We start from the raw sequence: 288,358 nt of genomic DNA, 5'->3' as shown, positions 1-288,358 counted from the left end.
TACTGTAACGTATTGTTGTCCTACGAAAAAGGCTGTCTCATTGTACCTATACCACGAAAGTTACTACTAAAACGTGTTTTACTTTCCAGAAGAATTCAGAAAAACTGTGCAGATATAAAACAGATACAGCACAAAAGCAACAATGTAAATTGTGTCACACATTAGTAGCGTCGTCATATAATCGTGTAACTGTCAAAGAGACCAAATACTAAGTCATCTTTAATCTCACTGAATGTACTTCAGATAAAAAATGTCTTTTCAAGTAAACCAAAATGTTGCAATAAAATCTCGTTAGCAGTATATGTTCTAAGTATGTAAGCCTTATAGTCATTATGTAATCGTGCAACTAACAATCAAGAATGTACACACACAGTAACACTATGTCCTCTGTTCACTATAACAATGCATTTGTAATTGCTTGTCTAAATAAGTTCCCTAGGTTCTTGACTGGATAGTTAACTTTAGAATATAGTTGCATGTTAACAGTTTGTAAGTGTGACAAAGAGTACTAGTAACGTAAAGTGAAAAATTTTATATCAAAGACAAAGTTAAAAAGCAGATTATCTCTCAATAAACGGTTTTACATGTTAAATGTGGTGCAATACTTTACTGTTAATAGTACTCAGAGTTTCAACTTGAACGCAATTATCTTGCGGTATACGTCGGTAAAGAATACTGGAATTTTTCTCAAGGTTAGCGCCTATGTAATTTTTCTCTGAGTCAGCCGGCGCACGTGGCTGCCTACGGTGCGAGTCATTGTCTGTCTCTTTGTTTGCTCACGTCGTTATTAAGATTAGGAGACCAATTTCTTTCATAATTTACAAAGTGCCCTGTGTTATTATTTTGTCGCTGTTCCGTATTTCTATGTTCCTCTTCCCGTGGAGTCTCCTCTGAAATATATAATTCTTCTATTATTTGTGCCAACTGATCTTGTACTTCCCGGATTTCTCTTTTGTGTTGCGTATTAATTTGATTCAGATTTTGTTTGAATTTCCTAATTTGTTCGTATTCTTCTGTGTAATTGAAGGCTACGGGTCTTGTGTCATTCAGATCATCATCTACCTTTGTAGATAAGTTAGTGAACTGATCCGAAAGCTCGGCTACTTTCTCCGATAGTGAACTGATTTACTCAGTGTGTTTTTCTGAACCAAGTTCCAGTGTCCATTTGTGTTGAAATCGTATCTACTGTGTCCTTTAAGTTTTCCGGAGTTTTCGCGAGTTGCGTAACGGAATCAGTAGATGCAACTGAGTCAGTTTTAGCTTGCAATGTGTCGTGATTTTCATGAACAATAGTTTGCAGTTATTTCATGGCTGCTTCGTGATTCTATAATGCATTTTCATGACGGGAAAAAATAGGTTGAAAATGCTCACAAATTTGTGTTTTTACGTCATTACAGACTTTTTGACATTTACATTCGATTTTAAGTAACTCACCAGTTAAACCTTCACGTGTTTGTTCAAGCGTGGGGTCTAACTTTTGAAGCTGTTGCAGTGACTGTTTTTGATTTTGTTCCATTGCGTCTGACTTTTTAAGATTTTGTTCCATCATGTCTAACTTTTGAAGATTTTGTTCCATTGTGTCTAACTTTTGAAGCGTTTGTCCCACTTGTTGCATGAATTGTAATAACAATGCACTGGTGTCTGAAACATGTTCCTCAGTGCTATTCGGCAGTGCATTTGAACCAGCAATATTCGCATTTTGAAAAGCAGAAAATGTGTCTTGACTTATTTGAGAAAACAGTGAGGACGCAAAACCTGAATCTACAGTATTTGCAAGATTGTGTCCTGTCATTTCGGAATTCTGAGGCGAGCTGTTGCCGAACGATCGATCGATAATGCTTCCCTGTTCACTATTTGTTTCACTGTCTACGCCATTATTTGCCACCCACTCCACTTCCCTATGCACAATTATCAAATTACTATGTTGAACATTAGTTAATTCATTACACGGTTGCGCTAACACCCTGCTTTCGTCTTCACTGTCGTTTCTCAGTTTACTTTGGAGCCTAGTATTACGTTTTTCACACGCCATAATTGTCACAATATTTCACACGATAACACAGAAAAGCACAATATGAAGAGCAAAAATAAGAAAACATAGCATTGAAAATAATATCTCGTTAGTTGCAAGCACAGCTGCGAAATACTTGGTGCAAATGTACATGCATGCCACAACTGTTTTACTGTACAACAATGAAAGACTGCAACTACAAAGGAGATTCTCTCTACAATTACGAGCTAGCAATAAACAAAAGCTACACTAATTACACAAACTACAAGAAAATCGCCTAAGGGCCGACATACGAAACGTCCCCTTAGAAAAATTAATGAATTACTGTTCTCATAACCCTCTTACATTATTTGATTTTCAAACAGCTAAGCAGAACTGAACGTACTTAGACATTTCGCTCTTTACCTCTTCTGATAAACACTAAACTGACACACAATATTTTTTAGCGCAACGCAGTCTGACTTTCAAAAAGCCCTACAAAAGAATGGCCCTGACTAACAATAACCTATACCTTTCATGAATTACTTACCTCACAAAAAGCTTCGTTACTCGAACTACTGCAATACATCGAGCGCCACTACTGCCAGCTAAATAAAATATTCTAACTACTGAAGGGACTAACTAGTTGTAGGCATAGTTAGGAAATGAAAGATTTTGATAAAGAACAAACAATGTATTTACCTTAATAGTGTTCAAAAGTCATAATATATATATATATATATATATATATATATATATATATATATATATATCAGTTCATGACATCCAGTCTTACAAATTTACTGTCTCTGATGGACACACGTCCAGATCATCCGCTCTCAAAACTCCGCCATCTCTCTCCCCACATCCACCACTGCTGGCGGCTCACCTCCAACTGCGCAATGCTACGCGCTGTTAACAGCCAACTGCCCAACACTACAATAGCAAATTCCAACAATGCAAACCAGCCACAGACTCCTCACAGCACAGTCAGTGATTTTCATATAGAGCGCTACATGGCGTTACCAACATAAAAACCTAAACAGCCTACTTACAAGGACTCGTCCAAAATGTTATTTTCAAATTAACTGCAACGAAGCATTAAAATAACGTGGAAGCTCTTAGCATCATTCACTAGGTATCGCAATTCAAATTGAAACGATTGATGAATGATCGAAGCTTGTTATTGAAAAATTTGAGCACATGAAAGACACTGGCCAAACAGGGATCCAGCAAAGAAGAAAATCCCAGCTTTATGACTTATTAAAGGGTTGAGTACAAAATGTGGGCAAAAGGTTACACATGGCTTCACCACAATAATCAAACTGAAATTCTCGAACTGATGGCAGCCAATCTTGTCCAGAATTATGGATGAGAAGCAAATTGCTGAATTTTTAAAAAAAAATTTTTTAATTTTATTAGATGAAATTTGTAACGTGTCCAAAATTGAGCTAATCAGACCCATTTGTGACGATTTGACAATGGATTTTATTCTACGGATAGTATTTGATTATTTGCAAAGTTTTGAGTAATATATTTATTTAACAATACTTGTTGAAGTTTTTAATTGGGTAGATATTTCCAACACAGAATTTCAGAATCCTAATTTATGTACACTCCAATCATATGAAACAGACCTCTTACTGACGGTTTAATTGCTTCTAGTGATTTTAAATTTGAGGAAATATGGCGCAAATGTGTTCAGCCTGTTGCTGATATTTGTCTTGATGAACCTAAACTTCTGCACCAGTGCAAAACTCCTAAACCTCTCGATCAAGATAAGATTCAAAAAGATTCAAGAATTTTTCAGAAATTTTTATTCTGACATTTTCGATCAAATCTTAACTCAAGAGTCCATTTGAAAATAATTCCATTAATATTTTAAATTGTTGGAAAACTTTATCGAAGATATCATTGATGAAATAGTAAAATTTTTGACGGAGTGACACTGATAACCGATAGAAAAATCATTTTACAACTTTTGTAGAAGAAAAATGAGTAGGCAAGAAACTTGAGGTTTGCTGTGTAGTTTTTAAACAAATACGAATGGACAAGAGGACTAATTCCAAATTTTGTGCGCTTTGTTTACTTGGTTATAACGACTCCTTGATCATCCTCCGGAACGAAATTTTTCTTTCTTACGTCATTTCAAAACTTATTTAATGTCAACAGTGTTGCAAGATCGATTAAATTATATGGTCATTTTGCATGTTTACTGCAGTAGATAATCTAGATTAAGATGACTTATTAAATACATTTATTTTGCTGCAAGCAAAGCGCAGCACAGTTTTTCTATTGTGCTTGGTATTTTTGTGTTGAAAACATCTAATCAAATAAATAATACTTTAAGATTAATTTTGAGTTTTATTGTACTTTTATTTTTAAAAAGGCTAGTTTTTTCAGAATTTTTCTTCTGTTTAGAGTTTGTAGGGGTTGAGGGGGACGGGGGGGGGGCTGATTGGGAACTATTTCTTTGACAAATACTCACATATTCAATATGTGAACCAATTAATTACTAACACACACTTTTTTGTTTATTTATTCTTTCCTTAAAAAAATTCGCATGCAATGTATTTTAGACAGGTTTACGTCGTCTTACATTTCATCCTAATCTTGTCATATCCACATACCTACTCTTTCTCTGTCTTTATGACCGAAATGGCCTCGGAAGGCCCTTCAGTACCGACCGACTGCCGTGTCATGCTCAGCCGATAGATGTCAGTGGATGCGGATGTCATCTGCACATCGCTCTCCAGGTCGTTGTCAGCTTTCGTGACTGGTGCCACTACTTCTCAATCAAGTATCTCTTCAATGAGAAGAGTGCATCGCGCTTGCCAGCAGCACTCGGCAGACCCAGATCCACATACTGTACCTGCTACACACTTACTAATGAGTTTTGTAATTTCTAATCTATGTCTCTCCCGACAACTTTTCTCCCTCAAGTGCTAAGTTACTTTCTACAAGTTTCAGCAGATGCCTAGGTAAACTAGCTATTCAGCTGATAAGGATTATCTATACACTTAATATCGTATTTCAGATGCTTCCAGTGTCTGCTAGTCCGGATTTTGCACAACCCACTTTCACTACACTACAGATATCCATTTCTAAAAACATGTTTCTAAGTTCATATTATTTTTGTTTTATTATTATTACTTTTTGTGTGTTACGGGTTTCATGATAAAGGTTATCAAGTTATTACTAACATTTTCTAAGAACTCAACGAATAATTGTGCACGTGTTCGGCACAACAGCCTTCTGCAGTTGGCAACGGAGCGACGTATGCAGTTTTAGGTCCAGTAGGATGTTCACAGTTTTATATCCTGCTGTATCTTCACAGTTCGTTTTGGGACAACAAGTGTGTCCGATGTAACCACAGGTACGATGTGTACCAGCTTTTGTTGTCACTTGGCTGTTATCTCATCTGCCAGGCCAGCTCCTCATTGACAGTAGTTTGCAAATTACGGGTGTAGCGATGTCTGTAACGGAGGTGGCTTCCTCAACTTTATTAATCACTGTTATGCCAGGCCTATTATAATGGATTGTTGTCTTCGTTATTATTCCGCGCTCATAATAAAGTTTTATTTGCTAGTAAAAAGAAATGACGAAATCAAATAGGAAAGATATTTTGTTATTTCCTTTTGTATAAGACTTGATTTAGATGAAAATACTTCAGTAGGATTACTCTGAAGTTAGAACGCTAACGAAATTAGTCACTGTGGGGTCTTGCCACTCGTCGCTAATAGGGTATCTACAGGATGCAACGTTCTCGGAATGCTGCGCAACAATTTCAAACAGATAACATAAGTAGTTTTATTTGTAGAAATTAACTGACAATACTTAACTTTGGAGATACATCAAACGTCGCTAGCGAGAGGCAAAACGAAAACAGTAAAGTTCTTGCTATACACAAAGTTCCTGGAAGTTGACACGTCACTGACAACCACCGGCCGCCATCCAGTGCCGATCAGCGAGCCTGGGCTAGCAAGAGCGTCACTTTTATCCACGTCTGGCAGTGGGCACATCTGGCGCGGCGTTTCCTCACAGCCTTCTCTGGTCTTACGTTCCGCATCTTCGTTCCGGCGTTTGTGGTTACACCAGAACAGTCACCAACGTAACATTTTAAAAAAGTAACGGTTATATGTTACAGGCATTTAAACTGCTCAGCTGTATATGTTATTTGTGGAAGCTGAATGTTCTTACAATGAATGGCATGTGTACTGGTCCTCTGGCAACGACAACCATTTATTTATTGTTCATATGAAATGTTTGAACGAACTGTTATCCTTTTTGCAAGAGAGTACGTAAAAATATGAATTACCTCACAGCAGTGTTTATGCAAAGCAGTATCGATATTTCATGATAATCTATGTGTTGTAGTAAGGATATTGAGAAAAATGAGAATAATGGAAATAGAGTTTCATAATCTTTTTACTCTGGTGCGAATCTCCAGCCGAGAAAGGCGTGGATGGAGATGTATGTATCTTGCAACGATTTTCTGGTAGATATATGTTGCTACTGATAAGCAAACCACTTATTTGACTAGCATTAGCGTCCCAACATGTTTGAAAAAATAATTGTACATTTCTTCAGAGACTAAAACGTGGAGTACAGTGCGAGTTGTAATTAGTGTTGTTGGCCGCAATTCGCTATACGGCAGATTATTTTTGAAATTAGCTCAATATTACTTGGTGTAAAGCAAAAAGGAGATGGGTTACAATTAACTGACGAAAGAAACAGATTAAAGTCAAATTAATTTCATTCATATTGCAAACAGTTGTATCGATATCAAGACAGATTCTGTGGTTGCCGCTCCAAGGCTATCTTTTGTCAAGTGAAGAGGTTTTCACAGTTAAGAAAGTGCTCAGCTTCGACTTAATAATAAGTGCACCATGCAAAGGTGCTTCTCCAAGTGACCCTACGAAAGTATAAATTATTATTCATGTGAAAAGACATTTTATTACAACCCTGAGATATTTCTAAAAGTAAAAGTCTAAGTTGCTTCACACCGAACTGTTCATAATTTATTTTACATCTATACCGACATTCTTAAGTAATTTATTTGTCTGGCACTTGAATATAGAAGGCCTTAACAATACCAAAACTAAAAAGTACATCATAATGTACGTAGTTTCATGTGGTCTTATTATGAATTATTAACAGCCCAAATATACACATGCATACACACACGATACACACCCTTATACACACGAAAAAATCAGTACACATGCTTATTTTGAGAGAATAACGTAATTTGCAACATACCTTTGGGCTATGTAATAAATATAATACAATAAGTCACTGAAACGAGAAATCATTGAAAGTAATTACTTAGAATTACCGTTACTAGTATACAACAAGGAAGCAGTTGGGAATAATAAATTTATTTAATGGGAAACGATACTGAAAAGAGAAAACATCTTAAGTTTATTATTTAACAGTTCTAGTAGACAGTAACAGAACGAAATCAAAATGTCTTACAATTCGACAACATTCAGAGTCATTTGTAACTGGCTGCAACACAATTACGTTTGCCCGTCAGTTAAGTCTGAAAGTGTGACACTCCCACTTACGTACCAGATACCCCACATGGAAGATAATTCATATTGCTATTTAAATTCACTAATAATTTGTTTAGAAAGAAATAATAAAGTTGCCTTATTTGATAACAGGTTGTTAGTTTGTTCCCTGCGGAAATAAATAGGTAATGAAATCAACATCCTTACAACAAAATGAGCTCACAGCTATTGACTAAACTGAAAGAAAACTGAAATGTTAAGAGCTCATGGGACTGTAATAGTTAAGTTTATGACGCTATATACGCTGATAAGAATATTATTGCACATCATGGAACTGCTATACTTTATCCGATTTATAATACCTGGGACATAAATGAGTTTACACTTCCAGTAAAAATGCAACTGCATCCTCATTTATGATATGTGTCAGATTCCAGGTAACGATTGCACAAAACATGAGTATATCTCATGTTTGGCTCACACACCCGACGAACGGCTGAGGAACACATAAGATATGTCAGAACATCTATGATCACTTGATGACAATTTACCAAAATTTTCTTTCTTGTTGTTACGTACTTTTCTCGTTATGTATCTGTGGATGGAACTAGGAAGAGAAATGAAGCATTTGCAAACATCACAATAAGAAACTCATAAAGTTGTGGGTTGTGCGGAGCAGTACGCAAGCATAGTGAATATTGAATGTGTTAGGTGTACATGGCACGATTTCTAAAACTTGGGGAAAATCGTGAAATCATCGAATTACTGCGACTCCATCAGCAACGAACTGTCGACAGGTTGACAGTGGCAGACATTGGAAAACCAACCAATTCGAAGCCGTAGCAGCTAGTGGCCCTCCCAGGACACCAGAAGAACCTACTTTGTCTCACAAAGTGTTGTTCTCCAGGTTCCAATAGAGTTCACCCTCACTCTTATTTTCGTTTTCCATGGATTACACTCTTTGGCTCGTCCGTTACAGGTTTTCTAGAGAATTAAGTGTCCTGATACAAACTCGTAACTTGCATTATCCTTGGTGTGACTTTAAGCATCGTACAATCAATTTCCGACAGAAACACATGGCGATCGAACTTTTCACCGTGGCCAAACTCACGTCGTCATGAATAACAGGGGTGAGAGTGATTGAAACAGAAACGGGATGGTAAAATGATAGGAAGGAAATAATGACTTTCAGTTGCACAGGGCATTGCGGAAATGCAACATCGAGAATTGAAAATTTGTTTCGGACCGGGACTCGAACCGTGATGTGCCGCTTCTCTAGAACGGTTGCCTTAACCGCCTTGGCCATTCCGACAAACGTCCCAGTAAACCCATATTCCTAACTTGTCGCTCGCCGCACCGCAAGAACCCCCTCCTCATTAACCCCCTACTTACAAGAGTTTCGAAGTTGCTTGTGCATCATCTCTAAAACTTTTTCATCAAGCAGCTATCGCGCCCACCGAATTGTAAACAAGTGTGACGTCTGCTCTGTCATACATGTTCGATAGAACAGACACCACATAAACCTATAACCTCTCGTATTTGGTATAGTTGTCCCGCAATACGGCTGTCTTTTCCAAGGACAGACGTTTCCTCTGTTGAAGTGTATGAACACAGGTTTAGAGCTTACAAACCATGCTTGTCTTTCCCACGAACGGATGTTGTAGAACTGAATTATGTACAGTGCTTACTCTAGTGATTGCAATGAAAACACAAGCAAATAGGATCACTCACATAATAAATCTTTCACCTTTAGGTTAATTACCACACAAACACATTTACGTCACGCAATCACAGAACTGACAAGGAGGGTCCTCATTGATGAGCTCGACTTTTGAATCCATCTGTATGGTGACGTAGGTTAAGATCCCAGGTATCACACCCTGCAGCCATTCACGCTGGCGGGCCCTCGTTTGCGAGTAATCGCTGAAGAAATTTGCTTGATGCTCAAAGGCATTGACAAAGTATAGTAGCAGGCTGGTCGCATGGTGAAATGGACAGGGTAAGACCTACGCGTGCAGAATGATGTGCATTCGAATCTTCTGAGGTGCTTAAAATTTTTATCTAAATGACTTTGACCATTATTTTTATTCAGTTAATTGCTTAAAATTCAGTAATTATTTCTGTTCCTTTGTCACATAATTAAAACCACTATATGAGCTTTTGCATATTTTCTCATTTTTGCTTTATATCATTCTTTTCGACTCGGAATTTTTCTGAATGTGAATTTAATTGTACTTATTTATTATAATAATTATATTTGAAAATGTCGGTCTATCGGTTAAAAAATAAAAGACGAAATTATCTATTTATGCTGACTGTGCAATGTTGCCACAAATGAATTTTAGTTACTAGATATGCATGCAAACATTAAAATGTGCAGTGTTGCCACAAATGTATTTTTCGTTACTAGGTATGCATACAAACATTATAATGTAGACAAAAAAGAACACACATGAAGAAATATAAACAATGAATGCAATAACATGGACAAAAAAAAGGACGGTATAACGGAAGAAATGTAGGAGACACGAAGAAAAATGAGAGCAAATGAAAAAAATTGATATAATGATTAAAACGATCTGACAAAGGAATAGAAATAAACGTTATATTTAAACCAATTAATTTACTTAAAGTAATTATCGAAGTCATTTCAATACAGATTTAAATTTAACCAAGTTTAAAGAACCTGCCGACATTCTAACCTACCACCTTCCATGTAAAAATGCCTCGTCCTACACATTACATCAGGCAATCATTTCATAGAATATTACGTTTTTAACGCTGCTGAACATCACGCAAAATTTCGAATTTAGTTTTATTCAATTACTCGCAAACGAGGGCCCACCAGGTCGAATGGCTGCAGGTTGTGATACCTGGGATTTTAACCTATATCACCTAATAAATGGCTCAAAAAATCGATCCAGCGCTGGGGACCTGTCTTTGTGAGACAATTAAACGACTGTCCAACAGTTCTCTGCTGTCTACAACATGTACTCATTCACTTTCGCAGATTGTGTCTGACAAAGTAAAAACACCTACTAAAACAGTTAGCTCGTCAATGGAAACTAATGCCGAATATTCTGCAAGAAGCTCTGTTTTTCAGCGAACCTCATTCAGCTGCTGATTTCACTGCCAACTGAGTAGACTTGAGACCTTGGGACCACAGTCTAGAGTGCATTATATGTACGACATCATACTGAATGAACACTCCGTGTAATATTGTTGTTCATGACTGGGTTACATGGTAACGTTTATGCCTCCAAACCGTTTCGATTATGTTGGCTATCTGGTAACTGCTCCAGAATCAAATGTTCTAGAACCTTTCGGTATATTCATACGCCTGTACAAAAACAGAAAAAATTCTGTTATACATTTTACACGGAATCCTCTTTTTCTCTTCTTCACAAGACAGATACCGCCTATTCCCTGGTCTGTCCAATTATCTAACACAACGGTGATCTCATGTTATATAGGCCAATGTATTTATGTGTGATACTCGTCCAATACGAAACACAGCGCAACTAACGAGTAGGCTTTACTTTATAGTCATTCTCTGCTAAATGTCACTACCTGAGACACAGTCAGATAAAAAAGAACATGTAGGATCTCTGTTTGCAAGCATCACAACGTTTAAAATTCGAGAAGGGTTTCAGATAGATTCTATTTGTAAAAGGCAGTATTTGTTTCCATTATTCCTGGGGCATGGTGCACACTTGTTACGAATTTTTGGTCTATGTGACTTGGTTCATACAAAATATGTTAGATGGTTTGTAATTGGTGTTTGAGCAAGGCAGCAGAATCATTTTAGTTCCTTCGGAAGCCTAATACCGAATCAAATAAGAAGAAGCAGAAGAAATTCATTATTCTGTCGTAGGGTTGTGCCCAGACGAATGCATAGTGAAGAAGATAAAACATTGTCATAAAATAAAGACTCTACTGTTGAGAACAACTGTTTTAGAGCAGATAGTTTGTACAGTGGGTGGTGGATGCGGTAAATGATTATGTTCGGCAGACAGTATATTTTGTGGTCTAGGTTCTGTATTAAACAAATACGATTCGTAGGTGCACCAGTACCTTTGACAGAGACAATGACCGTATTCTTGAAGATGCCTGTGCTAATATGTTTACTTCAGGATTTTTGATTTGTACGTGAATAAATGGGGATGTAAAGTTGGTGAGCATCCCATCTGAGCCTGAAAATGCCTTTGCTGAAAACTTTAACCAGGACTTGTCTATTGCAAAACACTCGATTTCGGTTTATTTCCGACACTCAGACGTCCCTTGAACGCACAAGGATCACTCAGCGAGCGTTTTATATCAGCCAATGACCCTGTCACTTTACATACATCAAAACTGCACTGATATCTTCTCCAGTAGCCTTGTGACCTCATATAGTACATCAGTCAATGTGAGGCAGCACCAGCATCGCTGTCTTTTGGTTAATACTTCCTTATGTTAGCGTTTGGTGTATTACGAGGAAAATGAGAATGGCGCATCATATGAATACTAATCGACGACCGCTTTGTAGAACAGTTTGAAATTCATGAATCGATATACATATAAAAGTGAAAATAATAGAAGTGTTCGTGGTCTACATGACTGCTATGCTTCATACGTTGTTTATGAAAATCGACTCACCATTAACATGTCAAAATGTTGTAAATGTCGTAGCAGTGTAAAGAAATTTAAATATCTAGGAATAAGGACCTGTGACGTAAGTGCAGTAGAGACATTGCTCAAACTGACACTGAATGTCTGCATATAAATGCTTGTGATGTAAGTGTAGTAGACAAACTGTTCATACTGACACTACATAGACAAAGCAAAAGAAACATTACAATGGACTTAAGGAAAGCCCTTCTACATTTTATATAATAGGTTCACAGAGTATTTAAATTTTACAGCTTCAATTTACTCAATTTGCCTTACTTCCAAGTACGTCTTAAACAATGATTCAAATCATAATGCGATGTGGAGAAGTTATGTAGTGTTTAGCAAGTGTAAAAATGTGCAAAATACTGTTGAACTCGGGAGATATTATGTGTAAAATGTAACACACGCTGGTAATCTCGGCGTTGAGCGCCCGTAAGCTTCTCCTCCTTCCTCCAAAAATAACACAAGTATGAACAAAAATAATGAAAAATAGGAAGAAATAGGGAATGCACGTGGTTTTAGGTGGTTTGGGAAGTAAAGATACAATTCCGCAGTACTTGGAACCCCGAAGATTTGAAACAAATAACATATTAAAATGTGTAAAAATATGTCTTTGACACTCAGATACATATGGAGAAGAAATCTGATAATGAGATTTCTCTTTTCTTCGCTGCATCTCAGTCTAGTAATATCTGTGTCAAAAATACATGATTTGTGAAAGTGAGGAAGACAGGTGTGCAGTTTTTTCAAGGTATAGCCTCCTTAGATGCAAGAGATAGGATAGGTACTTGCAGATGGGGTCTGACATGTGTGAAAGACTCTAGGGTATGTCTTGAGTATGACGTATGACAGACATACACATAAATACAACCCGATCAGTTCTACAGAAAATTCAAAAGATCTCATTAGGCACTCTTTCTACAAATACACTGAGTATGTGGACTCAAAAATTGAAATCTGCTATTACCTTTATTTATTTTTTATTTCTGTGCTAAGTAGCATTATTCATTGTAAAATTGTATGACAAGTAGGCATATTCTGTGAGTAGTAATCAGTATTTACACATGTAAGCAACTATTTTATTTTAAAATATTAGTGTAAGCAAGCAAATATTGAGCTACCAATAGAAGATAAACACGGTATATTTATTATACGTCAGGAGGCAGCATTTCGTTTCTTCTAAGTATCAGCTTTTTTTACAATTTACTTCATGAAAATCAGTTGTTTTAAGCATTAATAAGATTAAGCACATAGTGATAGTATACTGTTAATGGTGTATGCACAGTAAGTTCCTATGATTTTCCTGTTTTTTGTTATTATATACCTTGAGTTCTTTTGTATTCCTGGCAGTTCTCATTCTTTGATAGGATGTGTGGAATTTTATGAGTGAATGAATGAATTATTAAATAATGTGTGAACAAGACTGGTATATGTTCCAGTCGGCATGAATGAATGGCCAAGTTTCACTGGAACTGCTGAACGTCTTGGAAGTGGAAAGAGGGATAGACTGTAGCTTCAGAACATACAAGTATAAATTACGGCGTAAAAAGCACTGATAACACAACACCCAGAATTTTACAAATAAATTTACTTACATAAAGAGAGCAATGGATACAGAATTGGTGGAAAATTTTGTCATCTTTGTCAGGTTGGCTAATGAATTAAGCACTGGACCACTAATCTAATTGGGGTATAAATGTATAGAATTAGAGAAGGAAACTGTGATAATCTTCGGACGCTTCAAAAATTTAAGATACTACCTATTACACTACTGGCCATTAAAATTGCTACACCACGAAAATGACGTGCTACAGATGCGAAATTTAACCGACAGGAAGGACATGCTGTGATATGCAAATGATTAGATTTTCACAGCATTCACACAAGGTTGGCGCCGGTGGCGACAACTACAACGTGATGACATGAGGAAAGTTTCCAACCGATTTCTCATACACAAACAGCAGTTGACCGGCGTTGCCTGGTGAAACGTTGTTGTGATGCCTCGTGTAAGGAAGAGAAATACGTACCATCACGTTTCCGACTTTGATAACGGTCGGATTGAAGCCTATCGCGATTGCGGTTTATCGTATCGCGACATTGCTGCTCGCGTTGGTCGAGATCCAATGACTCTTAGCAGAATATGGAATCGGTGGGTTCAGGAGGGTAATACAGAACGCCGTGCTGGATCCCAACGGCCTCGTATCACTAGCAGTCGAGATGACAGGCATCTTATCCGCATGGCTGTAACGGATCGTGCAGCCACGTCTCGATCCCTGAGACAACAGATGGGGACGCTTGCAAGTCAATAACCATCTGCACGAACAGTTCGACGACGTTTGCAGCAGCATGGACTATCAGGTCGGAGACCATGACTGCGGTTACCCTTGACGCTGCTTCGCAGACAGGAGCGCCTGCGATAGTGTACTCAACAATAAACCAGGGTGCACGAAAGGCAAAACGTAATTTTTTCGGATGAATCCAGGTTCTGTTTACAGCATCATGATGGTCGCATCCGTGTTTGACGACATCGCTGTGAACGCGCATTGGAAGCGTGTATTCGTCATCGCCATACTGACGTATCACGCAGCGTGATGGTATGGGGTGCCATTGGTTATACGTTTCGGTCACTTCTTGTTCGCATTGACGGCACTTTGAACAGTGGACGTTACATTTCAGATGTGTTACGACCCGTGGCTCTACCCTTCATTCGATCCCTGCGAAACCCTACATTTCAGCAGGATAATGCACGACCGCATGTTGCAGGTCTTGTACGGGCCTTTCTGGATACAGAAAATGTTCGACTGCTGCCCTGACCAGCACACTCTCCAGATCTCTCACAAATTGAAAACTTCGGGTCTATGGTGGCTGAGCAACGGCTCGTCACAGTACGCCAGTCACTATGTTGATGAACTGTGGTGTCGTGTTGAATCTGCATGGGCAGCTGTACCTGTACACGCCATCCAAGCTCTGTTTGACTCAATGCCCAGGTGTATCAAGGCCGTTAATACGGCCAGAGGTGGTTGTTCTGGGTACTGATTTCTCAGGATCTATGCACCCAAATTACGTGAAAATGTAATCACATGTCAGTTCTAGTCTAATATATTTGTCCAATGAATACCTTTTTATCATCTGCATTTCTTCTTGGTGTAGCAATTTTAATGGCCAGTAATGTAAATAGAAACACCGTAGTAACGATGTATCTTCAAACTTTATCGTATTTCATGCATTCTACACTCCTGGAAATTGAAATAAGAACACCGTGAATTCATTGTCCCAGGAAGGGGAAACTTTATTGACACATTCCTGGGGTCAGATACATCACATGATCACACTGACAGAACCACAGGCACATAGACACAGGCAACAGAGCATGCACAATGTCGGCACTAGTACAGTGTATATCCACCTTTCGCAGCAATGCAGGCTGCTATTCTCCCATGGAGACGATCGTAGAGATGCTGGATGTAGTCCTGTGGAACGCCTCGCCATGCCATTTCCACCTGGCGCCTCAGTTGGACCAGCGTTCGTGCTGGACGTGCAGACCGCGTGAGACGACGCTTCATCCAGTCCCAAACATGCTCAATGGGGGACAGATCCGGAGATCTTGCTGGCCAGGGTAGTTGACTTACACCTTCTAGAGCACGTTGGGTGGCACGGGATACATGCGGACGTGCATTGTCCTGTTGGAACAGCAAGTTCCCTTGCCGGTCTAGGAATGGTAGAACGATGGGTTCGATGACGGTTTGGATGTACCGTGCACTATTCAGTGTCCCCTCGACGATCACCAGTGGTGTACGGCCAGTGTAGGAGATCGCTCCCCACACCATGATGCTGGGTGTTGGCTCTGTGTGCCTCGGTCGTATGCAGTCCTGATTGTGGCGCTCACCTGCACGGCGCCAAACACGCATACGACCATCATTGGCACCAAGGCAGAAGCGACTCTCATCGCTGAAGACGACACGTCTCCATTCGTCCCTCCATTCACGCCTGTCGCGACACCACTGGAGGCGGGCTACACGATGTTGGGGCGTGAGCGGAAGACGGCCTAACGGTGTGCGGGACCGTAGCCCAGCTTCATGGAGACGGTTGCGAATGGTCCTCGCCGATACCCCAGGAGCAACAGTGTCCCTAATTTGCTGGGAAGTGGCGGTGCGGTCCCCTACGGCACTGCGTAGGATCCTACGGTCTTGGCGTGCATCCGTGCGTCGCTGCGGTCCGGTCCCAGGTCGACGGGCACGTGCACCTTCCGCCGACCACTGGCGACAACATCGATGTACTGTGGAGACCTCACGCCCCACGTGTTGAGCAATTCGGCGGTACGTCCACCCGGCCTCCCGCATGCCCACTATATGCCCTCGCTCAAAGTCCGTCAACTGCACATACGGTTCACGTCCACGCTGTCGCGGCATGCTACCAGTGTTAAAGACTGCGATGGAGCTCCGTATGCCACGGCAAACTGGCTGACACTGACGGCGGCGGTGCACAAATGCTGCGCAGCTAGCGCCATTCGACGGCCAACACCGCGGTTCCTGGTGTGTCCGCTGTGCCGTGCGTGTGATCATTGCTTGTACAGCCCTCTCGCAGTGTCCGGAGCAAGTATGGTGGGTCTGACACACCGGTGTCAATGTGTTCTTTTTTCCATTTCCAGGAGTGTAGATTGGTCATAGTATGAAGGCTTTCACGACCGGATGACATATCTTCTGGTAAAACTTCCGGGACCACGACCTTACATCCCGGAAGGTTTACCTGAAGATATTCTAGATTGGGTTTGGAAGAGATTTGTACGTCTCAGTTAAGGCTGAACATTGGAATTTACTAAATTTCCAGTCATTCATTACCCAGCGCGAGAGAGAACATATACAGCAACAGAGAAAGAGGCTGTAGCGATGGTGTTTTTTGGATTTTTTGACCAACTCAGTCTCTGTCTGTTAGACGGACACACTACAATAATAATTTAATTTGAGGATTATAATTCTTAATGCACTCTACGCAACAGCTATAATGAGGCAATATGACTATCATTCGTGGTGTACTCTTAGATGAGCATGAAGAAGACTTTATTGTATCTTGATTGAGTCTAAATATTTGAATGTGTCGATGCATGAAGGAGACTTTACTGTACCTTAATTGAATCTAGGCATTTGAATGTATCGATGTACATGAAAGTAGGTAGTGGCAGAAGTGAGTAATAAAGACTGTCGTAAGATGTAACGTCATCAGATAAATGTCCTTTACAAGGAAAAGAGGAGCTAAATCATTACTAACGAAGACAGGGGAAAAATATAAACTACTGATAGATAAACCAATGACGTTTTGCACACCAATTAACAGTATAACAACCATCAGACTGTTTGCTAAACTTATTATGCATTTAGAGACTACGAAGCCAACAGAAACCTCATAAGATTTAGGTATCCTGTAGGCACGTCTACGGCACGTCGCATGGTGACCACGGCACTGGAGTCGCCTCGGCTCAACATCCTCGTCGGTACCTTGTAGAGTCCCACTGACTCTTCCTGCGCATCTCGCAGCAGTCCGGACTGCAAAAGGCGTCTGACAAGTGGTGACGTTAATGTGACTGGACAGTACAGCAGTGTGACAGCAGGCCCCTCACTGCGTGCAGCCTGCGTCATTTGCTACGCGGATAAATCGCCTCTGGACGCAGTGTGTTATCGTATTTGCGATCATTATCACAAAAAGAAGCTACCAACATGAGGATAATTACCCGTTACCTGAAGGTAGCAGATATGTTCAAGGCAGTAGTACGTATTTATTTGCAGTTGATCACTGGAAATATCTGTGCTTGCAAACTGTTGGTGGAAATTTTTGTGGGATATCCATAACTTCAGTATCTATGAAGTGATGTTGCTTGATGGACCGTGGGTCTTTTCTACCATTTTTCTGAATCAGGCCCGAACGTCGCCAAAAAAAGAAAAATATGAGTGTCTTCAGGCAACCGAGACGGAATCATTTTTCTGCCTAAAGGCACCAAGATTTTCTACCAAAATATCTCTTGCTTTTTAAATCAAAGTAGCAGGAATTAATAACGAAGAAATCAATAGTGAAAAGTTTACCAGGTGGTTTGTAGACACGTTAATACCAAGAGTACAGAAACTAGCAACAACTGTAATCGGAATGTTTCTTAACATTTTCACGAGGCACATACCATGCCAGATTGAAAGAAGTGTACGACTGATCACTTGCACTGTCACGACGACGAAATAAACGAGAATATTGAAAAGGTGGAGCTTAGGAAATTGATATCACTAAACGAACCACAGTTTCTCAGATATGAAATTTACAAGCAGTAAACATAAAAGAGAGCGCACAGTCCTTAGACTTCTACCATATAAATGAGATTCAACCCCGAACGGTCATCTACATCCAAATTAAAAGTTATACTTCGAAAATAGCAACACATTAGTAATGTCGACATTCAAAGCAGCGAACCTGTTGAAAACGTCATGTGTGAGATTGGAAGGAAACGTCAATCATAAGCAGAGCACTACAGAAAAAGGATGCTCAAGCGAACATTTTATGGAAAGGACAGTGAGGGAAATAATCGTTAGATTTAAGAACGACAGTGACGTTTAAATAAAGTTTGATGGAGACCTATGAAATGTATGTGGATTGTTTCCATTAATGCCACAGAATTATTTCATACGTGGATTCGTCCGTGTTTTTCGAGTGCGCGCTTTAGAATCTTAAGTTGCCACATAGAAAAATTACATCGTCGTAAGCTAGCAATATTCGGCAATTAACGTAAATGAATATCAAGTCAGCAACTCAAGCATTACAGATATCTTAATTAATGGATACATAATTTAGTTTGATATTTTACACGTTAAAAATACATAGGCATTATAAAACTTAATATCATTCTACGCATAAGTTCAGCCATCCGTTCTTAGTTGTGAATCAGAACGAGCTTGCGCAAGGCTCAGGTACGTGGAAGATGCTTTGTGCATATTTTACTAAACGTTATTGCAAGATCGAGATCTATAAGAGAATTCCGGTTTGTAGAAGCTGGGGGTACAATTCAGTTCAAAGGTTTTACAAGCAAAATAAAATTGTTATACTAAATAACGAAACATATTCAGACATGGACCGTGGACCTTGCCGTTGGTGGGGAGGCTTGCGTGCCTCAGCGATCCAGATAGCCGTATCGTAGGTGCAACCACAACGGAGAGGCCAAACGTGTGGTTCCCGAAGAAGGGCAGCAGCCTTTTCAGTAGTTGCAGGGACAACAGTTTGGATGATTAACTGATCTGGCCTTGTAGCACTAACCAAAACAGCCTTGCTGTGATGGTACTGCGAACGGCTGAAAGCAAGGGGAAACTAGAGCCGTAATTTTTCCCGAGGGCATGCAGCTTTACTGTATGGTTAAATGTTGATGGCGTCCTCTTGGGTAAAATATTCCGGAGGTAAAATAGTCCCCCATTCGGATCTCCGGGCGGGGACTACTCAAGAGGACGTCATTACCAGGAAAAAGAAAACTGGCGTTCTACGGATCGGAGCGTGGAATGTCAGATCCCTTAATCGGGCAGGTAGGTTAGAAAACTTAAAAAGGGAAATGGATAGGTTAAGGTTAGATATCGTTTGAATTAGTGAAGGTCGGTGGCAGGAGGAACAAGACTTTTGGTCAGGTGAATACAGGGTTATAAATACACTCCTGGAAATTGAAATAAGAACACCGTGAATTCATTGTCCCAGGAAGGGGAAACTTTATTGACACATTCCTGGGGTCAGATACATCACATGATCACACTGACAGAACCACAGGCACATAGACACAGGCAACAGAGCATGCACAATGTCGGCACTAGTACAGTGTATATCCACCTTTCGCAGCAATGCAGGCTGCTATTCTCCCATGGAGACGATCGTAGAGATGCTGGATGTAGTCCTGTGGAACGGCTTGCCATGCCATTTCCACCTGGCGCCTCAGTTGGACCAGCGTTCGTGCTGGACGTGCAGACCGCGTGAGACGACGCTTCATCCAGTCCCAAACATGCTCAATGGGGGACAGATCCGGAGATCTTGCTGGCCAGGGTAGTTGACTTACACCTTCTAGAGCACGTTGGGTGGCACGGGATACATGCGGACGTGCATTGTCCTGTTGGAACAGCAAGTTCCCTTGCCGGTCTAGGAATGGTAGAACGATGGGTTCGATGACGGTTTGGATGTACCGTGCACTATTCAGTGTCCCCTCGACGATCACCAGTGGTGTACGGCCAGTGTAGGAGATCGCTCCCCACACCATGATGCCGGGTGTTGGCCCTGTGTGCCTCGGTCGTATGCAGTCCTGATTGTGGCGCTCACCTGCACGGCGCCAAACACGCATACGACCATCATTGGCACCAAGACAGAAGCGACTCTCATCGCTGAAGACGACACGTCTCCATTCGTCCCTCCATTCACGCCTGTCGCGACACCACTGGAGGCGGGCTGCACGATGTTGGGGCGTGAGCGGAAGACGGCCTAACGGTGTGCGGGACCGTAGCCCAGCTTCATGGAGACGGTTGCGAATGGCCCTCGCCGATACCCCAGGAGCAACAGTGTCCCTAATTTGCTGGGAAGTGGCGGTGCGGTGCCCTACGGCACTGCGTAGGATCCTACGGTCTTGGCGTGCATCCGCGCGTCGCTGCGGTCCGGTCCCAGGTCGACGGGCACGTGCACCTTCCGCCGACCACTGGCGACAACATCGATGTACTGTGGAGACCTCACGCCCCACGTGTTGAGCAATTCGGCGGTACGCCCACCCGGCCTCCCGCATGCCCACTATACGCCCTCGCTCAAAGTCCGTCAACTGCACATACGGTTCACGTCCTCGCTGTCGCGGCATGCTACCAGTGTTAAAGACTGCGATGGAGCTCCGTATGCCACGGCAAACTGGCTGACACTGACGGCGGCGGTGCACAAATGCTGCGCAGCTAGCGCCATTCGACGGCCAACACCGCGGTTCCTGGTGTGTCCGCTGTGCCGTGCGTGTGATCATTGCTTGTACAGCCCTCTCGCAGTGTCCGGAGCAAGTATGGTGGGTCTGACACACCGGTGTCAATGTGTTCTTTTTTCCATTTCCAGGAGTGTACAAGATAAATAGGGGTAATGCAGGAGTAGGTTTAATAATGAATAAAAATGTAGGAATGCGGGTAAGCTATTACAAACAGCATAGTGAACCCATTATTGTGGCCAAGATAGATACGAAGCCCACGCCTACCACAGTAGTACAAGTTTATATGCCAACTAGCTCTGCAGATGACGAAGAGATTGATGAAATGTATGATGAGATAAAATAAGTTATTCAGATAGCGAAGGGAGACGAAAATTTAATATCCATGGGTGACTGGAATTCGATAGTAGGAAAAGGAAGAGAAGGAAACGTAGTATGTGAATATGGAATAGGGGTATGGAATGAAGAAGCCGCCTGGTAGAATTCTGCACAGAGCATAACTTAATCAAGGCTAACACTTGGTTCAAGAATCATGAAAGAAGGTTGTATACATGGAAGAAGCCTGGAGATACTGGAAGGTTTCAGATGGATTATATAACGGTAAGACAGAGATTTAGGAACCAGGTTTTATATTGTAAGCCATTTCCAGGGGCAGATGTGGACTCTGACCACAATCTATTGGTTATGAACTGTAGATTAAAACTGAAAGAACTGCAAAAAGGTGGGAATTTAAGGAGATGGGACCTAGATAAACTGACAGAACCAGAGTTTGTAGAGAGTTTCAGGGAGAGCATTAGGGAACGATTGACAAGAATGGGGGAAAGAAATACAGTAGAAGAAGAATGGGTAGCTTTGAGAGATGAAATAGTGAAGGCAGCAGAGGACCAAGTAGGTAAAAAGACGAGTGCTAATAGAAATCCTTGGGTAACAGAAGAGATACTGAATTTAATTGATGAAAGGAGAAAATACAAAATTACAGTAAATGAAGCAGACAAAAAGGAATACAAACGTCTCAGAAATGAGATCGACAGGAAGTGCAAAATGGCTAAGCAGGGATGGCTAGTGGACAAATGTAAGGACGTAGAGGCTCATCCCACTAGGGTAAGATAGATACTGCCTACAGGAAAATTAAAGAGACCTTTGGAGAAAAGAGAACCACTTGCATGAATATCAAAAGCTCAGATGAAAACCCAGTTCTAAGCAAATAAGGGACAGCAGAAAGGTGGAAGGAGTATATAGAGGGGCTATACAAGGGCGATGTTCTTGAGGACAATATTGTGGAAATGGAAGAGGATGTAGATGAAGATGAAATGGGAGATATGATACTGCGTGAAGAGTTTGACAGAGCACTGAAAGACCTAAGTCGAAACAAGGCCTCAGGAGTAGACAGCATTCCATTAGAACTACTGATAGCCTTGGGAGAGCCAGTCCTGACAAATCTGGCGAGCAAGATATATGAGACAGGTGAAATACCCTCAGTCCCAAAGAATGCAGGTGTTGACAGATGTGAAAATTACCGAACTATCAGTTTAATAAACCTTGGCTGCAAAATACTAACACGAATTCTTTACGGACGAATGGAAAAACTTGTAGAAGCCGACCTAGGGGAAGATCAGTTTGGATTCCGTAGAAATTTTGGAACAAGTGAGGCAATACTGACCCTACGACGTATCTTAGAAAATAGATTAAGCAAAGGCAAACCTACGTTTCTAGGATTTGTAGACTTAGAGAAAGCTTTTGACAATGTTGACTGGAATACTCTCTTTCAAATTCTAAAGGTGGCAGGGGTAAAATACAGGGAGCGAAAGGCTATTTACAATTTGTACAGAAACCAGATGGCAGTTATAAGAGTCTAAGGGCATGTAAAGGAAGCAGTGGTTGGGAAGGGAGTGAGACAGGATTGTAGTCTATCCCCGATGTTATTCAGTCTGTAAAGTGAGCAAGCAGTAAAGGAAACAAAAGGAAAATTCGGAGTAGGAGTTAAAATCCATGGAGAAGAAATAAAACTTTGAGGTTCGCCGATGACATTGTAATTCTATCAGAGACAGCAAGGGACCTGGAAGAGCAGCTGAGCGGAATGGACAGTGTCTTGAAAGGAGGATAATGGAATGTAGTCAAATTAATTCGGGTGATGCTGAGGGAATTAGATTAGGAAATGAGACACTTCAAGTAGTAAAGGAGTTTTGCGATTTGGGGAGCAAAATAACTAATGATGGTCGAAGTAGAGAGGATATTAAATATAGACTGGCAATGGCAACGAAAGCGTTTCTGAATAAGAGAAATTTGTTAACATCGAGTATAGATTTAAGTGTTAGGAAGTCGTTTCTGAAAGTATTTGTATAGAGAGTAGCCATGTGTGGAAGTGAGACATGGACGATAGCTAGTTTAGACAAGAAGAGAATTGATGCTTGCGAAATGTAGTGCTACAGAAGAATGCTGGAGGTTAGATGGATAGATCACATAACTAACGAGGAGGTACTGAATAGAATTGGGGAGAAGAGAAATTTGTGGCACAACTTGACTAGAAGAAGGGATCGCTTGGTAGGACATATTCTGAGGCATCAAGGGATCACCAACCTAGTGTTCGAGGGCAGCATGGACGGTAAAAATCGTAAAGGGAGACCAAGAGATGAGTACACTAAACAGATTCAGAAGGATGTAGGTTGCAGTAGGTACTGGGAGATGAAGAAGCTTGCACAGGATAGAGTAGCATGGAGAGCTGCATCAAACTAGTCTCAGGACTGACTGACCACAACAACAACAACAAACATTCAAACATGTAAAAAATTCTATAGTATCAACCGGAAATGTAGTCAAGTAATCTTCCGTGTACCGTTTAAAATGTTTGTCGTTGTAAATACATCGCGAATGAAACTACAGAGCAGCTCTCCCTAAACGCACTGTTTGAAGTTAACCGGCCGTGGTGGCAGAGCGGATCTAGGCGCTACAGCCTGGAACCGCGCGACCACTACGGTCGCAGGTTCGAATCCGGCCTCGGGCATGGATGTGTGTGATGTCCTTAGGTTAGTTAGGTTTAAGTACACTCCTGGAAATGGAAAAAAGAACACATTGACACCGGTGTGTCAGACCCACCATACTTGCTCCGGACACTGCGAGAGGGCTGTACAAGCAATGATCACACGCACGGCACAGCGGACACACCAGGAACCGCGGTGTTGGCCGTCGAATGGCGCTAGCTGCGCAGCATTTGTGCACCGCCGCCGTCAGTGTCAGCCAGTTTGCCGTGGCATACGAAGCTCCATCGCAGTCTTTAACACTGGTAGCATGCCGCGACAGCGAGGACGTGAACCGTATGTGCAGTTGACGGACTTTGAGCGAGGGCGTATAGTGGGCATGCGGGAGGCCGGGTGGACGTACCGCCGAATTGCTCAACACGTGGGGCGTGAGGTCTCCACAGTACATCGATGTTGTCGCCAGTGGTCGGCGGAAGGTGCACGTGCCCGTCGACCTGGGACCGGACCGCAGCGACGCGCGGATGCACGCCAAGACCGTAGGATCCTACGCAGTGCCGTAGGGCACCGCACCGCCACTTCCCAGCAAATTAGGGACACTGTTGCTCCTGGGGTATCGGCGAGGGCCATTCGCAACCGTCTCCATGAAGCTGGGCTACGGTCCCGCACACCGTTAGGCCGTCTTCCGCTCACGCCCCAACATCGTGTAGCCCGCCTCCAGTGGTGTCGCGACAGGCGTGAATGGAGGGACGAATGGAGACGTGTCGTCTTCAGCGATGAGAGTCGCTTCTGTCTTGGTGCCAATGATGGTCGTATGCGTGTTTGGCGCCGTGCAGGTGAGCGCCACAATCAGGACTGCATACGACCGAGGCACACAGGGCCAACACCCGGCATCATGGTGTGGGGAGCGATCTCCTACACTGGCCGTACACCACTGGTGATCGTCGAGGGGACACTGAATAGTGCACGGTACATCCAAACCGTCATCGAACCCATCGTTCTACCATTCCTAGACCGGCAAGGGAACTTGCTGTTCCAACAGGACAATGCACGTCCGCATGTATCCCGTGCCACCCAACGTGCTCTAGAAGGTGTAAGTCAACTACCCTGGCCAGCAAGATCTCCGGATCTGTCCCCCATTGAGCATGTTTGGGACTGGATGAAGCGTCGTCTCACGCGGTCTGCACGTCCAGCACGAACGCTGGTCCAACTGAGGCGCCAGGTGGAAATGGCATGGCAAGCCGTTCCACAGGACTACATCCAGCATCTCTACGATCGTCTCCATGGGAGAATAGCAGCCTGCATTGCTGCGAAAGGTGGATATACACTGTACTAGTGCCGACATTGTGCATGCTCTGTTGCCTGTGTCTATGTGCCTGTGGTTCTGTCAGTGTGATCATGTGATGTATCTGACCCCAGGAATGTGTCAATAAAGTTTCCCCTTCCTGGGACAATGAATTCACGGTGTTCTTATTTCAATTTCCAGGAGTGTATTCCAGACCTATAGGCATATACAGTCTACCTCTCACCAGCTCATTTGGGTGAACTGATTAGTTTTCGAATTCGCATTAGCTATATAAAAAATATTAGACGCTCGGGTGTGGTGTGGAGGGAGACAGCAGCTCCTGTTTGGCTGACACAAACACTTGTTGTGCGAGCCACTTTGGAGATGACATTGCCCGAAAACGACACCTTTTTTCGGGCCCTAGTGAGCGGTGGACACATCAGGTTTCGTCATCGACACTTCTGATGATTTTGAGCATAGAGGTGCACAACATTGGTGAGATGTTTTGTATCAGTTCCCTTGTTCTACAGGCGTTAGTTTTCTCTCTCCAGGAGCAGTCGGTGGCATAGTCTTGTTAGTTTAAAATTATTGTCGTGGGATTTAACTTATGTTTCCTAAAAGCAAATAAATGCCTTGTTGTAAATAATGCCATGTTGTAATAAAACGTAGTCTTATCTTATATTTGTTTATTCTCCTTTGGGACCCATGGCGTTTTGTTAATTCCCATTGGCTAGTACGTTAAGCAGCCAATCAGATCATCTTGAGTACTTTTATACTCGTAGTATTTCTAGCGTCAGCCGGTCAGATTACCACAAGTGATTTAGACTAGAAATTTCGTAATTCCGAAAGTAAAATAAAATTTAATGAAAACAAAATAAGATTCCTTTCTACAAAACAAATTACTAATAGATTTTATACTCATCGCCACTTCTGGCTGCCTTTTACCTATCAAACTTACTCGGACATAGGCCTAAGTTACAAATTTCCCTATTGCACAACAACTTTCTCGCGCATACATTTACATAGTTTTAATAAAATGTCACATTCTAACTTTACGTATGTCCTCCATTCACTCTCTCAGTCTCTCCAAAATACTCACAAAACCAAAACACGATGAAATAATTACTATCCAAAGTATTTTAACTGCGTCGAGAATCTATTGTAATGAAAGTAAGTAAACTCCCCGAAAATTAGATTATTTGAACTTATCTTGTTGGTTGTAGTTTCAATTGATGCTGTAGATAAATACAGGATAGTCCCTAACTCAGTATAACAATGCCAGGATGGTTATGATGTGTTTTAGTACAAATATACATCTCCGAGAGTATTGAAGTTACTAATCTGATATTCTAACCATATGGTTGTGTTACCCACAGAATCTGATATACTAAGTATGAAAAAGATCGAGTGATATTTAATAGTACTACTTCAGATTCATAGAAAGCATGTGTAACGTATTGCACCCAGCACTAAACAAACACACCGCTCGCTGGGTACAGCAGGCAGAATTAGCTGTGTCAGTGTGAGTACCAACATCTGCTCTCCTACCGGCTCCATGGCAAGCTACGGTTGACAGCTCATAATAACTTGCTACGTGACACACTTTCATATGGGATTTCCTCCGTTTCATCACAGCCGGGCGCCGTGATTCCTCTGTCAGGAACTGATATATCGGCAATTTCAGAAAAACTATTACCTTCAGTTAATTTCAAAGTGTCTTCTCCTAGTTGACTCTCAGAACTAGTGCCAGGGCTCTGAGTCTTCCGATTACCTTCCCTTCTTGCTTTACATAATGCGGTCTTGGAGTTCTCCCAATTTGATTTATTTGCGACGAAGTCTAGATCTTTATCTTTGAAATCTTGAATTTCCTCTTTAAAAATTTCGAGAATGAGCATTTCTGCCGTGTACAGGAGGTAGAGGAGAGGGGAGAGGACAGAGCCCTCGGGCACACCTGCAGAGGGGTAGAAGGTGTGGGAATTGGAATTATGGATGGTAACATAGGAGGGGCGGCGGGAGAGGAAGGAGGCCATCAGACGGATGTAGTTGACAGTATGGCGTAGGTTTGGAGTTTAAACAGGAGACCGGGATGCCAGACACGGTAGTAGGCCTTTTAGAGGTCGAGGGAGACAAAAATGGTGGAGCGACGGGAGTTATGGTGGAGGGAGAGGAGATGAGTGAGGCGGAGGAGTTGGTCATTGGCAGAGAAGGAAGGTCGAAAGCCACATTGGATGTCGGGGAGGAGGTGGTTTTGTGGAGGTGGTGACGGATGCGCCAGATAAGGATGGATTCCAAGAGCTTGCTGAACACCAATGTGAGACAGGCAGGACGATAGGAAGAGGCATCAGATGGAGGCTAGTTGGGTTTGGAGAACATCAGGATATGGGAGGTTTTCCACAGGTCAGGGTAGAAGGCAGTGGCAAGGATGACATTGTAGAGGGTGGCAAGGACTGAAAGGAAGGAGGGAGGGCAGTGTTGAGGTGGCGGTAGGTAATGCAGTCGTGGCTGGGAGCAGCATTGCGTTTAGTGTGGAGTGTGAGGCTGATGTCCTGTGGAGTGATGTGAGTGTTAAGTTCAGATGGTGGTGTGTGGCCCAAGTACTGGAAGCCAGGAGCAAGAGGAGGAACAGAGGTATTCGTATGGTCCATGACGTCAGGGAAGAGGGAATAACCAAAGTGGGGATCATCTGGGATGGAAAAAACATCAGCGAGGTGAGTGACAAAGTGATTGGCCTTACTGAGATTGTCAGGAGAGGGACGGTCATCAAGGAGGAGCGGGTACTGGGGGGGTGGGGCAGTTCCCAGTAAGGCGGTGGAAAGCAGACCAATACTTGGAAGAGTTTATGGGGAGTGTGGTGTTGAGTTGTGTACATGTCTGGCGCCAGGCACGGCGTTTCTTCGCAGTTAGCAGGTTGCGGATGTGTCGTTGTAATTGCCGGTGGCGGGCAAGTGTGTCCCGGTCACGAGAGCGGAGAAAAGAGCGGTAGAGGCGGCGGGACTCTCAAAGGAGAAGAATGGCCTGTGGAGGCAGGGCGGGGCGGTGAGGGTGGATGGCTTTGGTGGGGATATGGGTGGCGACGGCGTCAGACAAGGTCTGGTGCAGGAAGGCAGCAGTACGAAAGATGTCATCAGGAGACTGGAGGGTAAGGTCATGGCTGTCAACCTGGGTGTGAATAGTAGGCATCCCAGTTGGCATGGGAGTAATCATGGACAAGTTTAGGAGGGACATCAGGGTGAGGAGCGGGGTGAGGATGGCGACCTCTAGACATAGTGAGGAGAACAGGAGCATGGTCACTGCCAATGAGGTCAAGAACATCTGCAGTGATGCGCCCAAGGAGGTTGGGAGAGGCAAGGACCACATCGGGAGTGGTGTTGGATCTGGGTCGGGTGTGCTGAGGGAGGGGAACCAGGTCTCCCTGGAGGGTGGTCATAAACTGATGCCACTGCTGGAGGTTGGCAGGATCACGGCTGTGTATATTGAGGTCGGTGGCAATCACGTAGGTGGAGATGGTGCGGTCAATGTGGGCCAGCAAATTGTATGGGATGGGGGTGCAAGGGTGGACATAAATGGTGGTGCAGGTGATAGTAAGGGTGGGGAAGAAGAGGCTGAGGGTGAGATGCTTGGCAAGATTATTAAGGAGAGGTTGGGGCCAGACAGGGACGTGTTTGAGGTGGCCTATAGCAACTCCGCCATGCACCAGAGGGTATGGGTTATCAGTGTGGTGAAGGGTGTAAGGAGCTGTGGAGATGGAGATACGGGGTTGAAGGAAGGTTTCATTTAGGACGAAGGCATCCACACGGTGCTGATGAAGGGTGTGGAGGAAGAGGAGTTTGTGGGTGGGCAGGGAGCGAATATTGTGGTACAGGACACGGTAGGGTTGTTGTACCATGGGAGGGGAGGGTTAGATGAGGGTGGTGAGGGGGGTGAAGGTGAAATGGGCCTGGTTGTGGGAGTAGGTGGCTAGGTGGTAATATGGAAGATGGAACAGGCAGCGAGGGCGATTTGGGAATGGGTGTGGGAGCGCTGGAAGGAATGGATGTTTTGAAGCACAATGGTGATGAAACAGATGATGTCCTTTGCAGTAGGCAGAGGGCGGAGAGAGTTGTTGGGGTGGATGGGGTCATCAACAGGACGGACAGGGACAGTGAGCTCAGGGGTGACTGGAGAACGTTTCGCTTTACACTTCGAGGAGTAGGTAGGATGTGGTTCGTTACAGGTGTTGCAGGAGGGGGGAGAGGTGAGGTTGGGGCAGTTCTTGAGGAAGTGGGAAATTCTGCAGTGGGGACAAGTACGAGGGTTCTTGCAGGCAGAGGTAACTTGGCCATTGTATGTGAGGCTGCGTTGGTGGCGGTAGGACTGGACTGGGGAACGGGAGGTGTCCACCTTATGACGGCGATTGTAGATGAGGGCTCCCTCGGCGAGGAGGCGGTCAATGGAGGAGGAGGATTTGGTGAATATCCGCATTAGATAAGTCGGCCCAGCATCATTAAAGATGTGATGGGCCGAGCGGATTTTGATGTTGGGCCGGTAGTTGAGTTCCACCAACACTTCAGCCTCTGTGACCACAGGGCTAAGCTTTGTCATCACAGCGGTGAAGGTTGGCGGACGTCGGGGAGGTTGAGGCTGACAGGAAGAGGACGGGGTGTGGTAGGGGGTGAGGGTTGCGCATTCGCCAAATTGGATATGTGGGATGCGGGGGAGGAGATCGATGAGGAAGGAAGCATAGGGGGATTTAACGAGGACTGAGTTTTGCGAGGAATCAGAAGGGAGATGGGGGCATTGGGGTAGTATTTCCGGATGGCTAGGGTGAGGGTGCAGGGATCAAGGAATTGAAGGTCAGGACTGGAGAGGACAAAGGTGTGGGTGAGAGGCGTGGCAGGTGTGGGGGTCGGGGCCGCGTCCATGGGCGTGGGTGGGTCATGGGGATCGGGGGTTTTCTTTGAGGAGATTTCAGGGGAACGGTCAACATTAGGACACTTGGAAGGTTTCGTGGTCACGGCAGGGTGGATAGGGGGCTGGAGGATACGTTGCAGGGGGAGATGGCAGGGGGCAGTACCACCCTGAGGAGTGGATGACGCAGAGGGAGGGGGTGTGGGTGGCCCAGAGACTGTGGAACGGCTGGCTTGGAGCCTGTCGGAGGTGGTGCAGGTAGCGGCGGAAAGTCTGCAGATGTCGATGGGGTGACAGTGAGAGGGGAGGGCGAGTTGGGGGTAGTTACAGCCGAAAATGACGCAGGAGTGGGGTGGACAGGGAGGGAAGGACGGGAAGAGGGGTGGAAGATGAGCTCCATGTGATGGTGGTTGGTGCAGCGGAGGGAGAGGTGAAAATGATAGTGGCGGCGGCGTGCGAGAGGGGGGCGACGACGGCGGCGACCAGGCGGCGACGGCGGTGGCGGCGGCGAGGACCGGACGGCTGGCAGTGGTGACGGCGTGCAGACAACACGGCAGGAAAGGTTGGGGCTCTTCCACGTCGAAGATACACCCTGAGTGTATCCCAGCCAGTGTGAGTCTTCGATAGGGAAGTGAGGGCATCCAACCCTCGAATCCGACAACCAAATAATGCCTCGCGTATTGATACCTAGCCTTACTTGATGAGTTATGTTGAGAACAGAAGGCATTTCCTTTACTTCCGCAGAGTAGTCACTCTAATCTCGTAACTGATTATGTCCTACCTATTCATGGAATGTATAGCCAAACTATATAATTTTATTTATTGAATGCTTATACGTTGTTTACGTTGTTTACAAGTTGGGAGACATGTCACGATGTATGTAAGGCCCTCTATTGGTTAAGTTCTTACGATCGGTGTGCACCTACATAAGATCCTAGTGGCCGACCCAACAGAGGGCGCTGTTCATTGATCTGTCTTTTTTTCAGCTGTCATATAGACGTTTTATCTTTCATAAGCAATTTATAGGTTGCCACAGGCAATGTATTACGCTATCTTAATTGTTGACCGTAAATTCACCATAAAAAAGGGTTGGACCTATACTCTTCACATATTTTCTTTTAATAATTTTACATGGGTAACTGCATTAATCTTTTAATGTATGAATTGGTTTCTATGATAGTCATCAATTTTAATAAGTCTGCTACATGCACTTTATCTAATGTGCTTTTATCAGAATATGTTTTTGTGTAAATGATGACTATATACAAGCAAGCCCACAGTAGCAATATCTAGGGAGGGAGTAGGCAAACAGATTTCTGGATGCTACTGTACCTCAGTAGCTAGTTGGCAATAATCACTATGTGGACGATGTGGCCTATTCTACAACACATTTTAAATCTATGTGACAATGCTATGCTGATTATATTTATATGTTTTGACGATGCCATTATGGCAATATCACTTTAGGACATGGTGTAAAAAAGGGACGTTATACCATATTTTATCTGTACATTTCCCTGGTGTATGAGAGTATATTGTGATACATATTGCTGTTTTATGTTAAAATACACACTGCTCACTAGATGTATATATTTATATATTTTAGATCTGAAGATGGTAATTACAGACTGAAACCAGTCATCGTCTATAGAATTCGTTTGTGATCAGAGACTGCAATAAAAAAGCATTTTACAGATCTGATGTACTTATTCTTGAGTACCTTTAGGAAGCTCCTCTGCATTCTCGGCGGTACCGTCATGATTACCGTCTTGTTGCCGACGTTGGCATCCTCCCAGAACAAGATCTGTTTGGAAATAAATATCAGCACTTCTGTAACTATTTCACACAACTGTAGATATCAATGTAGCTTTCACCACAAAATTTACTTTTAACCCAAGGAAACTCTAGAAACAGCCATATGTTTTGAGCAGTTATTTTATTTATACAACCAGTTTCGGCATCTCATTAATGCCATCTTCAGGCCCCTATGCACTCCACGTATAGACAATCGAATATATCGATACTTGCATAACTTGAGCCTCAATATTTGGACTCTGTTAATTCGTTTTTGGAGCGTTTCCTTCGAAGATTTAGAGTTGCTGTCAAGTCTTCCAAGTAAACGAATTCACCAAATCCAGATATTGATGGCTCCAGTTACGCAAGTACCAATATATCTGACTTGCAATACATGGATTGCTCAGGGGCGTAAAGATGGCATTAATGACATGCCGAATCTGATGGTCTAAATAAAATAACTTCTCAGTAGATAAGGCTGTTTGGCCATTTTCCTTGGTAAATATTTTATAGACCGCTGTCCTGTATCGCCAATAGATCAAAAAAGACAAATTTACTAATTACCATACTGGCTGCACTGCTGCGCATTTTTAATGTGGTGAAAAGCAAACTTTTTTGATAGTGTACGAAAACGTGGCTACGCACCAGCAGGCTAACACTGCTTTGGGATGGGCTACAAGAGCACCATCAAAAATCATTACATTTTTATTACACATAACGACGGACCTTCCAATCATCTAGAATTCAGAACTGAAGTATTACTCTTGTATTCCTGCCCAGCGGCGACTCCAACATCGTTATGGGGACCGCTCAGTCACTGACCCGTGCAGTGAACAGCGCTAGTGGGTGCTTACAAGAAAACGCAACCTCAAAAAGTGTGTAGGGAAAGAATGGCCTCCTTTTCCGCACCGTTTCTCTGGTGTCTGCAATTCGTGACTAGCTGAAATCGAGTCATGTGATATTTTCAGCCATACTGGGTGTTTAAGTTGCTTGTGTCACCTAGGAGGTGCATATATTTTTGTAAGTTTCGTGTAGAATATCATCACAGTGCTATGTCCTGGTTGTACTTTTGAAACTCAGAAGGGACATGGCGACATGATGTACTATATCTGCGTATGGGCGACTGATTTTGGTCACATGCTGCGTTTGGTGTGCACATGGCCCATGATGTGGAAGTTGGGTGTACACACCCTTGGCTGTGGGTACTGTACGTGCCAGTGAGCAGTGCATGCATAGCTGAGCAGAGCAGCAATGTGTTGCTCACACATGCTCCTGTCAAAACTGAAATTATATGGACATGACGTCAGTTCAGCACATTGTCATACAAAGACCAGATTTATATTTTTCACGTTAGCACATCTGCAATGCAAACTTTTATAGTTATGGAGAAACACGATTCGTCACATTACAGAAAAGATGTGCACGATTCTGATGATAAACAGACACGCTCTGTAATTACTATGTTAAAGAGTTACAGCCCTGAGAAAATTTGTCTGACTGAATTTCGATAATAATTAACAGCTTTTACAGTATTTATGGTCCCAACCACATAGACCTATCAAATTAAGGCACTCTGCTACGCACGTCAATTGAACTATTCACAAGTATTAAAACATAATTAACATGTGAGACACTTTTCAATTGAATGTTAATTTTTGATCACAGCATAATTTTATTCAAAACGTTAACACAATTAGCAAGCAGTGTGTGTTAGCAGACATGATGACACATAACATACAACATTAAGTATGCGATTTTCTGTCTTGAAAAATTGTTTATTAATTCACACAGTATTATATCAAAATCAAAAACTATTAGATCTACATCAGTTCTGATAGTGGTAGTGGAAATAGTAAGGAAACTCCTATCAAACAGTCATGACATATATATTTGTATTGTGATAATTAATGGCACGGTGGACTTGAATTTAATTTTGAGTGCAGCAAACTGCTGTACATACGTCAAAGTGTAACATATCAGTTTAGTTTGGATTTTTAGCAGGCATCTAACGGCAGATTCAGATTTTTAATAACATTTATATTAAAATGTTGTAAATGAGACTGCTCATGGCACAAGGTCATTAAGTGACGTGGATGCATGATTTTTCCACGGAAAGGGCAGTGGAGGCCATGACTCTGTGGTGGCCATATTGCTCATTTGCACTGTTAGGGTCAGAGTTGAAGAGGCAAGACCAATGCTTGTCTCAGTGGTGGTAGACCTACACACTTTTCAGTGGTAGAAATTTTTGAATCTTCAATTGCGACTGAGGTGAAAAGACAAATAAAATCTTGATTAAATCTAATGTACATTATTTACAAAAACTCAAAATGCAACTTTACACAAGGCATAAATATCAAAACTAATCAACCAAAACTTTGACAATATAGATATACAAAACATAAATATTTGTTTGAATCAGTTCAGAATTGCTTACTACTGTCAACTCCCCAACTCACTGGCAATTTAAACCAATTACTGGAATGCATGAAGAAGTTTAGCCAAGTGATTACTACAATGACCAGGAGCCTATTAAAAAAAGAGACACCTCCTTCACTGATCACATAAAATTTTGAAGCGAATGAATTTTTAAAAAAATAATCCACCACTTTATTTTTTAAAGCAAACCAGAAACAGTTAATGGCGGAGTAACTGTTTAAATAACTGACCAAACAAAACTTTAAAAATAGGCAAAAAATGGCAATTGATGAAACCAGTCTTTTAAAATAAACGGCGACACAATTTTTTTTACGCTGATATATAGTTAATAGTGAAACTATTCACCCAAAAATATTATTTAAACAGAAAATAGTGGTATTAGTACTAACAGCTCCTCTGTATTACTTGGACTTTAACAAGAACATCTGCATAGGAAAACTGACCTCAGGCGGCAATGACAAAGTGATAGGCCATTAACGTTCACCTCAAAAAATACACTATGGCACCAAAATGAACTGTCACACACGTCAGTATCTACAAGAACTTTACAAAGTAGAAGAAGAAAATAACACTTATGTTTCATGATCCACAGATAAAAATGAGCCAAACTCTAAGTTTAGCAAATGCATATGAATGAAAGACAGTTCACTAAAGATTCCTCAATATGAATCAACAATGACCATCACCAACATCACGAACCCATCATTAGAAAAATAATTCTTACTCAGCGATCTCATTAACAGGCAGATGGAAACTCAATAAACAAGGGTTGAGGACAGACACACAGAACACATTTTCTTAATTTTACCGAGTAATAGATATAATAAGTAACTGACAACAAGGACAATCATACTTTAACCTGAAAGATTAACCAGTATTAGAATTCAGTGCATGCACAGTATGTGATACCATCCAGCTTACCAATCAACCTTGGAGACCTCATGTCAGTCCTCACAGGTGAGACATCAAGTTGAGAGTATCAGAGCACTGTCATAATATGGGCAGGGGGAGAAAGACGGTAGTGAATAAATGTCCATCATCTCAAGAGGCGAAATCAACAACTATCAATAATCGGGCTCCAATGTTCCCAATCGTACCAAAAGGACTCTGAGTCTTCAAGGCTACAGGCATATTTGATCCAACAATGATCTCATACAGGAAGCATTAGTAGACATCAGTTATTATTCAAATCATCTCTAAATTTGCAACGTTTGCACCACTGTAGAACACCGCTGGTAGATCAGTGATAAGTGTTTTCAACAACTGCATCCTTCAGGCAGTTGGAAAAGTGAAGAGGACCATAAAGACAATGGACCACAACTTAGGTAAAAGTACTGGAAGGATTTTATGGAACAAAAGAAGATAAAGACACTCTATACATTGTGATATCTCCCAGCCATGAACCTAGCTGAGAGGATAATGAGAAAGATTTCAAAGGTGTGTTTTTTGTAATGTCACAATCAACATGGATCATGAGAAACGTATTGTTCGTCAGGATAGAGGTCAGGAGTGGAGGGCGTTGTAAAATGAAAAGTAATGAAGTGGAATGGACCCAGTTTATTCCTGTAACGATGATACATTAGTGCCTACGTAGGGCTGAGCAGCCGCAAGAGGGGTTGCCGTCTGCTCATCAGAGAGGCAGAGGCTAGAGGAGTGACTACTCGGGGCCGAGGTCTGAAGCTAAGAGAGTGCGGAGCTGTTTCCAAGCTGTCCTCGTCGCTCCCGGCCGCGTCCCCACGTGATCACACGATTAGTCTCTGATTGGAGGATTGATTCCGCCAACGCGCCTTGCTAGTAGCGTACCCCCGTCAGCGCAACCAACCCGTGGGACTCGAGTCTGACCGAGGAGCACGTGGCAGGAATGTACCGACCAAGGTCTCCGGCCAGCACCTTCCACCACAGTATGCCCAAGCCGGTTACGGCCGAAAATTATGCATGGAGAACTTATTTAATAAAATTTTGTCGGCATTGATCCCTCTTGGGGGGTCTCCTCCCTGCACATCCTTTCCCCTTCCGAAGAAGGCTCTCTGGATGAAAATGAATGAGCTTATTCTAATTCATTATTCCATTTAAAAAATATATGATCATTATGAAGGGTCCCAGAAATTAACATCCATAACATAGTGATATCAATATGTGCAAAAGTTACAAAGTGGCCTGAAGGGCCTGAAGGAAGGCTCTTGAATAACAAACTTGTGAAGTTGGTGCGACGGCAGTGGGGCGGCGCCATGCTGTGAGTGTGTGTTGGCGGTATCAGTGGTGGTGGGTACCCAGGCGATGATGAGGGGCACCGGAGCACCGCACACTGGAACACTCCACCCTCGTGGGGGTGAGAGAATGCTCCCAGGCCTAACAGTCACAAGAGGGTTTTTCCCCGTAATATTACTTTGAGTTCTTAAATCTAGGATTACAATGGTAATTGCCCAAGTGGGTGAATGAGAACATTACAAAATGACAAACATTTAAAGAGAAAACAAAATGACTTACGTGAGGGTTAAGACTCGACAGTTAAATTATGATTCCATAGACTTACATAGAAATACAAATCCATTACAAAATTAGTTCATTGACCTGACACCTAGACTACAACTTAATTCTAAGGGGGGTCATGCCTGATCACATGCACCAAGGTTGGCAGGTAGTTTCAGGTGTGATATTCACCTTCAGGTTGTGGGGGTGGTACTACTTCTCGGAAGGAAGTGAAACATTTGTAAAACCCTCTTTTACAGAGTATCCAGGATACTATAATCAGAATCATTACAATGATGATTACCGAACCAGCGCTGGGTAATACAACGGTGGTTAATCGCTTGGTTTGGTGCCAGTCAGCAACATGTGAGGCCACTCGGTCAAGAGCAACTTGGTTATGTTCCTGGGTAAGGAGATGATTGATCGATTGGAGTAGATCTGGATCATTGGTATTCGGTAGATTCTTTAGCTTCTCATGGTGATGGAGTTTAAAAGAGAGTTCAGGAAGGTATAAGATAAATGTGGGAATGGTGACATGAAAGGTGGAGTGCAATTGAGTTGATATCCTCATAGAAGCAGCGTATACCTCACATCTTGAACTATTATACACTAGGCCACTATTATTCAGTGTTACCCGGTACGATTCTGTCTCTGACATTGAACGGTGGCACACCAAGGTGGCGGTGACAGTCTGTGGAACAGCGAACAGAAAACTCTTGCCAACAGGCTGAATTATTGGTTGACGAAGTGAGACTAGAACACGAGGACATGGAGGTGTAGTAGTTTCAGCTAAAAACAGTGACATCTCGCACTCAGTAGTGTTAGTGTGTAAAATTAGCGTGGAGCATAAGTAATGTGTTGTATGGAAGCAACTGGATAGTTCAGCGCGAGAGAGAGTGGCGTGAGTTTGTCGATCCCGACTAACTGTTAAAAATTCTTGAGTCTGCCAAACAACATGGTGGTGAAGGGTAGCCCAAGAGACTGGAAAAGTGTATATTTGATAGCACTCGTATTCCCAATTTGCGCACGTGATTGGCAACCTCATTCGCATCCGAATACCGTCCGAATTACGGGTAAGTCGGACCTCCAACGCAGCATAGTAAAAGGGGAGGTTGCTTTCCCGCACGGCATAAAGCATTTGTTTAGGGGCCAAAATTTGCGACGACACATTGTGTAGGATGTGCAAGAAGGGCTCTGAGGGTAACAGATGTGGACTGAGCTTTCCTTGCAGTCCGAGTTTAATGGCCGAGTGTAACATGTGCACGTGTAACTGTGCTGTGTGTATATTAAATAAAAGAATCTGCGTGGTCTTCACAATGTCCAATGTGATAGTCAGATTACGTAATCCCGAGCGAAGATGAGTCCACTCTTGGTTAAAGGATTGTTCAAGTGCACCATAGTGTCGTGTTAATCCGTCGGCTACAACTTGTATTTGTCTAGTTGTGGCTAACAGGTTATTCTCAAGACGTGTCAGGCGCACCTGTTGATGTTCCAACACTTCGTGATTAACTTGTGTTTCCGAAAGCGCTTGCTGTGTGTCCAAATCCCAGCGTTTTACGTCTGTTTCGTCAGGAGTCCCAAAGACAGATTTTAATAATGTACCTCCAACGGGCAACCAGGCTCGTTTGAAACGAGGCCGTGGTACTGCATCCCTAATACTGTTCAATTGACTTCGAAGGGTTGAAATAATTCTAGTCACTTCCCACAAAGATCGGAGAAACTCATGTTCCTTTGTCTGCGTCAAGAAGGTTTCATATTTTGACAATTGCTGAGCGGTATCATATAAAGCACGGTCTTCCTCTTCTAATAATGTTAAGTTGACATCAGCTAACACAATAGCATAATGTGGAGTATGCACCAGATCATGACGACGTCCAAAAAGCACACCAGATGTGGAAGGGTAGACGTGAAATGGAGGCGCCTTAACGGCGACGACGACAACCATTGAGATTAACAATCTTCCCATTGCGGATGATAAATTGACACCCATTTGAACGGAGGTTGCTTTCAGCTTCCAATGTTGATAACGGTCGACTGCGAGAGAAAGTGTTAGTGACCCTACAAGTAAAAATTTCCTGGCTTACTTGATGAGTAATTCGGAGATGACAGAGGGGGTACAACGTTGTAGCAATAATTACCTGGCAAGTAGCGACGATGGACCCGTTCAGTCACGCTTACTGATGAAGAAGGCCACGAAGTAGAATCACGGCAGGCAACCAGCAGTTTGGCAGCCGTGGGGGTAGCAAGGCGGCAAGACAATGGTGTAATTCAACACTGAGTATCCGCTGATCAATCACGCGTCAGCAAAAAAGACGCTGAACGCGGAGGCAGTACTACGCAGCGCAGACTGAGCGTAGCTCGCTGGAAAAATTTTTCAATCTGCTATGGGACGAAGGCCAAGTGTCGTTAATTAATTTGAGATTTTGTACGAAGAAAGTTTTTTTTTTAAATGAATAAAATGAGAAGGAATCCTGTGATCGCGGTGTAAACCTGCACAGCCTAGGCACCTCCCACGCATTGGCCACTACGCAGGGTACCCACCCCACTAAGGCTCGACACAGCGAGACAGGTGAAGTACTTCATAAATTTCAGAAATAATATTGAGTGGTTTTTCAGCTGTAGAAAACCCGAATGAGGGTAGGACAACTCAAGTTAACTCAATAATCATAGGATCTTTACTTACAGAAGTGGTCAACAGAGAGATTAACTGTACTGAAGTCGGAAATAAATGTTAGCGAGAGCGAGTCTGTTGCTCGTGAATACAGAGGCTGGGCGTTAAGCAGTGGAGGCGGCGCAGCGCAGCTTTATCAGCGCTGAGCCGGCAGAGTGCTGAGCTCAGATAACAGCGTCGGAGAGCGCTAGTGGCTCTGCGTCCGAGACTAAGACATTGTAAGTGCAACTTAAAAGTAACAGTTTATTGCAAAGCAAAAATAAACGAATAGCTTATGTCACAAAGATGTTTGATTCCATTTTAACAGAACAACTTAAGTGTTCAACAGGTAAATTGTTACGTTGTTGATTAAAAGAAACTGCTACTGAACATAACGTACATACGTACGTACTTCCCTTTCCCCTTCCGAAGAGCGGAGGGCATAAACGATAAAAGCCTTGTTCATGTACTTAGTATATGACAATAGAGGTCTGGTAACATCAACAAGTTACACCAAGGTAGTGTGGATATGAACAGTGTGAGTGTGTTGTAAGTTGTTATTGGGCGAATGAAGTGTTGTGTAAATGTGTGACTAATGGTAGCTGATGGCGGATACGAATTGAAGGCCAATAGGTGCTATCAGAGATACTTCCAGTCGAGAAACAATGAAAATTAAAAGGGAATACCGAATATGACACAAAAATAACGTATAACCATAAAGTGTACGAACATTAATCATAACTATAAATTGATAACAATAAAACATGACATTGAAGTAATAATAATTGACAAGAAATAAAATAAAGGGAATATTTCCCGAACATAAACTTCCGAATCGGATACGAAATCCGTCAGGGGATGTTGTTTTTTAGTCGGTTGACGAAGTGCATAAGGGACTACGTCAGTAGAATCCGACAGTGTGTGTATATGACAACACTGTTCTTAAAAGTGCAGTTTGCACTGTCAGATGGTGAAAAGCAACGAATCCGTTCAGCAACGGAAAAGGCTGCCATTTGGGGAACGGTATCTGAATCTTTGGCAGAATCCGATGATTTTGCAATGGAATTGCCATGTAGAAGAAAGTGGCGTTCTGTAAAATGTAATAAAAGAGCGTCTGGGGCTCAGTTCATTTGTGGTTGAGTGCCAAAGGCGTAGTGTGAGCGCAAATTGTCTCACGGTAATTGATGTATGAATTATTTTGTGGTCAACCGAGGAGCCTAGGATTCGGTAACGTGTAAGTACAAGTTCGCGGTGCGAATGAGCTACCTGCGAGTGAATCGACTAATAAGTTCAGCAGTGCATTAGTGCAACCTGCAGACTTGGATTGATGATTATATAATTTGCAGGGCAATGGAGCAACCTGCGGACTGTGCTAAGGCAACCTGTCTAATAATTGAGGGGTAGGCAGTGCATTGGAGCTATCTGCGATACCGTGGTTCAGCGGGCCTAAGGGCGTCCGTCTGACTCAATAAGAATTAGTGTAGGCACATGGGTTTCCTGCGATACATGGAATAAAAGTATCAGCGGCGTTATTAGCGACCTGCTGTACTAGGAAAATATCGACTGTTCAAGCAATAAAAATAGCTCTGAAGCTAGAATAGCATACATGCATAAATAGCGTAACTTTTTGTGCGCGCAGTACATAACACTACATAAAATGAAAATCATGAACTATACATCACTAGCGCTAGCATAATGACATAATTAAACACAATGACATATATTGACAGGAAAATTAAAACACAATGATGTATAATAATAACGCTGTAAGTAGTCGGAACGCTCAACGTTAACATGTAACACTGGCCACCTGGGGCTGGCTGCTAGGCTGCGTGTGTGTTAGTTTTAAAACTGACGATAATAAATTGAACTGAAAGGACAACTAGGCACAGTTCCCGTAGCGCTTACATCACCGGCTAATTAGAGGCAAAGTACGTATCTCACAATGGATCATCGGCCGATATTTTGGGGCAAGACTGCAACAAGGGAAAGCAATATCTCGGTGTAAATGGGTGGTAAGATTAAAAGACCGGTACTGTCGGAACATGTTGTAGGGGCCTCCTCATCGACAGAAAAAGGAAAACAGGATAGAACAATGACCACGGCGGTAGAGTAAAATAAATGAGGAGGGCAAAAATAACTGCGTAGCAACCAAGGAACATTCGCCCACCGATATACGGCAGCCCGGACGATTGGTCGTTTGTGCCTCGTCAGTAGCGTGAAAAACCCGTGGTATTGCATTGGTCTGCCCATATCTGGCCTTGTCCAAGGAAGATAACGTTAAATGTCCTCATAGTTCGATGTGTAAGAGGGTTAGGGCTGTAGTTTGTAGCTTATACAATGAATCAAAGCAGTAGTGAAACTTCACTTATAGGATTGGCAGACTAAGGTATGCAGAATAATGTAAATCGTTAAGAACTTCATGTGATTTATCCAGCTAATGTGAAACAAAACAAGGAAAAGAATTTAAACAATGAATCACATCTACTTAATATTTATGTTAAGATTTATTGGGATGTTTGAATGAATTTTGTTTGCCGTGTCTTCCGGTTGCATGAAAGAAACCAGCTTGGAGCTGTTAGCGAGCGCGCAGCGCACGCGTAGGTGCGGAGTAGGCACCGGCACGTCAGCGGTTATGTGAGACGGCGTGTAGCCGCGAGAGACCGGCCGCTACTGCAGCGACAAATATCACGCGCTTAGCGTGTACAAGAAATAACGATGAATTAGAAATTGCTAATTATCTAGAATAAGAGTTTTTTTAAAAAGGCTGTTAGTTATATAAAATGATGGTAAGTGCATTGTAGTGTGTCATACACGGAGGATAGGGCAGTAATTTGCGGTTTGTTTTTGTAACTACTCGGACGCGCCGCGTGTTGAGACGCTGGAGGCGGCAGCGCACGTGGTGATAAGATACGTCATCGCGCGGAGCGCTGTTACTGGCTCAGAAAAAATGATGGCCGCTGGCCAGTTCTTGGCGAGGAGATGGGACAGCGCTGAATAGAGGAGGGGAGGCGACAGCTGATGTGTTGCCCCGCCAACAGCTGGTCCCGTAAACAAAGCGTACGAGGCGTATGCATTTCAATTCCTGGCTTTTTCTGTTCCGATTACTTACGGTTAGCTGCAGCAAATACAGAACTACGACATATAGTACAATACACTAGACGTCAACATAACAAGTATTTAGAAAAGCTCGGAGTAAAAATACTCCACATGTACTGGTTTGCCAAATAGATGGCAATAGAGGACATTGAAGAATATTATTCGGAGTTAGCAGCCGCGGTACTGCCAACACCAAGTGTAATGGTTGCATTTGAAGCAAGTCAGTTGCGTGACGTCTAATGCGTGGCATTGCTTGCAAAACATAAAACATAATCATACATATAAAAATGAGCAAAAATTCATGACAGGACTGGAAATTGACAATTGAGAATGGCTGGGAAGTCCGTGGTGGCCAGGCACGTCTTGCTTCCAAGTCCCTGGAGAAAATGACTTAAACTAAGCTGCAATAAAACATAACATAAAACTCCAATTAGGCGTGATTAATCACGCGACCTCAACCCATAAGGGTGTCGATTCCGCAAAGGGTATCTACAACCCTGTGGAGGTAATCTCCTCCGTTTTTTCTTTCGTATTTGTTCCACTTGAGGTGGAGGTGACACAGGCGGATCGGGGGCTGCGACCTGTTGTGGTGACACAGCCCTACCGTGGTAAGGTTGCTGGCGGTCAAAGTGCACTATCACCGTACGATCGGTTAATTGCAGTTCTGCATTGACTGGTGAGGTCAACCGTACAATCCGATACGGGCCTTCAAAGCGGGGAGAGAACTTTTTAGTTCGTCCCTTTTTGATTGCCGGGTTTCGTAGTAACACTAAATCACCTGTTTGATAAGTCGGTAAAACAGCATTTTTGTTCTGCCTGTGCAACAGTTTATTAGTAGCTTTGATATTATTCCTCTTTACCTTATACCAGATCGCTTTTAGCCGGCGGGCTAAACCTTTTACTTTCTTTATTTCTACACCTTGAGGTAATTTGTCTATTTCGAACGGCGAATTCATCGGCCGTCCAAACACAGCTTCGTAAGGGGTATACCCCGTGGATTCATGTTTTCGGGTGTTGTATGCAGAAGAAATATACGGTACATATCTGTCCCAATCAGCGTGCGTTTTTGCAACATAATAGGATAACATTTTACAAATTGTACGGTGTACGCGTTCAACGCGACCGTTGGCTTTAGGATGGAAGGGAGTTGTACGCCATTTTTTGATTCTTAGCAATTTACAAACTTGTACAAATAAAGCAGACATGAAATTGGTTCCTTGATACGTTAAAATAGCATCAGGACTTCCAAAAGGAAGTATCACACGATTTACAAACTCTCTCGCCACAGTTTCAGCTGTCATGTCGAGGAGGGGAACCAAAATTAGATAACGTGAAAAGTGATCAATAACAGACAAAATATATTTGTTACCTTGTTGCGACTGTGGAAAAGGACCTTGGAAATCTAAAGCAAGAATTTCGAAGGGTGAAGATGCCTGAGGAAGTGTTTGCAGCGGCACTCGCGGATGCCTATTTTGTGCTCGTTGTGCACACGGCAGGCAAGATCTTACATACCTGTCCACGTCACGTTGTCGGTATTGCCACCAATAACGTGTCGCAATTCGAGTGTTCGTAGCGCGTTTTCCGCTGTGACATGCTTGGATTGTATCATGGCATTGCCGTATTATACGTTGCTGCAAGCATTCCGGTATTACCAAACGATTTCCATGGGGAGTTCTTCGATACAAAAGGTCGTCTATTACTTCAAATTATGGCAAGGTGGCGTATCTTTGACATTGAACGTCCACCTGCTGTGCTTCTTTTAACTCTTCAATTGATACCTCATCTGATTGAATGACACGCACATTTCTACTTAACGCATCAGCATTTTGATGCAACCGACCAGGCTTGTGCCGAACTTCAAAATCGTATTCTGACAGTTTCATGGCCCAGCGAATAAGTTTGCTGCTAGGGTCTTTAAGATTCAATAACCACTGCAGAGCAGAGTGATCGGTAAGAACTGTAAACTTGCTACCATAAAGGTAACATCTAAAATAATTAATTCCAAAAAGAAGGGCAAGCAATTCCTTTTCTGTAGTACTGTAATTAGTTTCTGCTTTATTCAGTTGACGAGAGGCATACCCAACGGGTTTTTCCTCACCATCTTGCACTTGGCTTAGGACACATCCTACAGCAAAATCAAATGCGTCACAAGATAAAATAAAAGGTTCGGCGAAGTCTGGGTAAACAAGTAGAGGTGAACTAGTTAAAATAGTTTTCACTGTTTGAAAGGCGGTCGAACATTCATCCGTCCAAACAAAAGGAGTATCCTTTTTCAACAGCTTGGTAAATGGTTTGGTAATAGTAGCATAATCTTTAACAAAACGGCGGTAATAATTTGCAAGGCCAAGGAAGGATTGTAATTCCTTTAAATTTGTTGGAATAGGAAAAGTGTCTACTGCTTCAGTTAATCGTGGATCTGGCTTGACTCCGCTGGAACTGATGACATGACCTAAATACTGCACTTGCGATTGAGCAAAAGAACATTTTTCTAATTTTAAGCTTAAATTAGCATTTTGCAAGCGCAACAGTACACTGTGTAGATGTTCAGCATGTTCAGCAATGGATTTTGAAAATATAATTATATCATCAAGATACACAAGGCACATAGTAGGTTTCAACCCACGTAATAGCAGATCTGCAAATCGCTGAAAGGTTGCTGGCGCGTTGCGAAGCCCGAAAGGCATCCTTAAGAATTCATATAAGCCACCAGGAACTACAAAAGCTCGATCTTGAGGAGCAATTGGAATTTGATGATACCCACTGCGCATGTCTAATGTTGTAAAGTACCGGCAATTGCCCAGACGATCGAATGTTTCATCGATCCGAGGTAATGGATAATGATCTGGAGTAGTAACTTTGTTTACTGCTCGTATGTCTACACAGAGGCGATAGGATTTTTCTCCGTCTATAGATTTCTTTGGAACGACTACAATTGGGCTAGAACACGCACTAGAAGAGGGTTGTATTCTTCCTGCTTCTAGTTGCTGTTGTATAGTTTCCTCTACCACTGACTGCAGATGGTAGGGAATTCGGTACCCTTTTTGAGCTATTGGCCTAGCATTTCCGGTTGGAATCTCATGTTGGATTAGATCTGTTGCTGGTAAATATTTCCTGTCTTCAAACAACCATGAATACTCATTCAGTACTTCATTTATTAACTTTTGTTCATGCAATGGGAGGTGACTAAACTTAGCTTTAAACTTATCTGTCAGATGTGACGTGATTGTCAAAATGTGTTGAGAGGCGGCAGTAGTCTTTTTCTTTTTCAGAGAAGGGGTTCTCATTGGCAACTCATCTTCTGTGATAACCTGTAAGCTGGCTAATACTGTACCACGCGGTATTAAAGCTTGCTTGTGACTAAAATTGTCTAAACACACGGTTACGCAATTTTCTTTCTGTACTTGCTGCGCTTTGCACAGGCTACATTGTACGTGGACCTGCATCTGGTCAAGAGTTTTATTCTGGCAGAGTGGATCTACCAAGAAATGAACCTCTTCGGATTCACGTATCCCGACAGGCACCCAAAGGATCTTTCCTGTGCCTTCTGGTATCTCCACGGGATTATCGGCTTTTGGCATCGTTACGGGAGACTCCGAAACTTGGGAAACGGATCCTTTTTTCCCAGCTCCGCTCGCCCGCAACGTGCAGTCACGTCCAAAACGGTGCCCGTTGTCGCCGAATTGGACGGTATTTAACCTATAGTCAATAAATGACGCAGAAAGTCACTTCCCCGGATGATGTCGTAATCCGTGCGCCTGTTTCGTACAACCTCCATCGTAAAAGCATATTCTGTGGAGTCCAACATGAACTCAATGCAACAGCTGGCATCAGGTTTCACTATGCCGGGACCAATACCACTGATATGGTACCGCGGCGGTTGCAATGTTCTTTTATCTCTCTTCGATAAAAATGCCAAGCTGATCTGTGCGCCTGTGTCAATTAGCACGCGTATTGGTTTGCGGCCTCTAACACCATCGACAACCACGCTTGCCACCTGCGTGATTCCCTTATAAGCTAGGGGGTCACTATTTTTAACGGGGGCCGGGAGGGGTGGCACTTCCTGCCCCGCGGCCGTTTCCCGAATTCTGTGGTTGGTTTGCATTTCGCCTGGAATTTGCAGGCGGTCGTGGCCTACTATTTGGACAATGCACGCTTTGGTGACCCATGTTCCTGCACTGATGACAATATGGCACGCGACATTGCTCTGCCACATGTCCTTGTCTATTACAGCGCCCACACTTAGTATCGTTCGAAAAGACATGTCGGGGCTCGCTTTGCCGCGCGGAGACGGCCACAAATCGGCTCGCCTCCTCTCTCAAGAGTGCTAATCGCACGGCTTCCTGTAAGGTGCGGGGAGAAGCTACCTTGATTTCGCCCCCTATTTGAGGGTTTATGCCACGAATAAACACGTCTATCGCACGACATTCTGATTCTTCCAACAGAACCTCGTTACGAGCAGAACTGGCACTTAGTGCGTACGTGTGGCATGCGACGCTTCTAATCCTGTCCGCGAATGCTTCTAAATCTTCACCCGTTTTTTGCTTAAGGGTGGAAAGCAAGTCGCGATAGTGACTAGTACCACGTTTGTCTGTATACCTTTCAATCAACCCTGTTGCAAGGGACTGGAAGGTAGGGGCATTTTTCAAGCTCTCGACCGACTGCACGTAGTTCCGCGCTTCGCCGGTGAGTTTCATTTTCATCATGTTTAAGAGAAATTCATCTGGCCAACCACAAAGCTTTCCGATGTCCTGGATGTTCTGGACAAGCGTTTGAATATCCTCGTGCGGCTTTCCAGCGAACACCGGAATAAACGCTACTGCTGGAAAGCTCTGCACCAAAGTAGAGGTGGCTACTGCCACAGGTGATTCTGCACTAGTGAGTGGTGGAGTCACCTGCTTCGGCTGTTCTCCCACTAGCACTTGCTTAGCAACATTAGATTGCGGAGAAACCATTTTAAGATCATCATCTGTTGCTTAAGCTCCGCGTTAGTTAAAATTAATTGATTTAGCTGGGACTGCAGCGCCAAGAGGGGATCTTTATCCTCTCCGGCTGCTCCTGCCTCCGATTGCTGCCTGGTGATCGGCATGTTACAATAGTGTGGGCATCTACACCACCGTAGCGTCGCTAGCGAACTTACATTATTTGGTGGCGTGCAGACGTCGGACGGCGGCGGTGTCGACGAGCGGCGGCAGGCGAATTGATCACGCGCGGGCGCAGCAGGCGGCGGGCGACAGCACGGACAGCTGCGACGGCGGGGCGGCACGAGGGCCGCACCCCGGACCCTGGCGCAGGCGGTGACCCTGGGAGCTACGGACAGCGGCGGCGGCGGCGAGCGGGACTGCATCGCGGACCCTCCTCGGCTCGCGTCCGGCGGCGATCTGCGTCACGCTTGTGGCGCGGTAGTGCGCGGCCACGCACATTGTGCAACGCAGGCGACCGGCTGGCACGCGCATGGCGCGCTGCAGCCTCGCCACGCTCGGTCTAGTTTCCTTTACTTGCTCAGCCTCGGCCCCTTTGTAGTACTCATACTCAACTGATGAGTTGATTTTACAACCGTAAGGTGGGTCGCATCCCAACTTGTTCGTCAGGATAGAGGTCAGGAGCGGAGGGCGTTGTAAAATGAAAAGTAATGAAGTGGAATGGACCCAGTTTATTCCTGTAACGATGATACATTGATGCCTACGTAGGGCTGAGCAGCCGCAAGAGGGGTTGCCGCCTGCTCATCAGAGAGGCAGAGGCTAGAGGAGCGACTACTCGGGGCCGAGGTCAGAAGCTAAGAGAGTGCGGAGCTGTTTCCGAGCCGCCCTCGCCGCTCCCGGCCGCGTCCCCACGTGATCACACGATTAGTCTCTGATTGGAGGATTGATTCCGCCAACGCGCCTTGCTAGTAGCGTACCCCCGTCAGCGCAACCAACCCGTGGGACTCGAGTCTGACCGAGGAGCACGTGGCAGGAATGGTCTTCCGGCCAGCACCTTCCACCACAGTATGCCCAAGCCGGTTACGGCCGAACATTATGCATGGAGAATTTATTTAATAAAATTTTGTCGGCAATGATCCCTCTGGGGGTCTCCTCCCTGCGCAGTATGTAGCAGATTTTCCAGGTGTGATCAACAGCTTAGCTCAAGAGGCTGCAGGAATGGCACAAAGATTAGTTCTGGAAACCGAATAAGAGAGATTGTAGATTACCCACCTCTTAGACGTTAACACCGCCAAGAAATTGCAGAATTAGCGCTGGAGAAGAAAAACGTAAAAATCAAGAAGAGGAAAGAAAAATAAAGGGGCTCAACAAAAGAGATTGATGTTATTGTAGGAAACAAAGCATCACTGCAATCGCAGAGAAGATCCAAGGAGAACATTATCTCAGCACCAAGTTCTTTTATGTATTTTTTGGACCTTACAGGGTGCAGAAAGTAGTTAATCTCAAAGTAGTAGAATTAAAAATGCTATGAACCCGCAAATCAACGTGAAAACACCAACACCACATTTCGCATGTGAAGATAAGCAAGTAATGAAAATTTTGTTGGAAAAGATAGAGACACGACATCCAGTCTCCGGTCTGTCGTAAGAAGACGTATTAATAAATATAGAGAAATCCAGTAAGAGAGCCATGATGTTATTCTAGAGAAACTCCTTTGGCATGAACAAGTCCAACTGTCGCCAGAAGATGTCAGGAAGATGGTGTAAGAGAAACGGAGAAAAGGCACATTACATGGATCATTGGTTGTAGTGGCCCAATGACGAAGATAAGCGAATTTGTTGAAGGTTATTTTTCTATATGTTCATCAGATGCGAAGACGCACTGTGCAAAAAGCCATGGAGCTTGATGATTACGTTTCTCGTACATTTTGTACAGCACTGTGATGGTGAGAGTTTGAGGAATGCATACATGAATGCACGCTGCATTGAAGTGATAAGAGTGAAGGAACACTGAGTTGAAGGCACTGATAACTACACCAATATGCCGATTTACATGTGTATTTGCTAAATTAATCAAAGGCGAAAAAAAGAAATAAAGATGATAAAAGAGTGAACTTGATGTGAGCAAAAAAGGAAAGAAAGTAAGGTAATCCTGTATTATAAATCAAAGATGGACAGACCATGAACTATTGCAAAATATCAAGCAATACAACCATAAACAGTGGTAATGATAAAAAGAGAAAGAAAGGTAAGAGTTAACCGATTAAGAAAGTAACATTTAATGTAACAAGCTGTTGTATTGTAACATCCAGGGATGAGTAGAGTGGCATATTATGGATGTATTTTTATGTCAGATAAACAATTGCCACAAACTGGAGAACATACAGTAAAAGAATTCATAAGCTGAAAAATTATGGAAGAACAGTAAAACTTACTCATCGGGTAAAAAGTAGAAAATGAGGATAAAAGACGAAGGGTAAAGTGGTACAGTTGTAGAATGTGCAAGAAGGCAATAGTAGATATGGGTTTACAGAAATAAGTTATCACAAGAGCTGCATAGGTAATAATGAGTTGTCTGCAAGGTATGAGTGGACTTCTCTGGTGTAACCAGTAGTGCAAATGCATATCAATAATCACAGGAAATTAGTGAACCAAGCAGAGATGAAACTTTGAAAATCTCATCTGAGTTCGCAAGTAAAATGAAAACAGGAACAAAGCACTGACGTAATTCTTCTTATGTAATTTCATAAATGAAAGGATGAGTTTGTTACAAATGTTAAGTAATGCAAGTCAGATTCTGAATTTACATCCTTATGTAAATTTAAACATAGACTATAGAGTTTTCAACGAATGTAAAGCCACTTTGAATATAAATAATTAAGTTACTAGACAAACCTCCATCGAAAATTGATCAGTTGCAAGCAGAGATGAACACAATACACAAAAAGGTAAGATGCGCATTGAAAAAAGAACTGACAACCAAATAAACGTCTTAGATATAAAGCATTTAACATAAATTTAAATTTACCGTAATCCTACAATAACTGACACAATCACAGATCAGATTTCAACTCACCCACACACGATTTGTGTACTCAACATAGTATCACTCAGAATAGAAAACTACCAGAAAGAATCAGATGTCATCACACAAATAGCAACAAACAATGGGTACAACAGTAATCTAGATATAAAATTAAACAACAGTTAGAGTCTGTAGACACAATACATACACAGCCACAAACAACAGCACAAAAAATACCACACAATCAAGCACACACAGTAACAGAGCAAGAAGAACACAAAGAATGCATTAAAACGAGGAAGAAGATTCAAGATGGTACACAATGACATACTATAACAAACTAATGCGTAAAATAGCACACATTTTTAAAAGACAAGAAATAAAAATAAATTTCAAAAGAGGCAATTCATTCCAAAAGCACATGCCACAAATAACAAAAGGCACAGACATTTATCAGAAAGCAGGAATATACCAACTACAATACTACACATGTGATGATAGGTATGTGGGAAAAACCAACAGAACATTCGACAAATGGTGCAAATAACACTTCACAGCATGGAAATATGGGAGAAGTGACTCAACTTTTGCAGAATATTTAAGAGAAAATAATCACACACCTACAATAAGAGATAAAGACATGAAAATAGTCGCAATAAATAATTGAAAGACACCTGTTCATCTTACAAGAAAATTATGACATATACGAAACAAAGGCAAAAAGAAGTTACTAGCGAATTACCAAGTGGATACAGCTAACTACTCGCTGCTTGCATCAAATTAAAATTTAACAGACAGAAATTCCAATAAATGATCACAAACACCATTCCTCTCCTAAATATATAAATGACAACTGAAAAAGAAAGAGAAAAATAATAATAATTAAATTAATTAATAAGAAGAGTGAAGAAAGTAAACAACAGACACAAAACTTACACACCCCACATGCGGTAAAAAAAAAAAAAAAAAAAAAACTGGATGCAAAAACTGTACGAGTTGCCAACACTTACAGAAACGAATGACACTCTACACAAAAAATGCCAGTTACAAGGAAAACAAAAATCTTTCAGCCAGTTTGTCACATGATACAAAGCTGTTCGGCTTACAAACAATAAATTAGATGCTGGTCTGTAATTGCCATTCCATTTTATTACAAAAATTCAGTAAACTGTTTTGAATCTTTAAGCTATATGTGCAAACAATCATCTATATGTGCTAACGAAAAATCGTCTAATATTGCAGGATACCCACTCAAGATGCCTTGTAAATGCGGCGAACGGATTTGGGTGCACAACTTAAATAAAAAATCTTAATGTGTAGCAAGCAAAAGGCGTTTTTCCTTCGATCTACTGCAGTTTCGATACAGCTGCTGTGAAAATGGCCACCACGAGAAACTTGAAATAATTAAGAATATACATGATCAAACTTAGAAGTTTTTTTTTTTGGAAACTTGTAGTACGTTCTGTGGGACCACACTTCTGAGATCATCAGTCCCTAGGCTTACACACTACTTAATCTAACTTAAACTAACTTAGGCTAAGGACAACACACGCACACCCACGCCCGAGAGAGGACTCGAACCTCCGACGGGGAGAGCCGCGCGAACCGCGGCAAGGCGCCTGAGACCGCTGGGCTACCCCAAGCGGCTGATCATAGCTGAGATGATATTAAAATAAGAAATAATAGTTAAAGAATAAAATGTTGTGAATAGTGATGAATAATGAAAAACTTGTGAAGATATTTGTGGATGTTCAGTTATAATTATAGTATATGATTAGTGATAGCAACAAAGACACGTTTGCATTTCTAAAGCATAATACTAATATATGTACAGTTGTGCTGTTTGAGGTCACTGCAGTCACATGTTGGAGGAAGGCATGAGAAGGTTGCAGACGTAACGAGACAGAGGGTACGAGGAATGAGTAAATCGATGCGTTATTGCCCAGCAGAGATATAATGTGTTGCACTCCCAGTGGTACAGAAAATTTGTTCACCATGTTACTAACGTGTGGCGCATGCCACATCACTGGTCGCTGCCATCACACCAAAACAAGCCACCACTAGCGCAATGTACGCTACCTGGATTCTTCTGCCCAAGCCCTAACGCAATCTGAGGACTTGAGGGAATTTGTAGAACCCGTCATCGCTTCGCCACGACCGAACGCCGAGCGGATCGACCTAAGTATTGCAACAAGATAGGCGTGTTCTGGCTGACCTGTTTACTTACGCGTAATGATGTCATGTAGATTCTGCATGTAGATACTGTCGACAAACCACTAAATCTTGCCCATTTGATGCATGTACTAGTTTTAGACATAATGGACGTTGCTACGATCGCAAACATACTCATGTTTCCCAAGGTGCTGTGCATTACGGACACATATTTTCTACTATATTACAGAACCTTGAGGACGGAGAACAACATTTTTTTGAATGAGCAGTCGACTACCGCAGTTCACAGATAAACAATAACAACGACTCAGGTTGTTGATTGAATGAAAGGACACTAAACCATTCAATTTCGAAGAATCATGTGACATTACTAAAAAAAGAAGACTCATTATATGACATTGTTCTTGCACCTATATCTGAAACAAACGTGAAAAACTGTGATCATATCAAGGACTTGAACTTTTTAAATATAGGTTATGTTCATCAGTGCAAAGAGAGCTTTTACTAAAGAATTCTTAGGTGTGTGTGCAACAAAGAAAACAGGGAGAAACTGTATGTTGAGAACACTCTTGCATTTCTATTAGAGCACTATCTCGTTAAACTAGTGTTAATGTGCCATGCCTATTATACTCATAGTGATGCTTCAACTCAGAAACTAATTCCATAAATCTCAGACCAGTGACTATACTGATAGTGTGTGAGGAACTAATTTAATATCTCAAACCAATGATAATATTATATATGAGGGTTGGAACTTAAATAGTGGCAACTATTTATTCACAACCGATACAAAAGAATTACACCGTCCTACAAAGTAGTCACAGGCGTTGTGGAGAACCCGTTGCCAGCGATGTGGAAGGTGTATTATACCGTTAGCAGAGCCTGTTCTGTTGATGGTGCGAATGGAGCGGTCTAAAGTTGTGGTGATTCTCCTGTACGACTGTAATGGTGTTATCCTAACGCATTAGACCATCAGTGGACAGTATTACTGTCCGTTTTTGGAGCATCACCTGCGAGCAGCTTTGCGAAAGAAGAGACGACACTTTCTGCGCAACCCACCCATAATTTTACACGACAATGTGCGGCGCCTACAGCGCAAGCCGTGGCTGCTCTGTTCGGTCGATGGGACTTGGAAGCACTGTACCATCCACCGTTGTCCCCGGACTTAAGTCCTTGTGACTTTGATTTGATTCCGAAGATGAAGGAACCACTTCGTGGCATTCGCTCCGGAACTGTTCCAGAGATTCGACTGACAGTAGACTGCTCCGTTCGCACCATCAACAGAACAGGCTCTGCTAACGGTATAATACGCCTTCCACATCGCTGGCAACTGGTCCTACACAACGCTGGTGACTACTTTGAAGGACAGTAATAGGTGCAAACATGTAACTCTTTTTTTTTCTTTGTTCTGGCCCTCGTATGTAGTTTTCTTTCAGGGACAATTTAATGATTGACTAATAAAATATTGTATGTCTTAAAAATGTGTGACAGATGGGGCCTGTAGGTGTTGATCATCAATAATAAGCACCATTGAGATGTTATGTTTGACAATTTAAGTCAATAACTGATACTATTGTTATACACTTGAATATTTTGAACATTTAGTACAAAAATTTGTTTCCTTTTTAACTTGTTGTTTAAGCTACACCATTTTGTATCACTATTTACACAATTTTGATACACAGTGACACGAAATATGAGTTCCACATGTGAAGTTGAACTTTGTGTTACGTATGTCTTGAGTTATACATATTTTTATGCTATGTACATCACTGTGTAACGATGTACTACCATGTATGTTTTACTGAATTTAGCATGTAGTCATGACCCATGAATGGGTTATATTTTAAAAATTGTTTTGAAGTGGGAGTGGATGTTAAATCATGTTTTAAAAACAAATGGAAAAGTAAGATTGAACCAAAGCCATTCAGTGAGTGATTGAGTAAGATAAATAATAATAATAATAATTTTTTTTGTAAACTCAGTAAGACTGAATGAAGTTTAAGACAAGAATAAAAACTCTAATATAAATCTGAAAGAACAATGAAAGAGTTGCTAAGGTGGTACCCAAAACGAATATCATGTTGTTTAATAAAATGAAGTTACCCTTTATGCAGCAAGAAAAACAGTGAGTGTTTGACAATTATTAGAGTAGTAGGGGATATAATAAATGATCACATATACCCCTGAAAGAGAGCTCCTATCCTTTAACATACAATCAATGCCAAAGATGAGTACATAGTCCAAGTGCCATTATATGACAAATTCCTTGGGTGCAATTATGCTGTAACAAATTTTGAGTGCAATTGTATCCGCATAAATTTAAAAAGAGAAGAAAGTGGTAATGTTATGTGACCATTTAAATGAAACTGACCTGAAACTTGTGTGGAACCCATAAGAAATAGTTGAATGAAATTGGATTAGATTAATAACTGCTGGATAATTAAATCTGAATTGGTGCTAGCGACTGCCAACATATAACTACTTGGATTTTGATTGCCTTTGTTAAATGCAGACATAGCTAAATGAGAGGCCACTGTGAGAACACGTTGCATGCCAATGAGGGCGGTGCACAACGTAGTCCACGAAACCAGAGGGAGTCTGCCCCCAGTGCTATTCAAAACATCGCCACTCACCCCTCTTTGTGAAGAGAAATGCAAGGTAGGTAAAATCAGCCAGAGCAGTGTTTTGTGGAGTGGGAGAAAGAGGAAAAGCTGCTGAAGCACAGTTCGGCTGCGTGTCTGTCGTCATAAAACGCAGAGTACATTTCAGGAATGTGCAGTACAGCAGAGTTTGTTTTTAACAAGCTGTAGAGGTGTGATCGATTTCTGGCGTTACCCCATAGGCTGAGAGGTGGAGTGAGAGGTTAGTGGCGCCCAGTGTCAGTTTGGTGGTAGCAAGAAATATTTTATTACATTTAAGTTACTCATCTTGTTGTCGACAATGTGAACCGTTCACACTGAAGAGGTACATGTGTCAGAGCTCTGCATTGCTGACTTTAAGCCAAGCAGCGGCCAACGATGTGTCAGAGGTCCAAGTCGCTGATGTCAGCATTGTATCTCTTCTTCCTGTCATGAGTGCAGTCTGCTGTTGAACACCCCCACTCAGATGACTCAGGCACGGCTCTCATTCAACGCACAGATGAGGCAAGACTACCATGCATGAGTCATGGTCTGCTGCCACCTGACAAGAGTTTGATGGTGGCAGATGCCGACAGCAGGTCGGCAGAACTGTGGCACCAAGTCTTATGGAGAAGATTTGTTGCAGTAGGCGGCTGACATCACCCAGCCTCAAACCCAAGGCTGCAGTTTGCAGTGCCCAATCGTCTCGTCATCTTATTTGGCCTTGGCGACATGATGGTGCCTCTGAACTCCAAACGAATTGGCCTCAAAATTCAGAACTGCTTATATGGCCCTGGATCACATTTGCTGAACTGTTACCCAACCATCAGTCACATAGTTCACAACGCAGTTCCTGCATTGGTGTGATGACACTACATTACCCACTCTGGCCATTACCACTGTGCAATGCGGATCTTGTTGAGCATGGCTAGCTGATCTCACAGTACTTTTGCATACAAATGAGGCTTTCTTAGGAAGACTGGCTCCCCACGCTGACTACTTCCACTGTCGATCTATAACATATGAGACACAGTCCCAAGATTACTGTGGACTGGCATTTTTACCACTAAACATTTGCTTCATTAAATTTTACGTCTGCTTTCCATTTTTCTTATGCTCTACAAATTCATTCCCCATCTGTCGCTCTGGGGATCCAGTTCACTAAGACCGAGATTACCCATGGATCAGGCTTCCAAACTGCTCATTATCACAGCTAAATAATAGCTACGAAAAGTAAAATCAAAGTCTCTATCTTTCTAACATCTGCCTCAATGAGGGAACTTGGCTTCGTTCCAAGGTATCGTTCTATAAGTTTAGATTTTGCTTAGGCAATGTCTCTGTGGACTTATCTGGCCAATACAGCTACAGTTGTTTTATATTTAAAAGAGTGACTTTTGTCGTTGTGGGTGGTAAATGAAATGTGGATCACATTATATCACTCACAGTTCCACTAATCAATAACCCATTGCCTCTTAACGCTAAGCGTCATGCCCTCATCAGCTTCCCTCGCTCACAGCAACTTTCTACCACTATTACTTCATTGTACACCAAATATACACAGTGTGGGCCTTATCGCTGGAGGTACAGCTTTGGTTGCTTTTGATATGGTCGACTTTTCGCCTTCTCTCATGAGTAGGACATACGGTCACCATCCCACCTTGGTTAGCTTACCCTTGGTTATTGCCATACGATGATCCCCGTTGTCCACCGACACACTAACATACCATCCTCTTTTTATCTGCACAAGCTACCACACTCTTTTCGGCCTTACAGGACAAGTGTACACAGTGTTACACCACCTATTGATTATTGTCCACCACTGGTACCTTCAGTGATGTGAACAACAGTGCACTATTCGTTTTTACTTCCACGGTTGCTCCATGGTTGTTTGAATGCAGGTTCTGACAGCTAGACTCTGCTTGTAGCTTCCTGTGGTCCGCTGACCCCTCTCTGATCACTCCGTTACCACTAGCTGATTGTTTCAAACCAGAAAATATTCCCTGCAACCTACTTATTTCTTTCTATTGTTCCCAAACATTAAATACCAAACTGAAAGTCCACTTGTGACTAGAAAATACCCCATGCTGCTGCCTGGAAGACAAAATTAGTCCATCTATGTGATGATCTTTCACACTAGGCGAAGAGGTACAGCACTGACGAAACTACACTGAAGAGCCAGAGAAACAGGTACACCTGCCTAATATCGTGTAGGGTCCCTGCGAGCACACAGAAGTGCCTCAAAACGACGTGGCATGGACTCGACTAATGTCTCAAGTACTGCTGGAGGGAAGCGACACCATAAATGGTTCGCACGCTGACTATTGTTGACTGCCCAGCATTGAAATATGCCACAGTTTGTCGGAAATGTTGCACTTCTGTCTCGTTCGACGATTTCTCTTCAGTCGTCGTTGGCCCCATTCTTGCGGGATCTTTCTCTGGCCCCAACGATGTCGGAGTTTTTATGTTTTGCTGGATTCCTGATATTCACGGTACACTCGTGAAATGATCGAATAGATGATTGGAGTATATAGACTTGACAACATCACATCTGTTAGCTTGTTGTACCAACTTCCAGATTTCTTCCACAGTTCTTGCAAACTCCCAGACTGCATTTTCAATCTTGCTCCATTTCCGCTTAATCATACCGAATGACGATGACTTCTTTTTACCATACACCATCTCGAATGGCGACAGTGCACACTTACCACTGAAGACCAATACCTGTCTCTATCTACATGGCGAGAATTAGCATAATATCGAAGCTTCCTCAGTCTGATGAACCAGCATTGTCCTTCCATGTTTTTACTTTTAACAACTGTCACAATACCTTCATCAATTTTGACATGAAGTTCGTCACTTGATCCGTCATTATTGACCCTGGCACCCCAAACTTCAGTACCCATTTATTCAAGAATACTTGTGTGGCAGTGACTGATCGCTGGTCTGGCATCGGCACCGTCTCGATACAACGAGCGAAATGGTCTGTTATATGCAGGTTCCCTGTTCGAGTTCGGTTAAACCGTACTAACACCTCCACCTCAAAAGATCGAAACGGCCCCGTCGCTTCCGACACCTTCTGCAACAGTACTTGTTTCTAAATTAGATATACACGTGGAGCACACTGCACACAATTCCTGACATACTGAGCGACATCGCCTCTCCTTCCTCTCAACCAGCATTTCTCTGCGACACTCTGATTCGTTGCTCTGAACCCTCCATGGCAAAACAAAACGTGTTTATGCACCTCTCTCAGCAATTCTCCCCTTAGCTTCACTTGTACAACCACTGGCGGCCTTAATTTCGTCTCATTACATAACAACTCGTCACGCGCCTTGGACTGCTGTTACTTGCTGTACTGCTTGTGCTCTCCGTCAGGGCTCTGCGTTGCTTGCCACTCAGCAAGGCCATGAGCTAGTGCTTCAATCACCACTATATTTCTGCTTAGTGCTTCCGAATTTTCGTGTTTCTCCCCTGGATTTAAGATTAAAAAAATGGCTCTAAGCACTATGGGACATGACATCTGAGGTCATCAGTCCCCTAGACTTAGAACTACTTAAACATAACTAACCTAAGGACATTACACACATACATGCCCGAGGCAGGATTCGAACCTGCGACCGTAGCAGCAGCGTGGTTCCGGACTGAAGCGCTTAGAACCGCTCAGCCACAGCGGCCGGCGTTTGAAGATTAGTTCGTAATCAAATCCACTGAGTTTTAATGCCCATCTTGTGAATCTATTGGATGGGTCCTTCAAACATAATAACCTCTTCAACGCAGCATGGTGGGTTTCTACTTTAAACTTCCTGCTGTATACGTAACACTCTAAACATATTAGTTGATGCACAGCCTGTGTCTCCCTCTCCAATTTAGAGTAATTTCTCTCAGTTCCATTTAGATGTCTCGACGCAAAAGGAATAGGGTATTCCCCTCCACCGATCTCCTTGCTCAAAACGCACCTGAGGGCGTGGTTCGATGCATCACATGGTAACGCAAATTTCTTCTGAAAATCCGGGAGCACCAGCGTTGGATTTGACGTCAATACTTCCTCCAATTCATCAAATGCTTTCTGACACATCTCAGTCAGCACAAACTTAATGCCCTATTTCAGTAATTGCCTAAGCAGTCGCGCGATATTCGCGAATCTACTCAGGAATTTTCTATAATAATTCATGAGGCCAAAGAAAGACTGTAGGTCTTTGCTTGTACCTGGTACCGGAAAATCTTGCATCCCCTAAATTAATCGGGGATCTGTCCTCACATCATCTAATAATTACATGACCCAAGTAATTTAGGTGTTCCAGCACAAAATGACACTTACTCTGAGTTAAATAAGCAGCCAGTAACCTCTTGACCACTTGATCCAGTCGTTACCAATGTTCTTATATAGCCTTTAAAAAAATATCATGTCGTCAAGATACACTAAAAATTAATGAGGCTTCAGTCGCTTCGACCCCCACTTCATCTAACAAAAGTTGAAATGTTGGTGGTGCATTCTTCAAACCAAACGGCATTCTTCTGTAATAATGTCCCCATCGAACTGAAATAGCAGCCTTTAACCTGTCTTCTGGTGCCAACTCTAACTGAAGATACACCCTCTTCAAATCCATTATCGAAAAATATAGACACTGCGCAAGATTATCAGTGGTTTCCGTGATGTTTAGAATGGGGTCAGCATCGTCATTGTGTTAGTGATGAAACAGCAGTAGTCATAGTAGAACCGACTCTTCTTTCAACCATCTGTAGATTTTTTCGGTACGATTACAATTCTTACCCCCAAGGGCTACTACGCTCTCCCGTTATGCCGTCAGCTAACAGTCCACTGGCGGTCTTTTCTAAAATCCACTGTAGCGACCGTGGTATTCTGTATGATGTCGGGTACATCGGTGCTTCATTCCCAATAGGAATCAATTGACATTGCAAGTAATGATCCCTGTGGAAAGGAAAAGCTTGAAATTTTGACAACAGTTCTCAATCTGTGCTCTCTCTGTTCGCCTCAAATGATTAACATTCTCAGGGAGTGCTGTCTTAGGAGTATTCTGTGCCTTTTCGTGCAGCAGTCTTCCTCTTCTGGAATTTCTAATTTGTCACTAATATTTCCTTTGACATCTTAACTTCCTCCCCATTGATAGCGTATTACCTTGCCTCAATCCTTTTCCTGTGCACATACAATACATTGCCTCTTACCCACAAATCTCTCAAGACTACTGACACATATACACTTGTGTCCAACAAAAACTTCTTAGTATCTGTCTCACTCATTATGGTATGTTCCTCCTCTGTATTTGTATTTATTGCATTTCCTTTTACTGGGAATTAGTTTCACGGGTGCTGGGGTTTCCTTTTGAGTCTATAACAGATGCACGTTACCACGCAGATCACCCTTACTATTATTCCCATAATATTGCTGTTGATTCATACCACTCCTACAGTTATTCACAGAAAACCGCTGATAGTTCATACTACCCCTACCATTTCGCGGTTGGTGACACTGCCTCCCCATATCCGCCGTACACCCACAATTAAAGCACCTTATATTCGACGAGAACACATTTCATCGATCTCTTAGGCCTTCCGCAACGCCAGTCTCTTCAAATTCCATGGCTAACCTGACTGCTATCACCAATGTGCAACCCCCCCCCCCCCTACACGTTTCCGGTGCTGCACACATCAGAAAAGCAGTGAGTGCCCTCTGCTCGGCTTCCTGTAACAGCATATTGTTTGCCACATCACTCCACCTAATTTCATAAGTGTGGACACTAATTTTTCTGATTCTCTCTGCAGAATTCTCTATGGCTTTATTAGGCCTATTAGAAATTATATTCAGCTGCTCATGGAATAACCATACACTATTCTGCTTCTCACATCTCTGTACAAAACCTTGCTCGAGTTGCTCAAAAACTTTCGCCTGGTCCATTTCCTCTATGCCTCATACGAAGGACTTCACTTCTCCTGAAAGGTGCTGTTTGCTACAACCCAATATGTCAGCTGATAACAAGAGATCCTCCATAAATGATAGCATATCCTCATATGACCTACCAGAAGGTTCGCAATAGCTGGTTCTACCCTTACACACTGCGATTTCAGCAACCCCAAGTCCTCATCTCCTACCTACCACACTTCACAGAAGTTCTCCTGGGAAATGTGCTTGACTAACATTCTTGGCAGAAAGAATATTGCAGAGGCATGGTTAAGTCATAGCCCAGGGCATGTTTCCATTCTGGAAATGTAAGATTGTCGAGAAATGCCAGTTGACTCTACAACAACTTCTAGCTGCTTTAATAAACATTTCAAGACATTAATTGGAAATAGGAAACAGTGTAAGAACGAACCTCGATACCGCTCGGGAGACATAGTCTGACTGACTGATGGTTCGAAAACAGACAAATAACAACAATATGCTAGACACTAACACTTATACAACAACTGCATACTGAATTAAATACATTTGCATTAAGATTGTAAGAGGTCCATGATTAAGGAATTTGTTGCTAGCGCACTCGAGCAGATGTAATTTCGATGGATTGCTCACGCGCTACCTGCGATATGTAAGCTATAAGAGAATCTGAGACCAAAGAGCAGTGTTGACTGCAGTAGTAACTGTGTAGCAGTTGGAGTAAGTAGTTGCTAGCGGGCAGTCTGGTGTATCGTGTTGGTTGGGCCGGTCGTGGTGGAGCGATGGCGGAGCCTGAGCGTTGTAGTATAAGGTAAAAGCAGCCTCGCGCATATGTAGTATTGTTATATCAAGTCCCATGTAAATGTTTAAAAAAATCTCTTAATAATAATCTTTGTTATAAAAAGTAACTTTTGACAATCATTCATTTCAATTTAAAGAATTTACTAATTTCTCCAATCCTTGGTCATCCCGATTATTGAAAGGAAAAATCAGTTGTTTCTTTTTATACATGACAAATCTATCGGGCAGCATTGCACAGAGCTGCGCCAGAAAAATTTCTTATAGGAGCAGATATATACGCGTTATCGGGCGACCTAATTGAGGTAAGATTTTTCAATTTATTCAGAATGAATTTTCAGGGCCATGACGCAGCACTGCTGACTTCCTAAATTTACCAGTTTAAATTCACAGTCATTATTGAAAGGTTATAACCGAGCGACAATTTTATTGAGAGGTTAGTCACATTGTATTATTGGTAGGTTACGGAATTTATCTGTTGGTAGATTACGCTAAATGTCAATGTTATGGTTATATTTTTTACTGTTGGGAGGTTACACTAAATCTGAATATTATTCATATTATTTTATTATATTTATTATATTATACTTGGCGACCCTGCCAGGATCGTATTTTTGTGAATTTCTGAGAGGTAGTCAGTTATATATCTGCTCTTATTTACTTAATATTAAATGTAGTTTGCATCTGGCGCAACGCATTTACTAATTTGTCACCCTTTCTTTCACAGATCATCGGCAATTTATTGCTCTTTGTTGTAATTGTATTTGTTCCATTTTTGCTTTGTCTTTGTTTCATTCTGTGCTTAACTTTGATTTGTGAAAATGCCGCGAAAAACTGTTAACAGTACATCGCGATTTGCAATGAGTGAAAAAGCTGACTCAAATAATTTGACCGATAATACTAGCGTCAGTCAGTGTAATAGTGATAATCCTCTAACTATAGATAATCAGTGCGTGCCGATCACTAGTAATGATTTTATTCCAGATGATGAACAAACACATTCCACACTTAATTTAACGGCAAATGATGACGCGACACGATCCGTTACAGTGAACGCTGTCCAGTTCGACACACATGATTGGCAAAATTTACACAGTGAACAGACAAAGGTTTCTAACGAAGGTGAACAATGTACTCAAAATATGTCAGATTTATTTGATTCCGGTGTAGTGACCAACAGTGCACATCCAACTGGCGAACCTTTTCAAGATCAGAGAATGATGAAATGGATACACAAAACGGGACAATTGCAGATACGCCATCAAACAGCACAGAGAATAGAGTAGGTAATATTGGCATGGATCAAATTATGGCATTACTGCTACAACTTCATGAATCAAACAAACAACTTAATGAGAATCTCAAAAAACAACTTAATGAAAATCTCAAACAGTCGAATGAAAAACAAGACAACATTTCAAACAACTTAATGAAAGTTTCAAACAGTCGAATGAAAAACACGACAGGTCGATCAAACAAATTAATGAGAACTTTAAACAGATTAATGAACAGATTGCAGCCGTTGCCGTGCAATGTCATGATACTAAAGAACAATTACGTGAGGAAATTAAGGCTTGTGCTAGGAATAGTAGTGAAGAAATTAGATCTGTTGCACAAGAATTAAGTAATACACATGCAGCCACAACGAAATTACTTAGAGATGAAATTAGTGCAGTCGCTAAACAATGTTCTGTAAACGCAACACAGTTACACGACAAGTTTAAATTAATGTCATCAGAACTTTCACGCACACTGGATGCGAAAGTAGATACGAAATTTGAACAACAAAACAGCCAAATTGACGAACGTTTTAATCACCACCTACAAAACAGTGAAACGCGTTACCGTAAATTTGTACAGGAACAGAACAAAGTAAAGAAACAAGTTATGGAAACAATTACTGCACAGAGACAGGAAGATAAGCGTAAATTGTTTACGAAAGCAAAAACATACGTAGACAACAACACTGCTGCAGTATCAGACGAAATCAATACTATGAAACAGTTGAACACCGAATTACATGACGAAATCTCTGATCTTAAAACAAAAACATACACACACACACACAGTAGACTTTCAGACAGTGACCAGCAGACTTGAACAATTGGAATTAATACAGGATCCCGATGCCATTAAATCAGGTGTTAAGAAATTAAGCAAAACCACACGTAAAATCCAAAAACAAATTAATGCTTGTGACACTAAAAATGATGATCAGGTTAAAGCACTGACTGAAAAATTTGTTGAATTGGCCAGTCGTATTGATGTTATCGAAAATAACAATGACACCAAATCAGACGATACGTCACCAATTTCGTTCAAGCAAACACCCTAATTCGAAAACTTACAGCAGACAATCAGTTAGATAAGTTCGTCCAATAATACATTGCGTGTCGTCTTTACAGCAAGAAGTGACAGAAATGAAAAATGTTTCAGCCTCTAACACGTCACAGCATACGCCACATTGTGAACATTTGTCACATTCACACATCCAGTATAATTTAGGTAATTTACAGAGAGTACGTGACTTAGATTCCGAACAGCCACAAACAGATTATCATACAATCCTGAGCCTGCTCAGACATTTCGAGACGATAGTTTTGATTACAAGCACTTTCTAACCGTTAGGAATTTTAAGGTATTCAAAAATGACAGAACACGGATTCACCCTTTGGATTGGATACAACAATTTAGCTTTGCTTTTCCACCAACTTGGCCCATAACACACGAACTTGAATTTATTTGCAGTTTTTTGGAAGGCGAACCGGCAACTCGTATGAGACCGATCGCGAGACAATGCTACTCGGTTGAAGAATTTCAGATTGCTTTTCTGTCAGCGTATTGGTCGAAAACGACACAGCGCGGAATCAAGCATCAATTAATTAGCTTACTGAATTATGAGAACTCAAATTTTCGCACTGTCACGCAATTTTCTGTACACTTGGTCCAACAAAACCAATACTTAAGTGAGCCATACAGTGAATCAGCACTTATCCAATTGTGTATTTCTAAATTACCACGATCAAGAGTATCTCTTTTAACAGGACAGCAGAAAGAAAATATTTCGGCATTTAGAGATCTGTTACAGCTTTTGGAAGTTCAGCAATCAGACTATTCTTTCATAAACAAAAATTTTTCACATCATATCCAAGGCCGACAAGCATACGGCAATTACGATCAGCCATTCTATTTTAATAGCAAAGGTGACAGACGGTCCAGAAATGACAACCACCAGAACTTTAATAACAGACAAAATTTTAACTATCAGTATCCTCATAGTTATCAGCAACAGCAAAGACAGTTTGGCAACAATAGAGGCTTTTCCCCACAATATCAACAAAACCAGTCGGTTAGCATACCTAACCAACAACGTAGTCTGCAAGGTCAACCAAGCTTTAATGTTTCGCCGCCTAAACGTATAGCGTCGGCTCCACCAAATAATAACGCACAGCAACAAGGAAATCACTACGTACAGAAAACACACCATTTCAACTCATATCGCAATGCGCCGTATAGCAACGATTATTATGACAGACGTAAAAGTAAAGAGCACAGTTTTCAGCGTACATTTAATAACAGTCGATCTTACCAGCAGCATAATCAACCACAACAACAGATTATCATGAATGAACCAGACAGTCGGTATCATCCCGAACCTAATACGTCAGGAAGAAATAACAGAACAGTACAAATAGTCGAGATGCCACAGCATCCTCCCGCAAATAACAGCACGTCAGAAAGAATTTGACTAGATACAGTACAGGTTGCATCTTCCAACAACGTAAGCACTACTTTTGACACGCAGAATGTTATTCACGAATATGTTATTACTTTTGACGACATCCGGGACACACTTTTGCATGAAAAACCAGTTATTCAAAAAACCATTTCTCACCCTGTCATTGAAGTAAAGATTGAATCATCCACATTTTCAGCAGTAATCGATTCTGGATCACCTATGTCAGTTATAAAAGAAGAAACCTTCAACGAATGCAACAAAGAGAATATTTATCCTACGTTACCATTAGGCAAAACTGAAGTAAAAGGAGCAGTATCTGGTAAAGGAGTAGATATAAAATTACAGACACACTTATCATTTTGCATTGCATATGTTCCACTCTAATTTTTGGATTGTTCCGTTATTGACAACAGACGTTATTTTAAGTACGAGTTTTTTGGTACAACACGACGCAGTTATTGACTTTCAAAATTCCTATTTAATGTTAAGGGATGAAAATGTACAACTGGCATTAGAATTTCAGCACGCTTTATCTGCAGACGAACAGGCAATTAATCGAACAGAGGTCATTTCTACATCGCGTAACATAGACTGTCATCGACATTGTTCACCGATACGTACGTACACAATTACAATACACCAGACGAAGCCGACTATGACGTTATGCAAATGATTTCTGATAAAGTAAAACAAAGCAGTGCAAATACAGACGACGAACGTACTCAACTGCGCAATATTCTTTTACAGCAAGCTCCAGTTTTTTACAACGTCCCTGGTACTATGTCCGGTTTTATGTATGAATTTTAAGTTAAACAGCACGACACATTTAAAGCTAAACATTATTCCATTCCTTATATCCACAGAGAACAAGTTACGAATTAATTACAATCTACGCTAGACCAAGGAATTATTGAACCGGCAGTTAGTCCGTACATAAACCCGCTCCATATTGTTAAGAAAAAGGATGGTTCACTTCGACTCGTGCTTGTCTCACGTCATGTCAACGACATTATTATTAATGAAACAGATCGCCCACAGACACTGGAAGAACTTTTACAGAAATTTCATGGTACTGCTGTTTATTCCACATTAGATTTTAAATCGGGATTTTGGCAAATTCATTCCATTCGAACTGCAGAAAGTACACAGCTTTTCTCTGTTTTGGTGATTGTTATCAATTTTGCAAATTACCGTTCGGTCTAACAATTTCTTCAGCAGCTTTTATTCGCGGTTTGAATACTGTACTTCCGACAGAACTAAAAGACCGAATCACAACGTATGTAGGCGACATTCTTATTGCAGAAGCTAACTGGTCTGAACATAATCTGATTCTGGAACAACTGTTGCAAACTTTTCGTGCACAAGGACTCACATTTAATCTTAGCAAATCGCACTTTGGGAAAACTTCCATAAAATTTCTGGGACATGTAATTTCAGCAGAAGGCATTGCGTCTGACCCGGAAAAACTTCAAGCTTTACGTGACATTACTGTTCCAACGACGAAGAAACAACTACGCAGCTTTTTGGGATTAATTAACTTTTTCCGTAAATTTATTCATTACTCTGCTTTAGACACCCCTAGATTATGCCAGTTGACGGGTAAAAACGCTATTTGGTCGTGGGATAGCCAAGCACAGTCTGAATTTGTCAATCTGAAACAAGCTTCGTTGAACGCATCACTTTTAACACACCCAGATCCTACCAGAAATTTTTCCATTGCCACCGGCAGTTCTAACACCGCTTTAGGCGTACACATTTTTCAGGAAATTGAAGAAGCCGTACTACAGTAATTAAAAAACATCGCTTTTGCAAGTCGCATTCTGTCACCTGCTGAACGCAATTATTCTGTTACAGAACTTGAAACATTATGTGTTGCATGGGCATTTAGCAGATTTAGACATTTTCTTTATGAAAGGCATACTACCGTTTACACAGACCATAGAGCTATTCAGTTTTTACTTTCCGCTAAATTTACACACGACAGGTTAAGCAGATGGAAACTTTATTTACAGGAATTTAATTTTACAATTGTTCACATTCCCGGTACCCAAAATATTGTAGCAGACGCACTATCCCATTCTCGCAGCAACAATCAGGAAGACATCGCAACCAACTTCTGCCAAGCAAATTCTAGCATCATGTATATTCAACAAGTTGCATTTGAAAATTTCATTTCGTCGTCATTACGAGACATAGCACAAGAGCAGAGCAAAGACAACGTATGGAAAGAAATTAAACACCTTTTGCAAGACAGGAATAACGTTACCATTAGAAACCATTATACTGTACGCAATACTATTCTGTTTCGCCGCTCTCACCCTGACAGCAACAACTGGTTATTATGTATTCCTGACGAGCTTGTTAATAAATTAATTTGGTATACTCATTTAAGTTACGCAAATTATGGAGCCAGAAAATGTTTTCTTATACTGAGACAGAACTGTTATTTTGCGAACATGGAGAAACGTATTCGACGAGTTTTAACGTCATGTAAAATCTGTCAGAAAGCTAAATCAGACACGACTTCACATATTCCTCCATTACATCCCATTGTACCCGTTAAATTGAGACACATGGCCGCTGTAGACATTTTTGGTCCGATTCCCAGATCCAATAGAGGTTTTTGTTACATCTTTGTCGCTGTAGAACTCACTTCGAAATTTGTTACCTTCACTCCATTACGCAAAGCTACTGCTAAATCTGTTTCGAATGCATTTGTAAAACATTTTATATTTCATGTAGGGCATGTATTGAAAGTAATTTCCGACAATGGACCACAATTTCGATCTGCGATATGGACCCGTATGTTACGAGCTAGAAACATTTCTCCGCTCTATATATCCAAGTATCACGCTTATTCGAACCCTTGTTAACGACTGATGAAAGAAATTGGTAAACTATGTAGAATATACTGCCATAAAAGACGTATTGATTGGGATACACACACTCTCATTCCAGGATGTAATTAACTCGATACCAAATGAATCTATTATGCTATCTCCGACTGTTATATTGAAAAATGTTGAACCACCTAACAAAATTAAAGAATTAGTGTACTTTCCTACATCTCGTCGAGTACGCCACCATGAAATAATTGACATTGCACTGAACAACATCAAACGTGCCGCAGAGCGCCGGAGAAGACAGCAAAAACAGGTTTGTACACGCCGTGACTTTCACATAGGACAGAAGATATTAGTACGCACACACTATTTATCCAACAGAGGAAAAAGTAGATGCAGTAAATTTGAGCTTCTATACGCAGGTCCATATAGAATACGAAGCATTCCTCACCCCAATGTAGTACATGTCGAAACTTTGAGAACCAGGAAAAGCAAGGGCAATCACCATGTCTCCAATACTAAACCCTTTATTGAATGAACATACTTTATGATTTATCACACTGTAGTGCCATTTCCAGATATTTATATGACCACTTACTGATGATGATTATATTTTTTCTTGGCAAGTGCCCGGGAAGGTAAGGCTAGCAGGTCGCTTTTCTTGTCGTTAGACATCAGACCGTGCACATTTTCCATTTTTTGTGTATGTATGATTGTTTTCCTATCGAAAGTAGAATTTTTGTCTGTATGCACTATGTAATCTTTAAGATATAACAAACACCAGTTGACTTTGACATTTTGCCTTATGTCATCTCAATATTTTGACTATTCTACATTTTTGCTACTACATTATGATACTGTGTGTACATTTTTTAGCTTGAAAATTGTCAATGTTTTTGACATAATACGTTTTCTGTCATGCTATGCTGTATGCCTAGGTATATCACTATAAATAAGTTTTTATTTAATGAGTATATGATTTAAATGCAAGATATTAATCCTTATTCATCATTTTCAGAAAGCAATACCGTGTAAAAGAAATAAATTAAACAACCACAGTGGTCTACTATAAAATGGAAATTTTACCATCAGAATGAAGGAAAGAAAATGCAATATCTTGTCATGAAGAGTAAATGAATCAGAATTAACAAGCATTAACCAGAATATACTATACACATCGTATGATAGCAGTCTTGACTAATCATTTTTCTTTCAGAATACGAGGCCATTGATGCAGGCTGTCAGACAGAACTACAGATGTTAATTTTAGTGATGATATATGCTAGAAGTAAGAAACTCTATACTATATGAAGTAATGAATGATAGTGAATAGTTGTATGAAGCAAATAGTAATATGAATAATGAAGTGTCTATTTTTTGCAGATGATAATGAATCATGATGAATAGTTATATGAAGTACATGGTAATATGAATAATGAAGTTTTTCTTTGCAGATGATGATAAGGATGAAGTTTATATATTTTCTGTTAGTTAAGAAATGCTATGTAGTTATTTAAGTATTTGTTGCAGTGAGAGGCACCCACATGCCTTGCTCATACTGTGGCATCAAGCAGTCAGGCCTGCAAGATGAGTGGTCTGCCAAGCGAGTGGATTCATTCTTAGTTATCGAGTAATATTAGCTCTAGTACTCTCACTTAAGTTACAAGTTATCCTCCTATATGATTACTACGCAACGGAAACACGCATCTGACTCTCAGTAATTTACAGAACTCTGACTGTACACTACGCACTAGCAATACCACATTTTCTTTTTGTCTACACGTGGCCACCGCACTGAATATGAATGGCGCACACATTATAAATTCGGGACATTATGACAACATGCAATTCAATGGAAAAGTCCACCAATCTTTTTCTTTTCACTCTCTTATTTATTCCGATAAATTCACTAACCTAAACACACAAATTCTATAACCTACAACAATAACACATGAGAAATTCCGCCCAGTGGGCATGACTTTACATTGGTGAATCTCTATATTATGGTCTCGTAATTATTTAACGCTACCGTGCACTTTCTGGATAGGTTGGTGGAGCTTTTATTATACCTCACACTTCGACTCTCACAATCATCATCACGAAACTTTCCTCCAGACCGAGCGGTACAGAAGGAACAAGCATAACCCACTAATCTTTTGAAACTACTTCGTTACACACCCATGGAAACCACACATACCCAAATTACATGACATACACCACACTACAATATGAAATACAAGACAGTGAATAGTCACAACATTATCACTTTCAGCTTTCCCACTTCAATTAATATTTATCCCAGTTTCACACGACACTGCCCCACTTTGTAATTCTACTTTCCTACTATGAACTCTGGAGATATATGCACGCCTTCCTGTGCAATGCAAGCCATGTGGCGTTGCTGGATAGACGGCCGACTCACCTTGCTTCTCTCTCAGAGTTTGAATTTAGCGTCACACGCAAAGTAATATTAAGAATGAATTCATCACACACGCTATTTCTTAAATATTTCAACTTATTGTACACACGCTAGTGATTCAGCTTAACTTAAGCACACGGAAGTATTTCAACTTATTGCTACACGTGGTTTCATTGTGACCGTTGGTCACTTCCGAAGATTACTACAGTCCCATTAATATTACCTGCCTGACATTTAATTCTCCCCACAAAAGTTCCTGAAATAGATAAATTATTATTTCAAACTACTCTTAAATATTCCACATGCATACCATGACTCCACTCTTTCGTCATTACTGAGCACAACTAAAACAGGTGTTAACAGCACAGGATCCGGCGGCAGAGTGCCTAAAACATGGCCGTTCTCGAGGTCCTCTCCACCTCTGCTGAAGTGGGGGCGCACCTTACTACCCTATTGGCCAGCTACATTTCAGGCGCTCAAAGCTCTGGTAAATTTCATCTCTTTGGTTCCACCAAAGGTGGCCAAAGGATCGACTCAAAGATGATCATATATTCACATTCACTATCTGCGGTTAGCAGACGACCATACATTCATTCATTTCAAAAGATCTCACCAAACTGGATGTAGGGATTTACTTTGTGGGAGTGCACATGTGATCAATTAAATAAATAAATTGTCATTCTTTCCTACACTGGTATCCGGTTTCGCTGTATTAATTGAAATTGAGTTATTTTACAAAAAAAAGTGTTGTTCTGACAAAAATACTGAAGTATGTTGTACCTATATTCAATGTCGGGCGGTACTGTACCCTTTCAGCAGTTCCTTTTGACAGTATGTCTTATGTCGCATAGTATAATGACTGAATGTTTTGGGAACGACAGCTAGAGTACATACATATTAAGTACACATTTCATTACCTGTTAATTCGAAGTTCACTACTTTTCAGCATAATATGCATTTATTCTTTCAGCTCAATAATCCATTTTGTATCTTTTCCAGGAGAAGATTTTCATGATATTAATATGCTATAAGCATTTAGTTATTAAACCTATTCTAATACTTGCATTTTCTTTACCCAGTTGCGTATCATTCATGAATGTGATCACATATGCTCTACTTGTTTGATAACCTTGGTACAGCTAACTCTTGACGAATGATGTTGTTAATCCATATTTCCAGCAATAAGTCAAAAGCAAATATTTTCATGCCCCAGCAATTATCGATCCCAACGCAATGCATTGTTAGCACAAAAAAATTACCAGTCCAAAATATTACCAGTATACAACTAAATAATGCTGCCAGTTTACGATATATTTCTAGTCCTAAATATAATGCAAATTTCTCTGATGTATTGAATCCATTATATCTACGTATTATTGGACTGGAGACCTTGAGTAATAGTTACAATGTGTTACATTTTAAATATGTCTTATGTCACTTGCATGATATCATATATAAACACTACAATTTGATGCTACACGCAATAACTCCTGTTTTGAATGATGACTTCTGAATAATGCATAATAAATGGCTTGTCACTGGCCAATGAATGCCAGTAATTACTGTAATGAGATGTCTTATGATGCCAATGATTACTGTAACGAGATGACTTATGCATAAATGCAATGCCAATGATTACTGTAAACTGTAGTGAGATGACACGATGCCAATAATTACTGTAATGTGATGAGTCATGAATATGCTATACCATTAATTACTGTAATTAGATGACTTAATGAATAATGTTCTGTAATAATTACTGTAATGAGATGTCTTATGATGCCAATGATTACTCTAGCGAGATGACTTATGCATAAATGCAATGCCAATGATTACTATAATTAGATGACTTATGCATAAATGCTATGCCAATAATTAACTCATTTTGAATGATGACTTCTGAATAATGCATAAAAAATGCTTTGTAGCTGGCCAATGAGTGCCAATAATTACTGTATTGAGATGACTTATGAATAACGTTTTGTAATACTCCATACATACTACTTAAATGCTGTGTAAATAGCCAATGAATGCCAGTAATTGTTCAGATCGGTTGATACACTAGCGTAATTCTATGATGACTAGCATAAGACTTAATGTCCTTCACCTTCTGACCTAATTACCAGCAATTACTGCAATATCCGTTTGTCCTGTCCATCCTCATGATCATGGAGCACTATATTTAGTTTTTGCACTAATTCTACGTTGCTGTAAGAGTATGGATTCTACAAGAATGTGGTGTTGACATATCAAGCTGTCCACCACCTTGAACGATGGAGGTGTTATAATGGTCGTACTGTTTGGTGTACCTAATGTACTACCAAAATGATAACATTGAATATCAATACAACATTTCAGTGTCTTGGCTACACTGATAAATACTTCATGGAAGAGAACTTCAGAGTGGCTCACTTGGTGTTGTGCTTCTGTAGAAAGATATGGACTTTCAGTGCAGCTACGTGCAACCTACTGTGCTACAACAATGACGCAATCTTTCCCATTCCTTTCCTAGTTCTTGTAAAATGGCAAAGTCTTATACAGTGCGTTTAAATTCTTGTAAAATGCTAATGACTTATACAGTGCTTGTGCACTTCATTTCATTTGTTAATATGATCAGTTATCCTAAATATGCTAAAGAGTTCTACAGTGCATGTGCACTTTATTTCTTTTCTTAATGTATCCAGTTCTTGTAAAAAAATGCTAAAGACTTATACAGTGCGTGTGCACTTTATGTCATTTGTTAATATGTTTTGTACTCATTGCGTATACAGTATTTCATTTCTTAATATGTTCTGTACTCATTGCGTATACATTTGATCATTTCTTGATGTGTTCTGTACTCAGTGCGTGTGCACTCTATTTCATTTCTTAATATGTTCTGCACTTATCAATAATGTATATACTCTGTGACTGTAGACTTAGTAAGTAAATACACTCCTGGAAATGGAAAAAAGAACACATTGACACCGGTGTGTCAGGCCCACCATACTTGCTCCGGACACTGCGAGAGGGCTGTACAAGCAATGATCACACGCACGGCACAGCGGACACACCAGGAACCGCGGTGTTGGCCGTCGAATGGCGCTAGCTGCACAGCATTTGTGCACTGCCGCCGTCAGTGTCAGCCAGTTTGCCGTGGCATACGGAGCTCCATCGCAGTCTTTAACACTGGTAGCATGCCGCGACAGTGTGGACGTGAACCGTATGTGCAGTTGACGGACTTTGAGCGAGGGCGTATAGTGGGCATGCGGGAGGCCGGGTGGACGTACCGCCGAATTGCTCAACACGTGGGGCGTGAGGTCTCCACAGTACATCGATGTTGTCGCCAGTGGTCGGCGGAAGGTGCACGTGCCCGTCGACCTGGGACCGGACCGCAGCGACGCACGGATGCACGCCAAGACCGTAGGATCCTACGCAGTGCCGTAGGGGACCGCACCGCCACTTCCCAGCAAATTAGGGACACTGTTGCTCCTGGGGTATCGGCGTGGACCATTCGCAACCGTCTCCATGAAGCTGGGCTACGGTCCCGCACACCGTTAGGCCGTCTTCCGCTCATGCCCCAACATCGTGCAACCCGCCTCCAGTGGTGTCGCGACAGGCGTGAATGGAGGGACAAATGGAGACGTGTCGTCTTCAGCGATGAGAGTCGCTTCTGCCTTGGTGCCAATGATGGTCGTATGCGTGTTTGGCGCCGTGCAGGTGAGCGCCACAATCAGGACTGCATACGACCGAGGCACACAGGGCCAACACCCGGCATCATGGTGTGGGGAGCGATCTCATACACTGGTCGTACACCACTGGTGATCGTCGAGGGGACACTGAATAGTGCACGGTACATCCAAACCGTCATCGAACCCATCGTTCAACCATTCCTAGACCGGCAAGGGAACTTGCTGTTCCAACAGGACAATGCACGTCCGCATGTATCCCGTGCCACCCAACGTGCTCTAGAAGGTGTAAGTCAACTACCCTGGCCAGCAAGATCTCCGGATCTGTCCCCCATTGAGCATGTTTGGGACTGGATGAAGCGTCGTCTCACGCGGTCTGCACGTCCAGCACGAACGCTGGTCCAACTGAGGCGCCAGGTGGAAATGGCATGGCAAGCCGTTCCACAGGACTACATCCAGCATCTCTACGATCGTCTCCATGGGAGAATAGCAGCCTGCATTGCTGCGAAAGGTGGATATACACTGTACTAGTGCCGACATTGTGCATGCTCTGTTGCCTGTGTCTATGTGCCTGTGGTTCTGTCAGTGTGATCATGTGATGTATCTGACCCCAGGAATGTGTCAATAAAGTTTCCCCTTCCTGGGACTATGAATTCACGGTGTTCTTATTTCAATTTCCAGGAGTGTAGATTATAGAAAAATTTGTTGCTCATGGCAAGTCCAATTGACTCACCATCGCTGCCAAATTTTTGCCTCCCCAGTGGAGGGTTATGTAAGAGGTCCATGATTAAGGAATTTGTTGCTAGCGCACTCGAGCAGATGTAATTTCGATGGATTGCTCACGTGCTACCTGCGATACGTAAGCTATAAGAGAATCTGAGACCAAAGAGCAGTGTTGATTGCAGTAGTAACTGTGTAGCAGTTGGAGTAAGTAGTTGCTAGCGGGCAGTCTGGTGTATCGTGTTGGCAGGGCCGGTCGTGGTGGAGCGATGGCGGAGCCTGAGCGTTGTAGTATACGGTATAAGCAGCCTCGCGCGATATCACTCGAACTTTTTTATACTTAGTGTACCAGATTCTGTGGGTAACACACCCATATGGTTAGAATTTCAAATTAGTAACTTCAATGCTCTCGGAGATGGCAATTTGTACTAAAACACGTCGTAACCATCCTGACATTGTGATACTGAGTTAGGGACTACCATTTATTTATCTATAGCATCAATTGAAACTACAACCAACAGGATAAGTTCATTATTTAGTTTCATCACAACAGATTTTCGACGCAGTTAAAATACTTTGGATAGTAATTATTTCATCGTGTTTTGGTTTTGTGAGTATTTTGGAGAGACTGAGAGAGTGAATGGAGGACATACGAAAAGTGAGAATGTGACATTTTATTAAAACTATGTAAATGCATGCGTGAGAAAGTTATTGTGCATTTGTGATGTAGGCCTATGTTGGAGTAAGTTTGATTGGTAAAAGGCAGCCAGAAGTGGGGTTGAGTATAAAATAAATTAGAAATTTATTTAGTAGAAAAGAATTTTGCTTTCATTAAATTTTATTTTACGTTCGGAAGTACGAAATTTCTAGTCTAAATAACTTGTGGTAATCTGACCGGCTGACACTAGAAATACCGCGAGTATAGAAGTACTCGAGATGTTCTGATTGGCTGCTTAACGTACTAGCCAATAGGAGTTAATAAAACGCCATGGGTCCCAAAGGAGAATAAACAAATCTAAGTTAAGACTACGTTTTATTACGACAGTCACGTCCCATTTACAACACGGCATTGATTTGCTTTTGGGAAACATAAGTTAAATCCCACGACAATCATTTTAAACTAACAAGACTATGTCACCGACTGCTCCTGGAGAGAGAAAACTAACGCCTGTAGAACAAGGGAACTGATACAAAACAACTCACCAATGTTGTGCTCTATGCTCAAAACCATCAGAAGTGTCGATGACGAAACCTGATGTGTCCACCGCTCGCGAGGGCCCGAAAAAAGGTGTCGTTTTCGGGCAATGTCATCTCCAAACTGGCTTGCACAACAAGTGTTTGTGTCAGCCAAACAGGGGCTGCTATCTCCCTCAACACCACATCCTAGCATTTAATATTATTTATATAGCAAATGCGAATTCGAAAACTAATCAGTTCACCCAAATGAGCTAGTGGGAGGTAGATTGTATATGCCTGTAGGTCTGGAATATTTTATTAGCCGCGTGGTCTCAGGCACCTTGCCACGGTTCGCTCGGCTTGCCCCGTCGGATGTTCGATTACCCCCTGGAGCATGGGCATGTGTGCTGTCCTTAGCGTAGTTAGATTAAGTAATGTGTAAGCCTAGGGAGCGATGACCTCAGCAGTTGGTCCCATAGGAACTTACTACATAACTTACTATTTTATTTATTATTTATAGTAAACAGGACAGTCAAAGTTCAAATGCTGGGCTGTGATTCTTTGATTTCGCTTCCTCGCAGATAGCATCTTTTTAGGCAAGCAATACAGCATGGTCAAATATGAGGTTGATCATAAACCAACGTCTGATGGCGTTAAAAACTTAAAAATGTTCTTCTTTGATTGTCTGGTAAATTTTTTACTGTTTTCCACTGCTTCTCTTTATATTTTCTGCTGCGGATTAATGAAATACAGAAACTATCATCCAGCACTCTCATAAAAGGAACATACATTTCACCTCACTCAAGAGCAAAAGTAAGTCATTAATTAAGACCAGATGTTTGATCAACATGGCTCGAAATGCTTCGTGTAATTCAATGAAACACGAAAAAATTCTGACTGAAGACGTTTTTATTCATACTATCTGTGTATTTAATCCACTCACGTTCACAGTTGCATCGGACTGATTGCATGACGACGAAATTCTTTAGGAAATAGTTTGCATTATAGTGCAGTGAAGGTAGATGACGTGCGGCAGCCGTTGTCTTTGACAGGGCCCTTTATTGAGAATAGGATAAACAAGGTACAGTCTTCGGACACTGATGGAGTTACATGGTCTCGAATGGCTCTCCTATGCTTTCTTGTGTAGTGCAGTACACGTTATGATGCATTCCTGCCACTATGGGGCAAAACACGCAACTACGCAAGTGTTTCCAATTCAGTCGCTCATGCCCATGAATTTATTTGCAGAAGGAGTCATCAGAGATTTGCAACACGGTTTGCTTAAATGCAATACCCCTCCTCCACTACTATTTTAGTTTTCTGTCTTCCGCCTTTTGGCAAACACATCTGAAGTCCCATTTTTCTAAGAGTTTAGTCCGTTTAAATTTTTACTGCCTGTCTAAAGCCGATATCATCAGCAAGAAATAATGGTTCAAGACGGAAGAGACTATCGAAAAACGATTTAAGACTGCTCGGAGCCACGTCATGCTTTCGATGTATCGAAGCTATCTACTTCTCGGTATGTCTACTTGTTCTGATGTAATTGGGCGATTGCCAAGTTACTTATCTGACAGTGTCAGTTCCGTTCCAAGGACATTTCTAACGTCAGATCTGATGACTGTGACTTGTATCTTCTACATTTATGTAGACCGGTGACACGTATTTCACTACACAGCTGTTGAAATGACTAAAGACGTTTATCATTCATCATTCGCTAACCTTTATTGCCTGGCTTTGACAACACTAAAAGACCCAATCGGGATTTTAAACTTGGCAGTGCGTTATATTCATTACGCGCACCAAGTTAGACCGACGAATTTGAGACGGGATATTCCATGACGGTGAGAACAGTGGTATGCGTTTTGGTGGATATTATGCATTACAAGTAGCGGTAGGTTTTTCTCCTTTGTATGTCTCCATTAGCCTAAGGAGTGGACTTTTCTAAGCCAAGTATTCTTGTCTCTCTGGAACAGTGGTCGTCAAACTGTGGCCCATGGCTCACATGCGACCCGAATCTAATATTCGTGCGGCCCGAGGTTTTCAGCTCTATTCATTGATAACATGTATCTAGCAACTAGCAAACGAAACCAAAAACGTCAATTAAAGTTAAAAGGTTCATAAGAATGTAGTCTTCCTGCTCAGTAAGAAACCAAAATATTACAGAGTCAGTAATGTTTTAAAATATGGTTAATTTTAATTGATGTTTGTTAATTCGTCAGTGAGGTAAGTAATGTTGGCCTCTCAGGGGCAAAGCGATAAGTACTGGGGGCAGAGGATGTGAGGGGGGATGTTTAATGTTTTTCTTCCAGCAGAGACGGATGTGTCACTAGTAGCGAACAGCTCTTAAGGTACGGATTGCAAACGAAAATAACGTGGATTCTTGAATGCGCATAACAAAGACGGTCACTTTCAATTGCAGTACATGTTGCAGCTAGGAATATGAAATTAAATTAAGGCTCTTGTAATACAACGCAGTAAGTAGAAGAAAAATTATGTTCAAACCAATTACTAAACATCTGTGGTAGTGTCTCATACTGCACAGTGTATTTAACTATAAGTAAAATAATTCTTAATGTTATCAGTCAGTTACTGTTGTTAATCATCCGCTCACACAGACAACACAACAACACTCCGTCAGGCAATTACAGCGGCGCAACTTTGGGCTCGCTGAGGGTGGTAGCAGTCTGGAACAGAGAACAGTCGACACGAAATGTTCGAATGGCGATCGTTAAGATCAGTGCTTGGGGGCCTGCAGCCAGCTTATCGCGCCCTTTCTTCAGCTAGTCTATTGGGGCTTCATAACACACTAACTCACGTAGGTTAGCAATTAATAATAATATCGGTACATATGCAGCCCGAGTTGTGAGTACTGGTTCTCGAGCAAAAAAGTATGTCGACCACTGACTGCTCTGGAAAAACTTACGTTCTTCACAGAGTACTCCTTCAGGAGAATTCTGTGATGAACTACTCGCTGTTCAGAATTGCCTTAGGACTGACGCTTGGGCAGGAATACCTGGAGGCGTGGAGTTGACCGCTCAAAACACATTGTTACGTATGCAGTTTATTTAGCTCACTCAGATATGTTGACTTTTGATTGTACAAAAATGTAACTTCAAACAGTGCGTTTAGGGAGAGCTGCTCTGTAGTTTCATTCGCGTTGTGTTTACAATGACAAACATTTTTAACGATACATGGAAGGTTTGCTCGACTATATTTCCTGATGACGTTATAGAATTTTTTATATGTTTGAATGTTTTTTGTTATTGTTGTTGTTGTGGTCTTCAGTCCAGAGACCGGTTTGATGCAGCTCTCCATGTTACTCTATCCTGTGCAAGCTTCTTTATCTCCCAGTACCTACTGCAACCTACATCCTTCTGAATCTGTTTAGTGTATTCATTTCTTGGTCTCCCTCTACAATTTTTACCCTCCACGCTGCCCTCTAATACTAAATTGGTGATCCCTTGATACCTCAGAATATGTCTTACTAAGCGATCCCTTCTTCCGGTCAAGTTGTGCCACAAATTTCTCTTCTCCCCAATTCTATTCAATGTCTCCTCGGTAGTTATGAGATCTACCCATCTAATCTTCAGCACTCTTATGGAGCACCACATTTCGATAGCTTCTATTCTCTTCTTGTCTAAACTATTTATCGTCCACGTTTCACTTCCATACATGGCTACACTCCATACAAACACTTTCAGAAACGACTTCCTGACCCTGAAATCTATACTCGATGAGAACAAATTTCTCTTCTTCGGAAACGCTTTCCCTGTCATTGCCAGTCTACATTTTATATCCTCTCTACTTTGATCATCATCAGTTATTTTGCTCCCCAAATAACAAAACTCATTTATTACTTCAAGAGTCTCATTTCCTAATCTAATTCCCCCAGCATCACCCGATTTAATTCGATTACATTCCATTAACCTCGTTTTGCTTTTCTTGGTGTTCATCTTATATCCTCCTTTCAAGATACTGTCCACTCCGTTCAGCTGCTCTTCTAGACCCTTTGCCGTCTCTGACAGAATTACAATGTCATCGGCGAACCTCAAAGCTTTTATTTCTTCTCCATGGATTTTAATTCCTGCTCCGAATTTTCCTTTTGTTTCCTTTATTGCTTGCTCAATATACAGATCGAATAACCTTGGGGATAAGCTACAACCCTGTCGCACTCCCTTCCCAACCACTGCTTCCCTTTCATGCCCCTCGACTCTTATAACTGCCATCTGGTTTCTGTACAAATTGTAAATAGCCTTCCGCTCACTGTTCATAAATGGTTCAAATGACTCTAAGCGCTATGGGACTTAACGTCTGCCGTCATCAGTCCCCTAGACATAGAACTACTTAAACCTAACTAACCCATGGACATCACACACATCCAAGCGCGAGGCAGGATTCGAACCTGCGACCGTAGCAGCAGCGCGGTTCCGGAGTGAAGCGCTAGAACAGCTCGGCCACAGCGGCCGGCTCGCTCCCTGTATTTTACCCCTGCCACCTTTAGAATTTGAAAGAGAGTATTTCAGTCAACATTGTCAAAAGCTTTCTCTAAGTCTACAAATGCTAGAAACGTAGGTTTGCCTTTCCTTAATCTTTCTTGTAAGATAAGTCGTAAGGTCGGTATTGCCTCAGGTGTTCCACCATTTGAACAGAATCCAAACTGATCTTCCTCGAAGTCGGCTTCTACCAGTTTTTCCATTAGTGTGTAAAGAATTCGTGTTAGTGTTTTGCAGCCGTGGCTTATTAACCTGATAGTTCGGTAATTTTCACATCTGTCAACACCTGCTTTCTTTGGGTTGGAATTATTATATTCTTAAGTCTGAGGCCATTTCGCCTGTCTCATACATCATACTCACCAGATGGTAGAGTTTTGTCAGGATGACTCTCCCAAGGCTATCAGTACTTCTAATTGAATGTTGTCTACTCCCGGGGCTTTGTTTCGACTTAGGTCTTTCAGTGCTCTGACAAACTCTTCACGCAGTATCATATCTCCCATTTCATCTTCATCTATATCCTCTTCCATTTTCATAATGTTGTTCTCAAGTACATCGCCCTTGTATAGACCCTCTATATACTCCTTCCACCTTTCTGCTTTCCCTTCTTTGCTTAGGACTGGGTTTCTATCTGAACTTTTGATATTCATGCAAGTGGTTCTCTTTTCTCGAAAGGTCCATTTAATTTTCCTGTAGGCAGAATCTGTCTTACACCTAGTGATATACGCCTCTACATCCTTACATTTGTCCTCCAGACATCCCTGTTTAGCCATTTTGCACTACCTGTCGATCTCATTTCTGAGACGTTTGTATTCATTTTTGCCTGCTTCGTTTACTGCATTTTTGTATTTCCTCCTTTCATCAATTAAATTCAATATTTCACCTGTTACCCGAGCATTTTTACTAGCGCTCGTATTTTTACCTACTTGGTCCTCTGCTGCCTTCACTATATCATCTCTCAAAGCTGCCCATTCTTCTTCTACTGTATTTCTTTCCCCATTCTTGTCAATCGTTCCCTAATGCTCTCCCTAAAACTCTCTACAACCTCTGGTTCTGTCAGTTTATCCAGGTCCCATCTCCTTAAATTCCCACCTTTTCGCCATTCCTTCAGTTTTAATCTATAGTTTATAACCAATAGATTGTGGTCAGAGTCCACATGTGCCCCTGGAAATGTCTTACAATTTAAAACCTGGTTCCTAAATCTCTGTCTTACCATTATATAATCTATCTGAGAGCTTCCAGTATCTCCAGGCTTCTTCCATGTATACAACCATCTTTTATGACTCTAGAACCAAGTATTAGCTATGATTAAGTTATGCTCTGTGCAAAATTCTACCAGACGGCTCCCTCTTTCATTTCTTACCCCCAATCCAATTTCTCCTACTATGTTTCCTTCTCTCCCTTTTCCTACTCTCGAATTCCAGTCCACCATGACTATTAAATTTTCGTCTCCCTTCACTACCTGAATAATTTCTTTTATCTCATCATACATTTCATCGGTTTTTTCATCATCTGCAGAGCTAGTTGGCATATAAACTTGTACTACTGTAGTAGGCGTGGGCGTCGTATCTATCTTGGCCACAATAATGCGTTCACTATGCTGTTTGTAGTAGCTTACCCGCACTCCTATTTTTTATTCATTCTTAAACCTACTCCTTCATTACCCATATTTGATGTTGTATTTATAACGCTGTATTCACCTGATTAAATGTCTTGTTCCTGCTGCCACCGAGCTTCACTAATTCCCACTATATCTAACTTTAACCTATTCATTTCCCATTTTAAATTTTCTAACCTACCTGCCTGATTAAGAGATCTGACGTTCTACGCTCCGACCCGTAGAACACCAGTTTTCTTTCTCCTGATAACAACGTCCTTCTGAGTAGTCTCCGCCGGGAGATCCGAATGGGGAACTATTTTACCTCCGGAATATTTCACCCAAGACGACGCCATCATCATTTAACTATAAAGCTGCATGCCCTCGGGATAAATTACGGCTGTACGAGGTGCATTCAAGTTCTAAAGCCTCCGATTTTTTTTCTCCGGACTGGAAAGAGATAGAAACATGCGCATTGTTTTAAAATGAGGCCGCGTTCATTGTCAGTACATCCCGGAGATGGCAGCACCATACGGCAGATGGAATTTCACCGCCAGCGGCGAGAATGAGAACTGTTTTAAATACTTATAAATGGCGACGTTTTCCTTACTTGAACAGCGTGCAATCATTCGTTTCCTGAATTTGCGTGGTGTGAAACCAATTGAAATTCATCGACAGTTGAAGGAGATATGTGGTGATGGAGTTATGGATGTGTCGAAAGTGCGTTTGTGGGTGTGACAGTTTAATGAAGGCAGAACATCGTGTGACAACAAACCGAAACGACCTCGGGCTCGCACAAGCCGGTATGACGACATGATCGAGAAAGTGGAGAGAATTGTTTTGGGGGATCGCCGAATGACTGTTGAACAGATGGCCTCCAGAGTTGGCATTTCTGTGGGTTCTGTGCACACAATCCTGCATGACGACCTGAAAATGGGAAAATTGTCATCCAGGTGGGTGCCACGAATGCTGACGAACGACCACACAGCTGCCCGTGTGGCATGTTGCTGAGCAATGTTGACGCGCAACGACAGCACGAATGGCACTTTCTTTTCGTCGGTTGTGACAATGGATGAGACGTGGATGCCATTTTTCAATCCAGAAACAAAGCGCCAGTCAGCTCAATGGAAGCACACAGACTCACTGCCACCAAAAAAATTTCGGGTAACCGCCAGTGCTGAAAAAATGATGGTGTCCATGTTCTGGGACAGCGAGGGCGTAATTCTTACCCATTGCGTTCGAAAGGGCACTACGGTAACAGGTGCATCCTACGAAAATGTTTTGAAGAACAAATTCCTTCCTGCACTGCAACAAAAACGTCCGGGAAGGGCTGCGCGTCTGCTGTTTCAGCGAGACAACGCACCCGCACATCGAGCTAACGTTACGCAACAGTTTCTTCGTGATAACAACTTTGAAGTGATTCCTCATGGTCCCTACTCACCTGACCTGGCTCCTAGTGACTTTTGGCTTTTTCCAACAATGAAAGACACTCTCTGTGGCCGCACATTCACCAGCCGTGCTGCTATTGCCTCAGCGATTTTCCAGTGGTCAAAACAGACTCCTAAAGAAGCCTTCGCCGCTGCCATGGAATCATGGCGTCAGCGTTGTGAAAAATGTGTACGTCTGCAGGGCAATTACGTCGAGAAGTAACGCCAGTTTCATCGATTTCGGAAAAAAATTTAGGAAAAAAATCGGAGGCCTTAGAACTTGAATGCACCTCGTAGTTTGCCCTTGTTTACAGCAATTCGCAGTACCAACACAGCAAGGCCATTTTGGTTTGTGTTACAAGGCCAGATCAGTCAATCATCCAAACTGTTGTCCCTGAAAGTACTGAAAAGGCTGCTGCGCCTCTTCGGGAACCACACGTTTGTCTGGCCTCTCAACAGATACCCCTCCGTTGTGGTTGCACCTACGGTACGGCTATCTGTATCGCTGAGGCACGCACGCCTCCCCACCAACGGCAAGGTCCGTGGTTCATGTATGAATATGTTTAGTTATTCAGTTTAACAATTTTATTTTGCTCTTAAAACCTTAGGGCTGAATAGTACCTCCAGGTTCTACAAACCGGAATTCTGTTACAGATCTCGATCTTGCGATAAGGTTTAGTAATATGTGCACAAGGAATTCTGTTATGGATCTCGATCTTGCGATAACGTTTAGAAAAATATGCACAAAGCATCTTTCACGTACATGAGCCTTTCGCAAGCTCGTTCTGATTCACAACAAGAAACAGATGGCTGAACTTATATCTCGAATGATATTTTTATAATGCCTATGTATTTTTAACGTAATAAATATCAAACTAAAATATGTGTTCATTAATTAAAATGACTGTAATGATTGACTTGCTTAGTTGATATTCATTTACGTTAATTGCCGAATATTGTTCGCTTACGACGATGTAATTTTTCTATGTGGCCACTTAATATTCTAAAGCGTGCACTCGAATAATGCGGACGAATCCACGTATGAAATAATTGTGTGGCCTTAAAGGAAACAGCCCACATACATTTCATAGTTCTCCATCACGCTTTATTCAAGTGTCACTGTCGTTCTTAAATCTAACGATTATTTCCCTCACTGTCCTTTCCACAAAATGTAACTTGGACCATCCTTTCTCTGTAGTGCTCTGCGTATGATTGACGCTTCCTTCCAATCTGAAAACATCATGAAAACATGATGTTTTCAACAGGTTCGCTGCTTTGAATGTCGACATTACTAGGGTGTTGCTATTTTCGTGAGTATAACTTTTACTTTGGATGTAGATCGACCGTTATGGGTTGAATTTGGTATTAACGTGTCTACAAACCACTCTGTAAACTTTTCACGATTTATTTCTTCGTTATTATTTTCTGCTACTTTGATTTAGAAAGCATGAGATATTTTGGTAGAAAATTTTAGTACCTTTAGGCAGAAAAATGATTCCGTTTCGGTTACCTGAAGACACTGATATTCTTCTTTTTTTGTCGTCGTTCAGGCCTGATTCAGAAGAACGGCAGAAAAGACCCACGGTCCATCAAGTAACATCACTTCATAGATACTGAAGTTATGGATATCCTACAAAAATTTCCATCAACAGTTTGCAAGCACAGATATTTCCAGTGATCAACTGCAAATAAATACGTACTACTGCCTTGAACAGACCTGCTACCTTCAGGTAACGGGTAATTGTCTTCACGTTGGAAGCTCCTTTTTGTGATAATAATCGCAAATACGATAACACACTGCGTCCAGAGGCGATTTATCCGCGTGGCAAATGATGCAGGCTGCACGCAGTGAGGGGCCGGCTGTCACACTGCTGTACTGTCCAGTCACATTAACGTCACCACTTGTCAGACGCCTTTTGCAGTGCGGACTGCTGCGAGATGCGCAGGAAGAGTCAGTGGGACTCTACAAGGTACCGACGAGGATGTTGAGCCGAGGCGACTCCAGTGCCGTGGTCACCCTGCAACGTGCCGTACACGTGCCTACAGGATACGTAAATCTTATGAGGTTTCTGTTAGCTTTGTAGTCTCTAAATGCATAATAAGTTTAGCAAACAGTCTGATGGTTGTTATACTGTTATTTGGTGTGCAAAACGTCATTGGTTTATCTATCAGTAGGTTATTTTTTCCCCTGTCTTCGTTACTAATGGTTTAGCTCCCCTTTTCCTTGTAAAGGACATTTATCTGCTGAAGTTACATCTTACGACAGTCTTTATTACTCACTTCTGCCACCATCTACTTTCATGTACATCGATACATTCAAATGCCTAGATTCAATTAAGGTACAATAAAGTCTTCTTCATGCATCGACACATTCAAATGTTTAGACTCAATCAAGATACAATAAAGTCTCCTTCATGCTCATCTAAGAGTACACCACGAATGATACTCATATTGCCTCATTATAGCTGTTGTGTAGAGTGCATTAACAATTATAATCCTCGCATTCCATTATTGTTGTAGTGTGTCCGTCTAACAGACAGAGACTGAGTTGGTCAAAAAATCCAAAAAACACCATCGCTACAGCCTCTTTCTCTGTTGCTGTATATGTTCTCTCTCGTGCAGGGTACTGGATGACTGGAAATTTGAATACATTTCAATGTTCAGCCTTAACTGAGACGTACAAATCTCTTCCAAACCCAATCTAGAATGCATGAAATACGATAATGTTTGAAGATACATCGTTACTACAATGTTTCTGTTTAATAGATAGTATCTTAAATTTTTGATGTGTCTGAAGATCAGTACAGTTTCCTTCTCTAATACTATACATTTATACCCCAATTTGATTAGTGGTTCAATGCTTCATTCATTAGCCCACCTCACAAAGATGACAAAATTTTCCACTAATTCTGTATCCATTGCTCTCCTTATGTAAATAAATTTATTTGGAAAATTCTGGATGTTGTGTTATCAGTACTTTTTACGCCGTAATTAACACTTTCTTCAGAAGCTACATTCTATTCCTCTTTCCACTTCCAAGACGTTCAGCAGATCCAGTGAAACTTGGCCATTCATTCATGTCGACTGGAGCATATACCAGTCTTGTTCACATATCGTTCAATAATTCATTCATTCGCTCTTAAAATTCCACACATCCTATCAAATAATGAGAACTGCCACGAATACGAAAGAACTCAAGGTATATAATAACAAAAAACAGGTAAATCATAGGAACTTACTGTGCGTACAACGTTAACAGTATTCTATCACTATGTGCTTAATCTTATTAATGCTTAAAACAACTGAATTTCATGAAGTAAATTGTAAAAGCTGATTTTTGAAGAAAAGAAATGCTGCCTCCTCCGTTATAATAAATATACGGTGTTTATCTTGTATTGGTAGCTCAATATTTGTTTGATTACACTAGTATTTTAAAATAAAATAGTTACTTACATGTGTAAATACTGATTACTACTTTCAGAATATCCCTACTTGTCATACAGTTTTACAATGAATAATGCTACTTATCACAGAAATAAAAAATAAATAAAGGTGTTAGCATATTTCAATTTTTGAGTCCAGATACTCAGTGTATTTGTAGAAAGAGTGCCTAATGAGATCTTTTGATTTTTCTGTAGAACTTATCGGGATGTATTTATGTGTCTGTCTGTCATACGTCATACTCAAGACATACACTAGAGTCTTTCACACACGTCAGACCCCATCTGCAAGTACCTGTCCTGTCTCTTGCATCTAAGGAGGCTATACCTTGAAAAAACTGTACATCTGTCTTCCTCACTTTTACAAAAAAAAGGTTCAAATGGCTCTGAGCACTATGGGACTCAACTTCTGAGGTCATTTGTCCCCTAGAACTTAGAACTAGTTAAACCTAACGAACCTAAGGACATCACACACATCCATGCCCGAGGCAGGATTCGAACCTGCGACCGTAGAGGTCACGCGGTTCCAGACTGCAGCGTCTAGAACCGCACGGCCACTTCGGCCGGCACTTTCACAAATCATGTATTTTTGACACAGATATTACTAGCCTGAGATGCAGCAAATAAAAAAGAAATGTCGGTATCAAATTTCTTCTCCATATGTTTAAAATTTTCGGGGTTCCAAGTACTGCGGAATTGTATCTTTACTTCCCATCTCACCTCAAACCACGTGTCTTTCTTATTTCTTTCTATTTTTTTATTATTTTTGTACATAGTTGTGTTATTTTTGGAGAAAGGAGGAGAAGCTTACGGGCACTCAACGCCGAGATTATCAGCGTGTGTTACATTTTACACATAACATCTCCCGAGCTCAAAACTATTTTGCACATTTTTACACTTGCTAAACACTACATAACTTCTCCACATCGGATTATGATTTGAACTACTGTTTTGCACGTGCTTGGAAGTAAGGCAAATTGAGTAACTTGAAGCTGTGCAATTTAAATACTCTGTGAACCTATTATATAAAATGTAGAAGGGCTTTCCTTAAGTCCATTGTAACGTTTCTTTAGCTTTGTCTACGTAGTATCAGTATGAACAGTTTGTCTACTACACTTACATCACAAGCATTTATATGAAGATATTCAGTGTCAGTTTGAGCAATGTCTCTACTGCACTTACGTCACAGGCCCTTATTCATAGATATTTAAATTTCTTTATTCCGCTACAACATTTACAACATTTTGACATGTTAATACTGAGTCGATTTCCATAAACAACGTATGAAGCATAGCAGTCATGTAGACCACGAACACTTAACTTCTATTATTTTCACTTTTATATGTATACCGAGTAATGAATTTCAAACTGTTCTACAAAGTGGTCATCGATTAGTATTCATATGATGCGCCATTCTCATTTTCCTCGTAATACACCAAACGCTAACATAAGGAAGTATTAAACAAAAGACAGCGATGCTGGTGCTGTCTCACATTGACTGGTGTACTATATGAGGTCACAAGGCTACTGACGAAGATATCAGTGCAGTCCTGTTGTATGTAAAGTGACAGGGTCATTGGCTGATATAAAACGCTCGTTGAGTGATCTTTGTGCGTTCAAGCGACTGAGTGTCGGAAATAAACCGAAATAGAGTGTTTTGCGATAGAGAAGTTCTGGTTAAAGTTTTCAGCAAAGGCATTTTCAGGCTCAAATGGGATGCTAACCAACTTTGCATCCCCATTTATTCACGTACAAATAAAAAATCCTGAAGTACACATATTAGCACATGCATCCTCAAAAATACGGTCATTGTCTCTGTCAAAGGTACTGGTTCATATATGAATCGTATTTGTTTAACACAGAACTTAGACCACAAAATATACTGTCTGCCGAACATAATGATTTGCCGCATTCACGACCCATTGTACAAACTAGCTGCTCTAAAACAGTTGTTCTCTACAGTAGAGTCTTTATTTTATCACAGTGTTTTGTCTTCTTCACTATACACACTTCTGGGCACAGCCCTACGACAGAATAATGAATTTCTTCTGCTTCTCCTTATTTGATTCGGTATTAGGTTTCCGAAGGAAATGCAATGAATCTGCTGCCCTGCTCAAACCCCAATTACAAACCATCTAACATATTTTGTATGAACCAAGTCACATAGACCAAAAATTCGTAACAAGTGTGCACCATGCCCCGGGAATAATGGTAACAAATACTGCCTTTTGCAAATAAGAATCTATCGGAAACCCTTCTCGAATTTTAAACGTTGTGATGCTTGCAAACAGAGATCCTAGATATTCATTTTTATCTGACTGGTGACTCAGGTAGTGACATTTAGCAGACAATGACTATAAAGTAAAGCCTACTCGTTAGTTGCGCTGTGTTTCGTATTGGACGAGTATCACACATAAATACATTGGCCTGTATAACATGAGATCTTTTTCGATCAACGTTACGTTAAATAATTGGACAGACCAGGGAATAGGCAGTATCTATCTTGTGAAGAAGAGAAAAGGACGATACCGTGTAAAATGTACAAAAGAATTTTTCTGTTTTGGTACAGGCGTATGAATATACCGAGAGGTTCTAGAGCATTTGACTCTGGAGCAGGTGGCATATATCCAGCATAATCGAAACTGTTTGGAGGCATTAAGGTTACCATGTAACCCAGTCATGAACAACAATATTATAGGAGTATTCATTCAGTATGATGTCGTACATATAATGCACTCTAAACTATGGTCACCTTAAGGTCTCAAGTGCACTAGGTTGGCAGTGAAATCAGCATCTGAATGAGGTTAGCTGAAAAACAGTTCCTTGCAGAATATTTGGCATTAGTTTGCATTGACCAGCTAACTGTGTCAGTATGTGTTTTTACTTTGTCAGAAACAATCAGCGGAAATGAGGGAGTACATGCTGTAGACGCAGCAATCTGTTGGACGGTTGTTTAATTGTCTCACAAAGACAGGTCCCCAGCGGTGGAATCGATTTTTTTGAGCTATCTATTAGGTGATATAGGTTAAAATCCCAGGTATCACAACCTGCAGCCATTCGCCCTGGTGGACCCTCGTTTGCGAGGAATTGAATAATACTAAATTCGAAATTTTGCGTGATGTTCAACAGCGTTAGAAACATAATATTGTACGAAATGGTTGCCTGATGTAATGTGTAGGACGAGGCATTTTTACCTTGGAAGGTGGTAGGTTAGAATGTCGGATAGTTCTTTAAACTTGGTTAAATTTAAATCTGTATTGAAATGACTTCGATAATTACTTTAAGTAAATTAATTGGTTTAAATATAATGTTTATTTCTATTCCTATGTCAGATCGTTTTAATTATTATATCAAGTTTTTCATTTGCTCTCATTTTTCTTCGTGTCTCTTAATTTCTACTGTTATACCGTCCTTTATTTGTCCATGTTATTGCATTCATTGTTTATATTTCACATTTTGCTTGAATTTCGTTTTACTTATAATTTCTTCTTTCCTTTTAAATCTTCATCTGTGTTCTTCTTTGTCTACATTATGGTGTTTGTATGCATACCTAGTAACGAAAAGTACATTTGTGGCAACATTGCACATTTTAATGTGTGTATACATATGTAGTAACTAAAAATACATTTGAGGCAACATTGCACAGTCAACATGAATAGATAATTTCGTCTTTTATTTTTAACCGATAGACCGACATTTTCAAATATAATTATTATAATAAATAAGTACAATTAAATTCACATTCAGAAAAATTCCGAGTCGAAAAGAATGATATAAAGCGAAAATGAGAAAATATGCATAATTTCATACAGTGGTTTTAATTATGTGACAAAGGAACAGAAATAGTTATAGCATTTTAACCAATTAACTGAATAAAAATAATGGTCAAAGTCATTTAGATAAAAATTTTAAGTACCTAAGAAGATTCGAGCGCACATCATTCTGCACGCGCAGGTCTTACCCTATCCAGTTCATCATGCGACCATCCTACTACTATACTTTCTCAATACCTTTGAGCATCAAGCAAAACTCAGAAACTTTCTTTGTCGATTACTCGCAAACGAGAGCCCACCAATGTGAATGGCTGCAGGGTGTGATACCTGGGATCTTAACCTACGTCACCATACAGATGGTTTCAAAAAGTCGAGCTCATCACTGAGGACCCTCCTTGTCAGTTCTGTGATTCCGTGACGTAAATGTGTTTATGTGGTAATTAACGTAAAGGTGAAGGATTTATTATGTGAGTGAACCTATTTACTTGTGTTTTGATTGCAATCACTAGAGTAGGCGCTGTATATAGTTCAGTTCTACAACGTCCGTTCGTGAGAAAGACAAGCATCGTTTGTAAGCTCTTAACCTGTGTTCATACACTTGAACAGAGGAAACGTGTGTCCCCGGAAAACGACAGCTCCATAGCGGGACAACTATACCAAATACGAGAGGTTATAGGTTTGTGTGGTGTCTGTTCTGTCGATCATACATGACAGAGCAGACGTCACACTTATTTACAGTTCTGTGGGCGCGATAGCTGCTTGATGAAAAAGTTATAGTGGTGATGCACAAGAAACTTCGGAAGTCTTACAGGAACCAGAAACTTGTAAGTAGCCGGCCGGAGTGGCCGTGCGGTTCTGGGCGCTACAGTCTGGAGCCGAGCGACCGCTGCGGTCGCAGGTTCGAATCCTGCCTCGGGCATGGATGTGTGTGATGTCCTTAGGTTAGTTAGGTATAATTAGTTCTAAGCTCTAAGTTAAGTCGCATAGTGCTCAGAGCCATTTGAACCAACTGTAAGTAGGGAGTTAATGTGGAGGGGGTTTTTGCGGTGCGGCGACCGGCAAGTTAGGAATAGGGGTTTACTGGGACGTCTGTCGGGTTGGCCAAGGCGGTTGAGACAACCTTCTAGATAAGCGGCGCATCACGTCTCGAGGCCCGGTCCGAAACCAATTTTCAACTCTCGACGTTGCATTTCCGCAATGCCCTGTGCGACGGGAAGTCATTATTTCCTTCCTATCATTTTCCCATCCCGTTTCGCTTTCATCGCTCTGACCCCTGTTATTCATGACGACGATGGTTTGGCCATGGTGAAATTACGTGGCATCTAGACATGAAAGTTCGATCGCCATGTGTTTTTGTCGCAAATTGATTGTACGATGCTTAAAGTCACACCAAGGATAGCGCAAGTTACGAATTTGTAACAGGACAATTCTCTAGAAAACCTATAACGGACGAACCAAAGAGTGTAATCCATGGAAAATGCAAAATAAGAACAAGGGTGAATAAACACTTTACAGGAGAGTGGAACTCGATTGGAAACTGGAGAACAACACTTTGAGACAGTGTTGGTTCTTCTGGGGCCACTAACTGCTTCGAATTGGTAGGTTTTCCAATGTCTGCCACTGTCAACCTGCCGACAGTTCGTTACTGATGGAGTAGCAGTAATTCGATGATTTCACGATTTTCCCCAAGTTTTAGAAATCGTGCTGTGTACACCTAACACATTCAATATTCACTATGCTTGCGTACTGCTCCGCACAACCCACAACTTTATAAGTTTCTTATTGTGCTGTTTGCAAATGCTTCATTTCTCTTCCTAGTTCCATCCACAAATACGTGACGTGAAAAGTACGTAACAACAAGAAAGAAAATTTTGGGAAACTCTCATCAAGTGATCGTAGATGTTCTGACATACCTTATGTGTTCTTTGCCGTTCGTTGGATGTTTGAGCCAAACATGAGATATACTCATGTTTTGTGCAATCGTTACCTGGAACCCGACACTTATCATAAGTGAGGATGCAGTTGTATTTTTACTGGAAGTGTAAACTCATTTATGTTCCGGGTATTATAAATCGGTTAAAGTATAGCAGTTCCGTGATGTGCAATAATATTCTTTTCAGCGTATATAGCGTCATAAACGTAACTATTACAGTCCCATGAGCTCTTAACATTTCAGTTTTCTTTCAATTTAGTCAATAGCTGTGAGCTCATTTTATTGTAAGGATGTTGATTTAGTTACCTATTTATTTCTGCAGGGAGCAAACTAACAACCGTTTATCACATGAGGCAACTTTATTATTTCTTTCTAAACAAATTATTAGTGAATTTAAATAGCAATATGAATTATCTTCCATGTGGGATATCTCGTACGTAAGTGGGAGTGTCACACTTTCAGACTTAACTGACGGGCAAACGTAATTGTGTTGCTGCCAGTTACAAATGACTCTGAATTATGTCGAATTGTAAGAAATTTTGATTTCGTTTCGTTACTGTCTACTAGAAATGTTAAATAATAAGCCTCAGATGTTTTCTCTTTTCTGTATCGTTTCCCATTAAATAAATTTATTATTCCCAACTGCTTCCTGATTGTAGACCAGGAACGGTAATTTTAAGTAATTACTTTCAATGCTTTCTCGTTTCAGTGACTTTTTGTATTATATTTATTACATAGCCCAAAGGTATGTTGCAAATTACGTTATTCTCTCAAAATAAGAATGTGTACTGATTTTTTCGTGTGTGTAAGGGTGTGTATCGTGTATGTAAGCATGTGTATATTTGGGCTGTTAATAATTCATATTAAGATCACATGAAACTACGTACATTATGATGTACTTTTTACTTTTGGTACTGTTAAGGCTTTCTATATTCAAGTGCCAGACAAATAAATTACTTTGGAATGTCTATATAGATGTAAAATAAATTATGAACAGTTCGGTGTGAAGCACCTTAGACTTTTAGTTGCAGAAGTTTAGGCTCATCAAGACAAATATCAGCAACAGGTTGAACACTTTTGCGCCATATTTCCTCAAATTTAAAATCACTAGAAGCACTTAAACCATCAGTGAGAGGTTTTTTTTCTTACGATTCGAGTGTACATAAATTAGGATTCTGAAATTCTGTGTTGGAAATTTCTACCCGATTAAAAACTTCAACAAGGATTGTTAGATAAATACATTGCTCAAAACTTTGCAAATAATCAAATCCTATCCATAGAATAAAATCCATTGTCAAATCGTCACAAATGGCTCTGATTAGCTCAATTTGGGACACGTCACAAATTTAATCTAATAAAATTTTTTAAAAAAATTTAAAAATCATTCAGCAGTTTGCATCTCATCCATAATTCTGGACAAGACTGGCTGCCATCAGTTCGAGAATTTCAGTTTGATTATTGTGGTGAAGCCATGTGTAACCTTTTGCACACATTTTGTACTCGATCCTTTAATAAGTCTTGAAGCTGGGATTTTCTTCTTCGTTAGATCCCTGTTTCGCCAGTGTCTTTCATGTGCTCAAATTTTTCAATAACACTCTTCGATCATTCATCAATCGTTTTAATTTGAATTGCGATATCTAGTGAACGACGCTAATAGCTTCCACGTTATTTTGATGCTTCGTTGCAGTTAATTTGAAAATAACTTTTTGGACGAGTCCTTATCCACTCCGCTACATGTTTCCAGTTCGAAAATCTATCATCAATCAAACACTCTTTTTAGATTTTATAGCCTACCTGTTCAAAGTCACCATAGTTCTCGCTCACACCCTTTAGTTAAAGATTTGACAGATGTTTATACTATCTTTGTTGAACTGAAGCCATAGATTATTCTTTCCCCATTTTTTAAATGTATGCATGAAAACAATACGTATGACGTGAATACTCTATAATACTGTGTATTTTTCATTTATCTGTACTTCATGTACGTAATATATGTCGTAAGTTCGAAGTCATTTTTGTCGGATACAACAAACTGCTTGTTAAAATCCTTTTTCACAAAACGTAGAAATTTAAGCTGTATGCACATAAACACTAAGAGATGCTATGTAGTTTGTTTTTGAACTATTATTTTACCAACATACCAAATATTAGTCAAGACAGCAAAACTACCCATCACAGTCAAAATTTACTATCTCCTACCATACAACAACAGGGAAGACCACTGTTAACATTAGCAAATAGGCGTAATTACATCTCACCCATTGGATCATGTTCTTACCTATAACAAAAGAGTCTCTAAGAGTGAAGTTTGCGTAGCTAGGGAAAATGAATCAGTAGCCCACTACTGACATTCAAGCTGGAAGCTTGAACATCTTTATTAAAGATAGAAACAAAAGCAATAGAAAGCTGTGGAACAAGGAGTACAGCCATCTTTAATTAACTTTTTTTCTACACCGTCACGCAACTGTCCGCCATGGAAGCCTGTTGGTGTATCCATTTTCCGCAGTAACTGTGCAAATGTTCGTTTTCTAAATTGAGACTTTTCTTTTCTGCTGCAATGTATATTTATTTACTTTCCGGATGCATTTTGCCTTTTACATTAAGACATTTTCAGTGAATTTCATCTGAATAATAGAGTTCTGTTTTTATATGCGACACCTAGGTTAGAAAACGGTTCAAACCATAATTTTTACCTTACTGAATTATTGCTTACCGTTATACGTTTTTGCAGTCAAAATTTGTCTTTCCTTTCTTCTAGTCACAGGTTTAACGCAGTACTGTCACTTCATTTATGGCACGGCTCTTATAGTACATTTTCATGTCATGACCTTTCTGATTTGTAGCTGTCATATTTCGTAAGCTAACTGCAGTGGAACACCACTTCTGGTCTGGCATTAACTGCGATTTTTTTCTTTTTTTACGGGAAGTGTAAGCAATTTCTGTCGAAACTGCTTCTTTATTCGGTGTCCCTTTTCTTATTTGTTTACTTAAATGTTGCCAGCCTAAAACTGTTTCTTGTTGTTCTCTCTCTCTCCCTCTCCCTCCCTCTCTCTCTCTCTCTCTCTCTCTCTCTCTCTCCCTCTTTCTCAGTGTGTGTGTGTGTGTGTGTGTGTTTGTGTATGAATGTGTATGCCTGTGTTTATCATTTGGTGTTACTTTTTCTATGTACTACAGAGATGTTAACGTTATGTTAAGAATTTAGGAGGGTTGGATTGTACGAATAAGTAGCAGAAACTTGAATGTGGATCTTATTCTGTCAGGGGATTGTTACAGAGTTCTAGGCGTTCAGACGATTGAATTTTTGGTGTAGAGTTTATTTGGAGTGGATCAAAAAAGTAAGGGGAAAGGTGTCTTCTAGCATTATTCTGATGATCGTCTGCTTGCGTGTTATACTAATATTTTATCTAATAATGTGACGAACAAGTTCTTCGTCATGTACACTTGGTCATTTGAAGGTGTCCTTTCGGCTTTGGTTTTTTCTGTATGATAACTTTCTTGCAAGACCAGAAGGCCTCTTTTAATGTTTACTATAATTATTTTCGTCTCCTTTTATCTAGAGTTTGAGTTGTGATTATGTTCTCTGAGATGCTCTGCAAATGTGAAGTGATTTGTCGCAAATTTGCTGGCTCTCATAGTTTTTTTTTGTACTGAATAACAAACGTTCTGTCTGTTTGCCCTCCACGCCTTTCATCACTTTTCTTAAATTTTTATTGATTTATATATGCTTCATGATAATGTCGATGTGTTTTGGTTTACATTTTTGGACAGAATTATTTATGTCTTGTCTTCTGACAATGTTTGTGATTTTACGTCTAAATTTGTTTTTGTATTTCAATGTGTATCAAGTTGTTTCTTCCCTTTTATTGCACTGATCAATCTTCATTGTTATGGTACTGAGTGTGTGTTTTGTGTAGGGTTATGTACTGTTGTTCTTTGTGGCCTTGGGTTTATTATTATTGTTTGTCTTTTAATTCTGTTGTTTGTGAGTATGCTACTATTATGTCTGTCAGCATTGTGATGTCTGGTTTGTTGTAGTTTTCATTGTGGAATGGTACCATTTTGAGTCTATGGAGCACGTGTCAAAGTGTTACTTGTTTTTGTGAGTTTGGATGGTTTGAGATTTGGTATATCATTCTGCCCATTGTTGTGGGTTTACAATAAGTTTCTGACATGTGCTGATTGATTTGTTTCTTGATTTTTTACCTAAAAAGATACTTTTATTGTTGGTTCTTTTTCTATCTTATGTATCTTGTCAATGTCAACATGCAATATATCAGCTATTAGTTGTATTTGGTCTCTTTAGCGGAGGATGGAATCTACACATCTCACTCAGTATAATGTGTCATGTTATTTTACGTTATTGTTGTAAAAATGATCTGTTCAACATGGTTTCTCTAAAATATTTGCTAAGGCTCCCGCAACTAGATAACCCATATACAATCCATCACATTGTATATAACATTCATTATTAGAGTCGAAGTAGTTTATTGCAGCGTAATCTGTAATGACATGAGTGATTCCTTAATTAATTAATGACGAAATTATACATTTTCAATTTGTCTCAATAGTGTCTGTTTCCCCTGTTACAAGTATGCTGGAATAAATACTTTCTATCTCGAATAGAAGAAGTAATGCTACGTTTGGAATTTTTATATCTTTTTTATGGTATGAGATATTTGACAGTTTACATGGTTCTGTTTTCTTGTAACTAGATTTTTTCTGACGTTTGACAGTTTTAATGGTTCTGTATTCTTGTACTTAGACTTTTCTGACGCTGTTTTAACATATGTTGATCAAACTGTAAATGGGGCTTCTCTAAAATTTGATGTAACTGTGATGGGGCTGTTTGGCTGGTGGATGCTTGAGTGGTGTCAGAGGGTGGGTTTAATGGGTTATTCTGTATAAGATTTTTCTCTCTGTGTTATCCAGTACATGATCTACATTTTTAGAGTGTTTTTCCTTTTGTCTAGCGTCTGTCTGTTGGGCCTGATCATAATTTCGTAATATTATTTTGTGATTTTTCTATATAGATTCCTGAGACTTTTTGTCCCACACCAGCTGTCTGTCTTTTGTTTCTACTTTCATGTCACTCTGTCTGGAGTGACATGCAACAATGATCGACTGGAACCGCTGTCAATGCTGTGAGAAGATGGACTATGTTTAAACATGAAGAATGGGTGTTGGTGGCAAGTGGCATTTGATTTGAGGCGCGCTTTTCAACAAGGCAGTTGGGCGTGGATGTATCTCTATAGTAATCATGAAATTGAGCGCTATTACTGTGAATGTCAACAATGCCAGAGATGTGCTCGTGGCGGGTGTTAGAAAGCTGAGGTATTTAAAGCGAGCTAGCTCAAAGGTGTGATGAAAGGCTCAGTTGGTAATTACCACATGTTTTCCAGGCGCAAGTCAGACAACTTCAGTGTTACAGATTAGGATACTTCGGCCACAAGGCAAACGAGTGTGGGAATAGAACTAAGGGTGATAGAAATAAGAACTGGAAGAGGTTAAATATAAATAGGGGTGTTTCGTCCATTGGAAAACATTTCCAGTAAGTCAAAGTACTGCAAACACTATTACAGAGATGGTCTGTTGTTTGATGGTCTTTATAAGTGGTAAATATTGTAAATTTTAGTCGATACCGATGCACATGTGATATAAGGCCACCGTTTGTACTGACTGCATTTGTCCTCCTTGTTCTGCTATATTCACTTAACAGGATATTAACTGCTGTCAGTTCCTTGCTATGTGCTCTTGTGAAAGAGATAGTGTTTCTTGCCAAATATCATGAGTTAATGAATTTCCTTATCTTACTTTCTCTGATTTTGTGTCTCATTTTACTTTCTGGTCAATGCATATCCTCAGTCGACAGACGGTGTCATAATGTGTCGATGACCTTACTCACTTGCCTGTTTCCTGCTTCTACCTCTGTCTCTGACATGGTTTGAATTTGTTTGTGGTAACGTTTGTGAGTTTTAATAAAAATTTTCTGATTTCTTATTCTTACAATTCTACGCCACAATACATCCCTCCTCTTTAAAAAAAATCATCCCAATTTTCCCTTTCTTTCACTAATTACTAATCAATCTATGTCTGCCTTTTATTTAAAAAAGTTACTCTGTAATTGTTCTTTGGGTTGCTTCTCAGCCTGTCTTGAATATTAGTTAGATTATTTGATCTAATTTGTCATTCTGTCATACTTCCATACACTGTTTACACTTTCCACTCACATTACTTATGCTAGTTCGTATCCATTCCACAGGTATCTGATGGATAGCTGAATGAGATACCTTCTGCTTTACACAAAAGTAAGTTGCACAAATAAACATTAGTTAGGTAGTATGTGTGGTGCTTCCTCTGCCCAGCACAACATTGATCAGGACACATGTATCCTTGTTGTGACCTCGGTGGTATCTAGAAGGTGAAATTGTCTTCCTGTTATTTCACTTCTAGTTCCATTAATTAACAATCCAATGCCTTGCAATTCTAGTTTCATTATCCAGCTGGTTAACCCCTTTTATAGTGAATGATAATTACTTATATTTATTATTTTGAGCTTTCCCTCATTACAGAGGCCTATCTCCAACATAATAATTTACTCGGAAATTACTATAGATAGAATAAACATTCTTAAACTATATTTTCGAAATATTCCTCCAGGTATTTAGATCTTGTGTGTCCTCTTCCTCTGCGCCCATTCTCCTCATTGTGTGCTGTACATTTAAGAGCCAAGTGGTCATAGGTCGTCCTCCTCTTCTTCTGCCCTCCGGTTCCCAATCCAGTATCAATTTTGGTATTCTGGCTTCCTCTTCCACATATAAATATGGAGTAAATCCAGTGATCTCCAGTTTTCTGGAATTTTGGCTGAGGAGCCAAAACTTGTTTCTTGCACTCTCCTGCTTCCATTTTCCCTAAGGACAAATGCATTTCGCATGATTTGTTGTTCGTTCGTGTCATCCTTGTTGGGAAAATAATAACGTTGTCACTAATAGTCTTTAAAATCTTCTTCAGACATAATGGCATGAACACCTCTTTGTCTAGTAACGATTAATATTGATGAATTTGTTTCTATATCCCTTTCCTAATTCTGATGCATAAATTACTAATGTCCTCATTATCTGCTGTGCAACATTAAGTTTTGCATGATACCTATCCAGGAAGCCAATTTCAGGAATTGCGGTATCTTGTCCCACAGATGGGAGAACTTCCATGTACTCACGGAATTCTAAAATTCCATTCCTAAAAATGAACTGTGTTGTCCCCAATGATACCAAATAATTATTTCCTGCTGCTCGTAATCTATGTGTTGGAGTCCCTAGTCTTCTTCTACCCACGAGGTCTACACTAATCAGAGGTGCGTGTGCACCGGTGTCGACTAAAATTTGCAATCTTTACCATTTACAAAGACCATCAAACAACAGTCCATCTCTGCAATAGTGTCTGCAGTACTCTGACTTATGGGAATTCTTTCCAATGGTCGAATCACCCCATTTACGTTTTACATCTTCCCCTGTTTATTCGTTTGCCTTGTGGCCAAAACGCCCACATCTGTAACATTGAGGTCGACTGCACTGCATCTTCAAAACATGCGGTCATTACGAACTGATCCTTGTGTCACAGCCTCACGCTAGCTCCCTTTAAATACACCATCTGTCCAGCTGTCGCCATGAGCTGATCCTTGGAATCGATGGCATTCACAGTGGTAGCAAAAAGATACTTTGGACGCAACGTGCGCATCAATACACCTAAACTCTACCATGTCACAACTAAAGAAAGAGAAAAATGTCCTTTTGTACTTAATATTTTGCGGTTACTGCTATAATGAGCGAACGTCATAGATGCAGACCAGTGCCTCCAAATTGTAGCCACCAGAGTCGAACACTTCTGATGCCAAGTACTCTGATGATAGCATCAAAGTGCACGCTTCTGGCGCCAATTTACACTGGGCCGAGAGGAGACACCTCTGCGTGAAATCAAGTTAACTGTTGGGTACCTGCGAAGCGTCAGTTACGCTAGTGCACATTACTAGAGTCGAATCTTTTATTCTCAGTATTTACAAGTCGGCTCGGGTTCCGCCTATCCCTCTGCATGTTGGCTTCTAGCTGACGTCCGTCAAGTCACCTCACCGATTGCACACACAGACAAAGTTTAGCGACTCTGGTGCGAGCGATCAGTTGAGGCCGCTGCCAAGCGTGAGGTGTTCTCGAGCAAGCTACTGGTGTGTCCTCAGTCCCACTCTATGATGACCCTCGATGGCCTATCCACGATGTACCTGGCGTCGGTAGTCATGTGGCTGATTGATCTCCTCCCTACCACCTGGAGGCGCCTAAGTGTTGAAAAGGAACATGTACCTCAAGAGGCTTCATTGAAGTGCAGCGCTGGCAGCACTCTGTGATGTGGTGTTGTCAGAAGAGGGTCAGTGCTTCCATTAGTAAATGGTAGGTGGCGACAACCATCAAGTTAATCAGATGAAGGTCATCGTCTTGAGTACATCTTTCTCTAGTTCATAGACTCTGCTGGAGCATCTACAACATAGATTCGCTATAGTATTGTAATCCCAGAATCGAGTACTATTACCGTGCATGCCATCGATCCCAATGATCAACAGGTGGTGTGAGCTGGAGAGCTGGAGTAGTTAAAGGGAGCTAGCGTGAGGCTATGACGCGAGGCTCAGTTCGTAATGACCGCATGTGTCCACCTTATTTTACTACGTATGTTCACTTAACAGGCTGTTAACTGCTGTGCCAGTTCCTCACTTGGCGCTCTTGTGAAAAAGAGTTTCTGGCAACATGTCTTACAAGCTAACGAATATGCTTGTCTCTCTTCCTTTGCTTTTCTGTTGCAGTCTCTTTTCTGCTGAATGTGTATCCTCACTCGACAGACAGTCCTGCAATGTGTCCATGACCTGACCCACTTGCGACATACTGGCTCGCTTCCCGCTTGCTTCTGTGTCTCCGGTATGTCTTGAGTTAGCCTGTGACAAAGTGAATTTTTATAAAAATTTTCTAGTTTCTACCCCATACTATTCTGTGTTATAACAAATTCTAAGCATAGAAACGAAGATTGGCAGTCGTTTAACTAAATTTTAGGCAAATTATTCCACTTAAGTGTAATGTATCAGTTGGAACTAGATTTTAGCGTGTAGCTAATCGCACAACAAGAATTAGAATGTCAGTTGTGTATGAAAAGTCGGTGAAACTATAAACTTATTAAGTGACGTAGATGTGTTATCTTCTGTGCAAGAATGAACCGAAACCGTAAAAGGGGACGACCATCTTGCAATGGGACAGTATTCAGTTCATCCAGATTCGGCCAGCATCTGTGATGACCTGGACAGGGTTTCAGCTGTGTATGTTTTTGAGTCGTCATTCGCGATACTTAGAATTATTTCCTGTGGCTTCACTTTGGACTAGTTGGGACTCTGGTTGTTTCCTGATATCAGTTCGACAGAAGTTGTGATTTTCATGTAAAGTAGTTTGGGACTCCAACTTCGTGCACTGATGCTGGACTTTATATCAGTTTGGCTATGACAGGCTTTCTGCTGCTATCGATATTTAGGTTATAGCATCAGCCGTTGGTTAGACTCTGATTAGGTGTGAGTTGGTGTAATTATTGCGAAATTATAAAAAGACAGTGAAATGTTTTTTCCTTTTTGGGACATTTAACAGTCCAGTCTCTAAGACAAGTGGTGATATATCGTAGCTTATTCTTTGCACACTTTCTGGGCACCACAAAATGTGTGGGTAGGTGTTTCGCTCGCTAAGTGCTTGCAAGGCACAGCGTTACGTTACGGCGAATACTGGCGTCTTCTGGATTACATCGCAAGAGAGACAACACAGGACACTCTTCGTGGAGATCAGCAGAAAGCGGGAACGTACCATCAGAACAGGAGAAAATGAATGTTCAGTGTTAACGTAGTTTATTATTCATTGGTTACAGTTACTGTATAGGGTTCTCCAGGGGAGCTACTAACAGCGGATAGCGTCCCACACGTCCTCGAGGACGGACAGGACGCTGTCGAAGGTCTCCTCGCTGGTGGGGATGATCTGGTCCGGGGGCAGCAAGAAGCCATACTGACCCTTGTCCCTCAGCTCCCACAGGAAAACGTAGGGCACGCCCAGCTTGCCCTTCACCCAGTCGATGCTGCCGCCAGTCGCAGGGTCTGTACACACAGAGACAGGCAGTCTAACGTTCGTCTGATGATACACAGTGGTCGACAGCACATCCTTTCTGCACTTACAACTTATACTTCGCTCATAGCCAAGCTGTAGGTAACTACATACACAGTTTGTTGAGGTGATGATGAGACAGACTCTACGGTATAATGGATAAGACGAAATGTATCTGTTTAAGATAAGTAATAATAGTCCAGGAAACGCTGAGTCAAAGTTTTTAAACCAAACTTGTGTGACAACTCAACAAGCAGAATACAAAAATTTGCAAATAATTGTTTGTATGATGTAACACATCGTAATTTAATACTTACGGTACTAATACGTTAAAGTGTAGGCAAACCTAACAATGATGTTGCCATACTTTATTTAGGTGGGAGAAGGAAACTCCACTAACACAAAAAGATGACTTAATGTGATACATTTCCTTTGTCTATCTTGATGTAAAAGTATTACTCGACAAAAAAGACCGAAGACCTGGCGCAGAGCTCCATAGTGTTAACTGCCAAAAAGCGACTATGTTTATTACTGTTCGCTCCAATTTTGTTATAAGTGAAGCGATGTCACTCATTATATGTCAATCAAACGTTTGCTTGCAAAAAAATTCAGTGTAGCAACACTTCAACATCAGAGTGAAACGTGTATGAACTAATGGTTCGTCTGAGTAAACCCCTGGCTGTCTTAATTCTGAAGCTTCATATTCTGGTAAAAATTTAATGCAGTATGCCGTTTTTCAATGTTCTCTCGTTCACACATGTAACGATTCGCTTATAATCGCACCTTTTAAGGTCAAATGCCATAGGCTGAACATTTTTCTCAAAGTTTTTGAAATCCAATTCTCTGCGATAAAAGCCACTAGCTTCTCGCAAATTTGGAATTTCTTAGTATTGATCACACTATTGTAGCAACTGCCGCCTGAAACACCTTATCGCCAATGGGATGATTGCTGTGGTCGCTTGCTTCATCTTCTCTAAGGTACATCCTGGTCCCAACCCAGTTAGCATGGTGCCTTTCCTGACATAATTTGCGCACCGTTGACTCACTCAAATTTAATTTGACTGAACATTGCGTCGTCTTTTCTGTCATCGCTGTCACTCCTTCCGCCTTCTTCAGTAAATTTAATAATGTTAATAGTAAGGCGACACAGCTGACCGCTGAGGCAGTTCCTGTGATCATTCCTTATTCTTGCACTGCAAAGCAGTAACGTGCACTGAAGCACGGCATTCTCATGGAGAAGCCGAGTGAGCGGCAGTCGTCCCATCACGCACTTCACTCGCCTCCAGGCAGGTAAGTCCTCACCGACTGACAAGCAGCAGGCGCGTGTCTACCTTCCAGGCAGCAGAAGAAACACGGCGGTTAACTACGTCAGTATGAAGCGCGAGGCGTAGTGGCGAGTAAACCTTCCTACCATGGTTGTCCGCAGAATTTTTTTTAAAGAGGGGGAAAAGCTCGCTACGTACAACCTGTTAGTCTTACAGAAAAAATGAACAGGCACTTTTTGTAGGAGATTTAATGTAGTTAAACATTGTACTTGGGTACGTTTTTGCTGGAGGCAATAGTTGTTCAATCACTCAGAAGCTGTGGCCTCCAACGAAAAAGTATCATCTATATTAAACTTTCCACAAAAAGGTCCTGATCATCTTTTGTGGAAGACAATAGTTTGTTTGTAGCAAGTGAGAGAATATGAAAACCTTGCACGTGGTTTCTGAAGGCATTGCGGGTTGCATGAAACCCATAGGTTGGAACAGCTGGACGCCCTGTATTGTAACACAACCAAGAACCAAGTCAGTATGGTCCGCTTTGTCAAGTAATATGTCCATATTTGCAATCTGAAGTTTTTTATCGATTAGTCTCTGTAAAATGGCTTTACAGTTGGCTATAATATCAGTACATACGTTTTTCCTGCATGAACAGGCAAATAGAAATTGCAGAATATCAGAATATATCAGCCAAGTAAATCAGTAGGAGATCTAACTCACATACAGTTTTTCGGTCACTGTTCCAGCAGTTAAGCAAACAGGGCAAGCGGTATTTACGGTACAGTGACTTTGATGGACCACGAACTTACTCGAATTGTCTCTTTGCAGGAAGCAGTGCTTGTATTTATGTGGGGCCTTCATTGAACACTCTACGAATTGAGCGTGTACTGAGTGTTGAGCACAGCACTGAGTTGACAGCATCCGGGAAACAGCAGCTACAACCTTACTATTCACAGAGGGTGCTCTTTAATCGTTGTACAGTGTTTATGAGAGACAGACTCCCGACATTGTTGAAATTCATATCTTTGTACCTTCGTACACTCATGTGGTTCCATTTCGATGGAGAACCTCCTGTTTTATACACCTTGCTGGTGATCATCTGTTCCCAGTACTCAAAACCCTGTATTTTTCGAAGGGGGCTTTTTACGGGAGACGTTCCAACGCCATTTCCTCAAATCCCACTGTTTGACCCAATTTCTCCCAAGGATCTATCCACATCGATAATTTCCTCCAATTAGGATGACTTGTCTTGCTGCATTCGTTCACCTTCTAAGGCACTGCATTCTGTAGTACCAGACATTAAATAAAATTCGTGAAGGGCCTGTAACGCAAAATGAATTTTGAACGGTGGTAATCTCCACTATGAAGACCTCAAAGACGATGTGGTACCAGCTTCAAAGTGGCAGACTGCTGTTGCTTTTGACACAGATAAGCAAATATTTCACATTGTCGACCATTGATACTATATCTGGATCCTCACTTCAGCACCCTCTATTGTCAGCACTGTTTTCATCTTCAAGCTTTGGCACATCTTGTCAAAAATCCGAATCTCCTACAGGTGACTGATCCTATATATACACTATGTGATCAAAAGCATCGAGACACTTGGCTGAAAATGACTTAAAAGTTCGTGGCGCCATCCATCGATAATGCTGGAATTCAATATGGTGTTGGCCCACCCTTAGCCTTGATGACATCTTCCACTCTCGCAGGCATACGTTTAATAAGTTCCTGGAAGGTTTCTTGGGGAATGGCAGCCCATTCTTCACGGAGTGCTGCACTGAGGAGCGGTATCGATGTCGGTCGATGAGGCCTGCCACGAAGTCGACGTTCAAAACATCCCAAAGGTGTTCTATAGAATTCAGGTCAGGACTCTCTGCATGCCAGTCCATCACAGGGATGTTATTGTCGTGTAACCACTCCGCCACAGGCCGTGCATTATGAACAGGTGCTCGATCGTGTTGAAAGATGCAATCGTCATGCCCGAATTGCTCTTCAACAGTGGGAAGCAAGATGGTGCTTAAAACATCAATGTAGGTCTGTGCTGTGATAGCGCCACGCAAAAAAACAAGGGGTACAAGCTTCCTTAATGAAAAATCCGACCACAGCATAACATCATCACAGACTCCGAATTTTACTGTTGGCGCTACACATCCTGGCAGATTACGTTCACCGGGCATTCGCCATACCCACACCCTGCCATCGTATCGCCACATTGTGTACGGTGACTCGTCACTGCACACAACGTTTTTCCACTGTACAGTCGTCCAATGCTTGCGCTCTATACACCAAGCGAAGCGTCGTTTGGCATTTATCGGCGTGATATATGGCTTATAAAGTACGTGATTTCTGCAGAGCACCCCATTCTGCCCTCTCACGATGTCTAATGACTACTGATGTCACTGATATGAAGTACCTGGCAGTAGGTGGCAGCACAATACACCTAATATGAAAGACGTATGTTTTTGGGGTGTCCGGATACTTTTGATCACAAAAATGCAACTGTCCACATTCAAGAATATAATGGCTGGAAAACATTTAACCAACAAATTATATTCTTCTTTTGTAAGATTGAAAAGGACAAACTACCATCAAGTAGTTACTGTAACTTACATTCCAAGTGCTGAGTTTGCACATTTGTAAGTACAGGGAAGCCTAACAAAAATTGTAAAATACTTACTCGATTTCATTTTTCATACTACTCACTCTAGTGGACGTAAGAAATACATGGTATGCTCTGAAAGCGTTAAATCTAGTTTATCTATCAGCGTCGAATTCTACATCAATTTGCCTGTGTCGATGAAGAAGTCTCTACACTGATAAGTACTGTCTGATCGGAAATAATACCACCTGCAATTAGATCGTACAAGGCAGAATATGCTGTGGAAAATTTTGCCTCTAATTGCATCTATTAGTTGTTAATTAAATTTTGTATCATATCAAAAAGGAGAGTTTAGACAGAATAGGAAATGCACTAAGTAAGACCTCACATGTGAAAGACATTTTCGTTTGCAAATTCCTGGACCCAAATGGCATGATGATCGTGAAACATATAGAAGAAAAATAATTAGGGTAAGTCAGGGTGATATGGTGAATCGGGTGAAATGGTGAATTGCTTTATTTCTTTACTGTTTAAACAGATGTCTCTGTACATCTGCATGCCAACAGTCTCTGTGTACGTGTTGAAAACCAGCTCCGTTTTAGAAACCATAAGTACTTTGTAGAAAACTTTTTTCGATGCTAAATAGTTTTTCTATGCTGCATGCATTTGTAGATGTTACTTCATGTAGCGTAGTCCGCGGTGTATTTTTTGATATATTCTGCCTTCTTATACCGCTTATGGACTACATAACCTAGAAATCGTTGCGTCTAGTGTTTTGAACTTATTGCCGTGCTATTCACCGTTGCACCCATAGTAAATGGGAGAAATGGTGAACTTGGGCAGGGGTGATACGGTGAAGGACTTTTCTTATGTGTAAAGCTTAAAGCTTTTATTTAGGTACATCCCAACCAGGGTTTTTGACAAGTCATGAAATATTAGCGTTTCCTACCCCATGCGAGAGTTATATTCTGCTTTTCCGACGTCTCAATACAATCGTTAATTTAAAAATTGGTTTATATATATATATTTTGCGAGTACAGTTTGGTTTGTCAGTGATTAAAAAAGTAAATGTTCTAACTACCGCCATTGTTCCAGGCAAAGATGCCTACATTTTACAAAATACAAAAAGGATCCATCCGTTCTGATTGGACAGAGGAGCAACTTAACGATGTCGTAAAAGCGGTGCAAAATGGAATGAGCCCGAATAAAGCCTCAAAGGAGTTTCACGTTCCATGGTCAACGATGAAGAGACGATTAGCAAACGGATGCTTTACGAAAAAACCTTTGGGTGGACCACCTGTACTAACACAAGAATCTGAGAAAAAGTTGGTAAAACTTATCATAAAATTAGAAAACTTCGGATTTGCACCGACGAGGACAGAAGTACGTACCATGGCATATAAACTAGCTGAGAAATACAACCAACATCACAAATTTAACCGAGAAAAGGAAATTGCTGGAATGGACTGGCTACGTTTATTCTTAAAAAGAAATGTGGAACTCTCAATCCGCAAATGGGAAGGAGTTTCACAAGCACGGTCAAGGGGTTTAAGTATGAAAAATGTTTCAGACTATTTTTCATTGCCCCAGAACATCTTGGTAGAGCATAACCTCCTTGATAAGCCGGGAAATATATTCAACGTAGATGAGTACGGACTTCAGCTCAATAACAGACCAGGCTACGTGTTGGCAGCAAAGGGGTCTAACATCCGGTGAAAAGGGTGAAATCATATCTGTAATCGCTTTCTGCAATGGAGAGGGCATGTTTTTACCCCCATCTTGTGTTTTGAAGGGAAAAAATGAAAAGGCCGAGTACAAGGGCGGTATGCCGCCGGGTTCCACGATTTTCATGTCACAAAAGTCGGCGTACATAACAACTGACATTTTTCTTCTGTGGCTAAGGAACCATTTTGCACCGAGGAAGCCTGAGGGAACAGTCGTGCTTATTTTGGATGGACATAGCTCTCATTGCAGCAGCGTGGATACATCAGGGTTTGCAGAAGAAAAAAAACATAATTTTGCTCTGTCGACCCAGCCACACCACACACTATCTGCAGGCACTACATAGAGCATTTTTTAAAGCTCTGAAATCCTATCACTACAATGCTTGCAATTCGTACATTAAAATGAATCCAAATAGAAAAATTTCCAGTGTTCGGAGGACTGCTTACAAAGGCATGGGTACAAGCAGCTACGACAGAGAATGCAATATCGGGGTTCAGAAGCACAGGAATCATCCCGTTTAATCCTAATGTCATCCCCGAATACGCGTTTTTAACATCAGCTTCAGATCAACATGAGGAAAACAACGAACGACACGAAAACAGACCTACTTCACCTCGACCAAATTGTTCGCACTGGCAGGAGATACTTGCAGCAACTGCAGACGTAGATAACGATCAGGGACTTGAATGCATCCATGCTTCACCACAACTAGGCTGTTCGCAACGGGTGGAAAATCCACAGGAAAACATGCAGTCTTCATCAGAAGCAACAGATATGACCTCGACAGTGGCAACAGAAGAATCTCAAATAACCCCTGGCAAACTCTAGGACCATATTTCGCCAATACCTATCCTAGATGAAGTTACATCTGCAAAGAAGAAGTACAGAGCTTTAGCTAGGTTTTGACTTCTCCAGAAAACATCGACAACCTGAGAAACAGTAAACGACAAAATAAGTCAGTGAAGAGTAGAGCAAATGCTAAAAAGAGGACCAAAGGATAAATCGTAACCAAAGGAAAAACCGTAACCAAAGAGACTGCCAAAGGAATTATCAAAAAGAAGCAGTCTAAGAAACGGAAAGCGTCTACCGCTGACACCGAATCCGACTCGTCGCTGGATGTCCAACTGCAAGACGATGATGACGACGCGGATGATGAAGAGTGTTGTTGTGTGGGGTGCGGTGAACTGTACAGTTGTACTAAAAAGGACGTGGATTGGATCAAATGTATTAGCTGCCCATATACTTGGGTGAAATGGTGAAATTGATAAAAATAAGTATTGTTTTTTTTAACTTTTGTAGTGCCTTAAAGAGGATGTGATACTGTTAATGTGTTACTTATGTATTTTGTGAAAGGAGAGTGTTTTTATTTTGTTTAAATAAACAATTTCTTGTCTTCTACGAGGCCCAAATTTTTTGTTCACCATGTCATCCTGATTTACCCTAATGTCAAACTCATTGGAGCCGGCCGCTGTGGTCGAGCGGTTCTAGGCGCTTCAGTCTGGAACCGCGCGACCGCAACGGTCGCCTGTTCGAATCCTGCCTCGGGCATGGATGTGTGTGGTGCCCTTAGGTTAGTTAGGTTTAAGTAGTTCTAAGTTCTAGGGGACCGATGACCTCAGATGTCAAGTCCCATAGTGCTCAGAGCCATTTGAACGATTTTTTAACCAACTCATTGGAAGTGGAAGACATTAAATTAAATCTCGCGAGACAGACAGATTCACACCTAAGTTTTTGTTCACTGTATTTTTACAGGTTTTCTCAACTATTCTACAACGTTTGATTACTAATTGTTGTGTAAGTATTATTAAGTGCATATACAGTACATAGGATGAATCACCTAAGACTTACACCGCAAATATTGCATTAATGGAAAGTGCTGTAGTGCTACACAGAATGGATTGGTAGTCAGAAGCTAGTATTGTTAGCCAATAAAGAGATGGTAATAATACTTAGAAAGTGTATATGTGTTCAAAAATATAATTTTAAAATGGAACAATGCCTATTGACATTAACAAGTAGGGTAAATCAGAAAGTCATTGGTGCTTCTTGCAGGACTCTAATGCGAGTCGTTTACGAGAATCGTATTTTCAAAAGTTTCCACTCCGAAAGTTGATGGTAGCACACACTACAGAACGAAACAAGCGTGTACAGGAAGTTATGTGTATTCTTATCAGTAACGAGACAATTGACTATCTCAGTTTGTGTTCAAAATCACCACCGGCAGCGGCAGTACATGCTTCCAGTCTGATGTGGATCGACTGCTGACACGTGCTAGCGTTTCAACAAAGATGTCCGAGCAGGCTGCAGTTGTACGTCGTTGCATATCGTCGGATGCAGTCGGTATGTCCTCGTAGACAAAGTCTTTCAGTTATCCCCACAGAGAAGAGTCTATAGGCATCAAATCCGGGGTATGGATTGGCCAAGTTACGGGCGCTCTGCGTCCAATCCGACGATTTGGAAATAATTTGTGAAGACATGCTGTAGTACTTCATGCACTATGGGCTAGACAGTCATCATGTTAGTACCACAGGTTCCTCCTAGTTTACAGCATCCGTGGAAGATGTCTGTTAGGAGGCAGCGATATTTGTATGAGTTCAGTGTTCCGTCTACGAAACACGGGCCTATGAGCTGATGGTTCACTATCCCACACCACACTTTTGCACTCCATGTATGGTAATGTTCCACATGACGAACCCAACGCTGATTGTCAACAGACCAATAGTGCATGTTTCGGCGATTTACCTGGCCGTATCTGTAAATCTGGCTTTTTCACTAAACGCGATACATGATACTTTTGGAGTATCCTGTCTTAATGCCCATGTACAGAAGTTAACACTATTTTTATAACCGTTTCCATGCAGCTCTTAATGGAGAGAGATGTGATAGGGATTGAACTTACGTCGATGGAGAATGCGTAGGACATTCGCCTGACTCATGCCACTTTCTCGAGCGATTGCGAGGGATCGAACATGCGGATCAACTGCAAAAGCAGCACGAACATTAATTTGCCCAATTTTGTCGCCCCTTGTTTCCTTCTATTACGTTGTGCAGGTGTTACACTACCATTTTCACGCAACTGGTTGAGTAGATTGATAAATAGCTGACGAGATGGTTGACGTCTTCTGGGATATCTTGCCGCATACACCGTACAAGAACGAACGGTATTCTTCCTACATTCTCCACAAACCATGAGCATGTCGATTTTTCTGCATTGGTAAATCCCATCGTCCACTCACGACCTACTGCTTGGGCTGCCACGCACTGTGTAGCAAGTCACAATGCACTGAAGCAACACACAAGCACACTGTAAGGAAACATAACGACATTATACCTAGCAACTACTCCAAGTGAATCTCACAATCAAGTGTCAGTGTGCAATCTTTTCAAGACATCATCCCTCGTAAGCGACTCACATTAGAGTCCTGCAACAGACACCACTGACATTCCAATTTATCGTACTATTAGTTTGTTTATGTCAATAGGCACTGTTTCATTTTTAAAAAGTGTACCTCTGCGCAAAAAATTCACATTCTAAGTATTATTACAATCTGTTTATTATCTAACAATACGAGCCCCTGACTACCAATCCACTCTGTGACAACCGCATATCAATAGCATTTTGCATTTGAGCAATATTTGCCGTGCAAATTACAGTTTATTCAACCAGCGTGAGTATATATATATATATATATATATATATATATATATATATGTGTGTGTGTGTGTGTGTGTGTGTGTGAATCAGTATAGTTTATACTGAGCTATTTTATTGAGAACAATTTCCTTGTTCTCCCGTTTTAACCCCATATTTTTAATTTTCATCACTAACACTGCCCACTTTTCTAACTATGTTCTGCTGGAGAATACTTCTACGTAGATTCGTTTATCAGAAGTTAATAATTGTTTTTGCTATTGAAACAGATGAAATCACTCTGAGCAGCATCTATTGTCTCTGTTATTGAGAACTGTCACTTGCCACTGAACACATTCTCCTTTTCGAGACTTCCATTGGCAAGTTCGTAATTCATCGAAGTCTGCAGACGCTCATAGTATTCAGCCTGGAGAACAGTAACTTTCGTCGCCCATGACAGATGTACAAGTTTTTCTCTCGCTTCAGGTCAATCGGTAGAGGCAGCGCAGGTGGCCGCGGTGGAACACTCCTGTGAGCCTTTCCTCGCTCATGCAAGTGTGTAATCGTTAATGGAACATTTCTTATGTGATTGACAACCTTTTCCAAAAGCTGAAATTCCAGGTAAGTCTTTTGTCGGAGGGTGGCTCAAACCCGACATCTCTTCGCACTTTGTCTCATGGGCTATACACTTCTAAGCGTTGATCACTCTAACCTAAAACCAAAATATATTAAATACATCGGATGCAACTGCTGAAAGTGAAGCAGAATTTTCTTTTTTTCGAAATAAGTATATGTAATCAGAAATTTTTAATCAGAGTAATCTACAAACCACGCAAAATCAGTGTGGTATCATCCTTCGAATCAGACCAGTCCTCACTAGTGTCATAGTACGAGGACGTAAGCGTAACGTGGGACACAGTGACCTGCAATTAAAACCTCGCTCTATGTGATTCACGACAGTGAATTTTGCTCCAGGCCTTTCTGCCCATGATGAGATTTCAGTAATGTACTAGTTTTCCAAGCAGACCGCCAGAGAAAAATCTCATTTAATAACCTATAGAAACTGAAAGCAGGCTCGCCTTGAAGTCCTACAAAAGAACTGTTCAGATATCCCACTACAGGGCATAATTAATGAGTCGACACTAGATGGTAACGCCTGGGAATTCAGTAGCGCACTGCAGGACACAACAATATTACAATACAATTTCCCCGTAGATCCACTACTGCCGATAATAACGAACATTTTTAACCTTTCTCTGACCTCTAGCATCTTCCCAACTGCCTTTCTGCCAGCATTAGCGTAAACTTTCGAATCCACAATTCAAAATCAGCTTACAAATTACTTAACATCGAATAACGTTCTAAATGAATACTAGTTGGATTTCCGTAAAAGTCACAGCCTGACGGCTGCTCTTGGAAAAATGTCTGACGAACTGAAACTAGTCATGGATAAACAAGAGGAGAGTATTATGTGCTTTTTGAGTTTCAGCAGTGTTTTTGACACTGTCGACTTTGATATTCTACTTGCTAAACTCAGAAGCCAAAGCTTTTCTGGAACTGTTGTGCAAAGACCTTTTTCATTGTATGCCAATGATATGTCGACTATTCTCTCCCATTGAAAATATCTCTTACACTCGGCGACTTCCAGTTACACCAACATCCCGGCACACAGCCATCTCGAAGGTAAATTCTAACTTACTTGCTTTATCAGAGTGGCGCAAACATTGGCTTAAAACTTAACCCACATAAAACGCAAGCAATCTTAGTTGCTCACAGAAGACTTACTATCACTCATTTCAGAGAATCGCTTCCACCCACAATCCTAAGCAGTACATAAATAACCATTTTTTCTTGTAAAGAGAACTTGGGGATAATTGTGTACCTTCATGTAGACTCGACTGAAAGCAAAACTGATGTAAGAAAGTGTCAACAGTACTTCATTTACAACAGAAATGTGAAGAAGTATTTCCTCTCGTGCTTAAAAGAACCTGGTAGAGTCACTAATACTTCTCATCCTAGATCACGGTGATCTTATTCACCAAGGACTTTCGTATGAGTGCTCACGCAGGCTGGAACTTACGATGAATGCTCGTCTGCGATACATCTATAACGCACGCTGTTTAGACCATATCACTCCTGCCTACGAACAATTATCAAGCTACGTGCCGATAAGTGTAGAGATTATCTGTGTCTGTTCTGTCGTCTTCACTTCAGTGACGACTGAGATACTTTTCCCACTGGATACTTTTCCCTCTTCGGTACTTCTACTGTACTGCTCATTTGAAAGAAAAGGGGATCCTGGAACGATAACGATATGACTACTTTCGAGCCTTTTACCAACGGCGTCCTCTGGATCAGTCTGCTGCGCATGTCTCATACAGAAAAGGCGTTCTAAAAACGGAAAAACCTAAGAAAAAATCTGTCGGTTCACAGGCCTAATGGCTTCTCAATCAGTCTGGATACAACTCTTTCCATGGTAATGGCGCATTGCTTCCTCAGCATGCAACTAGAGCTCACAAATATGACATTTTTAGATACATAAGTGTATAACAATGAAATATAGTGTCCAATTGCTAATCAAAATGTACTATTACAATCACCTTATGACATCTCTCTCCCCCTAATCACATTGAAAAGAACATTAATAAAATACATTAGATGTTCACAACACGCTACAGAAAAGTAAATGTAACACTGATCAGCTACAAGATGATGTTGGGACTGGGTTTCTAATACTGGCTATCGTTTTAATCATACCTATGCTAACTCCTTCATTAGGTACTGCCACAGACAAGGTCCTCTTGATTGTTTTACGTAGTGTGGCAGAAACATGTCTCTAGGAAAAACGAGTGTGTCGAAGATGCGTTACTTTTTCGCTGACAATTTGTCGTAGCTAGAGAGTTGACTGCTTGTTGAGAAAAACCGTTTATTGATTACGCGAAGGCTTAAAAAAGTCATCATATTTTGCCTTTCTACTACTGAAGCTGTAATTTTTTTGCGTAGTTCTGCAGGATTCAGCTCGGTGCTTACAACAGAGTGGCCAATCTGATTTTGCGTATCACACCTGTTGCTTTGCTTTGTTCCGCAACTTTCGGAACACTTTATATAATGCAGGCGTTGTGTTTCGCTTGAATCTTCCGCACCAAAACCTCGTTTATTTGCCAGATGTAGTTCTGCAGGCAGTCGTGTTGCAAGAGGTTTCTTTAGCTTCGTATTATGTTCATCGTCATGATTTACACTAAGTGCATTATTTATTTACTTATTATTGCTTAAGCCTGACCAGATTAGGACCTTGAGGCCCTCTGTTACATCTAACTAGGAAGAACACATCCAAAAAATATTGCGTAACAATCACAATAATAATAATATGTATTATTAATAAAAATAGTAATTGGAAATAATAATAGTGGTATTAACGATAAAATAATGCCGGTATTAAGAGTTATGTTGATTAGTTACTACAAAACAGTCACAATAACAGTAATCTGCATTATTAATAAACATTAATAATTGGTAAAAATATTAAAAACGGTAACGCTAATAATATGATAAAGTAATGGACATGTTAAGACTGATAATAATTAGTTTTGTACTTTCGAAGCCTTGTTTGGTACTAGAAGAAGTGGAAAGGATAGCGAATAAGGAGATTGAAATGAAAATGACAATGGCTGTTAGAAAAAAGAGAATTTCAATAGAGAGGTGTGCAGGCAAGGGGGAAGGAAACATACTTGGGTACGAAGGGCTGGCGAGAGTGAACTGCGGAAGAGATAGCTATTGTGATAGAAGATGAGTCATTTTGAAGTTTGATAGGATTTTATTTTCTCTAATATGGCGGGGAAGATTATTCAAAAGTCACGTTCCTGATACAGAAAATGATTAATAGAACATGACAGAGTTATGTAGTGGTACACAGAGGATTTTACTATGTTGAGAACGAGTATTTCTGCTACGTTGTTCAGATAGTAGTGTAAGGGCTGGAGACAAATAAGAGGGAGTTCAATGAGAAGACGACTGTGACTGCGTTCTGCTGTCGAATGCCCACACCAGCCAACTCAGGCCCAGTTCGCATTCACTGCAGTGGCTAAGGGAAGACTGTCAAGCACGAATTGATGCCCCGTGGCAGGATTATGGCGGCGGCAGGTACAGACCGTAGGTTGGCGGTGCTGTAAGACCAAGTCCCACACAGGAGACTTAGTGCAGGAGGTGGCTGGCCAGACCCAGTCCCGAACTGATGGCCACAGCCGGCGGTGACCAGACATCTGGTCGTGTAGCATGACACTGGCGTCGTCGTGGTGTTGCTGGACTATGGATGAAAGTGACTTCGTAGCTATTTACATGGCCTTGGGGCACATCTTTGCATTATTACCCAGCGCTGGTTATATAGCTCATAACGTGGTTCTTGTCCTGAAGTGGCAATACTGCCCTGCCCACTCCGGCTACCACTGTCCTGCAGTATGGCTGGCTCATCTTCAATTCTTTTGTATATATGGAGGGTGTTCGGAAATTCCTGCTTCAAACTTCTAGGACCTGTGCAGTAGAGTGAGTACATAAAATTTAGAATAGGGACCCAGGTCCGGAAAATTACAATTTCCCTGCTACAACTGTTAGAAAACATATTTGCTAGGTGGGTTTCTAACAGGGTAGGCATGGTGGGAGGGGAGTGCTTAAATCAGATCAGTTGATGTCATTTGACATCCATCCTACCTCTGCCTACCCTTTCCTCGACGACGTTGTGTAATTGTAGCGCAATGTGTATGCTATGGAGTCCAACGTTGGGCATACCAATCTTCATAAAGGCGACGAGTAGCTCATCCATTACCGTGAGGTTTGCCATACAGAAAGATCCTGTCGGTGTGTTCTGTACTCAACCATGTTACTCTAAAACTCACAGGCACGTAAATGAGGCTCGAATCAGATCAGAGAGGTAGGATACAGGTCAAATGACATCAATCAATCCGACGTAAGCACCCTACTCTCTACACCATGACTAACGAGTTGCAAACCTACCTGAAGTCTATTCAACGAGAGCTGGGACGAAACATAAACAGTGCCACGTGAGCGACTACGCTCGTTTCCAGAGAAAGCATTCAGTGTTCACGTGATACGTAGGGGTGTGGGAAATCCTTGGCGCACGCTTTGCAGCTGGCAGCGTTCGGCTGGCTGCCGACTTGTCACAGCGGACCGTGAGAAACCTGGGCAACAATGTACGAAATAAATTTAACAATAATGTTAAAGTAATGTTAAACTGAGTTCATTCTGTCGAAACAGATTTATTTTCATTCAGGTTGCTAACAAAACGCTCCATTCAAACACAATTAATTGTTAATTTTAATAATAATACCAGTAATAATAATGATAAAGGACGAAACAAGGTTCACTCTGCCGAACTTGATCTGTTGTCATTGAGGTTTATAACAAACCGCTCCTCTCTCTCCTCTATAATGCAGTCTAATTTCCACATTTTAGTTTCCACTTTTTCTACAACATGGAGGACGCACTTGTTCCAATCCTCTGCAGTCACTGTTCTTACTACTTCTTCTAGCAGTACTTTAACTTCCGGCATTTTGTATGTTTTGTTTTTCGCTGCAACATAGCCTTTGATTCGGCTCACACTAACTCGATGGCGTTTAATTCATAGTGGTACGGAGGAATTCTGACAACAGTTTTCCCTGAATTCTTCGCCATTTCATCAATTGTGTATTCGTTGTGCGCTGTTCTGTGATTTTTAACTATATCTAAAAGTTCTTTCTTCAACATACTGTCTTCGAAATCGATGTTTTTAGATTTTAGCCACTCTGATACTTCGTGCTTATTGGAATTCGCACTGGGAACTTTTTCTTTTCTCCGAGAATGGTACGGCGCGTTATCAAGAACAATAACTGCAATGTGTGCGATAATCAGACGTTTCCCTTTACCTGATGGGCCCTTGCTTCCGGTGGATACTCCGGACAGAAATGCTTGTTTCGAGGAATTTATTGTGTCATCTACCCAGACGTAAATTCGGGTATGTCCTGCGTTCACCCACATCTCGTCCAAATAGTTAATGGGTCTGTCTTCATCTCTGAACCGTTTAATGGTTCGAAGATAACGCCGACTCCATATAATGATGTCATCCCTGTCTATTAGCATGCTATCGCGCCCACGCCGGACATATTTGAAATTCATTTCTCTCAATAACTTATAAAATGTAGTTCTCTGAAAATTGCCCAGATCTGCATCTTCGTTCACGACTGTCAGCACTTTGTCAATTGTTGGCAATTCGTTATGAAAAAAATTCGTGTACTTTCTTTCGTATCGCATTTCTATCGAAGTCATCAACACTTTCAGAAAGTTTCTGTCGTAATTTTCCTTTCTTGGGAGACTTCAAAGAGTGTGTGGCCTTGTACTCACTTATCACACGATACACTGAAGAACGTCCAACACGTGTAGCTGAAGCTGTTTTCGAAACAAAGTCACTCATCGACTTCTCTGGATGTAACAGTTCCGTTTTATACACATTAAACACCATGTGCTTCTCGGAAGAACTTAATGATTTCTTCTTTGCTCGCTTCTTTGGTGGACTCAGAACTGACACGTTGACCTCGCTCGCTGGATCCGTGGATGACATAATGAGGACAGCCGTATGTGATGCTAATGAAATAAGTGAATATATAAAATAAGAAACTATGCGATGCTATTGGATGCGCACATAAACAGTGAATGCTCAGCGTGACTACAAAACTATCGGTGTCAGAGATAACGTGGGCTCAGTGACACAATGTCTTCAAATGTCTTTGACACCGATAGTTGGCAAACGGAAGTGGAGCACCTGCAGACTATTTCTGAAGAGTGGGTACTCGTCCCAGCAAGTGGTGAGAGCGCTGCAGACCTGTAAACGACGGAACAAAGAAGAGGAAGAGGCCCTTAAAACGACTGCCTCTTTACCATATATTGGTAATATTTCAGCGCAAATACGCAGAATACTAAGAAAATATAAAGTGAAAACAATCTTTCGCTCTCCTACAAAAATTTCGTCGCTGTTGGGATCTGTCAAAGACGACCTAGAGCTGCGCAAGGCAGGTGTTTACAGGATTCCGTGTGAATGCGGCAAATCGTATGTAGGGCAAACCACGCCTACTGTGCAGGATCATATTATAGAACATCAGCGGCATACTCACCTTCTTCAGCCTTGTACAGTGTGTTAACTGTAAGACGGCAGAGTTGTGAGGGGAGTGCGGGGAGAGGAGGAAGCAAGCATTGGTTGGCGAGGGGAGTGGAGCCATTGGGTGGGGGGGGGGGGGGGACAAGGCACACCTACCAGTTGCAGTGCTGGCACTACAAATTGCGCGTCATGCTTACACGAAAGCAGACGAAAGGCATGGAAGTAAAACTCGCTTTAAATGTTGTTCGTAAACCAAACTGAAATCGTCATGTACATTGTAATCTATATATATATAAATGAATGTATGTATGTTTGTCTACTATGCGCTCACAAACCATTCATCCGATTGCAATGAAACTTTGGTGAGTTGTTCTCTGAACGCCTGAAAAGAGTAATAGACAATGTTTCAACAGTTAGGTTACTGTTGCATGCGTAGCGCAATTGATTAGGTAAAGGCTCGTCATGCAGCGGACCCGAGTTTGATTCCCACTGATCGCAATTTCTTATTTCATTCCCCGCAATGTTAAACTATTAATTATAAAATTTAAATATTCTTAAACAGGTCATATAGTATAACGTAACTGTCAGGGTGTTTCCATACAAAGCAATACGGTAGCAAGGAAAAATGAAATATAAGGTAATTCGGACGAAATAGGGGGCTCCTTCAAAGTGATCGCGAACAAATTATCTGAAATGCAAACTCACCTTTTCTTGCTAGGCGTTTGTGGTGATACGCCAGGATGATTCTTGGAAAACTGTTTGAATCTTCCAATGCTACGCATGCTTTGTCCTGTGTATGTAGCAGCTCTCAATGAAGATTTGTAAATGGGGTGAAGCAATTTTTTCTGCTCCCTTTCCCTTTCGCAGCATTCAATTACACGCAATATAATTTTGCGAGCATCGCTACGTAATACTGGTTTCCTTCTAACTGTAGGCCTACCGGTAGGGGTTGTTGGCGACTCCCGAAATGGGCCAGCAACTGCCTCTTCACTCATTTTGATAATATTTAGCACAACTGCACAATAAAAACACGCAGAACAGTACAGCGCAAAACAATAACGAAGCAGACGACAATGGCTACCTTGTACAACACAGTCAGCAACGTAATGTTGGCAGCAGTCGAAACTGCGTGCCTACCGAAGTCTCCCGACGTTTACCGACTTCTACCGATTCAGGACTAGGGAGAGGTCTGCCATCTAAAACTTTACACACTGTAAGTCTGCCATCGCCGATCACTGTATTTCCACTGGTCATGCCATGAATTACAACGAGACAAACATTGTGGCCCATACGTCTAACTTTCAGAGTTCTATTGTTAATGAATCCGTGGAAATACGGCTGCCTGACAATGAGTCTCTTATTAATCGTGACGGCGGTTACCAACTGAATTCGGCATGGAATCCAATAGTCGAAAAACTTTGTGTCCTCCGTAGCCGGCGTAGGTCTGTGATGGAACCGCAGGGAGACAATCGAACTGATATCGATGCGGCCAGTTTTCACCACAGAGTGCGCGTGACGCAGCAGAATCGAACGCGCTCAAGCAGCGCACGCGCAACGACAAGTGAATCCACCACGCATGTGCCGGAGGGGCCTTAAGTACCAGAGCTCAGGGAGTTTTCGCTAATAGCACCTGAAGATGGCCAGAAGACTCTGCGCCGAAATATTGTGGTAGGAAGTTGCAAACATCCGGCAGTTGTGGAACACTATGAACGTATCTTGATTTTTCTTCGGTCTAGCTTCCATTATCAAGTACCAAGTCAGACTGCATTTCTCGAGCCTTTACCTTTCCTAAATCCAAACTGTCCCTCATCTAACAGCCCCTCAGTTTTCTTTTGTCATTCTTCTCTGTAATTACTATTCGTGTCAGCAGCTTGGATGCATGAGATGTCATGCTGAATGTGCGGTAGGTCTCGCATCCATCTGTCATCGCTATCTTCGGAGCAGCGTGGATAATATTATGCTATTTTTCCAAAAGTTTGATGGTACATCGCCAGTCTCAAAGATTCCATGTGCTAACTCGAACAGTCTTTTGGATGCCATTTGCCACAATGATTTTAGAAATTCTGCTTTGTTTCATCTTACGTCTTTCAGAGCCCTTTTAAAACTACCTCTTACACTGGATCCTCTATGTCTTCCCTATCGACTCCAATTTTTTTCTTCTATGAAGCCAATGGACAAGGCCAACAGTGTACTCTGTTCCACCTATCTGCTCTTTCTGCTGCGTTTAACAGTGGTATTCCCATTACACTTTTAATGTTAGCACCCTTGCTTTTAATTTAACTGCTGGTTGTTTTGACTTTTCTGTACTACAAGTCCGCCCTTCCGACAATCATTTCTTTTTAAATTTCTTCACTTTTTCCTGCAGCCATTTCGATTTTACTGCCCTGCATGTCCTGTTTACTTAATTCTTAACTAATTTATTTTGCTGCGCTCCTGTCTTTCCCTAAACATTTGTGTACTTCTTTCCTTCATTGACGAGTTGAAATATTTCTTCTGTTGCCCATGATTTTCTTGGAGTTATCTTACTTGTATCCATGTCTGACTATCCAACATCTGTGATTGCACGTTTTAGGTATATCCATTCCCGTTAAACTGAATAGCCTACTCTGATATTGCTCAACATAGTATTCACATCGTTAGTGGACTTTCAGAATACCACATACTTCCACACTGATTCTTCCGTACGTTTCTCTTAAACTTCAATCTATTCTTCATCATTACTAAATTATTATCTGAATCTATATCTGCTCCTTGACATGCCTCACAATCCTATATCTGATTTTGCAATCTCTATCTGACAATGGTGTAATCCAGCTGGATGGAAACTTCCCATGTCACCAGGTCATTTCCGAGTACACCTCCTTTTCTTCTCTTCTGACCTTGAACAGAGTATTGGCTGTCAGTTGCTGAAATTTATTGTAGAACTCAATTAATCTTTCTTCTCTCTCATTCCTACTACCAAGCCCAGATTCTCCTGTAAATCTTCTACTCCTTCCAGTACAACCGTATTCCAATCCTCCACGTCTATTAGATTTTCGTCTGCCTTGACGTACTGAACTACCCGTTCAGTATTCTCGTCTACTTTAACTGTCTAATAATCTCCTGCTTGAGACGTCAGCATGCACACCTGAGCTATTGTTGTCGGTGTTGGTTGTTGTCGATTCACATAAGAACAACTTAATTTTCTACTACGTTCAAACTGCTGACATTCCATGCTGCGACTTGCAGAATGCTATCCCTTTGTTCGTTGTTCCATCTTTTTCTCATAGTCAGCTCTCCAATGGTAGTCCCCTCGAAGAGATCGGAATGGGGTACTAAACCGAAATCTTTTGCCAATGGAGAGTGCATCATAACACTTTTTTAGTTACAGACCACATGTCCTGTGGATACACCCTATGTGTCTTTGATGCAGTGGTTTCCATAGCCTTACCATTGATCATTGATGATCATTCGGCCTTTTCGGGCAGTTTTCCATTCCAGGGCCAACAGAATCCTCCGAACCTCTGTGCGTTCCTCCATCCTCTCTGACTAGGCCATTGGCAGAGCAAGGGTGATTTCGTATGCCGGAAGTATTGGGCCACCATTGCTGATGATTTTCATTCTTTAGGTGGCTGAGTTCGAACCTCCGACCCGTGATATTCTGATTACTACTCAAAGACGCTACGCCTAGACAACATTTTTAATATTTTAATGTTGCTTGTCAGTCAAATGGTAGTGAGCTTCTCCAAAGGCATATGGTATGGGCCGTTTAAGTAACTTTATTTTTTGTTTTAGAGCACGGTGCAAAGACTGAAGAAGAAACCGGCCAGCGAGGGTAAAGGGGAGTGGTCCGATACTGACATAGCCAAAAGGGCAGCTGCCGATCATTTTAATGCTCATAGAACTACACTGCATAGGAGAGTAAAACCATTGTAGGGAATCAGCAGACATCAATGACGTCTCAGTTAGGTTTTTTCAAACAAACCACATGAGGGGCTTACATTTCTGGTTAATGACGCCAGCGAAGACTGAGACGATTTGGCAGAAAATTTAAAACTTCTTCACAGATTTAAAAGAGAAAATAAACTGACCGGTAATCGTTTTCCCTCAGAACTTTATTAAGAAGCACCCAGAACTGTCTCAGAAAACCACAATCTCCAAATTTGATGCGTTGTTTCAGCTTCAGTCGACTAGCTGAAAATTATTTTAACAATCTGTTTTCTTTACTGCCTTGTACTTTTGATATATAAACAGATTAATTCGTTTGTGAACCGCAAAAGAGCTCTTTTTATTTAAAAGCCCAAATCTTGTTTTGTGGTACACACTACCCGACACTTTTCTTAAGATCTTGAACTGTAAGCCATAGAAAATTTTTTCTTGTTGTGTGCCGTTTTGGTCAGAAAGCTGTTTTTCCCCATTTACATCAAAACAAATGTCAAGTAAAGGTTTTACCGAATTATACCTTATTGTAAAACACAACGAAAGTTTTATATTAATATGGCTTAAACGTCCCGTACTAGCCGCCATTTCCCTGTTAATGTTACAGGACAGCCAGACTTTTATTAATAGAAACTGCGCTGATTGTGCTCTTGGATTAATACAGTAATTGTTAACTGTCAGAAGTATTACATTCTTATTTCAAGCACTTTCTATTTCCTTTGCTTAAGTCCAAGTATTGTTTGTTACGTGGAAAAGTATTTGCAGTTAATCCCACGTTTGAGTGGTTCTTTTATGTAAGAAATTGGTGACATCAATATGGATGGCTCGCATTGCAACAGTATTTAATTAAATTCATTTGCTTTGTTTCTCAAGACGTAGTAAAATCTGGAAAGAATAAATAACTTCATTTTTATTTGAAAAGTTTCGTAAAGTGATTGGTGAAAAAAGTGGTCATTAAACACCTTGTGAGTTTCATTCTGGTCTAAATGTGCATTTACCCAAACATAAATTCATTAACTGTTCCAAGTTTAATGAAAGTAATTATATTGAAAATTCGTCCCTCAGGGCTGGTGACAAGTATTAGAAGGCAGAATTACCTGTTTTCAGAAGAAAAGTTCTTAAGTTGAGTTAGTACTGCTTCTTAGCTCAGTGGTAAATAGTGGCATTGTGTTTTGGTGGGAAACATTATTTATCAAACCAATAATGAAAGGTAAAGAGTGAAGCGAAGCGTTAAACCTACTTTCTGGACAGAGCGACCCTTAGTTCTTCACTGAACGCCGCGGAATAAATATGATAATCTTAATAATATTCAAACGGGTTTACACGTAGTTAAAATTTGTTAGACATTTCAGTTCAAATCTAAACAGTTCTCGAAGAGTAAATTTTATTATTCCTTGGGAGTCTCTAGTTAGACGCTAAGAAAAGCCATTCAAGATTTCAGCAAAGTTATGCAGTTTTGTAGGCGAGAACAGACACTCGTAATGGAAGATGATAAAGCACATTATAATTAATTAACGATAAGCACCAGTTTGCTTTTGTTCTACAATATTACTTTTATTGTTAACCGGCTTTCGGCTTACAAGGCCATCTTCAGGCATGTCTGAAGATGGCCTTGTAAGCTGAAAACCGGTTAACAATAAAATTAGTATTATAGAACAAAAGTAAACTGGTGCTTTTCAGTCATTATAATTTTGTTCTACCAAGAACCGAAGGAAGATTCTGTTAACACATTACAACTGCAAATAGATTAGAGATGTGTACAATCGTCATAATCTCCTCTCTCTCTTGTCAGTGGTACATATCCTACTGACAGGAAATAAAACTTAATTCGACCACTACCCAAAAACGATTATCAAAACTACGCTGTTATCTGTAGTACCTAAAGCCTTGGAGTACATTGCTCATGACAGCTAAAGCGATATCTCAAATTTTATAAATACCAATCATGTTCCGAAAACATCGTAGCACAGCAGTTTTACTAGTCAATTTGACTGACCATGTCACATATGATTCACACAGATATGTAGCATCAGTTCAGTAAAATTTTTGATACTGTTGGTTTCAAAATATTACTTATGAAAATGAAGCAGCTGAATTTCTCAAACAGTGCAATACTTTGGCTCAACAGCTAACTCAGAAAAAGATATCAACGAACCATCTGTGGGGTCGGAAAAGCCATCACGGAAACATGTGCTCAATGAAGTCCCTTGGGGTCCTGTTTTTGCTCCGTTGCTTTTCTCATTGTCAATCAGTGCTATTTCATCTAAGTCACATGATTATAACAACCACAAGTATACTGACAAGATTCAGGTGTATCTAAGCTCCGGCTGTAATAAAATTGCCGGTGCTACATCAGGAATAAATTACGAACTTTGCTCAGTTACACAATGGGCACACAACGTAGATCTTAAAGTAATCTTAAGAAGCAACACGTCATCCTCATTTTACAGCGAAATTTCCTCAGCGGACATTTTATTTATACACTTCCTCCTGTATTCCTTAGTGGTATAAAATCACGCTATGAAAAAAACCGTAAATCATCTCCACATAATTTTTGATGAGCATCTAAATTGGAAAGAAATAACTGTTACAACACGCAGAAAATTATTCTCTTGCCTATATGCAGTGAGAAAGTATAGTATAATCTCTTACTACTTAAATGAAATAAAAATTAGTTCAATTGAATCCTTTACCAAACTAGTGAAAATTTCAAAGGACTACAAGTAACCATGTACCACAAGAAATGTGAGTAACATTCATTGTTTGATTACGTGCTCTGCTCACATTGAACGAACGCGACCAAATATGAGAAGTGATTTCAAACTCTATTCTTTTCTTCATCGGTTCCTTAGTTACAGTTGTCGATACATCTCCTCCATACCAAACATCTATCAACACTCCATCACTGCAACACGACTCCACAGAAGTCCTGTTCCTCAGGGGTACCGATATTTGACTCTAAATGTTTCTCCATCCCTTTCTCTATGTCAGCTACGCGACTCATGAACGAATTGCCCTGATATATGCGTCTTATCCAAAACCATTGTACATTCAAATCTTGATTTGTTATCATTGGCGTAGTTTCCATCTTGGCATATTTCTCGTGTTCTTTTTTGTTCCAGCTCTGACCCAGTCTCTCCGTGACACTGTCGACACTATCCAGGCTTTCTGATCCCTATCGATTTCTGTTTTCTACCTTCCATCTTATCTTCTAGCCTTAGTCTGTCGATTCCTGTTCTTCCTTAGAAACTATTCTCTTTGTTTGGTCCTTTCTGTGCAGCTGCCATACATTTCTGGTTGACACCGTTGCTCACATTCGACAAGAATTTGTCCAATAAAATGTCAATAACATAGACGTTTTCCTGATTCTATATAGTAATTATTGTATATGTATTATCATTATCGCTATGTATTGCTCTTATACCAACAAGGATGTCTGGTTAATGGAAAAGATGGTCTGAAGGTCTTCTCTTGCCAGGTGAAATAAAAAAAGTCGTTCGTTAACAACAAGTACAGAATGGAAAGAATGCCTAATATACGTATATATTAACTCTATCTTTGGTAAGATTAACAGATAAATATGCTGGCTACGTCAAGAGATAGTACTGCTAAATTCATAAAGGACTTTTTATGTGGTTGACTTAAGTTGAGCGAGTAGTTGCCTCACTGTAAGATACTTACAGATTGCATCCACAACGCTGCCAAAGCCATAATGGGTGCCGTATCTGGATTCCAAAGCTTTGACTGCTTTCTCAGCCATTTTGTGCTGTAACAGATGAAAATATCCCCTTCGTATGGACTATTTAGGTAACTTTTGAGATTCTCAGGAAGACTCTCCTGCCTCACTCGCTAGACGGTTTGCAAAATGCCTCTATCAAATTCACGTATTTTTCATATAACAACTAGTAATAGACATATGACTTTTACTCGGCTTCTTTTATTATTTTTTATAATTTTTATACTTGTTATAACCACATTGAAGAGTTTTGCCGTTTTATTTATTTATTTATTTATTGTTCCGTGGGACCAAATTAAGGAGAAGTCTCCATGGTCATGGAACGAGTCAATACATGAAATTATAACACGATATTAGGAACAGATAAAATGAAATATATAAAAAAAAACATATTCAGGTGACAAGTCGTAAGTTTAAATGAAGACAATCAACAATGTAAAACTGGAATTTGCTTAATTTTTTAGCTCTTCCAGGAGCTCCTCGACAGAATAGAAGAAGTGAGCCATGAGGAAACTCTTCAATTTAGACTTAAGAGAGTTTGGGCTACTGCTAAGATTTAACTATTTGAACATATGCACATCATTATATGTCTTGATCAACTTTGTACCAGCATTTAAGCTATTTTTTTGTTCTTTGAAGAAAACGTAAAATTATCTGCTCTTTACGACAAACCTTAGCACTATTGCAATAAATGGTTTACTCAGGAACTTGAGACCAAATTGGAACTCAAAGAAACATTTAATCGTAGTATACGCTTACAGAAGCGAATCAAGCAGTAAATTGGTGCATTGATTAATGAAGTTGAATCTTGGAGATGTAGATAAACAGGAAAGCCATATCACGGTCATACTACAAAAATGCCCCAAATTTGACGACACACGTAAAAAATATTGTACTCAACAGATTTACGTGTGTTTTAACAAACAAATGTTTTCTACAAATATAGGAACAGAAGAGTGCACTAGTATTTGTCTTCAAGTTCGTCTATTTAGCAAAAATATGAATGAAATAAAAGTTGAAAAATAAATAAGTTATGGTATTTAAAAAGGCATTGTAGGATTGAGATGAACGGGAGAAAGGAATCAAATGATGAGAAGTGACAATGGATGTCCTCTTACCTAAATTCTAGGCTGTGGTATTCGGCGTGTGGATGCTGACTGCGGGCCAGTGGCTCACATTCCACCGACGTAAATCACGAGGGTAATTTAAGCGTGCTAATGGGAAACACTAGAATCTATAGCAGAGTCCGTGACTACTCCTCTGAACACATTACCTGCCACTATCACAATTTCGTCAACACGGCTGCCAACACGTGGTCCATTGCAGTCGACACTGACTAATTTGACTGGAACGTTAGAAGTTGGGTGTAACAGAAAACTAGTAAAGGTGGGACTGGATGGTCCCTGCAGGCTCATGTTTAAAGACAGGAAGGAAACTCATGTTGGCGTGTTTCACATTATTTTCTTTTGCCATCACACAGCAAAGTTCCCACGAAAAGTAGGCCTGCTTTGATAGTGGGTTATGAGAGGACTGTATACATCCGTTACAGTATCATCACCTGGTTAGCTACCTTCCAGCAGAGGTCACATTGTGTTCAGGGCACATTTATTCATACAAAGGGACTAAGGTTCAACATCATATTAGTGAAAATAACTATAACATCGAAATTTAAATAATCGAGATATATTTTCGTAAATAACGAACAATATTACCTTACTTCTGCCTCTCTGTTGCCTCAGGAACAAGCAGAAAAATCGTTATTCAAATGTTTCAATTAATTATGTAAAAAAAATACAAAATAGTAAACTTTGATTCAGTTACGTATCTGTAATTCAACCACAGAATTCCACTAAAATTTCCAACTTTTCTAATAGTGCACTACTGCAAATGCAGGTGACAGAGACACTGGCAGCCTTTCAAGCAATTCGAATGATTGCGAAAAATGTTGGTCTTCTCACCAGTTCAACGGCGTTGTCGGCGACTTCGTGAGATGAACCGTAGGGATAGATGAGCAGCTGCCTGTAGTTGTGGAAGCTCAGGTAGACCTGCAGGTCGCTGCCCAGTCTGGCCAGGAACTCTGACATGGCCTTTGTCTCACACTCAGAGAACGCCATCGGTCCAGCGTAGTCCTCACGACATTGGTTGCTGCTGGCTCCCTCCTCTGTGGATATTGAACGATTCTTGAACATTCAGCACTACAGTAGGTCGATAATTAACCAAGTCTTCGCTCTATGGGAAGCTCCAGAACTGTGCGCTTTATGCTTAGTGATATTCCTCTTTAATTCCACTTCTTCAAACTTTCCTTAGCAAATCTGGTTATAACAAGGGCTTATTGAAGATGCAGATGAGTGTTAGCAGGGAGCACGGGTAGAAATATTTCTGTACCAGTTTGCCTGTACTAGCATATTTCCCTTTGTGCAATCCCTTATTTAAATTAAAGGATAGATTTCAAATGAGCGCAGCTGGTGATGTTAGCTGATTCATTTTACCAGCTATAATGATCATTGTAACAAGTCTTGCTGAGTTAACAGCCAGTTGAATTTCGTATTCACTCTGCCGTTTTCCTATATTGAATTGTTTTTGAAAGGTAGAGTACTGCAAACACGACTGATGTAGTAATTCTGTCACCATATATTAGTTCTACGTGATGATGGCAAATACTGACACCACTGGTAAGTAATCTCGCGTATCCATCCTTTAACGCTTGCTGTGCAGTTTGCTGCTCATGTCAGACTGAGCCTTCCGCTGGCATATGCTACCCGTGGCCGTGTTTGGCCCTGCGCAGCGTTGCCGGCACTCGAGAAGTGCTCTTGCATGAGCTAGTGCCGCGCGGCCCCTGTGCTGTACTGGTGTGGCCGTACAAAGGCGCATAGTGAGCGGATGAGTACTTGTCAATACTGGCAATCTACAGTCACTGTCTGTAGTGTACACCTTGGGGTGCGTGTCCAACATTTAGCACTGATTTTCACGTTACAATAAGTATGACGAAGATATTTAGCCACTTTTGTGTTCATGTGGGTTGCAGAAAGCAAACACGGCACGTTAAGAAGCGACAGCGATAGTTTTCCGAGCGTATAAATTTATCCGTGGAAAGTCAGAAGCATAAACAGTGGAACAAGGATACGCTTCCCCAGCACTGCCAGCTACCAGAGTAGCCACCGGGGGGCCACGACGTACGAGTACGCTCTGCCTCTCTCTGGGCGGAATGCGGCCCCACAGTCTTACCTGCAGATCGCCGCAGCTGCAGCCTAATTTTAATTAGTTGCTGCCTGACATTTAAGACCCGAAGTTGCGACACTGTCGTGTCCAACTACTGTTTGTAGGCAGCCACCGCAGCGCTTTACTCTTCACAGTGATAGAAAATCCCATTAATATCTCTATGTTCTACAAAAATCACATTAAAAAATCTGAAATGTACGTATGGCTTACATTTCTGTAGTTTCTAACCACTGAAATCTGTTCTTAACTTTAATTTGTCCAAGCGAAATAGTTTCCATAACTGTGTAACTTACTAACACATTTTTGTTCCTTGATTACCAACATACCTCGCTCAGCAATAGATCTTACCAAAGGTTGGTATCACGTTGGATTTCATATGCACAAATTTCAGGAAATGACATTCTTTTGCAATTCTGTCAATATTTAAATTGGGACGAGTATGGAGTTTAAATTATCTATCCTTTATTTTAAAAAATCCCATGAAAATTCTTAAATTCACTTATATAATAGGTTTGTATAAAGTCTTTAAGCATTTTACAAAACTCTCCATCATTTTAATGATTGCCAGAGCTCTATTTTCTCTTTTATGTATGACATTTTCGAGACTTATAAACTTTTCCTGCTTGATAACTAGCAAGCATGACGCTCTGTGCTACTGAATCGGCTACATTTGGGAGTCTACAATACCAATCTGACATTGCTCCATTGTTCGCAGCAGCTATCCAACCTGATCACTGTCAAATGTCAGCTGACGTAAGTATAACTATAGGTAGTGCTAAATAGCGCATATGAAATACTGCTGAACACTTCGTGCTGAAGGAATGAAATTAGACTCACAAACTGTCACCCTCTATGTTGGTGTGTAGCTGCAACCTCTTTAAAAATGATTGCAAGAATCACTGTTTCGTTAAAGAACATTCTGCCTCCACGAACACTAGGTACAGCTGTGTTGGCGTCTTAAATCAGTTTGGTTTCACCAAAGTAAAAAGTCAGTCTTCATTGGCAAAAATATACTTAGAAGTAACCGTAGGTTTAATCGAATCAGTCATCAATTAAGTTCAATTTCTGTGTTGTTTTATTTTGTTTTTTAACTTTTAACAATAAATGTTTCAGATCGAGAAGTATTTCAAATTAAGAAGTTAGGAGCAGATAGGTTATTTCCTGTCGTACTCTATAACAGTATCATAAACAATACAAAACGAAGTTAATATATTTCCAAACGTCATGCTTCGTCACTTACTTTTACTTTGCCTCAAGCACCAGTTATATGCTTTCCTCAATGGATTTCCTACTTCCTTCAACTAGCCTCAGGGTTACCATAAGGAATCAAAAATGAAATTATCAGAAGAAATGTATTCTCCATCACGATTAGCTTGTAAACTCCTACACAATTCCTCTTTAGTCAGCGTTTCATCTGGCATTAAACACGTCAAACAAATTCAAGTTGTAGTCTGCATTCAGCCTTATTGTTGGCGAGGGAGACATTACATACCTGCCACAGTGTCAGATTCTTCTCACATGGGCATGCGAAGATATCACCAGGCAGTCACATATAAGACATTTACATTTACATTTACATACATACTCCGCAATCCACCATACGGTGCGCGGCGGACGGTACCTCGTACCACAATTAGCATCTTCTCTACCTGTTCCACTCCCAAACAGAACGAGGGAAAAATGACTACCTATATGCCTCTGTACGAGCCCTAATATCTCTTATCTTACCTTTGTGGCCTTCCCGCTAATTGCATACAACACTTTTGCTTGCACGTCATGCTGAGACTACTGATATACTTATTCTTAAAACTGCAACGTGCGTCGTTCTACGAGTTCACATGTCCCAATAAATGCAGCCGTTTTCACAAAAAAAAACATTAAAAATTACTATTGAAATCTTCATCATCGCAGATTGATAACAGCCAATTTGCAATAGCCTTTTAACAGTTTCTGAAAAGTGCAATCGTCGCACTACCGTTACTAAGATTTTAGTTTGAATTTTTGCATGACTCTATAGACACTCCTACCTGCTGGGCTACACAGCACAACGGTTTTCTCGAACTTCGTTGCGATGCCAGCCCTAGCTCTTCTTCTGGTTCAAAATGATGTACCTCTTGCCAGGGTCCGAGAAACGGAGCGTAGCCTAAGCAGCGATAGCAACCAGCCTCTCTGTGTTTCTTCCCACGCAACCATTTGCGTCGTACGAGTAACGCCACGTACGATTCGCAAGTGTTTAACGGCTTGCCCACGACGCGTTAGTTATGAAGTGTACGTTAGTTATGAAGCTTAGCTTAGGTACTGAGACACTGGACTCGCATTCGGGAGGACGACGGTTCAATCCCGCGTCCGGCCATCCTGATTTAGGTTTTCCGTGATTTCCCTAAATCACTCCAGACAAATGCTGGGATGGTTCCTCTGAAAGGGCACGGACGACTTCCTTCCTTAATCCGATGAGACGGATGGCCACGCTGTCTGGTCTCCTTCCTCAAACCAACCAACCAACCAACCTTAGGTACTGACAAGGGAACCTCCCCATCGCACCCCCCTCAGATTTAGTTATAAGTTGGCACAGTGGATAGGCCTTGAAAAACTGAACACAGATCAATCGAGAAAACAGGAAGAAGTTGTGTGGAACTACGAAAACATAAGCAAAATATACAAACTGAGTAGTCCATGTGCAGGATAGGCAACATCAAGGCTAATCTGAGGTTAGGAGCGTCGTGGTCTTGTGCTTAGCGTGGGCAGGTACGGAGCGAGAGGTCCTTGGTTCAAGTCTTCCCTCCAGTGAATATTTTAATTTTTTATTTTCAGTTTATGTGACAAACTCTTATGTTTTCATCACTTTTTTGGGAGTGATTATCACATCCACAAGAAAACCGAAATCGGGTAAGGTAGAAGAATCTTTTTACCCATTCGCCAAGTGTACAAGTTAGGTGGGTCGACAACATATTCCTGTCATGTGACGCACATACCGTCACCAGTGTCATATAGAATATATCAGACGCGTTTTCCTGTGCAGGAATCGGTTGACCTATGACCTTGCGATCAAATGTTTTCGGTTCCCATTGGACAGGCACGTCCTTTCGTCTACTAATCGCACGGTTTACCGGTGCGGTCGCAAAACACAGACACTAAACTTATTACAGTGAACAGAGACGTCAATGAACGAACGGACAGATCATAACTTTGTGAAAATAAAGAAATCAAACTTTTCACTGGAGGGAAGACTTGAACCGACGACCTCTCGTTCCGCGGCTGCTCACGCTAACCACGGCACCATGGCGCTCCTGAGCTCAGGTTAGCCTTGATGCTGCCTATCTTGCGCATGGACTACTCAGTTTGTATATTTTGCTTATTTTTTCGTAGTTCCACACAACTTCTTCCTGTTTTATCGATTGATCTGTGTTCAGTTTTTCAAGGCCTATCCAGTGTGCCAACTTATATCTAAATCTGAGGGGGGTGCGAAGGGGAGGTTCCCTTGTGAGAAGGAGAAGTTCTCGGACACTGCCAAACGATTCGGCTCGTACACTATCTAGTTACATTAATGAGACCAGCTGTCAAAAACCTCAATAACCACCTTTTTGACGCAGACAACTGCGAGACATGCAGGAAGAGAGTCAATGAGATTCTGGAAGGTACAGCGTGGATGTGAAACTATGCTAACTCCAGTGCCGTGGCCAGCTGCTGAGGCTGAAGATCCATGTCTTGAACAGCCAGAGGAACACGGTAAACTCATCCTGCCGCTCTTTAACCCACGCTTGTAACACATTGCGTTGTCCTGCTGGTAGATGCAATCATGCCAAGGAAAAACTACCTGCATTTAGGGATGGACCTGGTCCCCAAGGATACATGCATGCTTCTGCTAATCCATTGTGCGTTCCAAAATGAAGAGATCACCCAGGGAATGCCACGAAAATATTCCCCAAACCCTAATTGCTGCTGCTTGTTTGCTTTCGCACATTTCACGCTGTACACGCCAACTGCCACCTGTCCAATGGAGCATAAAAATTGTTTCATCGGGAAAGGCCACCTGTCGCCACTCTATGGACGTCCAGCTGCAGTACTGATGTGCAAATCCCAGCCTTCGTCGTCAGTGAACAGCAGTCAGCATGGGTGCCTCAACCAGACACCTGATGCGGTGGCCTAAATCCAGCGACGTTCGCTGAACACTCGTTGAGGAGACACTGTTGCCAGCCCATTGGTTGAGTGGGAGCTCATTTGCACAACAAATGGAAGACTATTGGCCCACACACATTTCTGCAGTCGTTGTTCACCTCTGTCAGCTATGGTCCGTGGTATGGAACAGTTGCCTCGGTGTCGTGTTTGAAGGGGACCATACGAACCGTTTACAAACTTAGAAATTTCAGAAATGCTTCCAACCTTGGCCGAAAAGTACTGATTGTGCCCTTTTAGACGTCAAACAAAAAACTCCATTTCCTTAGTACGACAACAACTGCACTGTTTTCCGCTTTCCCCCGACACGTTCTATATACGCTGCACTGTTACTAATGTCACCTGCCGTCTGTGAGTGGTTATTGTACGTTGAAGCGACCGTAACCGATGATCACATTAATGTGACTTGACCGTATATTTAGCAGATGCAGCGACAGCACAGAAAGTAAGAATTTCTGGTTTGCTTTTTGCTGCGCGTTATAAAAAACGTGTAAAAGGACACTAAGAATGCCATATTCAACGAGCCAAGCTTCTCGTTCTGTCCACAGATAGATTATGTTAGGTACGACCCCTATGAGAAGCATGGACGCCTGTGTAGTAACACAGTCTGGGCTGCTAGTATCGATATCGTCTTTCAGGAGCAGAAAGAAAATAATTCACACAAATGCATGGTATCGACGAGCAACTGGTTTTCTAACACTTCCAGTGCGGTGTGCACCCTCAGAATTCCAGAGATACAGACGTCGCTCTGTAGCGCTCACAGGGTGAAGAACTCAGACATGTCCAATGAACTGCGCTCGTTTCTGACAGGTCGGTTGTGCACAGTCTAAAATATGAGACTAGGCACAATACCTGTCCATTTTTGAGAAAACCATCCTTAAAGTCCATTACGCGCAGTGGGCTAAATTTGTCGAACTCGATGGACAATTGAAAATTGAGCATTTTTCAACATTGTATACGGGTACGAAAACGCATATTTTAGAATGTTATATACGAGTATATTGAGCAAGCAGTAAAGGAAACAAAAGAAAAATTCGGAGTAGGTATTAAAATCCATGGAGAAGAAATAAAAACTCTGAGGTTCGCCGATGACGTTGTAATTCTGTCACAGACAGCAAAGGACTTGGAAGAGCAGTTGAACGGAATGGACAGGATCTTGAGAGGAGGGTATAAGATGAACATCAACGAAAGCAAAACGAGGATAATGGAATGTAGTGGAATTAAGTCAGGTGACGCTGAGGGAATTAGATTAGGAAATGAGACACTTAAAGTAGTAAAGGAGTTTTGCTATTTGGGGAGCAAAATAACTGATGATGATCGAAGTAGAGAGGATATAAAATGTAGACTGGCAATGGCAAGGAAAGCGTTTCTGAAGAAGAGAAGTTTGTTAACATCGAGTATAGATTTAAGTGTCAGGAAGTCATTTCTGAAAGTATTTGTATGGAGTGTAGCCATGTATGGAAGTGAAACATGGACGATAAATAGTTTGGACAGGAAGAGAAGAGAAGCGTTCAAAATGTGGTGGTACAGATAAATGCTGAAGATTAGATGGGTAGATCACATAACTAATGAGGAGGTATTGAGTAGAATTGGGGAGAAGAGGAGTTTGTATCACAGCTTGACTAGAAGAAGGGATCGGTTGGAAATACATGTTCTGAGGCTTCAAGGGATCACCAATTTAGTACTGGAGGACAGCGTGGAGGGTAAAAATCGTAGAGGGAGACAAAGAGATGAATACACTAAGCTGATTCAGAAGGATGTAGGCTGCAGTAGGTACTGGGAGATGAAGAAGCTTGCACAGGATAGAGTAGCATGGAGAGCTGCATCAAACCAGTCTCAGGACTGAAGACCACAACAACAACAACATATATTAAACTGTAGAAACAGCCGACATAGGGCTGCCAGCTTAGCCGACACTCTAGAACCTAGATCACGTTATACTGAATAGCTTGTAATCATTAGATTTGTGGAGATGTGCTCTGTAGGTGTGTGCACTCCTTTTCATTAAACATTTTAACTGTTTGTGGGAAGTCCCCCTTTTATAACCACACTTCACTTTTAGCACCGTATTTTTTAAATTGTATGTGTGTTTATATAACCTCATTTCTACATCAGGAGACTGTTGTTGTTACAGTGGCGGAGCCTTGCCCATAAGGAGAACGAATTATTAATCTTGTTATATACTATCGTTTGAGTTCTTCATTGCACCATCGTTGCTAATACATACATAACGACTGTCTTACTGCTGTACTTCAACATCTTCACCATCTGAGAGGTCTAAGATGACTGGCTGAACAGTTTATAAATAGCTGTAAATATATAGGTTTCAGTATAACGAATAGTGTTATCCTTGACACTAAATATAGTGTTCATTGTTATCTTAGGATCGAGTATATGCTCGAGCGGTTAAGCGTCTTTTATAAAAAAAATTATGCAATTCCATTGATAGTCTTGACAGCTTGTGCTTGCTGTGAAGTATGGAGGGTTGCATGCTGATTCATGATCCACTGGAATACACGGCTGTGGGGAAGTGCTTCAATTACAATTAGAAGAAATCAGTGTATGGTTGTCCTGCGACTGGTAACGGAACAAGTTATGCTGGCCAATCGCTGGTGTTGCAGTGATGTATACGCTGCAGTTACCTAAGAGAAAGAGAGAGAGAGAGAGAGAGAGAGTCTGTGTGTGTGTATGCTGTCACACGTCGATAAGGTTAAAAAATAATTTTTTTCATGACATATATTTGTTTACAACTAGCAATTGCAGTAATGGCCTGTACATTCATATTCGCAGAAAAACTAGTCTGTCGCATCACCCACTATGAAGTACATCCTGTACACAAAGGCTGCAAGCTTTATTATGCAACGGCTTTGTAGTCATTACATCAGTACTGCATGTATCAGATTGTTGCATAATGCACTCCAGGAAGATGTCTCCAATTTCAGTATCCGCAGTGTAAGAAATCTTCATGTTGTCTCCTTATATATACTCTTCTTCATCACTATCATTATTATTTTCTGGCAGATTTCTAATTTTTTCTTCATCACTTCATCCTCCTCTTTGAAGCTTATGGAACATATCAACCGATGGTTCCAAACTGACTTGCTCATCAATCTCACTCAGAGCTTCAGCTCTGCAACAGTGGATGACTACATTCATCCCCAGCTTTTCATTCTGATGGAGTTCTCCACTTAAACCCAAGCTTCTAAGGTTTGGAGCACTTCACGTAAGTTGATTGCTTTCTACAGCTTCAACATGACCTCGGTGGAGTCCTTCGCACATTCGTTCAGCAAGGAGACAAAAAGTCCATGTCGATAGTGGCATTTAATTGATTCCAAAATCCCCTAGTTTGAATCAGGGCCGTCACTTTGGTTGCAAGACTGAATGGTTGTCTTTCATCAATAAACATTGTCAGTTATAAGTATAGCTTACAGCGGCAGTTTTTTTTCTTCTACAGCTCCTTTCTCACAGCTAAAACCAATGTGTCGTGGAGCCACCGAGAGGATTTTTTCAGTGTCCATCCATAATTTCTTCCAAGCGCAGTATTGCACTGGTAACGTATTTATGTCACTGTGCTGAAAACAACGTGGATGTTGGAGTTTCACAATCACCTTGAGTGGCAGTTTATGATTGCTACTTGTGGTAGAACACGCCATTAATGTTACCACATTGTTTCTGTTGTTTATACCCAAGAGTTTCCTTCGCGTTCTTGACAGCTAATGATTTTGAAGAAAGCATCTTGGAAAAGAGACGTGTTTCATCAGCAATGTACAAAGTATCAGAATTTAAATCTTCTTTCTCTATTATCTTCCGTATCTTCTTTTCAAAATTTTATGCATATTTTTTGTTAGCTGAGCGACTTTCCCTAGCGATTGTCAGCTTCAATACACGACGTTTTGCTTTTCAGTTTGACAGCCAAACTTCGCTTGCAGCAAACGAGTTATTGCTGGCAGGTTGTTTGTTAAATACACCGCTTTTTTCTTTATTATCTCTCTGATTACTGGAACACCTTTGCTGCAGTCTTGTATAAGCCATCTATAAAAAGCTAAGTTAAGTTCTTCATTCTCATTATTTCATATAACTTCCTGTTTTCTGAAGTCGTTCTCCATTTTCTTCCTGTACTGTAGAATCACAATTTTTGTCAGTAACAATAGATTTGTACAAAGAACTTCGGTTCAGTTTATCTAAAACAGCGAGTTTCTGCTTGACATCTAGAATACTGTGTTTTCCTTTAGAACCCATGATACAGAACTGTAAAGAAAGCCACGATTTGAAACATGTATATCATTGTTTAAAACTGCAATCAACTAACATTATTACTGGGATGGATGATTCATTGCTGTGCATAACATTTCTGCTTTAGTGACTAGACGCTACATTTATTAGAGGCCAGACTACTGAGGGCTGGGTTAGTGACAGTTCACTGTAGTAGTTCTGCTAGTGTTGTAATGGTAACAAAAAAGCTCTAACACACACATAGTACTACTAGTAATAATAATAGTAATAATAATAATAATAACAATAATAATAATAATAGTAATAGTAATAAAAGACACAAATACAGACATTAGACCATTCTTGCATAGACCCCCAAATAACCCACAAGTCGAAACAACAATAACAACTGTCAACACAATCATACACAACAAAATAAATGAAAATACAACTATGGAAGAGTTACAACTACTGGTTTATATAGGAGCACTCACTACAATAAATATACACACTAGGCAGAGATCAGAACAAACCAACGCACAGAAGAAACCCCCAAACCAGCATGGCAACACAGGCTACAGATGAGAACAGAAAAACTGAGAAAGACATTTTACAGCAAACACAATTTATAAGAAATGAAATATCAGACAAAAAACGAAAAAGGTTAGGTAAAATCTCGCAACAAGAAGCGATAGACTAATTAGATGAAAAGAAGCAGAAATTACAAGCATTGGCCAAACGACTTAGAAGATACAAAAAAAGTGAAAATAGAAGGAAACAAAACGAAACATTCAACACAAACCAAAAGAAATTTTATCAGACAATAGATAACACACACATTAAAATAGACGATCCACCAAACATAACAGACATGGAACACTTCTGGAGCAACATATGGTCAAACCCGGTACAGCATAACAGGCATGCACAGTGCATACAAGCAGAAACAGACACATACAAGATGATACCACAAATGCCTGAAGTGATATTTCTGCAACATGAAGTCACCCATGCAATTAATTCCACGCACAATTGGAAAGCCCCTGGAAAAGATAAAATAGCAAATTTCTGGCTAAAGAAGTTCATCTCAACACATTCACATCTAAGTAAATTATTTAACAGTTACATTGCAGACCCATACACAGTTCCTGATACACTTACACAAGGAATAACTTATCCGAAACCTAAAGATCAAGCAGACACAGAAAACCCAGCAAAATATAACCCCATAACATGACTACCAACAATATACAAAATATTAACTTCAGTCATTACACAGAAATTAATGACACATACAACACAGAACAAAATTATAAATGAAGAACAAAAAGGCTGCTGCCAAGGAGCACGAGGATGTAAAGAGCAACTGATAATAGATGCAGAGGTGACATATCAAGCCAAAACAAAACAAAGGTCGCTACACTATGTATACATTGATTATCAAAAAGCTTTTGAAAGTGTACTCCACTCATGGTTACTACAGATATTGGAAACATACAAAGTAGATCCTAAATTGATATAGTTCCTAAACATAGTAATGAAAAATTGGAAAACCACATTTAATATCCAAACAAATTCATATAATATCACAGCCAATGCAGATTATGTGTGGAATATACCAAGGAGACTCATTAAGTCCTTTCTGGTTCTGCCATGCTCTGAACCGACTATCCAACATGCTAAATAATACAAATTATGGATATAATATTACTGGAACATACCAACACAAAATCACACATTTGCTATACATGGATGGTCTAAAACTGCTGGCAGCAACAAATCAACAACTTAACCAATTACTAAAGATAACATAAATATTCAGCAATGATATAAATATGGCTTTCAGAACAGACAAATGTAAGAAAAATAGCATAGTAAAGGGAAAACACACCAAACAAGAAGATTACTTATTGGATAACCACAGCGACTGCATAGAAGCGATGGAAAAAAAGCCTATGAATATCTAGGATACAGGCAAAAATAGGAATAGATAATACAAATATTAAAGAAGAACTAAAAGAAAAATATAGACAAAGACTAACAAAAATACTAAAAACAGAATTGACAGCAAGAAACAAGACAAAAGCTATAAATACTTATGCTATACCAATATTGACCTATTCATTTGGAGTAGTGAAATGGAGTAACACAGAACTAGAAGCACTCAATACCCTTACACGATCACAATGCCACAAATATAGAATACATCACACACATTCAGCAACAGAAAGATTCACATTAAGCAGAAAGGAAGGAGGAAGGGAATTTATCGACATAAAAAACCTACATTATGGACAGGTAGACAATTTAAGAAAATTATTTATAGAACAAGCAGAAACTAGCAAAATACACAAAGCAATCACTCATATAAATACATCAGCTACACCACTGCAATTTCATAACCACTTCTACAACCCTTTAGATCACATAACATCAGCAGATACAAAGAAAGTAAATTGGAAAAAGAAAACACTACATGGCAAGCACCTGTATCATCTAGCACAGCCACACATTGATCAAGACACATCCAACACATGACTAAGAAAAGGCAATATATACAGTGAGACGGAAGGATTCATGATTGCAATACAGGGTCAAACAATAAACACCAGATATTACAGCAAGCAAATTATTTAAGATCCAAATACCACAACAGATAAACGCAGACTTTGCAAACAACAAATAGAAACAGTAGATCACATTACAAGTGGATGTACAATACTAGCAAATACAGAATACACCAGAAGACATGACAATGTAGCAAAAATAAAACATCAACAACTTAGCACACAACATAAACTAATGAAACAACACATTCCCACATACAAGTATGCACCACAAAATTTACTGGATTATATTGGAACAGAACCATTATAACAGATAAAACAACACCACATAACAAAACTGACATCATACTCACCAATAAAAAGAAGAAATTAACACAACTAATGGAAATATCCATACCCAATACAACAAATATACAGAAGAAAACAGGAGAAAAAATTGAAAAATACATCCAACTGGCTGAGGAAGTCAAGGGCATGTGGCATCAGGATAAAGTTGACATTATACCAATTATACTATCAACTACAGGAGTCATACCACACAATATCCACCAGTACATCAACGCAATACAGGTACATCAAAACGTATATATACAACTACAGAAATCTGTAATTATTGATACGTGATCAGTTACACGAAAATTCCTAAATGCAATGTAACATATACCATACAGTTAAAAGGAAGTCACGCTTGATCAAGGTCCGTGTCACTTTCAATTTTTAACCAGACATAACGTCTGAGACAGGAAAGAGAAATAATAATAATAATAATAATATTTAGAGGTGAACGAAATACTTACTGATACGTATTTCCAATACAATTCACAACCACTTCTTGCATGCTGGGAGATGGCTATACATTTTAAAAAGAGTATATAATTCAAGGAAACAGTAATTACTTGAGCATTAGGCCGCCCTCGAACACTCAGGTAGCTGGACGAGCTGCACATTAATCTCTACTATCCTATGTCAGAAGAATAGAGCAATAGGAGTAATCAACCATTAAGAGCACTTTTCATTGTGTCTGCACACTTAAGACCCTGCAGTGTAGGAAAATCGGCCAGTCTCTGAGGAACTAAACAATCGGCATCTTCAGGAGTCACAAATCATGCCTGTCAAGGCAGGCACCAGTGCAGTCATGTGTGATGTTCCTTCAGTATTTGTAGATACGCATGTTAATGAGTGCAGCCAGTCATCACCCAGCAGCAGCAGTGCCCTATCACAGACTCTGCGTGTAGTTCGTTATGGACAACATACAATGCAAACCAAAGCTGTGAGGTCAGCAGAAGAGGAATATTTCGACCTAAATTCTTTCCTCAAGTTACCAAATTTCAAGCGTTCAGCGATAATATGCCAATCTCCATCCTAAAGTATGGGTGGAGTAGTTTGGCTATACCATCCCAGGATCAAGATCCATTCCCCAACAGCTGGAATTTATTTGCTCCCATATTGATAGAGAAGCAGCAAATCAGACATTATATTCAGTTTAGGGAAAATTTCCATGTAATGTACTGGTTAACAGCTATGAGAATTGGTCACACAAGTGACATTGCCATTAGTTTTTCTGTTTTGATTAGTTCTGTAACTCATGTTGAACAATTTTTTGTTGCAGCAAATAGTTAAAACGCCTGTTCCATGAGCATCGATCCCACAATAAACATGTTTACTTCATGAGAAGTGGTCACTTACGTGACACTGATAATGGTTTCTAGATTTTGTTTAATTCTGTAAAGTATTTGTAACAATTATTTCTCCACATGTTATACATGTTCACCTCTTGTGAATTGGTCACTCAAGTGTAGCTGGTAATAGTCTATTTTTTTTAACTTTATAAAGAAGTTTTGCAATTATTTATCCACATGAAACACATGTTCACTGGTTGAGAATGGGTCACACAAATGATACTGATGATAGTTTATGTGTTTTGTTTAATTATGTAAAGAATTTTTAGAATTATTTCCCCATATGGTACACATGATGACTTCATGAGAATAGGTGACAGAAGTGACATGTTAATTTAGTTACCTGTTCCTTGCTTAATTTAAGTAAAGCTCTTTTTATATTAGTTTGTTATACTAATTTTATCTTCAACATTCAATTAAATTATAAATCAATTAATTTTCGCATGTTGTTGTTATTATTATCATTGTTTTACCCCTTCTAATCTAAGTTATTCATTTGCTCCATAAATATACCTACACATTCGTGCAGAAGGAATAATGGTTGGAATGTATGCATTTGAAAATGAAGCTTTTCGTGTCCTAACAGTTCAGCATAAGTGTAAATGGTAATCATTTATAGCATTGAGGATACAGCCACAATACTTAGTCACTCTGTGTTCTTTATTTTTTATTTGTTTTTACTTTTTGTTTTCTTCTGCTCGCAATAAATGTCGACAAAAATGGTTTGGTAGAGATTCCACCTTGTTTCTCAGTGAATCCTCTACATTCAAAATTTTGAATCTAACTGGGGTGTGGGGGGATGACGTGACACGGTGACCTGTTCCTGGCATCCTCCACATATATTTTCCCCTCATTTCAATGCCACTTTTGTATACCAAACGCTAATTATTAATTTACATTTCGATTCAGATTGAATAACGGAACTTACTATTTCATTACGCGATTGGTTAGGATGGAGCACCTTTTCTTATTACGTATTCTTCTGCTTGCAAGCAAATTTACTATCTGGTCTTAGGAATTTCTTTTTGTTGTGTCAGGTTTTGGGGCAGTGGGGGATAGTGCTTGTAACAGCTGCAAGTAAATTGTGATTACTTGAGCATTATGCTGTCCCTGAACACCAGACACCAAGATAGCTGAGTGAGCCCCATACTTATCTCTACCATTCTGGTCAATAGAACTAGAAGTCAATGTCAGAGTGCAACTAGCATGGTGAATAGAGAAATGGGACACAAGTAGTCAAAGCCCTGAGCAATCCACCCACTATGAGCGCTTTCAGTCATGTCTGTGTTCATAAGATCCTGCCCACAGAAGCGTAATATTTTGTCATCAGGACATTTTGAATTTCATTTTTCTACAACTTGTAGAGGAAATGCCATTATAAGCCTCAGTTGGAATTCTTCGATATTCCCAACGAACAAGCCTTCCAATACGAGATTTTTAGCTTCTACCTGCTCTCTGAACTCTCGATGCAGACTGGTGGATACATTTTAATTTGCTAGTGGGATCTGACGATGTGTGGAGGTCCCAGAATGGTGAAAATTTAGGTCTTTTTCTCTGAGGTTGTCTGCAAGAACTGTATGGAGGTCTTTTCTGAGGTCTTTAACATGACAGACATTTTTTAGGGTAACAGCCTTGCTCAGAATTTTGGTGGAGTTCCAGCATGATGTGCCTGACTACAGTGGGTGTTTCGTGTCCATATGATTTAGAACTTCAGGTTTCACTTCATCCTCACTGGTCTCAGAATATTTGCGGTGCTGATGTTCGGCAAGAACGGCGGAAACAAGATTCACGTTGCTCAGAAACAGCTCCACTCCATATACCAGCTACGCCCAGCAGCCAGCGACACCGCACCCATGGTGGGAACGCAAAAACAATGTAGGCCTGGGAATTTGGCAGATGTGCCAATGAAATACGTGTCTCGTCAGATCTTAAACAGTTTTGACCTGTGTTTCAAATGTACTTGGCGCCTCATGCAATCACTCGCTTACTCGCAATGGTTCTTTGCTGATATCACGTGTATCTTAGTGCCCAGCACTCACTCATGTCTAAGAATCGCCATTAAGGTGACATAACTAGAAATTTATTTCCTTGCTGATGAGTTTTCTGTTTTCATTTTCCATTTAGTAATTCTATTGTGTACTCGCGTTTTTTACACTTCTCTTTTTATTATTGTGTTAAAATTATGTTCATGGTTTGATGATCGCAATCGCATGACCTTTATATGATCAGGCAGAACATCAACTGAGATTTTTTCTAGTATCATGCTGGTGGCGAACCTGTTAATCTATTATCTTTTGTACAAAATCGTTGTATCTTGTTAATCTCCCGTTAGATTCATGTTCTTCACTTGAACTTCTCATAGACGCCTTGTTTTATTTGAATAAATCTTAAATTTATTGATTCAGTGTCTTTAATTTCGTAATAAATGGTTTCCATTTTTTACCGTACTGCTAGCCTATGCTCTTCTACCATAAAAACCAGGCGAGGCCCCGCTGACAATCTCAGGGACTTTATTATGTGTTTCCTTAATAAGCCACAGCTGAATCTTATTAAGTAGCCTAATCGTTTCTTGGGGTTAAGCTAGTATTTGTCGTTTCTTTGAGGTGAGAATGTACAATTAAATTTATATTTGTTTACCCAAGGAGTATTGGTAAATCGGTGTGAACATCAGCCCTTGCACTCCTGTCATCTGGCCTATTGCATTGCCATTAATTGTTCGAGAGCTGTATGTTGTCGCCAGCGATTCAGGGAAAGCTGGTGCTGGCATCATCAATTCCAGGAATGCTAATGCTGATGTCAGCAATATTTTGTCCAGAACCCCTACTACCATGGCTTATAAAACTCGTAACATTGAAACCTGTCAGTTGCCTTCATTGGAAATCGGGTTATTAAAATCATCCTGATGTCCGAGGGTATTTCATCGTTCCATATGCCTTGCATATCAGATAGGCCAGTATTTTGTTGGCGTGTGTTTTCAAGAAAGTCAATAACTCTGAGCGAGTATCACCTTCCCCTACAGGTGTCATGTTTACACTTAGATACCAAGTGAGATGGTAACTTGGTCAGCACACTAGACTCGCATTCGGGTAGACGACGGTTCAAAGCCCCATCTGCCCATCCAGATTTAGATTTTCCCTGATTTCCTTAAATCGCTATAGGCAAATGCCGGGATGGTTCCTTTGAAAAGGGCATGGCCGATTTTCTACCCCTTCGTATTTTGTAATCCAAGCTTGTGTTCCTTCTGTAATAACAGCTCTATTAATGGGCTGTTAAACTCTAATTTTCGTTCCTTTCTCTTTTCAGGCTTACGTCTCTCATTGTTCTTAAATGCTGCTTGCAGTGTCATATCTCATCTCCAGCTTTCAGCTATCTCTCCTTTGCTTACAAAACTTGTAACTGTTAATAATTCTTGACTGAGGATGTGCTAGATTGATACCTGAACCATCTAGGAATTTTGCAGTATTTAAGCTGACTAAGTCGTTCGCTTACCTGACCAGCGATGATCCCAGTTTCGATTACCGTCGGTGCCAAAGCACGGCACGTGTGGCCGACGCGTTTTGCGCCACATGCGATCCTGATAACACATAAAAGACAGCAAGACAAAATATATTACTGCCTATGTAAACTAATATCAAGCCGGCCGGAGTGGCCGAGCGGCTCTAGGCGTTACAGTCTGGAGCCGCGCGACAGCTACGGTCGCAGGTTCGAATCCTGCCTCGGGGATGGATGTGTGTGATGTCCTTAGGTTAGTTAGGTTTAAGTAGTTCTAATTTCTAGGGGACTGATGACCTTAGAAGTTAAGTCCCATAATGCTCAGAGCCAGTTGAACCATTTTTGAACTAATATCAGCCACTCATTTTCCCTAAAATTCGGTTACAAAAAGTTAGAGTGCGGCTTGTCTGCTCAATCCTACAAATATAGGTTTATTTTTGTACTATTAAAACTTTGGCTGTAGTTTGGAACAGAGTAACTATGCTGCTAGTGTTTGGAAAGTTCTTCAAACTTTTCAAGTAAGCATTCGTTTGATAACTGGCTCCCATTTTCAAGCGTCTGCAAATTCAGATTTTCAATATTTGCGTGACGCTCTCCCATGAATCAAACAAATTTGGGCCATTTGCACCGCCCTTCTTTGTCATATTTGGTAAGGATTCCACTCAAAATAGGAGCAATATGCTAAGAGGGACGCAAATGGTTCAAATGGCTCTGAGCACTATCGGACTTAAGATCTGAGGTCATCAGTCCCTTATAGAACTACTTAAACCTAACTAATCTAAGGACATCACACACATCCATGTCCGAGGCAGGATTCGAACCTGCGACCGTAGCGGTCGTGCGGCCCGGGACTGAAGCGCCTAGATCCGCTCGGCCACAGCGGCCGGCAAGAGGGACTCAAAATGATGTCTGTTGCACAACAGAGTAGTATATTGGTGCAGCCAGAAAAATTTGAAAGATCTTCCCTGGCAGCAGCAGAGGTAGACCAGAATGAGTCAATAGCCAGGCAGAATTCCAGCGAGAGAGAATCGTCAACGGTGCAGCAGCAAACACAGAAGCTAATGCGACATCCTAAATGAGCGAGCAAGTAAACAATACTTCAGAATGACATCACGGTGACAAGAGACATCGTAATAATGGTAAATACTTAAAGCACCTCAAGATAGATCAGGTGTATGCCAAATTAAATGTACAGTTCACTGACATGGCAAAAAGAACATTGAAGGGTGAAGTTGCGAAACCTGACGAAATGAGAAGAGCAGGGCGCATGATGTCATTACTGCCTCACTGTAGCCGAGTGCTTCAGACCATCCTGCACAAATACTATTTCTGCTTTGGTGGAGTTCTGTTCAGTTTATAAGCATCCTGCTGAGAGTCGTGGCCCATGTTGTTAGACCCTCTGCTCATCTCAGTGACCTTCAGTCTTCTATCGAGCAGCAAGTCTTATTTGGTGAACTTGGTCGCTGTGAGCTGCAACAGTCGACTACTGACTCCAGACCGATGGGGAGCTGTGATTGTTACCATCCAGCTGGCATTCTGAAAGCCTAACTAGCACGCTGGGAGCAGATTGTCATATGTCATCGTGTGGGCGTGCCAATGCTGCCGCTTGCCTCCACTATTGGGGCAGACTTTGATGGTTCCGGTCTCTCTCTCCTGATGGGAGGCCACAGCACTTCTTTACATGGGTTCAAGTACTCTGGGCATAGCTGGTAGACGCCTTCCCTGTGTGCAGCTCATGACCAGCGTCATGGCCATCTTACGCCATAAACTGTTGGTCACCTTGAGCAGCGCTGACGGCCATGCAAGCTATACCCGCGGGGCAGTGGCCTCGTGACGACATTGGTGCTGTGCACTGAGGCTGCCACCACCTCTGTGGCTAAGGGCCGTACCCTAACCAGCACATACTGGGTGGGCACTTACATCTTACACTCCCCCCAGCACTGTCTCCCTGAACATCGACACATCAGCTCTTGTATATGTGGACAATAAATGTTTCATATTTTAATACTGTGTTAATAACATCTTCAGACGTTAAACAGGTAATTGTCCTCGGAGTTCGCATACCCACGTCCCTTGGATGCTCAGCTGTCGACTTCTCGATCTGACCGCGAACCACCTCCCACTGTAGCATCATACAACTGGGGCACGACGTTTCTAAGCAGTGTCCCAAGTAGGCGGACTGCAATTCATAGCATCCTACCAATGTGCTGAAGTCTGTCACCAGCCTTACCTTTGACTGAGCCTATGTGGTCATTCCATTTCACTTCCTTACAAATCGTTAAAAACGAGGATTTTGTCTGAGTCGATTGATTGCAGTTAGACCCATTGATATTTCGGTACTAGGGTTCTAATTTTCACAGTTCTGAAAATTAGAACAAGTTGTCAATGTTTGTAGCAATTAGAAATCTTATTAAAAAAGTTGGTGACAGACTTCAGCACATTGGTAGGATGCTATGAATTGCAGCTTTTTACTGTTGGTACTTCATCGTAGATAACTACATCGTCTGCACAAAGTGTAGGGTTACTATACAACGAGTACCAGAAGTGTCCCTAACTCCCAATCGATCGTCACTACACAAGCCAGGAATTACTTCTACTTGTGTTGATGATTCTCTATTAAAGATAATATGCTGCGTACTCGCTATCATGAAATACTCATTCCACTCACAAATTCTGTTTGAGACTCCGTATGATGATACTTCTAGTAATAAAAATCGGTGACGTACCGAGTTAAATGATTTTCGGATGTCGAGAAATGTTGCATTCCCCTTGTGGCATTTACCTAGTGCTTTCAGAATATCGTGTGAGAAAAGTGCAAGTTGAGTTTCCCATGATCGAATTCGGAATTTATGCTGATTGGCGTGAAGGAAATTTTGTTCTCAAACTAAAGAGTAAAATGTTGTCTTCACCGAAAAATGGAAATGTTGAAAGAAAATCGACAACAAAATTTGGAATTCGGTGCAGTATGATGCAAATTTTGAACTCGTAGTTATTCGTTATACGAAGACTACATCCAATACAAAAGCTGGCAAAAAGTGTGGTTTCGACGAATACGACATGTGCGGTGGATCACTTTGGAGAATAAGCTAATAACTTTTCTTTTCTCAAGGATATCCAAAAGTAACCTTGGAAATACCCTGAACTTTAAGCTAGAGTTCTTTCCTTCGCACAAGACAAAATGAAAGATGGGACACTTACCTCGCAAAAAATAATCCAGTTAAGGGGCTTAGAGATTGCGAAAACCATAAATGAGCCGCAGATTGAATTCCATGGGAAGGTCGTTTAGTTTCAGACCCTGCGAAATAGTCGCGAATAAAAACAGTGCTCCAGGAAGTATAGAATTTTTTTAAATTCCAGTGTGTATGATCTCAGCAATTTTAGGCAACTGGCAGACGATATTTATTGTGATCATAGACTGGAATTAAAGAAAGAAATTCTGTAACTTTTAGTGGTCTGGTTAATACGTAGAAATGGCCTCTGTATCCTACAAAGTTCTACAGTAACACAGAAACTGCCAGCAAGCTTTACCGAGAAACGTGTCAACTTACTGAGATTCGTAATCCGAATGCAACAGCGGCTCTCTTAGCCTCTACGCCAGGTCGGCAACGCCGACGAGAAGCTCGTCTTTCGGGACTTACCGAGCAACACGAGAGTAGGCTATAAAGGTGAGGGATAAATCTCATTAGAAAAACGGACTGAAGTTCCACTGTTAAGCAGATACTGAACAGGGGGGAAAGCTGTCGATTCTCAAGTGCAAAACATTGCCCAAGGAAAATTCCCCTAAGTAGTTAGTGATTCGTTGCCACGAAAGAAGCCGGATGACAACAGAATTAATTATGGACTAGCTAGATACGGCTTCGACTCGTAGACCTGATGCGCTTCTCAATAAGAGAACTATGCTACTGTTGAATGCTTTTAAACTCTCACGCTGATGTAGAGAATAAAGGTGATGCACTGAGGACAGACCTAGTCGCTACACCCAGAGGAATGACTTCAAAACAGTAGGTGCCTCATGTCGTAGCAAACAAGCCATTTAAATACCATCTCGGAAAATATTATTCCAACTGGGTTCTTGAAATGTATCATGCGCTCAGTCCACCTGGCAGGATTGAAATGCCATCAGTCAGCCTTATGTGTGAATAGATTCGCTCTTCATTGCACAGAAAATCATCAGATTCTGTCAGCAATGGCTTCAAGAAGTGCTGCATGTTCAGTACACAGGATGCTAGTGAAGAAAACGTGTTTTGGGATGAGTCTGACGAAAATGCTGACAGTGATGAAGCAAATACCACTAGTTAAGACGTGACATAAGTATGAGCACTTATGTACGTATTAAGATAAAAAAGTGATTAAGACCGACTATATTACGAACAGTTTTTGTGAACCGGTAATGTGAGACATTTTTTCTAGCCTGAATTTGACTCATTTTCCACCTTCAGAATGAAGGGTATGGCTTATTTTCGTATTCAGCGTGTACTCAGGCCCATGCGATACATACAGCAACAAATTGAGGACTCTCTAGGTCGTGCTCCGACGTCACCATCAGACCACCTTGTTTTGCTTCATTGGTTCACAGGTGCCGCGTAGGATGATGTTGTGGAAGCTGCACAATATTTCAACTAGACAACTGCTCGTCATTTCCAGGTGCTGACTGACGTGTTGCTACAATGGCTCACCAATATATACGCTGACTCGCTAGAAAAGCGCAGGCGAAAAGGGTGGAGGCTATAACGTCATCGCAGACGAATCATAGAGCACGGTGACATCCAGTGCCCCTTGCCGGAGAAACGGGCCACGGTCTCTGCATTCGCGATGCGGGAAAAGCGCGGCCGTAAACAGCGGCCCAGCGAGTGGACGGGTTTCAAATAATATGTGTCTTCGTCTCCCCACCGCGAATGGAAACTGTGCTGGGTTCTATTAAAGAGAACCTAGGCCCAAGGAGACCAAGGATACATAAAATCCCGTGCCAGTGTGGGAAATCATACATTGGCCAGGCGTGTCGCACTGTTAAGGATAGATGTGCTGAACACAGCCATCACACCAGACTGTGTCAGCCAGAAAGTCTGCTGTGGGTGAGCACTGTCTTGACACGAGACTCAGCATGAACTACGGAGAGACGGAGATCCTTTCGTCCGCTTCGACGTACTGGGACTCCATCATTAAAGTAGCTGTTGAAATTCGTATAATTTACGACCTAATCAACAGAGACACGGGATTTCAACTCAGCAAGGCATGAGAACCAGCATTGGCGGTACTAAGGCATCGTCGGCCGCAGACGAACAAATCCGAGTCAACATGGATGGTCCGCACACTGAAACTGGACGCCAGCATCCTGTCCGTGCGCTCGCTGGGCCGCTATTTGCTGTCGCGCTTTTCCCGCATCGCAAACGCGGAGAACGTGGCCCGTTTCTCCAGCAGGGGGCACGGGATATCGCCGTGCTCTACGATTTGTCTACGATGGCGTTATAGGCTCAACCCTTGCGCCTGCGCTTTTCTAGCGAGTCAGCGCATATATCGGTGAGCCATTGCATCAACAAGTGCTGTTCACTGCCTTTTCGATGTGTCAAGTGTGCTGGTTCGCATCCGTCAGAGGACTGTAAAAGCCCAGGCTCAGGAAAACCCTTGTGTGCCCACTGTTTGGGAACCTCTCACCATCCCCACCATCTGGCTTCCGGGAAGGGTTGTCCTGTACACCAGAAGGCTATGAACTCTTCCCGACCTCCATGAAGGAAACTAAGGAGGAATCGGCCACCCCCGCCATCACACCCATTTCCCCATCTTACGGGGTAAGTCCGGCGACCACTCCACCACTGATGCTCAGGCGCCTGACATGTCTGCGACACAGGAGCCCCTCCAGATCCATCCCCTACGACCACATTCGCTGCTGCAGCTCAGTCTCACCCGTCTTCTGTGACGCATACCAACGCCCACCAAGCTGCAGTCTCCTCCCACCCACCTGCTGAAGTGCCACAACCCTCCCTCCACTGCGGTACCGTCTCCACTAGCCATCACGCCCACCACTGCCCGCCACAGGGCCAAGCAGGCCCCCCCCCCCCCCCCAGGATGTTTCCTCAGTGGTGGAGACAGATGCTTCTTTCTGAGATGACATGCGAAAGACCCTCCAGGCCATCTCTCTGTTCACGCGGCCCCACATCAGGACTGTCTTTCGCGAAACATCTCAAAAGATCCGTCGGTCAGAGGACAGGCTCATTAAGGTCATTGCCCTTGTTGAAGGGTTCAGACACATTTTGTTAGGATGGTGAATCGCCGACCACACTACGGTCAGACCCCTCTGGATCTAATTGTATTTTTAATGCTAATGGCCTTAAAAGTATGAAGACTGAACTGAACGCTTTCCTCTATGACAGGGCTTAACAACTGGCCGGTTTTGAGCGCGAGTACTTGCGTCTGCTCAGGCATGTGCTCGCGAGCAGCTGCAAGGTCGCGGAGTAGGGAGGGAGGGGAAATGCGCGCGCACGTTGAATAGGGCCGCAGCGTGCCTATTGAATTCACGCCGACTGTGTAACGTTTAAAGTACTATGATCAGCTCTAAGAGTCACTTCGCTGGTTAAGAATCATGTCAAGTCGCCGTTGTGTAACCCCCAACCATGCTTTCGTAGTTCAACCCCCATTGGGAGGAATTGTATCTGTTTGCAGAAAAAGATGGTGTTGTAAAATGTTGAGTATGTCACAAAACGCTGAATTCTTTCAGGAAATTTAATTTGCAGCGACGTTATATGTCGTACCACGCGAAAGACTACGGAAGTGGAAAATGCGATGGACCAGATCGTGCACAGGAAGTTATTTATCTTAAAAGGAAGCTATCCGAAGAAGATCTGGACGACGAAGAAAAATCAACTGAGGCAGCTCTCAGAGTGAGTTACAAAATTGCTTTGCTTTTAGCAAAATAACTGCGCCCCTTCACTGATGGCGATTTAATAAAAGAATGTTTGGTAGTTGCAGCGGAACATTTGTGTCCATCTGAAGTTGAACAGTTTCGGATTGTGCCATTATCTAACATGACCATTATGCGTCGCATACAGAACATGACAACGACGTCCAGAGCCAGCCTGCAAATATCTGTAAAGATTTTATGGCGTATTCTCTAGCTCTGGACGAAAGTGTTGATGTCACTGGAACATCGCAGCTTTCCATATTTATTAAAGGTGTTAATAGAGATCTTCAGGTGAGGGAGGAGCTCCTCGATGTAGTAGCCATGAAGAACACTACAACCGGAGGTGATATTTTAAGTAGTATTGAAGAAAGTGTTGAAAATATAGGATTGTCGTGGAATTCTTTAGTTTCAGTGTCTACAGACGGTGCACCAGCGATGACAGGGAAAAAATCAGGTTTCGTTGCGCTGTTGAAGGAGAAAATGCAAAAACTGACCGTGCCGAATGAAATAATGGGCGTTCACTGTGTGATCCACCAGGAAAACTTATGTGCAAAGAGTATCACTCTAAAAAATGTGGTGAGTGTTGTTGTTCGTACTACCAATTATATAAGGAAGCATGGGCTACAACACAGGAAATTTAAAAGCTTTCTTGAGGTTGTAGAAAGCCAGCATGGTAGCCTGCCTTATTACAGCGAGGTCCGCTGGCTTAATCGTGGCGAATTATTAAATCGATTTTTTTGCATATTAGATGAGATAAATATGTTCATGGAAATAAATAACATGTGTGTTCCTGAATCGAAAGAGCCTTCATGGAAATGTGATCTCGCGTTCTTAGCAGATTTAACTAGCCCTCTGAATGCTTTGAACATTTCACTACAAGGTAAAGACCTGCTAATTACTCATTTCATAGATCGAGTACGAGTTTTTAAAATGAAATTGACACTTTGGGTGAGTCAACGGGGAACAGGAAATCTAGCTCATTTTCCTAACTTATCATCCATGCAAGATGTTCACAAAGACTGTGATCGTTATTCACATAGTTTAGTTGCCCTTAAGGAAGAATTTGATCAACGCTTTCTAGATCTGACAGCACTAGACAGTGATTTTGATCTGTTCTCCTCTCCATATTCAGCGAATATTGAAGAGATTCGTCCTGAGCTGCAACTAGAAATTATTGACCTGCAGTGTGACAGAGAATACAGAGACAAATTTCAGAACAAGAAAAACATTTTGGAATTCTACAGACACTTCCCTCAGGATAGATTTCCTCGTTTGCACAAACAGGCGGATAAAATAATATCAATGTTCGGTTCTACGTATGTTTGTGAACAACTGTTCTCTGCAATGAAATGTAGCAAGACACGCCTGAGAAACGCATTGTCTGATCGTAATTTAAACTGCACGCTGCGCCTACTATGCACAAGAACAACTACTCCGAACATAGACGCAATTGTAAAGGGCAAAGAGTACAAGATAACCGAGAATCCCACACTTCAGTGACACCTTTTATTGTGTAACAGTTCACAAATTAATACGAATGTAGAGGCATACACTAAGCTAATAAAATTATGTGGCACGTGTACAATCTCCTTTATTTGTTTCATTTGTCGCAGTAATAATTCGTGAGTGATATCCCTGCAGGTGGCCGCGGATTTACATTGACTGGCGGAAGCTGTTGTGTGCCCCACATGACTCTCCCCACTCTCCACTCTGGTCCGGTAGTGGGGGTAGCGTGCTCGCACTGCTCCATGCTCGCGCCTTGCTGCTCACAGCTTGCTCCACGAGCACGTATGTTGTGAAGCCCTGCTCTATGATCACCATGTGGACATTTTACTCGTCTCAGAAACCCACCTGATACCCACTGACGATTTTCGTCTCCCCAAGGTGGGGGCAAAACTGTGTTTCTGCATAAGTTACTCATCCATAATCAAGAGGTTCTCCAACCATTCGAACATATAGAGGCTACGCCAATCACTGTATCTATCGGCCTTGGTGCTATAGCTTTTGCTACAGCGTATTCAAGCCCTAACCTACCACTTCTTGAAGCTGATTTCCGTAATTTGACATCATTTGACAAACTCATTGTTGGGGCAGACGTCAACACCAAGCATTCGTCTTGGCACTTCGCGTTGCTAATTCCAAGGACAGACTCCTCCTTGACCTAGAAGATCCTATGGCGCTGTCGGTCTATGGCCCCCACACTCCCACCCATATACCAGTCCACTCTGACCACAACCGCATGCTCCTACAACTTACCGACGTCTCACTGTCTTTAGACGTCTGTTCTCCCTTGACCATCATGGATAGGGTCAAATTTTCCAAGATTCTTAATAACACCACTCAGCAACATTTCGACCTAACAATGCCTGCCAATCTGGTTAGTGCTGTTGATTACCGCAGCACAAAAATCCAAGGCCTGTACTTTCATTGTCCCAAGGGCTTTAACCCCACTTAATGATTTGCCTACCTCTTGCATGAACTCAAAATTCAGAAAAACCGCTACCGTAGGCAGTGGAAGTAGTTTCGTGATCCTCCAGATAAGCATTGCATGAAGCATCTCAGCATGAATTCTGCCACTGGCTCGCCAATTGGAAAACAGAACAATGGGAGGACAAGATGTCCGCCTTCCTCCTCCAATATAAATGAATCCGAATGGGCTTTTGTCTGAGCCATGTGATGCTTTGCAGTGAAGACCAACCATCCCATCCACACAGTGGCTGACTTAACTTATGATGCCCTCTATGATCTAGAAACTCTGGCCGATGCATTTGAGGCCCAAAACCAGTTTCTCATCCAGGACCTCATGCCTGATTAACTCCAAATTGAACATAATAGTCTGGCTGCCGTTTCCACTTTCAGACAAAGACCACCTCTGACTGCCACTCATCTTACGTCCACAGCGGAAATCCAACGGATCCTCTGGTGGAAGAGTGGGCAGTCGTCTCCAGGTTTTGATGGTATCTTAAACGACCACCTCTGTCGACTCCCACGCAAGCCACTGCTCTTATTTACCAGCATCCTGCATTGCTGTCTCACAACTGGCGTTTTTACCCCACAGTGGAAGCAGGCCAGAATGACTGCCATCCCCAAGCTCTCGAAGGATCCTATGGTTTCTACTAACAACAGCTCCATTAGCCTTCTGAATACCATGGCCAAGGTTCTAGAATCTTTGATCCTTCACCGGATTTCCCAGCCTCTGCTGGCGGCTGGGACAATCTGTGCGGAACAATTTGGATTCGCTTCCCACCTCACAGCTAAACTCCAAGTCCTTAAGATCACAGAAGATATCAGCAAGGATTTTAACTCCATCATGTCGACTCCAGCAGTTTTCCTGGACCTGCAAAACGCGTATGACAAGACCAGGCAGGATAATCTTGTGTACGAAATGCTGACAGAGACAATCATGCCCGACATCTATCTGAATATCATGGATAATTTCCTTCACGATAGGACTTACCTGGTAACTCAGCAAGGTCAACGCTCTAGCTTACGTCACATGTAAATGGGTACCCCTCAGGGCTCGGTATTCTCTCCCATATCCTTTTTAACATATGTGTTAACAATATGCCAGTTCTCCCAAACTGCCACCTGGCGCTATATGAAGGTGATACAGCGCTCTATACCACCGGTCGCAACACAGACCAACTCACTGCTCGGCTCCAGAGGCAGGTGGACGCGATAGTGACTTGGTGTCGTTCCAACAAGATTGCCCTCAATGCCGCTAAAATTACGGTAGCCTACTTCACTAAACAGCGCCCCATCCTCCACCACAACATCACTATTGTGGGCGTCCAGGTTTCATGGTCCCCTGATACCAAATGCCTGGATGTCCAGATGGATAAAAATTGATCTTCCATCGCCATGCAGAATAGGTAACCCAAAAAGGACTCAAGCTGATAAAAGCGTTGTACCCAATGCTCTCACCAGCAGGGAACTGAAACTCGACACCAAGCTCCAGCTGTACTGGATAGTTGTCCACCCTTCCACCTATGGCTCCATTGGGTGGGCTACGATTAGTGCCTCCTGGATACAGATCCTCCACCGCCTGCAGAATAAGGTGCTTTGGTGGAGCCTGCATGCCCCCCCCCCCCCTTCGCGAGGAAACGGACATGACCACTCTCAAGACGTCCATGCATGAGAAGGCAAGGTGTCTCTATGACAAAGTAGAAGCCCTACATGCCATGGTTGCTGGCTTACAAAACATTGGCCATAACGCCTCCCCGGCACTGACACCAACACCCTGTTCCTCTCACCATCCTTGAGGACTCTGATTATGACCATGGCTAACGATAGAACTTTTATGGCCACTAATCAAGCGTTAGTGTAGACTTGACCACTCGACGGGTAACGACCATAGTCAACCACCACTGTTGATATGTAATGTAGTTCAGAGTTTGTTAATATTTGCCTGAGATGGCGGTGTGGGACTTCAAGTCCCACCGCCACACTTACAGCGTGCACTCCAGTGCACTTTCGAATGAGATCATTGTCAAATGGAACAGTTTTACTAAGACAGTAAGACCGTGAGCCGCCGGTGAAACTGTATTTCAGCCTCCCACAAAAAAAAAAAAAAAAAGCGAAGCATCAATAAGCACCTGGATATGACAAGCGGTTGTCTCGTTGAAATATTATGCAACTTCCACAATGTTATCAGATGCGAGACCCATAAACCAATGATTCAGTTACTACGTCGCCAAAGTCTCAAACAGCACATCTTGTTCTGTACTGGAACGTGTGATCCCTTGTTCCACAGCACAACCACACTTTTTGCAGATCTTGCTCCGATTTGTCCATTCAGTATACTCTTGGTCATCTCACTTGCTTTTCTGCATCGTAGTACATTTTATTCTCTGGTCTCCTTTCCAAGACTAACAGTGGTCCAGTAATAAGGCCTGAGTGGCCATAAGTTTACATGAGCGTCGAACAAGCGCTCTTCGCTGATGAACTATCTGAATCAGAGCACTCTTCATTCTAAACTGTGGTGAGGTGAGGTGAGGTTGTGAAGACCTTCTGTCCTCTGCTTGTGTTAACTTACCACTTTTACCCCGGTTAGCCCCGACATGCCGTAGTGTAAGAGGCTCCTCGCTTTTCATTGGTTTCAGCTTTCCTTTTCTGCTCTTGTGTGTTTCAGAGGCGGAGAGGAGGGAGAGAGATACTCATTGACTTATGGTACATTCCCTAATACAAGGTCTCTCTTTACCTTCCAGTGATGTAATGTATCCCCAATAAGAGACCTCTCTCTTTCTCTCTCGCAGCTCACATTCTCTGCCTCACACAGATTTCTTTCGCGTATCACTTCTTGCTCAACGTACTCGATTCAGTCTTGTGATCAAGCGTAGCGTTCATTGGGCCGTTTAACTAGCTACAGACCCTTTGCTGGCCGGTGTGGTCGAGCGGTTCTCGGCGCTTCAGTCTGGAACCACACTACCGCTACGGTCGCAGGTTCGAATCCTGCCTCGGGCATCGATGTGTGTGATTTCCTTGGGTTAGTTAGGTTTAAGTAGTTCTAAGTTCTAGGGGACTGATGACCTCAGATGTTAAGTCCCATAGTGCTCAGAGCCATTTGAAACATTTTGAACAGACCCTTTCATCTGATCCCAACTAATGCTTCCGTTTTCTGATATCTGATTTTGTTGACACCGCTCATCCCCAGGCGTCTGTATGTCTCGTCCCTTTGTCCTTATGTGGTCCTTGTTAGTCTGAGTCATGCCTCATTAATTCTGTTTCATTTCTTATTCCTATATGTTGATGGTGGATAAAAATGATGTATGCTAAAAGCCAATAATACATAAGAGTTATAAAATGGAGAGAGTATACGGTTTGACATCAAATATCTATAGCAAGAAATGAATATCTAGGAAAACAGAACTAAAGCACTATAACACAACGGGGAGAACAGAATTTTTATATGCATGTGAATGCTTGGCGATGAACCATAAACTGCGCGGAATAGAGATCCCTGAAAGAATGATTATTAGAAAAATAATGGGTACAATACAAACTACACATGGTTATAAATCGAGAAGTAACGAGGAGATCTACTAAAATATAAAGAAAACACCATAAAACATGGCATACCGAGGATCTTCTTTGGATATCTTTCCCGAATAAATGAGAAGGATCTCACGGAACAAATATTCCTGTATTTCCGGAAATAGAAATCGACAATAGCGCGGATTACAGAACTAAAAGAACTACTAAGAAACAACGCCAAAAGAATGAAAACAGGTAGAAATCTTTTTAAGAATTAAGTATTAAATTCAAAAATCTTTGAAGAAAAAAGAAATAAGATATCGTGTACAAAATGGACAGAAGAGAGGAAAGGGAAAAATGGGGAGAAGACGAAGAAGTACTGGAAAAATTGGGAACTGCAAAGAAATAAGAGGAACTAAAGTTGTTACGAGGCACTAGTTGGTCGATACGAAGGTAAAAAAATGCTCCTTTATTTTTAAAGGCCTTGCTTTATTGATTCTGCCTCCTCACTCATTCCTTTATTGGTTGGAGAATTTCCTCCATAAATTGTGTCCCATTATCTATTCTTTTATTTCTTAAGTCCATCCCTAACTGATTCTGTCTACTGATTCATGCTGTATTGCATAAGAGCTTCCTTTCATTATTTTTGTTTCGTTACTTCAAGACTTGTCTCGTTCTCGTATGTATACGAGTATACTCGCACATGAATCTTCTTAACTGAAAACGTTCTTTGTGTACTGTATTTATATCTTAGCATGCCTCAAACAACCATATCTAACTCTTACGTTATTAATAGTCTTTTATTCGAAATTTTAATTAAAACTTGAGGCTTAAGGTAATTTTAAAGCGATATCGTAGTGAAGAAAACAGTTCTTGTGGCCAAAATGGCTTAAATTAAGTTACTGATTTTCATTACCCAAGAAGGCAGAGCTAGGTCCCAGCTGGAAGTATGCAGCTGGAGAGGGACATACTGCAACCTTTCTCTGCTAGGACGTCTCTGGGAAGGACGATGCCACCAGAGACCGAAAACCTGTATCTCCTAATTACAGTATTATCGTCATGCAAAAAGACATATTTCTTCAAGTGCAGTAGAATACTTAGAACACTACAGTAAATGTTCAGATAACTAATGTTTAAAAAAGTGAGCATACACTATGTGACCAAAAGTATCCGGATACCCCCAACAACATCCGTTTTTCGTATTAGTTGCATTGTGCTGCCACCTACTGCCAGGTACTCCTTATTAGCGACCTCAGTAGTCACTATCCATTGTGAAAGAGCAGAATGGGGCGCTCCGCAGAACTCACAGACTTCGAACGTGGTCAGGTTATTGGGTGTCACTTGTGTCATACGTCTGTACGTGAGATTTCCACACACCTGAACACCCCTAGGTCCACTGTTTCCGATGTGATACTGAAGTGGAAACGTGAAGAGACACCTACAGCACAAAAGCGTACAGACCGACCTCGTCTGTTCACTGACAGAGACCTCTGACAGTTGAAGAGGGTCATAATGTGTAATAGGCAGACATCTATCCAGACCATCACACAGGAATTCCAAACTGCATCAGGATCCATTGCAACTACTATGACAGTTAGGCGGGAGGTGAGAAAACGTGGATCTCATGGTCGAGCGGCTGCTCATAAGCCACACATCACGCCGGTAAATGCCAAACGACGCCTTGCTTGGTGTAAGGAGCGTAAGCAGTGAAAAAACGTTGTGTAGATTGAGAATCACGGTACACAATATAGCGATCCGATGGCACGGTGTGGGTATGGCGAATTCCCGGTGAACGTCATCTGCCAGCGTGTGTAATACCAGCAGTGACATTCGGAGGCGGTGGTGTTATGGTGTTGTGTTTTTCGTGGAGAGGGTTTGCTCCCCTTGTTTTGCGTGGCACTATCATAGCACAGGCTTACATTAATGTTTTAAGCACCTTCTTACTTCCCACTGTTGAAGAGTAATACGGGGATGGCGATTGCATCTTTCAACACGATCGAGCACCTGTTCACAATGCACCGCCTGTGGCGGTGTGGTTACACGACAATAACATCCCTGTGATGGAGTGGCCTGCACAGAGTCCTGACCACAATCCTATAGAACACCTTTGGGATGCTTTGGAACGCCGACTTCGTGCCAGGCCTCACCGATCGAAATCGATACCTCTCCTCAGTGCAGCACTCCGTGATGAATGGGCTGCCATTCCCCAAGAAACCTTCCAGTACTTGATCGAACGTATGCCTGCGAGAGTGGAAGCTGAAATCAACGCTAAGGGTGGGCGAACACCATATTTAATTACAGCATTAGCGATGGAGGGCCCCACGAGCTGGTAAGTCCTTTTCAGCCAAGTGTCCGGATACTTTTGATCACAGAATGAACTCCTACAGCAGGTACTATTCATCAAAACCGGAAGAAAAGTTCTCTTAATTATATTTCCGCAAATCAACAGCTTTGAGATACGGCCCATTTTGCTTGTGACAAGTAATGCGGAGTATCTGATGGTATGGGCCCCCTCACTGGTGTAGTTCATTGCACACACAATAAGCACTTGTAGCCAGACGCAAATCCTCCATCAACCATGATCGTGAGGCGTCAGGATCTATCAGTTTCAATGTCGCGGGAAGGGGGGGGGGGGGTGGGGGGTGGAAGGAATTCTCGGTGACCAAACTGATTAACAGCTGCAATTTTGATAAATAACGACATGGGGACTGTGGCTGTTGTACGAAATAAATTGTTGATAGTGTACACTCCAAATTGGTTTTATGTTACTTTATTGAAAAAGTCCCCCCATGAACCATGGACCTTGCCGTTGGTGGGGAGACTTGCGTGCCTCAGCGATACAGATAGCCGTACCGTAGGTACAACCACAACGGAGGGCTATCTAATGAGAGGGCAGACAAACGTGTGGTTCCTGAAGGGGCAGCAGCCTTTTCAGTAGTTGCAAGGGCAACAATCTAGATGACTGACTGATCTGGCCTTGTAACAATAACCAAAACGGCCTTGCTGTGCTGGTACTGCGAACGGCTGAAAGCAAGGGGAAACTACGGCCGCAATTTTTCCCGAGGGCATGCAGCTTTACTGTATGATTAAATGATGATGGCGTGCTCTTGGGTAAAATATTCCGGAGGTAAAACAGTCCCCCATTCGGATCTCCGTGCGGGGACTACTCAAGAGGATGTCGTTATCAGGAGAAAGAAAACTGCTGTTCTACGGATCGGAGCGTGGAATGTCAGATCCCTTAATCGGGCAGGTAGGTTAGAAAATTTAAAAAGGGAAATGGATAGGTTAAAGTTAGATATAGTGGGAATTAGTGAAGTTCGGTGGCAGGAGGAACAAGACTTCTGGTCAGGTGACTACAGGGTTATAAACACAAAATCAAATAGGGGTAATGCAGGAGTAGGTTTAATACTGAATAGGAAAATAGGAATGCGGGTAAGCTACTACAAACAGCATAGTGAACGCATTATTGTGGCCAAGATAGATACGAAGCCCACACCTACTACAGTAGTACAATTTTATATGCCAACTAGCTCTGCAGATGACGAAGAAATTGAAGAAATGTGTGATGAAATAAAAGAAATTATTCAGATAGTGAAGGGAGATGAAAATTTAATAGTCATGGGTGACTGGAATTCGGGTGTAGGAAAAGGGAGAGAAGGAAACGTAGTAGGTGAATATGGATTGGGGCTAAGAAATGAAAGAGGAAGCCGCCTCGTAGAATTTTGCACAGAGCATAACTTAATCATAGCTAACACTTGGTTTAAGAATCATGAAAGAAGGTTGTATACATGGAAGAACCCTGGAGATACTAAAAGGTATCAGATAGATTATATAATGGTAAGACAGAGATTTAGGAACCAGGTTTTAAATTGTAAGACATTTCCAGGAGCGGATGTGGACTCTGACCACAATCTATTGGTTATGACCTGTAGATTAAAACTGAAGAAACTGCAAAAAGATGGGAATTTAAGGAGATGGGACCTGGATAAACTGAAAGAACCAGAGGTTGTACAGAGTTTCAGGGAGTGCATAAGGGAGCAATTGACAGGAATGGGGGAAAGAAATACAGTAGAAGAAGAATGGGTAGCTTTGAGGGATGAAGTAGTGAAGGCAGCAGAGGATCAAGTAGGTAAAAAGACGAGGGCTAGTAGAAATCCTTGGGTAACAGAAGAAATATTGAATTTAATTGATGAAAGGAGAAACTATAAAAATGCAGTAAATGAAGCAGGCAAAAGGAATTCAAACACCTCAAAAATGAGATCGACAGGAAGTGCAAAATGGCTAAGCAGGGATGTCTAGAGCACAAATGTAAGGATGTAGAGGCTTATCTCACTAGGGGTAAGATAGATACTGCCTACAGGAAAATTAAAGAGATCTTTGGAGATAAGAGAACCACTTGTATGAACAAGAGCTCAGATGGAAACCCAGTTCTAAGCAAAGAAGGGAAAGCAGAAAGGTGGAAGGAGTATATAGAGGGTCTATACCAGGGCGATGTACTTGAGGACAATATTGTGGAAATGGAAGAGGATGTAGATGAGGATGAAATGGGAGATACGATACTGCGTGATGAGTTTGACAGAGCACTGAAAGACCTGAGTTGAAACAAGGCCCCCGGAATAGACAACATTCCATTTGCACTACTGACGGCCTTGGGAGAGCCAGTCCTGACTAAACTCTACCATCTGGTGAGTAAGATGTGTGAAACAGGCGAAATACCCTCAGACTTCAAGAAGAATATAATAATTCCAATCCCAAAGAAAGCATGTGTTGACAGATGTGAAAATTACCGAACAATCAGTTTAATAAGTCACAGCTGCAAAATACTAACTCGAATTCTTTACAGACGAATGGAAAAACTGGTAGAAGCCGACCTCGGGGAAGATCAGTTTGGATTCCGTACAAATATTGGAACACGTGGGGGAATACTGACCTTACGATTTATCTTAGAAGAAAGATTAAGGAAAGGCAAACCTACGTTTCTAGCATTTGTAGACTTAGAGAATGCTTTTGACAATGTTGACTGGAATACTCTCTTTCAAATTCTGAAGGTGGCAGGGTTAAAATACAGGGAGCGAAAGGCTATTTACAATTTGTACAGAAACCAGATGGCAGTTATAAGAGTCGAGGGACATGAAAGGGAGGCAGTGGTTGGGAAGGGAGTAAGACAGGGTTGTAGCCTCTCCCCGACGTTATTCAATCTGTATATTGAGCAAGCAGTAAAGGAAACAAAAGAAAAATTCGGAGTAGGTATTAAAATCCATGGAGAAGAAATAAAAGCTTTGAGATTCGCCGATGACATTGTAATTCTGTCAGAGACAGCAAAGGACTTGGAAGAGCAGTTGAATGGAATGGACAGTTTCTTGAAAGGAGGATATAAGATGAACATCAACAAAAGCAAAACGAGGATAATGGAATGTAGTCGAATTAAGTCGGGTGATGCTGAGGGAATTAGATTAGGAAATGAGACACTTAAAGTAGTAAAGGAATTTTGCTATTTGGGAGCAAAATAACTGATGATGGTCGAAATAGAAAGGATATAAAATGTAGACTGGCAATGGCAAGGAAAGCGTTTCTGAAGAAGAGATATTTGTTAACATCGAGTATAGATTTAAGTGTGGGGAAGTCGTTCCTGAAAGTATTTGTATGGAGTGTAGCCATGTATGGAAGTGAAACATGGACGATAAATAGTTAGGACAAGAAGAGAATAGAAGCTTTCAAAATGTGGTGCTACAGATGAATGCTGAAGATTAGATGGGTAGATCACATAACTAATGAGGAAGTATTGAATAGGATTGGGGAGAAGAGAAGTTTGTGGCACAACTTAACCAGAAGAAGGGATCGGTTGGTAGGACATATTCTGAGGCATCAAGGGATCACCAATTTAGTATTGGAGGGCAGCGTGGAGGGTAAAAATCGTAGAGGGAGACCAAGAGATGAATACACTAAGCAGATTCAGAAGGATTAGGTTGCAGTAGGTACTGGGAAATGAAGCAGCTTGCACAGGATAGAGTAGCATCGAGAGCTGCAGCAAACCAGTCTCAGGACTGAAGACCACAACAACACATTGAAAAAGTACTGTTACCAGATTCGAATTTATACATTTCGTTACCAGACTGCTTTAATGCTATCTTCATTTTCATCTCACGTTGTTGAAGAAAACCATTCAGCGAGAAACACTGAGAACTACATGAAAATATTACACTTAGCTGAACAAAGAGCCACTATAAATTTGTTAGGATAAACAGAAATACGCCCTCACAAAAACAGCTCCGCTGATAAAATCCTTAATGAGCAGACTGAGTTGTCTTTTTTTTCCTAAAAAAAATTCCAGAAATCGCTTTCCACACTCCAGTATAAATAATATTTCTTCACCAGTCTGCAGAGCAAGTAACAGATCTTGCAATACTGTACGTATCTATAATAGTTGACAATTTTATGACACTAAATATTCATAAATTTTAATTTACTGTCTTCATCAGTGTTCAAACAGCACGCAAGGATTACTCATACTTTCTTTTCCAGATTTATTTCTCTATCATTTTGTAAAATAAGTTTGAACGATTTAGTTCAGAAAATTCCGTATATCTATCTGTATATAACGCCCTGCAGTCAACTGAATACGAGACAGACGGAAGAAATAAGTACACTGTTTATTACTTCAAAAGTAATTCCCATAACTGTTAATACATTTATTCCGCTGGCAGACAAGCCGGTCAGTGCCTCCATGGAGAAATGTTCGCAGTTGCTTGCGGAAACTTGACTGTGTCCAGGATTGCAGCTCTTTATCCGAAGCAAATCGATGGTTGCGAATGCGTTTCTTCAGGGCTCCAAAAATATAGAATTAGCACGGGGAGAGATCGGGACTGTATGGAGGATGTATGAGGGCTTCCCATCGAAACAACAGGGACGCCAGCTCCGGGAAAACCATGATGAACTTTCTCTTTAACTCCAAGGACCCGTCGTAATTAACGCGTAGCAGCATGTGGCCACTTTGCAAAAACTGAAGCGCGCCATCAAATCCAGACAGAGTGGAATGCTGTCAGACGGCTTCATCCTGTTGCAGGATAACGCCCGCCCACATGTTTACCAAGTCGTTTCGACTACGCTGCAGAAATTTCGCTTGGGAACGCTCGCGCATCCTCTGTACAGCTCCGCCATCTCTCTATCCGATTTCCGTATTTTTGGAGCCCTGAAGAAAGACATTCGTGGCCGTCGATTTGCTTTGGGCAAAGAAATGAACACTAGGATACAAGCATGGTGCAGTAGGCAAATCAAAACATTTTTTTCAAAAGGCATTGATCAGTTGTGTCACAGTGGGATAAATGTGCGTTTTTTTCGGATTAATAAACACATTACTTACTTTTTTCCCATGTGTCTCGATTTCATTTTATTGCCACCAACAGTAAGAAAGGTCATTGGATTTCGAAATAGCTTTTTAGGGAAGATGTATTTTGTTATACTAAAATCAAAGAATTTTACAAGCCTAAATGAACTTCTGCAACATTTCTCCCACCTTATGTAGGAGGGTTATTCGGAAACTGAGGAACGATCGGTCACTAAATGGAAAATACAGTGAAAATCTGATGAAGCTTTGCACAGATGCGTTGGCCACTGTGTCTATAGTACGCCCGTCGATCACATCATGTCGCTCTTTTCAGTCCTGTGAGCTCACAGTGAGAACGTAGAGATGGGTAAAAATTAGCGTCTCCCGCCAAGCATAAGGGCCTGGCGAAAGATTTCAACTGAAGCTATGCACTACACATAACATAACTGGCATGCGGTTCTTTCTACACGCCAATTCTCGGCCGCACTCTGCAGAGGCAATGAAGATGTTCCTGCAGCGTTTCCGACGAGAAGTGTTTGATCACAGCCCGTAATTGGCTACCACTGAGGTTCATATCTGCTCAAATGAACCGCTGGCTATGAAGACAACGTTTTAACACAGACAATGAGCTGCAGTCCAGAGTAAAAAATTGTCGAAAAGCACTGGCGTCTGTCTTCTATAACGAGGAAATTGAAAAGTTGATACAACGTTACGACAGATGTCTAAGTCTGAACGTCGACTGTGTAGAGAAGTAGCTGGAAGGTGTAGCTAACCATTATAAACAAAACAGTTTCGATTTTTACTGCGGTTTCCATTTCGCGACCTGTCGTTCCTTTCTTTTCGAATAGTCCTCGTATTTCGGCTAGTTTCAAGTATTGGGAGACGCGACAGCCGCCTCGATCTTCCACCACTGCCTAGTAAGTTCTGAAGAGTAAGCTGAGCGCAGCACCGATATGCAGTGCAGTTGATATTGCATTTTTCCCAGCAACTGACTAACGCAGCTGCAGTCTTGCAGTTACTCAAGAATTTCCAGAACATAGGAGGCGAACGAGTATGTCGTCATTAGCCCTTTTTCCTATATTCGTATTATCTTAATGCAGTGTATCGTTCAGAAACGTGGGTCATCCATGGTTGTTATTCTAAATTTTGTGATATCTATGTACAGATATTACTGTTTGTAATTCTCACATTGCTCTTAAAAAAGGAGGCAAAGATAATATCATAGGGTTTATCGCCGTATAAACAGCGTTAAATGGTGCAAAATGATAGAAAATCTAAGAGGAACAGGTACAAGGTTTAGGAAAAGATGGATAATATACAATATGTGCAAGAACCAAAGGGTACTATAAGAATAGAAAACAAAGAGAAAAGTACTCGAGTTAAAGATGGGCGTACAGCGTACAGGTGGTCTTTCTCCCCTACTGTTCAACTTGCACATTGAAAAGGCGATGAGAGAATTTAAAAAAGGTACTTGTTGGGAATAAAATTCAGGGTGACAGGGTATTAGTGATAAAATTCGCTGATGACCTTGCTCTGTCAGTGTAAATGAAGAGGTATTTGATGCGTTTAATGTAATGGCCACCTTAACAAGCACAGTACCCAGACCGAGGGTAAACCAAGTCAAAACAAAAGTAATTACGAGTAGCAGAAATGAGATTAGTGACAAACTTAACATCAAAATTGCGGACTATGAAAGAGTCCTACTATCTTGCATTCAAAATGAATGACAGACGAAGCAAGAAGGATATAAGAAACTGACAGTCACAGGCAAAATGGGCATTCCTCGCTAAAAATTGTCCACTAGTATAAGCCTAAATTTGAGGGAAAACTTTCACAGAATGTACGTCTGGAGCTCAACATTCTCTGGAAGGGGATGACGGACTGTTTGGGTGGAATCGCTTGAGCCGCAGTGTTACAGAAGGACGCTAAAAATTAAATGGACTGAAAAGACAAGAAATGAGAAGAATCTTCACTGAACTGCCAACGAAAGGAATACACGGAGAACACTGATGAGAATGTCTGACAGGAGGTCAAGGCGTATGCTATGACAGCAGAGAGTAAGCTCCGTGGTACTTAAGCGAGCTATAGGAGGTAAAAATAGTAGGGGAAGTCAGAGACTGTAATATATGTAGAATGCAAAAATAGTAGGGGAAGTCAGAGACTGTAATATATGCAATAAATAATTGACGAACTTGGCTGTAAGAGCTACTCTGAATTGAGGAGATTGGCACATGAGAGGAAGTCATGGCTGGTCACATGAAACCAGTCAGAAGAACGATGACCTAAAGAGACACACTGTGTTCTAATGGAAACCACTTGCAATAGTGTACAAACATCCATTAATTTTCTCAGTTAAATGGAATGACTTGAGCCTTGAAAGAGGTTATAACATGATCATTAACAATAATGGAACAAGGATGATGGAATACAGTCGAATTAAATGAGACGCTACTGAAAGAATTCGATACGAAAATGAGACACTGGAAATAGAAAATGAGCTTTGCTATTTTGGGCAATAAAATATCTGACGGTGGTACAAATACGAGGGTAGACTGAAAAGTAATGCCTCCACCTTCGTAACTCTTCAACAGTTGGCAGCATTGGTATGCAACATGTACTGGCTTGTGCCGTAGTCTATTCTTTACAGCTACAGTTGGCGGGAAGCTTTAGCGTTGAACGGTTGTGTTGTTACAGTGTAAAGTATGGAACCCTGCGCAGGCGGTCGGTCAGTACGATTTAAGCAACGTGCTGTCATTGAATTCTTGACAGCAGAAGATTTCACCCCAAAAGAGATTCATCAGAGAATGAAGGCAATTTATGGTGACTGTGTTGATGTGAGTACTGTGTGTCGTTGGGTGAGTAAGTTTAACGATGTTGAGGCGGGAACGTCTGACCTGGGTGACATACTGAGAGTTGGACGTCGTGTGACAGTAACCACCGAACTTCAGAAGCAAAATGTTGACAGATTGATTCAGGACGATCGTCGTATCACTCAGATAGAAATTGCAAGCACAATCGGGATTTCACTAGAACGTGTGAGTCACATTATTGCTTTGCTTAGCTATCGGAAGATCTGTGCACGATGGGTACCCCGGCTACTGACTCCTGAAATGAAAGCGCACAGACTTGAAATTTGCCAGGAGCTCCACTCGCGTTACGAGAATGAAGTTGTGACAGGAGACGAAACGTTGGTACGCCATTACGACCCGGAGAGGAAACGTCAGTCAATGGAATATCGACATAAAGACTCGCCCCAGAAAGAGAAATTCATGACGCACCCCTCAGCTGGAAAAAGTTTGGCCACAGTGTCTGGGACGCAGATGGTGTTATCCATGTTGGTTTCCTGGTTCGTGGAACAACAATAAATTCAGAGCGTAACATCACAAAGCAGCAAACTCTGAAACGACGGCTAACAAGGATCCGAAAGGAAAAGGGAAGTGTTTTCCTGCAGCATGAGAATGCCAAACCACACACTTCACGTGCCACCACAGCAGAACTTCAGAGACTGAAACTCACCACCGTACGGCATCCTCCATACAGTCCAGATTTAGCACCGTCTGACTTCCATCTGTTCCTGATAATGAAAGACGGTCTGCGGGGACATCATTATGATTCTGATGAAGACGCTGAGAGGACAGTGAGACAGTGGTTGCGGAAACAGGGTGTTGACTTCTTCCGTGACGGCTTCAGAAAACTTTTTCATCCTTGGCAGAAATGTATCCAATTGGCTGGTGGTTCTGTGGAAAAGTGAATATTGGTAATTAAAGATCACATTCTAAGGATTATTTCTGCATCTGATTTATTAAAATATTCCCATCCAAACCCAATTAACGGAGGTGGAGGCATTACTTTTTATTCAACCCTCGTACATAGATTCAAAATGCACATCTCAAGAGGTTTTTCTGAAAAATAGAAATTTAGTGTTAGGGTGTACTTTCTGAAAGTACTTGCCCGGAGTGTAGCATTATTTGAAAGCAAAATATGAGCGATAAAGAGCACAGATAAGAAGAGAATTGAAGCTTCGAAGTGAAGAGATACAGAGGAGGGTTAAAGGTTAGGTGCTTAGATCGTATAACTAATGAGGAAACAATGTATTTGGGGAGAAAATAAATTTATGGCACATCTCGATGGAAAGAAGATATCCCTTCACGTCTCACTCTCTAGCTACATCTACATCTATATGGATACTCTGCAAATCGCACTTAAGTGCCTGGCAGAGAGTTCATCGAACCACATTCACACTAATTCTCTTTTACTCCACTTCCGAAAGGAACGAACATCTTTATTTTTCTTTGCGAGCTCTGATTCCCTTACTGTATTGTGATGATCGTTCCTCCCTTTGTAGGTCGGCGTCAACAAAGTATTTTCGCATTCGAAGGAGAAAGTTGCTGATCCAAATTTCCTGAGAAGATCCCGTCGCAACGAGAAACGCCTTTGTTTTAAAGACGTCCAGCCCAAATCCTGTATCATGTCCGTGACACTCTCTCCCCTATATCACGAAAGTACGACACGTGCTGCTCTTCTTTGAACTTTCTCGATGTACTCCGTTAATCCCATCTAATAACGATCCCACACCACGCAACAGTCCTCCAAAAGGCGACAGACAAGCAGTTTTTTAGTAGATCTATTGCATCTTCTAAGTGTTCTGCCAAAAAAATCACAGTCGTTGATTCGCCTTCCCCGCAACATTTTCTATGTGTTCTTTCCAACTGAAGTTGTTCGTAATTGTCATTCTTATGTATTTAATTGACTTTACGGCCTTTATATTTGATTGATGTATCGTGTAAGTGATGTTCAACGGACTCCTCTAAGCGCTCATGTGGATTACCTCTCGCGTTTCATTATTTGTAGTCAATTGCCAATTTTCGCACCTTACAGATATCATTTCTAAACCGTTTTGCAATTTGTTGTGATCTTATGACAACTTTACTGGACGATAAACGACAGTAACATCTGCAAACAACCTAAGATGGCTGCTTAGATTGTCTTCTAAATCGTTTATGTAGATGAGGAACAGCGGAGGTCCTACAACACTACCGTGTGGAACGTCAGAAATCACTTCTCTATTACTCGATGACTTTCCGTCATTTACTACGAACTGTGACCTCTCTGACAGGAAGTCACGAAGCCAATCACATAACTGGGATATATTCCATAAGCACTTAATTTGATTACAAGTCGCTTGCGAGGTACGGTGTCAAAAGCACTCTGGAAATCTAGAAATATGGAATCAACTTGAAATCTTTTGTCAAAAGCAGTTAACATTCCGTGAGTAAAGAGCTAGTTGTGTTTCACGAAAACGATGTTTTCTGAAACCGTGTTGACTGTATGTCAATAGACCGTTATCTTCGAAGTAATTCATAATGTTCTAACACAATATATGTTCCAAAATCATGCTGAATATCGACGTCAGTGGTATGGTTCTGGAATTTGGTGTATTACTCCTATTGCCTTTCTTGAATACCGGTGTGACCTGTGTAACTTTCCAATTTTTGGGTACGCATCTTTCGTCGAGCAAGCGGTTGTATATGATTGTTAAGTATGGGGTTACTGCATCAACATACTCTGAAAGGAACCAGGAACCTGACTGGTATACAGTCTGGACCGGAAGACTTGCTTTAATTAAGTGATTTTGGTTGCTTCACTAATCCGAGGATATCTGCTTCTAAGTTACTCATGTTGGCAGCTATTCTTGATTTAAAGTCCTGAGCCATCAAGGAATAGTAAAATTGGTAGTGCAGAGAAATGTAGAGGGAGATCACGGCTTGAATACAAGGTCATGTTCAAGTGGATGCAGGATACAGTGTTTAAGCACGGATGATGAAACTGGCACAGGACCTTTTTTTCTTATATATAGTACAAGAACGCTTGGTTCACTCTACCTTGCGAAAGTTGGACACATGTATGACCTTGACTAATGCTTGTTCGTTATTTGACGCGGTGGTGCGTTTCTGGCCGCCTCATTTGTGCCCTGCAGCTACATTATTTAAAATTCAACAGGTTACACAAGTGATCCTGCAGCTGAAATTCTAACTCTGGCAAGTTTGCCAATTAAGCATAAATAAAAGTGATTAATGATAAATTCTTGCGATAAAGCCCATAGGGCCAATAATGGTACACAACACCTTTGCTTCAAATTTTGATGAATTGATTGTCTATTCACTACCGAAAAACTCAATAAATAGGATGGAGGCTTTGCAAAAAGCATGCGAGTATAACGTCAAATAGGCTGGTGATAATAACGTACGTGAAGTGAAGCTTGTATATATGCAATTCTGGCGCAGGCAGATGTCCACATTTCAAAGGTTCGTAACATAATCTCCCGTAGCCGATTAATTACTAATATACCAATAGCTAACAGTACAATTAAATTTCGATAGCTCGGTAAAAAATATATACATAAATTTTCTCGAAGCATTCAGGAAGTTACGCTTTATCGTCCAGATAAGGAAAAACATCCATCTTTTGCAACTAAATATTTAGTGTGCTTGTACCAAACATTTTTTGCCTTTTCATGGCAAGCATTTTCAGTGGTAGTTATTTACACGTTCTTTTGAAGTATCAGTGTGTTCTTCTGTGCTGGATGCAAGTAGAACCGGTGGTTTCATCCAACTGATAGGTCGCTTTATAACATTTCACTGGCATAAACTATGATGTAGCACACTGTAAGTATTGTGCTGTAAAATGTTTAAACGTGACCTATTAATTGAAGGAAGCCGGTACTATGCGTACCCAGCGCATATAGAACACATGGATGCATCAAAAGGACATAGGAATGAATATCACTGATAATGGGTACTAGGAATAGGCGAACAGATTTGTACGTACATTCAGGTGCAAAAGATGGAGTTGTTCTTACGTAGACGATGAAGCAGAATTGAAGCAGCAACGGAGGAAAAAGTTTGACAGTATTAATAGTACCAGTAATAAAGCAGTCACAGAAATAACTCTAGGTCCTGCAATGTTTACAGTCTGACACTGATAAAAGTTAGGGTTCCAGCTGATTGCGAGATTGCTAGTTCAAAGCCTTAGTAACGCTACTCAGTCCCCAAAATATCGAGTTGACGGCTTGCTGTCCAGTTTCTATCAATAAACTACCTCACACCAACGCGAACAACCACACGCACTAGTTACCGTCGCGCCATCTCGGAACTCCGTGATCTTATCGAGTCTGCGTGTAATCTTCTGTACCCTCGTGATCACGCCAAACCAAAATAATTGTTAAAAGATGGCCAACCATTCAAATTAAAAGTGATTTAACATAATAAATATGAATATACGTTGAGAGCAAAGTCTCTTTTTGTCTGGCTTTTTGCGAACTCACAGGGTGAAGTATATTGAAATTTTGTTTCCGTATGGGTTCACAGCCTCTAAACATTTTACAAATTGAAACATTGTCCGTTGTAAGCTGTGTATTAACGTTCTTCATTTAACTTGTGCAATAAGCTAATTTCGACTTCGCATCGTTTTCAAGCAGGTGCGCGACATCAACCTATGAACATCACGTTTTGCATTGTGTAGGTATCGGATTCATGTTACACGCCATAATCCACGAGTACATGTGGACAAAGTCCGTACAGTAACGGTACACCATTATGCACTTTTAGGTGTAGTTACTATTATGTCCATATATATTTATGGATTATGGCGTGTAAGATGAATCCGATACTTACACAATGTAAAACGTGATGCACGTAAGTTAATGTCATGCATATGTTTGGAAACAAATGTTCAAATGTGTGTGAAATCTTATGGGACTTAACCGCAAAGCTCATCAGTCCCTAAGACACACTACGTAGCCTAAATTATCCTAAGGACAAATACACACACATCCATGCCCGAGGGAGGACTCGAACCTCCGCCGGAACCAGTCGCACAGTCCACGACGGCAGCGCCTTAGACCGCTCGGATGTGTTTGGAAACGACACAAAGTCGAAATCAGTTAATAGCAAAACTAAATAAAGAACATTAATACACAGCCAATAATGGGCTATGTTTTCATTTGTAAGTATGTTAATTTACTTACAAGCAATGTATTTACATCGCGCGCGTAAAGGCGCTTGAAACTAGTTACAAACTGACATCATCTATTCATAAGAAGCGTACTTTCTAGCTCTTTTCAATGGTGTATTGTGAAACGCGTAAGTATCACCAGTTTTAATTTACTTGCGTCTTCCGTAACAGTCAGATCAATATGCAACTAAGTAGCTAATAAAACAATGGAAAATTCAGGACGCAATAATAACAGTATTACAAAAATAATAAGTTGCTATTAACCATATCCTTCCTTATCATGAACCATGGACCTTGCCGTTGGTGGGGAGGCTTGCGTGCCCCAGCGATACAGATGGCCGTACCGTAGGTGCAACCACAACGGGGGGGGGGGGGGGGGGGGGGGTATCCGTAGAGAGGCCAGACAAACGTGTGGTTCCTCAAGAGGGGCAGCAGCCTTTTCAGTAATTGCAGGGGAAACAGTCTGGATGATTGACTGATCTGGCCTTGTAACACTAACCAAAACGGCCTTGCTGTGCTGGTACTGCAAACGGCTGAAAGCAAGGGGAAACTACAGCCGTAATTTTTCCCGAGGGCATGCAGCTTTACTGTATGGTTAAATGATGATGGCGTCCTCTTGGGTAAAATATTACGGAGGTAAAACAGTCCCCCATTCGGATCTCCGGGTGGGGACTACTCAAGAGGACGTAATTACCAGGAAAAAGAAAACTGGCGTTCTACGGATCGGAGCGTGGAATGTCAGGTTCCTTAATCGGGCAGGTAGGTTAGAAAATTTAAAAAGGGAAATGGATAGGTTAAGGTTAGATATCGTTTGAATTAGTGAAGTTCGGTGGCAGGAGGAACAAGACTTTGGTCAGGTGAATACAGGGTTATAAATACAAGACAAATAGGGATAATGCAAGAGTAGGTTTAATAATGAATAAAAAAATAGGAATTGCGGGTAAGTTACTACAAACAGCATAGTGAACGCATTATTGTGGCCAAGATAGACACGAAGCCCACGCCTACTACAGTAGTACAAGTTTATATGCCAACTAGCTCTGCAGATGATGAAGAAATTGAAGAAATGTATGATGAGATAAAAGAAATTATTCATGTAGTGAAGGGAGACGAAAATTTAGTAGTCATGGGTGACTGGAATTCGAGAGTAGGAAAAGCGAGAGAAGGAAACATAGTAAGTGAATATGGATTGGGGCTAAGAAATGAAAGAGGAAGCACCCTGGTAGAGTTTTGCACAGAGCATAACTTAATCATAGCTAACACTTGGTTCAAGAATCATAAAAGAAGGTTGTATACATGGAAGAATCCTGGAGATACCAGAAGGTATCAGATAGATTATATAATGGTAAGACAGAGATTTAGGAACCAAGTTTTAAATTGTAAGACATTTCCAGTGGCAGATGTGGACTCTGACCACAATCTATTGGTTATGAACTGTAGATTAAAACTGAAGAAACTGCAAAAAAGTGGGAATTTAACGAGATGGGATCTGGATAAACTGAAAGAACCAGAGGTTGTACAGAGTTTCAGGGAGAGCATAAGGGAACAATTGACAGGAATGGGGGAAAGAAATACAGTAGGAGAAGAATGGGTAACTTTGAGGGATGAAGTTGTGAAGGCAGCAGAGAATCAAGTAGGTAAAAGACGAGGGATAGAAGAAACCCTTGGGTAACAGAAGAAATATTGAATTTAATTGATGAATGGAGAAAATATAAAAATGCAGTAAATGAAGCAGGCAAAAAGGAATACAAACACCTAAAAATGAGATCGACAGGAAGTGCAAAATGGCTAAGCAGGGATGGCTAGAGGACAAATGTAAGGATGTAGAAGCTTATCTCACTAGGGGTAAGATAGATACTGCCTACAGCAAAATTACAGAGACCTTTGGGGAAAAGAGATCCACTTGTATGAATATCAAGAGCTCAGATGGAAACCCAGTTGTAAGCAAAGAAGAGAAAGCAGAAAGGTGGAAGGAGTATGTAGAGGGTCTCTACAAGGGCGATGTACTTGAGGACAATATTGTGGAAATAGAAGAGGATGTAGATTAAGATGAAAGGAGAGATATGATACTGCGTGAAGAGTTTGACAGAGCACTGAAAGACCTGAGTCGAAACAAGGCCCCTGGAGTAGACAACATTCTATTGGAACTACTGACGGCCTTGGGAGAGCCAGTCCTGACAAAACTCTACCATCTGGTGAGCAAGATGTATGAAACAGGCGAAATACCCTCAGGCTTCAAGAAGAATATAACAATTTCAGTCTCAAAGAAAGCAGGTGTTGACAGATGTGAAAATTACCGAACTATCAGTTTAATAAGTCACAGCTGCAAAATACTAACTCGAATTCTTTACAGACGAATGGAAAAACTGGTAGAAGCCGACCTCGGGGAAGATCAGTTTGGATTCCGTACAAATATTGGAACACGTGAGGGAATACTGACCTTACGATTTATCTTAGAAGAAAGATTAAGGAAAGGCAAACCTACGTTTCTAGCATTTGTAGACTTAGAGAATGCTTTTGACAATGTTGACTGGAATACTCTCTTTCAAATTCTAAAGATGGCAGGGTTAAAATACAGGGAACGAAAGGCTATTTACAATTTGTACAGAAACCAGATGGCACTTATAAGAGTCGAGGGGTATGAAAGGGAAGCATTGGTTGGGAAGGGAGTGAGACAGGGTTGTAGCCTCTCCCGGATGTTGTTCAATCTGTACATTGAGCAAGCAGTAAAGGAAACAAAAGAAAAATTCGGAGTAGGTATTAAAATCGATGGAGAAGAAATAAAAAGTTTAAGATTCGCCGATGACATTGTAAGTCTATCAGAGACAGCAAAGGACTTGGAAGAGCAGTTGAACGGAATGGGAAGTGTCTTGAAAGGAGGACATAAGATGAACACCAACAAAAGCAAAACGATGATAATGGAATGTAGTCGAATTAAGTCGGGTGATGTTGAGGGAATTAGTTTAGGAAATGAGACACTTAAAGTAGTAAGGGAGTTTTGTTATTTGGGGAGCAAAATAACTGATGATGGTCGAAGTAGAGAAGGTATAAAATGTAGATTGGCAATGGCAAGGAAAGCGTTTCTGAAGAAGAGATATTTGTTAACATCGAGTATAGATTTAAGTGTGGGGAAGTCGTTCCTGAAAGTATTTGTATGGAGTGTAGCCATGTATGGAAGTGAAACATGGACGATAAATAGTTAGGACAAGAAGAGAATAGAAGCTTTCAAAATGTGGTGCTACAGATGAATGCTGAAGATTAGATGGGTAGATCACATAACTGATGAAGAAGTATTGAATAGGATTAGGGAGAAGAGAAGTTTGTGGCACAACTTGACTAGAAGAAGGGATCGGTTGGTAGGACATGTTTTGAGGCATCAAGGGATCAACAATTTAGCATTGGAGGGCAGCGTGGAGGGTAAAAATCGTAGGGGGAGACCAAGAGATGAATACACTAAGCAGATTCAGAAGGATGTAGGTTGCATTAGGTACTGGGAGATGAAGAAGCTTGCACAGGATAGGGTAGCATGGAGAGCTGCATCAAACCAGTCTCAGGCCTGAAGACCACAACAACAACAACAACAACAACAACATTCACCATATAGCGCAGATGTTGAGTCGCTTATAGGCACAACAAAACGACGGTCAAACAAGCTAGCTTTCAGGCAGAAAGACCTTGAACGGAATTACACATCACACACACACACACACACACTCACAATCACGCCAATGCAACTCACACACACATGACCACAACATCTGGATGCTGAGGCCTCGGCAGCCAAAGAGTGTGGTCATGTGCGTGTGAGTTATGTTTGCGTGAGTGTGTGTGAGTGTGTATTTTATCTAATTCCAATGAATGCCTCTCTGGCCGAAAGCTAACTTGTTTGGCCGTCTTTTTGTTGTACATCTCATCTCGGCTATATGGTGAGTAACAATCTATCCTTTTCATAATTAACTAATAAATCAGACAAAGAACTACACGATAACATATTGGTAAATCAGATAAGCTTACGAACACAGCATACTGCATTGGTAATGAGATATGTGCGAAGGAAAAGTCGTTCTGTCTGATTTACGTAATTGGCGGCAATTACAAGTACAGTTAGGCTGAGTATTAGTTACCAATGTACAGCAAACAATGACTAACTATTTCTCACAGCTATCGCCTCATACCTTGAACTGAAATTACCGCTCAGTGCCTTTACTAGTTATTAATTTTGAAAAGGTTACCTAATAACGTTGTTATAATTGTGCCGATCTAAATTGTGTAATCTTAGTAACACACTTATCATTCTAGCAAAAATGCACACTTATCATTGTCGTCATCATGTTGAAGCATTGTCATTTTTGGTAAGATGTTCCTATGATTTATTGCTTAGTTTCTGAACTGTCAGCCGTGGTCATTTGTCGTACATATTGTGATGTTCACCGTATTTGCCGCGTTCATCTTCGGCGATACTACTTTCTTCCACACCATCGGTCAGAAAAAACACAGCCAACGGCCAATTTAAACCAACCTGTACGGCAGCCATTGCAAACAGTTCGACCCTCGGACAGGCACTCTGTCGTGTTTACAAAACACACCTTCTTACAGCTCGGCAATGAGAATCATGCTACAAGCTGCATCAAACCATTCTTTGGAAAGAAGACCACACTAACAATACGATTCAGCCAATGAGCCGGAAGAAACATTTTGAAACTCTGACCATAAAAGTCTATGAACGTACATTTAGAAGACAGCTACTCACATCCGTCCAAGAGTACACGTATCCATCGGGGTTGGTGACAGGGAAGATGTAGAAGTCGAACTGATCAACGATGCTTCTCACTCTGGCGTCGGTCGAGCTGAGGATCTCGTTGATGAACCACGTCACGCTGGCCGTGCTGATCCACTCCCTCGCGTGTATGGCTGAGCACGATAGAAGGCTTTCAATAATACTGTAATGAAATTATTATAGGAATAGCAAATTTTTACACGGGTGTATAAAAAATCACCGTCAACCTTCAGCATGTGTTGCTGAACGCAAACTGGTCATTTTTCAAGTGAGGACAATACATTAGACACAAGTGTAAAGAGAACGACCTTTCTCCGTCTGCGGACTGCTCACTACGTAGGGCAGCAAACTGATCATTTTTCCAAGGCAGAGTCATTGTCCGGAAATTCTCAGGAATGTTATTTATTTATTAGGTGCAATACTAGCGTCTGCTTATATTGATTGCTAATGTGTTGCACAACGAATCGGGATATCACACATAAACCGAAGAAGTTTTGATTCCACAGCGCTCATGCGTCACACTGTGCCGAAACTGTGCATTTCCGGGTGACGCTTCTCCCTTTATAAATAACAAATTTGTGGCCCGTCAGATTATAGTGTTTCGATGACACATCCAGTACATAGTGTAAGGCGTCCAACTTAAGCACTTCAAATAAATTTTGTCTCTTAAAATATATCTGTAATTTCTTTCACATACACTCCTGGAAATGGAAAAAAGAACACATTGACACCGGTGTGTCAGACCCACCATACTTGCTCCGGACACTGCGAGAGGGCTGTACAAGCAATGATCACACGCACGGCACAGCGGACACACCAGGAACCGCGGTGTTGGCCGTCGAATGGCGGTAGCTGCGCAGCATTTGTGCACCGCCGCCGTCAGTGTCAGCCAGTTTGCCGTGGCATACGGAGCTCCATCGCAGTCTTTAACACTGGTAGCATGCCGCGACATCGTGGACGTGAACCGTATGTGCAGTTGACGGACTTTGAGCGAGGGCGTATAGTGGGCATGCGGGAGGCCGGGTGGACGTACCGCCGAATTGCTCAACACGTGGGGCGTGTTGTCTCCACAGTACATCGATGTTGTCGCCAGTGGTCGGCGGAAGGTGCACGTGCCCGTCGACCTGGGACCGGACCGCAGCGACGCACGGATGCACGCCAAGACCGTAGGATCCTACGCAGTGCCGTAGGGAACCGCACCGCCACTTCCCAGCAAATTAGGGACACTGTTGCTCCTGGGGTATCGGCGAGGACCATTCACAACCGTCTCCATGAAGCTGGGCTACGGTCCCGCACACCGTTAGGCCGTCTTCCGCTCACGCCCCAACATCGTGCAGCCCGCCTCCAGTGGTGTCGCGACAGGCGTGAATGGAGGGACGAATGGAGACGTGTCGTCTTCAGCGATGAGAGTCGCTTCTGCCTTGGTGCCAATCGTGGTCGTATGCGTGTTTGGCGCCGTGCAGGTGAGCGCCACAATCAGGACTGCATACGACCGAGGCACACAGGGCCAACACCCGGCATCATGGTGTGGGGAGCGATCTCCTACACTGGCCGTACACCACTGGTGATCGTCGAGGGGACACTGAATAGCGCACGGTACATCCAAACCGTCATCGAACCCATCGTTCTACCATTCCTAGACCGGCAAGGGAACTTGCTGTTCCAACAGGACAATGCACGTCCGCATGTATCCCGTGCCACCCAACGTGCTCTAGAAGGTGTAAGTCAACTACCCTGGCCAGCAAGATCTCCGGATCTGTCCCCCATCGAGCATGTTTGGGACTGGATGAAGCGTCGTCTCACGCGGTCTGCACGTCCAGCACGAACGCTGATCCAACTGAGGCGCCAGGTGGAAATGGCATGGCAAGCCGTTCCACAGGACTACATCCAGCATCTCTACGATCGTCTCCATGGGAGAATAGCAGCCTGCATTGCTGCGAAAGGTGGATATACACTGTACTAGTGCCGACATTGTGCATGCTCTGTTGCCTGTGTCTATGTGCCTGTGGTTCTGTCAGTGTGATCATGTGATGTATCTGACCCCAGGAATGTGTCAATAAAGTTTCCCCTTCCTGGGACAATGACTTCACGGTGTTCTTATTTCAATTTCCAGGAGTGTAGTTAGCGACCGGAGACTCTTACAACAAAGGCTAATGCAACTTCACTAACAACAGAGATACAGACATCAACTTTCTTTAACACACCATGATAATTTTGCCATAAAACACCAGATCTGTGTGAAACAAATTCTGTGATATAACACTTCTGTAAATCCGAAAGGAAATTATGGATGTAACATACCGAATTCTGGAATTCTGCGCTCATTTTGCAGCCGTATGAATAGAGGATTACGACTCTCTCCATAGAAATTTGTGACGCGACGTCATGCTTGAGCGATAGGCTTTACAACAGTTCCATTACACTTGAGTCAACTCTTCCAGAGGGCAACATACAAGCGATGAAGTATCTCTTGGCTACACTACAGTGAAGTGACAAAGATCATGGGATACCTCCTAACATCGTGTCGGACCGGTTTTTGTCCGGCGTGACTCGACGTAACCTGACGTAACAGATCATTGGATGTCCGCTGCAGAAATAGTGAGCCATGCTGCCTCTATAGCCGTCCATGAGTCCGAAGTACTGGCAATGCAAGATTTTGGGGACGGACTGATCTCTCGATTATATCCCACCACAAATGTTCGATAGGTGGACAAATCATTCGCTCGAATTGTCCAGACTGTTCTTTAGACTAATCGCGCATTGCCACCCATAAAAATTCCATCATAGTTGAAGAACATGAGGTCCATCAATGGTTGCAGTTAGTCTCCAAGTAGCCGAACTTGTTTATTTTCAATCAACTATCGGCTCAGTTGGACCAGAGGACCATTATGAAACCACCACATGCTTGCACAGTGCCTTTTTGACAATTTGGGTCCTTGGCTTCGTAGGGTTTTCGCCACACTCGAACCCCACCATTAGCTCTTGCCAACTACAGTCGGGAATCATCTGACCACGCCACGGTTTCTCAGTCGTCTAGTGTCCAACTGATACGGTCACGAGCCCGGGAGAGGCGCTGAAAGGAATGTAGTGCTGTTAGCAAAGGCACTTGCGTCGGTCGTCTGCTACCAAAGTCCATTAACGCCAAATTACGCATCATTGCCATAGCGGATACGTGCGTCATACGTCTCGCATTGCTTTCTGTTGTTATTTCACGCACTATTGCTTGTCTGGTAGCAGTGACAACTCTACACAAACGCCGCTGCTCTCGGTCGTTAAGTGTAAGTGTATTTCGTCGGCTACTGCGTTGTACGTGGTGAGAGGTAATGCCTGCACACTATTGGCAATGTTTAACTCAGAATATTGATATTAACAGAATCTTCCGTCGGTTCTTGGTAGAACAACATTATAATAAATGAAAAGCACCAGTTTGCTTTTGTTCTACAATATTACTGTTATTGTTAACCGGTTTTAGGCTTACAAGGCTATCTTCAGACATTTACTGAGTATTATCACCAAAGAAGTTGAATGTTAACAGACAACATTGGAAGAGAAGTAACACATCTAGACTGAAGTAGAAACATTCAGTAAGTAACATCTTTGCAATGAAAAAGTAAAAACTGAACAGTACATAAATAACAATGGAGTAGACAGGAAAACCTTCAGCACAAAATAGGAATAGCATGCCTACATAAAAGTTTCTATTAATAAACAAAACTAATAAAATAAAATAAAATTATTACTAGACCAGGCTGCATCAGGTGGTATGAAACATGGAGAGTGATACACAAACCAATTAAATGGTTCAAATGGCTGTGAGCACTATGGGACTTAACTGCTAGAACTGAGAACTACTTAAACCTAAGCAACCTAAGGACATCACACACATCCATACCCGAGGCAGGATTCGAACCTGCGACCGTAGCGGGCGCGCGGTTCCAGACTGTAGCGCCTAGAACCGCTCGGCCACTCCGGCCGGCCACAAACCAATTAAAAGAAGAGACAGTTATCAATGTAAATACAGAATACATAAGGAACTTAAGCAAAATCAATAAGATAAACAGAAATAAATAAATGCAGGGAAATGGAGGTGTTCGCGGGAACCTACAGTTTGAGAGTGTGATGGTACTGCATTTTAACATTAACATTGTTATCAAAGCAGTGGCTGTGTACCAGTTTTCATTAAATAAATGAGCAAAGTAAAATATGAACAGTATTTGATGAGACAACTACAAGGGGTGTTAAACATGGACAGTAATACAAGAACCAGTTAAAAGAAATCCTCAACTATAGAAACTACAGTCTATGTGGAATACAAAGACAACTTCAACAAAACAAAACAACTTAATGAATACAGGAAAATGGGAATATGTAGGAAGAGAGAGTGTGGGAAGTAATGAACAACAAAGATGATTATATGTAGTTTAGGAGAGAGGAAGTGTTGAGCTGTGTCTGGTCATTTAGGATGAGATCTGGACTGTGAGCAAGGTGTTTGTTAATTTCCAGGGCTTCCATCAGGTTGAGTTTATGGCCTTTGTTTGCTAAGTGAAGTGCATGGAACACTGGCTGGTAGTTGTGACCCTCACTCAGTACATGCTCAGCAAATGCAGAGTCTGAATTCTGCAACCTGCAGCTGCGTTCATGTTCAGCCAGCCTAGTTGATATGTCTCTGCCTGACTGACCAATGTAAAATTTGTGACAATCAGAACAGGTGATTTTGTATATGTTTCATATTTCCTGATGCAGCCTTGTCTAGTACTAATTTTATTTTATTTTATTAGTTTTGTTTATTAACAGAAACTGTTATGTAGGCATGCTATTCCTATTTTGTGCTAAAGGTTTTCCTGTCTACTCCATTGTTATTTATGTACTGTTCAGTTTTTACTTTTTCATTGCAAAGATGTTACTTACTGTATGTTTCTGCTTCAGTCTAGATGTGTTACTTCTCTTCCAATGTTGTGTGCTGCCATTTAACTTCTTTGGTCATAATACTCAGTAAATGTCTGAAGATGGCCTTGTAAGCCATAAACCGGTTAACAATAACAGTAATATTGTAGAACAAAAGCAAACTGGTGCTTTTCATTTATCAGAATATTGAATCCGCTAACGATTTCCGAAATGGAACGTTCCATGCGTCTAGCTCCAACTACAATTTCGCGTTGAAAGTTTGTTAATTCCCGTCGTGCGGCCATAATAATGTCGGAAACTTTCTCACGTGGATCACCTGAGTACAAATGTCAGCCGTGGCAATGCACTGCCGTTTTATATCTTGTGTACTCGATACTATCGCCATATGTGTAAGTGAATATCGCTATTACATGACTTCTGATAACTCAGTGTATGCAGATTACCGGCGACAGTGGCATAAAATATCACGCGTGACTGACGCAGCGGTGTTAGTTCCCTTTGAGAATAGAGTATACAGCAAACCATAGTAATAGAAAAACGATTAGTAGCGTTACAGCTTCTCAAGATGAGTGATTCTGTTAAACTAGCTACTGTGAGTGAGCATTCACGCTTTGATAGGCTCACAAAAATAATGCGAAATCTGTGGTGGCACCTATGTTTACTTACTTCCCTCGATGACAGCTATGGGGCGGCCGGCGCCGTACGAAATCTTAACACCGAGGATTTCGAGACGCTCGAAGCTGAAACCAGCCCGAACCGTCGTCACGATGCCGGGGTAGGAGGCAGGAAGAGACTTAAGCCACTCGTGTACCTGAAGACAGGAGCAAACGCCTTAGTAGCGGGCAAGAGTGTTACGTACAATGCTAGGAAGATAAATTGTATGTCTTGATGAAACCAGAGCAAGAGAAAGAAAGTAGCAGCGAATGTGAGAAATTAAACGGTCAATCGAAAAGGGCACAATGAAATAGAGTTTGACACAAAAAACGATGTAAGAAGTGTACGACAAACCGTTGACAGAAGAAAACTACTGACTGTAGAACACGTGCCTAGGACTGATTTTGAGTGCCAGAGGTGGAAATGTGCACGACGAGTGACGAAGCAGGTTAGGGTATGAGTAGGGTAGGCATCTCTCCCGTATATCCCGGTACCTCCCGTACTGCAGCAGTTTTCCTTTAATCCTCCTGACTCTTTCTCTGACCGACTCTGTGTTCCGTATATTTCGTCAGTCATCACTGTTATCCACATTATCCCCGCGAAGTACTACGAATAGTTCAAAATCCCTATCAGACAAATCTCGAAATATTTTCATTTGATAATCGATAATATTGTCGACATTTAGTCTATTTTATGATTGTGCTTCTACGGAAAGAAGATGAATTGGCTTATGGCAATTCGAGGAGAGGAGGAAGAATGACATAACCTATGCGTCTAGAGTCGTCTTGAAACTGGGGAACGTTTACTTGTTTGTCGCTCAGTACTGGCAACCAACGGATTCACTTGCCTCGTACCGCTCAGCAGCTACGGTATGAATAAAACACGGAAGTAACAAGGACTCGCGAAAGTGAATTATAGAGACATTCATGTGTAAAAACACCCGTCACACTATTAACTTTTCAGCTGACTCACACGGGCTTACTGTGTGCTATGTAAGCGTGACTTCAGGATCGCTCATTGACATAATATCGACTGTAGTCAACATTCTCGTTTAGAAGATCATAATCGAAACGAAAAGGAGGTGAAGATATCCTCATACTTACTCACATATTTTGGTAATGGCAGTAAGGATATTAAAAACGTTGCAAGTGAGCTAGCAACAGCTGTCAAACATAATGTCAGCTACAGAAGTATGGACTGTGGAAATAAATTATCGAAGGATGTCATCCACTATTCTGAACTGGGAAAGATGAGGACATGTGGTCGAAAAAATGTTCAGAACTTCATTGATGTCTTGAAAGATACAGCTAAATCAAGCAACTTTTTCTCTATAGCAATGGATGCGACCAACCACAAAAACAGAAAAATGTTCCCTCTAGTTGAAAAGTATTTTGATTGGGGAAAGATAATAAGAAACAAGCTTGTGGACTTCACTGAACAGGCTGATGGAATAGGTATTGGTGTTTAGTCTGATCAAGTCTTCAGTGAATTATCGTAATTTAGATGTAAAGAACCTTATTGCCTTCTGCGCAAATAACGCAAATGTAATTTACAGGAAGCATAATTCTGTGCTTAAACTGCTTCAAGAAGACAACAGGCACTTGGTGATACCATACGGTCAAATCACATATTACATAATGCAAAAAACATGCATGTGATGCATTAGACTGGAATATGCAAATTTATTTATTTATTTATTGTTCCGTCGGACCAAATTAAGGAGAAGTCTCCATGGTCATGGAACGAGTCAATACATGAAATTATAACACGGTAGTAGAAACAGATAAAATTAAATATAAAAAAACATATTCAGGCGACAAGTCGTAAGTTTAAATAAAGAAAATCAACAATGTAACACTGGAATTTGGTTAATTTTTTAGCACTTCCAAGAGCTCCTCGACAGAATAGAAGGAGTGAGTCATGAGGAAACTCTTCAATTTAGACTTAAAATAGTTTGGGATACTGCTAAGATTTTTGAGTTCTTGTGGTAGCTTATTGAAAATGGATGCCGCAGAATACTACACTGCTTTCTGCACAAGAGTCAAGGAAGTGCATTCCACATGCAGATTTGATTTATGCCTAGTATTAACTGAGTTAAAGCTGCTAACTCTTGGGAATAGGCTAATATTGCTAACAACAAACGACATTTAAGAAAATATATACTGTGAGGGCAATGTCAGAATTCCCAGACTATTGAATAGGGGTCGACAAGAGGTTCTCGAACTTACATCACATATAGCTCGAACAGCCCGTTTTCGAGCCAAAAATACCCTTTTTGAATCAGAAGAATTACCCCAAAAAATAATACCATACGACATAAACGTATGAAAATATGCGAAGTAGTCTACTGTTCGTGTTGAACTGTCACTTATTTCAGATACTGTTCTAATGGTAAATAAAGCAGCATTTAGTTTCTGAACGAGATCCTGGACATGGGCTTTCCACAACAGCTTACTATCTATCCGAACGCCTAGGAACTTGAAATTTTCCGCCTCGCTTATAATATGCCCATTCTGTCTGATCAAAATACCGATTCTTGTTAAATTGTGAGTTAGAAATTGTAAAAACTGAGTCTTACTGTGATTTAGCATCAAATTATTTTCCACAAGCCACGAACTTATTTCATGAACTACATTCTTTGATACTGTTTCAATATTACACACAAGATCATTCACTACCAAGATGGTGTCATCAGCAAACAGAAATATTTTTGAATCACCTGTAATACTAGAAGGCATATCATTTATATAAATAAGAAACAGCAGTGACCCCAGTACCGACCCTTCGGGAATGTCCCACTTAACAGTGCCCCATTGTGACTGAACATCACTACCATTCTCAATATTGCGGAGAATTACCTTCTGCTTTCTGTTCTTAAAGGAGGAGGCCAACCAATTGTAAGCTACTCCCCTTACTCCATAATGGTCCAACTTCTGCAGTAATATTTTGTGGTCAACACAGTCAAAAACCTTCGTAACATCAGAGAAAACACCTAGCGTTCGCAATCTTTTATTCAATCCGTCCAAAACCTCACAGACAAAAGAGAATATAGCATTTTCAGTTGTTAAACCATTTCTAAAACCAAACTGTACATTTGACTGCACATTATGTGAATTTAAATGCTCCAGTAACCTTGTATATACAACCTTTTCGATAACTTTATCAAACACCGATGGCATAGAAATATGTCTAAAATTGTCAACATTATTCCTGTCTCCCTTTTTATAAAGTGGCTTCACTACTGAGTACTTTAATCGGTCAGAAAACCGACCACTCCTAAAGGAAAAGTTACAGATATGGCTAAGTACTGGGCTAACATACATAGAACAATACTTCAGTATTCTGCTAGATACCCCGTCATATCCATGAGAGTTCTTGGTCTTTAGTGATTTAATTATTAACTCAATCTCCCTCTTGTCAGTACCATGGAGAAGCATTTCTGGTAACAGTCTCGGAACACTTTTTTCTAAGAGCACTATATGATTCCCTGTTGGGACTGGGTTTCTATTTAGTTCACCTGCTATATTCAGAAAGTGATTACTAAATACTGTACATATATGCGACTTATCGGTAACACGGACATTCCCACTACGCACTGATTCTATATCCTCGACCAGTCTCTGCAGTCCAGCCACTTCCTTTACGACTGAACATATGGTTTTAATTTTATCCTGAGACTTAGCTATTCTATCTGCATACCACATACTTTTTGCCTTCCTAATAACATTTTTAAGCACCTTACAATACTGTTTGTAATGGACTGCTGCATTTAGATTTTAACTGTTTCTGACGTTTTGCATTTAGATTTTGACTGTTTCTGACGTTTTGATATAATTGCCACTTTGTTCTACAAGATATTCTTATCCCTCTAGTCAGCCACCCAGGCTGCCTGTTTGTGCTAGTACCCTGTTTTGAACGTTCTAACGGAAAGGAACTTTCAAAGAGCACGAGAAAAGTCTTGAGAAAAGCATTATATTTATCGTCTACTTATCAGCGCTAAAAACATCTTGCCACTCTTGTTCTTTGATAAGGTTTACGAAGGTCTCTACAGCAACTGGATCAGCTTTCCTAAACAGTTGATAACTGTATTTAACATGTGCTGCAGCACAAAAATCTTTTAGAGTTAAAATTTGTGCATCAGGATCTGAAAGGCCATTCACCTTTTTGCTAACAGAATGCCCTTCTAGTAATGATGAATGAACAAAAATGTTGTCTATGGTTGTTCTACTGTTTCCTTGCACTCACGTTGGAAAGAATACGGTTTGCATAAGATTATATGAATTAAGGAGGTCTACCAGCATCTTTTTCCTTGCACAATCACTTATACAATTAATATTGAAGTCACCACATATAACTAACTTTTTGTATTTCCTATAAAGTAGGCCAAGAACTTCCTCTGGCTTTAGCAAATTTGTTGTGAAATCGGAGTCTGGGGATCTATAAATAACGACAGTTAGAAGTTTAGTTCCATTAAATTTAACCACACCTGCACAACATTCAAACACCTTTCCAGTGCAGTACTTTGAAACATCAATTGACTCAAATGGGATACTGTTTTTCACATACATGGCTACTCCCACACACCGCAATGAGCTCCTAGAAAAGCTGCCAGCCAACTTGTATCCTGGTAAAGGAAGCCTCTGAATTACCTCCTTATTTAAGAAGTGTTCAGATATACCAATAATTTCAGAGTCAACATCTATAAGCAGTTCACTAACTTTATCTCTAATACCTTGTACACTTTGATGAAATATACTAATTCCCTCATTACTCAGATACCTAAGCTTTGTCAAAAGTGGTTCCTTTGTTAGAGAGACTTCCCTTAAGCAGGTATACCTATCAGCTGACTTCAATCTAAAAAAGGTGCAGCTCTAACATCCACTACTGCAGGAATTTTCCCATGAGTGATCCCAACACCCCCACCTATGGTGTCACCTATAAGCTTTGACAACCACCCCTTCCCATACCTGTCGAGGTGCAGACCATGTCTAGTGAAACCCATCCTGCTGATAGACTCCACTGACACCACTGAAATGTGACCCATGCTTTCTGTCATCAGCGCACCCCCAAGTCTAATGTTATTACGCCTGACAGCTGTATTAAGATGAGACCGATCGTGACGCTGAAACAGTTCCACGAAATGCACATTCGTGTTGCCAGTCTGAGTGGCTATCTTTTGCAGGTCACCATCTATGTCATACTCCCCATCCCCATCAATACTATTACCAGCCCCACCTACAATCACTACCTGATCCACTTTAGTAAAATCCCTACATAACCCCCCTATGTTAACAGTCACCTGAGCCAATCCTGCATTAGGCTTCAAAATGCTGATGACCTGGTACTCACTCCCCAACACTTCCTGCAACTGCTGGCCTACACCTCTGCCATGAGAACTACCTAACAGCAGAACCTTCTTCTTCCTCTTCGACTTTGCAACTGTCCTAGCCACCGTAACTGCTGAGGTCTGCTGCATACTTCCTACATCTACAGCTACTAGAAAATATTTTGACGTTTGTTTGTATCACCTATTCCAAGAAAATGCGATATAGCTGTGCAGCTGAGATCTATTACTGTCTAGTCTCCCGTAAAACTACCTTTTTTCGTTTTAAGATGTTAATCATCTCCTTTAAAATCATGATCAAATGTTGGTCAACCTAGGATGAAGCACGAAAACGTGAAGACAGTGGCAACGGATACAAGAAATTTAGTAACTTCATGATACTACAGACTAATGGTGACAAAAAAGAGACCATTTTGAGAGGTGGCACGAGCCCCCTCTCATATTTCTATCTTACACTGAGTAATTCGATTTTCCTCTGTAATTGCATGCGGTGAAAAGTTGCTATTCCTTCACACGCGGACTTCCCACGCAGCGTCTCTCGTCACCTGGGTGGTCCGGTGACAGGCGAGTTCTGCTGAGCTTGAAAGGGTTAAGCCAACGGGTGTGAGGGAGTCGAGTGGATGCTTTCCAGATGCAGACATTGTCATAAGAGCGGGAGTGACACGCCCAGAAGGGGCGGCTGGGCTAGAGATTCCGTTACTTCGCAGAAACTTAGTGAAAACACTTTCTGGCGGGCTACCAGCGATGCGTGGGAATGACTTGTGTTCCCAGGCAGTCTTGGTGGGCAAATTGCCGCGTTTTCTGCAAAATCGCAACTGTGATTGGCTTGCTCAGGGAATAGCCCCGTGACGTAGCAAAATCGGCGCAGAAATTGGCTCCAAGAATCGCCATTGGTGGAATGGTAGTGCTTCGGCAATAGAGTGGAATTTTCCGTCGGTTTTCGAGTTGCTGATTGGAATGTTCTGTGTTCGCTTTGTATGGGTGCTCTTGAGAGAGTCGGCTCTCGCCTTTCGGTCAGAGTGGCTTACAAGACTGAGCTCTCGCTGCTCTGGACAGCCTGCCTTCCGTTGGCTGTCTAGTACACTTTTATTTAATTGTAACTGTTTGACAAAGTTGCTGAAGTTTCGACTTCAACGTAACTTTCCGAGTACAGTTGGCAATTGTGCGTTCTGCTTACAAACGGCCTATGTTGTCTGTCTTGAGCAGTTTTGGCTAAAGTTGACTGTATTGGAGTTACTGTGTGACTTCGCTTGTTAAAATCAATCACTGTACCGTCAGTGATTGTGTGGCGCACCTTCTTCGTCTCCCTCAGAGGCGCATTTGTATTGCTAGGAAGTCTTTAGTCTGGAACAACCAGACCAGGATAATTTCTTTCGGGTTATAATCGTGACATTATCATCACCATGATGGGACGTCGAAGCAACCAGCCATCGCCTCCAGTACGCCAGATCGTGTTCTTGCAGTTAAGAAGACAGCTTGGTAATGTATGTCCGCAGCACCGGCAGATTAGCGATTTTGCTAGGTAATAATCAGAGCTCAGCAGAGCGCGCCTGTTCGTCTTTTCTAGCCTGTTCTGTCTTGGGTGTTCATTGTCTGAGTTCTCCCTACTGTAGCAGCAATTAATGTTGGGTTGGCTAGGTGTTTCTCTTGAGATTTGAATTGCAAGGAATTGGCTCCACATACCACTTAGTCATAAATGTCACAATCTAGTTTATGGACAACTTCACCTTCACAGCATTTATTTGAGTATCCAATTTGATGTATTGTAAATGTTTCATGTGTTTTGTTTATTATTTTGAATTTAGTCATAATAAATCAAATTGTTATTTGGGACAGAACTTTCATTCTGTTAATCGGTAGAGCAACCCTTTCATTTCTCGCTACGTTAATGAAACTTTCCTTTATTTAATCAAATTAAATTATTGCAGGTGCCAAACTCTTTTCTACTCCACTTGCAGGGTCGATTACAGTGAGTTCGCATTTCTTCTTAATCCATGTGCAACAGCAAAAGTCGGAGTTAGAAAAGTGGGGGCTTAGAGAATCATTTACATATGAAGATTCTAGAAGAATTTACTTTTAAATACACTGCTAGCCCCTTCACCTCGCAATTTCTCAGGTGACTGCATTATGTTACTTTGATGCGAATACTTATCACTCTTCACGCCTCTTCCCTCCCACTTCAAGTGTCGCAGCTATATCTCTTTTCTTTAATAATCAGTACACCTTGTTATAGATTATTTTCCTTTACCCGCCCCTACAGCGGCGCGTGAACTCGCCGTTTCGTGGTTCGCGGGAACGCGCCCTCCCCAGATCGAATCTGCCCGGCGGATTTACGATGAGGGCTGGTGTGTCGGCCAGCGGGGATGTGGTTTTTAGGTGGTTTCCCACATCAGACTATATGAATACCGAGCTGATACCGACGTCTCACCTTAGTTAAATGATTTGCGAACATTTCGAAAACGCTCTCATTCCTCCATATGTGATACACAACTAGGCGCAGACAGATTGGGTACACACATTCCGTCCCATGCAGAGTAGGGTGACGACTGGAAGCGCGTGCAGCCACCCTCAAAAACTAACACTGCCAAATCCAGATTAACGTTCCGGTCCCTTGATGTAGGAGATAAGTCCAAGAAAAAGAGGAAGAAAGATTATTTTCCTTTCTTCTCTTTAAATATGCACACGACGAATCGTTGGCTCTTTGTACTGAGAAAGTTTTGGAAATACTCTGCTAATGATATGCTGTACAGTATGCCAGATCCAGTATCCAGTCGTTATTAAACATTAGCTATTTGAAGTAGGTCATTCCACATATTAACCCTCTACATGACAATTAAAAACACTCTTAATAACTGTAAGGTTCTTCTTACTCTATTATCCAGTAATTATTTTCGCACTGTCTACATGCGTTCGGCTTTACAAATATACTTGCCCCAGTGAGTAATGGATTATTTACATAACTTTTCCCTTTTCTTCTGCTGCAGTTAACGGCTAATACACAGACGGAAAAAAGTCGCTAGATCAAAAAATAATTAATATGGAGTACAAAATTTCGAGAATACATTTGTCTAGGTAATATGTTTCAGTAATTAATATTGCAAAAACACAGGTTAATGTAACTCTATATAAGACATCGTAAATGTGACCTGTGTAACCACCACAATGTCGAATGAAAACATGCAAACGTGCATGTTGTATAAGTACCGGATGTCAGTTTATGGGACGGAATTCCATGTCTGTTGCACTTGGTCGGTCAATAGAAGGACAGTTAATGTTGTACGCAAATGACGCTGGAGTTGTCGTACTATGATGTCCCACATGTGGAACATTGGAGATAGACTGGTGATCGAGCAGGCCAAAGGATATGTCGATACTCTGTAGAGCATGTTGGGTTACAGTAGCGATATATGGGCGAGCGTTATCGTGTTGGAAAACACTACCTGGAATGCTGTTCATGAATGGCTGCACAACAGATCGAATCACCAGATTGACGTACAATTTTCCAGTCATGGTGTATGGGATAACCACGAGCCCTCTCGCGCTGTCATAAGAAATAGCAGCCCAGGCCATAACTCCAGGTGTGGGTCCAGTGTGTCTGGCACGCAGACAAGTTGGTTGCGGGTCCACGGCCATCAATAGCACCAAGGCCGAACCAGCTTCCATCAGAAAAAAAACAACAGGCCTCTACCCTGCCCTCCAAGCTCTCACTGGCGCCCACTGAAACCGCAAATGGCGGTGGTTTGAGGGTAAGTGGAACGCATGCTACAGGGCGTCTGACTCGATTTGTAGTAGTTCGTAGTGTCGTTGTGATGCCAACTGCTGCTCAAATTGCTGCTGCAGATGCGGTACGATGCAGCACAACCAAACACCGAACGCGATGATCTTCCCTGTCGGTAGCGCCACGCGGTGGCCCGCGGCCCTGTCTTCTTGTGGCCAGACATTCTCGTGACTCCTCTGCCAGCAATCGTGTACAGAGGTAACATTCCTGCCAAGTCTTTCTGCAATATCGCAGAAGGAACATCCAGCTTCTCGTAACATTATTTCATGACCTCGTTCAAATTCAGTGAGCTGTATATGATGCGTCTTTGTGGCCTTAAAGGCACTCTTGACTAACATCAACTCATCACATCCAATCGCAAACGTAACTACCCTCATGAGCCGTACAGCGCGTATTTGAAGCATTACATCCTTATAGTGGCGCTATTAGCCTCACATTTATCCGACTGGCGCGAAATTTGAACTGGCCTCATCTGTCAAATGTAGAAACACGCCTACCAGCTTTCGTTTATGCCGTACAACTTCTTCTCGGTGTTGCGATTTCTTTCTGTGAGTGTATTATCTAGCAATTAGCCCTTTCTTTATATTTGTACTTGATTTATGTATTCGGCTTTACAATAGATTATTTGCTTAACTTTTCGCTTTTCTTCTGCCGCAGTTAACGCTTAATATACCACATTTGAATTACATACCCGTTACTGAAGATGTAGCAATACCAATGCATCACCTGCACTAGTTAAGGTTCTGCTGCCGATTGTATGTCTCTTCGCCTTTCCATCTGAGGACTAACTCATTCTGACAGTTAAGCAGAGAACAACAAAATTTTAAATCAAAATAAAGAAGTAATTACCAACCTTCCCACACTTAACAGCATGTTAAAGGAGCATATAACTTTACAGTGCTAACATACTGCAAATTTATTCAGTAGTTTGTGAAGTCATAAACTATTCTTAAAAATATCTTTAAAAAACCTGTCGCTGTCTTTTACTTTTCCACTAACCTACTGACAGCATCAACTCACATCGTGGAGGGTGTGGTAGGCGTCCCAACTAAAGGGTCCCATCGATACTTTGTCCGGAAGTTGCTTGTCAATAAGCCTATAAAAAATGAAGAAACGTTAGTCGAGCTGACCATATCATAATGTAAGAGAAATATGATTGCTAAATCTAACAACAACTAAATTGTGAGCTATTTTCCCACTTTCGTTCATATAAATTACTGACAGATTTGACGACTCAGGCAAAGCGGTGCTTATCAACGACATCTGTGCAATGCATGAACCGTCGCGAGCGTGAAGGAGATGTCTCTCACGATAGAACTTTGGCAGGAGACGAGCACTGGTTGCATCATAGTGCAACGTAGACCTAGAGACAATCTAAGGAGAGGAAACATCTATTATCTCCAACCGTGAATGAATTTATGATACAGCTGTCGACTGGGAAAACCTTGCTGACAATCTTTCGGGATACTGATTATCCTGTTATGTTGCACTTCTTGGGGGTCGACCAAACTGAGATTGCTCTACGCTCCTGTCACATGATAGGAAGGCAGTTACACATGAGTCACGGATGGCAGCGATCGCTCGCATGGACATGGGATCGTTTTGTAGATAGCGCGCGTGCGGGCAAATCGCAGCGACCGGCGCTGATCGGTAATCGCGTGGAAATACCAGACAATCTAATGGATCGAATGCGCTGTGTTGCAATATGGCGAATCGTTTGTCTAGTTAATGAGTGTCGTTGTGCAATTTTGTTTCGTCTCGCACTACCCACGTTGAGCAAGAACTTAGAATTTATAGATATTTAGGGACCACCAACAATTCTGAGAAGTGAAGCTGAGCCCGAAATTGCTATTTATATTAGGAAATAACACAAACATAGAAAGCATTAATGCACTTTGATTTTAAAGTGATGAGATTTTGAGGCTTGTGTTGCAAAAATTAAATTGATTGGCTCCAATGGATCATTGTGAATGATTTATGAAACAACTGCCTGTAGTTTAAAATTTTTCAACTTCTAAGCAGGATGACAAACCATAACATTAAGTGAAGACTTCAGTTTCAATTTTTAAGGCAAATCTATTATACAGCTGCACTGGAGTCTCTTGTCATTTCTTATAATCAAACTCACTCTTACACAATTTATACCAAGACATCGAGTAGCCAACAGTGCTGCTATTAACTCCATTGCTATAAACACATCGAGATTGCCAAACAATCTGTGTAAATTCTAGCAGTTAAACTATAAGTCTAATGAATGAAAAAGAAATTGAAGACTAATAAATGAAATACAAACTATTTACACACTGGAAAGTTGTACCGACCCACTTCTTGTGAGCGAAAAATTTAATGTATTCTGTAAGTAACCTACATTCCCCAAGCAAATCGTTTCAAAACAAGTTTATTACACTAAATAGCCGAATAAATTGGTACAACTGCAAAATATCGCGTAGGGTCCACGTGAGCACGCAGAAGTACCGCAACAGGACTTGGCATGGACTCGACTAATGTCTGAGGTAGCACTGGAGGGAATTGATACCATGAATCCTGCAGGGCTGTCCGTAAATCCGTAAGAGTACGAGGGGGTGGGGATCTCTTCTGAACAGCACGTTGCAAGGCGTCCCAGATATGCTCAATAATGTTCATATCTGGGGAGTTTGGTGGCCATCAGAAGTGTTTAAACTCAAAAGAGCAATTCTGGACGTGTGGAGTATCGCATGGACCTGCTGGAATTGCTCAAGCCCGTCTGAATGCACAATGAACATGAATGGATGAAGGTGATCAGACATGATGTTTATGTACGTGTCACATGTCAGAGCCGTATCTAAACGTATCAGAGATCCCATACCACTCCAACCGCACACGTCCCACACCGTTACAGAGCCTCCACCAGCCTGAACAGCCCCCTGCTGACATGCAGGGTCCATGGTTTCATGAGATCTCCATACGCGTATTCGTCCATCCGCTGAATGCATTTTGAAACGAGTCTCGTCCGACCAGGCAACATGTTTGCAGTCGTCAACAGTCCAATGTCGGTGTTGACGGGCCTAGGCGAAAATTGGTTCAAATGCCTCTGAGCACTATGGGACTTAACTTCTGAGGTCATCCGTCCCCTAGAACTTAGAACTACTTAAACCTAACTAACCTAAGGACACCACACACATCCGTGTCCGAGGCAGGATTCGAACCTGCGACCGTAGCGGCCGCGCGGCGCCAGACTGTAGCGCACAGAACCGCACGGCCACACTGGCCGGCCGTCCCGGTAGCAGGCGTGGGGGCGGCCTAGGCGCGTCGTAAAGCTTTGCGGCGTTCAGTCATCAAGAGTAAACGAGTGGGCCTTCGGCTCCGAATGCCCATATCGATGATGTTTCGTTGAATGATTCCCGCGCTGACACTTCTTGATGGCCTAGCACTGAAAACTGCAGCAATTTGAGGAAGGGTTGGTCCCATACTTGCAGGATCTTTTTCCGGTCGCAGATATGTCGAGGATATGATGTTTCATCGGATACACTCGTGAAATGGTCGTACGGGAAAATCCGCAATTCTTTGCTACCTCGGAGATTCTGTGTCCCATCACTTGTTCGGGAAGTACAAACCACGTTAAACTCACTTAAATCTTGATAACCTGGCATTGTAGCAGCGGTAACCGATCTAACAACTGCGCAGACGTTTTTTGTCTTATAAAGGCGTTAGCGACCGTAGAGCCGTATTTCGTCTGTTTACATATCTCTGTATGTGAATATGCATGCCTATACCATTTTCTTTGGCGCTTCCGTGTAATACAGTAATATAATAACGTGTAAACTATAGTTTCCCATTTAAGAGTATTGTGGGTGGTAGGCGCCTGTCGTAAAGTGGTAGCAGTGTTGGGTGAGTAATAAATACAGTATTCAATAGTTTTGAGGTACATTTCACAACAAACTGTGCTTCCTTTCCTCCAGACCCATCTCCAGCCCACCCCGGCCCAGATCCTTGTATGCTCTTGGACGGTGTCGGATCCCTCCATCCTTTTAAGTCTTCCACAAGATAATACCAACTGCAATATTAGGCAAGTAATTCTCTGTTATTCTTAGTATCAGTTAGAATGCTTAAATCTAGAAATGAATGTTAACAGAATATACACTGAAGTAACAAAACATGTAGCTTAGCGATATGCATATACATAGCTGGCGCTTGATGCGGAATGGTAGTTGGAACTATACACATGTGTCATTCTGTTTCGCAAATCGTTAGGGGCTCCAGTATTCCGAGATCCACAGTGTCAAGAGTACGCCGAGAATGCTAGACTTCAGGCATTTTCTCTTAGCATGGATAGCGCAATGGGCGACGGCCTTCACTTAAGGTCCGAGAGCAGCGGCATCTGTGTAGGGTTGTCAATGCTAACAGACAAGCAACAGCGCGTGAAATAGCAACAGAAATTAACGTGAGACATACGACGAACGTATCTATTAGTAAAGTGCGACGATATCTGGCGTTAATGGTCTATGGCAGCATACGACCAATGTGAGTGTCTTTGCTCACAGCACATCACCTGCAGCGCCTCTCCTGTGCCACTAGCTCTCTGACCATACTGGTTGGACCCTAGACGACTGGACAACCGTGACCTCGTCAGATGAGTCCCGATTTCAGTTGGTAAGAGCTGCTGGTAAATTCAAGTGTGCCGTAGACACCACAAGCCATGGATCCAAGTTGTCTACAAGGCACGGTGCCAGTCGGTGGTGACTCCATAATGGCGGGAGCTGTGTTTGCGTGGAATGTACCGGGTCCTCTGGTTATGTTCGGCTACTTGGAGACCGTTTGCAGCCATTCATGTTCCCGAAAAACAATGGAATTTTTGTGGACGACAATGTACCAATCACTGGGCTACTATACTTCGCAACTGGTTCGAACGAATGATTTTACCACCCAGCTCGCCCGACATGAATCTCATCGAACATATATGAGGCATAACCAAGAGGTCAGTTCGTACGCAAAATCCCCCATGGGCAGTACTTTGGCAGTTATGGACGGCTATAGTGGCAGAATGGCTCAATATTTCCGCAGGGAAGTTTCGAGGACTTTTTGATTCCATGCCAGATCGAGTTCCTGCACTACGCTGGGGGAAAGGGGGTCCAACACGATACTAGGAGGTATCGCACGGCTTTTGTCCTCTGTGTGTATATCCGTCTCAACACATAACTTCAACTGCAGGTTTGTACCCAAAACGTAATGTCTACACTAGAACATTCGTAACACAGTAAGACTACAGGAATGAATCTCTCGAACCATGCAGTAAAAGTTTAAGTCTGAAGTGATGAATGATTTTTTAAAAATAAACGGGCTGAATGAGTAGTGCGAACGAGACGTTTCCAATTGATATAGAACAAAAATAAAAAGTGATGTGAAACAATTCAATCATTTCGCAAATATTTTCGTCATTCCATGCTGTACCATTAGGAGACGCACGTTCGACTTTACTTGCACTATGAAACATAACGCTAGTGATTGTTCCATTGTTCTGAAATTGCAGATAAGCACATCAAACAGACAAGAAGTATGTGGATCGGTGAAGATGCCGGTGAACGCCCGGATAGTTAAGCGGCGTGCAGCTCCACAGATATTATATGAAATTCGCGTCGGTGTCAGATCGTTTCTCCTTCCTGAGTGTACTATACTAAGAAAGAGGGAGATTATTTTTTTCATTTTCGCGGATGTATGTTTCAAAAACCCTTCTTATCTCTAAATCTTTCTTACCTCTAAACTCAACCGGATATCGCAGCTATATGGCGCAGTAACATTGATGAGAGGCTTACTTTTGAACATCTTCTATGAAGACAGAATATGTGATGCTCTTCTCCTTGAGTGCCTTTACGAAGCTGCTCTGCATTCTCGGCGTTACCATCACGTCTGCCGACTTGTTGGCGACGTTGGCATCCTCCCAGAACAAAATCTGTTTGGAAATAAATATCCGCACTTCTGTAACTATTTCACAAAACTGTAGATATCAATGTAGCTTTCACCACAAAATTTACTTTTAACCCAAGGAAACTCTAGAAATATCCCTATGTTTCGAGCAGTTATTTTATTTAGACAACCAGTTTCGGCATCTCATTAATGCCATCTTCAGGTCCCTATGCACTCCACGTAAAGACAGTGAAATATATCGATACTTGAATAACTGTAGCCTCAATATTTGGACTCTGTTAATTCGTTTTTGGAGTGTTTGCTTCGAAAACTTAGAGTTGTCATGTTTTCAAAGTAAACACTTTAAAAACGAATTCACAGAATCAAGATATTGATGGCTCCAGTTATGCAAGTACCAATATATCTGACTGACTATACATAGAGTGCTTAGGGGCCTAAAGATGGCATTAATGACATGCCGAATCTGATGGTCTAAATAAAATAACTTCTCAACAGCTACTGCTATTTTACAGGCGGCTGTCATGTATCGACAATGAATCAACAGAGACAAAGTTTACTATCGTTCGCACTGAGGAAGAGAACATACTGGCAGCACAGCTGCGCTTGTTTAATGTGGTGAAAAGCAGACTTTTCTCATAGTGCACGAAAAAGTGGTCACGCACCAGCAAACTAACACTGCTTTGGGACGGGCTAAATGAGCACCATCAGAAATCATTACGTGTTTATTACATATAACGATGTACCTTCAGATCTACTAAAATTCACAACTTAAGTATTATTCTTGTATTCCTGCCCGGCGGAGACCTAGGCTCTGACTGCAACATCGATATGGGGACCGCTCAGCCACTATGCTGTGTAGTGCTTACAAGAAAACGCGACCTTACACAGTGTGTAGGGAAAGAATGACCGTCCTCTTCCGCACCGTTTCTCTGCAGTTGTGACTAGCTGAAATCGAGTCATGTGATATTTTCAGCCATACTGTGTGTTTAAGTTGCTTGTGTGACCTAGGAAGTGCCTATATTTTTGTAAGTTTCGTGTTGAATAATAGCCCAGTGCTATGTCCTGGTTGTACTTTTCAAACTCAGACGGGACATGGCGACATGACGTACTATATCTGAGTATGGGCGATTGATTTTGGTCACATACAGCGTTTGGTGTGCACATGCCCCATGATGTGATAGTTGAGTGTACACACCCTTGGCTGTGCGTAGTGGATGTGGTAGAGAGCAGTGCCAGCATAGCTGAGCCGAGCAGCAGTGTGTTGCTCACACGTGCTCCTGTCAGAACTGAAATCAGATGGACATGACGTCAGTTCAACTATTATCACACAAAGACCTGACTTATATTGTTCACATTAGAAGATCTGCAGTACAAACTTTCATAGGTATGGAGAAGCACGATTCGTCACGTTGCAGAAGAGATGTACACGATTCTGATGATAAGCAGATACGCTCTGTAATTATTATGTTAAAGAGTTACAGCCCTGAGAATAACTGTCACACTTAATTTCAGTAAATAATTAACAGCTTTTACAGTATTTATGGTCCCAACCACATTGACCTATCAAATTAAGGCAATCTTCTATGCACGTCAATTGAACTATTCACAAGTATTAAAACGGAATTACTTAACGTGTGAGACACTTTTCAGCTGAATGTTAATTTTTGATCACAGAATAATTTTATTCAAGTCCTTAATACAATTAGCAAGCAGTGTGTGTTAGCAGGCGTGATGACACATCGCATACAATATTAATTACCGTATGCATTTTTCTATCTTGAAAAATTGTTTATTAATTCACGAAGTTTTACCTATAAATCAAAAACTATTAGAGCTACGTCAGTTCTGATAGTGGTAGTGGAAAGTGTAAGGAAACTTCTATCATACTGTCATTACATATTTATTTGTATTGTAATAATTAATGGCACGATGGTCTTGAATTCAATTTTGAGGGCAGCAAATTACTGTACGTAGGTCAAAGTGTAACGTATCAGTTCCATTTGGATTTTTAGCAGGCATCTGATGGCAGATTCAGATTTTTAATAACATTTATATGTAAGAAGTTGTAAATGAAGCTGCTCATGGCACGAGGTCATTACGTGACGTAGATGCATGATTTTTCCGCAGAGGGGAGAATGGAGGGCCTGACACTGTGGTGGCCATCTTGCTCATTTTCACTGTTAGGGTCAGAGTTGAAGAGGCTAGACCAATGCTTGTCTCAGTGGTGATACAACCACACACTTTTCAGTGGTAGAAATTTTCGCATCGTCAGTAACGGCTGAAGTGGGAAGGTTCTGGGCCAATAAAATCTTGATTAAGTCTAACCTATTTCATTTACAAAAACGCAAAATGCAACTTTACACAAGGCATAAATTTCAAAATTAATGAATCCAAACTTTGACGTTATAGATATACAAAAAATACAAATTTGTTTGAATCAGTTCAGAATTAGATACGACTGTCAACTGCCCAATACACCGACAATTTAAAGTAATTACTCAAATGCATGAAAAAGTTTAGCCAAGTGATTACTACAATGACCAGGGGCCCATTAAAAAAGAGACACCTTCTTGGGCCCATTAAAAAAGAGACACCTTCTTAACTAATCGCATACAATTTTGAAGCGAATGAATTTTTTTAAAAATAACTCTCCACATTAAATTTTAAAGCAAACCAGAAACAGTTAATGGCGGAATAACTGTTTAAATAACTGACCAAACAAAACTTTTAAAATAGGCAAAAATAGCAATTAATGAAATCAATATTTTAAAATAAACGACCACACAATTTTTATAAGCTCAGGTATGGTTTATAGTAAAACAATCCACCCCAAAAAAATTATTTAAACAGAAAATAGTGGTATTAGTACTAACAGTTTCTCTGTATTACTCGAACTTTAACAAGGACATTTGCACGGGGAAACTGACCTAGTGACAAAGTGAGAGGCCTTTAACCTTCACCTCAAAGAATACACAAGCTAGTACTATGGCACCAAAATGAACTGTCACACACGTCCAGTAAAGATTCCTCAATATCAATCAGCAACAATTCTTACTCAGTGAGCTCATTAACAACCAGATGGAATCTCAATAAACGAGGGCTGAGGACAGACACATAGAACATATTTTCTTAGTTTAACCGAGGAATAGACATAACAATTAATTGACAACAAGAACAATCACGCTTTAACCTGTAACATTAACCAATGTTAGAACTCAGTGCATGCACAGTACGTGCCACCATCCAGCTTGCCAATCAACCTTGGAGACCTCATTTTGATCCTCACAAGCGAGACATCAAGTTGAGAGAATCAGAGCATTCTAATAATATGGGCAGGAGGACAAATACGGTAGTGAATAAACAGACATCATCTCAAAAGGCAAAATTAACAACTATCAATAACTGGGTTCCCATGTCATTAATTGCACCAAAATGACTCCGAGTCTTCAGGGCCACAGACATATTCGGGCCAATAATGATCTCATATGGAGGGTATCAGTACACACCAGTGATAATTCAAATCATCTCTAAATTCGTAACGTTTGCACCATTGAAGTACGCCACTGGTAGATCAGTGATGAGTGCTTTGAACAACTGCATCCTTTGTGCAGTTGGAAAAGTGAAGAGGACCCTATCAGACAATGGACCACAACTTAGGTAAAAATGTTGCAAGGATTTTATGAAACAAAAGAAGATAAAGACAGATAATAGTGAGTTGTCTACAAGGTACCAGTGGACTTCCCTGGTGTAACTAGTAAAAAAAAAATGTCGTGTGACTAGGGCCTCTCGTCAGGTAGACCGTTCGCCAGGTGCACCTCTTTCGATTTGACGCCACTTCGGTAACATATGCGTCGATGGGGATGAAATAATGATGATTAGTACACCACAACACCCAGTCCCTGAGCGGAGAAAATCTCCGACCCAGCCAGGAATCGAACCCAGGCCCTTAGGATTGACATTCTGTCGCGCTGACCATTCAGCTACCGGGGCGGACAGGTGTAAATAATAGTGCACGTGCATATAAATAATCACAGGAAACTATTGAACCAAGGACAGATGAAACTTTGTAAATCTCATCTGAGTTCCCAACTAAAACGAAAACAGGAACAAATTATTGACGTAACTGTTATTATGTAATTTCATAAATGAAAGGATGAGTTTGTTACAAATGTTAACCAATAGAAATGATTCTGATTTTACATCCTTATGTAAATTTAAACATGGAAGGAAGAGTTTTCAAAAATTGATCAGTTGCAACCAGAGATGAATACAGTACACAAAAATATAAGATTCACAATGGAAAAGTAACTGACAGCCAAATAAACTTCTTAGATATAACATTAAAAAAGAAAGCATTTAACATAGCTTTAAAATTTACCATAATTCTACAATAACTGACACAATAATACATCAGATTTCATCTCACCCACACTCACAGAAACAAACAGAATTCAGATACATGATTTGTAGACTCAACATAATATCACTCAGCACAGAAAAATACCAGAAAGAACCAGACATCATCACACAAATAGCAACAAACAGTGGGGATGATAGTAATCTGGTCACAAAATTAAACAACAATTACAGTCTGTAATCAGAATACATAAACAGCCACAAACAACAGCACAAAAAACGCCACGCAAACAAGCACACAGAATAACAGAGCAAGAACAATACAAACAATGCGTTAAAACAAGGAAGAAGATTCAAGATGGTACACAGTGTCATACTAGCACAAACTCGTACATGAAATAAGAAGAATTTATAAAAGACAAAGTATAAAAATAAATTTCAAAACAGGCAGTTCAATCCAAAAGTACATGCGAAAAACAACAAAAGACACAGACATTTTTCAGAAAGCAGGAAAATATCAACTACAATACTACACATGTGTTCAAGGTATGTGGGAAAAAACAACAGAACATTCGACACCTGGTACAAAGAACGCCTCACAGTATGGAAATATGGGACAACCGACTCAACTTTTGCATAACATTTAAGAGAAAATAATCATAAACCTACTATAAGAGAGAAAGATATGAAAATAGTTACAATAAATAATGGAAGACACCTCTTAATCTTAGAAGAAAATTATCACACATATAAAACAAAGGTGAAAAGAAGCTACTAGTGAATTACCAAGTGGATACAGATACCTACACACTGTCTGCATCGAACGAAAATTTAACAGACAGAAATTCCAATTAATGATCACAAATAGCATTCCTCTCCTAAATATTTAAATGACAAATGAAAAAGAATGAAAACGTAGTAATAATAAATTAAATAAATAAATAAGAAGAATGAAAAGAGTAACCAGCACACACAAAACTTACACATCATACATGCAGTTAAAAAATTGAAAGCAAAAACTGAACAAGATGGCAACACTTACAGAAACGAATGACACTTTGCACAAAAAATGGCAGTTACAAGGAAAACAGAAAGCTTTCAGCCAGTTTGTCACATGATACAAAGCTGTTCAGCTTATAAACAATAAATCAGATGCTGGTCTGTAAATCCTTTTCAATTTTATTACCAGAAATTCAGTTAACTGTTTTAAATGTGCAAACAATAATCTATACGTGCAAACGAAAAATCACTAAATGTTGCTGGATACCAACTGAAGATGCCTTGTAAATAAGGCGAGACACATCTGCGTGCACAACTTAAATTAAAAAAAAACTTAATGTGTAGCAAGCAAAAGGCGTTTTTCTTTGATCTGCTGCAATTCCTATAAAGCTGCTATAAAAATGGCCACCACGCGAAACTTGAAATAATTAAGAATATAGATGATCAAAGTTGAAATAACATTAAAGTGAGAAGAATAGTTAAAGAACGAAATGTTGTGAATAGTAATGAGTAATGAAAAATTTGTGAAGATATCTGTGAATGTTCAGTTGTAATTATAGTATATGAATAGTGATAGCAGCAAAGAGATGTTTGCATTTATAAAGCATAATATTCACGTATGTACAGTTGTGCTGTTTGAGGTCACTGCAGTCACATGTTGGAGGAAGGCATGAGAAGGCTGCAGATGTAACGAGACAGAGGGTACGAGGAATCAGTAAATCGATGCGTTCTTGCCCACCAGAGAAACGGTGTGTTGTACTCAAAGTGGTACAGAAAATTAGTTCTTCAGGTCACTCACGTGAGGCGCATGTCACAGCACTGGTCGCTGCCATCACACCAAAACAAGCCACCATTAGCGCAATGTACGCTACCTGGACTCTTCTGCCTAAGCCCTAACGCAAGTTGAGGACTTGGGGGAATTTCTAGAACCCGTCATCGGTTCGCCGCGACCGAACGCCGGACGGATCGACCTAAGTATTGCAACAAGATAGGCGTGTTCTGGCTGACCTGTTTACTTATACCATTATGATGATGTCATGTGGCTTCTGCGTGTAGATACTGTCGACAAACCATTAAATCTTGCCCCTGTGATGCATGTACTTGTTTGATACATAATGAACGTTGCGACGATCGCAAATATACTCATGTTTCCCAACGTTCTGTGCATGAAGGACACATATTTTCGACTACATTGCAGAACCTTGTGGACGGAAAAGAACATTTTTTTGAATAAGCAATCGACTACCTCATTTCATAGATAAACAATAACGACGATTTAAGTTCTTGAGTGAATGAAAGGACACTAAACCATTCAATTTCGATGAATCACGTGACATTGTGCGGGGTAAGGGGCGAGTTGTGGCGCCCCGGAAATATTCTAATTTCGGAGTTGGCGTGGCCGCACTGGGGCCTCTCGGCGCGCTGCGGCTCGCCGGCGGCCGCACAACGGCTCGACCACGTGGTCTGTCGGACACGTGGCTGGGAATTCCATGATGGCACTGTCTCAGTGAAGGAGATATGCCGGGAGTGCCAAATATGGCGCAGTTCTCATAGAAATTAATAGTAGCCAGATGAGTCATGATACCTAATAAAGAAACATGTGCATTACCATTATTTGTACAACGATTCTGATGGTGTTAGTAGATTTTCAGTATTTTTATTAGTTTAAAGTTTAGTATCTGACGATAAATGATACAAGTAACACCCAGCAACGAATTTCCAAAATCTGAATGGTTCATCCGATTTTGAGGAGCGACGTGTCTTTAGAAAGCTATTAGTGTAAACCTAAACTGGTATGAATTACATGCATGTAACTTGAATAGTACATGAATTATTGGCGGTCAAAGTGGTCGATTACTATCGATCGCGTGAGGCCATAAGTACTCCACAGTTACACGAAAAAACGGTAGAAGATGCTTATAAATACACTCCTGGAAATGGAAAAAAGAACACATTGACACCGGTGTGTCAGACCCACCATACTTGCTCCGGACACTGCGAGAGGGCTGTACAAGCAATGATCACACGCACGGCACAGCGGACACACCAGGAACCGCGGTGTTGGCCGTCGAATGGTGCTAGCTGCGCAGCATTTGTGCACCGCCGCCGTCAGTGTCAGCCAGTTTGCCGTGGCATACGGAGCTCCATCGCACTCTTTAACACTGGTAGCATGCCGCGACAGCGTGGACGTGAACCGTATGTGCAGTTGACGGACTTTGAGCGAGGGCGTATAGTGGGCATGCGGGAGGCCGGGTGGACGTACCGCCGAATTGCTAAACACGTGGGGCGTGAGGTCTCCACAGTACATCGATGTTGTCGCCAGTGGTCGGCGAAAGGTGCACGTGCCCGTCGACCTGGGACCGGACCGCAGCGACGCACGGATGCACGCCAAGACCGTAGGATCGTACGCAGTGCCGTAAGGGACCGCACCGCCACTTCCCAGCAAATTAGGGACACTGTTGCTCCTGGGGTATCGGCGAGGACCATTCGCAACCGTCTCCATGAAGCTGGGCTACGGTCCCGCACACCGTTAGGCCGTCTTCCGCTCACGCCCCAACATCGTGCAGCCCGCCTCCAGTGGTGTCGCGACAGGCGTGAATGGAGGGACGAATGGAGACGTGTCGTCTTCAGCGATGAGAGTCGCTTCTGCCTTGGTGCCAATGATGGTCGTATGCGTGTTCGGCGCCGTGCAGGTGAGCGCCACAATCAGGACTGCATACGACCGAGGCACACAGGGCCAACACCCGGCATCATGGTGTGGGGAGCGATTTCCTACACTGGCCGTACACCACTGGTGATCGTCGAGGGGACACTGAATAGTGAACGGTACATCCAAACCGTCATCGAACCCATCGTTCTACCATTCCTAGACTGGCAAGGGAACTTGCTGTTCCAACAGGACAATGCACGTCCGCATGTATCCCGTGCCACCCAACGTGCTCTAGAATGTGTAAGTCAACTACCCTGGCCAGCAAGATCTCCGGATCTGTCCCCCATTGAGCATGTTTGGGACTGGATGAAGCGTCGTCTGACGCGGTCTGCACGTCCAGCACGAACGCTGGTCCAACTGAGGCGCCAGGTGGAAATGGCATGGCAAGCCGTTCCACAGGACTACATCCAGCATCTCTACGATCGTCTCCATGGGAGAATAGCAGCCTGCATTGCTGCGAAAGGTGGATATACACTGTACTAGTGCCGACATTGTGCATGCTCTGTTGCCTGTGTCTATGTGCCTGTGGTTCTGTCAGTGTGATCATGTGATGTATCTGACCCCAGGAATGTGTCAATAAAGTTTCCCCTTCCTGGGACAATGAATTCACGGTGTTCTTATTTCAATTTCCAGGAGTGTATATTTATTCATCTATGTCTTTGTTTATATCTGATATACGCTATTCATGAAGATATTAATTATTGTTTTAGAAAGTACAGAGACATTAGGCTACTGGCCTACTTTTGCTTGCTATTCCTTTGATATATGTGTATTTAATTTGTTTGTGTATTTAATGATGTATGTTAGAGCGTGTTTAAGGTCCAGCCGTAGGAGTATTTATTTAATTTCAAGTTATTTAAAATAAATCCAGTATTTCGAATGTGTTTCATTATGTTTGTGTGGGTGTGTTGGCTTGAAGACATGGCGCTCTAGCCAGTCACAGTGGTGACGAATGGGGAGACTGGATGGAAGTGAGAGAAGAGTTCGAGGGATACTGCTCAGGACACGGGGAGTCCGGGACGGTACGGCGCGACGTATGCAAAGTGGGTGGACAAACTTGGACAGTGGAGCAGTTTACGCGTGGTCACGGAGCATAGAAATATTTCAGAGTGCCGACATGTGCTCTTGTGTGATTTCCGTAGCTTCTGCAGTGAGACGTAGTATGCATTCTGAAGTGAATATCTCGCGAGCTATGTTATTGTTCATAACTAATTACGTGAAGTAGGAATCTATTGTTTCCCTGTTATTCAACTTATATTCTATTTAATTGCTGGACTACCGGCACCAGTAAGTGTTTTACGGAAATATGCCGCATTCTCAAAAGTACTTCTACTATCGCACTCATAATTTGAAGCTGTTAAGATAGTACGGCCGGCCGAAGTGGCCGAGCTATTCTAGGCGCTACAGTCTGGAACTGCGCGACCGCTGCGGTCGCAGGTTCGAATTCTGCCTCTGGCATGGATATATGTGATGTCCTTAGGTTAGTTAGGTTTACGAAGTTCTAAGTTCTAGGGGACTAATGACCATAGAAGTTAAGTCCCATAGTGCTCAGAGCCATTTGAACCATTTTGTTAAGATAGTACCTACAGATGTTATTTATTTGCAATATTTCATTTATAAATTTATATGTGACATTCATAATTCGCAATTTCCGTGTGATAGAAACCTTCGACCATTCGATTCATGTTTTTATTCTTATCGTATACTGTAGACTCAGCAGTATTTGGCCTGTAATGCGACAACCACGTATCCCAGCCCCTAGACAACAAAACCAGCCAAAACTTTTATTATTGCAACTCTAAGTCTGTGGGTGCGTATCTGACGGCCACCACACCATTTCATTTTATTTGAAAGCCCGCAGTTACTAAAAAAGGAAGACTCATTATATGATATTGTTCTTACACCTATATCTGAAACAAACATGAAAAACTGTGATCATATCAAGGACTTGAACTTTTTTTAAATGGGCTATGTTCATTAGTACTGTAAGAACTTTAAGTAAAGAATTCTTATGTGTGTGTGTGCAACAGAGACAACAGGGAGAAACTTTATGTTGAGAACACTCTTGCATTTCTACTAGAGCACAGTGTTAATATGCGATGCCTATTATACTCATAGTGATGCTTGAACTCAGAAACTAATTCCATAAATCTCATATCAATCCAGTGACTATAATGATACTGTGAGCAGAACTAAATTAATGTCTTAAACCAATGATAATATTACGTATGTAATTTTCTTTGAGGGGCAATTTAATGATTGATTAATAAAATATTGTTTGACCTAAAACTGTGTAACAGAGGATGACCTGTAGGTGTTGATCATCAATAATAAGCACCATTGAGATGTAATGTTTGTACAATTTAAGTCAATTACTGATAGTATTGTTACAAAATTGAATATTTTGAATATTTAATGCAAGAATTTGTTTTCTTTTTAACTTGTTGTTTAAGCTAAAAGCCCTACATGGGGCAGACACCATTTTGTATCGCTACTTACAGATGTGTATGCAATTTTGATGCACAGTGACACGAAGTATTACTGCCACATATGAAGTTGGAATTTGTGTTACATATGTCTTGAGTTATACATATTTTTATGCTATGATGTCACTCTGTAATAATCTACTATCATGTATGTTTTAATAAATTTATCATGTCTTCATTTACATATTTGTAAAAAAGGATGAGTGGGTAAATTTTAAAAATTGTCTTGAAGTAAATGTTAAATGATGTTTTAAAAATAAATGGAAAAGTATGATTGAACCTAAGCCATCAGCGAGTGAATGAGTAAGATAATTAATAATAATAATTTTTTGCAAACTTAGTATGACTGAATGAAGTTTAAGACAAGAATAAAAATTGTAATGCAAATCTAAAAGAACAATGAAAGTGTTTGTAAGATGGTACCCAAAACGAATATCATGTTGTTCGATAAAATGAAGTTACTCTTAACAGCAAGAAACAGAGTGAGTGTGTGACAGATTATTGGAGTAATAGGGAATATAATAAATGATCACATATACCCCTGAAAAAAAGTTCTTATTCTTTACCAGACAATTAATGCCAAAGATGAGCATACAGTCCCAGTGCCATATTAGTACAAATTTCTTTGGTGCAATTATGCTATAACAAATTTTGAGCGCAATTGCATCTGCATAAATTTAAAAAGAGAAGAAAGTGGTGAAGTTATGTCACCATTTCAATCAAACTGTCCTGTAACTTGTGTGAAACCCATAAGAAACAGTCGAAGGAAATTGGAATAGATTAATGATTACTGGATAATGAAATATGAATTGGTGCTGGCGACTGCTAACATAGAACTACTTGGATTTTGATTGCTTTTGTTAAATTCAGGCATAGCTAAATGAGAGGCCACTGCGAGAGCAAGTTGGACGCCAATGAGGGCGGTGCGCAACGTAGGCCACGAAACCAGAGGGAGTCTGCCCCCAGTGCTATTCATAACATCGCCACTCACCCCTTTGTGTGAAGAGAAATGCAAGGCAGGTAAAATTAGTCAGAGAAGTGTTTTGTGGAGTGGGAGAAAGAGAAAAAGCTACTGCAGCACAGCTAGGCTGTGTGTCTGTCATTAGACAATGCAGAGTACATCTCAGGAACATGCAGGACAGCAGATTTTGTTTTTAACAAGCTGTGTAGGTGTGGTGAATTTCTGGCGTCACCCCATAGTGTGAGTGTTGGAGCGAGAGGCCGGTGGCGCCTGGTGACATTTTGGTGGTAGAAAGAAATATTTTATTAAATTCCAGTTACTCATCTTATTGTTGACAGTGTGAATCGGTCATATTGAAGAAGTAGATGTGTCAGAGCCCAGCATTGCTGACATTAAGCCAAGCAGCGGCCAGTGATGTGTCGGAGGGCCAAGTCCCTGACGTCAGCAGTGTATCTCTTCTTCCTGCCATGACTGCAGTCTGCTGTTAAACACCCTCACTCAGATGACTCAGGCTCAGCCCTCATCCAACGCACAGATAAGGCAAGATTACCATGCATGAGTCATATTCTGCTGCCACCTGACAAGAGTTTGATGGTGGCAAATGCGGACAGCAGGTTGGCAAAACTGTGGCACCAAGTCTCATGGACGAGATTTGGTTCAGTAGGAGGCTGGCATGACCCAGCCTCAAACCCCAGGCTGCAGTTGGCAGTGCGCAATCGTCTCGTCATCTAGTTTGACCTTGGCGTCATGGTGGTGCTGTTGAACTCCAAACGAATTGGCCTCAAAATACAGAGCTAAACGAATTGGCCTCAAAATACAGAGCTAAACGAATTGGCCTCAAAATACACAGCTGTTTATAATGGCTCTGGGTCGCATTTGCTGCACTGTTACTCAACATCCAGTCACATAGTTCACAACGTGGTTCCTGCTCTGGCGTGATGACACTACATTACCCTCTCTGGCCATTACCGCTGTGCAATGCAGGTCTTGCTGAACATGGCTAGCTGATCTCACAATCCTTTTGCGTACACATGAGGCTTTCTTCGGAAGATTGGGTCTGTCAAGTCCTTCATAGGAATGGCTCCCCACGGTGACTACTTGCACTATTGATCTATAACATAAGACACACAGTCCCAAGATTACTGTGGACTGGCATTTTAACCGCTAAACATTTTCTTCATTAAACTTTACGTCTGCTTCTCATTTTTCTTATGCTCTACAAATTCATTCTCCATCTCTCGCTCTGGGGATCCAGGATCAGGCTTCCAAACTGCTCATCGTCACAGGTCAATAATGGCTACGAAAAGTAAAGTAAGAGTCACTATCTTTCCAGGAATCACAACACTCGAGGTCACAGTTACCCATTGTCTACCATCCTGATACTGTTCAACGTGCTGCCTTAGTTGCTCCACAGTGATCTTGCCCTCCTGTGTGGCTGTCATCTGTCTCAATGAGTGAACCAGGCTTCGTTCCCAAGTGTCGTTCTAGAAGGTTAGGTTTTGCTTAGGCAACGTCTCTAAGGGCTTATCCGGCCAATACAGCTACAGTTGTTTTATATTTAAAAAAGTGACTCTTGTCGTTGTGGCTGGTAAATGAAATGTGGATTACACTATATCACACACAGTTCCACTAATCAATAACCCATTGCCTCTTGACGCTAAGCTTCGTGCCCCCATCAGCTTCCCTTGCTCATAGAAACGTTTCACCATAATTACATCATTGTAAACCAAGTATATACAAGCTCGTTACGTACACTCCTGCATTCCATATACACTCCTGCATTCCATATACCAACTCCAAACGACTGCAAGTCTCATTAGCGCTATTCTCGCATCTAGCACTTTCATCCCTCCTTGAACTGCCCCTAATCCTGGTTGAGAGCGATAGTTCATGCTTTAGCAAAATCCGTTATGTTTCTAGTTATTTCTCAAAGCAATTGTGTGTTGTTCAGTACGCCACTCCGAAAACTTACAATCTGTGTGTACATCCCTTCTGCTAGTTCTCTTGCAGCTTCTGCTGTCTTATTCATTTCACTCACATCGTTTGTGTCTGCTGTCCCAAATATTGTCTTGAATATCCTTTCCCCCACATCCACCCATCCATGTCCCAGAAATGTCTTAAATGCCCTTCCTCTCGCATCCATCCGTTCCCTTCTTTTCTTCTGTAATTCCTGCAGTACTACTTCTAATACTTCCTGCTACCGCTCTTTCAGCAGCGTATATGCTGAGAGCAACTTCCTGTGCTCCGCTGACACCTGTCTGAATACTCCATTACTGTTAGCTGATTGTTTCAAACTCGAAAATGTTCCCTCCAACCTTCGTATTTCGTTCTATAGTTCCCAAACATTAAATACCAACTTGACAGTCCACTTGTGACTAGACAGTATCACATCCTGCTGCCTGGAAGACAAAATTCCTCCATCTATGTGATGAATTTCCACCCTAGGCGAAGAGGTACATCACTGGCGAAACTACACTGAAGAGCCAGAGAAACTAGGACACCTGCCTAATATCGTGGAGGCTCCCACGGGCTCGCAGAAATCCCACAAAACGACGTGGCACGGACTCGACTAATGTCTGAAGTACTGCAGGAGGGAACTGACACCGTAAATCCTGCAGGGCTGTCTGTCAATGCGTAAGACTATGACGGGGTGGAGATCTCTTCTGAACAGCACGTTTCAAAGCATCCCAGATGTGTTCGATAATGTTCATGTCTGGGGAGTTTGGTGGGCACTGGAAGTGTTTAAACTCAGACGAGTGTTCCTGGAGCCACTCTGTACCAATTCTGGACGTGTGTAGTGACGCATTGTCCTGCTGGAATTGCAGGACAATGCGTCGGAATACACAATGGACATGAATGGATGCAGGTGATCAGACAGAATGCTTACGTAAGTGTCACCACTCAGAATCGTATCTAGACGTATCAGGGATCCCATATCACTCCAACTGCACACGCTACATACTATTACAGAGCCTCCACCAGCTTGAACAATCCCCTGCTGACATGCAGATCCATGGATTCATGAGGATGTCTCCATACCGGTACACGTCCATCCACTTGATATAATTTGAATGTCGGTGTTGACGGGCCTAGGTGAGGTGTACAGCTTGGGCCCTGCAATCATCATGGGTACACAAGTGCGCCTTTGGCTCCGAAAGCCCATATCAATGATGTTTCGTTGAATAGTTCGCACGCTGACACTTGTTGATGGCCCAGCATTGAAATTTGTAGCATTTTGCGGAAGGGTTGCACTTCTGTCACGTTGAACGATTCTCTTCACTCACCGTTGGTCCCGTTCTTGCAGGATCTTTCACTGGTCCCAACGATGTCAGAGATTTTATGTTTTACTGGATTCTTGATATTCACGGTACACTCGTGATATGGCCGTAAGGGAAAGTCCCAATTGATCGCTACCTTGGAGATGCTGTGTCCTATCGCTCATGCGCCGACTATGACACCACGTTCAAACACACTTCAATCTTGATAACCTGCAATTGTAGCAACAGTAACCCATCTAACAACTGCGTCAAACATTTGTTGTCTTATATAGGCGTTGCCGACCGCAGCGCCGTATTCTATGTGTTTACATATCCCTGCATTTGAATACGCATGCCTTTACCAGTTTCTTTGGCGCTTCAGTGTAGTATGTTCGTTCCTCCCTGTCGTCGAATGGCAATCTGAGGACAGCGACCACTATCATCTCCCTTTCGCCCTGAAGCCTGCTGTCTCTCAGCAGCGTCTCCCACAGAACAATTAATGATGACCCTTACCCTACCACAGACATACAATCCTATCCACAGTTACTTTAACAATGTACGCAACAAACAAAGGAACAAAATCGCACTACATGTTGGCTACTTCCTCAGCATTAATGAATATGGCTTACGAGGTCCATGACCCTCCTTCTTTTGTTGCTCATTCCTCAACTCTTTATTTTTCACTCTTTTATTTGGTTCTGCCGACATACCCCCTGAGATCGACTGTGGCGCATCCTTGAACAGTCTCAAGTGTATGACATGTACAATCTTTGGCCTTGTTGGCAGTTGTAGCTTTACAGTCACAGGTGACGTGGTCACAGTTACTTGTTACAGACCCTGGTAACGTGTTACAAATTTCTTTGTCTTCCCTTTTGGAGTGTATAGAGCTGACAACATCCCCTCCATTCGCTTGTTGTACCTCTTTCCAGATTTCTCCTACAGTTCTTGCAAACTCTCAGACTGCATTTTCACTCTTGCTCCATTCCTGCTTAACCATACTGAATGACGATGACATCTTTTTACCATACACCATCTCGAGTGGCGACAGTGCACACTTACCACTGAAGACAAATACGTGTCTCTATCTATATGGTGGGAGTTAACATAATAACAAAGCATCCTTAGTCTAATGAACCAGCTCTGTCCTTCCATGTTTTTTACTTCCAACAACTGTCACAATGCCTTCATCAGTTTTGATGAAGTTCGTCACTTGATCCGTCATTATTGACCCTGGCACCCCAAACTTCAATACCCATTTATTAAGAATACTTGTGTGGCAGTGACTGCTCGCTGGTCTGGCATCGGCACCGTCTCGATACAACGAGCGAAATGGTCTATTATAGTCAGATTCCCTGTTCGAGTTCGGTTAAACCGTACTAACACCTCCACCTCAATAGATCGAAACGATCCCGTCACTTCCGACGCCCTCTGCAGCAGTACTTGTTTCTAAATTAGATATACACGTGGAGCACACTGCACACAATTCCTGACATACTGAGCGACATCACCTCTCCTTCCTCTCAACCAGCATTTCTCTGCTACACTCTGATTCGTTGCTCTGAACCCTCCATGGCAAAACAAAACGTGTTCATGCACTTCTCTCAGCAGTTCTCCCCTTAGCTTCACTTGTACAACCACTCGCGGTCTTAATCTCGTCTCATTACATAAAATCCCATCACACGTTCTGGACTGCTGTTGCTTACCGTACTGCTTACGCTCTCTGTCAGGGATCTGCGTTGGTTGCCACTCAGCAAGGCCTTGAGCTAGTGCTTTTATCACCACTATATTGCTGCTTAATGCGTCGGAATTTCCGTGTTCCTCCCCTGGATCGAAGATTGCTTCATACTCAAATCCACTGAGTTTTAAAACCCCATCATATTAATCTGTTGGATGGGTTCTTCGTCCCTAGCAACCTCTTCAACGCAGCATTGTGGGTCACTACTTTAAACTTCCTACTGTATGCGTAACACGCTAAGTATGTTAGTCAATGCACAGCCTGTGTCTCCCTCTCCAGTTTAGAATAATTTCTCACAACTCCATTTAGATGCCACGTCGCAAAAGTAATATGGTACTCCCATCCACCGATCCCCTTGCTCAAACGCACCTGACGGTACATTGTAACGCAAATTCCTTCTGAAAATCCGGGAGCATCAGCGTTGGACTTGACGTCAATACTTCTTCTAATTCATCAAATGCTTTCTGACACACCTCAGACCTCACTAACTTCATGCCCTTTTTCAGTAATTGCGTAAGCAGTCGCGCAATATTCGTGAATCCTCTCAGCAATTTTCTATAACAATTCATGAGGCCAAAGAAAGACTGTAGGTCTTTGCTTGTAGATGGTACCGGAAAATCTTGCATCCCCTGTGTTAACCGCGGAGCAGTCCTCACATCATCTACTGATTACATGACCCAAGTAATTTACGTGTTTCAACACAAAATGACACTTCTCAGTCCTCTGTGTTGAATAAGCAGCCAGTAACCTCTTGAACACTTAATCTAGTCGTTACCAACGTTCTTGTATATCCATTTAAAAAATATCATGTCGCCAGATACACTAAAGATTAGTGGGGTTTCAGTCCCTTCAACACTTCATCTAACAAACGTTGAAATGTTGCTGGCGCATTCTTTAAACCGAACGGCATTCTTGTGTAATAATGTCTTCATCGAACTGAAATAGCAGTCTTTAATCTGTCTTCTGGTGCCACATCTAACTGAAGATACCCACTCCTCAAGTCCATTGTCGAAAAATTCAAGCACTGTCCAAGATTGTCAGTGGTTTCCGTGATGTTTAGAATCACGTCAGGCTCTGTGCTCATCTACAGTGACTCCCCGGTGCCACCTGACACACAGTTACGTAAATTTATCCGTAATGTCATTGCTCGTAGTTTATCTGGATTGTCTTGTACAACAGACGCTCCTCATGACAGATCAACATTTACGACAGTTTCCCCTAGACAAAATGTCTTCCCACTTAGTTCCACCCCATATTGTCGAAGGTAAATAGTGGTATGACGCTGGTGCAGAAAGTCTAACGCTAGGATCATGCTGTACTCCTCTCTTACATTACGCACCACTTCTACATACTGCTTAAACTTGGTTGCCACGAATTGAAAATTCAGACTTATCGGCGCCTGTGGCTATATATCGTTATCCTCTACACCACGTAAATTATAACGTGGTGATTTTCGTTGCCTCTTACCCACAAATCACTCAAGACCACCGACACATGCACCCTTGTGTCCAACAAAAAATTCTTACTATCTACCTCCCTCATTATGGCACGTTCCTCTTCTGTATTCGTATTTACTGCATTTCCTTTTTCTGGGAAGTCGTTTCTTTTGACTTTATTACAGATGCGTGTTACCACGCACATTATCCTTACTACTATTCCCATAATATTGCTGTTGATTCATACCACTCTTGCTGTTATTCCCACAAAACCGCTGATGGTTCATACTACCCCTATCATTTCGTGGTTGGTGACACTGCCTCTCCATATCCGCTGTACACCCACAATTAAATCACCTTACATTCAGCGAGAACACATTTCATCGATCTCTTACCCCTGTCACAACGTCAGTCTCTTCAAATTCCATCCGGCCGCTGTGGACGAGCGGTCCTAGGCGCTTCAGTCCAGAACCCCGCTGCTGCTACGGTCGCAGGTTCGAATCATGCCTCGGGCATCGATTTGTGTGATTTCCTTAGGTTAGTTAAGTTTAAGTAGTTCTAAGTCTACGGATTCCATGGCTAACCTTACTGCTATCATCATGCCCACCTCCCGTTTCCCATGCTGAACGCATCAGAAAAGAATTGAGTGCCCTGTGTTCGGCTTCCTGTAACAGCATCTTGTTTGCACATCACTCCACCTGATTTCATGAGTGTCCAACTGTTTTTTCTTATTCTCTCCACAAAATCCTCTATGGTTTTATTTAGGCCTATTGGGAATTATACTCAATTGTTCATGGAATAACCATGCATTATTCTGCTTCTCATATCTCTGACAATCCCTTGCTTGAGTTGCTCAAAAATTTTCGCCTGGTCCATTTCCTCTATGCTTCATACAAAGCACTTCACTTCTTCTGAGAAGTGCAATCTTGCTGTTTGCTACAACTGTTTGTCTGACAAACCCAATATGTCAGCTGATAACAAGAGATCCTCCACAAATGATAGCATATCCTCATATGACCTACCAGATGGTTCGCAGTAGCTGGTTCTACCCCTAGACACTGCGATTTCAGCAACCCCAGTTCCTAATCTCCTACCTCCCACACTTCACAGAAGTTCTCCTGGGAAATGTGCTTGACTAGCATTCTTGGGAGAAAGAATATTGCAGAGGCATGGCTTAGTCATAGCCCAGGGCATGTTTCCTTTCTGAAAATATAAGATTGTTGGGAAAATGCCAGTTGACTCTACAACAACTTCTAGCTGCTTTAATAAATCTTTCAAGACATTAATCGGAAATAAGTTAAGAACGATCCTTGATACCGCTCAGAAGACATAGTCTGACTGACTGAAGGTTCGAAAACAGACAAATAACAACAAAATGCTAGACACTAACACTTGTACAACAGCTGCATGCTGAATTAAATACATCTGCGTTAAGATGATGTTTAGATTGTAAAGATATTACTTGCTGTTCCTTCTAGTTGCCAACAAATTCCTCGCTTGTTATCGGTGTTCGCTCGAATAAATGCAATTTTACAACGAATTTTACTTTCGCTAACTGTGGTGCATTTTATGAGGTTTCGCAAAAATGCTGCTTCAATATTAGCAGCACTTGTAGAATATTGACACCTTATTGTTGCTTTCAAAATACACTAGATGACAAACAGACAGGTAGGCCGTTGCATAACAGCACAACTAAAGAACTGTTTAGTAATTTAATATTCTTTCTAATGAATTGCTCTGTGCAATGTACAAGCAATAGACCTAACAAAGGGGCATTTTAAACGAACAAATTCTACTAACAATCCGTAGAAGGAAGTCAACCATACACAGACTTCTACTTCAAAGGCTATAAATGAAATGGACACTATTGTAGAGGAGCAGCAGCTACCATGAAAGGCTGTAAGAGAGAGAGTGGTGAGAGTATTTGAAATTATCAGCGGCAAATGGTACTTACGTCGTGGAGGTGCTTGTTGGCGAACTCATTGAGGAACTGTACGTGGAGCTCCTTGGTGGGCAAAACGCGGTACACGGTGTGTGAATCAAAGTGCCGGGGCTTCCCAGCTGTCAGCAGCAGGGCTGCCAACGTCAACAATGCAACTCTCCACAGCATGCTGAAACTGGAATTGGCGTCCTTCACTATTCGCTGGGAGGAAAATTCGCCTTATAAATTGCTACCAAGGGTTCCTAGATGGCGCAGCTGAGTTTACTGTTGTTTAAAATTTGCCTTTTGTTATTGTTAAAACAAAGCCAGCTCTGAACTGCCACTAGTAGTTTGTTTACAGCTAGTCTTCAAATAGGTAGTGTTTTGAAACACTGTAGTTTTCGTGTAAAGGTTTTCATTTGACGATTTTTAACATTTCCATAATGTCTGCCCCATCAACATTTCCTCAGTTCGGTTCACTCAGCTGTTGGTAAACAACAACCTTCACAAAACGTTGTTTGTTATTTATTCGCAGAATTTCTTCATAGTTATGCGTCTGTCAAGGATGAATTTTCCAGTCGTCAGTATAAGTCAGTTGAAATTGTAAGAAACATCTTTCTGAAGCGCAACATGATTGAATAGGAGCACACGTGATTTATTAGTCTGCAAAACTTGACTGAAGCTCAGAAATAGGATCGTATCAACTGGTATAAGGAACTGTTCGAGAAATTAGACCGAATTAGTACAAAACCCATAAACAACATCCTAGAACGAGACAAAATTTCGATAGATTCGTTCGAACTGAAGAGAGCTGAAACCAGCAGAGGTGGTTATTTCGTGAAGCAATTCCAAGGAAATGGGGCTTCTTTCTTTGCTTACAATGGATATGTTGCAACCACTTACTCAGAGAATATTGACAAATTGCATACAACAGTTTGTTTGCCGCAGCCATCGATTACATATGGGTAAATAACAGAAAAATCACACCATTCGTCATAATGACAATTTGCTATGCCACACGGCACGTCATACAGTTTAATATTTACCATAGAAAAACATAGAATAATTTATCCTTGTCCCTAGGCGTGTGGTTAATCTTCTAACGACATCCTACTGCTCCCGTGCGTCAAACAAAAAATGCATGTACAGGACATATTGAATCCTCCAAAAGCTATGTTTCTGAGCTACGAACATTAAAGTAAGGAAAGGCGTTTGCAAAATTGGTTCGAAAACACAGAAAAGTATAAAAATTTTAAAGGCGATTGAGCTGAGAAACAAGAAAACGAACTGAACGAAAAAAGTTTTTTTTTTATTTTGCAAAAATGTTAACTGTAGCCCTCGTAACGATAAGGCAAATCCTGTGAATTTCCTCTGTTTGTGTATCTGCTTGATAACGCACTGTGGTAAGAAATGTTTCGTCTACTGCTACAGGCAGCTTTCATCAAGGTGTCTACTTGTGATACATAACTGAAAATCGGGATTATCTCATAAAAACCATCAGGCAGCAATATGTACTCACTCTGCTTGTAGTGATGACGTCAGAAAATGAGTTTCACCACAGATAGGTAAACACATAAGAAGAATTGAGTGCAATGCACAACAATATACTACGTTGTTACTAAGCTTTTCTAGAGTACAAAATTTTCTCCGTCTCTTATTTAGCCGGATCTTCTATGGGGTCACCTTTCCATTAATAACGTTTGGAACATGATCAGGGTTTTACTTGATACAAGAGTGTTTCTAGTAGTTTCAGCTTACATAATAAAAGTATATTAGCAGTGCTAGTTGCAGCACTGTAGTTGAAACTGGTTGGTGGCATATGGAAGAAAAAACGTAGTACGTCTTATGGTTTTTATTATTGCAGTTCAGTAATAGTTCTGATGGAGCAACATTAACGCACAGTATCGTAAATACAGGGTAACGTAAGTTTAATAGCACTAATGCATCCAAAAAGGATCAATTGATTGGAGAGCGCTACGTCAGTGAACATAAAGCCAATGTATCAGAAAATCTCAAAAGAGAAATAGAGGGAGCTGGCGATCCTTCACGTATACCGGATGGTTATAATTAAAGTTCAGCTACTCACAGAGGTCCGATGGCGGCTGTAATTATCGTATGCCAGCGAATCGTCATAGATATTCTAATGTGTTAATGTGAAACTGATTTGTGCTGCAAAACGGTTAGTTCCAGTTTTGGCCACCAGGTGTAAATCTTGTGCTGTGAATGCAAGATAGCTGTAAAGACGTATAGAAATACATGTGTAATGGGGGACGTAGGCATACAAGTTCAAACAAGTAAGAAAGGCATATTTTATTATTACACAATTTTTTCAATATGATCAACAGAGACGTCGATATGCTGTACAGCGACAGAGTTGCACCTGGTGGCCGAAATTTGACCTTTTATTTCCAGCTGAAATCGGTTCTGCATAAACGCATTAGTATATGTACCAAGTATCGCAGCAATACGTTAATTACAGCCCACAATGGACATTCCTGAGTAAATGCACTTTAATTATAGTCACCCGATCATAGAGGGAAATACTATAATGCTTTGGCGAATGGAGACGATGATTTAGGGCGCATATTGTAGCTAAAATCAGTCTCCATTTTTCGTATAAATCGTTATCGGAGTACATTGGTAATGTACATGCGCTCAGCCGCCACTTTCGTCATGCTTGGCCTCCCATGTCCCCAGACCTCAGTCCGTGTGATTATTGGCTTTGGGGTTACCTGAAGTCGCAAGTGTATCGCGATCGACCGACATCTCTAGGGATGCTGAAAGACCACATCCGACGCCAGTGCCTCACTATAACTCTGGACATGCTTTACAGTGCTGTTCACAACATTATTCCTCGACTACAGCTATTGTTGAGGAATGATGGTGGATATATTGAGCATTTCCTGTAAAGAACATCTTTGCTTTGTCTTACTTTGTTATGCTAATTATTGCTATTCTGATCAGATGAAGCGCCATCTATCGGGCATTTTTTGATCTTTTGTAATTTTTTTGGCTCTAATAAAACCCCATGTCATTCCAAGCATGTGAAGAATTTGTACCTCTCTATCTACATTATTCCGTGATTTATTCAGTTTTCAAATTTATACTGACTTTTTGATCACCCGGTATGCATAACTCAAAAACACAAAATATGATATGAAGATTAATAAAACCGACAAACGTCAGGGAGGGATTCCTGACTGGAAATGGTGAAAAAAAGTCTTATGAGCACGTGTCCGGAAATGCATCATTGACACGGTAAATGGCGCTGACGAATGAAAGTTCCTCTGACCACGTTCATTGTGTGTTGCAGGCTGTGTGATTGATGCAGCGTACTGCAAGCAGCATAACGATCCGGCATTCATTTCGGAAACAAGCCGACATGGTGTCTGTGTACAGCCTAGCAGATGGAAACAGCACGGCTATACTAAAACAATTATCCTGACAGACACCAACCACATCACACAACATTTCAAGGCCTTTTTGAGCGTTTGGGTGATCAAGGATCCTTTCAGACAGACGAACGTGGAGAGAAGCGGCGGACTGTGTGTACAGCAGGTTTGGAGGATGACGATCTACAGGATGTTGAGATGACCCCTAGTAAAAGATCCAGGCAAGTGGTCCACCAACGTGGTACAAGCCAAGTACTCTTATGTGCACCCCGCATGACAACCGGTACCATAACTATCAGCGGCAAAGAGTGCAGGGTGGTTGGATGAACTTTCATTCGGCCGCGCCATCTACAGTGGCAAAGATACATTTCCAGACACGTGTTCATAGGATGTTTCTTCTTCCATTCCCAGTATGTAATCCATACCTGCAGTTTTCGGTTTTGCTAATGTTGATAATGCATGTTAAAAGAAGCGTCTTCCGGTTCCCCTAGGACCATTCATAATGTCCTATGTCTAACAGTTTATCCACAATTAATGAAAACATGAAATTTCCACATACACACACAGTATTAATTACAAAGCAGTTGTTGATAATATATGATAGACAGTAAAGATGGCTGCTCAACAGAAGAGTCTCTTTGTGCTTTATTTAACGTTGGTTTTAGATTTTATGTACATATTATCTCTTTCAAACGACGGATTTCTTTATTATAAGCTGAAATAACATTCTCTTAATTAAAAAAAAATCACTTCATGTACTACATATATGGTACATTATTAAGTAGGGAAAGTTACAAGGGAGATCACGCTGCATACGTATTCTGTATAAATGTAGAAAGTACGATATTCTGACACATTTACATAGGCATGCTTCTGCTCTATGCTGCCTTTGGTATGCATTTAATTCATTTGTTCATTACAGTATTTTTATACATTTGGAGTAAAAGTGCATATTAATTACTTTGTAAAAATACAACAATAGCTGTTTTGTATGAAGAAAAAAAGACAGTTAAGGAAACAAAACCGGTTATAAAAACAGGAATACTTAAGCTTGTTAATAACCACATTGTCAGAATTCAATTTTCCCACATCATCTCTTGTCTAGACGGCTTTGCAGCGCCATAGAAAAACATCTTTTCAGAAAAAGGCTGAAGGGTTGTCATTCACTAGAAGGTAAGTGAATGAATTTGGGATTTCATATAATCATTCGAATATTGGCTGCACTTCTCGTCCTCAGTCATGCTGGAACAATACGTTTCGAAAACGTCTAGATACCACAGTTTTTCACGACACCCCGTGCCACTCTGCCACCACACAAGAGTGCAACCTGCAGGCCTGGCAAGCATCTGCATTTATGTTCAGTGTTTGATAGTTAATAAACACAGTCTTACAAATATCTTCTAACCCGTTTCTTTCGTGGATGAATTACTTTTCTTCAAGATTCTCCCAATAAAACTCAGTTTGGTATCTGCATTTTCTACAATTTCGTTTTACGTTGTCATTCCACTTTAGGTCATTCTGAATGGTGATTTCTCGGTATTTTACGGTAGTTACTGTTCCACTCATTTGTCGGCAATAGTCTCACCGAACAGTGTTAAAACTCTATTCTTGTTTATTCTTCCATTTATTTACGTTCAGGATGAATTACTAGTCTCGCATTAATCGTCAATGCTCTGCAAGTCTTCCTTCATTTTGGTACAGTCTTCTACAGTCGTAACCTCTCTCTAGAACAAAACGTGGTCCACGACTTGCCTCACAAAGTCCGCGGTGTAGTTTTGGAGTTCATTAATTTACAAGTGAAATGTAAACACTTACGGCGCTACAACACTCCTTTAAGGTACTCCCGAAGTTAGGTTTTTATCTATTGATTTTGTTCCGTTAAGAAATGCGTTTTGATTTCTATGTGTAAGGAAGTCCAAAATCCGATGATAAATATTGTCCGATACTAACTAAAATATTTTGTGCACTAAATGACAGCATGGAACTGTATTGCATGTGTTCCGAAGTCAAGGAATTCATGCTGTTAAGGGGACAGCTTACATTCCGAATCCTACTGAATCTCTCTAAGGAAATACTGTTCACTTTTCGCCATAACTACCATCGCCTAACTGTATTAGAAGCCAACAAGAACGTATCCATCACGAGGCAGAGGAGCCATAATGCCTATTTATCTCACCTCAAATATACAAAAAAGTGGTCTTCCGAAACAGAACTTCGACTTACAATAGGAAGTGATCTCGACAGAGATAAGGACTCTATCACCAAAGTATGACAGTAATGAGGAGGATGAAACCATCAGACTTATTGCTGAAGAGTGCCTTTCGACGGCAAACCAAGTGTTCCTGAACACTCTCTCTCTCTCTCTCTGGGGGATGTTTCCAGAATGAGATTTTCACTCTGCAGTGGAGTGTGCGCTGATATGAAACTTCCTGGCAGGCTGTGGCTAAGCCATGTCTCCGCTTGCTAGTTCTGCAAGGTTCGCAGGAGAGCTTCTGTAAAGTTTGGAAGGTAGGAGACGAGATACTGGCAGAAGTAAAGCTGTGAGTCCGGGCGTGAGTCGTGCTTCGGTAGCTCAGATGGTAGAGCACTTGCCCACGAAAGGCAAAGGTCCCGAGTTCGAGTCTCGGTCGGGCACACAGTTTTAATCTGCCAGGAAGTTTCATATCAGCGCACACTCCGCTGCAGAGTGAAAATCTCATTCTGGAATCTACGTTTTTTCTTCTTTCATATAGTTAAATAATTGTCACCTTGTGCCTCATTACTTTGTAAATCTTATGCTAATTTTGTATCCGTGTGTCTTGTCTCCGATTTTTAAACTGTCTGTAAACAGCAGACGATAAATTAGTTTCACTAAGATGTGACTGCACTAGATCAAATGTGACAAAGAGCAAGAAATCATTATTTAATGGGAAATGCTCGAAAGAAGAGTCTTTTAATCTAAATGACCTATCGCGACCACTCTCTCTCACAAGAAAGTAGATGAGGGAGGCTACCAAGCAGTCAAAGTTGGCAGAAAATGGAACTCACGAAAGTCGTGAAAGAAAGTAGCACTATTACTAATCGACAAATTCCAGAACTTGCTGAGGTTCTTCTCCTACAACACGCTCGATACATCATTAGAAACTCCTCAAAATAGTTTCCTGCCGCTAGCATATCGGTGAATATGAGTGAGGTTGGATTCAAGATAAGTAAAAAATGAAACAAGGTTTTGGATTAAACAAAATAACTTGAGCCGCTTCGGCTAGTATCGATAAGCTGACCTGCATATCTTTGCCCACGTACGTTACTAAGGTTTATCCGCCGCCCGTTCAGATCACGCACGGTATACGAACATTTCAGAGATTTGTTGCAGACATGTGGCGCGAGAGGCGGGTATTCTGTGTTTCGGCACGGAATACTCAACTTCTCCAAGATCGACCGCAGGCGTCACGCCATTCAGACACAGTCCGCAGCGGAGAGTAGCTGGCCCCTCCTGTCCCAAAGTGCTGGCTTTTGGTCGTCGGCGAGAGGGGCACCAGAATCCTACTCACAGTCCTACAGCATATTCTGGAATTGTTGCTAAATTTGGTGGGTGACTTTTGAACGTTTATTGTAGGCTACCTGAGCCACTGGCATCTGTTGCTAGAAAAGGTTTCGGCCTGGTTGTCGACTCCTGGGAGTGACTGGTCAGATTAAACTCAGGTGTGTTACGGGGAGCCAAGGTTGGTTAGATGTGTTAGACGAGTTCGCGTCCTCCTTTGCTTGTGTTCAATTCGTTCTTAATTGGTGGGCATCCGAAGCTCTGAATCGAATAACAGTAGTTGTCAATCAGACTTAAGAAGCATACTGTTGTGTGGTTTGGTCATTCATTCGTATGTACATGTTTAATCTATTGGTGCAGCTGAGTGGTCTTGTTTACAAGAAAGCTTCGCAGTTAATTACTGTTTTTGATTGTCCAGTTACAAGTTTGTTCAGTGCGTTGTCGTTCTAATCGGTTTTGTGTGCAGGTACTAGCCAGTCTGTGTTTTTATACTAGTTTCGTACCTTTTAATTAAACTGTTTTCTTGCGGTTATACATCCTGATTATCACACATATTTGGTTTTCTACCTCCATACGGAGACACTGTTTGCATTGAGAAACTTATTAATTTAGAAGTTGCTTCTGTAAATACTGATTTTATCCGTGACTTTCTGATTCATTTTCCTGTAAGTTAATTTTAAGTAAAGTGCGTGCCTTGGTGTCCGTGGAGGTCACTGTCATATGTTTACAGGTTCTTGTAATTCCTAAAATTTTTCTTCATTGTTCGTGTCTGTTAATATCATACAGATGTTAATCTTTGTGCTATAGAAGCTTTGTCTACTGCGCTATGTTGGTCTGCCTCCTGTTACGTGGCGTCCGGTCCCTGGAGTTGCTGGGCGGATATGAGTCCTGTCCCATTTGGTAGTAGCACGACAATCAAAAATGGTTCAAATGGCTCTAAGCACTATGAGACTTAACATCTGAGGTCACCAGTCCCCTAGACTTAAAACTACTTAAACCTAACGAACCTAAGAACATCACACGCATCCATGCCTGAGGCAGGATTCGAACCTGCGACCATAGCAGCAGTGCGGTTCTGGAATGAAGTGCCTAGAACCGCTCGCCACAGCTGTCGACGCCAATTAAACGAATCATTATTTTTTTAATACTGTGACCAAAGTAATAGTGAAGCGCATTTCGATATTTTATTGTACCATGTCTGGTACAATTGTTTAAATGAGTGATGCTTATTTGAGGCCTTCAACGGAACCACACTACAAACTGTGAAATAAAAGTGAAACAATAAACAAAATTAAAATTTATGTTAAGTAATATTCAGTGCCGTGTTGTTCCACCCCTTGTGTTTTACCACGCTTGGATGCTTATTGCCATCATCTCCACATGGTGGACCAGATGTTGCTGTTCGACCCTATCTTTTTCTTCGACAGAGACATTCTCACGATTATCCAGTGGGTAAAATGGCCTTTCCGATCGTGGTGTTCCCGGCCCTTTCGTGTGTCCCGCAGGTACCGTGGGATTACCGACCAAGTAAGTCTGCCCCATGGGTTTCCCAACCAGAGCCTCCCCCATGGCTGACTTACGCCATGCGTTGACCTGCAGCGGATTTCTTGTCACCGTCACTCAGGCGGCGCCCTCGCCGACGGCCTTCGTTTCCATATAGTTTGGTAAGCCGAAGCTACTTGCGTTCAGTACCCTATAAGTAACGGAAATAATTACAACGAATGGGAGGCCGTGTCTTAAGGTTGGCCACCGCTACCGGGTCCGCATAGGGTGTGAACAGTATGCGAATTGGTCGTCTGTAGATACCAAACTGAGTATGTTCCGAGACCGTTTAAGGGCTGAGGGCTCCAAATGGAACCATCATTGCAAAGCAGCAGCATTCTTGCCTACCTAGCGTGTATAGTGTCCCTTGGCCTGCACTAACTGGTGGAGGTCAGCTGATCGGTTCAGCGACCTTCTTATGGATATCTGTTTAAAGTAAACATACATCGCGAGGTGGCGCGTTTCGTCTGTGCGAGTGAAATACTTATTCCGTGACTTAGCGCTGCTCCATGGCGAGAGAAGAAAAGTAAGAAAATCGGAATGTGACTCGACTTCGTGATGAGACAGGATAACGAAAGGACGTGTAGGAAGTGTGTGCAATGAAACACTCAATGTTAGCCGCCATATTGTATAATTTGTGTTTTAGAGATTCACAAGCGATGTGTAATGTTAACGTGGAGTTTCGTAACGGCCGTAATTCAGTCTGCTACATTTCAAAGGTAATTGCGCGTAATTAATTTTGATCAAAGTATTCTGTGATGAAATGTTATGTACTACAAGCTCGTATAGGACTTTGAACATTTGGTGGTCGATGTTGGTTGTAGAACCTACTTCAATAACAGGGTCAAAATCGTAGCGATGCTGCCGCGCGCTAATTCAAGCTCGCCGCTGTGTGCGTATGTGTGGTGTGTGCGCGTGTGTCAGTAGAGTGCTGTGCGGTCGTAATTACTGTACACGACGTCTGTGTAGTTCCGCGCCCAACCTCTAGAGGCGCTGTGTTTTCTATCTTTTATATACGTTCTGTTTATTATTATTATTATTCCTTGTTTTTTGAGTTAATAGTACTTCCGTGCCTCCTGGCTTGTGTGGACGAGTACTGTTTTCTCTCCTAACTACGGAAGTTTTCCGAGGAATAAGGATCCTTCTGTAGAGGCCGGAAGCAAAATTTTGTAACTCCGATCAGTCCATGCATGCCGGGCGTCGTCAGATACGCGCTCGCAATACAGTTATTGTTGCTGAACTGGTCTTTATTCTTCTGAATCACGTTAAGCAAAGGTCGGACACCCATCCGTTTAGCTGAACCCGACAAGTGGTGACCCCGACGTTATCCAAGCAGAAACAGACGTGATTAAGAAGAAGCAGGCGTGAGCTACGTAAGTAACGAGCACATAATGACCGAACAGCAGACCGTCTCCAGGATTGCAGTCCGTTTGCCGCCGTTCTGGCCCGACAACCCGGTACTCTGGTTCGCGCAGGCAGAGGCAAGTTTTAGCTGCGCTGGAACCAACTAAATTTGCGCTGATGTGTGAGCCAGCTCGACCAACGTTACGCAGCCGAGATGCAAGACATAATCACAGCACCGCCCGAGGCTGGAGCTTATGCCAGGCTATAATCAGAGTTGATTCGACGGGTGGCCGCGTCACAAGAGGATCGGATACGTCAGGTTCTGACACAGGAAGAAATTGGCGACAGGAAGCCTTCTCAATACCTAAGACATCTACGCAGGAAAGTCGACACCATTACTGTGCCAAACAGTGCTCAGAACGCCGTGGAGCAGTAGGTTGTTGCCGCAAATAAAAGCCATAATCGCCTCACAAACGGACATGCCGCTGGATGACGTGGCGCAGCTAGCAGACCGGATTCAGGACGCGATCACACCGGCTCAGGTCAGCCCAGTCGCGGCGTTGGACAACAGTACAAACAGTACCGCGTCTGTAGCACGGGCCGACCGTGATCCGCTCGCGGCCAAGGTTGAGCTTTTGTGCGCCCAGGTTAGTGCGCTGCTGGCACGTGACGACCACAACAATAGAAGAAGCCGATACAGACGGCGGCGTTCGAGAAGCAGATCTTACGGCGGTACTACCACTCCGCAAGGCGAGGTACCGTTGTGCTGGTACCACCGACGATTCGGCGATCAGGCAAGGAAGTGCACATCGCCATGCTCGCACCCAAACGCCACCGGCGGTCGACAATAGGCGCAACCGACTGCCAGTTATCCTCCGAGCGCCTGTTCGTTACCGATAGGAGTTCCGGCGTAAAGTTTTTAATTGACACTGGGTCGGACCTGAGTATCATACCACGAACAGCCATACATCGTTGCCGGCCGCCAACTGCCTTCCGTCTGACGGCTGCCAACAATTCTTCCATCGCAACATAAGGCGCACAGAGGATGGAGCTTAATCTAGGCCTACGTCGCGCGTACGAGTGGAATTTTACAGTGACTGACGTCACGGAGGCGATCGTCGGGACTGACCTCCTGGCGCACTGCCACCTGCTGCCGGATGTCGCGAACGCACGCTTGGTAGACAGCGTCTCTGGCTTAGCAGTCACGGGTTTCCGCCGCGACACCGCAACGCACAGTGCCAAGTTGGTCCATGCTACGGAGGGTGAGTACACTGAATTACTGCTTGACTATCCGAACTTGACCAGGCCGCCCGGCGCTCCCAGGTTCATACCACATGACACAGTGCATCACATTCAAACGACTGATGGTCCCCCAGTAGCATGCCGACCTAGGTGTCTCGCTCCGGACCGATTGTCGATAGCGAAGGCAGAATTTGACGCCATGATTCGCGAGGGCATAATGCGGCCATCTAAGAGCCCGTGGTCCTCCGCATTACATCTTGTTCCGAAGAAGGGTGGAGCTTGGCGCTCATGCGGTGACTACCGTACGCTTAATGCGCGAACAGTGCCGGACAGATATCCCGTTCCGTTACTGAGGGATTACAATCACGCTTTACATGGTGCCACGGTGTTCACAGTTCTGGACTGCGCTAAAGCGTATACACAGATTGGTGTCGTCTTGAACGTGGACAACTGTGTTTTTGAGCAGTCAGAGGTGACATTTCTTGGCCATAAGATTTCTGCTGAAGGCTCTCTTCCTCTATCCGAGAAGGTGGACGCTATCTTGAAGCTACCCCGACCAACTACGATCAAAGAATTACGTCGTTTTTTGGGGATGCTCAATTTTTATCGACGACACCTTCCTCACTCTGCGGAGCTGCAGGAACCTTTGACGGCGGCATTATCAGACCCTAAAGTAAATAGCAAGTCTCTGATTCAGTGGACAGAGGACATGTGTTCTGCGTTCGAGGCAACAAAGAAGAGCATGGCTGACGCGGCGCTTCTCGCACACCCACGGCTCGACGCGCCATTGGCAATTGTCGTAGACGCGAACGAGACGGCGATCGGAGCCGCGTTACAACAATGGTCGGACAACGCATGGCAGCCACTGGCGTATTATTCCCACAAGCTTTCGCCTGCACAGAGAAAATGGAGCACATATGACCGTGAGCTCCTGGCAGTATACCAAGCAGTGAAATATTTCCGCCCCCAAGTGGAAGCGCGAACTTTCACGATATATACAGACCACAAGCCACTCACGTTCGCCTTCCGTCGGAATAGTGTCAACTGCTCCCCCCGTCAATTTCATCACCTTGAGTTCGTGGCCCAGTTTACTACCGACATTAGATATATTTCTGGGATCGACAACATTGTTGCGGATTGCCTTTCACGGATCAGCAGTGTTTCCAGTATCATAGACTTTCCTGCACTGGCACAGGCACAGAGAGACGACGAAGAACTCCTTGCCTATGTTAAAGATACGGCTTCCGCATTGCAACTGAAACTCGTTGATGTTCCGGGGGAAGGTACACAGCTATATTGCGACATTACTCGCGGCCGACCTCGTCCCTTTCTGACGCCGCCTTTTAGAAGACAAACCTTTGATACAGTACATGGATTGTCCCATCCGGGGATACGCCCGACATTCCGCCTAGTATCGCAACGTTTCGTGTGGCCGGGCACGCAAAAAGACTGCCGCGAGTGGGTCCGATCTTGTCTTCAGTGCCAACGTTGCAAGATTAACCGCCATGTACACGCACCGATCGGCGATTTTCCTGATACCACCGCCCGCTTTGCCCACGTTCATTTGGATGTAGTCGGACCACTTCCACCTTCGAACGGACAAGGATATCTGTTTACAATGCTCGACCGTTTTACACGTTGGCCGGAGGCAGTTCCGGTGGATAATATCACAGCAGACACAGCTTCCGCTTTTGCAATGACTTGGTTGGCAAGATTTGGGTGCCCACTACATATTACCACTGACCGCGGACGGAAATTTGAACCAGACCTGATCTCACAGCTGGCCAAGTGGTTACACCCACCATAAGACCACAAGTTATCACCCAGCAAGGAACGGAATGATCGAACGCTGGCACCGTTCTTTGAAGGTCGCGCTGATGTGCCACGAAGAAACCTGGACAACCGCGCTACCAGTGGTCTTGTTAGGCTTACGGACGACTTTCAAACCAGACCTGGGCTCGTCAGCGGCAGAACTGGTTTATGGAGAAACACTGCGCCTTCCTGGTGACTTTGTAGACGCTGATGCCACAGAGACAGTTGCTACTGCCCAGCCGGATTTCTTGCGACGCTTGAGGGACCATGTATCAAAGATTCGCCCTCCGAAAGCCACATGTCATGGCAAGGCGCCCACTTTCGTGCACCAGGACCTGGAACAATGTCGTAACGTCATGCTCCGCATGAGGGCGTTAAACCGCCTCTACAAGCTCCTTATTCTGGTCCATACGAAATGCTACGGCGCAGTGCCCACACTATAGATATCCTAGTAAACGGCAAAACCACGACTGTTGCGTTGAATCGGGTTAAACCTGCGTATGTTTTTCCTGACACACTACTAGCGGCACCTCGTCGTAGGCATCCACCTACCGCTGTTCCAGACACTGACGCCACATCTCCGGCGCCGGCTCTTCAACATCCGCCGCCCAACGCAGCACAACATCCGCCTCCTGACGCTGCTCCTCCTCCTCCGACGCGGACGACCCGTTCTGGACGTCGGGTGCACTTTCCGACGCGTTGTCTCGACGCCGACGCTCCGCTTCCGCCCGGGGGGCTGAGACGCCTCCGCGCGCTAATTCAAGCTCGCCACTGTGTGTGTATGTGTGGTGTGTGCGCGTGTGTCAGTGCAGTGCTGTGCGGTCGTAATTACTGTACACGACGTCTGTGTAGTTCCGCGCCCAACCTCTAGAGGCGCTGCGTTTTCTCTTTTATATACGTTCTGTTTATTATTATTATTATTCCTTATTTTTTGAGTTAATAGTAATTCCGTGCCTCCTGGCTTGTGTGGACGAGTACTGTTTTCTCTCCTAACTACGGAAGTTTTCCGAGGATTAAGGATCCTTCTGTAGAGGCCGGAAGCAAATTTCGTAACTCCGATCAGTCCATGCATGCCAGGCGTCGTCAAATACGCGCTCGCAATAAAGTTATTGTTGCTGAACTGTTCTTTATTCTTCTGACTCACGTTAAGCAAAGGTCGGACAGCCATCCGTTTAGCTGAACCCGACAAAATCATAGAGAAAGTTTTCTCTGCTAAAAAGAACTCATTTCACTCGCAAACAATCAACAACGTACGACCAAACGCGAATGGCAGTGTTCCAATTCGAGCAGATACTGAAGAAGTCTTCTTTCTCTCACATTTCAAGAATTTTACAGACAACCGTCGGAGTCGACAGTTAGGCCTACATCTACACCACGAGAGTAACTTGTCTACGTGTGGGAGTAGTCAAGCCAATCAAAATATTGTCCTTCACATACATACAAACAGAGACACTACACACACTAGTTCCATAACAACGAGTATAATATTACCAGCTTAAAAACATTAATTTATGTTGTGCTTTGTATAATTTCATGTACGAGTGATGGAATCATTCTATGTGAGCTACATCCGACATCAGACAGCCACGACAATGTGGGTCGATCACATATGAACTTCACGCAGTTCTGCTCTTCAGTAAAGGCAAGCGCAAGAATGACATGCTAACTCATTGCACACATTGGTCTGTCTTTGTAGATAACGACTGGGTTAGGAATATTTGTAGATTTCGTTATTATATGCATAAGTATATGCAGAGTGATATATATATATATATATATATATATATATATATATAATAGTGACTGTATGTTATATTACAGACAATAAAGTTTGTCCTACACGAGAACCATCCTTATCTATCCCATGAGATTTTTTTTTTTAATTAAAAACAATATTCACTTATAACTTGGTGGCTGTGCCGCTGCTGGTTGCTCGCTAGGCGGGTGACCTTGAAGCGGACTTAGCCGCTGCGGCTGCTGCTGCGCGGCTTCTGATTGGCTGCGTAGCCAGTGGCGCGCGATTCAAACGGGGGGCGCAACACGGGCCCTAGTATTACTAGGCCCGTGTTGCAGAAAAATTCACTTCCGGTAGCTTGCGCAAGACTCTGATAAGGCGCGCTGGCGCCGAGCTGGCGCGCTGGGACCGGATATATATATATCAGAGTCTTGCGCAAGCTACCGGAAGTGAATATATATATATATATATATATCCAGTCCCAGCGCGCCTTATCAGAGTCTTGCGCAAGTTACCGAAAGTGAATTTTTCTGCAACACGGGCCTAGTAATACTAGGGCCCCCGTTCGAATCGCGCGCCACTGGCTACTGGCTACGCAGCCAATCAGAAGCCGCGCAGCAGCAGCCGCAGCGGCTAAGTCTGCTTCAAGGTCACCCGCCTAGCGAGCAACCAGCAGCGGCACAGCCACCAAGTTATAAGTGAATATTGTTTTTAATTAAAAAAAAAATCTCACGGGATGTGTGTGTGTGTGTGTGTGTGTGTGTGTGTGTGTGTGTGTGTGTCTTTTGTTCATGTGTTCACAATTGTGGAGAGATAGCCTGGGGTATAGAAACTGATGTGGATTTTCGTGGGGTAAAGCTGAATTGTGTCCAGAGTAAAGTAATTAAAAGAATAGTGAACAACTGAATTCTTACCGTTAAAATCAGATCACAGTTTAAAATGCAGAGGGAACAGAAAGAGAATGTGCAGCCCAGTGGTGATGAACAAAACCCAGGGCAAACGTTAGATGCTGGCCAAGGAGGATGCAAAGCATATGGCTGAGCTCTTAAATCAAATGAAACTTTTGATGAATACCGTAGCTAGTTTAGCTGCAGAACAGTCTCAAAAATCTGCTATTCAAGTGAATATTTCCACGACAGTTGAGAATTTAACCTCGGATCACTCCAACATGTCTGCTACTCAGAAGAAGCTGTTTGGTGAGCAAACGAATATGTCAGCTGCGCAAGTGTCTCGTTCTGAAAATGTAAAAACCATAGCTGTGAAACAGGCAAATATACTGGATAAAGTAACAAATCTGACCACAACTGTGAACAATTTAGTTACAGAATAGGCAGAGTTAGCCGAGAAAGTTAACGGTACAACAAATAAAGCGAACGAACTGCCCACAAGGGAAAATTTTGTTAAAGTATTAGCTGATGTGAGCAGACAGAAATCAGGAAATAAATAAATAATATGGATTAAACCCACGAACTATTTCCGATCGAAATAACCAGAGTAAACAGTGAAATTGAAACCGTGCGGGGGAGACAACAAACGGTAGAAGTAGAAGTACAAAACCTGGCCTCAACAGTAAGGGAATTAGCGTCCGGATGTGAAGGGCGAATGGAACAAAAGTTCCAAGAAAAAATCCAGCAGTTTAAGCAACAATTAGACGACTGGGTAGTGGATAAGAAACAGCAGATGATATTGTCTGTTAATAGATGGTTCAAATGGCTCTGAGCACTATGGGACTCAACTGCTGTGGTCATAAGTCCCCTAGAACTTAGAACTACTTAAACCTAACTAACCTAAGGACATCACACTCATCCATGCCCGAGGCAGGATTCGAACCTGCGACCGTAGCGGTCGTGCGGTTCCAGACTGTAGCGCCTTTAACCGCTCGGCCACTCCGGCCGGCTCTGTTAATAGAGGTATCAAGGAAGCCGAAAAGAATATAGTGAGTAAAGGCCTACCGTTATCTCACCAAATAGATCAGGAGTCGACGGAAATCTGCGAGCAGATAAGAACTGAGTTCCAAGGATGGAAAGGAGAGATTATACAGAATTTGCAAACGTGCACTCAAAGGATAGAAGAACTATGGGGGTGGGGAGGGGTGCGGAGGTGATGGGGCGGCTATTAAAGAAAGAAACGAAGCCAGCCCAGAGTGGAGATCTAAAGGTAGAAATCATGGCTCTATGTTTAATTGGGGGGGGGGGGAGGGGCTGATCAGTACACAGATACAAGCCCAAAGGAACGTTTGTGTGGAAGTATGTCACCTGTGAGTGATTATACCAGATCTATCATGGAAGGGAAAATGTTAAAGCATAGTCAATTCCAAATATTTCTTCCAGAAAAAAGACATTAAATCCTGTTTTATTTATCAGAAGAATCAGAGGAGTGTTACCACGAACTTGGTCTGATCGACAGAAAATTGAATATGTGTCAGGATACATCCAAGGCGATGGCAGTCTGTGGGTGACTGACAATAGACATGTATCACAGCTACGAAGAATTTGACAAGGTATTCCTCAATAGATATTGGTGAAGAGGTATTCAGAAGGGACTGAAGAAGGAAGTAGATAATCCGGAACCCTCCTCTTACCGAAAAGATACTTCGAAAAATGTTTGAATAAAGACAGATATTGGGATCAAATAATAGATCACAAAAGTATGATAATGATCATCAAAGTTTAGCTTCCCACGGATATCAGGGAAAGACTGTTGCATGTTTCACAAGATAATCTGGAAGAATTCATGTCTGCAGTAGATTCTGTCGATTTGCTACAGGAGAAACGAAGAGGAAGGAATAGTTACAATAAATCCTGTCAAATGGAAAATAGGCAGATAGGTTATAGGAGTAATATAGGAAGAATGCATGGAAGGTAAATGATTAATTTTCATTGAACCTATATGAGTAATGGTTACAACAATGGAGCAAACTGTATGAAACAGCAGAATAACGGAAGAAATTATGAGTCGAACAGAAACAGACAGAGGCGATTTGAAAGGAGGTACAATCCGGTATATAATGACCATAGAAATCAAGGACAAAGTAATCAAACTATATACGACGTGAGGCCAAGCCCAATAAATAATCAAGCCTGGCGAGAACAACCATCGGTCATAGTTGAAGCAACCGATGACAAAGGAATGAGCGGGTGAACAGTCTGCCAAAGGTGCCACGTAATAAGCCCACTTAGAATGAAAAGAGCAAGTTTGCTTTAGTGAACATGACCGAAAGGGCCAGAAACAGAAAGGTAAAATATGAGAATAAGTTGAAGACAGTACAGACTTTTGCTGTGGCGGATAGAGTGATGTTGCGTACTCATCCACAGGCATCTTTATTGAAGAAGAGGAACAAGAAATGGCAATTGTTATTTGTTGAAATAAGGATTTCACAACCTGTGGCATATCTATTGGCCTACCAGTGACAGGAAAGGTGAAGGGACTTTATCCTCACCATGATATTAAAAAGTACTATGCGGAGTGAACATTAGAATTAGTCCAGTCTCTAGTAAAGTTTGTATATATTAAGGAGATTTTATTTCATTGAGGTTTTAGGTGTAGGTAGGTTTAGTTAGATGAGTAAGTGTATTGATGTTTGTTTTCAGGAGAACCACAGAAGGAGAGCTGATGCTGATTGTATACTTTTATGTGTATATGAATAACTTTTGTGTGTATTTCGTGAATGAACTTTAATTTTGTGTGTGTGTTCATGTTCTCGATTAAGTATAAATAGTAATGTAGTTCATGGGTGATAGTACCAGTACTTACTGAAAGCAAATATTTTGACAGGAAATGAGTCCAAATAGCTCTGGACACAGAAACTTCACGCACTTGTCTGAGAAATACGCTGAGGCAGAATAATTTTTCTTGGAATACTAGACAACAAAGAGTAGGGGTGTGCATGTTGTCTTGTGGTTGGCTTTACTGCAATGTGGTGGACCTATGGTACATAACCAAATTTTCAGTGTAATGTAACAGGTAAACTAACGGTGGCTGAGTTATGTTAGATTCGGATGCTAGCGAGAAATTACCATGTATTAGTGGTTAAATGTTTGTATTACTTGACTTACAATGAAGCAAGCAAACTAATATGACCTTGTAAATAAGGGAATTTATGACTGATTAAATGACGCCGCGTGGGATTAGCCGTGCCGTGCGGTCTGGGGCGCTGCAATCACGGACTGTGCGGCTGGTCCCGGCGGAGGTTCGAGTCCTCCCTCGGGTGTGTGTGTCCTTAGGATAATTTAGGGTAAGTAGTGTGTAAGCTTAGGGGCTGATAACCTCAGCAGTTAAGTCCCATAAGATTTCACAAACATTTGAACTTTTTTTTTTTTAGATTTAATGACGTATGAAGTTGTCTGAATGTAAGTGCAGCGTAATTGTGTGTGCCCATGGATAACCTGTGACTGTTGATAGGGTACAACTAATGCATCATAATTAGGAACATTATCAGAATTCATATCGTGTTGAGACTGATCCAAGGACTAATTCGAGGACAATAGGATATAAAACCAGTGACATTTAACAGAAGTGTTAAAATGTGAAAGAATGGTGAAAAGTGAACAAAGAAAAACTCGATCCGAATCTATCATGCCAGTGCAAAAACATGTTAGCATTGTTACTAACAATTTCAGGACCAAGAAGAAATTCTGAGTAAGGGGTCAAAATGCTTAGACTTTTCGTTCTGTTTCATGTTCACCACATCCCATTCCTGACCCAGATGCTAGCCTCTAACCACCTGGCCCATCACGAGAGACAACCCGAGCCCGATCCATCGACTACGCATCCCGGTAGCAGGCGTGGGGGAGACAGTCATCATAAGAGACGAGCCCGTCTTGCAGGGCCCAGCTTCACTGCCAGATCGACCGACTTCACCCAGCTTCTGTGCAATAACTAATTGTCAATAAACTGAACAAGAAGATTGTTATTTAAATTTATGAACTTCAATCCCAAGTACCAATAGGCGAAATGGGATTAGGAAACCAGTTCGGCTGACCTCATTCCTGTTTTCTATCGTTGCACGGGATGCTTTGTCCACATATGGAAGTCTTAGATCTATAAAGGCCATGGCTCTACCAATCGCCTATTGTCAATGGGGTTTGGTAAACGTACACCAGCCTTTAACAGTCATGATTCCGTGCGACTAATACACAGTGCTTTTCTCAAAATGTTGTTACGATAATATATAATGCCCTGTACTGACTAGTGGATGTAGGAAATCCGGTTAAAGAAATTTGTAAGTGAATATATTTCGCAAGGTGGCGCATTTCGCCTGCGCGAGCGAAATATTTATTCCGTGACTTAGCGTTGCTTCACGGCGAGCGACGAAATCGAAGAAAATAGGAATGTGACTCGACTTTGTGACAATACAGGATAACGAGAGGACGTGTAGGAAGTGTGTGCAACGAAACAGTCATCGTTAGCCACGTTATTGTATAATTTGTGTTTTTGAGATTCACAAACGATGTGTAATGTTAATGTGGAGTTTCGTAACGGCAGTAATTCAGTCTGTTGCAGGCAGCTGGTTCGCCACTTTTCTGCCAGACTCTATTAAAAGATGAGCACATTCACCTTTTTTGTACTCCGACAGGACCGTTTTTCTACTGTTCTTCTATATGAATGAAGGTAGCAAACTGGGATGAGTTTTAACTTACTTGTGTGACTGTAACGTTTTTATTTTAAGAAGAACCATCCGATTTTACAAGAGCATATTTTTTACATGCCTACACGTACAATGTTTGAACACTTTCTGTATTTACGCTTAACGTCGAAGTTTTCATTTTGTCTTTCACAAATGTTCAGGCACTGCCAGGCACTCAAGAAACATTTATATATACGTTATTGGCCATTAAAGCTGCTACATCACGAAGATGAAGTGCTACAGATGCGAAATTTAACCGACAGGAAGAAGATGCTGTGATATGCAAATGATTAGCTTTTCAGAACATTCACACAAGATTGGCGCCTGTGGCGACACTTACAACGTGCTGACATGAGGAAAGTTTCCAACCGATTTCTCATACACAAACATCAGTTGAACGGCGTTGTTGTGATGCCTCCTGAAAGGGGGAGAAATGCGTTATCATCACGTTTCCGACTTTGATAAAGGTCGGATTGTAGCCTATCGCGATTGCGGTTTATCGTATCGCGACATTGCTGCTCGCGTTGGTCGAGATCCAATGACTGTTAGCAGAATATGGAATCGATGGGTTGAGGAAGGTAATACGGAACGCCGTGCTGGATCCCAACGGCCTCGTATCACTAGCAGTCGAGATGACAGGCATCTTAACCGCATGGCTGTAACGTATCGTGCAGCCTCGTCTCGATCCCTGAGTCGACAGATGGGGACGTTTGCAAGACAATAACCATTTGCACGAACAGTTCGACGACGTTTGCAGCAGCATGGACTATCAGCTCGGAGACCATGGCTGCGGTTACCCTTGACGCTGCATCACAGGCAGGAGCGCCTGCGATGGTGTACTCAACGACGAACCTGGGTCAACGAATGGCAAAACGTCATTTTTTCGGATGAATCCAGGTTCTGTTTACAGCATCATGACGATCGCATCCGAGTTTGGCGGCATCGCGGTTAACGCACATTGGAAGCGTGTATTCGTCATCGCGATAGTGGCGTATCACCCGGCATGATGGTATGTGGTGCCATTGGTTACACGTCTCGGTCACCTCTTGTTCGCATTGACGGCACTTTGAACAGTGGACGTTACATTTAAGATATGTTACGAGCCGTGGCTCCACCCTTCATTTGATCCCTGCGAAACCCTACATTTCAGCAGGATAATGCACGACCGCATGTTGCAGGTCCTGTACGGGCCTTTCCGGATACAGAAAATGTTCGACTGCTGCCCTGGCCAGCACATTCTGCAGATCTCTCACCAATTGAAAATGTCTGGTCAAAGGTGGCCGAGCAACTGGCTTGTCACAATACGCCAGTCACTACTCTTGATGAACTGTGGTATCGTGTTGAAGCTGTATGGGCAGCTATACCTGTACACGCCATCCAAGCTCTGTTTGACTCAGGCGTATCAAGGCCGTTATTACGGCCAGAGGTGGTTGTTCTGGGCACTGATTTCTCAGGACCTATGCACCCAAACTGCGTGAAAATGTAATCACGTGTCAGTTCTAGTATAATATATTTGTCCAATGAATACCCGTTTATCATCCGCATTTCTTCGTGGTGTAGCAATTTTAATGGCCAGCAGTGTATATTACTAGAGGTTAAAAATACCGCTTCAATTGTAAAGTTCTTTAATTATCACGACTGGTTTCGGTCTCTCATAAGCCCATCCTCAGGTGTCGCAACTGTGCTGTGGGCCCCGAGCGCCGCGGTGGTCGTATACTAGAGCTATGAACTCATAGGTAGCACAGCGCGATCTCCGGCAGGCAAAGCATTCGTGTTCATGCGTTACTGAGGGCATCCGGCAACAGGGCGATCCCGCGGCCAATCTGAGCACGTGGCGCCAAGTTTCCGTAGTTTAAAAATTACACGCCGGCCGGCCGGTGTGGCCAAAGGGTTCTAGGCGCTTCAGTCTGGAACCGCGTGATCGCTACGGTCGCAGGTTCGAATCCTGCCTCGGGCATGGATGTGTGTGATGTCCTTAGGTTAGTTAGGTTTAAGTAGTTCTAAGCTCTAGGGGACTGATGACCTCAGATGTTAAGTCTCATAGTGCTCAGAGCCATTTGAACCAAAAATTATGCGTTGTCGACCTACAAAACATCAGTAATTTTGTTTCCTACTGGGATCAGCTATCCAGAGTTAAATTTTCGTGACACAATTTTTCTCCACCCTATATATCGTCTACATTAAGACACATAGGAATTATAGACAATGGCTGCGATTAGGCGCTGATTTAAATTAATGCCCACTAGCAGCCAATGTCTGAAACTCCTTCGTGTCTTAATTTAGAAGACAGTCAAACTCACTGCACAATTTTGCAAGCACGCTTGGATTTCCTACTTTCAGTGCTATGACATAAAGGCTTCACGGTTCAACCAAAGCTAACTTTTGGAGTGGGAATCACAGAGGCGGACTCTTTTACAGACGCCCACAAAGAATCAACATACCGAGAGGTCAGAGGGCTTTGGACGCCAATAATAATACAAGGTTCACACGGCCCTTACCCTGCAGCACATGAAAGTACCGTAATCTCGGTGAAAATCACACAGCACAATTGTAACTGAACAGCACCTGTTGAAACGGAGAATGCGGAATGCCTTTTGTTATTGTGTTATCACCACCTCTACTTAGTGTGCATTGAGTACTGAACAAGTGAGCAAACAAGGTGACACCTACTGGCAAGCACGTGAACCAACACCCACAAATGACGCCAAAGCAAACTTTAAATTCTGACACGTAAGTGAAAATTCAACTCAATTTTCTCTCTTCACTCATATAGAAGATGTACCCTTGTGAAATCGGATGAATATTCTCGAAACATCCTGTACAATAATAGAGGCTATTTTCTCATGTTAATCGACAGACATCTTACACGTCACCATAATACGTATTCTCCGACATTATGTTAGACCAGTGGGTAGAGTCACTTCGAATAGAAAATAATTCTAATCCCATTTTGTCAGAATTATTTTTCGGAATTTACAGGTTAGCAGGTCAGCTCAAAATGATGTCCTTGTAAAGTTGAAATATCATGGAAACGCGAAAACTAGCCATCTCCTTTGGAGGGCTGAGAAACTAGGTAACAGAGGGTAAATACTGTCAGACATACACATAAGTATGTTCTGTTGGAGCTCATATACAAAGTTTTCAGATAAAATCGACTGTCGAAAAGCGATGTACCTGGTATCCATGTCACACTGATGTCTAGAGATCACTGATTACGAGTATGTGACACTGCCTGGAATTGTGAAAAACACATCACACTTGTTATCTGGAGTAGTGTATATACATTGCTGATTATTAAAATTGGAACTCCAGAAACCGATGTAAATAACTAAATTTTACTTATTGTGTGTATACATTATACTAGGAAAGATACCTGTTTAAATTTGTAGATGATTTGGTGGGTTTATAGCTTGCAAAATTTAGCAAACAGCAACAATGGCTACTCCATGACTGATCATAGAGTAGAACTGAGCTTGGATTTAAAATACGAGTACGTCCTTCCATGCTGCTTCATCTCTATCCTAGAGTTCATCAGTCGTAAGGGCTCACGAATGGTGGCGTGCCAGAATCTCGGTAACCCGAGTACGTCCTTCCACGCTGCTTCACCTCTGTCCTAGAGTTCATCAGTCCTGACGTCTTACGAATGGTGGCGTGCCAGAATCTCGGTAACCCGAGTACGTTCTTCCACGCTGCTTCACCTCTATGCTAGAGTTCATCAGTCATAACGCCTCACGACTGGTGGCGTGCCAGAATCTCGGTAACCCGAGTACGTCCTTCCACGCTGCTTCACCTCTGTCCTAGAGTTCATCAGTCCTAACGTCTTACGAATGGTGGCGTGCCAGAATCTCGGTAACCCGAGTACGTTCTTCCACGCTGCTTCACCTCTATGCTAGAGTTCATCAGTCGTAACGCCTCACGACTGGTGGCGTGCCAGAATCTCGGTAACCCGAGTACGTCCTTCCACGCTGCTTCACCTCTGTCCTAGAGTTCATCAGTCCTAACGTCTTACGAATGGTGGCGTGCCAGAATCTCGGTAACCCGAGTACGTTCTTCCACGCTGCTTCACCTCTATGCTAGAGTTCATCAGTCGTAACGCCTCACGACTGGTGGCGTGCCAGAATCTCGGTAACCCGAGTACGTCCTTCCACGCTGCTTCACCTCTGTCCTAGAGTTCATCAGTCCTAACGTCTTACGAATGGTGGCGTGCCAGAATCTCGGTAACCCGAGTACGTTCTTCCACGCTGCTTCACCTCTATGCTAGAGTTCATCAGTCGTAACGCCTCACGACTGGTGGCGTGCCAGAATCTCGGTAACCCGAGTACGTCCTTCCACGCTGCTTCACCTCTGTCCTAGAGTTCATCAGTCCTAACGTCTTACGAATGGTGGCGTGCCAGAATCTCGGTAACCCGAGTACGTTCTTCCACGCTGCTTCACCTCTATGCTAGAGTTCATCAGTCGTAACGCCTCACGACTGGTGGCGTGCCAGAATCTCGGTAACCCGAGTACGTCCTTCCACGCTGCTTCACCTCTGTCCTAGAGTTCATCGTCCTAGCGGCTCACGAATGGTGGCGTGCCAGAATCTCGGTAACCCATGGCAGATTTGTTTTCAATGGCTAAGCAACTCGCCAGAGCAACAGTCGAATCGACCAACACACTGTCGCGTTTTCTTGTTGAAGCAGAACGTCGTTGGAACCTCTTAGATGGGACATAGTCACTGGCCTTAAAACGTCAGTAATGTAATGACTACTGTCCATACTACCAGTCATGCGAACTAGAGATGATCGTGTTGTGTACTCAGTACCACACGTAAAGCTAAAACAGTTTATGGATACATAAAATAAAAAAAATCGTATGGAATGTAGTACATAGGTAACTTAATGTGCCAACTAAGCAGCAGCAACTTTCATTGAAGAGAAAATTGCCACACAGGCGTGATAATACAGAATGGAAAGCAGCAAAACTATCTGCAGAAACACAAAACTAATTCCACAGCTGTTCCTTCAGATTACTAACACCAGAATCTACAACGCACACGCCGTTTGAAGAGGATTCAGTTACTTGGAAAATCGAATGAAATGCGAGAATGTTCCATTCACTAGACTCCATTCAAAATTATTACGTGTCTAGGAAACTGTCATATTAAGGAGAAACAGCGATAGAACCATCATAGAAACCAAGTGAAGGAAGACAAACTTATTTAACAAGCCAGTGGAAGCAGGTAGTTCTAGATTTATTGTAAAGCCGAATCAGCATGTCAGTGACAGGAAAATTTGGGGCAAGATAAATCATTGCGTACCTTATAGAGGTGTGTTGAAATATACATTTAAAATGTGTGATACATGATAACATATTCCATGTTTTGTAGCAGACGATACAGTATTTCACAGAAACATGCTGACCTGGTATTTTGTCTATTGATGAGCTATATGTCATAACAAAAATGTACAATAGCTCTACTGGCCTTGTAATTGGGTATGAAAATATTTAATATACATGTACAGCTATAGTTGGACACTTTGCAGCGACACGACGTGCCACTTTACAGAATCACGCCGCTGTTCGCGCCCCTTACTGAAACTCCCAGCAAGCACGTGATCATACTGCAAATAAGCATCTGCAAGGTGGAATCTAAAGCCGATGTGGGCGCAGCAATGCCACTCATCAATCTGGAGACGTACAAGCTTTTGTGTCTACCAGCACTCATATCCGCACGAGGGCGTGCTCTTACGTATAATAAGCAAGCACTACCACTCAAGACCCACGTCAGCACAACTAAGAACAAAATTATATACTTCTTTTTTTGTTTTATCTAGTCTCCTGAGTTTGTACTCTATTTAGTCATGTAAAGCGTATGTTTCCTTAGTATACATAATTGCACAGAGAAGATACGTAAATGAGTATTTATAGATTATTTACGGATCAAAATTCCCTCAGGCCTATTTACAGATTTGAAAGTCATAATTTCTTTCCCCCAACTAACTTTTAATAAGTAGCATGATACGTAAACTATACATTTTGTGCTATCAATTGGCACTGTTTCTTAAATTTATTCATACCCGTCACAGAGGGACGAAAATATGAATACTATTAAAACCTTCAGCTTTTTTCCTGTAAGGAAATTAACAACCACGTTATAAAGCCCAAAATGTCTTTAGTAAACAAACTGGAAAAAGCTACTTGAGGGAGCTGGTATCTCATATTCTTCATGTCTTCAAAAATTCTGATCTATGGTAATCAAATTTGGGACAAGAGAACAAGATGTGATTTACTTGCGCTTCCGAATCAAAATCAAACTCAAATGCAAGGGAAACATAACTGTTGATTCTTTATATACTCGTAAAGGTAGTTACAGAGTCAGATGAAAAAAGTAAGTAAGCTGTTTGTTATGTCAAAAATAATCGCCGCAACTGCTAATACATTTCTCCGCCTGTTTGACAATACTGTCAAACCCTTCATTGGAAAATGTTTGCGTTGCCTACGGAACCACGATTGTACCCGGCAGTGCATCTCTTCGTCGGAAGAAAGTCGACAGCTACGAATGTCTTTGTTCAGGGCTACAAAAATATGAAAATCGCATGGGGCGAGATCGGGACTGTACGGAGGATGTGTAAGGGCTTCCCAGCGAAACGTCTACAGCGTACTCGAAACAACCTCGGCAACATGCAGACGGGCCTGTTGCGGAACTGTTAACTTGATTACTTCCAACACTCCTACAGTCACCGCCGAAAAAATGTAAGGACTTTTAAATAGTTTGAAGATGTTATTGAGTTGGATTAGAGAGCATAGGAACGCACAGCCTTTACATTCCCATAATTTTGGTTCAAATGGCTCTGAGCACTATGGGACTTAACATCTGAGGTCATCAGTCCCCTAGAACTTAGAACTACTTAAACCTAACTAACCTAAGGACATCACACACATCCATGCCTGAAGTAGGATTCGAACCTGCGCCTGTAGCGGTCACGCGGTTCCAGACTGAAGCGCCTAGAACCGCTCGGCCACCACGGCCGGCTCCCATAATTTTGAATCCATCGTTATACACGGGGTGATCTTTTTCTCCTTGTACAAACTCTAGGTGTTCATAGATGATAGGATGTTGTTGTTGTTGTTGTTTTGTTTTTGTGGTCTTCAGTCCAGAGACTGGTTTGATGCAGCTCTCCTTGCTACTCTATCCTGTGCAAGGTTCTTCATGTCCCCGTACCTACTGCAACCTACATCCTTCTGAATCTGATGGATACACTAAGCAGATTCAGAAGGATGTAGGTTGCAGTAGGTACTGGGAGATGAAAAAGCTTGCACAGAATAGAGTAGCATGGAGAGCTGCATCAAATCAGTCTCAGGACTGAAGACTACAACAACAACAACAACCCTGTATTCACCTGACCAGAAGTCTTGTTCCTCCTGCGACCGAACTTCACTAATTACCAGTATATCTAACATTAATCCATCCATTTCCCTTTTAAAGTTTCTAACCTACCTGCCCGATTAAGGGATCTGACTTTTCACGCTCCGACCCGTAGAACTCCAGTTTTATTTCACCTGATAACAACGTCCTGTGTAGTCCCCGCCAGGAGATCCGAATGGGGGACTGTTTTATCTTAGGAATATTTTACCCAAGAGGACGCCATCATCATTTAACCATACAGTAAAGCTGCATGCCCTCGGGAAAAATGACGGCTGTAGTTTCCCCTTGCTTTCAGGCCTTCGCAGTACTAGCAGAGCAAGGCCGTTTTGGTTAGTGTTACAAGGCCAGATCAGTCAATCATACAGACTGTTGCACCTGTAACTATTGAAAAGGCTGCTGCCCCTCTTCAGGAACCACACGTTTGTCTGACCTCTCAAAAGATACCCTTCCGTTGTGGTTGCACCTATGGTACGGCTATCTGTATCGCTGAGGCACTCAAGCCTCCCCACCAACGGCAAGGTCCACGGTTCATAGAGGGGGTAGGGGGGGATGATAGGATATGAAACAAAAAATGTCTAATGAACGTATGTCCGGAAATGCATGGTTTCCGTGTTAGAGACCATTTATCCAATCATACCTTGTTACAGTGGCTGCGGTCTAATACCTGCTGTACCATGCCGCCACAGTTACTGTATGTGTTGAAAATGGTTACCGTGTACCTTGACGCATGCGTGTACGCGCCGTAGCATGTTCTGTCTCACCCGCTCACATCGGCCAGGCTGCATCCGAACACTGTCAAAGACAGTACGAATACGCTGCTCCAGTGCCTCCACATATGGAATGGGATCTGCATACATGATACATTTTAGATGAACATATAACCAGAAATCGCACGGGTTTGGATCCGGTGAACGAGCAGGTCATGCAACTGGACCCCCTCGTCCGATCCACCGACCAGGGAAGACACGATTGTGATGCGTCCGGACGTTGACGGCGAAGTGGGTTAGAGCAGCATCATGTAGCAGCCACATAATCCTTAACATCAATGACACATCTTCCAGCAGGGAAGCAAAGTCACCCGCAAGAAACGCCGATAATTTCGGTCTGGTGGGCGACGTGGAAGGAAAACTGGTCTCGAAATACGGTCACCAATTATCGCATCCCACACATTCCGGCTGCACCGACGCTGTCACCATACCATGGAGGCTCTGCTACTATCCCACAGATGACTGTTACGAAAGTTGAAGATACCACTCCGAGTGAAGGTGGTCCCATCTGTGAACTGGATGGATGACACAAATCCCGGAATCGTGATTGTCTGGTGAAGAAACAAGTGACAAAAATGCTCCCGATATGGAAAGTTTGTCGCTGGTAAGCCTTGCACACCCTTTAAGCGATAAGGTTAGTAACAATTGTGGAGAATATTCCACACGGTCGTCTGGCTTACCCTGTACTGCGGCGCCAACTGCCTGGTACTGACACGGCGGTCGCCTTCCACAGTGTTAATCAGATTTTCCTCCAAGTCTGGCGTCCGAACATTTCGTATAGTCCCTCATGATTTCCTGCTTCCTGTAACGACCCTGTCTCAGACAAATGGCGAGACACTGTTGCAGACATTGAGTGCGGGCGTCGTTTCGGCGTGGATAGGTCTCCGGTTGCAACCTTGCTGCTCGCCTCACATTGCCATTTGCCTTTCCGTAAGCAAACACCATGTCGGCAGGCTCTCGATTCGAATACGGAACCATTGCGTGCAACGCTGTATCACATTCACTACGAGGTGAGTCAGCAAGAGAAGTGAATAGGACACAACATTACCGATTACTATAGCAGGAGAGGGCGTTAGGACATGACGTATGAGGAACAGTACCACCCTCTAGAAAGAAACCATGCGTAGTGTAACTGTGGCTGCATGGTACAGCGCGTATTAGACTGCAGTCTCTGTAACAAAGTATCCTTGAATAAATGCTCCCTAGCACGTAAATCATGCATTTCCGGACATAAGTTCATTAGACCTTTTTTGTTCCGTAACCTCTCATCGATCAATCCATAGAGTTTGTACACGGCGGAAAAAAATCATCCTGTAAAAAAATAGAACCAAGCCACGGGGCTTCGAAACGATTAAATCTGCGGGATACATTACCACTCACAGAGCTTGTCATAACAGGCTGCAATCTGGCAGATGATTGTGTCAAGATCATATTCCAATAAAGGGAAATGCGGAGAGCATCCTATAGGACGAAAGACAAGAAACCAAATGTCAAAGCTGGTGAAGACGGCCGAAATTTTAATGCTTCTCTTGGGGGCAATCCGTAATTGGTAAATTCAGTCTCTACTTTCATAGACAAGACTATCAATGAAGGCCATGCTTTGAATAAAAAATATATCTGGCATCATCTGACGTCTAGTCCTATACCTTTCCTGCCTCCACTAAAAGGGCGTTTATAGGTGTCGAACGCGTGGTTACAAGACAGGTACGAATGGCTATGTACTAATAAGTATCTATTTTGGTGAGATAAATCCTAGGCACACTGTGATACAGCATACAGCCGTAGTCCACACGAGATTGAATGATCCCTCGATACATTGTGGATAGAACATTTTGATGCGCTCCCCACCGCACACAGGTGAGGCATCAAATCACATTAAATCCTTCTTCGCGCTTATTAACAACAGATTTTGTGTGAGGCGACCTGCTGAGTCGAGAGTCAAATATTATTTCGAGGAATCTAGCATGAGATTTTATCTAGAAAGAGCACATTCTACATGTGGCGTGACCAAAAACGCGAGCTGCATTCATTTTGTAAAAAGGTACTATCACCAGTTTCTCAGCCAAAATATACAACCATTCATGCATGTAATGAGTAATTCTATTTTGGGCAGAAGATACGAGTGTGCAATTGAATGAACGCACACATCTTCTGCATAATGTAACTTTTAGTGGAAATTACGTTGTTCGTTCTAAAGCATAAGTATAAAGAGGAGGCTTCAAATTACACCATATTGGAAAGCCCTGTGAAACAAAAAATAAAAACCGAGCATGTTTTCTTTGAATCTGATCTACATTATTCTTTGATAGACCAGGTTACAGATACCATGTACTCTTATTATCCTCTAAGAAATACAGAAATCCGTTAGCTTTCTCTTTTGTAAATGAAAACGCCTTCTATTGCTACACTGTATTTTATTTTCCCAGACGCGTTTCGCCCCTTTTCACCTTAAGGTATCATTAGTGGGATCTATAATGATACATTTATGATATACATTTGTTGTGACATGTGTTATTCGTAGATCAGAAAACAGTTCACTTCACGCTTTTTATGTAAGTAAGTGATTAAAAATGGTTCAAATGGCTCTGAGCACTGTGGGACTTAACATCTGAGATCATCAGTCCCCTAGAACTTAGAACTACTTAAACCTAACTAACCTAAGGACATCACAAACACCCATGCCCGAGGCAGGATTCGAATCCGCGACCGTAGCGGTCGCGCGGTTACAGACTGAAGCTCCTAGATCCGCTCGGCCACACCGGTCGGCAGTAAGTGATTACTTACGGTTCTTCCTGTTTTTACTTGGCATCGGTTTTCCTCTCATCTGCTCACATGGAGGTCGCACTACCACTCTGCTCATGGAACATAAGTTTGTTTTCACGTATCGTAAATAGCAAGGTGGTGCGACCTCCATGTGACCAGATGAGAGGAAACACCGATGCCAATTAAAAACAAGAAGTACCGTAAGTAATAATTTACTTACATAAGAGAGAAATGAACTATTTTCTAATAAAAAAATACATATAAAAACAAAAGTATATCATAACAGTGTCATTATAGATCCCATTGATGATGCCTTAAAGTGAAAAACGGCGAAACGCGTATGTGAAAAGAAAATACAATGCAGCAGGAGAGGCCGGCCGTAGTGGCCGAGCGGTTCTAGGCGCTTCAGTTCGGAACCGCGCGACTGCTACGGTCGCAGGTTCGAATCCTGCCTTGAGCATGGATGTGTGTGATGTCCTTAGGTTAAAGTAGTTCTAAGTTCTAGGGGACTGATGACCTCAGATGTTAAGTCCCATAGTGCTCAGAGCCAGCAGGAGAAGGCGTTTTCATTTACAAAACAGATATTTATGTGTTTGCTGCGGAGGATGGCCATGCAAATAAACTGGTTATCCGTTATCTTGTTCAAGAGAATCGGTATATGCACGTGATAATAAGCCCTTGTAAGTCAACACTTAAAAAAAAATACTGAGGTGATCTCCATAGCATGCGTACAAATATTGCCTTTGCTTAACCTGTATTGACTGCGAGCTATTAAATTACTGTTTTCAAGCCATCATTCCGTTTTCATTTTAATCATTCGCTGTAGCGGTTTTGTTACACATGACGACGTCGGTCGACACTCTTTTTTTCCAGTTTACTGGGTTTCGGGACGCGCTCATTATGACGATACGAACGTAAGGAAAACACAAACCTAGCCGGCGAGCGGGGAAAATCTCCGAGCGGCTCCGAATCGAACCCGGACCCCTCCGCTTACCAGGTCATGGCCCTGATTGCGGAGCTACCGAAGCAATACCTGGATCTTTCCCAGTTTTAATAACTGAAATTATTTATTTCGTCTTTACATGTAAGAAATACATCCTGTTTCGTCCAAAACTGGTTAAAAACAAATGTAAATCTCTTGCTTCCATAGGCAGACTCTCTAGGACATCATAGGCAACTTAGCGACCGGGCAGGACCAGCTGATCCACTATTTTTGTTAACGATTAATGAAAACCGCTTCAGTTGTGTTATTATATATTTAATGTGTGACGGCCGACTTCGTCTCTTCGAATGTCAGGCTGCCTGCAGATTAACAAAGCAGGAAATTAGGTTAAAGCTACAGCATCTTAACGAATAAAATAGGCGATTCACATCGAGAACAGGCTTATACTAAATCCTCACCGAGTTGTGCTGAAGTAATGACATAAATGGTCTGGTTGTCGTATGAAATGTTAAAGACCAAATTCGAAAACGCTGGACGTAAACATTCTGCCTACCACCTGCCGAAAGTACGGCGATAAGACACAGCAGGCTGCTTACAGAAAGCGTCGAGACAGGGCAGCGTCCCCACACAAATAAACATGTAAACTTGGTACAGGTAAACATGTAAACATAATGTTTTGTCTCTGTCGAGTGCGATACTTGACTGTATAAACAATGACGAAACCTTACGTACAGAACTAACGTTAAAGCATGCTGAATTAATGAAAATAACTGAAAAGTAGAACAGAACAAAAAATTGACAACACAATAACAAGGGAACAGATGGCAGTGTTTACACCAAACTATTTCGTCATTTTCATATATGCGAATAAGTGAATAATTATATAGCACAGCTGTAGAATAATCATAATGTTGCTCACATAGAAGTTATTAGTATCGTTGCGACAAGAGATACGTTATCTTTTAAGCACTGTGTCTGCTGGCCATACTTACACCAAACGGTTGGTAGACATTACATACGACAGCCAGAGCATTTATGTCTTAACTTGAGCACAACTCGGTGAGGATTTAGTAAAGGTTATTATCAGTGATAATCGCCTACTTTATTCGTTAGCCCATTTTCCTGTTTTGTGTCGCTATAGGAAACCTGAAGATGTTCAGAGAAACGAAACAGGTAGTAGCACAATAAAGTTGTAATAATACACCTGAAGTGGTATTCACAACCATTAAAATTAATGTCAGCTGTGTACTCAACATGATCAAGATCATGCAGCACTAATGCAAACACATCTGGTAGCATATAATATTCTACACAGAATTTTCGGCTGGGTTAGCCTCTCATTTAATCATAATATATCGGATTTCCATCGAACAAAAACTCTACCCAGTAGCAGGAAGAAAAGCACAGGTCACATTCGTTTACAACAAAGGTAGAAAAAGTGATCCACAAAACAACCGTCCAGTATCCTTAGCACACATCCAGTATACAATCTTAGAACTATCTGCCTTCAATGCTGAGTGGTCAGAGCGGCAGAATGCAAGGAGAGAGGTCCAGCTTCGATTCCCGGCAGGGCTGGAGATTTTCTCCGCCTGAAACTGGGTGTTGTCTACATCATAATTTAATCCTCATCGACACGCATGTCGCCGAAGTGGCTGTCACGGTAACTCAGCGTGTTCGGTCAGAGGGTTAGCTGCCCTCTGTAATAAAAAAAAACTGAGTTAATGGATCAACAATGAACTGAAACGGGTGTCTTGCGACGTCCTCACCGAGCAGATGAAACGAACAAAATGAGATAAAAAAAAAAAAAAAAAAAGTGGCGTCAACTAAAAAGACCTGCACCAGGCGCCCGGCCTAGCCGACGGGAGGCCCTCGCCACACGTTTCATCTCAGAACATATTCTGATCTCACACCACACGTAACGTTGTATTCCAGACAGAATGATCTCAGCCATACCAATTAGCGTGCGTTTCTAAAATATCGACGATACGAAAGCAAATTCACGCTTTCCTCACATAACTCCCTGAAAGCCATGGATCACGGTAGCCAGGTAGATGCAATATTTCTTGACTTCTGAAAAGCATTTGAATTAGTGCCACACAGTGGTCCTTAAGAACAATAAAATCACATAGGGTGTCCAAAGGAAATTAGTAATGAACAGAAGATTTCTTGCTGGGAGGACGCAACATATTATCTTGGATGAAGAGTCATGGATCGATTTCAGGCATGCCTTTGAGGAGTGTGATGGGACCCTTGCTGTTTACTTTTTTATGTTGATGGCCTGACTAACAACATTAATGGTAAACTCAGACTTGTTGCAGGTGAGGCAGTTATCTATAATGAACTGTTGTCTGAAAAAAGCTGCAGCAATATTCAGTCACATCTTGATATGATTTCAAAGTGGTGGGGAATTTGTCAGGTAGTTATAGACGTTCATAAATTTAGCATCGTGCACCTCTCGCAACGTTAAATCGTATTATCCAATGACTATAACATTAACGATCCATATTTGGCATCAGTCAACTCATACAAATACCTGTGCTACACTTTGTAGGGATATGAATTGGAATGATCACATAGGCTCAGTCGTAAAAGCGGCTGACAGACTTCTATTCATTGTTAGGATACTGAAGGAACGTAATGTTCATAAAGAACATTGCTCACTAAACACCATGCTAGACCACAGTTCAAATACGTGGGATCCATAGCAAATAGGGTTATCAGGGGATACTGAAAGTATACAAAGAAAAGCAGCACGAATGGCCACAGGTTTCTTTGCCTCATGGGAGAGTAACATTTTTGTCCAGAAATAAAGCAGTAACAATATAGTCAACTTTAGCGTCAATTACCTCGCTAATTTTACGCTTTTCTTGGAGTTATGAACACTGTGCTAGGTATATGTGTGAAACATGGCATTTAAGTGACTGACATTTACAATCAATCTCGTATGGCGAATAAATTTCTGAGTTTCATAGTGTTTTGAAGCACGGAATTTCTCTTCCTGTTTAAATGTCGCAACCACGAACATCTTGAAAAAGTTATGTAACAACAAACAAATAATTTTTTGGAACATTTTCACTAATTATTCATAGATACTGTGACCTACCTTTGCATTCTCCTTCCGGATGTTGGATGTATGAGCCAAATAAGTCCAAAACGCCGTATTTTTCATTCGTTTTTTATTGAAACTCACTGCTTTTATAACAGAGAATGCATCTGTATTTTTAGTGCGAGCATAAATTCAGTAATGCTCCTGGCTTTATTAATCGGATGACGTACAGCCATTCAATTATCTTCAGTAATATTCTTATCACTATTTATGATGCCATAAACTTTAACATCGCTGTCTCCTGAACTCTTAACATTTCACTTTTACTTCAGTTTACCGAATAGCTACGAAATCAATTTGCTATATTACTGCAGAATTCGTGAACCAATTATTTCTATCAGTGAGCGAACTTACAAGCTGCTCTTATTATCAAACGACGTAATTTTACGGGTTCCATCTAACGGAGATGTTACTGAATTTAATTAGCAATATGAATGTACCTTATGAGGTATCTGCTAGAACTTCTGAAGGGCTGTATTACTTCTTTTACAAGTAACTGACAGACCACACTTAACTGTGTTACTCTATAGAAATCACACGTGCAAGTACAAAGAACTTCAGATATTCTGGAATAGCAAGGATATTCTGAATTCGTTTTGTGATTGGTTATGGAAATGTAAATTAATGAACTTTGAACACTTTTTCTTTGCTCATCATTTTCTTATTAAATGCTCTCTTCCATTAGTACATCCACAGCTGTATTCCGCAAACCACATTATGGTGAGTGGCGGAGGATACTTTGTATACCACTGTCATTTCCTCCCGCCTTTGTGCCAGCCGCGAGTGGTCTTCGCTAAGGCTCTGTGGGAGCTCGAGTCTCCTAATAATTTCAGCTTCGTGGTCTTTTCGCAAGTAGGAGGAATCAATATATCGGTTACTCTTCAAAGGACGTACACTTTGGCAGTTTTAACTGTAAACCATAACGTGATGCACAAAGTTTCTTTTGTAGTGTCTGCCACTGTAGTTGGCTGAGCAACTCCGCATTATCTAAATGAATCTATAAAGAAACGTGCTGCTCTTCTTTGGCTCTTGCCTATTTGGTGTACTAATCCCGTCTGGTACAGGTCGTACACTGACAGGCAGTAATCAAGTACGGGGTGTCCATAATTAAAGTCCCAGTTTGGAAACGCAGTAGAAAGACAACCACTGCTCAGAATGACGTCACATTTGAACAGCGTGTTACTGAAGTAGGGGGAAACGTCAAGGCAGAAAAAAATCGAGAATTTTTACCAGTAGATGGCGCTGTAAGTATCTAAACGTAAATGTGGTCTGCTACAAATCAGAGAAGAATCGTAATATGACTGCTGCAGTTCGAGTAGCACATTACACCATATGTACTGTTCATTGTACGTGACTGCAGAAGACAGTTGTGGCACTGTTAGTTAGGAAAGCTCGCCCTCCACGGCAAGGTCATACCACGTCGAATGGGAAAAATCAGGTGTAATAGTCCTGAGGCTAAAAATCATATTAAAAGTAGAATGAAATAAGTTTTTAACTGTCCTGCGGTGAAAAACAGCATAAAAGTCAAAATGACATCGGTTTCTAGCCGTCGTGAGACTGACGCAACTCTAGAGAACATACTGACCATGGTGTCCAGTCTGCAAATCCACATTCTTTTTTTGTTCACTGATCTAAATGTTCCCACACTCTATTTACTCACTGGGATCAAGAGCTCCGTTTATAAGCAAAAGGTTTGAGTTCTGATTCAATTATATTTTTTAGAAAATTCACACGCAAAACATATAATATTCGCGATAATAATAATAATAATAATGTCTCTATCATAAATAGCACTATGAGCACTTCATAGGCGATCTCTACGGTAAGTTCCCATTAAATGATCTTTCGCCCTGACTTTTAATAATCAAAGCTAATTACTCGCCACAAAAGTGGCGCATCGTTTTGTTAACATTAGGAGCGGCATAGAAACAGTTACTTCTGAGCGATCCAGTACGCTGTAAGTCCTCGCGAGTTCACTTCCTATTTATACCGAAAATATCCGTGTAGTTGCAGCTTGGCTGAGACGTCACCCGGGGGAGCGCGTAAACCGGCGTTTGAGTGACGGTGACCATATGGCAGCTGGGTGCGAAGTGAAGTCGTAGTATCACTGCAGACGCAGCAGCTGGACGAGCCTCCTAAGCTCGGCCTGGAGCAGGCTGTGCACAGTGCGCAGTTCCTGAGCTACCTGGTAGGATCGGGATTTGTGACCTGACGGATTGTCCTAACAGTTGATTTGTGTTTCTCCTGAGTCTGCTAGGAAGCGGATCACTCCATCAGCAGTTCCGGCGAACGTTTTGTTGGCCTGTGGTGTGGTTGGTGCCCCAGGTCTCTGATGAGTCTCTTGCGGGAGTCTCCCGCTTTCTCGTAGAACTGGCGTGCTGTGGACTAGAAGCGGCCCCTCGGCAGCAGGTTACCTGTATCTTCATGTAGCTATTGCGTGGCGTAAGCCCTGGGTAGGCACAGGGCGGTTCAAGCACCCTGTTTAGGACCCTTTGCAGGGTGACCGTCTAGGGTCAGCGGCACTGGCCAACACTACGGTCACGTACTCCAGCACTGGGGGTGTCAGTGTGAGGTAAAGCGTAATGCCGTGGTGAGGGGGCAGGGTCGACGCCGGGTTCAGCAGAGGGTATAAGGTGCGGTGGCGCCCTATAGCCCTCTCCCTAATCCAAAGAATGATAGGGCCCCACGAGAGGCGTTGGTCTCGCTTGACGCCGAGGTAAACTGCAGTCTTGGTCCACGGGATGGGGCCTCCCTCGATGGTGAGTGGCGCAAGGTCCGGGTGTATTCTCCCTTTAGTAGAGGCGACCGCCTGGCTTTTGGCGGGGTTGAACTTGAGGCGCCATTTAGTGTACCAAGCCCGCAGTGCCTCACAGCCGAGCTGCAGATGGCGTCCCACGGTGTGAGCGTTCATGCTACAGTGAACAGGACAGAGTCGTCAGCATAGAGAGATAACTTCAATCTGTCCACAAGCGGCGCGTCGACCGTGTAAAGGGAAAACAGCATGGGGGCCAGAACAGACTCCCGAGGCATCACAGCTCGGATAGGCCGGACGGTGGTTGTCACTGCTTTTCTGGCGTATTTGTATATGGGCGCAGCGGACAGTCGAAGGGAACACCTGCCCTCATCTGCTCTATCTCCAAGTAGCAGCAGCTAAATGCCCGCTTCCTAGGAGACACATCACTTTACATAACACTGTTGTCTATCAATTTACAGTTTTCGTAATTTTTGTATGAGTGGAGTTAAGTAGGCCTTAGCCACAGAAAAACTCTTAGCTCCCGTAAATATAAACTTTGCCGTCTAGAATGTTTAGAACAGAACTGACAATAGAACATTACCTCGGAACTACATCGTTAAGAGTCCTTGTATTGATTGTTATTTACATCAAAGTACGGAAACTTGTTATATCTTCATTATTTAATAAATGTCATCACGTGCTGTAGTCAGCACTATCATTAATATGTTGCTGCTGTGGTCTTCAGTCCTGGGACTGGTTTGATGCAGCTCTCCATGCTACTCTATCCTGTGCAATGTTCTTCATCTCCCAGTACCTACTGCAGCCTACATCCGTCTGAATCTGCTTAGTGTATTCATCTCTTGGTCTCCCTCTACGATTTTTACCCTCCACGCTACCCTCCAGTACTAAATTGGTGATCCCTTGATGCCTCAGAACATGTCCTACAAACCGATCCCTTCTTCTAATCAAGCTGTACCACAAACTCCTCCCCAATTCTATTCAATACCTCCTCATTAGTTATGTCATCCACCCATCTAATCTACAGCATTCTTCTGTAGCACCACATTTCGAAAGCTTCTATTCCCTTCTTGTCTAAACTATTTATCGTCCACGTTTCACTTCCATGCATGGTTACACTCAATACAAATACTTACACAAACGACTTCCTGACACTTAAATCAATAGTCGATGTTAACAAATTTCTCTTCTTCAGAAACGCTTTCCTCTCCATTGCCAGTCTACATTTTATATTCTCTCTACTTCTACCATCATCAGTTATTTTGCTCCCCAAATAGCAAAACTCCTTTACTACTTTCAGTGTCTCATTTCCTAATCCAATTCCCTCAGCATCACCCGACTTAATTCGACTACATTCCATTATCCTCGTTTTGCTTTTGTTGATGTTCATCTTATACCCTCCTTTCAAGACACTGTCCATTCCGTTCAACTGCTCTTGCAAATCCTTTGCTGTCTCTGACAGAATTACAATGTCATCGGCGTACCTCAAAGTTTTTATTTCTTCTCCATGGATTTTAATGCCTACTCAGAACGTTCCTTTTGTTTCCTTTACTGCTTGCTGAATATACAGATTGAATAGCATCGGGGAGAAACTACAACCCTGTCTCACTCCCTTCCCAACCACTGCTTCCCTTTGATGTACCTCGACTCTTATAAGTGCCATCTGGTTTCTGTACAAATTGTGAATAGCCTTTCGCTCCCTGTATTTTACCCCTGCCACCTTCAGAATTTGAAAGAGAATATTCCAGTCAACATTGTCAAAAGGTTTCTCTAAGTCAATAAATGCTAGAAACGTAGGTTTGCCTTTCCTTAATCTTTCTTCTAGGATAATCATTAATATAACAGATCTTTAATCTACTACAAATAAGGAAGTTTCTGCTCCAAATTTAGTTTTCAGTAAATTACTTGAAACTATTAGAGGTAGCTTAATGGTGCCTCATTGTTTATATTTTTATATCGAACTGAAGCTTTATACGAATTTTAATGATTCTAAGTCTAATATTTAGCGGCTTCATGTTTACGTAAAAACGTGGATTCCGACCAAAAATTGATCCGACCACGTTGAAAGTTGTAACAGTTGATTTTGACATACTTTTGCACATTCTGAGTAATTTTTGACTTTCTAGCTTTATTAATTAACACCAGTTGTTTTAAATTTAAAACGATGCATTTAGGGAACGTGTTCATCTGATCACTCTGAGATTTGACAATTTAAACGTTAGTGTACTGAAACATGTGTTGACAAACTTTGGAAAAATTTTTAATTTCATTTTTAAATTATTGTGCAATACTTGTATGCTGCGGACAGGCGCGTTGTGATAATGTGGCGCTACCAGCAGTGAACTGGTGTAAGTCCCAGCACATTCACTTGCCCCTGTATCTCTTAAATGATACGGCCCTTGTTTTGCCACATTGTTCACTGCTTTCTGCCACAAGTTAAAATGTAAGAACAGCATGTTGTACAAGAGATTGGGAACACCGTTCAGAATGCATTGCACAATACTTACAGTTCAGCTATGTTCATAACTGAAGCGTGGAACACATCCACACAGCCAGAAGTCACACGGAATATGATTAGCTGATCAGGCTGTAGAGAAATGATGGCTGATAATTTGCATTTCTGAAGTGCCTCTGTAGCAGCCGCTTCACTGGCTGTGCAATGTGCGGAAGACTGCCACCTTGCATAAAAATGGCCCTATCCACACGTCCTCGCTGTTGAAGGGCTGGAATGACGTAGGTCTGCAGAAGACTCTAATAGCGTTTACCAGTGATGGTACACGTAACAAGGCCTGCAGGTCTCATCTCCTCGAAAAAATACCGCCCTATGCTAAACGGTGCCATCAGTCTGCCCCACATAGTCACCTTTACAGAAATGAGTTGCACTGGGTGACGTGGTGCGGATTGTCCGTTGCCCATATTCCACATTTCTGCATATGGATACGTCCTTGGAGATGGAAACGGCAGTAGTGGGACAAAGCGATTTCTGCTCCACATTTAATTGTTGGGATATGTATTCAAGTTGGCGGCGACGACGTCATCCAAGATGGCGGTGTGTAGACTTTGCAACAGAGCATGGCGTCGTCCAAGATGGCGGCCGTGATGTCATCCAAGATGGCGGATTTTGACGGGAAGATAGGTCAACTGGGCTACCTCCACTAGCCTAAGCCCCCCCCTCCCCACCCCCATTGGAAAATGGTGGGAAGTTCAAATTTCAACAGGATAATGTATCACACCTCTACTAACCTAAGAAAATCGTGGGAAGATAGGTCACTTGGGCTATCCCCACTAACCTAAGTCACCCAGCTACCACCTCTTCCTAGGAACTGACGCCAAGTTTGAATTTCAGTGGTGAAGAAAGGTCAGTTCACGTATCTCTACTTAGCTAAGAAAATGGTGCGAGAGAAAGGACACTTGGACTACCTCCAATAACGTAAGTCACCCGACCGCCACCTCCTCCTAGAGATTCGTGGAAAAAGGACTCAGCCTGCACTGCGCTCCCGGAGAGATGGAGGAGTGTATTTTATTTATTTTGGAACAATTTATTTAGGGATGGGCTATATTTATCACAGTGATACAGAACACACGCTCTGACATGCCACAGAGCATACCGAACTGCAAACTACTCCTAAATAACTCATGTATAATGCTCTACACATACACTTGCTCGTTGTAAACTGTCAAAATAACGCACTGCACAGCCTACAGACATACAAACCACTCGTAAATAGTGCAATACATTTACGTCCAGAGAGCCAAACAACTAGAAAATTGTAAAATAATATTTCATCTAAAAGACACTGCAAATATAGTTGTTAATCGTCAACTGTCGAAATCATGCGCCATTCTTTATTTAAACAATTAGAGACAGCACCAACATCCAGTGTGTTGGCCAGGAGGTCCACACTCCAACTGACCTAGTACCCAGTAACACCACCAGAGGGCGCTGTAGTCCATTCTGTGACATAATCCAGGATGGTAGCCATGATGTGAGCTGTTGACGCAAATTCCGTTATCCACGATGACAGAATATGTCGTGTTCACCATGTGGTCTAGTACCCAGAGGGCGCTGTCGTCCAAGATGGCGGCAAACAGTATGTTCACCATGTGGTTTGGTACGCAGTACTGGCACCAGAGTACGCTGTCTTCCGTGACATCACCCAAGATGTTGGCAAGCAGTGTGTTCACCACATGTGACACACATGTGTTCACCACATGTGACACAGCCAGAGCATGGTCCCATTACGTAATCCAAGATCATTGCTCACAGCAGGTGAAAGACGCGTCACCCCTCGCCCCACCTGTAATCAAGCGCTGAGAGAGAGATGTTGCAATGCTTCCTCTTTCCACACCATCCTAACATACTACGCCATACAGTGTGTATTCCAAATAGCATCTTCACTCATAGTATGAATTATTTAGCTGTAAATTGATAAATAGCCATAGACTCAGCTGTCCTCGAGGTACTGAAAGCATATGACTAGTTCAGCTTTCCGTCACTAGGGGTGCTAGTGAGTCCATCCCCAAAATGCTCAACACCCATTGGTTCACGCTGAGATCACGTGATACTACGTCATCACATCTATATAAGGAATCACTCTCCAGCACTCTTTCTCACTCGTCCGTTGTTCATTCCTGCATTTGTTCATGTGTGTCTTTGTGTGGTCGCTATTTCATTTACCAGTTCAAAGGTGAAGAGAGTTCACACCAGCACCTCAGAGTCTACTGGCAAAAGACTAAGAGTTCAGGATATGGGATTACCAAGTGAGTAGATAATTTCTATTTTGAATTTGAATTTTCGTGTTTATGTTAAATTTGCCTTATTAATTAAATCTCCTTGTTACAGTGCAACTTGCGGATTTTATCCTGGACTGCGGCGAGCGAGCTGGACTGCACCAGGTTCCGGAAGTCCAGCATCCTGTGTTTGATGCACCATCCGAATTGCCTTGTCAGTATAACTGTCATTCTAATTTGTACTTCTTCTTTTATATTTAAAATTTTTTTCTTATTTCATACTTCTTGTTTTTTTTTGTTTTGTTTCTAGATCACTTAAGACAAATTCAAATCGAGTTGGAGGTAGAGCTGGCTGCTGCTCCACGTAGGGCTGCCGAACTACATAACTGTGTTTGGCCCCCAGCTGTAGATAGCCTAGAACATCACTCACGTAAGTATAGAGAAAAATATCCATGTCTGTGATCTTTCAATGTAACTCAGCATTCAAAATAAATAAAATTATATCTCATCCTGTTAGAGGAACAGCTCTAGATGATCTCGATTTAATAGACAGGCAGCTGTAGGCTGTTCATCAGCGGATGCGGGAGCAGCCTCCAGCAAATAATAATGAGATGGCCAGGCAGCATACTTGTAAGTTTAAAAAAAAAGATTAACTTTCTCTATTAGTAGTGCTGGTAGTAGTAATATAGGTAGTTTTTTTCTCTAAGAAATCAATTTATATATCTCATTTGTTCTAGGAAATGATCAACAAGATAAATTACACCTATACGAAAATTGCGATGATTTTTTTGAGGGGTCTTTGGAGTCATCTGACCAATTGTTTATTCCCTGGAGCCAGAGCGAAAAAGGTAATTACTCACAATGTACTTATTTATTTTATCCCTACTTGTTCTTCTTCTACAGCAGTCGCACCTCAACATGGTGTCACAAGCGTACCGGAGGCGGCTAAACCCTCATCAAAGCGGGGTCTGGAAAGGCACGTGTCCCCTATCAGGGCACCACTAGTCACTCTGCAGGAAGCGCAAGCCGCATCGGCCAAAGCCGCTGCATTGGGCCCAACCCCACTCTGGGCTGCTCTCACTGGGGACTGGCCGGTACCCCGGCTGCCACCGCTACCCCATCGCTCAGGCCTCCATGGGCCGCCTCTCGCAGCAGCTTGATTCATCATCAGCATCTCCTCCTGCACTGTCACATGAGGTACAGCACATACCAACTAGTTCTAGTTATAATAGTATTAGTGAAGATCCTGTGGCTAGTGGCAGTTCTCTCCCCTGTCCTTTTACTGAAAGACATCAGGTCAGAGACACCATACAACAGTTGCAGTACTGGGTGACTGCCAACGCCTTTGGGGAGCGAATCTAGTTCACCAGGATCGAAAACCCGGCAGAAGAGTACCGCAATCCTGTTGTATTTCTAAGTGCAGGCCTTCCTGTCATGGAAACAGAGCTCCTCAAGGTAGTCAATGATTCATGGTATCCCGCCATTAAATGCAGTGCTGTGCTTTACATTGAATTATCGAACCCCCCCCCCCTTAAGTTGAGTCTGGTGTTGAAGAGATAAGTATCCATTATCTTTTGGGGGGAAATGGTGTGATAACGCAGAGCACATCAATCACTGAGTGGTTTCGTAAATCCACCTTGAGTGCTATATTGGTCCGGTTTTCAGAGATGGAAGTGAAAGGCTCAGCAGAATTCTACACCTGGACGTCCATATATATGTCTACGATCCGATAAATGGAGGGTATATCTATATCAATCTCCCTAAAGATATAGCTAACAAGCATGCATGCATTAATGTCGAAAATAGAAAAGATCATGCTTGTTTTGCATGGTCAATCCTGGCTTGCAAAAGAAAAGTATGATCGAAGGGATAATCTTGAGCGTCCCATTACATACAATGTAGGTGATAATATTCGTTCATGTTATAAGTTTGATGGTATAGAGTTCCCCGTCAAGATCCAGGACATACCTAAATTTGAGGCCCAGAATACTGGCATATCGATTCATGTTTATGGCCTGAAGAAGAAAAGCAAGTCAGATGAGCAAGACAAGCACATTGTCGTCGGCCCCTTCCATTTCTCAAAACTTGCCAGTGAGTGTGAGCTGCATGTAAACATGCTGCTCTTCTCTGAAGGTGATAATTATCACTATGTTTGGATCAAGGACGTGTCCCGACTCCTTTCCTCCCAACTATCAACTAATCGTCGTCCAAAACATATTTGTTTAAGGTGCCTCAATTATTTCTCCTCAGACAAGATATTAGCTACGCATCTAGTAGATTGCGCTTCCAAGGAACCGGTAAGTGTTAGTATACCTAATGAGGATAACAAATTCATATAGTTTAAGAATGCTCACCACCAGGAGCGATGCCCGTTTGGATTGGATTGTATGCCGACTTTGAATGCCTCCTCGCTCCTGTGACCCACTGTGAAGACGATCCTACAGCTACACACACCACCTTCACAGAAAAACACGTACCATATGCGGCAGTGTACCAAATTGTATCGTCATATGAGTCCAATCTTAACCAATACAAATCTTACATCGGGGACTGTCCTGTGGTTTGGTTGCTCTCTGAGCTTGAAAAATTTTCACAGGAGGTTGATACACTTTATAGCGGCAATGTTCCCATGACCATATCGAGGAAGAATGAAGATTTGTATAATAACGCCACTTATTGTCATATTAGTGGGCTGTCTTTAGACAAAAAAGTGGAAACTCCTTGTAGGGACCAGTGTCATCTTAGGGGGAAGTTCCATGGAGCAGCTCACAATGCATGCAATTTAAGTACCAGCTACCTAGACACGTACCCATTTTCTTCCGCAATATAAGTGGGTGTGATACTTACTTTCTTTTTGAGCACTTGACCGATTTCGGTTTAGAGAAAGAAGAAACATTAGGTCAGTGTCCTACCTGAGAGCATCGAGAAGTATATTTCATTCTCCAAACAAATGTTGCCAAGAATTAAGCTCCGTTTCCTTGATACACTATGTTTTATGCAGGCACCACTCCAGAAACTTGTTGAAACTCTACCTCAGGGGGATATGCATATCATTTGAGCTGCATTTCCCGACAAGAAAAAGTTTCAACTTGCGACTAGGAAGGGAGTTTTCCCATATGGGTATGTGGATAGTATGGCGAAACTCAGCGAAACCAGGCTACCTAACATAACTGCATTCTCCAGCAAACTCACAGGCGAGACCATCACGAATGCATAGTATGAGCATGCTGTGAATGTCTGGCGGGAATTCAATATTTCCGCTTTACATGGATACAGATTTGCGCTTGCTTGCAGACGTTTTCGAGAAATTCCGGAGTCTGTGTATGACCACATATTCTCTAGATCCCACCGTTTATTACACAATACCTGGGTTGTCCTGGGACGCAATGCTCAAGAAAACTAAGTGCAGCATCGAATTATAGATCGATCCTGACATGCTTCTTTGCTTTGAATGAGGGATCCATGTGGGTCTTTGCCAAAGTGTCCATATGCACACTAAAGCAAATAACCTATAAATGGGAGACAGGTTCAGTGCCTCCCTTGATTCAAGTTATATAATGTACCTCGACGTGAATAACTTACACAGGCATGCCATGCAGCAATCCCTTCCGATTGGCGAGTTTCGATGGCTGTCCGGAGAGGAATGCAAGGGATTAGGTGGAAACATCATTGGGGGTATAGCAGCTGAATCTGATGTAGGGTATATGGTAGAGGCAGAACTCACATACCCTATTAGTTTGCATGATGCGCATAACGATTTGGTACTGAGCCCAGAGCAACTAGTTGCAACAAACAGCAGAAAAAATGACTCTTCCTCAGGAATGCCAGAATTTGGAAGAAAGCTGTGACTAATGTTGTTTACAAGCTTAGGCTTGATGCACCATTTCTGGTTTCACAACCTGAGAAGATTAATGGGAGGCAATCTGCCTCAGTATGATGTATACAAATGTAGATGGTATTTAGGTTCTTTTTATCTACACATGGGTGGTGTTCACTGTGAAACCTGTATTTTCTTGACCCTGCCTGGTAGCATGGTGCTCTAACTCCAGGACGTTTTTTGGCATCACTGCTGCTGGTGGAAGAGAATTCTGAACTGAAAAAATTTTGGGTTTTATTTAACCCGTTCATAGGCACATTTTTTTGTTATGATTCAGTAAATCTTTTTATAACTGCATTAAAATTGTAATCAACTGACAACATTTATTTTGATAATTTTATTTTTATGACATAGAATCAAAAACTACAGTGCTATCTAAATCTTCCTAAGCCTTGCATAAGCTTATACTGATGCCTCTTCTTTAGTCTTTTTCTTCTTCTTGTTTATCCCAGCTTCTTGAGATATCTTGTGAAGAGACACGATACAACAAATTTCGTAGTGGTGTAGGACACTCAAAATGAAGTTACATGTCAGTTAATAATTTAACTTCTGAGACTGCCAGTTTATTGGCATTTATAGAAAGAAAAACACTCTCGTACTCTCATGCGGTCAGCAAACTTCGTGTAACATTTTGTGTGTTTAATGGGCCTTACTACGTCGGAAATCTATCTAATGAATTAATTAAGCTGGCTTACAGTGGTGATAACTATATCATTTAAAACTGGACCTCGATATTTTGAATAAACTTTCGGTTCATTTTTTGTCAAAATCAGCACTTGTCTCAAAATTAATTTCCAACTTTGTGCATTAAGTCCAAACGCATTTGTAACTATTGTACACGATTTACTGGACAGCTCGATCACACACTGGTGTGTACGTATTTCAAATCGAGTGCGCAGGTTTCAGTTTTCTCTAATGGGCTAAACAACTCTTGTGTAATAACGTGATGTGTCTATCTCATGTAAAGTTAAAATAATACTGGATTTACTCTCCATTCGGGTCATGACCACAAGATAAAATTCACCACATAGGTCAGCGAACTGTACACGTGCACTTTTGGTGCTCTAAGTGATAAATCGTCTCAGCGTAAAAGCCGCACATAAATTCACACTTTTTTCATGCACACAAAATTCAAAACACCTTTATATTAAACAAATAAATTATGGCATGTAATTACTAATTAAACATTTCCAATTCTGAATAAACTTCAAGTACTTGTATTTCATAATCAATAAAATATTATTGCCTGAGAGAAATGATTAGTTTGCTAAAATGGATTGAGATTACAGTCAACTCATGTCTGGATGATGACGTCACGAATCGACCCTTGCTTGGAATGAACGAAATACCTGTGCTGAAAAATACTGTCCGTTGAGTAATTTACTGACTTCTATAACAAATTTGGTGCCCCTTGCTCTGACCCTATCTGTAATGTTGTGATAAGATCGAAGATTTTACAGGATTCACTGGAGCATGCTAGGGTTGTGTACTGTGTACATACCTTAGTTCAGCTATCCCAAGATCCATACCACAAGTTGTAACATACACATCACATCAAATTTTACATGAATAATTGTAAATGGGGGCCTAAGAGAAATTGCCAATTTAACCATTTAAATGAATCTCCAGAAGTCAATTTCGAATTTCACTTTCTAACACGATGTACTTCACACACACTACACAACACACACACAACACTTCACTATTTGGTGAGAAGTCCTTTCAACTGGTTGCGCAAGGCAGGGATTGCAGCCAGTTCCGATAGAAAATGGATCGAACTGTGACCTCCACCGATCCGTATACACAGCTATAGTCGGCTCAGTCATCATCTTATTTCTTGCGTTTCAAACGAGCTGCGTACAGTGTAGTGTCGAATGACATATTAGCTGGTAACATCATCTCTACTTCTCCACCATGTGTCTTGTGATTCTCTCTGCAGCAAGTGTTGTGTCTTTGCCTGATATTGTTTGTCAACCAACACTCAACTTCAACAACTGGTTTTCTTCTTATTATGTTTTCCAGATTAAAACGTCGATTAGACAGTTACATCAGCTTCCTTTCCATCCCTTTTTCAGATTTCCTTTAGCTTTGATCATGCCCAGTACACATACATGAAATATACTTTCTACAATTAATACATATGAAATTCCTTCAACAATTCATAAACATAAAATACTTATGCCTCTAGGGTGGCATTTTTTTAAACTTAACTAACCACCTTGAAGCCAGTTAATCTTGCTTTCTCTTGTTCTTCAGTCTATTAACTGCTTCTTTCTCTTTTCAGAAATTATCTTTTCTGTGAACTTTTTCATTTTAATCTTCTTAAATTATATTATTGTGGTAGGTTTGCCATAACACATAAATTCTATTTAATAAAAATTGAATAAAATAATCCTCATAACTATATGTAAAAATGAACAAACTAATACATCTTGTAGCTCATCCCGTGGTTGAAGTCTAATATTGGTGTCCTGTTAGTAATACTCTTCTCATTCTTCTTTCCTTCATTATCTCTTCATAAATGGTACATATCTTCTCATTGATAATATTTTTTTATCCCTGTGTGGTAGAATAAACCTTTTATCACACCAGAATTACAGTCACTTCTCACTGATAATATTTCTTTATCGCTGTGTGGTAGAATAAACCTTTTATCACATCAGAATTACAGTCAGCAAGTATATAACTTCCTTCATGGGGAATTTGTATTATTCTGTATGGTCCAGTGTATAAATACTGCTATTTCTTATTTAACTTTTTCTTTATCAAGGCCTTTGGATGCTTTCTCACCAATATTTCTTCTCCAACAGCATAGGTTATTAACTTCACATTTTTATCGAATTTTGCCTTTCATAATTTAGCTTGATGTTGTAGATTTAAGTAAACTTTCTTCGAGATGTCCTCCTTAGTGAGAGTGTCTCCTTCAATTTGTGGCCATTCCTTTAGCCAGTGTTGAGAATCATTCTTGCCATAGATCACTTGGTTGAGCGAATATCCTGTAGAAGTATGAGGCAAGTCGTTATAAATCCTTTCAAATTCTGATAACCACTTGACCCATTTGTGATGTTTGTGTATGGTATAGGTACATAGAAATCAATTTAATTCACAGAACAATCTTTCAATTGGATTCCCACAGGGATAAAAATGTGATATTTGTATATGATCATTACTGTATTCCTTCATAGTCTCTCTCCAGATTCTGCTGGTGTAATAGCCAGCATTGTCTGTCAATATCTTCTTCGGTTTTCCAATCTCTGTTATGAAATCATTGACAAATTTCTTTCACATAGGACACACATGTAGATTCCTCAAAGGATACAGTTTCACATACTTCGATAAAATATCGTAGAATGCCAGAATATACTTAAATCTTTCACGAGTAGTATGACATGGTCCACACACATCACAAGATATCAATGTCAGAGTTGGTGTGGAACGATTGGATGTAATTCAATTTGTAGGCAATAGCTTATGGGTTTAGTTTTCTGGCAAATCTTAGAATTCTTTAGAATGTCACTAGCCAAGCGTTCTATGTTCGGATGGTAGCAATATTGGGCTAACTTGGCTTTGCATTTTAAAGATCCAGTGTCTCAACTCCAGTTGTGTATACCACAGTAAAGATTCCTGATGTTCCTTTGGATCGTCATGAGTTTTTCTACGAAATAATATATTAGATTGTAAAATATATAGACTACCAGAGTAATTCCTAGCTCCTTGGCTGATTACATGTTCAATAGATTTCCAATAATGATCTTGTTCCTACAACTGCGACATATTGTGACACAACTTTGAAATTTGTTTCTCACAAAATGCAATAGACAGATTCATTACTTTGAAATCTAAAATCTGTTCCTCAAATTCTTTGTCATCCTGTTTTCTAGGCAAACGAGATAGAGCATCTGCTGCAACGTTGTCCTTCCCTTTTATATATTGCACTGAAATGTTATATTCTTGAAGTAACAAAGCCCATCTGGTTAACCTTGATTGAAACATACTTCCTGTTAAAATATGGTCACAAAATATTGTTCTTTTCCCATGGACAAAATATCTAAACTTTTTAAGTGCCCATACCACAGCTAGTACCTCTAACTCTGTGGTACAGTATACTATTTCATATTTAGAGAGCATTCTACTTGCGAATCCTATAATCTTAATGGTATTCATATCTTGAGGATCACCCATTTGGAAAAGCGTAGTGCCTATGCCTGTTTCAGAAGCATCGGTGGCAATGCAAAAATCCTGTTCAAGTTTTGGATGATGTAACAATGGGGCATTAACTAAAGAGTCTCGAAATTTGTCAAACGCTTGGCTACACCCAGGGGTCCATTTCCACATAACGTTCTTTCGCAATAACTTTAATAAACGTTCTTGGCTGATTAATTGATTAGACAAAAATCGGAAGAAAATGAGGCTAATCCCATGAAAAATTTTAATTCATTTTTATTCTTAGGATAGGGACGCTCTTTGATAGCACTCATTTTCTTAGGATTCAGCATAATACAGTCAGGTGTAATTATATGTCCTAGCAACTTCACTTGACTTCTAGTGAATCTAAATTTCATTAAATTTACTGTTACTCCATAGTCTAAGAATTTCACAAATACTTTTTCAAGCAGATAGATGCTCCTCCCATGTTTTGGTAGCGATCAATAAGTTGTCCACAAACAAGGTAACTCTTTCGAGCAAATCTTGTCCAAGTACAGTGTCTAGTGCCGATATAAATACACTTTCACTAATATTCAGTCCCAATGGCATAACAATGAATTGGTAACTTCTGCCCATAACTTCTCATATCAAGGGATGTCAGGAAGCGGGCACCACATAATTTCTGAATTAACTCATCCAAATTCTCAGGTCTTGTCTGTACCAGTATGATTATTTTGTTATCTCTCTGGCGTCTAGAACTAATCTGACGTCACCATTCACTTTGAGGACTGCCAAAAGAGGGCTACAGTATTCAGAATGAGAGGGCTCTATAATTCCTCACTCTAACATTTTGTTAATTTCTTTCTTAACTGCCTCTCTCTTTGACCAAGGAACAGAATAGGAAGTGCAACAAAAAGATTCGTGTGGATATGTCTTAATGTCATACTCAAAACTTTTCATTATTCTGGGATGTTTGCTAAATAAGGACAGATAATTACTTAACAAGCAACACAAATCTTCTCGTTGACTTGCAGATAGGTATTCGGATTCAGAGATTTTCTCCTGAAGTGTAACTTGACTCATTTAATCTCCAGTATATTCAATATAGAAAATATCACCAATTAAATTATAGTTAATGGCAATATAGATAACCATTAACTTGATGCAATACTGATACGGGACTGTACTGCCCTTTATCATAGAGACTGACATAACGTCGCCTTCAGAGTCCAAGGTACATGTTCCTTCTTTTAAATTGATGACTGCTACAGCATTACACAAAAAAGCTAGACGCCAGACACATGGTATGGTCATTCTTGCAACAATCGAAACGGTTCTTTCTATTGAAGCCCCCCCACATTATGATGTTGACCCACACCTTCTTTGAGATCGTTCACTCTTTTGCACTAAATTCTCTAGATACAGTACATCCAGTAACAGGAAATGTAAGCACTTTTGCTCCTCGACTAATTTGTTTAAAACAATCTTGCGTCATTACGCTAATAGTTGCTCCAGTACCAATCAAAATTTCAACATCAATACCATTTTGAACTACTGCCTGCAAAATTCATCCACACTTATTCGAAATGTAAGGTGTTCCTTCAATCAGTTCCTCCCTTAGATCCAAATCATCATTATACTTCAGTACAGTCACTTTAAAATGATGCCTGCCCTCCTCATCCTCTCCAATCATCCTAGGAAGGCTTTCAGGGACCAATTCTAGTTTAATCTTTCAGTACATGTCATATTTTGTGGTTCATGTACTTCAACAATACGTACAGTATGGTCAGAATTTGGTAGGTGCTTCCTTCGTGACTTCATTGCTCCGTTACCAAGTGGTATCTGTCCTTGTGGTTGTTGTGCTTGTAGGGTTACATTTGCATCTACCCATTGAACTTCAGGTGTCAAAGGGGATTCCGGGTATATAGCACGTCTGTGTGAATTACCATACTGATTATTCGAATCATTCTGTCTGTATTTGCGATTTGGTTTTCCTGTACTAATCTGATTTACCTGATTATTATTATTTCCATAGATTTCTTTAGTATAATAGGTGTTACATTTATATTGATTATTATTATTGGCTTTACTATAGCCATAAGATGTCGCTAGTCATCCTTCGTGTAGCATAGGTTTAATATTTCTATCTCAGTTGTCATTATTATTACTATTACATTGTGAGGTGACATTTGATTATTATTCCATACCTTTACAATCGCACATATCATATGACCTTATTATATGGGGACATTCCCCCCATGTCGATAACATTTTAAAAATACAAAAGAAAGTTTTGCGTTTAATAAACCAACTCAGAATTTTCAATAAGTTACCAGTCTTTGCTTGGACCATGGATATAATTAGTTTTAAACATAAGTGGTACAACTGATTAACAGATCACCCTTTTTATGATATTTAAGAATACTTTGATTTACCTTTTAATTGTATTGTTATGTACTGCATAATCTTTGTACAAGTAATATTTAATGCTACACATTGTACTACTGTGCATTGTATATACTTGATCTTGTATCAAATTGATAAAGCCCATATCACTGTGAAATGATTTATGGTGAATAAAGATTCTTGATACTTGGGCATCTTCTAGTATCATATCGATCGAATCAACCACAGACAGGAATTGTTCCCCATCATAGTCAGGGACATTTGTAAGTTTCTCACGTTTATGAATAGGTAATCTTCCTCTCAAAATACGTATCACTTCTCTATGGGAAACAGGATCACTTCAGTACCTCGTTTTATTAATGTATTTTTCGAAATACTGTCTTAATGAACCTCGTTTACAATTATAAAATTCTGGTTGATACACCTCCTTCTGTAGCCTCTGCTGCTGCTCGACCAGTATTTCGCTAAGAAAAGTTGTTCAAACTCTGCGCATGTATTACAATTCTCACTCACTTCTGCAGTCCACAGTGCTGCTTCACCTGTGATCTTGGACACATTGATTGACGTCTATCATGTTCAGACCAACTGCAAGGAAAAATACGCTTAAAATTGTTGATGAAAATTTTTGGCTGGATGTCATCTTTTTCAGTTAAAAAAGGTAAGAAACTGTCTACTTTTGAATATGCTTGTCTGAACCTTTAAAGACGACAAGTACTCCCTTTGGACAAAAGTGTCATATTCATTTCCATAACAGTCACAACATTTATCAGGTATATTCCCACAACAGTTACAGTTTACTTCACTACAGGATTTATTATTCCTAAGCCTGTCTTTGGAATAGTTTCATGGAGATTTTTGTTCTAATTCTGACAATTTTCAATTTGTTTCTCTTAGCCACTTAGGTAATTCTTCAGTTACTTTAATAGCATGAAACTCACTAGTAAATAACTTGACAAGTTCATCATTTTCCATCTATTTTTCCTTAACTACCATAAAATGGTATTACTTGAAACACTTTCGAATTTCTTCAGCATCTAGCTTTTTCAATTTTACAAAAACAATGAGTTAATGAATTTTAAAGTACAGGTGACATTGCAGTGAAGATCCTGCTGGCAGAAAAAAGTATTTCTTAAATTTCTGTATGCTCATTTTTTACAAACATGTTGGTGTTTCAAGTTCTCCCATGGGAGGGTGTTACTTGAAACACCTATGCTTTTATACTGATAACTTGCAGTTTTACAAGTATGAACTACTGTGGGGTGTTTCCAGTGATGAACTAATCACAAAAGAAGATATGTGATATATTTTCATCTGTCAGAAATACAAAATTGGTTACAAATTGTAAACAGTAATGAAAATTTCTTCTTCTTGTTGTTGTTGGTGTTGTGGTCTTCAGTCCTCAGACTGGTTTGATGCAGCTCTCCATGCTACTCTATCCTGTGCAAGTTCCTTCATCTCCCAGTAACTACTGTAGCCTACATCCTTCTGAATCTGCTTAGTGTATTCATCTCTTGGTCTCCCTCTACGATTTTTACCCTCCACCTTGCCCTCCAGTACTAAATTGGTGATCCCTTGATGCCTTGGAACATGACCTACCAACCGATCCCTTCTTCTAGTCAAGTTGTACCACAAACTCCTCTTCTTCCCAATCCTATTCAGTACCTCTTCATTAGTTATGTGATCTACCCATATAATCTTCAGCATTCTTCTGTAGCACCACATTTCGAAAGCTTCTATTCTCTTCTTGTCTAAACTATTTATCATGCACGTTTCACTTCCATACATGGCTACACTCCATACAAAGACTTTCAGAAACGACTGCCTGACACTTAAATCTATACTCGATGTTAACAAATTTCTCTTCTTCAGAAACGCTTTCCTTGCCATTGCCAGTCTACATTTTATATCCTCTCTACTTCGACCATCATCAGTTATTTTACTCCCCAAATAGCAAAACTCCTTTACTACTTTAAGTGTCTCATTTCCTAATCTAATTCCCTCAGCATCACCCGACATAATTTGACTACACTCCATTATCCTCGTTTTGCTTTTGTTGATGTTCATCTTATACCCTCCTTTCAAGACACTGTCCATTCCGTTCGTCTGCTCTTGCAAGTCCGTTGCTGTCTCTGACAGAATTACAATGTCATCGGTGAACCTCAAAGTTTTTATTTCTTCTCCATGGATATTAATACGTGCTCCGAACTTTTCTTTTGTTTCCTTTACTGCTTACTCAATATATAGATTGAATAGCATCGGGGAGAGTGCTACAACCCTGTCTCACTCCCGTCCCAACCACTGCTTCCCTTTCATGTCCCTTGACACTTATAACTGCCATATGCTTTATGTACAAATTGTGAATAGCCTTTCGCTCCCTGTATTTTACCCCTGCCACCTTCAGAATTTTAAACAGAGTATTCCTGTCAACATTGTCCAAAGCTTTCTCTAAGTCTACAAATGCTAGAAACGTAGGTTTGTCTTTCCTTAATCTTTCTTCTAAGATAAGTCGTAGGGTCAGTATTGCAACTGAGTCAATTTTAGCTTGCAAGGTGTTGTGATTTTCATGAACAATAGTTTGCAGTTCTTTTATGGCTTCTTCGTGATTCTGTAATGCATTTTCACGACGCGAAAATGTAGGTTGAAAATGCTCACAAATTTGTGTTTTTATGTCATTACAGACTTTTTGACATTTCGATTCGATTTTAAGTAACTCAGCAGTTAAATCTTTACGAGTCTGTTCAAGCGTTTGCTCAATTGTGTTTAACTTTGGAAGATTTTGTTCCATTGTGTCTAACTTGTGTACCTGTTGCTGTGTTTGTTCCTGATTTTTTCCATTCTTTGCATGCATTGCAAAAACAATGTACTATTGTCTGGAACTTGTTCCTTTGTGCTTATCGGCAGTGCATAATAGGCAACATTCGCATTTTGAAAGGCAGAAAATGTGTCTTGACTTGATTGAGAAACGGGTAATGACGCAAAACCTGAATCTGCAGTATTTGCAAAATTTTGTCCTGTCATTTCGAATTCCTGAGGCGAGCTGTTGCCGACCGATCGATCGACAGTGTTTCCCTGTTCACTAATTGTTACACTGTCTACACCATTATTTGCCGCCAGGTCCATTTCCCTATGCACAATTACCAAATTACTACTTTGAATGTCTGTTAATTCATTACACGGTGGTGCTGATAAGCTACGCTCGTCGTCACTTTCATTTTTCAATTTACTTTGGAGCCTAGTGTTACGGCTTTCACACGCCATAATTATCACGTATATCACATGTTAACAAGAAAAGCACAATTTGAAGGGCAAAAATAAGAAAACACATTAACATAGCACTAAAAATAATATCTAGTTAATCGCAGGCGCAGCTTTTAAATACTTCGTGCAAATATACATGCAAGCCACAACTGTTTTCTGTACAACAATGAAAGAATACAACGACAAAGGAGATTCTCTCTACAATTACGTCCTATCAATAAACAAAAGCTACACTAATTACACAAACTACAAGAAAAAATCAGAAGGTGCCAGTGAGGTATCCTCGACTAAGGGTCGACATATGAAACCTCCCCTTAGGAAAATTTATGAATGATTGTGCTCATAAACCTCTCACGTTATTTGATTTTCAAACAGATGAGCAAAACTGAACATACTCAGACATTTATCTCATTACTTATTCTGATCATCACTAAACTGACACACAATATTTTTAGCGCAACGCAATCTGACTTTCAATAATCCCTACAAAAGAATGGACCTGACTAACAATAACCTGTACCTTTCGTGAATCACTTACCTCACAAAAATCTTCGTTACTCGAACTGCTGCAATACAGCGAGCGCCACTACTGCCAGCTAAGTAAAAGATTCAAACTACTGAAGGCACTAACTACTGATAGGCATAGTTAGCAAATGAAACATTTTGATAGAGAACAAACAATGCACTTACCTTAATAGTGTTCAAAAGTCATGATATGTATATCAGTTCATGACGTCCAGTCTTACAAATTTACTGTATCTGATGGACACACGTCCAGATCATCCGCTCTCAAAACTCCGCCATCTCTCTCCCCATATCCACCACTGCTGGCGGCTCACTTACAACTGCGCAACGCTACGCGCTGTTCACATCAAACTGCCCAACACTACAATAGCAAATATTACAACAATGCCAACCAGTCATAGACTGCACACGTCACAGCCAGTGAATTTCATACAGAACGCTACGTGACGTTACCAACATAAAAACCTAAACAGCCTACTTACAACTGCTCCAAAAAGTTCCCTAGAAACACTTCTTCAGTATGCTCTCAGTATTAGCTGCATTACTATTTTGTCATATGGCTATGTGCGGTGCCGTACTTTGGAAGAACCGAACTTTAGAGTAAATTTTAACCCTTTCTCCCAGTGCAGTCAGATCTTTTAGCTACAGTATGAACTCTACCTCCTGTGTGGGTCCCTAACGCTTCATTATTAATCGCAGTCTTGACACTCTATGGTGGGGATGCACCTTAAAAACTTCCCCAACAAATTCATAGTCCAGACAAATCTCCTCGACATACGACAAATTGTGTGATCAACGTCATCAACGACGCAGACACATTTATATAGACCTTCAGACTTCCTTAACACGCTCGTGTTCTAACCACTGCCTCCTTCCCATACTGCGCGCCTCTTCGTTTGTTTTCCCACCCCTTCAGCTCCTTTTGATGAGACTGCGATCACATAACCTTTAATATGCCTCGATGACCTTGAATGATGCTGCTTTCATATGTGTGTGCCTCAGCCTACCGCATACTCGCCCCCAAACACTGTAATTTGCGTACTTTAACTAACAATGCACTCATCATATCGTCATCATCGATCCTCTCTCCCTCCATATACGTCAAAAGTTCATAACTTTATTTCTCAGTGTCACATTTATTATAAGCCGAAAAGAAACTTGTTGAAATTACCTAGCATTTATTTCCTAAAGCATTTTCTCAGTACGCTGCTTAAAAGTCATAACAACACTCATAAGAAGTACATCACATTAATCCACCATCAAAATTGTTATTAAAACACTGACAAAGATAATACACATAAAAAATCCACCATAAAACTTTATTTACCAGATCGTTAACATGGACCATCACCAAAGAGGTCTATGTGACCATTTGTGAGATAAAGGTTATTTCAGACAACTTCCTCCTCATTATCGTAGTCGTCGCATCTGCCGTCGTTCACGGGCTGGTTTGCGGGCACTAAGCCCTTGGCCGACTTCCGTCATTCGTTATCGTCATTTCGTGGGTGTTTGGGGCGCAGATTTGGTGCCCTGGTTCCAGCTATCTGCGCACCCTGCATCTCCTGGTCGTTATCCCGTGGGTCGTTGACTCAGCACTCGAAACTGTTCCTGTTGCCGTTACCGTTACTCCAATTATTCCAGTTCGGCTTGTTATGGTTGTGTAGTTGACGAGCACGAGATCAGAATCCATTGTATTATCTCCCATTAGAATTCCAATGCGGTGTCACGGGAGATTGCTCTTACAAAATGCGTTGTTCGAGCTCTTGTTAATGTTCTCCAACCCTTGCAGCAATGATTTAAGGGCCTCCTCAGTTTCCCCACAGTGACCTGTCAGAGATGTCTGATGCGACTGCAGCAATTTGCCGTAGCACGTCTGAATCGAGTCAGTTGTCGCAAATGGCTGGTCTAGGAACCGGTCCTTTGCTCCATCCTTTCAAAAAGCTTTACAGGACTCTGCATGCCTGAATTAACAAACCTTTTTCCTATAGTCATCTTGTCTTTCGTATGAGCCTGGGCCTCCTTTGATCAGTAGGTCTCTAAGAATTTGACTCTGAATGCTCTGAAGGAATCACAGGTATGTGCTACTGTCCACATTTTATTGGTGACCTCCCCCCCCCCCCCCCCCAAGGTAGCTGCAAATAAATTCTGATTAGTATTTTACGAGCCATGTGGAAGGAACGCAGCCGTTAATCGAACTTTTTTGCCCAAGCTTTTCGATTACAATTTTAGTATTTTCACAGAAAACCTGAAAATTTGGCAGCTTTAAAAAGGAGTGGTGCTCAAATGCTTCTACTTCTGATGACTTCAGGGTTTCATGGGAAGCGCGATACAGCTCGAAGCATTCTCCACTCAGTGTCCACAGCAGATCACACCTACTGCTCTCCAGAAATTGATTTGGGTTGACGCCGTCTGTACCTTCCAGTGTAGATGGTAAACTACTGTCTATTGGGATGGTATCTCCTTGCGCTCCGTACCGCAGTGCATTTTCGTGCAGTATTCTTCGTCACTAAACTCAGGAAAAAACATATATGCAGTTTAGAAGTTGTAAGAGATTTCCCGCCAGATTATGCTTAAGATATGATGACAATTAAATACAAGATGTTGACAGACTTAAATCCTTGGGCTTAAGATCGATAATATATTCAACTGGGAAAAGGATACCACAGAACTGCCGAAGCGCCTAAAAATGTCTATTTGGAATTACAATGTTGTCAGATGAAAGTGATATAAAAAAATAACATACGTATCTTATTTCCATCCCATAACGCAGTATGGGATTATTTAAGGTAACTCGTCAAGCCAAGCTAAATTTTTCCAAGTCGAAAAATGTGTGCAAGGAATTGTTTCTGTTGCGATCTCAAGAACGTCCTGGAGAGACCTGTTTTGGAAATTAGGAATGCCAAATTAGGAATACCAAGTACTGCTTCCTTAATAAAATTTGTCATTCAAAATATATCTCTTCGTCATACCAACAGCTCAGTTCATGTTATTAATACTAGAAATAATAATAATCTTCACAGAGATTTAAAGACACTTACATTGTTTCAGAACGGTTATAACATATCCTTCCACACTGGCAAAATGGAAATTGAGAAAAATATTTAGCTGTAACGAAAATGTATGCGATGCAGTTAAGAAAGGTTTACCTCGAGATAGACACGTCACAAGTGCGATGGCACGATGTGGTTATTAGTTTAACACTCATCATAAAACTTGTTGTCATTTGTTTGACTTCCTTCAGCTTTAGTATCGTACGTCTGCCATCGCTATTTGATGTCCCCTTAATGTATCAGGGCCTGGTGGCTACTGTGCGCCGTCACTGTTTGAAAGCAATGATCGTGAAAATATAGTATGTTACCTTCCATGCACAAAGTGGAAAAAAGTATTAAATTGGGCTTTGTAGAGAAATAATGCAAAGTTTCAACTTCGTATGACCGTAATGGTAAGACGACCCGACGCGATAAGCCGTTTTGCTTCTAAGCAATGTGTGTGCAGTCCTGAGACACAGACCTGAAATGTTTAAACTCATAAACCAGATTAAAATCCATGATGCCAAAGGATTTTACGGATGACGGCAGAGACATTTGCGAGAGACTGCATAAATATTCATTAATAAATCAGAGAAGAAGAAGTGAAGATCAGAAGAGAAAGTCCACGCTTCCTTACTTTTGTTGTAAATGAAACGAAAATCTTTTAGATATAGTGTTCACCAGTTTACGTTGTCGTAATCTGCGAGTTAAATAATCTTATGACTGACATTAAATTTATCTTTGAAAATCACAAAAAAAGTAAAAATTTAACGTTTCCTTATAAGATATCCTTCACTGCCCCTTGACTTCCGGAAGTTATGGTTCGCAGGCATCTCATTCCAGAATGCAACTGAAGTTAACTAATAGCAGTGGGCCACAGTCTTTTAATTCAATTACAAATGTTTCATTTCGACTGCACTCTGTTACACAAATCAACAGAAATGACTTTGAAGCCATTTTCACTATTTTTCGATTGTCTCAATAAATACGTAAAGGTTTTTTAAATTACCGCTACCAGTCACAAACTTTGTTAATTATTGTATTATTTATTTATTTTGCGACATGTTTCGAGGGAATACCTCATCTTCAGACTAAATGGCATTACAAAACAATTTCACAATCAGATTATACTGATCTTTTCGTAAATGCTGTGGTTATCCTGTGGAAGAAGAGAAAACGCTCATCACAGCGAGACTGCCACGCCAGAAGAACAAAGTGAGTGACCGTTACAAAACATTTTCATGCAAACATCTGTCCAGCTTCCAAAGTGACATCGCCTCTTACTAAGTTTTCTCTTCTTCCGCATGATAACCACAGCATTTATGAAATGATTATGTAACATCAGTATGATCTTATTGTGAAATTGTTTTTTTAATGCCATTTAGCCTGAAGATGAGGTATTCGCTCGAAACATTTCGCAAAATAAGTAAATAATACAATAGTTGTCAAAGTTTGTGACTGGTAGCGGTAATTTAAAAACCTTCACATAAACAGAAATGACGTTTTGTACACCAGGTTTTGAGCGTTTATTGGCTCACTTAGTAAGTCCGGTATTGCATTAGCTGATATCCGAATATATTTTGTTTTGTCCATCCAATCCGGGCGCAGATCGCGGGAAAACGGACCGGAAAATCCCCGAACTGAATCTTTGTACTCTTTTGTCTCGAACAATTTCCGATTACATAGTTTTGGAATAACAGATGCAATTACACAATATTGACAGATGCTCTACAACAACTCAGTTGGTTGAAACAGGAGGAAATATTTTAATATCTGAATCAAAAAATATCGTATACCATGTTTTGTTGAAATTCTTTTGGTACATTGGTACTTTTTGTCATACTTCAGTGTTAACGCCTATAATTTTTAATGAATTCAATAGTTCTCGTACGGTGTTATTTTAAAATTTTAACAGTCGCAGTCTGTAATTCATATGCATGACAATACGACTGTGTGAGGGAATCTTGTTTTCAGTTTCGGAGAACATTTTTTTTTATTGTTGTGATCTGTCGTCTAAAATCCCAACTCATTGACGTGCAATGAACTCCAGGGGTATGTGGCTTGCCGTGACGTCAGCAAGGCAATGTTCCCTCAGTCAGCTGCAATTGGAGCACCCGCTCAGTCGCGTTCCGCCGTCTACAGTACCAGTACCGCTCGATAGATCTCTCCCACCAGGTGGAAAGGTCGCTCTTCGGGGCTGGTTACGTGCAGCATTTGTACGCCAATATCAGCTCTCTGCAGCACACAGTTTGTCTTATCATACACGAAAAAGAATAGTATTATACAACGTTTCATTGCTCAACAATAGTTTAAAATAGCTGTTTTCAAAGTGTCTGCTTTTATTCATCCAGTCCATATTAGTTACTGGGAATTTTTGCTTTGAATGTACAGGGTGATTCAAAAAGAATACCACAAATTAGGAATTTAAAACTCTCCAACGACAAAAGGCAGAGCTAAGCACTACCTGTCGGCGAATTAAGGCAGCTATAAAGTTTCATTTAGTTGTACATTTGTACGCTTGAGGCGCTGTTGACTAGGCGTCAGCGTCAGTTGATGCTAAGATGGCGACTGCTCAACAGAAAGCTTTTTGTGTTATTGAGTACGGCAGAAGTGAATCGACGACAGTTGTTCAGCGTGCATTTCGAACGAAGTATGATGTTAAACCTCCTGATAGGTGGTGTATTAAACGTTGGTATAAACAGTTTACAGAGAATTGGTGTTTGTGCAAAGGGAAAAGTTCTGGACGGCCGAGAACGAGTGATGAAAATGTAGCACGCATCCAGCAAGCATTTGTTCGCAGCCCAGGAAAATCGACTCGCAGAGCTAGCAGAGAGCTGCAAATTCCACAATCAACTGTATGGAGAGTCCTACGAAAAAGGTTAGTTATGAAACTTGGTTCAAGAATCATGAAAGGAGGCTGTATACATGGAAGAAGCCTGGAGATACTGACAGGTTTCAGATAGATTATATAATGGTAAGACAGAGATTTAGGAACCAGGTTTTAAATTGTAAGACATTTCCTGGGGCAGATGTAGATTCTGGCCACAATCTATTGGTTATGAACTGCAGATTGAAACTGAAGAAACTGCAAAAAGGTGGGAATTTAAGGAGATGGGACCTGGATAAACTGAAAGAACCAGAGGTTGTAGAGAGTTTCAGGGAGAGCATTAGGGAACAATTGACAGGAATGGGGGAAAGAAATACAGTGGAAGAAGAATGGGTAGCTCTGAGGGATGAAGTGGTGAAGGCAGCAGACGATCAAGTAGGTAAAAAGACGCAGGCTAATAGAAATCCTTGGGTAATAGAAGAAATATTGAATTTAATTGATGAAAGGAGAAAATATAAAAATGCAGTAAATGAAGCAGGCAAAAAGGAATACAAACGTCTCAAAAATGAAATCGACAGGAAGTGCAAAATGGCTAAGCAGGGATGGCTAGAGGAATGTAAGGATGTAGAGGCTTGTCTCACTAGGGGTAAGATAGATACTGCCTACAGGAAAATTAGAGAGACCTTTGGAGAGAAGAGAACCACTTGTACGAATATCAAGAGCTCAGATGGCAACCCAGTTCTAAGCAAAGAAGGGAAAGCAGAAAGGTGGAAGGAGTATATAGAGGGTTTATACAAGGGCGATGTACTTGAGGACAATATTATGGAAATGGAAGAGGATGTAGATGAAGATGAAATGGGAGATAAGATACTGCGTGAAGAGTTTGACAGAGCACTGAAAGACCTGAGTCAAAACAAGGCCCCAGAAGTAGACAACATTCCATTAGAACTACTGATGGCCTCGGGAGAGCCAGTCCTGACAAAACTCTACCATCTGGTGAGCAAGATGTATGAGACAGGCGAAATACCCTCAGACTTTAAGAAGAATATAATAATTCCAATCCCAAAGAAAGCAGGTGTTGACAGATGTGAAAGTTACCGAACTATCAGTTTAATAAGTCACAGCTGCAAAATGCTAACGCGAATTCTTTACAGACGAATGGAAAAACTGGTAGAAGCCGACCTCAGGGAAGATCAGTTTGGATTCCGTAGAAATGTTGGAACACGTGAGGCAATACTGACCTTACGACTTATCTTGGAAGAAAGATTAAGAAAAGGCAAACCTACGTTTCTAGCATTTGTAGACTTAGAGAAAGCTTTTGACAATGTTGACTGGAATACTCTCTTTCAAATTCTGAAGGTGGCAGGGGTAAAATACAGGGAGCGAAAGGCTATTTACAATTTGTACAGAAACCAGATGGCAGTTATAAGAGTCGAGGGGCATGAAAGGGAAGCAGTGGTTGGGAAAGGAGTGAGACAGGGTTGTAGCCTCTCGCCGATGTTATTCAATCTGTATATTGAGCAAGCAGTAAAGGAAACAAAAGAAAAATTCGGAGTAGGTATTAAAATTCATGGAGAAGAAGTAAAAACTTTGAGGTTCGCCGATGACATTGTAATTCTGTCACAGAGACAGCAAAGGACTTGGAAGAGCAGTTGAACGGAATGGACAGTGTCTTGAAAGGAGGATATAAGATGAACATCAACAAAAGCAAAACGAGGATAATGGAATGTAGTCAAATTAAGTCGGGTGATGCTGAGGGAATTAGATTAGGAAATGAGACACTAAAAGTAGTAAAGGAGTTTTGCTATTTAGGGAGTAAAATAACCGATGATGGTCGAAGTAGAGAGGATATAAAATGTAGACTGGCAATGGCAAGGAAAGCGTTTCTCAACAAGAGAAATTTGTTAACATCGAATATAGTTTTAGGTGTCAGGAAGTCGATTCTGAAAGTATTTGCATGGAGTGTAGCCATGTATGGAAGTGAGACATGGACGATAACTAGTTTGGGCAAGAAGAGAATAGAAGCTTTTGAAATGTGGTGCTACAGAAGAATGCTGAAGATAAGGTGGGTAGATCACATAACTAATGAGGAGGGATTGTATAGGATTGGGGAGAAGAGAAGTTTGTGGCACAACTTGACTAGAAGAAGGGATCGGTTGGTAGGACATGTTCTGAGGCATCGAGGGATCACAAATTTAGCATTGGAGGGCAGCGTGGAGGGTAAAAATCGTAGAGGGAGACCAAGAGATGAATACACTAAGCAGATTCAGAAGGATGTAGGTTGCAGTAGGTACTGGGAGATGAAGAAGCTTGCACAGGATAGAGTAGCATGGAGAGCTGCATCAAACCAGTCTCAGGACTGAAGACCACAACAACAACAACATGAAACCTTATCGTCTGAAATTGGTTCAAGCACTGTCTGCAGCTGATAAGATTAAAAGAATCGATTTCTGTGATTTTATCCTTGCTCAAATGGAAACAGATGAATCTTTCGTTTCAAAGATTGTGTTTAGTGATGAAGCAACTTTCCACACTAACGGGAAAGTCAACCGTCACAATGTCTGTATATGGGGCACTGAGAATCCGCGGGAAACAACTCAGTATGAACGTGACTCGCCTAAGGTGAACGTTTTCTGTGCCATTTCAGCCAATAAAGTTTTTGGTCCCTTTTTCTTCGAAGGTGCTACTGTAACTGGACTACAGTATCTGGAGATGTTAGAGAATTGGCTGTTCCCTCAGCTCGAACAAGAAGCACAACAATTCATATTTCAGCAGGATGGAGCGCCACCACATTGGCACTTATCTGTCCGTAACTACCTGAACGTCAACTACCCGAGGCGAGGGATCGGCCGCCAGGCAGCCCGTGACAGAGCACTTCATCACTGGCCTCCAAGAAGCCCTGATCTTACCCCTGCGATTTTTTCTTATGGAGGTATGTTAAGGATATGGTGTTTCGGCCACCTCTCCCAGCCACCATTGATGATTTGAAACGAGAAATAACAGCAACTATCCAAACTGTTACGCCTGATATGCCACAGAGAGTGTGGAACGAGTTGGAGTATCGGGTTGATATTGCTCGAGTGTCTGGAGGGGGCCATATTGAACATCTCTGAACTTGTTTTTGAGAGAAAAAAAAAGCTTTTTAAATACTCTTTGTAATGATGTATAACAGAAGGTTATATTATGTTTCTTTCATTAAATACACATTTTTAAAGTTGTGGTATTCTTTTTGAATCACCCTGTATATTGAAAGTCAATGTCTTTTCATCTTTATTTTTACGCCAACAGTTTTTTGTAGTTATGGCGTGGTGTTGCCCCTTTTATACATTTACAGCATCACCTACATGATTACTCTGCAAGTCACAATTAAGTGCCTGGCAGAGCGTTCATCGAAACACCTTTAAGCTACTTCTCTACCGCTCAACGCTCGAACAGCGAGCGGGAAAAACGAACACTAAAATCTTTCCATGCGAGCTCTGATATCTCTTTATTTTATTATGATGAGCATGTCTCTCTATGGAGGTGGACGCCAACAAAATATTTTCACACCCTGAGGAGAAAGTCGTGGACAGAAATTTCATGTGAAGATCGTGGCGCAGCGAAAAACGCCTTTGTTTTAATGACTGCCTCCCCAATTCGTGTATTATATCAGTGCCACTCTTTCGCCAATTTCGTGACAATATAAATCGAGCTGCCCTTCTCAGAACTATTTCGATGTCCTCCATCAATCTTATCTGATACGGATTCCACACTGCGCAGCAGTACTCCAGGAGAGGGCACACAAGTGTAGCACAAACAGTCTCTTCAATAGACCTGTTACATTTTCTAAGTGTTCTGACAATAAATCGCAGTCTTTCGTTTCTTTTCCCCACAACATTATCTATGTGATCGTTCCAGTTTAAGTTATTAGTAATTTTAATCCCAAAGTATTTAGCTGAGTTTACAGCCTTTAGATTTGTGTGATTTATAGTGTAACTAAAATATAGCGGATTCTTGCTAGTGTTCGTGTGGATGACTTCACATTTTCCGTGAATTAGTCATTTACCACTTTGTGTACCATACAGATATCTGTAGAAGAAATGTACTCGCAGTTACGTATTTGGGCTACCATCGGCGCTATAATGGAATGACGACAATGCGAATTTGTGACGGACTGGGAGTCAAATTCGGATTTCCCACGTATCGCGAGCACTGCCTTACCATTTGGCTATCCAAGCAGGACTCAAAACGGCCAGACCCAAACTTCCATATGTCGCCAACCACGTGTTTACAACCTGTACTCGCACCTCCATTATATATATTCCCGTATGGAGGAGTGAGTTTACTTGAAAGTTACTTGTCCGGTGTCGGCAGATAAATACGATATTCCAGTGGCTGCATTATTCCGAATTACGTGGTGTTTGCATCTCCGAGGTGACTTTCGTTGTGATCTGCGAAATGCTTCACTTTATTTGAGGAATCCATTTGTTACAATGTTTTCCATGTGATTTGCTCTGCACTTCACTGTCCGTGGCAGTAGTAGGTAAATAACCACTGCACATCATCATTTGTATTAACAGTCACATGAGCGTCCAAAATTGCCCTGTGTGTGCTAATACGAATACTTCACCCGTACCTTCGTACACCCTGCGGTACATCTCCCCTACATTCATATACGCCTCGTGTTCTCTGCGTTTTATTGCTATTGAGCTGTATGTAATTTTTTGTCCCCTATGAGTTGGAAATTTTCATATCTATTTACAATAATTTTAAAGTTTTCATGGAAACTCCACATTTATATTGATAATTTACCAACTGTACACTCATCTGATGTACGTACCTAAGGGACTGATACATAAAGATTTTGTCTTCGCCTTTTGTTTTCTTTCTATTCTTGAATTGTGTTTTAAATGCATATATCAAGGCCTCTAGGTCTACTTGTATTACATAAGATTCTAGTAGGACATCCTTGTTCGTTGCCAAACATACAAAGTGGTTTTATTACCAAGTGTCTAACGAACATAAACGAACACTAAACAAAGCACGCACAGGAGCTACTGCGTTAGGTCAAGCGTGCTTGACTTACACGGAAAGTGTCACCGAATCCGAGGTTTCACGAAAACCATCATAGCCCATCTGGTAACACGCACTTGAAATTCTTTTTATGTAAGAATAGGAATCGAAAAATAACAACTTATTGACAGTTTCTGATACTTATCTTTTCTTACTTAAGCAATGGTTTGTATATAACTTTATTTACAGTTTTCTGTGTTTCTTTACTTATCATGTTACTCAGAACTGCTTATTGCATTAACTCATACTTAATA

General features: G+C 41.7%; 1 protein-coding gene across 1 annotated transcript; it reads right to left on the bottom strand.

Annotated features, from left to right (window-relative positions):
• Positions 1-103,321: 103,321 nt before the first annotated feature.
• LOC126176343 (zinc carboxypeptidase-like) lies at positions 103,322-220,493 on the bottom strand. Its single transcript, XM_049923494.1, has 6 exons — positions 220,338-220,493; positions 200,332-200,468; positions 179,835-180,024; positions 129,496-129,717; positions 127,483-127,567; positions 103,322-103,515 (listed from the first exon to the last, which is right to left on the bottom strand). The coding sequence occupies exons 1-6, from the start codon at positions 220,491-220,493 to the stop codon at positions 103,322-103,324; spliced, it is 984 nt and encodes a 327-aa protein (XP_049779451.1).
• Positions 220,494-288,358: the final 67,865 nt, after the last annotated feature.

Source organism: Schistocerca cancellata, chromosome 3 (genome assembly GCF_023864275.1).
Source record: "Schistocerca cancellata isolate TAMUIC-IGC-003103 chromosome 3, iqSchCanc2.1, whole genome shotgun sequence".
Lineage (NCBI taxonomy): Eukaryota > Metazoa > Arthropoda > Insecta > Orthoptera > Acrididae > Schistocerca > Schistocerca cancellata.
The sequence above is the reverse complement of the archived record's forward strand: the minus strand, read 5'-3'. Positions and strand labels throughout refer to the sequence as shown.

Excerpts from the sequence above, each read along its gene's own strand:
- LOC126176343 (XM_049923494.1), bottom strand. The coding sequence starts at position 220,493 with ATGCTGTGGAGAGTTGCATTGTTGACGTTGGCAGCCCTGCTGCTGACA. Across the intron at positions 200,469-220,337 it reads CCAACAAGCACCTCCACGAC|ATTTTGTTCTGGGAGGATGC; the intron begins GTAAGTACCATT and ends ATTTCCAAACAG. Across the intron at positions 127,568-129,495 it reads CCGACAACGCCGTTGAACTG|CACAAAATGGCTGAGAAAGC; the intron begins GTGAGAAGACCA and ends CATCTGTTACAG.